General features: G+C 37.8%; 6 protein-coding genes, 1 long non-coding RNA gene, 1 other non-coding gene and 2 pseudogenes across 41 annotated transcripts in view; 2 read left to right on the plus strand and 8 right to left on the minus strand.

The window, feature by feature from the left end:
- Window positions 1–9,940: 9,940 nt before the first annotated feature.
- On the minus strand, window positions 9,941–82,823 carry SEC31A (SEC31 homolog A, COPII coat complex component). Of its 19 annotated transcripts, none has more exons than XM_027599968.2 (28): window positions 82,645–82,823; window positions 72,056–72,138; window positions 71,012–71,135; window positions 69,497–69,695; window positions 68,235–68,330; window positions 66,973–67,113; window positions 65,485–65,627; window positions 62,595–62,694; window positions 60,144–60,305; window positions 59,791–59,943; window positions 54,263–54,499; window positions 53,195–53,269; window positions 51,821–51,859; window positions 51,249–51,326; window positions 48,383–48,458; window positions 47,781–47,959; window positions 41,564–41,690; window positions 40,055–40,200; window positions 38,618–38,791; window positions 35,984–36,157; window positions 32,351–32,477; window positions 30,196–30,492; window positions 22,230–22,268; window positions 20,603–20,661; window positions 19,313–19,576; window positions 16,528–16,647; window positions 11,598–11,669; window positions 9,941–10,530 (listed from the first exon to the last, which is right to left on the minus strand). In XM_027599968.2, the coding sequence occupies exons 2-28, from the start codon at window positions 72,132–72,134 to the stop codon at window positions 10,351–10,353; spliced, it is 3,660 nt and encodes a 1,219-aa protein (XP_027455769.1). In that variant the 5' UTR covers window positions 72,135–72,138; window positions 82,645–82,823; the 3' UTR covers window positions 9,941–10,350. The 19 variants fall into 19 exon arrangements, with proteins under 19 accessions (XP_027455769.1, XP_027455762.1, XP_027455763.1 ...); XM_027599961.2 differs by having other exon boundaries at window positions 30,151–30,492; XM_027599962.2 differs by having other exon boundaries at window positions 30,151–30,492; window positions 72,056–72,135; window positions 82,645–82,795.
- Window positions 13,133–13,239, minus strand: LOC113926059. Its single transcript, XR_003521144.1, has one exon. It is a non-coding gene; the product is annotated as a U6 spliceosomal RNA (small nuclear RNA).
- Window positions 82,824–85,289: 2,466 nt separating the features above from the next.
- On the minus strand, window positions 85,290–94,685 carry LOC113925233. Of its 5 annotated transcripts, XR_003520955.1 has the most exons (6): window positions 93,811–93,952; window positions 93,365–93,449; window positions 90,990–91,064; window positions 89,477–89,729; window positions 87,771–87,848; window positions 85,377–86,753 (listed from the first exon to the last, which is right to left on the minus strand). It is a non-coding gene; the product is annotated as an uncharacterized LOC113925233 (long non-coding RNA). The 5 variants fall into 5 exon arrangements; XR_003520953.1 differs by having other exon boundaries at window positions 85,290–87,848; XR_003520954.1 differs by having other exon boundaries at window positions 85,291–87,848; window positions 89,477–89,619.
- Window positions 94,505–117,048, plus strand: THAP9 (THAP domain containing 9). 3 transcript variants are annotated; one of them, XR_003520952.2, is made up of 6 exons: window positions 94,505–94,640; window positions 100,107–100,302; window positions 101,683–101,986; window positions 103,229–103,379; window positions 109,943–112,928; window positions 113,702–113,722. XR_003520952.2 is itself a non-coding variant. In XM_027599833.2 (5 exons), the coding sequence occupies exons 1-5, from the start codon at window positions 94,561–94,563 to the stop codon at window positions 111,918–111,920; spliced, it is 2,709 nt and encodes a 902-aa protein (XP_027455634.1). In that variant the 5' UTR covers window positions 94,505–94,560; the 3' UTR covers window positions 111,921–117,048. The 3 variants fall into 3 exon arrangements, 2 of the variants coding, with proteins under 2 accessions (XP_027455634.1, XP_027455635.1); XM_027599833.2 differs by having other exon boundaries at window positions 109,943–117,048; XM_027599834.2 differs by lacking the exon at window positions 100,107–100,302 and having other exon boundaries at window positions 94,510–94,640; window positions 109,943–117,048.
- Window positions 117,049–117,244: 196 nt separating this feature from the next.
- On the minus strand, window positions 117,245–181,049 carry LIN54 (lin-54 DREAM MuvB core complex component). Of its 7 annotated transcripts, none has more exons than XM_027599836.2 (13): window positions 180,878–181,049; window positions 167,055–167,770; window positions 162,497–162,620; window positions 156,186–156,328; window positions 134,744–134,960; window positions 129,828–129,901; window positions 129,476–129,673; window positions 128,250–128,341; window positions 127,253–127,324; window positions 126,312–126,414; window positions 126,021–126,158; window positions 122,023–122,225; window positions 117,245–119,518 (listed from the first exon to the last, which is right to left on the minus strand). In XM_027599836.2, the coding sequence occupies exons 2-13, from the start codon at window positions 167,736–167,738 to the stop codon at window positions 119,317–119,319; spliced, it is 2,250 nt and encodes a 749-aa protein (XP_027455637.1). In that variant the 5' UTR covers window positions 167,739–167,770; window positions 180,878–181,049; the 3' UTR covers window positions 117,245–119,316. The 7 variants fall into 7 exon arrangements, with proteins under 7 accessions (XP_027455637.1, XP_027455636.1, XP_027455638.1 ...); XM_027599835.2 differs by lacking the exon at window positions 180,878–181,049 and adding an exon at window positions 180,109–180,282; XM_027599837.2 differs by lacking the exon at window positions 180,878–181,049 and adding an exon at window positions 178,540–178,790.
- A 14,739-nt stretch (window positions 181,050–195,788) lies between these two features.
- COPS4 (COP9 signalosome subunit 4) lies at window positions 195,789–236,271 on the plus strand. The gene is made up of 11 exons (XM_035726332.1): window positions 195,789–196,004; window positions 210,702–210,781; window positions 212,880–213,031; window positions 213,585–213,688; window positions 218,123–218,276; window positions 218,438–218,588; window positions 219,679–219,849; window positions 227,841–227,956; window positions 228,338–228,347; window positions 231,369–231,452; window positions 235,742–236,271. The coding sequence occupies exons 1-11, from the start codon at window positions 195,931–195,933 to the stop codon at window positions 235,873–235,875; spliced, it is 1,230 nt and encodes a 409-aa protein (XP_035582225.1). The 5' UTR covers window positions 195,789–195,930; the 3' UTR covers window positions 235,876–236,271.
- LOC113924948 lies at window positions 204,522–204,844 on the minus strand (annotated as a pseudogene).
- On the minus strand, window positions 230,037–230,736 carry LOC118356705 (annotated as a pseudogene).
- Window positions 236,272–240,878: 4,607 nt separating the features above from the next.
- On the minus strand, window positions 240,879–266,268 carry PLAC8 (placenta associated 8). 2 transcript variants are annotated; one of them, XM_027599546.2, is made up of 5 exons: window positions 266,143–266,268; window positions 252,817–252,958; window positions 250,615–250,739; window positions 244,743–244,858; window positions 240,879–241,158 (listed from the first exon to the last, which is right to left on the minus strand). In XM_027599546.2, exons 2-4 carry the CDS (start codon window positions 252,926–252,928, stop codon window positions 244,754–244,756), a joined length of 342 nt encoding a protein of 113 aa, XP_027455347.1. In that variant the 5' UTR covers window positions 252,929–252,958; window positions 266,143–266,268; the 3' UTR covers window positions 240,879–241,158; window positions 244,743–244,753. The 2 variants fall into 2 exon arrangements, with proteins under 2 accessions (XP_027455347.1, XP_027455348.1); XM_027599547.2 differs by lacking the exon at window positions 266,143–266,268 and adding an exon at window positions 264,097–264,694.
- Window positions 266,269–281,781: 15,513 nt separating this feature from the next.
- The window catches only part of LOC113925918 (placenta-specific gene 8 protein-like), a 24,473-nt gene continuing 17,896 nt past the window's right edge, over window positions 281,782–288,358 (minus strand). For all 3 annotated transcript variants that reach the window (XM_027600617.1, XM_027600615.1, XM_027600616.1), the window contains 3 exons: window positions 288,074–288,198; window positions 283,651–283,765; window positions 281,782–281,991 (listed from right to left, as the gene is read on the minus strand). In XM_027600617.1, coding sequence (XP_027456418.1) covers window positions 283,661–283,765; window positions 288,074–288,198 — 230 coding nt within the window. In that variant the 3' untranslated portion in view covers window positions 281,782–281,991; window positions 283,651–283,660. The remainder of the gene's footprint in view (window positions 281,992–283,650; window positions 283,766–288,073; window positions 288,199–288,358) is intronic.

Here is a 288,358-nt window from a genome sequence, read left to right on the forward strand (position 1 = left end):
AGGACATTCCAGGCAGAGACAGTAGTGCAAACAAAAGCAAAAGCTTCTGCATTTGGCATTTAGGGAGATGTCTGGAATATCTTTCATCTGAAGTTAAAGTAGGGAAACAGTGGGAGACGAAGCTGAAATGTCATGCAGTGGGCAGCACATGAAGGTAGGTGGGTCTCAGGAATGTCATGCAGAAAGAGCTACGTGATAGGTGAGCGGAGGCCTGGAAAGGTTTTATGCAACATAATAATCTGATCAAATTTGCATTACTGAAAGACCACTCTAGAGGAGGTGTGGAAAATGACTGGATTGGAGGTAGAGAGAGGAAAGACTGAAGGCAAGAGGACTAGTTGGGGCACTATTTTAACAGTCTGATCAAGTGATGATGAAGATCTGAAGTAAAGCAAAGGCACAGATTCTGGAGAAGAGGTAATGCAGGGGAAGACTAAATCCAAAGAAACTAAAATGGAAGAGCCAATAAGACTTCATGCTTAATTGAGCATGAAAGAGGAGGGGGAAAAATACAGGGTTCTTTTTGGCTCTCTGGATTTGGTATTCAAGTGAAAGACAGTGTCACTTACTGAGATACTAAATCTGTGCTTATTAGCATTTTTGTAAAATAGGCATAATAATACGTATTTTATAGCATTCTTGTGGCAACTAAGGGTTAGCACAGAGTCTGGCATGTAGTAAGGAGCCCATAAATATTAATCAGCATCATTGTCGCCATAATCATTCTAATCATTTTGGAGACTGAGCCTGAAGAAGCAAGAGCAAGTTAAAAAAAGAAAAAGTCCTGTTTCGTCAGACATCCAAGTAGATCTGTTCAGCAGGTTGTGGAATATATAGGCCTGGAGCCCAGCAAAGATCTGGGCTGGAACAGAACAATTTAGTCACAGTTCAGTATACTAACATCCATGGCAGTAGAAGCAGTTACCCTGGGAAGGTAGAAGAGGTTATGGGTAGAATTCTAGTGAACTACTGTTCATGGGAATGGCAAAGAAAGAGAAGTCCCTGGTATAGAATGAGAAGATGAAAGAGGTAGGAGAATCAGCAAAATGTGGGAGCGGATTCACAAAACCGAATGTTACAGAAAAGCTATGGAAGAGGGAGAATGAGGAGCCCAATACATACAAAGGTCATTGCTGACCCTTGCCAAGGCCTTTTCAGTGAGTTATGGGAACACACCTTACACAAAAATTTAAGAATAAGGAGGAGACAGGCATAGCACATGTATGTAAGTCAATTTTCCAAGAAGCTTGGCAGTGAAGAGAAGGATGGAGAAGCAAAACTGAGTGTGTGTCTGAGTGTTCAGATAAGAGGAATTTGAGCACATTTTTTGGCTAGTGGAAAGATAATGAAAGGTCAAAGGTCAAAAATATGAGGAAGGGGTTGCTTGATGGAGCTAGTTTCCTAGGGTTGGGGAGAAGGTTAGGCAGGATGAGATCAGGTAATCAGATGATGGTTGCACTTTGAGCAGAGGGACAGCTTGTTCTTGTAGACTGGAAGGAAATGAAGAGGAGGGCAGATAAAGCTTCTAGAGTCAGTAAAGTCAGGCAGGGTGCCATTGATAGACTATTTCCTCTGAAGGGAAGGTCAGATCATCTGCTGGGTAAGCAGAGTGGGAATTTGGTAGACCTGGAGAAAAGTGATGAAGGCTTCCAGAGCTGTTGAGCAGAATGAAAGAGGAAGCTGACCAAGGACCCTTAGAAGGTTGTTGAGCCAAATTAAGGGCCCAACTAAGAATGGATGCTTCAAGCTTATAATGGCTTCAGTCTGCACAGTTATGGTTGCACAGCCTCACTCAGCAGTCTGATGGAATATCCAAATTGAAGTAGGGATGGGGATTTGATGGGAGGACAGGAGAGCCAGTTAATTGAGGTGCTGGTGAGAGAGAAGTTTGTGCAGAGTCCAGGATGGGGAAAGGAGGTGATCAGAAGGGAGCTAAGAACTCATATACAGTAGAGGAATCAAAGGCACCAAGATTTTGAAAGAAGTTGGAGCAGATTTCTGTTTGTTCGGGAATGAGAATAAAGGAAGTAAAGGTCACTGTGCTGCAAGAGTGGGATTTAGGACTTAAGACCTATAGTGGTAGAAGTGTTTCCAATGAGCCATTCCAAGGTGAGGCCAAAGGGTTATAGAAGTGGCTGTTGTTGGAGATGAGGAGGTCAAAGGTACACTGGTGCTGAAGAGACTGAGGTCTAATGGACAGGACCTTCCCAGAAGTTTGAAATCACAGCACATGGTGTCCAGATTTAGCTGAAGAAGACTGTGAGCCAGGCGCCCAGTGGTTTGGGGGAGGCTTCCTATACAAGGGCAAGTAACCGCTCTCAATTGTCAATGAACACTTACAAAATCACGTGGATATTTCATTATTTTCTAATCACCCTAGAGAGGTGGACTCGATGCCGTCATGAAACCTGCCTGACCTGGAAGCCAGGTGTGGGACCTGGGATCCCAGACTGGGAAAAGCAGCATAATTAAGTGGGTAGGTTGGAGGGATTCAGACCTTCCAAGAACTAATTGTAGCTGCAGCAGGGAACTGTGAAATAAAACCAGCTGCTCTGCTTTATCAGGCAACTCTCCTGGTACCAGGAAGGGATGTACCCTGCAACTCTTGTGGAATTAAAGGGAGAGGGAGTGGGGATTGCCTTTTGGATGAGAGGCATGGACAACAATTTCAAATGTAAACAACCTTTGTGCACCTGGTCTGAGAAAACCACTCACAGGCTTTAGATTAATTTCAGGGGAGCATAAAGTTGGGAAGTTAGCCTTCAAGATTACTAGAAGATTGGTTTTGAGAGATACCAACACTATGGGCTTAATAGGAAATTAGTCTTCTCAGCTACCTCTAGTCACAGAAGGGTCGGCTCCCCTTTTTCTGTATTAAATGGATTAGAAAAATTTCTCATTGAGATTTTATAGCAGTGGATGAAGGGCGGGGGACCTGTTCCTATAAAATGAATTCTATTGCTCTGGATGTGAAGGGAGTGAGGGGGTTTAACAAAAACCCAGCCTTCTTACTTAAGACTTCCCACATTTCACATTTCCTGACCACCCTTAATAGAGTGCTAAATTCGGCAGCAGGAAACTAGGCATGGAAGATGGCCAGATTTGAAGGCCTTTACTTCCTAATTCCTAGATTAAGAGCACCTACTTAATGAAAAATGCACTGGAGTACTGAAACCAACCCAAACCTGTCTCTTCTGCTGCCCTTTGCAATTTTCCAAGTTACCTTCAGTTTGAATCACATAACATTCTTTTATTCAATACCTATTTATTGAGCCTCTTCTAGAAGCCAGGCATAAGCTCAGCTCCACGGACAGAGTATGTGGCTATGCTCATGGAGCTCAAGGTCCAGTAGGGAAGCCAGATAGTAATCAAATACTCACTTTAAATATACCACAAACTCGGGCGCCTGGGTGGCTCAGTTGGTTAAGCGACTGCCTTCGGCTCAGGTCATGATCCTGGAGTCCCGGGATCCGCATCGGGCTCCCTGCTCAGCAGGGAGTCTGCTTCTCCCTCTGACCCTCTTCCCTCTCGTGCTCTCTCTCTCTATCTCATTCTCTCTCTCAAATAAATAAATAAATCTTTAAATATACCACAAACTCTAGGAAATGCTATGGAGGGATCACTAATCATCTTTTAAGACCCAGTCATGGCAAGTTAACATTTGTGAATACCTACACCGCATCCCCCTTTGACCAAAACATCTGGCTAAAAACAGGGCGCCCAAACCGAAGCAAACTCCTCCCCACTCTCTCTCCCCGCTGCGAAATCCCCTCTGAAATAAATGAACAAACCCTATTATTGTGACAGAAGACAGTATTGATGTGGTTTTCACCCACATCTCTTTCAGCTCTCTAGTTCCCCTTCCCCCACAAACACCCGCCCATTTTCTTTTAAGATCCTTATTTTGGTTTCCAAGGGCAGATAAACCTAGAGAAGCTCTTATTTACCTCTCAGCATTTGCTGTGTGACTGTTTCTGTTTCAGTGATCTCTTTCTCTCCCTGCTGTGTCAATTACCACAGGCTGCTCTTAAAAGGCAAAGGCCCCTGTTGTTCTCAAGCAGGGAGGGGGCATTTGTAAATAGAGTTCAGGAATGTCAAACGGGTGACCCAGATTTGTAGCACCAGAGAAAAAACTAGTTCACTGTTGATTATCCTATGTAATCAAATGTGGCCTATTCTTGATGTGGGGAACAGGTGTGTAGAATGGTTAATTTCATGGAAATACAGATCATTACAGAGGGAAACTCACGACTTAAGGACCTCAAGGCTGAGCAAATGTGTTTATTCCAAGTCCTCAACCTAGAAAACTATTTTATTTTAATGCTTCCTTATTTCCAATCAAGGAAAATGCTGCATTGATCTTTCTCCAGATTAGCAGTGAAATTAATTCTACAAAAGGAAAAAAGATATCCAATTATAAATAGGCCTGAGTTGTTTCTGTCATCTTTCTTCAAAGCTTTGGTGCTCGTCCAAACATTTTCGATTCCTTTTTGAAGACTTGCAGTTAATGTACAAAGATGCTGTGGGAAAGGTAGATAGATAACAGACTTCCAGAGCTGGAAGTGAAATTAGAGATCTAATCCTACCCCCTCATTTTACAAATGGGGATTTGGAGGTAGAAAGCGGTGGCATTTGGCTGACAGTAAGTGGCAGGGAAGACATTGAAACTGTTTCTTGACTCTCAGACAGGTGCCATGAAACTTTTTACTGTGACCACCAAGGGCTTCCCTCTGGTAGGTAAGGGATTGTTTTGGTCTACTCTCTCCCCCCTCTTCTCTAAATCGCATCCTTTCCTTTGGGGGAACTGTTCCATGGGGCTTCAAATCACCGTGCTCATACTAGGGTGGGCACACTATATGGGCCAGCCAATTCTGGCATCCTATCTCTCTGGCCAGAGAACTCAGGTAGGTAGTGGGCATGAGACCCACACGGAAGCAACTGGAGTTGTCCTTGTGAGCAGTAACTGGGTATTGTGAGAGGTTTCCTCTCCCCTTGGTGTAACACAAGCAGTGGAGATGTAGGCTTTGGGCTGCCAGGGGCCATTTTCCCCAGCACGTAAAGACAACCTGCCTCAAAAGAAGCCAATACACAATGCTCAATAAGCTTATCCATTTATCATAACCACATTCCTCGTTTGTGGGAAATGCCAGATGTCTGCAGACTAATAGGAGGGAGAAGCACAAAATCAGAAAGCAGAATGCGTTTTTTGTTGTAGCAGCAGTTACTTTGGGAACAATGTGGTTTTGTGGAAGAAATGTGCTCACTAGGCTGAGATCTGGATTTGAATCCAGCTTCTACTGCTTACCAGATGCACCAGGCAACTGGAATGAATAGCTTAGCTCCCTGGGCTGATGTGATGACTTAGAAGAGGGAGCAAAGTACCCAGCTCAAGGAAAGGTGAGGTCTGTCCACTTAGGGTGTCCAAGCAGCACCTCTCAGGAGAGAACTCTTTGTGGACTTGGTTTCTGCCTGTTAAAACTGACTTGTTTTCTCCAGAAGACTCCTTCAGGCAAAAAAAAAAAAAAAAAGGGGGTCAGGAAAGTCATCTTACTTGGAGATATAACCAGAGGGAAAGGAAGTTATTTTAGGTCATGTTTAGGAGATGGTTTGCTTTCCTTCTTTACTACAGAAGTCTGTTTTGATATTCAATTCCACCACACACATTCTAGTCCTCCTAGAGTGGGGAGTTCCTTTACTGGACAAAGTGCAAGATGAAATGATTTCTCATCATTAACCAGATCATACTTATTGGCCAGCCTTAATGGTTCCCTTGAATTATATATTATACTCACAGCCCTTTTACTTATCAGAAAAAAAAAAAGGTCTGGAACTTTCCTCTTATCGAATTTGAATCCTTTCCGTTCCTACGATAGGCTCCCTACTGGTTCATTTTACATCGCCTATCTGGAAACACACATCTGTTTGGACATGAAGTCTTCCTACTGAACTTCATGAAGCCCTTTAACAAGTATCTACTGAAGTAAAGAAACCAAGTTAATAACAATGCTAAAATGCTACTCTCTAGAGCTGGGAAGTATAAATGCCTTTAAAGGTATACAAGAGATAATGGCAGATGTTTGAGACATAAATTTCATTAGGATTTACTTCACACAGACTAAAAATCCAAGAAACTCTTGTATTTTTTTGAAATAGAAACTAGTTTTCTCTATTTCACAAGGCTTCTGAAGCCATCCCCCCCCAACCCCATGCTTGCACAGCGTGAACCCACTGATACACAAGAGGTGGTTTTAGAAAGGTTATGGACTTAGAAATTTTAAGGCACAGCGATAAAAGCAGGAAGGCCTACCGGATTAACAATAGCCTTTTAGGTCTATGAAATGTCAGCCAAAAATTGAATTCAAATTCAACAGGGAGTACACCTCCATTAAAATAAAGACCTCAGACATTACTGAGAAATGATGTTTGTACAAAGTCATTGTAGGTGTTTTAGACTAACAACATTAACAGTTTGCTAAATAAATCAGCAGATCTCTAGAAACAGGAAACGGGAATCCAGAATGCGAAAAACATGTACCACAGTTATACCAAAGTCTATTTCTATGGCACCTGGGTGGCTCAGTTGGTTGGGCTCAGGTTATGATCTCAGGGTTGCAGGATCCGACTTAGGCTCCATGTGGGGCTCCCACTCAGCAGGGGAGTCTGCTGGAGATTCTTTTTCTCTCTCCCTCTGCCCCTCCCCCCATGCTCTCTCTCTCTCTCTCTAATAAATAAATAAATCTTTTTTAAAAAAGGTCTATTTTCTCTTGCTGGATCTTATTAGCTTTTTCAAGACCTACACCAACCACCTTAAAACCTACACATCATTCCTCCCCCGAGTGGGTAAAAAAGCAAACAGCTGGAAATGAAAGAATGGTACAATTTGACTCCCATGAGCTTCGAAGCATACTGCGCAGCCTGGGCCTCGGGGACTGGTACAGTGACAAAGCACGGATGCTACGGAAATGTAGGTGAAACAAGTAGTGTACCAGAAAGAGTGGAACTATAAAGCTAATGTGACTGCTTTTTCTTTGTAATCTAGTTTGACTGAAAGATTTGGCCTATTTATCCATTAAGGCCAAAAAGTTAAGATTTTCTGTGCATAAACAGTCCCTCTTATTGACTGTGCAATTTGAGATTCTGCTACCTGGGACGTCCTCAGCATTTGATGAACACCCATAGATCTGTCAGGGCTTCTATTTGGGAATAACACAATAAAGAGGGGCGCATGCATCCTGATGCATGTATGCATACACAAACGCGTGGACACTACTTGCTGAATCTTCACAACAGTTCCAAACGAAGTCTCCACCACAGTAGAAGGGTCAACAGTTGGCCTTGCAGTCACTCTTACGTGAACCCAAATCTGGCTCAGGAGACAAATGGTTATCAGAAAAGTGTTAACCAGTTACCATCCCTCCTTCTACTTTTTAGGCAGGAGTTAATCAGGGTACATCTGGTTGCCACGAACTCTACTGTCCTCCAGGATACATGGGAGTTTTCTGAATCCAAAAGAATATATAGGCTCATTGGGCTCTCAATAGTCAAGTATAGAGCAGTTGTTCCCAACTTTTTCCTGCTGCCACACTATCCAAATGCATGACTTTCATCAGCTATGTATCCCATTACATATAAAGATTTTCAAATGGGGCCTAAGAATACATCCATCCCACCCAGCACAAACGGTCATATGAAAAATGGAGAAGAGCAGGTGCAATATAAAAAAGCACCTCCCAGAGATCTGATACATCTCCTGGCTGACACCCAGCCCCACCTACCAGGTTCCCTCACAGCCCTTTCCTTGTTTTAAAATTAGGTAGGTTAAAGAAATAAAACACACCCAAAGTAAGGGCAAAACTGAACAAATTTGGGATGTAAAAGAATGACTCGTCACTATGCATGAAGTAATGGCAAGGATACAGCTGTGACTTTCCCAGACTAAACAGATCCACCGCATCTTTGTGTAAGAATAACTTTATACAGAGGTGCCTGAATTGTGCGGGCATACAATTCAATGTCTTTGGAGGTGAAAACGTTAAAAACAGGCTCATTTACAAAATTAAGTTGAATTTTTTTCTCTAATTTTATAACAAAAAACTTTTTTTTTTTTTACCATTTTTAAAAAATTTTTTAAGATTTTATTTATTTGCGAGAGAGAGAATGAGAGACAGAGAGCATGAGAGGGAGGAGGGTCAGAGGGAGAAGCAGACTCCTCGCTCAGCAGGGAGCCCGATGCGGGACTCAATCCCGGACTCCAGGATCATGACCTGAGCCGAAGGCAGTTGCCTAACCAACTGAGCCACCCAGGCGCCCAACAAAAAACTTTTTGAAAGTTGTTCTGTTTTTCTTCAAGAAAACAAACTATGCTCTTTCCATAATCTCTTTTTATCTTCATACTTCAGAGACAACACAGTATTTTGGGTTCAGCTCCTCTTACCACCATCCACTTATGTGGAACTTTTCCAAGGTTATAAGTCATGTGGAAAAATGTCTCCACAGTAGGGGAAAAAATACCACAATGCTGTACTGAAAAAGGAGGATAACGGCTGCTCAGATGTCAGTGACACATTTGTTTTTTTACTCATACTCGTAAAATCTCTGGGGTTGGCCAGGGCTCTACTGCCACCTACTCTTGTTTCTCATCTTTTGGGAATTTGTTTTTTCATAAAATGCTGCCAACTATGCCACTCTCATATCAGGGTAAACATAAAACAAACCCTAACTATAAGGACAAAGGATGAAAAAAGTTGCTAGAGGCCAGCCTGCTGTTCCGATGGGGTCTTGGGCTGACCCCACAGTTGAGAGGCAGGTCCTGAAGGTCAAGCACTCACTTGCCACTCACTTCAGTGAGTCACAGAACTGACTAAGGCGACTACACTCCCAGGAGACTGAAGGCAGGGTGCTGAGAGATCACCCCAGTCCTGCGGTTCCAATGTTCACACATGCTATCAAGGTCCTCCTTTTTTTAGTTATAAAACTATTCTGAGCTAAACACCAAGGGATTAATTTTTAAAAGAGGGGTTTTATTTGGCAGTAGGGAATCCCAGCAAAAGAAAACGAGAGGTTCTTGCAACTTACTTCACTCAGGATGTACAAAGCCTGACGAACTACTCTTACAGGAACTACTCTAACTCCTTGAAACAGCAACTCCACAGTAGTTACAATATTTATTTAGTTTTCCAACCTACTTACGTGAAATTACATAATGTAACAATGAAAAATTATTAGTATCTAATTCTCAAGATTCTATGGGGACCATTATCTTTTGTTTACCACAGTTTTTTTTTTTTTTTTTTTTTAAGATTTTACTTATTCGACAGAGAGAGACACAGCGAGAGAGGGAACACAAGCAGGGGGAGCGGGAGAGGGAGAAGCAGGCTTCCCGCTGAGCAGGGAGCCCAATGTGGGGCTCAATCCCAGGACCCTGGGACCATGACCTGAGTTGAAGGCAGACGCTTAACGACTGAGCCACCCAGGCGCCCCACCACTGTTTGTTCTTAAGACAAATTATAATAAAATCACTTAACAGAAAAACGGGCTGAAAAATGTCTGCCTTTGATTCAGGAGTTAGAAATTAAAGTTTTCCTTCTAAATTTAAACCTCAGAGCTCTCGGTGACTTTAAAAAGTGGATGAACAAATTTCTAAATATAAACTGGAGATAATTCAATCTGAAAACTGAAACAGAATATTGAAAACATTTATTAATACAAAAAAGTCCAATGCATTCCACAGAATGAAAACGCTCAGTCTTTTCCAACAGATATTTAAAGCTAGTGATCCCACTCTTCATTAATCTTTGCTATAATCTATGTAGCAACCTCTAGATTTAGTTATTTGTTCAGGACCTGAGTGAAGCCAAAGACACAAAAACAGGGATTAAACTAAACTCTGAGCAGCTGTTTTTTTTAAAAAAAAAAAAAAAAAGACTATATACACATAAAATAGGATTACACACTTTAATGTGATTGACATAGAGGAAGAAGGGAGGACATGAAAGAAACTTAGTTTTAGCTCTGCTTTATGCATAACCAGATGCTCCTTTTCCAGAAAGTATACTGAGGTTTTAAAAACCACATTTTATCAGAATACTTCAGGAAAACACACTATGTGTAATCCAGGAAATACACTACTTGCAGAATAGGAAAATCATCATGGGCAATAAAAGATTAAAACAAAAGAAAGCACCTGGGTTTTGAGCAGTTCTAAGGTGAGTATATCTGCAGAAATGGTGTAAATGCTCTTGACTGGCTGTTATGGAAACATGCTAATGAGGATTGGTCCATATCTTAACATTTTTTAAAGTATGTTTCTTTGGAAAAATGGCAATATGGGCTGGGAGTAAAGATGTCCTTTTAGACACCCAGCTTATTGGCCTGGGTGAGAACGACTTTGAGAACTGGCATGAAAGCGGAGGTCTCACTGAAGTTGCTGGTGCTAACTATGTGGGTGTGGATGGTCAATCCTTCTGAGTAGTTTCGCGATTCAATGCTCCTTGCAATGTTGTGTAAACCACTGATGATTGTGGGTGAAAGCTGAAATAAAGGTAGAATCAAGAGAAAAAAATTAAATTAAGGAAGAATTTCCCATAAACCCTGATATTTAAAAGGAGACTGAAACAAATATTATAAAAAAGCAAATAAACCATTTAGCTTTTCTAGAAACAGTTTTTTGGACCAAGCAACTCTTTAAGTTATAAAGGAGAACCATGGCAAGATGATTAATGTAAGGAGATTATTATGAATTATGAACATGTATGAGTCAGTTAATTTTTTTATAGAAGCCAGCTTTCCTCCCCCAAGCTGAAATGCTAATGTCTTTCTCCACTTAAAAGAGTGTTAATTCTTCAAATATTTTAGATATAGCCTCACACCTTTTAAAACTTTTCCCACGCATATGAAGGAATTTAAAGGTTCTTAATCATTTTATCTCAACGTAAGGACCCAATGTACTCTAAAACCACGTCTACAGTAGAGACCCTAAACTTGTGGTCCACCTCCGTTCATAGGGCAGCAGCTACCATGTACTCAACTTATCAATTCTTCACTGCTTTTTGTAATCTTACCATCTCTTAAAACCATAACATCTCGTTTTTATCCCATGTCATTACTTGGATCATATGCCTATACTTCTGAGGGAAGTATTTATTTTGGATCAGTCCATGGACCACACCACTTCCACTGTTACATCAACTTTCTTTGGTTTGGTTCTCATGACATGAGTGGTTATTTTTATCTGATGGGACTGATGTGAGGAATGGAGAAGAGGAATGTTGAAATGCAGAAAATATAGCTACATATAAAATGAACAGAAGGTCAGTTACCTTAGGGCCAATACAAGGCAGATTATATTTCTACTCTTTGTTATAAGAAAAGTTAAAATTGCACGCCTATCTCACACACACACATACACACACCCTCTCTCCTATTCCCTCATCCCCAAATTTAAATGACATATAAAATTCAGTTAGAGAAAGCCCATTCTATCACTGTCATCACAATTTTGCCCCCAAATATATTACATGCTAGCACTGATGAGATGCTTATTTACTAGAAACTAGGAATAAATGATTATCATGAATCCTTTTTCCCCACAAACTTACTGTCTGTTCCCTAAGTTTATCATACAGAAACTCCAAGCGTTTGCTGGCATCATCTAGCTTCCTCTTGGTTTGCTGTAGGAGAGGAAAAACAGATGTGTTACATTTGGATACTTAACTTTTATCCAAGACCTGACCATCTCATTTCACTAACCCTTACACTCCCGATGCTGAACAGCTTCATTTTATAAAGAAATGGAGGCAACTATGACTCAGAAACTTGAACAGACCATTAGGACAGAGTTCAGTAACCTATTAACGGGGAAGGGTAGGAGGATAAGGGGCTTCCTTCTGGAGTGCAAACTGGAGTAGTGGTTGGATTTCACATGGACTGTCAGCTCATTTGACAAGGTGTGTGCATGTATAATTGCACTATACACAAGCAACAGGAAGGGCCATCTGGAGGCAGCAGTGGGTCACTGTATTACAGAAAAGAGGATCTAAGGACAGCTATTTACAATGGCAGCAAACACAGAAGTGAACTGGAATCTTACTGTAACCTTTCAAAAATATTACTTATATACTCAGTCACATTAATATGTTTATTAATCCTGCTTCTGAGCTTTCTTTATTCTTTCTTTTTTTTTTTTTTTTAAGTAGGATCCATGCCCAGGTGGAGTCCAACGTGGGGCTTGAACTCATGACCCCCGAGATCAAGACCTGAGCTGAGATCAAGAGTTGGATGCTTAACTGATGGGGCAACCCAGGTGAGGAAGAAACCCTCTTTCTGAGCTTTTAAAACACCAAGAAGAAGAAGAAAAAAAAAGAAAATTACCTTCTGGTGGCTTAAGATTACTAAAAGGCAAGTAGTAAAATGAGTTCTTAAATCAAGGAGTCCTCCCACATCCCAATCCTTGTTCTAGAAATATAGTGAGAGAAAACTATTCTAAAACTAAAATTAAAAGTTTCAATTACAATGTGATTAACCTAATAATGTATATTATGCAACAGCTTTAGAAATGACACTGTTTTTCAGTATTTATTGAGTGCCTACTATGTGCCATGCTTATGTCTCAGGGACCTCAAATTCTATTGGGTGGGAAAAAGATACTAAATAAACAGTATGTTGTAGATGAGATGGTGATGAATGCCATGAGGAAAGACTTAACAGAGTGAGGGGCTAGAAGTATTAGGAGTATGAGGTAGTAAAGAAAGGCCACATAGCTACTGGGACATTTGAGAAACCTGGAACAAGGGTGGAGTGAGTAATGCAGTTATGTGGGGAAAGATTCCACGCAGAAGGAGCAGCAAGTACAAAGCTGTCGATGCTGACATGCTCTTGGTATGTTGGAGGAAGGAATGTCAATCCATCAAAAGAGAAAGGAAAAGCTCTGAATATTTCCCCATGGAGATGATGTTAGCTGTGAGTTTTTCATATACAGCTTTTATTATGTTGAAGTATGTTCCCTCTATACCTACTTTGTTGAGGGTTTTTATCAGGAATGGATTTTGTACTTTGTCAAATGCTTTTTCTGCATCTATTGAAATGACCATGTAGGTTTTTATCCTTTCTCTGCTGGATGTGATGCATCACTTTGATTGGTCTGTGAATATTCACAAATTTGTCTGTCATCCTTGTGCAGGGACCATGCTAATCTTCTCTATATTGGTCCAATTTTAGTATATGTGCTGCTGAAGTAAGCAATTAATTGATCTTTGAATACTGAACCAGCCTCGCATCCCAAGCATAAATCCCACTTGACTGTGGTGAATAATTTTTTGTTTGTTGGTGAATGATTTTCTTTTAAAGATTTATTTATTTATTTGAGAGAGAGCAAGCACGTGAGTGGGGGGAGGGGCAGAGAGAAAGGGAGAGAGAATCTCAAGCAGACTCTGCACTGAGCACAGAGCCTGATGTGGGGCTCGATCTCATGACCCCAATATCATGACCTGAGATGAAACCAAGAGTCAGAAGCTCAACCGATTGAGCTACCCAGGTGCTCCTGTGAATGACTTTTTTAACGTATCAATATACCAATAGCATTTTTCATAGAACTAGAACAAATAATCCTGTAATTTGTATGGAACCATAAAAGACCCCAAATAGCCAGAGCAATCTTGAAAAAGAACAGCAAAGATGAAGGTGTCACAATTCTGTACTTCAAATTATATTACAAAGCTGTAGTAATCAAGACAGTATGATACTGGCACAAAAATAGACACACAGATCAATGAAACAGAATAGAAAATCCAGAAATAAACTCACAATTATATGGTCAAATAATCTTCGACAAAGGAGGCAAGAATACCCAATGGGAAAAAGACAGTCTTTTTAACAAATGGTGTTAGGAAAACTGGACAGCTACATGCAAAAGAATGAAACTGGACCACTTTCTCACACTATACACAAAAATAAACTCAAAATGGATTAAAGACCTAAATATAAGACAGGAAACCATAAAAATCCTAGAAGAGAACACAGGCAGTAATTTCTCTGACATTAGCCATAGCAACATTTTTCTAGATATGTCTCCTCAAAGGAAATAAAAAGCAAAAATAAACTACTGGGACTACATCAGAATAAAAAGCTTCTGCACAGCAAAGGAAACAATAAACAAAACTGAAAGGCAATGTACTGAATGGGAGAAGATATTTGCAAATGACATATCCAGTAAAGGGTTAGTATCTAAAATATATAAAGAACTGCCAAAAAATAATCCAATTAAAAAATGGGCAGAAGACATGAATGACATTTCTCCAAAGAAGACATACAGGTGGTCAGTAGACAAATGAAAAGATGCTCAATATCACTCATCATCAGGGAAATACAAATCAAAACTACAATGAAGTATCACCTCACATCTGTCAGAATGGCTAAAATCAACAACACAAGAAACAACATAGTGTTGGTGAGGATATGCAGAAAGGGGAACCCTCTTGCACTATTAGTAGGAATGCAAACTGGTGTAGCCACTCTGGAAAACAGTATGGAGGTTCCTCAAAAAGTTAAAAATAGAACTACCCTATGATCCAGCAAGCGTACTACTGAGTACTTACCCCCAAAATACAAAAACACTAATTCAAAGAGATACATATACCCCTATGTTTATTGTAGCATTATTTACAATAGCCAAACTATGGAAGCAACCCAGTATCCATTGATAGATGAATGGATAAAGAAGATGTGGTATATATACACAACAGAGTATCATTCAGTCATAAAAAGAATGAAATTTTGCCATTTGCAACAACATGGATGGAGCTAGAGAGTATAATGCTAAATACATTAAGTCATTCAGAGAAAGACAAATATATGATTTCACTCACATTTGGAATTTAAGAAACAGAATAAACTACCAAAGGAAAAAAAAAGAGAGAGAGACAAACTAAGGAACAGACTCTAAACTACAGAGAAGAATATGATCGTTCCCAGAAGGCAGGTGGATGGAAGGATGGGTGAAATAGGTGATGGGGATTAATGAGTGCGCTTATCATGATGAGCACTCAGTACTGTACAAAATTGTTGAAGCACTGTATTATATACCTGGAATGAATTAAAAAAAAAAAAGAGAAGAAGAGAGAGAAAGAGATGAAGATATCAAGCATAACATCACAAACTAAGTCATGCTGCAAAATTACCTTGTGTTGTCTGGACATAACTTAAGTGAAAATACGTATTACAGCCATATTGTAAAAATGATTCCAGCTATTGATGAAACGGATTTGTGTGGAGGAGAACCCTGATAGTCCCTGCTCAAAGTTAATCTCATCTAGCTACCAGCAGGAGCGCTACCCCAGGGGCAGAGTCAGTTGGGCAGGATAGGATATTAGGACTTTCTCCCCTAACTGGTTACAGAAATTACAGGAACAGTTTGTCTTTTGTGGTTCTCTTCTGCCCAGGGCTCCTGTGGACCCAGAAGGAAGATGATATGTTGACCTAGAGGAGTTTAAACTCAACAAAAATTTATTGAGCTGGGCTGTGTACTACGTGTCTTCTCAACCTCTCTATACTGACTCATGCCTGAAGGAGGGCTGGAGTTTTCCTTCATTTTTATTAGGACTCTTCTATTTTTGAATGACTGTGTCCTATTTAGAGGTGTTCACAGGGGACAGTGTATGCCAGGCTATCTGCTTCATCTGCTCTCTGTTCCTCACTCAGTGTTTCCATCACTTCCAGAATGCTAGGCACGACGCTAACCTTTCCCTGCCTCTGCTTTCCTGACACATTTAGTACAGGGAATAGCCTTCTAAAGGACCAGCAGAAAGCTGCACATATTAATACTTAATGTTTGATGAAACAACAAATTCCAGAAGCTATTTTTCAAGCAGACAAGTGGCCAGTGGCTAAATAAACATATTCAATGTTTACTGGCAGAAATTGAGATTTCATCTAAAACAAGACCAGCTTTGTTGGATTTTTGTTGTTGCCAATATACACAGGCATCCTCTCAATAAACTAAGTAAAATCAGTTGCTTTAACTGTGAATATGACTCTAGACTCTAAAACAATTATTTTTAAGATCTTTGCAAAGTTACGTATGATTATCTACTTTTAAAAGCTTTGATCTAAGCTCAGAAAGAAAGCCCAAACCTCAATTTCTTACATACCACCATTCTGTTCTATTTATGTGCCAAACACGAGGTTTGCTACTGAGGCAGTGCAGCATAGTGAGTGAGAGCATAAATTCTGGACCTAAGCTGGGTTTGAATTCTGGCTCTGACCTTGGGTGTTACTTAACAGCTTTTTGCTTACTTTAGTTGTCTGTAAAATAAAGATAACAAATTTACCTACCATGGGGTTGTTGTGAGGATTAAATATTTACATATAAAAGAAATTAAATACATTTTTATATGTAAAGCAAACTATGTAAGTGCTAGTTTTATTACTATTGTACAAACTTCTAAAGTATATCTTGTAAGACTTCATGCAATTACACAAGAGCTCCATAAGTGATTATTTTAAATAAGCAAAATATGAGAAAAAAATACATACAGGATCTGTGGCTGAAGAGAGGCAGCGCTGAATAAGATCCTCAAATGTGGTCTTTAGAATGAGGTGCTCATCTGGAATAGGTTTCTTGGTAATTTTTTCTGTTGGCAAAGACTGCACATGCTGGAAGAAATAATACCATAAAATGACCAGAAATGACCAGAAACTATACACAAAGCCCTGAAACTCTGTGATAAAGAGAAACCAACTAACTACCTTGTAGATAGGCTGTTAAAATCAAATGACAAATTAACATGTGAAATCCCTTGGGGATAAGTAAAAATGAAAATCAGATATTCAGTAGAAGGTACAGGCTTCTACAGCTTTGATTTTCAAAAACAGAACTGGATATAAAGAATTTGGTCAATTATGGAACATATGTTGGTTACTACTGTATGTATCTGGTGGGAATAGACAGCAGACCTACGATGCCAGTAGGAAATAAAAAGAACAAGGCATTTACAAAGCTGGCTAGAGTGGCTACTTGCTCTGCTTGTTGGCTCATTTGTTTATCTTGGCATTCTTCTATTCTTTGGTTTACTCTTGAAGGTTGGTAACTGGTCTATCATCAAACTGCAAGATTTTTTTTTTTAAGATTTTATTTATTTATTTGAGAGAGAGCAAGCGTGAGAGAGAGCACAAGTAGGGGGAGGGGCAAAGGCAGAGGGAGAAGCAGGCTCTCCACTGAGCAGGGAGCCTGACGTGGGGCTCGATCCCAGGACCCTGAGAACATTACCTGAGCCAAAGGCAGCCGCTTAACTGAGCCACCCAGGTGCCCCCAAACTGCCACAATTAAGTCAAAAGCTGGGATATAAGAGACCATGATGTTACTGAATGTATAGATGGAAAGACAAAGAAGGAATGTTTGTTTTTAAAGTTCTGATTTATTAGTTCATTCATTCAAAAATATTAGGCAATTATGTGCTAGGCACTGACTGTGTATTTGTGAGCCAATTCAGAAATGATCTCAACTCTCTGGCAATTTACTAGGCTAAAAGAAGAAAAAGAAAGTTTTAAAGTGTCATAAAAAAAAGTACATTTACTATCTTAATGAAAGATGTTACTTGAAAAAAAAGTAAAAAAATAAAATGCCATCAATACATGTTAAGATAGCAACTGTATTGCTATTTAATTGCTAATAAGTTAACAGTAATGGAACCAACAGATAATATAACTAGAATTTAACTGAGGGGAAAGCTCTCTCCAGGAAATTATATCAGAAGGACAAGTAGGAGTTAATGAGTTAAATAAGAAAGGAAAAGCATTCCGGGTAGAGGAAGAACATGTACAAAGGAAGGATCATGATACGGGGGACGAAAAGGAGGCCAGTGTAGCTGGAACAGAGAGACAGCAAGGAGGAGTAAGAAGCTGAGGGCTTCCAGACAATGTTAAATACTTTGGTCTTTATCCTCAGAGCAATGCTTTAAACAGAGAGGAGACAAGACCACATAGATGGATCAAAGGCAGACTAATTAGAGGATCCTGCTCTGCTGAAAATTGGGGATGAAGGCAGCATAGATTAGACTGGAAGTGTAGACCAAGGATTTGAGAGAGATTTTAAAATAGTATCAACAAAATTTAGGGATAGATTTGAAAGTGGGATTAAAGGAAAAGAGTATAAAGATGATTCTCAGGTTTTCGGCTAGATTAAATAGGAAGGATTATGGTGCCATTCACTGAAACAGGAAACATCAAGTTTTTGAAGGCCAGGTTTGGGAGGGCTATAAGGGTTTAAGGGGTATAAGGCTTCAGAAATGTTGAGTGTGAGGTGCCTCGGAGACATCGAGGTAGGCAGGTAGCTGGATGTAATGGCCTGTCTGAACACATACATCTTGTGCAGCATTCCCTTCCGATGGTAACTGAGTTTCTGGTATAGATGAGTAAAGCATGAACACCCCAGGTCTAAACAAAAGTGAATGGCTGGGTAGCTTCCCAAACTAGCATAGACTTGTAATCATAAAAAAAAATTAACAATGCATCTTTATAATTTATAGTCCTGTGGAAAAAAAGTCAGTTCTCCCACTTCCATCAAAACACTGGTTTTTATAATTCAGAAGTTCCTTAGGCAGAACTATCTATTAATATGAAAGCATACCCTTGTGATAGAGATACATCTTTATAAATTTGACTTTAGTGAATCAAAGACAAAACCAGAACTAGTTTTATACTTTGGGCAGGGATTTGTTTCATCTTCTTATGTTAATTTTGACCCAAGCTCTTCACTTTTCATGAACAGATCAAAATGTTTATCTTTGTATGTCTAAGTCAATTACATGTGATATTTTTATCATCTAGAACCCTGCCAACTAGCTGTACGTGAAAAGCAAGTACAAATTTACATCTCCATCTGAAGGTATGCTGTATATTATTAGCTCTTACACATACACAAGAAAAGATATAACTCATTACATTTTTATTTTATATTTTAAAGGGAAAAACCTCTGGAAATAGCTTCTGCTTAGCAAGCCTGGCTGGAAATATGGATTCAACTGATCTAAAATTATGGCTACGGATTAGGTCAAATGAAATACTGCAATTGTCAAGTTAGTGTAAACATACACTAGCAAATATATGAGCCTCTTCTAGAAAGTTTACGGCCATGTAATTGAAAAATATCTATGCATGATCGATCTTAAAAAAAGGGTTACTATTTTTTATTTAGGTTGTCTTAATTGAAACCAAATTTAGATGTTCATTAGTAAAGGTGTAAACATCAAAGTTAACACATTAAAAAAATGAACTGAAATAGAGCCATCTCCCCATTCCACTTATGCAGATTTACTGTTACCTGGATTGTATTTCCAATAGGAGCCCCTGGGGCGCCTTCAATATTGGGCTTGGAGAAAGATGGTGGCATGCCTGGTTGACTGAGGGGTTGTTGTATGCCATGGAAGGTCTGGCCACCTGCAAGATGTGGCTGTGGAAATGAAGCTTGGCTTGACAGAGGTACGGGAGCTGAAGGCTGTTGCGGCAGCATCTGTGACTGGGGGTCACCCAAAGGGTTCATGATTGGTGATGTGATGGGAACAGGAGGCATAAAGTTTTCAGGCATCTTTTAAAAGACAGAAATAAGAGACACCAAGCATAAGAAAAAGAGTATCATTTACTCACCTTTAAATAAGGTTAACATTAAAAAAAAAAAATAGAATACTTTTTTCAAATGAAATCTTATGCAGAATTCTAGAGTAAAACATAAAAGTAGAGCTAATCTGGCTAAGAACGATAGAGAGCTCAAAACTGGACCTCTGTTTCCCCTTTGTCTTCCACACTTCCTCTCATATGGGGAGCCAAAACAGGCGTTTTGAAAGAGGATGTTAAAGTCTAGAGGATTATATCTAGCCATAGTGGAATCAGATACGCCAAATGTGTGTTTGTATTTAATGTGATCACGATGTAATACTCTTCCTAGATTACTAAGTGGATATTACCTGTCAATTCAATCATATTAAAAGTAGTAGATTAAATTTCTAATTATTACTAACCTAAATTTTGGGTTTTTTTGACCATTAAGTGCTCCCAATTTTATTGTTATGACCTCTCATTACTATATAAGGAAAAGAAATCACCAGAAGTTAAAAACAAAACGTAGAAATGTTTGGGAAGAAAGAAGGAGAGAAGAATCTTATCTTGTGCTCCAACAGCTCTCAACAGTTACTGACAGTTAAACAGTGCTCAACTATAAGGTTATTTCTTCATTCATACTATGTGATAGACAAAACAGTCCAAAATATAATTACCAAATTCATGACTACTGTTGGAAACAAAAGATCAAAGTAACCCCAAAAAGAAAAAAAATCATTGAAAAATTTTGTTTCCTACTCTTTGAAAGAGACCTGTTGGGAATTTACATCTTGTCTTCTAATGGGAATTAAATTCACACCACCATATTGTTGTGTTTTTTTTTTTTAACTTTCTTTCCTTCCCTTCATGGAATAGAAGATGCAAGCTGAAGTACACTTAAACCTATCAATCAGTAAGCTTTGCTTTTAAAAGGACCAGTGAAGGATAGTGTGTTCCAGGTGGCTTTGTGATTAGTAGAACATCTGCAGGCAACTGGATGGACAGCTTTTTCTAGTACCTTCTTCTTCTTAGGTACTCTGTTCAAAGCTGGAGGATCATTCCAACCATTCTGAGGACCTATAACAGATAATAAAGGGCATTTTCCTTTAGAATTCTGAAAAGAAGAAAACTCAATTGTATCCATCTTATAATACCTTCAAATTCTGCCTTAACCCCGAGGACAACTCACAAAAGTTTTACCAGCTGAGCTTTGGGGATCACTCTGAAGCCCTGGATCCTCAAACTCATTCCCTCAAATATTCACAAGGCCTTGGCTTACCAGGCAAGATAACTTGATATTATTTCCATTTAAAGTGAAAGAGCTGTACTAAATTTAGGGACAGTGAAGTCTTCATGTCTATATAGATGTATAATCTTCAAAGATCAGTTAGAAATTTTCTCTTAATAAAGAAAAAATAAATCACCTGAGTCTGCTAAAAAATAAAAAAAACCTACTTTTGCTATATTCAGCATACAGAAAAGAATAAAAGTGACAATCTCCTATTTCCCAAGAGAGCAATTCAATATAAGCAAAATCATCCATATGGCAGAAACACTGTTAAAAAAAAGGTCTCAACTACACAATACTGCAATTTCACCATCTTTGCCTTAGGAATTATTTATAAAGTAGAAAGCATTTAAGTATCTGTGATAAGATTTTTTTAATGCCACACACAAAAAATTTCAGGTTGGCAGCAAATAGAAAATTAAATTACTGTCAACTTTAGTAAATTTCCCCTAAAAATCCCCCAAAACCCTTCATCTCAAAGTGAAAAACAGACATCAGTAGCAGAATTCATTAAGTACTTTAATGCCAGTATCTTTAAAGAAAACATGCCAGAAATAAAGATAGGATAATTTTAAAATCAAAATGTAATCATTTTAAATTTCATTGATTTTTGTGTATGTTTATAGTTAAAGCAAAAATATTGCTCCTCTTTCAACAAATTAGACATTCTTTCAGAATTTTACCTTTTACTTGTTTTACTGATATCCATATTAAATCACACAAAATTGCTTAGCAGACCAAAGAACCTGTGATCCATACATAATGCCACAGAAATTTTTTAAAAAACTAGATCTTCCAACAGCATGTATTCATTTGCCTTTTTTAAAGTTTACTTATTTTTTTTAGTAAAGTGGCTCAAACTCATGACCCTGAAAGTAAGAGTCATGTGTCCTTCTGAGCCAGCCAGGTATCCTTCATTTGCCTTTTTAATTTTCTACAGGTTTGCTAAGAAACAGACTGCCAAATGAGCTTCAAAACACTCAAGAGCTAATCACAAAATATTAAGCTACATGCTGCTGTTTAACAAATTCTCAAAGTTCTGATCATAGGTAGAGAATCATTCAAATCTCTCATCATGTTCTAATCTTACTCCTATCTAAGACAATCTTGATATAGTCATTGTCTTTATGATTATGTAAAATAGACGACTTTAATGATTTAAAGCTACTGTGTCACCATGTTAATTCAATCAGTTCTAAGATTTGATTTGATTAAGAAGTCAAATTAAAAAAATGATACTGATCAGATTTAGAATATCATCAACTTTGAGGTTCACATGCATTATTGTGAATGGTCATTCATTAACTATATTCAATGACTGAAAAATTTCCAAAGATATATTTTATAACCAATTCACCTTCCAACATAGGTGCCTGGTCTTGCATAGATTGATTTTCTGTAGACAAAATGTAAAAGTCACTTAAACAGCATTAGCATCAAAAACATTCTAAACTCTATTTCTCATTTTGTAATTGCTTCTCCCTCCATCAACCCAAAAAGGAAAAAACTAATTTTATAAGGGGAAAAAAAACTTCTTTTTAATCAAGTCATGTGAAATGTCTTCTATCTAATTAAGAAAATCAGTTTTTGGGTAAATCAAATTCATTTAGGTTGTGTCAGATCCAATTAACTTTTTTTTTTTTTAAAGATTTTATTTATTTATTTGACAGACAGAGACACAGTGAGAGAGGGAATACAAGCAGGGGGAGTGGGAGAGGGAGAAGCAAGCTTCCCGCCGAGCAGGGAGCCCGATTACGGGGCTCGATTCCAGGACCTGGAATCATGACCTGAGCCGAAGGCAAATGCCTAACGACTGAGCCACCCAGGCACCCCTCCAATTAACTCTTAAACATCACTTTTTTCTCTTACTGTGCTGTTTAAGAAAAAAATTTTGTTCCTGCCTATTTAAAATAGTATTTCCCTGTTTGCATGGATTTTTTTTCCTACTATTTGATCAATAACATCACTGGTGGGGGGAGCATTTAGCACTAGTTAAAGCTGTCAATCAAAATCAGCTGAGGATTTTGTTAAAATGCAGATTCTAATTCACTGTGTATAGGGAAGGGCCTGAGATTCTATTGTTCCAGCTAGCTCCCAAGTAATGCCAATGCTGCTTGCTGGTCAAAGCCCTCTTTTAGTACGGATTTAAAGAAAAATGGGAGGCCTTCTACACTGTCCTGTAGACATCAGCGCTGTACTTGTTAAAGATAAGAATGTCAATCTTAGCAAGGTGGTGCCACTTTACTGCCAGATTTGGGAGGCTGCATCCTGATGAAACTGTAATTTCATGTAATTCATGTCACACCATGAATATAAGCATAAATGACAATAGGCCCAGTAAATATGTAACCATCTTATATGGTCTTTTCTGTAAAAATATATGGATTTGCAGACTGTTTAGCACAAGCTTTCCAGAAACCACTACTTAAGAGAATGGAAGTTTCTGGCAGTGGACAAGAGGAAAAAAGGCTGAAAACTAACACAGCAATGCCAAAAGGATCAGATATTCAGGGTCAGGCCAGGCCCAGCCTCAAATCAAAAGTATGCAGTGGAGGTACATTATATATTATATGCACATGTAACTTATAGAACAAGCCAACTTCTTCATCAAGGGCTTAACTAAAGAAAGAAGTGATCGAGGATTTCCTATTTTTTATAAGTGATTTCCTATTTTTGTCTTGCCTTGCACGACGACTTTACAACCTAATTCCCCATGCAAGATACAACCTCATAGCACTACTGTCAGTAAAGCCTTGGGAGTCACTGTGTGTGCGTTATTACAGAGGACTGACGTGATGCACAACTACTGATGTACTCTCTAGCATAAGACTTCCACTTCTGGGCGGAGGGAGCCCGTATATTACAAAACCTAAAGTACCAGAAATACCTTGACCTTGACCCTTTTCTTCTAGAACATAGTTTCAACAACATGCCTACTCTCCTGGCCCAGGAGAGGCAGGAGGAGGAGAGCAGTCTCCCCTCTAACTTCTCATGGCAGTGACTCAAGCCCTGGGAATTGAAGCCTGGGAGGGTATCCTGAGATTTCACAATCAGCACACTATTAGCACAAAAAAGTTTCTGGAGCAACTTCACAGGACCCTTTGGTAAAATGACTCTAAATTTGTAATGAAATCAAATCAAATTCAAAACTAGGAATGACACTTCATCAAAATCAGAAACAAAAAGACTCACAACAGGAATGGATAGCCAATGAGCTAGCTCACATAACTCGAGGGTACAGATGTCTTGTTGGGTAGAAAGTAACAGTTGTACAATAATCAAAGTTCTCCCTCAAAATATATGTCTGACTCCTCCCAACCTCAAACCATGTAATATATTTAGCCCAGATAATCCTTGTTCAAATCTCTTATCAATTTAGTGCAGTTTTGTCTCAGGTATAACTCTAACCCTTTTCAATCTTTTTGCTTTTATGTCTTTAAATTGACTGTTTAAATATGACTTTTTAAAAACACAATTAAATTGACCTCTGTAAATACACTTTAATAGCCACATTAGGTAAAGCAAGCTACATGAACAACAAGAATATCTCTAAGAAACAGTATTATAGATGTGCAAAATGATACTCTTGGTCAGCATTTTAAAATTTCAACACCGCATAGTCATTTAGAAAAATCAATACAGCATAGTCTAATCTTGGACATAATTCTCTCATAAAACTGTAAAGAAAGATAATTTTTTTTACTCTTTCCCAAAAAAACTATAAAATGATGATAAATCTTACTTTTTTTAGAACATGACATGGACTCTAAAGGGCATGAAAAAAATGGTTCATGGTGTAATGTTAGGAAAACCTGTAAGAGGAGTGCCTGGGTGACTCGGTTAAACGTGTGACTCTTGATTTTGGCTCAGGTCATGATCTCATGGTGGTGAGATCGAGCCCCATGATGAAACTCATGCTGGGCATGGAGTCTGCTTAAGATTCTCTCTCTCCCCCTCCCCACCCCGGCTTGTGCTCTCTTACACTCTCCCTCTCTCTCAAAAAAACCCCAACCAACTGTAAGATGTAAAATGGTATGTGTGTGTATTATGATCTCAATTCTTGAAAAATACAAGCACACAATGAGATACTAGTTCTTACCCATTAGAATGGCTAGAATCAAAAAAATAGAAAACAGTAAGGGTTGGTGTAGATGTGGAAAACAGTATGATTGTTCCTCAAAAAATTAAATACTGAATTAAATATTGAATTTGATCCAGTAATTCCATTTCTGGGTATATACCCAAAAGAACTGAAAGCAAAGACTTTAACAGATATTTGTATATCCATGTTCAAGTAGCATTATTTACAATAGCTAAAATGCCCATGTGCAGATGAATGGATAAACAAAATGTGGTATATATATATATATATACAGTGAAATATTATTCAGCTTTTTTAAAGAGGAAAGTTCTGATACATGCTACAACATGGATGAATCTTGGAGAGAGTGAAATAAGCCAGTCACAAAAGAACAAATATTGTGATTCTACTTATACGAGATACCTAGAGTGGTCAAATTCACAGAGACAGAGAGTAGAACAGTGGTTACCAGGGGATGGGGGAAATAGGGAGTTATTTAATGGTTACATCGTTTCAGTGTGGGATGACAAAAAAGTTCTGGAGACAGTGTGATGGTTTTCCAGCAATGTGAATGTACTTAATGTCACTGAACTATATATACTTAAAAATGGTTAAAATGGTAAATTTTATGTCAGTATATTTTACCACATTAAAAAATATATATATATTTTAAAGATTTTATTTATTTATTTGACAGAGAGAGACACAGCAAGAGAGGGAATGAAAGCAGGGGGAGTGGGAGAGGGAGAAGCAGGCCTCCCACTGGGCAGGGAGCCCGATGTGGGGCTTGATCCCAGGACCTTGGGATCATGACCTGGGCGGAAGGCAGATGCTTAATGACTAAGCCACCCAGGTGCCCCTAAAAATATTTTTAATATATGCATACACACATACATATAGGTAAGTATATATGTGTATGAAGGGAATAAATTAAGCCTGTATTAGTGCTTATATTTGAGTGGTAGAATTACAGAAAATTTAAATTTTATTCTTTATACTATTTGGAGTCTTTAAAAATCCTACAGTGAAAAATTAATAAAAATCAAGGAAAAAATAATTTAAAAACTGAATATGGCACGGAATTGGAGGCCCTTATCCACCTTAGTGTAGGGATCAGTTCTCCACAATGTCTTTGGGGAAGGAAGAGGGAACTACTTGGTCTCACATATAGGAGTTGCAAACGATCTTTACTTGAAACCCACTTCTCAATGAGAACCTTCATAGGTATTCTTTCAAAAGCATAATGTGGGATCTATACTTTGGCTAAGATACTTCTCAGTGGATTCATGGAAAAATATTAGTGGTATGGAGACTAGGCTAGAAGACAATCTGAGACAGCATCCTTCTCAACCACGTACCTCCCCTTTCCCCTATAAGCCTAGTATGTCACATTAAAAATAAAAGGGTTGGGGTGCCTGGGTGCACAGCCAGTGAGTTAAGTGTCAGACTCTTGGTTCTGGCTCAGGTCATGATCTCATGGTGGTCGTGGGATCGAGCCCCACAACAGGCTCCATGCTCAGTGTGGAGTCTGCTTCAGATTCTTTTTCCTTCCCCTTCTTCCCTTCCCTGCTCACATGCTCTCTCTCTCTAAGAAATAAAATCTTTAAAAAACAAAAGGGTCACGGAATTAAAAATTAAAGTTTAGAAAGACATGAATCCTTGAGGTCATTTTCCAATGACACAAGATAAAACAATTATCCAAAGAAAAGTAATAAGGGGGGTTATCTTGTTTTCTTTTATTTACTTAAAAGGTTAAACCAGATACTTATAATAAATTTGAGTAAGGAATATTTATGAAAATTTAAAAAAATCTTTTTCAGGACAGTTTTGTGAAAATACATAACATTATGCCGCTTCAAGACTATTTTATGTGACAAAGCACAAGACTATATACCTAAATTAAATCTTCCATTGTTTAACAAAATCAATAACGTTCACTCAAAGACAGTTTCATGACAGCTTGAAGGTCACTTTATCAGAAAACAATTTTTTGAGTAAAATTCTAAGGCCTTCATATTTGAAAGTGCCCTTCCTTAGTAATAACATACATTAAATCAGGAGGGAGAAAAGAGTGACAGGCAGTATCCTAATTATCCTAAAGAGTAAAACAGAGAAAACTTCCTGCTTTGTGTGTTGCCACCACTGAAAGGACACTGTCCTATCCTAACTCAGGCTGTTGTTACTTTATATCTAGAACTGAGAGAGGACTGTTTTCTGACTCTGCCATGCTGTCCACAGTCTGTTTTGTAGGACCACCACTTCCACATTAACCTCCCTCAAGTACCACTTTGACCACGCCTTTCAGCAGTTCAAACCCCTTCGTAAGCACCTTTCTTCTTACTGTATGAATTATAAACTTCTTGCCCTGGCATTTAAGGCTTTCCAAAACTTGGCTCAAATATAAATTTTATGTTCCAACTTACAACAAAGCTATGTGCTGTTCACTAGAAACGTACTGTCCTTTTCTGCCTCCCTACCTCTGCTGGGACTAATTCTGATGATAGACCAAACAAGTACTCATTAAGAATTTACTGAATGAATGTTCTGATGATTGCAACATTAGTTTCTCTGAGCCTCAGGCATATAATTTTGTGGTTCACTAATAATTAACAGGCCTTGCAAATCCTAATGTCTGTCAAGAATTATCCACTAGACAAATGCAATTTCCAAGTCCTATAGAGAACCATGATATGATCTAAGACACATAAGGAAAAAGATAAAATTTTCAGTCACAATTATTTGTATACCATAAATAAAATTTTTAGAAAATAAAAAAATAAAATATGGTAAAGCTAATACCATTAATTAAAATACAGGGGGCTATTAACATGCAAGAGGGTAACAAAGCAGCTGGCTCGGTAGGTGCTGAATACTGAAAAGTGTTTGCTTCTTCTTCCTATTAGTCACTGTTTCTCCAGCCAGGTTAGAACATTCTGTTACTTTGTATATAAGCAAAGACTATCTCAAGGCCAAATACACTTTTGCTTAAGGAGAAGAAAAATAACCATGCAAATATTTAACTTAGATGAAGTAACAAATGCCTAAAACAGTGTTGTTGTATGATTTTTGTAATTCCAACATTGATAACTAACTACTTCTATCACTTACATCAGGTGTAGACCATTTGGTAAAGAATGAACTCAGGCTCTGAAGACTGAGGGACCTGGGTTTGTATCTCAACTTACAAATTCTCACCATGCAACCATGAGTTTAATTCCTAGGAAACCAAGTTTCCTCATGCCAATTAAAAAAATATATATATTTCTGTTTCTTATGGCTCTGAGAATTAAATAAGAAAATATACAGCAAATGAGGGTATATGTCCAATGCATGTTCAATAAATGATAATTCACCTCCCTATTTCCCTGCACCACTTTTAAACAGGGATTTTCTGGAACCCTAATCTTTCGATCAAGAACTCTTGGACCAGAATGGACACTGTCTTCACTCACGGAGGTTTTAGAAGATAATTTTTTGAACTCTGTAACTGCATTTCAGCACTCCTCTCTAAAATATCAACCTATTTAACGGTTTATATTAAAAGTTACAGAAATTTTATTTGTGCAGTAAAGGGTGATACAGATATTGTGTGTGTGCGTGTGTGTGATTTCTGGTATTTTGGACTTTATTTTATGTATTAGAGAAGAGAGGAGATAGGTATGTAATTCTGGATCTATAAAACTTTGTTAGAAAAAAATACTTCCTCAATAGCTCCTATTTCTTTTTTTTTTTTTTTTAAAGATTTTATTTATTTATTCATGAGAGACAGAGAGAGAGAGAGGCAGAGGGAGAAGCAGGCTCCCAAGGAGCAGGGAGCCCGATGCGGGACTCGATCCCAGGACCCTGGGATCATGACCTGAGCCGAAGGCAGACGCTTAACCATCTGAGCCACCCAGGCGCCCAATAGCTCCTATTTCATGAAAAGTATTTTCAGTAATTACAGCTACTGGTTAAAAGAAAAAATATATATGCTGGACTCCGCAGGAACAACTTCAGTATGAGGAGCAAAGCAAGATTCATTCATCTCTTTGCCCCTCTAGCTCAAAAACCAGTTATAATCTAAAAGGGAAACTATTTTCAAATACCAACAGGCACAGAGCTCTAATTCTGAGTCAGCTTTTGTGTAACCAAAGCAAATTTTACAGTCACTATCCCCAAATGTTTTAATATATTAATGCATTCAATCTTCTTCATAAGCTTATAAGTAGGTACTATTATTATTCTGAGGAAATAGGCTTGAAGAAGTTTAAGTAACTTTTCCAAGTTACATAACTAGATAGTAGTGAAGCTGGGATACAAACCCAGGAAGTCAAATTTCAAAGCCTGCATTCTTAACCAATATGGCTAGTGGTTCTTAACCCTGATTCATCAGTCCCTTTTTATAACATGATTTTGAGCCTCTATTACTATCCCAAATAAAAATCAGATAATATAACCTACCCATAAAAAATTAATGTAATGTTCTAATTGTAATATGAGATAAACCAGAATTTACAAAACATGTATTTCACCATAAAAATAATTAAAATTACGATTTTAATTAGAAAATTTTAGGCACGACTACACTATTAGACTATCTACCTATCTATCTAATCCTTGAAATTCCCAAAATGTCCGAGGGTGGTATTGCCCTAATGAAGAATCACTACACTATTGTCCACTGACTTTCTACTGTCTTAGAGATCCACTCTGTCAGAGTTTGTGTTCTCCCACTTTTTTCCTTTAGATAAGCATATCGAGATCCCTCATTTTTATAAATAAACATAAAATTATGTAGAATCTCATTAAGACACTATACTGTTTAATCTCCACGAATGAGTCACAGGCACAAATAATTTTAAAAATTGCAAACTTCTCAGTAAGAACAGAACAAAGTTTTGCTCTAAAGAAACGTCAATTAAATCTAGTTTCATCCACCACTTATCTTGCCAATTAAGTTCTTAACACTTATTTTAAGTTCAGAGGCTGATGATACACTCAGCCTTTTGAAGTTCTGAAGCTCTCCTCATTTAGTGACTAAAGTTCATTATGGGACAATCACACTTTCAGAAATAGTTTTAGAATTTGTTATAAAAACTCCATCAACACCTCAGATTACTCTGTTTACCAAGAGTCAGACATGACTGCCCTCCACCCACCCAGGTGTTCATGAAACAATAAAGGAGGGAGCCAAACCAAACCCCTTTCAAGCGCAGACCTGTTCTTTGCGACGCAGGCAGCTCACTGGCAGCAGGCAGTGTACCTGTTGTTCCAGGAGGCAGCGCATAAGCTAAAGACGATGGTGGAGCTCCTGGTCCGCCGTGCTGGAAGGATGCTCCAGAGGAAGGGGGAGGAGGGAAAGAAGCAGCAGAGCTGGAGGTAGGTGGAGAGGCCTGGTGCTGTGTTGCATACAGCTGAGACTGCCCAGAATAGGAAGAAGCAGGAGATATGTAAGGGGTGTTAGGGTAAGCGTTTGAGGCAGAAGGAGCAACAGGCTGCTGAGGTCGATACATTGTTGACCCCCCTGTTCCGAAGGAATACTGCTGGGCTGGTTGATAAGCTACACCAAGGAGAAGAAACAGAAATTTTAATTAGTTATAAGTTTATTCAGACAGCAATAAAAAAACCCCAAAGTTATTTCATACTATGGAAATTATTTTCATCATTATTCTTATAACAATAAGCTACAACCAAATATTAACACTTCCATGTTATGCTTTTGATACCTTGGATACCCTTAAATAATACTAAGAGTCACTGGATCCAATATTTGAAATCTGCCATCTCCAGACTGCCGTTGGCTATGAAAATCTTTGAGGAACGCCTGGGTGGCTCAGTCGGTTGAGCATCTGCCTTTGGCTCAGGTCATGATCTCAGGGTCCTAGGATGGAGCTCTGTATCGGGCACCCTGCTCAGCGGGGAATCTGCTTCTCCCACTTACGCTGCCCCTCCCTCCCAACTTGTCCTCTCGCTCTCACTCTCAAATAAGTAAATAAAATCTTAAAAAAAATCTTTGAATCATCAGACCCAAGAACTACAAGACTGACCCTTTCCTGCCCCTGGGAAAAGACTGCAGCGACACCTACTAGCCCCCAGATGGAACCACGCAGGAATTACATGTTCAAAGCACTTCCCCTTACAGTAAATTATAGGGACTCTGGTGGTGGCTCAATATCTCTCCCACTGTAAGAATTGTAGGGTGAACACTATTGTTTTGAATCAAATACCTTCTCCAAATTCTGGTAATATCATCAGCTACTCAAACTGTGATTTTGAGCATAGTTCCAGATTAAAAGCCAACTCTCTATGGTCCCTGACAAAATAATTACTATACAATATTTTATATACTGTGCACAGTTGGTTAGTAAGCCTTCAGGCAGCCAACTAACATTCTGATGCAAAGATCTGAACCCAAATTAGAGAATGCTATCACATTCTTCATGACTAGGGGTAGGTATGGACTTCTATAGAATGAATCTAATAGAACTGTACTTATTTTGCTTGGAAGAGAGCACGAGTGAAAAATTGTGTCAAATCTGTATTTATGTTAAGTAAGAACATCCATTTTAGTACAGAACAGACTTATTAGGATTAGTTCTTACTAGGCAGTGGCCTCTTGCTTTTCTAATAGTTGTTTAGTCATATAATTTTCCCCTTGGAGAATTTTATTTTTGTGGTCAATTAAATTTTAAAATAGTGGTGATATTTTCTTTCTAATAAATGTTTTCTAAAAAACAAAAGCCAAAGGTGGGTACATGTCATTATTATATATCTGTCAAAATTCATAGAATGTTCAACACCAACAGTGTACCCTAAGTTAACTATGGACTTTGGGTGATAATGATGTGTCAGTGTAGGTTCATTAACCGTAACAAATGGACCACTGGGGTGCAAGTTGTTGATAGCAGAGGAGGTTGTGCATGGGGGCAGGGAGGATACTGGAACCTTCTATACTTTCACTCAAATGTGCTATCTAAAACTGCTCTAAAATAAAGTCTGTTTCTTAAAAAGATGATATAAATGGAAAACAACAAAAACAAATGTCCCTGGGAACCATTTTTCCAAAAATGGTTTGTGTCATTTTGCTTAAAGGAAAGAATATGCAACCAAATCCTTTCAAAAATTCTGTTTTTTGTTCCTACCCAAATCATCAGACAATTCACTGTCCTTAGTAATCATTCAGGAACAGGAGCCAACTGTTCTGAATGGACTGGCACAGGAGCTGTTTCCTCGTATGCTGATTCAGGATGCTTCCTAGGGAAACCATGTCTCTCTCTCTCTCCAGTCCTACACAGAATGGTTCTTTTTTTACTTGTTAAAACTGATTTGATCATGGGTTTGGAGCTCCAAAGCGAATGGTTTCACCATTAGAATAAGACATGGGGCTGCACTAAGGACTTCAGGGTTGCACTACTTACGCTGTGGCTGTGGATAAGGTGGTACCTGGGTGTGCGTATGACCCGGAGAGGTGGGAAGCTGAGCTGTGGCAGCATTTGGGTTAACATTTCCATGCATTATGAAACCTGGAGGTGGAGGATTTTCTCCCTAGGGAATGAGAATATGATAAAAAGGAGGATTACATTTGGAACCAAGAATCTTACCCAGATGGATTTATAATCTCTGAAATGGAACTGTGTTTATTTTTCTAAAAAAAAAGAAAAAAAATTTATTGTGTAAGAAACACTGCATTTTGCACATTGTATCTTCGTTAGAACACATTCTCTGAGCAACACATTCTAAGTGATTTAAAGATTAAACAGGTCCAAAGTAATAAATGCAATGAATTGCAACAGATGCTAATAACTTCATAAAATAGTGTCAGTGATATTCATACTAAGTCACCAGGATTTTCCATCTCTACTAAATTCCATCCACTACTCCACACTTTGGAAATATAAGCATAAATGCCACAAGGGAACTTTCGCTTCTCTTCAATTTCTGCAATGCTCAAAAAACAAAGAAAGAAAAAAGAAAATCTTCAGTGAAATCAGATTTAAACCACTAGAACTTTAGTTGATATTCTTCTAGCTGAGGTCAATTTAGAACTGCAAAAGAAGGAGAGGGATAAGAAAATAAACGAATTGTCCTAAAAACTGCTTCTTGCATCCTAAAGCATTAAAATGCAATAAGCAGGCAGACAGATGGGGGGAGGATAACTTAAGAAAAGCGGCGGGGGGGCCGGGTAGAGAATATTTAACTATATATATTTAGGTGAGCGGAATTCTGCTCAAAGATGAATAATGAAGGATATACCTGTGTGTCAGAGGGAGAGGCTGCAGGTGGATGGCTGGGAAGGGCGGTAGGAGTTTTGTTACTCCAGGTAGTGACAGTAGGGGCAATTCTAACCTGAATTGAACAAAGAAATACCAATCACAGAAAATAAAAAATAAAAATGTTAAAAGAAGAAAAAAAAAAACCCCAAAAGGCAGTAATAGCCGGATGCAAAGCAAAAAGTAAGAACAGCAAGATACTATATGTTAGTCAGGCAATTGCTTTCAAGGTAGCTGGGATTCCAAAGGAAAAGCACACATTCACAATGAAACGGGGGGGGGGGGAGGCAGGAGAAAAATCAATATGAAAACCTAAATCAAAGCATAAAAAACAATGCCATTCAAGTGTCAAGAATAAGGGGAAAAAGCTAGTTCCTGTAAGTAGGTAAAGAAAGAAGACGCTGGGGGGGCGGGTAATTGAGTAAAAAAGTGATTTTGAAGCATTAATAGTATTCATGCTACTATTAGATCTGTAAATGTATTGCTATAAGCTCCCTTTTCTGGATTTTATTAGAACCACAAAAATCTTATTAGTCCCATATGAGGCTTAGAAACATACAATCAGAGAATATTAGAGACCATCCAGTCTAATCCCCACCTTTTACCATTGAGAAAACCAATGCCCAGAGAAATGAAGGGGCTTGCTGAGGTCCATACAACTAGCTGGTGACATTACTTACTAGGACTGAATCAGGCCTCCTGATTCCCAGGCCAGTATTTGCTATATACTACACCACACTGCCTACCCTAGAGTCCTGATATTTTCAAAAAAAATTTTTAAGCCATCAAAATCTTTTTTGTCAAGTAAACCTTCATAGAAACCCTTCATTCAGCATGAGATAAGCTTTAATCAAGAAAATCACTACTTAATTTACTACTGAATTTGTTTTCCTTTTCTTAAAGGATGAGACTGCTAGGTCAAAGTATAACAAAAGTTTTCCAGTGTTTTTACATCTTCCCAGAAAGACAGATAAACCCAAGGACATAAAGAGTAAATATTTTCTTTTCCCAATATAGAGGGTGTCTCACTTCAGTACCGAGACAGTGTGATTGAACTAAAGGTGCTTGAAAGTTCTAACACCAAGTTGGCCATTAACTAGCCACACAATGCTAAGAAATTCAAGCTCTAAGTCTTAAAACTGGCTTGTCACTTGACCTCTCTGCCTCTCAGTTTTTCTAGCCATTGCCTGCTTTGCCCTATGTCATAGGCTTTCTAAAACTAGTGCAATCTCCACAAGAGTGGGAAACTTAGTCTGTTTTGTTTACCAATACACCAACAGGTAGAATAAAGATAGACACTCATAGTAAAGCTCTCAAAAAAATAATTGTCAAATAAAGGAAAAAACAAATGTTAAAATCAAATGTAATCTATTCTGATTAAGTATTAATCAAAAGTACAATAGACAAAAGCACACAAATTGATTTTTTTTTTTTAGTTTTCCATGACTTTATATTTACTTTTGCTGCAATGAAATATAAAAAAGGCCTTGTTGGGACGCCTGGGTGGCTCAGTTGGTTAAGCGTCTGCCTTCAGCTCAGGTCATGATCCCAGGGTCCTAGGATCGAGTCCCGCATCGGGCTCCCTGCTCAGCGGGAAGCCTGCTTCTCCCTCTGCCTCCCACTCCCCCTACTTGTATTCGCAAGCTCTCTTGCTCTCTCTCTCTCTCTGGCAAATAAATAAATAAAATCTTAAAAAAAAAAACTTATAAAAAAAAGGCCTTGTCAATTCTATCAGTAATCTGTTGTATTTAATTTAATTAACTCATTTTTAAAATAATCTGTTGTATTTTAAAAAGGGCAGAGTACCTGCTAACTTTGTTATCAGTGAAGACCATTTTTTACTTATGAAAATGTACTTTCCATTTAAGAACATGAAGGCTATCTGCGGGTCCAGAAATATAGTTTTTACATAAAATAGTAAAAGACAGTAAGATGCCACATTTTATGCCACTAACCGTTTGGTAATTTTAGTTAAATAAATTAATTAAAAAATATTTAATTATCTTCATAATCCCCATGACCTATAACTTCATACACCTTTGATCATTCTCTAATATCCAAGTTGTCCAAAAAAAAGTGCATTCTAGGAGCGCCTGGGTGGCTCAGTTGGTTAAGTGTCTGCCTTTGGCTCAGGTCATAATCCTGGGGTCCTGGGATCGAGCTCCGCATCGGGCTCCCTGCTTAGCGGGGAGTCTGCTTCTCCCTTTCCCTCCCCCTGCTGGTGCTCACTCCTTCTCTCTCTCTCCCTTTCTCCAATAAATAAATAAAATCTTTAGAAAAAAAAAGTTTATTCTGTATACTCTTTATTGTGCTGATACAGAAGACAGAGTAAACTTATAATAATGATTCAGATGAGAATACTCAAAAAAAAAAGAGTACTTTTTCTAAGAATATTTTATAATATTAACCAAATCACCCCAAAAATTGTTCCCACTACTTTACTTACAGTTTGTTGGATGAATCAAACTGTAGCAGTTTCAAGAACACATGTACGTGTGTAAGGGAAGTATGAGTGATGAGAAATAAGAAGAAATCTCCCCAGAGAGCTTAAATTAATTTACATTTAAAATATAATCTGTTTGCCTAGATTAAAGTGATCATTTAAAAAAAAAAACAACAGACCATAAATACCACTTCCAAGAATATAAAAAGAAAGACTACTAAAATAATATGTTGTCTAGTTTATCATAGCAGATTAAGGTTTCCTACCCAATAAACTAAAACCACCAATTTGAATAGAAATATATAAATGTTCTACTTAATCCAGACCGTATCACTCACATGCGGATAATATTGTTGAGCTGGAACTCTTGGCATCTGTGAGTGGCCAGCCAATGGTCCAGGCCTGCCCTTGGGAAGCTGCTGCCTCTCATAAGGAATTTTAGGTGATTCCTGTCCTGGTACAGGCTGTCCTTGTGCTCTACAAAGTCTGTCACGAAGCTGCACAATATTTGGCTAAAATAAGTAATGGAAGAAAACAAAGCAAACTGTTAGTGTTCACCCAACTATATGATAGCATGTAGCTTTTCTTCAAGTAAGCTTGATCGGTCACATGCTCCTTGTTTATATGCTGTTTTCTATATAATAGACCCTGGCACATGTGGGTTTCACATCATGGATTCTGATACTCAAGACTGATACCAAAGGTCCAAGATACATAGTGTGACTTGGAATTTAACTGAGACAGGGATTGAAATTACATCCACTATATAGTAATATGTAAGATGAGTGTCACTTATCATCTCTGCTCTTTTATATTTTCTTGTAGTCGAGTAATGCTCACAAATCATAAAAGTGTTAAAAAAAATACAACTTTTTCTTTATAGGGAAATAAGGCCCCCCAAAAGAATCAACTGCTAAAGATGGTGATGGAAGAAAATGGTGATCTGAGAAAGAGAGGAAAATTAATAAAAAAAAAAAAAGATGTTGGAAATAAGTTAAAAGAGTAAGATGTCACACTCACAGTAGCTTATGCAGATTTATAATTATACAGATCTACAATAAGTGTGAGTTGACCACATACACGTTCTAGGTATTAACAAACAACAACAAAAAATTAATGTTAAAATATTTCAGCAAGAACTGATTTTAATATCTTTAAAAATCATACATTTCTATAAATTCATTAAAGGTTTAAAGCTGTCATTTAAACTTTAAGGTATACTTTACTGCCTATTAGGGAGGAAAATTAGATACTATAATGATATCACAAAGTCTCAGAACATATTCCCCAGAAAATACTAAGGGTCTACTGAGATACATAGAAGACAGCAACTTCAAAATTGTTTATTATTACATAAAGAACGTTCTTTAAAAGTCCAAAGAAAACATGAAGAATGATGTATAGAGAATGTATGTTGTTATAAATGGTATTGAAAATAAAAAGTTTAATACTAAGGCTAGAAGATCTAAAGGTTTTAGATTAAGTTATTCTTAAAATAAAGGGTCTTATAACTTAATAATGGGATCTTATTAAGTAAAAAGGCATAAAGCTATTTTGCCAAAGTCATCATAAAGCCTATGTTTCTATTCTACCTAATATTCTCATAAAGATATAACATATAAGTATGTTCAAAACCAACTAGTCATACATCCATAATCCTGGAACACAGATATAAGTATTTTTACTCAATGAAATTACTCAAGGAAATTTATTGATAATTCCCTAGAACAGACAAAATACTGAAAACATTTAACTAAAAAAATCCATTAAAACAAAGTTAATAATAAAAAGTATAGAAATAAGAAAATATCTTCAAGGCTCAAAATTAAGCTCTGTCAGACACACAATATAGATATAAACATGGAAAACTGTCCTCAAATCCCACCCTAATTTCCACCCATGCTCTATTATTAAATTTAGGTTGCCCTCTTCTGTGCTTCCACAGCCCTACTACCTCTCTCACAGTATGTATCACTTTTGGAATTGTATGTTTACTTGTCTATATTCAGTTTGAGTTTGGAAACTCCCTCAGGAAAAGAATCCTGGCAATTGTGTCCATCACTATATAGTCAGTCACTTACTGAATTCCACTGCATTGAAAAAGCCCATTTTAATGGACACCAAATAAGGACACTAAATTAGAAATATAATTCTCTTTGCTTTCAGTACTTTAAAAATATACTTGCCCTGGCGCCTGGGTGGCTCAGGTGGTTAAGCGTTCGACTCTTGATTTCAGCTCAAGTCATTATCTCAGGGTTGTGGGTTGGAGCCTGGGCTCCACACTGGGCATGGAGCCTGCTTAGGATTCTCTACCTCTCTCTATGCCTCCCCACACCCCCACCCCAAACACACACACACACACACACACACACACACACACACACACACACACACACACGTCCCCAGAAAATATCAGACTGATCTATTCTCTACCTCTCTCTATGCCTCCCCACACCCCCACCCCAAACACACACACACACACACACACACACACACACACACACACACACACACACACACACACACACACACACACACGTCCCCAGAAAATATCAGACTGATCTATGTCTGGGGTGGCATTTTAAAACCACAACCCCATTTGTTTGGTTAAGTATTAAATATTTATAGCTTTTCAACACAGAAGATTCCTACAAAGAACCTTGTACGAAGAATCAGCATTTGGCTTAAGAAACAAAAAGTTGGTCCTTTCCCCATTTATTTTCCTCAAATACTATGCCCCTCAGTAGAAAGGGATCTATCACACAACCAGAGTATCCTATCTCTCTGATACAGTCTGGCTACACCTAAAATGATCCTTGAATAATTGTCAGTAATATTCACCTATACTCAGATGATAGAAATTCAACTGCTCTAAAACATTCTACCTACCAATATGTTTAATACTGATTGCTACCTACTGGACTCACCTTTATTCACATATTAAAAGAAGAAAAATGGTCAATTCTAATTACCTGGTTGGTGTTTTCAGGAAGAAAAGCCAAGGCTGCAGCAATACTGCCTTGGGCTGCCAACAAATTGGCATACTGACTCATCTTCTCAGCCAAAAGAACTCCTACAGTATTGGTGTCCATGGCTTGGGTGAGTTGTACAGCTTTTCGCAGGATGACAACTTTCTCAATAAGATCCTAAATAAGAAAAAGAAGGGAGAGAGAAGGAGAACCAAAGATACCAAGATGTATATGAAAGAAAGCAGGAAAAGATAAAGAGTTATGAAGGTTTCTAAAACCTACTAAAAGTACATCTTATTATTCTCTTTCTAAAAAACATTTGCAACAGCTGACCACAATTTAAGTAAACTGAAAAACAGTAAGGAGGAAGAAGGTCTCTTATTCATGGATAAGTCGTAGGTTACCACGTTCTAAATATCCTTAAACTGCCAGATACTTATCTTGTGAGTTAAAGTAGGCAAATATCCAAAGTGAAAGTGATAGACAGATAGCCAAAGGCAGAAGCTGGGTTCCAGCAGGTATAAAATGAACTATGACTAAAAATACCATACTAGCTACACTATAAAAACAGTACTACTATGAGGTGACCTCCAATGAGCTTACTATTTCAACCCAAAGTTTCTCATGTTGCTCTTTGATACCAATTATTTCAATAATGGGGAGCTTCAAGTATAAAGCACAAGAATATCCTACCTATCTGTCCTTCAAAGGTACATAGATCCAGAAGTATCAAGCAAGTGTGCTTTTTCTCAGAAGCACTTAGAAGGAAAGCCTTGATTTCCCACCAGATTTTTAGTTTCAATAGAGGGATCTTTAAAGTAACAACTCTATTGAGAAAATCTCTTTCCAGAGAGAAAAAAAAATATACTTGAATGAAATATTATGAGACTCTGCTGATTAAATGTTTGGAAAAAAAGATCTAAATATATAGTTGCTCAGTGACTGAGAAGAGTCCCCATATTTTTACCCCTCTTGCCCAGGTTGTAGTGCTATATGGGATTCCATTTACCTCTTACTTTCATTTTCTCTTAACCATGAATATCTTAATCTATTCTCTATTGGTACTGGGGATGCCTCCCATTCCTTGCCCACATTGCTTCTTTCCTTGCCCAAGACAGAGAGAGTCACCAGAGGCAGCGAGAGAGAAGCATGAGGAAAAAGAATTAACTCTAGGGCTGTTTTCATGCTACTGCCATCTGTTTCCCCCAATAAACTACCAAATTATAACCTTGATTTCATAAACAGTTGCGACCCCATTTTACCTATTCCATCATTTCATACTTTGTCCCTCCAAATATAGCTACAAAGACACATAAATTATCCAGCAAAAGAACTTCTAAAACACAGATAACGAAGGTGAAAGCAATGAATTTCTGGAACGAATCAATTTCTAGAATATAAGTAGGGTGAAAGACAACACAAAGTTTCAAAGATACTAACCTGAAGGGACAAAGGACTGCTTCCATCTTGAGCTTTAGTCCAACATGCAACTAGTTTCTCTACATTCCCTGCACAGATATAGCACAGACATGCTTGAGTCTGCAGGAGGCTATCACCTTCACTTTCAAGCCTGGTTCCCAAAAGATCTAAAGATCAAGAGGAAAACAAAGTAAGATTATACTCAAAGCAATCTATATATGAAATTGTAAGTAGGCCAATAATATTTTCAGAAGTATGAATTAAATTTCACAACCAATGAGCAGTAGATAAAAACAAAATCACTGTTATGTAAATGCTCAGTAAATATTTATTTGTTAAAAGAATGGAAGTGTGTAACTAACTGTATATAATAAACGGCTTGACAAGATTCTATATACCTAGCTATAGAATGACCTTCCATTAATCATATTAAAAAATAATGGGAACAATATTTGAACAGAAAAATCCTAATGAATATTTTTTTTTAAATGGTATCTTTGTTCTTTTTTTTTTTAAAGATTTTATTTATTTATTTAATTGACAGAGAGAGAGACAGCGAGAGAGGGAACACAAGCAGGGGGACTGGGAGAGGGAGAAGCAGGCTTCCTGCCAAGCAGGGAGCCCGATCCCACCACCCTGGGATCATGACCTGAGCCGAAGGCAGTCGCTTAACCAACTGAGCCACCCAGGCGCCCCCTAATGAACATTTAACTCCATTTCATCGTATCTGATGTTTGTGTAAGTAGTAGACTACAATATGGCACATTTGGAATGAACATCAATGGTAGGCAGGACTACTATAAATTACTTACAGTAATAAAGTTAATACCTTATAACTTTCATATTCTCATAATGCTTTCAAGGTAGCAAATGGTTGGTTGTTCTTGTACCAGCAGCCTAAAGCTTCTGTTCTTACAAATAAGGAGTATCATTCCTTAGCCACCAGTCTAGTCATGGCCTTTAATGGTAATTTTTAATTTCCATTCAAATGCTATAATTACTAATTTTATTAAGCTAATATTTTATTTATTTGACAGAGAGAGCGAGCACAAGCAGGGAGAGCAGCAGAGGTAAAGGGAGAAGCAGACTCCCCACTGAGCAGGGAGCCCAACATGGAGCTCGATCCCAGGACCCCAGGATCATGACCCAAGCAGAAGGCAAGCACTTAAATGACTGAGCCACCCAGGTGCCCCTATCAAGCTAATATTTATTAAGTGAAAGCTGCAATTTTACAAATAATAAACTAAGGCTTAGAAAGTAATCTTTCCTAGGTCAGACAGCTAGTAAGTGGCAGAGGCAAGATTCCAACTGTGATCTGCCTGAAACCAAAATCATTAAAAATAATGACTAGGTATGGAGAAATAATGTAGTTAATAATTCTGAGAAAAGCATTCAAATGAGAACTTCTTTTTCTTATGGAGTGATTAGTTGGTTTGCAAAAATTTCTAATAGTACCTCTCAGTAATTTTATTTAAAATATGCTATGCCATATACATAATATAAATATAACTATAAGGCTCATTTTCTTACCACAAAGGGCTGAAAATTCATCTGGTTTAGCATAAGTCAATACTGCAGCTAAAGCCTCTCTCCAATTTTTAAGGTCACAAGACTCAACAATTTCTTTCCAGTTCTTCATCACCACTGCAGTAATTAGCTTAAGAAAGGAAAATAAAGGGAGAATTAAAAGCCTTTGGTCTATTAGTAAAAATTAACTCTGGCTAATCAGTCATATCATTCAAAACTACTATTCAAAGTATTTCATGCAGAATAAAGCAGCAGCAAAGTGAAGTGTATCCTTGAACCAACTGACATAAAAGATGGTTATTATTTTTCCTCAAACAACATCAAAACAAACATATTTTATAAATAGGCTGGGAAGGAAAAGTATAGGGTGTTATCAAAACATTTAACAGGGAAACATGACCTGGTCTGATGGAGTACATGTGAGATAGGAAGTCAGAATTAACTTCCTCAAGAAAAAAACAGGTCAAGAAACAGGAAGATGGCAGAGGAGCAGGAGGACCCTAGGCTTACCTTGTCCTGTGAATACAACTAGGTAACTATCCAATTATCTTAAATACCCCAGAAGTCGAAAATGAGTCAAGGAACTCTCTCTCTCTCTCTCTCACACACACACACACACACACAGAGGATATAAAATATAATAACATATATAAACAATGGGGAGGAGAGGATAAAAGAATGAGTTCAAACAAACTAACATCAACTTCATACAGACTGCTATATGCAGAAGAGGCTAAACACAAACTTAATGGTAATGCTAGATCAAAAACTACTAAAAAACATGCAAGGAATAAAAAGAAAGAAATCCAAATGTATCACTAAAAAAAATTAGCAAAATGTGAAAAAAAGACAAGAAAGGATCAGAGAAAATCTCCAGGAACAACCACAAAACAAGTAATAAAATGGTAATAAATACATATCTATCAATAATTATTTTGAATGTAAATGGACTAAACACCTCAATTAAAAGACATGGGGTGTCAGAATGGATAAAAAAACAAGACCCATCTATATGCTGCTTATAAGAGACTCATTTTAGACCAAAAGACACCTGCAGATTGAAAGTGAGGGGGTGGAGAAACATTTGTCACACAAATGGACATCAAGAGGAAGTTGGAATAGCAGTATCAGACTAGACTTTAAAACAAAGATTGTAACAAGAGACAAAGGAGGACACTATATAATAATAAAGAGGACAATCCAACAAGAAGATAAAATAATTATAAATATTTATGCACCCAACATGGGAGTACCCAAATATATAAAACAATTAATAACAAACACAAAAGGAGTAATTGATAATAACACAAAAATAGTAGTTAACCCACTCACATCAACGGACAGATCTAAACAGAAAATCAACAGGGAAACAATAGCTTTGAATGACACACTGGATCAGATGGACTTAACAGATATATTCAGAACATTCCATCCTAAAACAGCAGAATACACATTCTTTTCAAGTGCACACAGAACATTCTCCAGAATTGGTCATATATTAGGTTACAAAACAGGCCTCAACAAATATAAAAAGAATGAAGTCATACTATGCACCTTTTCCGACCACAATGCTATTAAACTGGAAGTCAGCCACAAGAAAAAAATCTGGAAAGGTCACAAATACATGGGGGTTAAATAACATGCTACTGAACAATGAGTGGGTCAAATAGGAAATAAAAAAAAGAAATAAAAAAAAGTACAGGGAAACAAATGAAGATGAAAACACAATGGTCCAAAACCTCTGGGATGCAGCAAAGTGGTTCTAAGAGGGAAATAACGGGCCTACCTCAAGAAGCAAGAAAAATCTCAAATAAGCAACCTAAACTTACACTAAAAGAAGCTAGAAAAAGAACAACAAATGAAGCCTAAAGCCAGCAGAAGGAAGGAAACAATAAAGATTAGAGCAGAAATAAATGATATAGAAACTAAAAAAAGCAACAGAACAGATCAATGAAACCAGGAGTTGGTTCTTTTGAAAACATTAATAAAACTGATAAACTTTTTTTTTTTAAGATTTTATTTATTTATTTGACAGAGAGAGACACAGCGAGAGAGGGAACACAAGCAGGGGAGTGGGAGAGGGAGAAGCAGGCTTCCCGCTGAGCAGGGAGCCCGATGCGGGGCTTGATCCCAGGACCCTGGGATCATGACCTGAACTGAAGGCAGACACTTAACGATTGAGCCACCCACGCGCCCCAAAACTGATAAACTTCTAGCAAGACTTATCAAAAAGAAAAGAGAAAGGACCCAAATAAGTAAAATCACAAATGAGAGAGGAGAAGTAACAACCAACACCACAGAAATACAAGAAATTATAAGAGAATATTATGAGAAACTATATGCCAACAAATTGGACGACCTAGAAGGAACAGGTAAACTCCTAGAAACATAAATTACCAAAACTGAAAAAGGAAGAAATAGAAAATAGGAAATTTGAACAGACCAATAACCAGCAATGAAACTGATTCAGTAAGCAAAAAACTCCCAAAAAACAAAAGTCCAGGACCAGATGGCATAGGCAAATTCTACCAAACATTTAAAGAAGAGTTAATATCTATTCTTCTCAAACTTCCAAAAAATAGAAAAGAAAACTTCGAAATTCATTCCATGAGGACAGCATTACCCTGATACCAAAACCAGATGAAGATACCAGAAAAAAGAACTATAGGTGCGCCCGGGTGGCTCAGTTGCTTGAGCATCCAGCTCTTGGTTTCAGCTCAGGTCGTGATCTCAGGGTTGTGAGATCGGGCCCCATGTAGAGCTCTGTGCTCAGCGCAGAGTCTGATTGTCCCTCTCCTTCTGCTCCTCCTCCCACTCACACACTCTCTTTCTCAAAAAAATAATAAATAAAATCTTAAAAAAAAAAAAAAAAACCACAGGCAGATGCAAAAAAAATCTTCAACAGAATACTAGCAAACTGAATCCAACAATACATTAAAAAAAAAATCATTCATCATGATCAAATAGGATTTATTCCTGGTTGCAAGGGTGGCTCAATATTCGCAAATTAATCAATATGATACATGACATCAGTAAGACAAAGGATAAGAACCATATGATCCTTTCAGTAGATGCAGAAAAAAGCATTTGACAAGGTATATCCATTCATGATAAAAACCCTCAGTAAAGTAGGTTTAGAGGGAACACACATCAACATAATAAAGGCCGTATGTGAAAATTCACAGGTAATATCATCCTAAATGGGGAAAAACTGAGGGCATTTTCTCTATGGTCAGGAACAAGACAAGGATGTCCACTCCCACTACTTTTATTCATTATAGTACTGGATGTTCTAGCCTCAGCAATCAGACAACAAAAAGAAATAAAAGCCATCCAAATTGGCAAAGAAGTCAAACTTTCACTATTTGCAGATGACATGATCCTCTACGCAGAAAACCCAAAGATTCCACCAAAAAATTGCTAGAACTGATACAGGAATTTAGTAAAGCCACAGGATACAAAATCAAGGTACAGAAATCTGTTGCACTTCTATACATCAATAATGAGGGAGTAGAAAGAGAAATTAAGGAATCAATCCCATTCACAACTACACCAAAAATAGTAAGATACCCAGGAATAAACCTAACCAAAGAGGTAAAAGACCTGTACTCTGAAAACTATAAAACAGTGATGAAAGAAATTGAAGATGACACAAAGAAATGGAAAGATATTCCATGTTCATGGATTGGAAGAACAAATATTGTTAAAATGTCTGTGCTACCCAAAGCAATCTATACATTTAACATAATCCCTATCAAAATACCAACAGCATTTTCCACAGAGCTAGAACAATAATCCTAAAATTTGTATGGAACCACAAAAGACCCTGAATAGCCAAAGCAATCTTGAAAAAGAAAAGCAAAGCTGGAGGCATCACAATTCTGGACTTCAAGGTATATTACAAAGCTGTAGTCATCAAGACAGCATGGTACTGGCATAAAAACAGATATATAGATCAATAGAACAGAAAATCCAGAAATGAACCTACAACTATATGGTCAACTAATCTTCGACAAAGCAGGAAAGAATATCCAATGGCAAAAAAAAGTCTCTTCAACAAATGATGTTGGGAAAATTGGACAGCAACATGCAAAAGAATAAACTGGACCACTTTTTTATACCATACACAAAAATAAATTCAAAATGGATGAAAGACCTAAATATAAGACAAGAATTCATAAAAATCCAAGGGGAGAACACAGGCTGTAACCTTTTTGACATAGGCTGTAGCAACTTCTTTCTAGATACGTCTCCTGAGGCAAGGGAAATGAAAGCAAAAATAAACCATTAGGACTTCGTCAAAATAAAAACCTTCTGCACAGCAAAGGACAATCAACAAAACTAAAAGGCAACCATGGAATGGGAGAAGATACTTGCAAATGACATATCTGATAAAGGGTTAGTATCCAAAATATATAAAAAACTGATATAGCTCAACCTCCCACAAATAATCCAATTAAAAAATGGGCAGAAGACATGAATAGCCATTTTTCCAAAGAAGACAGATGGCTAACAGACACATGAAAAGATGCTCAACATCACTCATCATCAGGGAAATACAAATCAAAACTACAATGAGATATCACCTCACCCCTGTCAGAATGGCCAAAATTAACAACACAGGAAACAACAGATATTGGCAAGGATGTAGAAAAAGGGGAACCCTCATGCACTGTTGGTGGGAATGCAAGCTGGTGCAGCTACTGTGGAAAACAGAAGGGTGGTTCCTCAGAAAGTTAAAAATAGAACTAGCCTATGATCCAGCAATTGCACTACTAGGTATTTACCTAAAGGATACAAAAATACTGATTTGAAGGGATAAATGCACCCTGATGTTTTCAGCAGCATTATCAACAATCGCCAAATTATGGAAAAAGCCCAAATTGTCCACTGACTGATGAATGGATAAAGAAGAGGTGGTATATACAAACAATGGAATATTACTGAGCCATAAAAAAAGAATGAAATCTTGCCATGTGCAATGACGTGGATGGAGCTAAAGAGTATTATGTTATGCAAAATAAGTCAGTCAGAGAAAGACAAATACCATATGATTTCACTCATATGTGGAATTTAAGAAACAAAACAAATAAACAAAGGGGAAAAAGAGAGAGGGGCAAACCCAGGAAGAAAGTCTTAACTATAGAGAACAAACTGATGATTACCAGAAGGAAGGTGGATGAAATAGGTGATGGGGATTAAGGAGTACACCAGGTATTGTACGGAAGTGCTGAATCACTAAATTGTACACCTGAAACTACTATTATGCTGTATGTTAACTAACTTGAATTTAAATTAAAACAAAAAAAAGAAAAGAAAAAAAACCCACGACATTCCAGGTCAAGGGAACACGAGGTGCAAAGTCCCAAGGGAGAAAGGCACATAGAGTGTCTGAGGAACTGAAAGGCAGCCAGTGTGGCTGAAAGATAAAAGGGAGGGAGTGACATGAGATAAGGCAGGGGAGACTGACAGCAACCAATGCTGATAGGACTGAACACTGAGACAACTTTTATGGAAAGAAATTTAGTAACATTAAGCAGGGCCTTAAAAATATTCAGACTCTCTGCACCAAAAATTCCTTTCCTAGGACTTACAGCCTCATTAAATAATTAGAGATCACATAAAATCCTTGGGCACAACAAAGATGTTTATCACTATCTTATCTGTATTAGGAAAATATTAGAAACTGCCTAAACACCTCAATAGTAAGAGAAATAATATATCCTTACCATAAAACATTATAGAGCAATTAAAAATTTTTGTAAGACTCTAATGAAATGGTAAACCATTTACAATGTAAGTGGCAATATCTATAAGCAAAACTACACGCATATATACACATATATGGGCCTGATTCTGTTTTTAAAAATTCTACAAATACATAGAAAGAGGTACAAAGGGTATGTACTAATTTGATGGAAGAATCATAATTTTAAAATTAATTATTTTTATCTTTATATTTTTCTATATTCTAACTTTTCTACAATAAAAAAATGAAAGTACTTTTCATTAAAAAAGTTATATACACAAAGTACAAAAAATAAAAATAATAACAGTGCCAAACTATCGACAATAACTATTTCTGGTTCAAGGAATTATGACTGGGTTTTTTGTTCTTTACTGCTTTTTGCATTTCAGTTATCTTTAGTAAGACTGTATTGCTTTTATAAGTGTTATAACAGGTAAATGTTACAGTTTATCTATTTTTAAAATAACATACCCTGGTAATTTTGCTTTGGGATTTTGCAAAATATTTTTTCTGCGTTTGAGCCAAGAGTTCTTGTCCACCTGCTATGGCCAATATAATGGCATCAGCCATACGGTTATCATGTAAACAAAGGTCAACGGCACTCTCAAAGTTACCCGTCAGCAAAGCCTGAGTAATTAAACCATCAATATCTGCAATGAGGAATAATACATCCAAGTTAAATAAAGTTTTTGTTACAAGAAAAGAATCCTATACATATCAATTTTTACATGTACACACAAAGGAAAAAACAATGCTAACTTCTGAATATTACTAGTGGATTAATTTCTAACACAAGTTTTTGAGGTCTATGGAAATATACTGAGATGCATGTAAGTAAAATCAGGTAAAATAACACATCTTTCAGATTCTTTAAACTGGAGTAATAGAGATTGTCATACAGTTTTTTATCACAGAGATGTCAGAACATACCACTATCTCCAAGAGACCGATAACATATACTAAATAACTGAGTTCTTCTTTTCAACCCTCTACCACTTGCGACAAAACATTTGTAACCTAAACTTAGAGACTATTTGCTTTCAAATAGCTAAAAATCAAAATGAAAAAATTACCGCCACTGATGGAGATGTTAAACGTTCCTCTTGCTGATGGTAGAAATTCAGATTCTTGTTTTCCCTCTTTAATGCACTAAAGAGATGGAAAGGACAGCAATTTAGCCAGAATGAAACTGGAATAATTTACTGGCAAAACAAGATTTATATATGATTATTCACCTACTAACTAGATCACATGCCAAGTATTCCAGAAAAGTTCTCAGATCCAAGACTTTCCTAAGTATTAACTCCCATTATACAATCATAAATAAAATACAAGGTTATCAGGAATAATTTTTTTTTAAGATTTTATTTATTTATTTGACAGAGAGAGACATAGCGAGAGCAGGAACACAAGCAGGGGGAATGGGAGAGGGAGAAGCAGGCTTCCCGCAGAGCAGGGAGCCCAATGTGGGACTCAATCCCAGGATCCTGGGATCATGACCTGAGCCAAAGGCAGACGCTTAATGACTGAGCTACCCAGGCGCCCAATCAGGAATAATGTTAAAAAAAAACCTTAAGGGTACATAATCTATTACTGGTAGCTCAGAAATTACTGAAGAATCTTTGTTTTCTTAGATACTTCAAATAAAAATAGCCTGAAACATGCAAAGTACACGTTTTTAATTTTACTGTATTTAGATTTTAAAACAACCCTGCTGCTATACATCTAAAATTTTCTACATGTCTAGGGCGCCTGGGTGGCTCAGTTGGTTAAGCGACTGCCTTCGGCTCAGTCATGATCCTGGAGTCCCAGGATTGAGTCCCGCATCGGGCTCCCTGCTCAGCAGGGAGTCTGCTTCTCCCTCTGACCCTACCCCCCTCATGTGCTCTCTCTCTCTCACTCTCTCTCAAATAAATAAAATCTTAAAAAATATAAAATAAAATTTTCTACATGTCTAAAAATTTCTGTCCGATCATTAGGTTTAGTAATAAGGTCTTTTTATTTTAATTGAACCAGTCTTGAAAAAAAAATCACCTGGTGCCCTTGTACCAATGCTACATAAAAGACTATATGAACCTACTCAAATTCAATTGCAGATTTTGTATTCTCTTAAATTAGTCATACCTGCAATAGCAGGTTGGTCTGGTAAAAAGATACACAGTTCTGTTATAAACTCCCGAGACTACCTGTAAGACTGAGTAAACTCCTGAGACTACCTGTAAGACTGAGTAAAAAGAAACATAAGGAAGGCACATTGCTGGCAAATAGTTTAAATGCTTTCTATGTATAAAAATTCACAAGAAGACAAAAATAAATTGTATCAGAGATGACAGAGAAATTCTGAAAGAAAAACATAGTTGTCTTGCATGAGATAAAATACCTATCTTCTGTGATCGCATTACCTACACATCTGAATGTGAGTGCCTAGTGTTCAAAGTCAGGGGCATTTTTGGATTGGGGAATTTTAGTGCAGGGCACAACGTAGCATCATCTGTAAATAATGCTTAATTAGTTAATACTATTACAGGAGAATAACCATAACCTTAATTCTTTCCCTAACCAAAGAGAAGCATTTTAGAACTTTAAAAGCTCAAATTAAAAAATTTTAGAGCTTAAGTTATTCACATTAATAAATAAATCAAATAGATCTGATTATATTTACCTACTAAAAAACCTTTTCTTTTTTTTTAACTCACAATTTTTCAAATTTGTCTTCGAAGAAACAATTAATAAACCCTCATTCATGGACTTCTGAAATACCACGCTGAAAAAACAGCTTATTACACATTGAGTATTTTCAATATATAAACTATTATATCTGATAAATAGCATCATCAAGGTAAAGGGGAAGATTTTACCACCCTAAACAAAATTTTTTTAAATACTCTGAAAGTACACATTGGTGACTATCATTTTGTTAAATACATATTATTCTGATCTATTGATTCATAGGTGTATTTCCAAATGGTCCTCTATTTGATAATACATAGTTGATCTAGTTGTACATAGATGAAAGTACGTTCCTTCAATGTATCCTACAATTCTGAATAGGTATTACCAAAATCAGTTCAAATCTTTCCAAAGATTTTACTCATAGTCTTTATTCTCAGGTTAAATAAATGTTAGATCTACTTCTATGGGAAGTGTTTTTTAATAATTATCTTGTGAAAGTCTGAATTTACTGATGAATTATTCTTATAACTTAGCTAAGGATTGTAAGAAACATTCTATAGTTAGGGTATCTCATATCAGAAAGAACAATGAAAAGGCCAAAGATGAGATGAGAAATAAGAACTTGTTGATTAATTTTCCAAGATGAAATATAACTAGAAAGCAAGAAAAGTACAGAATTATTTAGTAATGGTTAAAAAAACCCCAGAAAAACAAAAGGAAAAAAATTAATGATACAACTCTGTGTTCAAGGACTCTTTTTAACGGGTTATAAAAATTGTCAACTACAACTCGTGACACATTTATCATGACAATCAATAAATCATGACAGTTTATTTAGTGAAAAATTCTAGACCTGGATTCAAAGTTCAAGACTAATCTAGAAGCCTCTGCCACTGATAGCAGGCCCTAAATATTAATGTGTCAAGAAAAAACATTAACTTTACATGCAATGTATTGTGGATTTCTGAGTAAGATCTCTTTTCATTTTGACATGCTGATATCCATCTGACCAAATTAAGTCAATCTCATGTCAACTGTTAATTTTAAAATATATAATCCTGAAGCTAGTTCAAAGAACTAAAGATTTCATAGATGATACTTCTGTCAAACAAGTAAACAGATTCCTACCCCAAAAATCTCTAAGAAAACAATATATTCCAACTTCATTTTGGAACAAGTAGTTACGCAAATTTTCCATATTTCAGTGTGAGATAAACAAATATCACATATTTTCCCAATGTAATTAAAAAGGAAAGAAATAAGTACCTCTCCCAAGAGCTGCTCTTCAGCAGCGGGGCTCTCCTCCCCATCACTCTGTGCTACTTGGTCAGAATCTTTAAGAGCCTTTGGTACACAAAACAATTACAAGGGAAGTTGAGAATGTAGCATTAAATGAGTATTAGTGACGTAGAAAGACAAAAGACCCAACCAACAACATTCAGAGCTAGTTTAACCCTAAGAAGCAACACTAAGTAAACTGATTTAAGAAACACTATCAGAGGAAAAGCAAAGAGCCATTATTACTAAGACCTTCCTTTTTTTCCTACCAAATGTCCCCCAGGAACAAAGATCTTAACCTCAAGTATCTGAGCAGTCACTGATACTGTTTTTCCTCTTTTGCAAAATTCAAGTATCATCAAGAGAAAGGAATGAATACTCTCTACCAGCTAAACTTATACTATTTTAAAATGAGAATTCACGTATTAAAATATCTACAATCAGCATTTATTTTTACACTGTAAAGCAATAAAACAGACACATTTCTTAAATTATATTTCCTTCTGTGTTATAACCTAGACCAAATTTTGGAAGGTAGCTATTTTTAAAGGCCTTCTTACCACATCGGGTCCATCCACCTTGTTCAAGGCCAAAGCAATCTGAAATAAAAACAACAACTCACCTACTACATGGAATTCTATTTCAACGCATATAGCAAATGCTCACCTCTTTCTCCATTTTCATTGGCAAAAATCCACCAAATTTCAGATTGGGGATGGGGTGTTTAAGGAGAGAATAAAATCTGCTATTCAATCACAAACCTAACCTCAAAACAAGCATGTTTTCTTCTACTTTCCTTTAAATAACAATAATTAATTAAAAAAAATTTCTTCAAGTACACACTACCAAAAAGAACTATTAGAAGTATTTTGACAATCAGATTCTTTTTCCTCATTTTTGCTATTAGGTATTTAGTAAAACTTTCATATTAACCTTTTACAAACCTGTAAAAGTTATAGCACCAAGAAGTTCAGACTAGTAATAAAATTAAATGTAAAAAAACTAAAGGAATGAGCAAAGACACACAGCCGGTAAGCGGTGGGCCTGTGATGTGACATCTTCAATGTGCCTGGCCCTGCTCAGAGTGTGCAGTATCTAAGCTGTACCTCGTATGTGGCAATCTTCAATGCTACAGAAAACTTCAGTCACTTTCAAAGAAAAAAGGGCTAATAATAATTACACAAAGAATCTAAAATACCTCCTTCAATGTTTCCAAAGTCAGAGAGGTTTTCGTGCTGTTCATGTCAATATTGTGGAATGATTAATAATGAAGCCCCTCTTTGAGAACAAAACTGTGTAACTGGAATATGACTTTCTCTTTTTAAAAGGGAATCTTTTTCTAAGTTAAAAAATTAAGTGACTCAGTGGGACTTTTGTTTATTCAGGTTCAGTACAATAAATTGCCCTTGTTCCAAAATATTTATTAGCTATTTGTCAGCTGGACAAACTCCATACAGAGTTTGGGAACGTGGGCTAAAGGCATGAACAGCAAGGGTAGAAAACTGTGGTAATCTGAACCAGTACTCTATTTTTCATCACTTAAGCTGTAGTGAACATGGGATGGTCTCTAACAGTTCTCTCGTTTTCTTTTCCCCCAGGGCCATTGGTTACGCACACTCTTAAAATCCAAGTGTTATTTCCAGTGTTTGAAGTTGATAGCCTCTTATCTTTCAAGACCCAATTCTACCTGATACGACACAGCTTTTAAATCAAGTTTGGAGTCAAGGTGGTTCTGGCAGTTTTTAAATCCAGGTACAAGGTGGAATTACACATTTAATAATATGTATTTGGAATTCTGGCAACCAAACACAAATTCTTATTAAATATTTATTGAATGATTTGAGATTATCTGTATAGAAGTTTATAAGAACACTTAGGCTACATAAATATTTTACTTGCATAAGCACAGCCTTTTAACTTTTGCAGAAATTTACCTTCTTTCCTAGGTCTTCTTTTCTGTATCCTAGAAGTTCAAGGTATTTTCCCCGAGAATCATCCTCAAAGTTCACCTTTAAAGAAGACATAATCTTGAAATACAGACCTGCCTTTAAATTTTTTTTCTGCCTTTAAATTTTTAATTACTTGATCAAATTCCTAGTAGAATTATTAAAAATTATCAAAAATAAAGTCTACTAAAGTCTACTGTTACCAACGAAAGCTTTCTATATCTATTACGTAGAAGGCTCAGTTTAAGAAAGCATCCCCAAAATAGTTTCCTTTAATAGGTTACTTCTTAAAATAGTAAGTATACTAGTAATTAATTAACCTTGTTGAATAAAGCTTACTTTTATTTTTTAAGTAAGCTCCATGCCTACTGTGGGGCTTGAACTTATGACCCCGAGATCAAGAGTCGAATGCTCTACTGACTGAGCCAGCCAGGCGCCCCAAAGCTTACTTTTAAACTATAATTTTTGTAAATACAAGCTAACTCATGTCCAGTGGTTATATGCATGCAAAACCTGACACTCTCTGGAACACGAAATGTCCTAAAACTCTTTCCCCAAATTAATAATTACAAAATATAAAATTCTATTAATTTTATAATTTAACCTTATTGTATTTAAGCTCTCTTTGGAAAATTCAGTATCAAGAAACAGACATCCCAGTGGAGGAAAAATGACCAACCAGAAAACTCTTATTTCCTACTGTCATAAATGCAACTCAGTAAAAGGAATGAGAAATGCCTCCAACCTCTCTCCCCTGTAACTCTTCCCTCTTTTCCCATTTTCCTTAATTGGATCTACTCAGAAATTAAATATTGTTACTATTATATCATTTTTCACTTATTAAAAAAAGTACTTCATATTAGGCTCTTCAAAGCAGAGAGGGAAGAACTCTTGTCATAAAACTATGGTCATGTGCTCTTCATAAGGTTTCTTTAATGTCATCAGGAAGCTCCTGAAATCACAATCTTGCAATAATTTTTTCATAAGAACAGACTGAGAATACAATGGGAATAGTTAAATTTGCAGATAACGAAATTGTTTTAATCTCAACTTTACCTTCAAAAAGGACCATACATTTTTCTCAAACTCAGTCTGAGAAGCATCAATCTTTTTCTGACAATAACTGACAAATCCTTGCGACTGCACGACTTGCTGAAGTTGGTCCGATCGGCTGAGGAATTCTTTTTCTGTTACCACCTGACTGATGAACACATGGTGTTGCTGTTGCTGCTGCTCAGCTCCCTGCTGGGCCTGTACTCTGACATTCTCAAAGGTAACCAGTTTGCCTCCAAACTATGAAAGAAAAAATGAACAAAGTCAGTTTGAACCATGAGGAGAAGGCCGAAAAACCTGCTAATGGAAAGAACTATGGTCTCACTTTGGATCAAATTAGCTGATATGGTCTCCCATACTCCACAATCTGACCCCAGCCTTCGATCACTACTCTTCTTCATACCACCTACCTTCTAGATAAAATGTACTATTTACTGTGCCCCAGTTTCTCACCTACTTGTTTTTACTAACTTTCACATACTCAACGTTACTTCTCTTTAAGTCCCGGGCAAATGCCACCTCTTCCACCTCGGGTGCCCTCCATATATTATAGATTTCTTTTGATTCAACTACTAGCTTCTGTGTATTTGCCTCACCTTCTGTTCTCGGCTCTAAGTTTTAAAGGGTGGCAGAATATGCCCCTCCAAGATGTGCCATTTGGCATAAGGACTATTTTGAGCTAAGGACTACTTGAAAAACAGCAGGAAATAAGGGCACCCTAACCTCCTCTTTTCTTTCTGAAAGCAGGAGATGCAACTCCCATGTGACAGCTGCCCTCTCTATACCAGGCGGAAAGAAACATTCTTATCACCAGAGAAGAGAGAAATCTGTACAAACAGACCTTGTTAAGTAACAATTACCTCCCTTTAGCCTCTCTAAATATTTTATTATTTAGATAATAAATAATACCACTACTTTTCCACAACTGCCGTTCTTTTTTCAACCTACTATATAAGCACTTAGATTTTGCCACTTGTTTGTGTTTTCATTTCCCAATGGGGGCCCAGGTATACATAAAAATCTGTATGCTTTTCTCCTGTTAATTTGTCTTATATCAATTTAATTCTCAGGTCCAGGTGAAAACCCCAGGAGGGCAGATGCAAAGTTCTGCCCCCCCTATACATAAGGATTGTGGTTCTGTATCTACTTTATTTTTTTATCTCCTACAGTACCCAATATCTTGTATATAGCAAGTAAACAGTTACTATCTGATTAATATATTTATACAAATAAATATAGGTAAAGAAGGAAACACAGGACCAAATCTGGTTCTTTATAATCAGTAATTTTTGTGTAAGGATTACTGTTTTTATGTAAACTGAAATACCAACAAAACATAAACCACTAACCTTAAGGAATTTATTTATTTATTAAAAAGATTTTATTTATTTATCTGACAGAGAAAGACACAGCGAGAGAGGGAACACAAGCAGGGGGAGTGGGAGAGGGAGAAGCAGGCCCCCCGCTGAGCAGGGAGCCCAATGTGGGACTCGATCCCAGGACTCTGGGATCATGACCTGAGCCGAAGGCAGACACTTAACGACTAAGCCACCCAGGCGCCCTATCCTTAAGGAATTTAACATGAGAATAAAACTGGACACAACAGGCACCTGTAAGTTCTAAATGAGATGCAGATAATACCACACATCATATGAACTTCACAGCTTAAGGGCAAGTGGGTTTCCCCACGTTTAGGGAAGCTGGTGAAAACTGCACCCCCCAGAAGCAAGACTGTGTTTCACAAGAGGATTATGCTTATTCATTTACCTGCTTCTGTGTAATAGTATTATAATATTATATAATTATAATGTACGTGCTTTGTTAATTAATTGAATTTAAATTTAATTATAAAAATTAAAAAAGCAGCGTAAAAAATTATGTAAGTGCTTCTTGTCAGCCATCATTTTTTCAAACCAACCAAAACAAATATGGAAAACTTAAATATCTTAACAATATAAAAATAATGTAATTTACAAAAATTGGCAGAAATAAAACATTTGGAAAGGAAAAAATTGGAAAAACTGGAAGGAAGTATATAATTGCACTAATTTAATATTGAATAGAAGAGTTTCAATTAGTACCATATGAAGCTGATATACTGAGACATGGATGTTTAGGTAAATTATTTACATTTATAAAGATAATCACAAAAGAACACGTAACCGAAAGATATTTGAGAAGGACACTGACATTCTACCCCCCCTCATGTTCACAGAGAGGGCATTTTCCTTATACTCCGTAAGAGGAACTAACAGGAGGAACACTTCCAGCCTTTCTCTGTCCTTCACACTGCCCTGGGAAAGGACTGACTGACGTTCCTCAGGAAAGAAATGAAGCATGCTTACATCAGCTCTTCAGGGCTTTTTACAGTTGTCTTCCCACCTAGAGCAATAGTCCATGTGGATAAGCTGCCTGCACCTTCAAGGAAAGCCCTACAGTACCTAGATTTGCCTGTAACTTGGTTAGTAAGGCAGCCTAATACAGACGCAAAGCTAAAAACATGTTTATTAAATCAGATCCTGGGGATATAGAGGCAAACAAAACAGCCCAGCTCTCACAGAGTCTTCTATGTTCTAGTTTGTTACAAGGCCCACTATGATTAGACATCTAAACTGTAGCCTCCAATCTAGCTTATGGCAGCACTAAAGTTGATACTTTGATTCTCCATCTCTCTTACTCCGTTCTAAACTCAGAAGAGTGTTATTGTCTTTATAATACTCCAATACTAGCGAGGGGAGGGGAAAGATGTTCACTTCTCATTTCTAAGATAAATACACAGTGAACACCTTCTATTTGTCAGGGACCATTCTAGGCACTGGAAACATACCTGTGAACTAGACAGTCTGTCCTCAAGAAGCTTATATTTGGGGGGATCTTTTCTGCACATTTTGGTTTTCTTTTAAACCTGTACATATACAATTTTATAATAATAATTGTTTTAGTTACTTAGGGAAGGAAGTAACTGGATGAATGGTTAGTATTCAGTAAAAAAAAGTGGGAAGTCATAAACAAAGGAAAAGATTCCAAGGCAAGAGTAGAGATAGTAGAGAAAACTAAACAGGAGGGATGAGAAGATTAATTAAATCCAAAAGATGGATTTATGAGTGACATAATCAAAAGTCTATCTTAGGAAGATTAATCTCGAGATGTAGTATAGATTGGCGGGGGAATAGACAAGCAATAGACAGGCAATAATATAACAGTTCAGTGTGAAAAGATGAAGAATTAGGCAGCGTAACAGCAAAAGTTAAAGGAAGAATTAAATCCAAGAGATTTATAAAGAGAGCAATATAAGAGATCGAAAAAAAATATGAGAGATTGAAAAAAAGTTCTGAGCTTGACTAATAGAAGAATGATAGTAAGAACTCAATAGTAACTCCAGAGGCGATCATTCACTCAGTTTTGATAAAGGTGAATATATATAATTTTATGATGCATATAAATTCTGTTATGATGATGGAGAAGCTGAATAATATAAGCTTTTTTTAAATTTTTATTTTTTAAGTAATCTCTCCCCCAATGTGGGGCTTGAACTCATGACCTCGAGATCAAGAGTCACACGCTCTACTGACTGAACCACCAGGTGCCCCAAATAATATAAGTTTAGTACCTTAGTTTTGGGCATTATTACCAAGAGACTCACTCTCATCATTATGCACAGTAGGCATCTGATTCGACTGGCAAGAGAATAGCTAAAATCTTTATAACTATAAGATTAGACAAGTTATTAATTTCTCTGCGCCTTTCTATCTACAAAATGGGGGTAATAGTGGTAGCTATTTTATAAGCAGTTGTGAGAATTTAATGAGTTACTATATGCAAAATGCTTAGAAAGTGGCTGGCACATAGTAAATAAATACACTTTAACTATTAATATTACTAATGAAGTTTTATTGTACCTGTAGGTTGTATGAAGAAAGTAACCCAACACTGGAGAGATGGATTCTTCTATGCAAGACTTAAAAACAGTAGTGAAATTAAAATATTTAGGAAAGGACTTTATTTCTTCTTTCTGGTCTATAGGAATAACCAGAGTTTTCTAAGCTGCAGTTTGAGGACATTAATATGGCAATGATAGAGATATAATACCAAAGTACAGGCAACAAAAGCAAAAATAGACAAATGAGTCTTCTACACAGCAAAGGAAACAATCAACAGAATAAAAAAGCTACAGAATAGGAGAAAAATATTTGCAAATCATTTATCTGGTAAAGAGTTAACATTCAGAATATATAAAGAATTCCTACACCTCAATAACAAAAAACCCCAAACAACCTGTTAAAAAAATGGGCAAAAGACTTGAACAGACATTTCTCCAAAGATGACATACAAAACAAATGGCCAAGATACATGAGAAGATGCTCCATGTCACTAATCATTAGGAAAATGCAAATCAAACCACAGTTAGATCATTTCATATCCATTAGGATGACTATTATCTAAAAAACCAGAAAATAACATGTGTTACTGAGGATGTAGAGAAATTAGAACCCGTGTGCACTGTTGATGGGAATGTAAAATGGTGCAGCCACTATGGGAAACAGTATGGAGGTTCCTCAAAAATTAAAAACGGAATTACCATATAAGATCCAGCAATCCCACTTCCGGGTATATACCCAAAAGAACTGAAAATAGTATCTCAAAGACATAACTGCACACAAATGTTCTTTGTAGCATTATTCACACTAGCAAGAGGTGGAAGCAACTTTAATGTCCACTGATAAATTAATGGATAAAGAAAATGTAGACTGTTATTCAGCCTTTTAAAAGTAGGAAATCTTGTCATACACAGCAACATGGATGAACCTTGAGGACATTACGTGATATGAAACAAAACAATCACAAAAAGACAGATATTGCATGATTCCATTTATATGAGGTATCTAAAGTTGTCCAACTCATAGAAACAGAAAGTAGAATGTGATTACCAGGGGCTAGGGAAGGGAAAAATGAGCAGGTGTTCAACTGGAAAAGAGTTTCAGTTTTGCAAGATAAAAAAGTTCTGAGGATCTGTTGCATAACAAGTATATACAGTTAACATACTGTACTGTACACTTAAAAAGGGTTAAAATGGTAAATTTATGCTACATGTTTTTTACCATAAAAAAGGAAATTGGCAATTAAAAAAAAAGCTAGAAGGAAAGAATAAAGAGAAGGAAGGAGGATACACAGATATACCTTCCTCCAAAGAAAAAAAGAAAAAAAAAGATCGAAGGAAGGAGAGATAGAGAAGGAAGATAAGTTTAATAATGGGATGGACAGTGAAGGTTGCACAATGTAAATGTACTTAATGCCACCGAACTGTATATTTCTAAATGGTTAAAATGGTAAATTTTATGTTATTTATATTTTACCACAATTTAAAATAAAAACGAAAACGAGAAGGTCCCATTTTTCCTGAGAAACCATTCTGCATGATGAAAAACCTACAGACACACCTCAATCTTCTTCCATCGGAGTGATCCTATAAGAACACTTTACTACGGGAAGTCCTTCATGCTTATGGACCATAAAAACACAAATCCACCTACTGAAAAGGAAGCACCAACAGGTCTTCGGATCCACTTGGGTGGCTTCTTCAGGGGCAACACTCTATTATGCTGAGCAGCCTGCTGAGGAATTTGTAATGGAGGAAGGGGCTGTCCTGTGCCAAAGGGATCAAGATTTCCAAAAGATGATGAAAGCTAAAAAACATAATAACATGAGAATTTGTAATTTATATGAGATTATGTTACATGTTTTCAAGTTATACCCATGAAATATTTTTATCACAATTATCCAATTAATCAGTAGCACTGATTACTGAAGTCATTTTCAAAATAATTAAACAATAAGATGGTATTTTTCAAATGTTATGATTGAAAATTTTAACACTTTCTATTACCTTGTCAACTTGTTTCTGCCTTAAGCCATCTGCGCTCCCACCCATGATAGAATAAACACTGATACGCCCATCAAAGGAAGCAGCTGATAAGACAGCAGGATTTCTGGGACACCACTGAATATCAAAGCACCACTGCGTGTTGGTAGGAAGTTCATATAACACCTAGGCAACAACAACAAAAGTCAGAAAATGGTATAGCCACTTTACAGCCAAAACACCCAAATATGATCAACATGTGCAGCTTAATTAAACAATTCCTTTCAGAAAGTATGTTGAGCCAGGAAAAACAACTGTAAAATTTTGTTTAAAGTATAAAAGGAGTCCACTATGGTGATCTATTATGATAAAAATGAATGCTTCTTCAAAATTTTGACCAGATTTAGAATAAGTACGTATTAAAAACTAAGGTTTTTCTGTTTTTATTGAAGTGGTAGTAGCGGGTGTATCTGAAAGACCAGAACAAATAAGAATCAGCTTGTTAAAACTCTAAAAGGTAATGGTCTTCTGCCCAACAATTTTTGCTTGCCAAGATCCAAACAACCATATTTAGGCTATCTGAAGACCACATTTAAAAAATAGCCTCAAGAAGGAAGAATTCACTGAGAAATCTGGTCTTTAGTCAAGCAAAAACATGTATACATCGTTTGTATTACTGCAGAATGGAAACAGATTCAGCATAAACAGTTTAGAAGGAAAATATGGAAAAACTGTAAAAAACGGTTAATATAAAATCTTTACAATGTAATAATTACTGCTAACTCAAAGTTAGTGTGATGATAACTGATGCACCTAAAGAGCATAGGTTTTATGTGTTTTTTTTTTTAAGATTTTATTTATTTGAGACAGAGAGAAAGGGCACAAGCATGAGCAGGGGGAGGGGCAAAAGGAGAGGGGGAAGCAGACTCTGCTGACCAAGGAGCCTGGCTGAGCAAGGAGCCTGATGGACAAAGAGCTAAATGCAAGGACCCTGGAAGCAAGACCTGAGCCGAAGGCAGATGTTTAACTGACTGAGCCACCCAGGCACCCTGGTTTTATGGCTTTAAGAAGTCAAATTATCTTAACGTGGACTTTGTGGGATGTTTTAAATGTTTTATTTTATAAGAAAACAGAATTAAGTGAAAAGGTACCTAGCCTACTCATCTTTAAGGCTTAAACTGGTTGATAAGACTCATTATTCATGTTATTTAAACCACTGTTCTATTCCTAATTTGCATTTGAATAAAAAATCTACTCAACTTTTTGGTTGCAGCATGTACTAAAAGTTTATTCCTTCAAAGTCCAAGCACACACAACTAATCATATGCAAAATTCATTTTATCAAATCATATAACTGAGAAAATTAGAACAGTAATTTCCATGATTTTGAGCTCCCTTGGGAAGGCACAGTATAAAATGCAAGATTTTATTATTTGGTCTACAAACATATGAGGCAAAACTTACTACTTTAATTTTTTTCTCCTACCTCCCCTAACTTTAATGTTTCTACATTCTTCTAGATATCACTGCATCCGAAAACTTTAAACCACAAATCAAATAACAAAAGTGCTTGTTTCTATTTTAATATTATACATTAAAACCAACTGAAGAGGGGTGCCTGGGTGGCTCAGATGGTTAAGCGTCTGCCTGGGTCCTGGGATTGAGCCCTTCATTGGGTTCCACACTCAGCGGGAGTCTGCTTCTCCCTCTCCTTCTGCCCCCTCCCCCCAACTGGTGCTCGAGCTCTCTTTCTATCTAATAAATATATAAAATCTTAAAAAAATAAAATAAAAACTTAAAAAACAAAAATCTATGGCCTCTTGCCCAATACTGAAAAAGAGGGAAATCATTCAACTAAGAAAAATAATTTTTAGAATAGAGATTTTTTTCAGCCCATTAATTTAATCCAAAGCAATTAAAAGTAATTAAGTTATATTTATATAACATTGATATTGAAGAAGAGGTAAAATTTCCCACATCTTAATTTCTATGGGTAGAACATACGACAAATATTGTAAAGTATATTCCTGCTGTATAGTTCAGAAGAGAAATTAAAAACATACATCTACTGATTTCCAAAATCAGAGAGGATATTCAGGAATGGTAAAGCAGGAAAAAGACCCAAATCTTGAACACTCCCGCTTTAAAAGCACTGATTTTCAGAGATCACATGTTAAATAAATCAAACCAAGTACTTCTGAGTGTAGGTAAACACCTTTTATTAGAAATGGGGGGTAGGGGATGATTACTAATTTCAAATAAGCTATTTCAATGGCTGATTTTCTTGGATAAAACAGGTGAGCTTAAATAATATTACTGATAAAATCTCTCCTAGATTAACATTTCACACATACCTCTATCTCCATGTCCTTAATTATATTAATGCACTAAAGAATCCATATAGAAAATTTCTTATTCAGCTAGAGAATAAATATTATAGTAGCTATAAGTCTGACAAATATTTCCCCCTTATACCTCTCCTGTGTTTGGGTTGGAGCAGAGAATCTTAGCATCTTTTCCGCAGCTCAGCAACAATTCAGGATCTGCCATGCTCCAAGCAATTGCCAAAATCCCCCTAGATAAAACACAAGATGAAGAAATTTTTAATCTTGAGAAAACCAAGCCTCCAAATGATTCCTGTCTAGGCTCTGGAGACACATGCTGCTAACAGAAGCATAATTTCATATAATCTTTACGGAAAGCAATTTAGGGATGTGTATGTTCTTTGATCACTGTAAAGATGTTCAATATCCTCTCAGAATCAGGAGAACACAGTATAGGAAAAGAACCCAAATTGTTTAAGATTGCCTTTTGTTTCCAATATTTTATTTTTAAAAAGTTAAAATCTTTGTGAAAATTATAAGGACAGTACGATGTACAGTCTTATACTCCTCACTTTGACTCATTGGTTTGGCTACATTTACTTTATGTGGTTTTCTCTCTCTCTCCATATACACAATGACCATTGACCAAAAAAACAATCACAGCATTCTTCTGCATAACATAATACAATTATATACTGAAAATATTTATTACTTATATACAATATTTAAAAATATATAGTCCATATTCAAATTTCCCCAATTGCATCAATAATATACTTTCTAACTGCTCCCCCTTTAGAATCGAATCATACATGTCAAGAAAATCAAGTATGTCAAGAATGCCTTTTATTTTTATTTTTTTTAATTTTCTTTATTTATTTGACAGAGAGAGACACAGCGAGAGAGGGAACACAAGCAGGGGTAGTAGGAGAGGGAAAAGCAGGCTTCCCGCTGAGCAGGGAGCCTGATGCAGGGCTCGGTATGACCTGAGCTGAAGGCAGACGCTTAACGACTGAGCCACCCAGGATCCCCAAGAATGCCTTTTAAAGAAATTCATACATATTTAATATCACATTTTAAAGAACATTTAGGTTCTTACTAAGTATTAAAGACCAAAAAAAAAAAAAATCACAGAATTACAGAGCAGGAAAGGATCTTAAATATCATCTAATCCACCTTCTTGCATATATTATTAAGAGAAAATTGAGAAATCAGAGAGTTGATTTGCTCCTGCAACTCAGTGTGGTCTTCTGTCTTGCTAAATTATGATCACACCTAAAATTGGCAGTAAAATATAGAGTTAGGAGCACAGATTCTGGGATCAGAATGTTTGGGTCAGAAGTCAGCACTTGACTAGTTATATGACCTAGGTGAAGTTTACATTGCTGAGCTTCAATTTCCAATTTGTAAAATGGGTTAATAGTATCTACACCATAGGCTTGTTATGAGGATTAATTGACTTAATATTTAAAGTTCTTGTACACTTTACATGTTATACAAATGTTAGTTGTCCTCCCACTATAATATAAACTCCCTGAAGGCAGGGATTTTTATGTTATACCACTGAATCTTAGTACAGAACACATGTTCAATAAGTATGTGCTGAATGAATGAACAAAACCTTATCTAACATAGAAAAAATATTAAAACTTATCAGAATCATCCCTTCTTCACTAAAAAGCTGATTGAAGCATAACATCTAAATAGGATTACATTTTTACTGGACTCTTTTCTCCTTTATAAGAAGCTAAAGGAGAGGTCACAAACTTTAAGACTTCTTAGTGTGCAAATCCACTACCCAGTGGGAAAATAGGATTTAAAGCTTTAGTCTATATATCCCTAAATAAGAAAGAAAGCCCAAAAGTACTCAGAAAATATTGTAACATTAAAAGGGATTTACTTCTTGTTTCAAACTATCGAACAAATACATATAAACTCCCTGGGTACCTGAAAATCAATGTTAGGAAACATGCCAAATTACAATTAAATTTAATGCTACCGAACCTAACATGAGAAAATTTGCATATCTTTTATTTTTTTTAATTTTTTAAAGATTTTTTTAAATTAATTTCTACACCCGAAGTGGGGCTCGAACTCACAACCCCTCACTCTATCGACTGAGCCAACTAGGCACCCCACTCATAACTTTTTAGAGAATCTGCACATTTATTACAATTAAAAGCAGGGGCACCTGCATGGCACAGCTGGTTAAGGGTCCAATTCTTGGTTTCAGCTCAGGTTGTGATCTCAGGATTGCAAGAACAAGCCCCAAGTTGGGCTGTGTGCTCTCTACTTGAGATTCTTTCTCCCTCTCCCTCTGCCCCTCTCGCTTGTGCTCTCACTCTCAAAAGTAAGTAAATCTTAAAAAAATAATAAAAAATTAAAAACCAAAATAAAAGCAGAATAATCTCAATTTCTATGCTTTTACATTAAAATAGGAACTTAGAAATAGGGGCACCTGGGTGGCTCAGTTGTTAAGTGTCTGCCTTCGGCTCAGGTCATGATCCCAAAGTCCTGGGATCGAGCCCCACATCAGGCTCCCTGCTCCACGGGAAGCCTGCTTCTCCCTCTCCCACTCCCCCTGCTTGTGTTCCCTCTCTGGCTGCGTCTCTCTGTCAAATAAATAAATAAAATCTTAAAAAAAAAAAAAAAGAAACTCAGAAATAAAACAAATTTTTTAACTGTTGCTTGTCACTGAATGTTATGGAGTATTCTGACCCTAATAAAGATCAAACTGGATAATGTCAAGAGTAAAGTGTGGTGATATACTGGAATTTTAATCTATTAATTATAATGTGAAAAAAGTAGTGGAATATCCTTTATCACATTTTTGTAGTTAGGATATGAATTGGCTACCATTTTTGGGAACAGAAAATCAGATGATTATTGCTTCAAATAAAAACCATTTATACTAACTTTTACAAGATAAGAGACAAAATAGATTCCTGAATTTAAAAATAATTATCTGATAATTCAAAATTATAAGTAAATGTGTTTTTAAAAATAAACAAATCAAGTTCCTTGGAAGAGCAGCATGATACCTGGCATGGTTTTCCAAGACACGGAGTGGAGAGGAAGCAAAGCGAAGATCCCACATCTGGATCACTGGTAATCTATCATCCTCAGAGGCAAGCACCATCTGAGTCGCAACATCAGGATGCCACGCCAACCCAGAGCAATGCATCTGCAGATAGTTAAGGCTCACAATGTATCAATCCTATTACTTTATGAAGAGCCAAAATGAGCTTGAGGAACATGCCTTTGTTGAAACAAATAGTAGAAAACATCGGTTCAGGCTTAGTTTATTAAAAAACAACAAAAAACAAAACCTAAAACTATTAAATTTTGAATCCTGACAGCTATCTCCAGAGCCTGCATTTGGAGCCTTCAAGATATGATGTCTCTTTAAAACTATTAAATTTTATTAAACAGCCTTAAACAGTACTCTTAAAAGTAAAAAGTTTAAATGTTTTCAGTTCATCTCAGGGTCTTGGGATTGCTCCCATGTCGGGCTCCACACTCAGTGGACAGTCTGCTTCTCTTGTCTCTCTCCCTCTGCCCCTCCCCCATGGAGCATGCTCTCTCTCTCTCTCTCTCTCTCTCTCTCTCACAAATAAATAAATAAATCTTTTTTAAAAAAAGATTATAACAAAAAAAAAATCCACACCTTTCCTCTATTTTGTCAAAAAAATCAAGACAAAATGTCTAAAGCAACAGCTACCATTTAAATTTTCACATGGAATAAATTAACAGTATTACTGAGAATTACCTGGACATTCATATCCTATTAAGTGTTCCAGAAGATAATGGAAATGCTTATTGTATGCTTTATTCAATTAAAACTTGTCTTAAAATTCCTATTTCACTGAAAAACAATATCCTGAAGAAATATTTTTTTAAATAGTTTTTTTGTGGTTATTGTTAAATTATATATGTATTCTCTGATTTAGGCAAACTTGTTTTTAAAAATGTCAAACTAAACAATGTAATTAAAAACTAACAAAATAAAGCCCTTAATTATGTCTAAAATATTTTATAGCACATTATGACACAGTATTAAGGAATTTGTAAGGTCAAAAATTTAATGTGTTATACAACTACATCTACTAGGCAAACAGAATATTAGCTCACTTTAGCAGTACCTAATCAGAAGAGATAAAGCCAGGAGTTTGGAAACTACGAGTTAACAGTCATAAAATTATCAGCTGGAAAAATGTGTACATTCTAGAGAAAGCTAAAAAGTTGCTATAATGCTTTGAAACAGCTAGTAAAAACAACCAGTACATCATGGAATAAGGTATTTAATTAACAATCTCTCTCTTCACCATTAACAATATCCAACATGGTTTATCAGAAATTTTTTTATCTTCCCCAAGGAAAAACCTCATTCCAACATGATTGGTCCATGAAAAGACAGGATTTGACTTTACAATAATTTGATTTGTTGTCAGCACTGACAAACAATATAGAAATACGTACAGCAGAAACATAGCATGTTTCTGTATATGACAAATCAATCATATACTTACCCTGTTACTATGGTCACTAACTTTGATGATAGGTTCATTTTTTCTAAGATCCCATACAGTGGCCCGGCCACTGGGACTGGCTGATGCCAAAATATGCTGAACTTGTCTGTTCCATGCAATGCAGCTGATATCTTCTGGGGGCTAAAAGGAAGAAACTGCTAAAAACCATTTCTCAGTTATGATCAAATTTAAGTACAAAATCTGATCCTTCTTTTTAAAAAATGAATTAATTAAAATCTGATCTATTCCACAAATTTTTTTATATTCATAAGTTCTCAATAAATATAATACAATTTAGAGCTCAGGTATGTGCCCAATTCAAGTATTTTATCTTGTTTAATATTGTCTCATTCACCAGCATTTATTAAGCTCTTGCTACAAATCAAGCACTTTTTCTTAATTTGCAACTGCCACAAGGTAGATAATGAACTACAAAGTAGACATTGATAAGTATGATGGACAACCAGGCAGAGCAAAACTTACAGCCTAGGGGCGCCTGGGTGGCTCAGTGGGTTAAGTGTCCAACTCTTGGATATCAGCTCAGGTCATGATTTCAGGGTTCTGAGATTGAGCCCCACGTCAGGCTCCACACTCAGCGGGGAGCCTGCTTGGGATGCTCTCTTTCCCTTGCCCTCTGCCCTTCACCCCCATGTGCTCTCTCTCTCTCTCTCAAATAAATAAAATCCTTAAAAAATAAATAAATAAAAATAAATGGTAGATCATATGCTATCATTTTACTACCTCTGAGATGGCCAGAATGTTGGGGCCCAGTATAATGGCTACTCAATTTGAGTAGTCTATATAACACGAACTTCAAAGAGGCAAGTAGAAGACTGTTCTTTCTTAACTTACAGAAATACATAGGAAAGGGGCTGAGTTGTTTTTTTAAAAAGTAAGTTTCCTTTCTAGTCTATGATTTTTATTCTAAGGTGCAATATCGTCAAAATACTATACAACACAAAATATTATACTATATAAAATACTGTATCTAAAAAATTATCAGACTTGTCTATTTTATTCATTACTATATGTCTAGTACACCAAACAGTATCTGGTGGTAGGCACTGAATAAATATTTGCTGTTGAAGGACTCATTGATACTTTGAAAAACACATTTACTAATACTTTGCTATACTGAAGGAAAATCAGTAACATCTGAACACTGATTTTAAACAAATATATTTTGTGTGAAAAAAATGAAATAAATAAGTGTTGAAGAACCAATTTTGGTTCTTCTGATTACATCAAAATCAATGCAATACCTGTGTTTTGGCTCCTGGTGTCATTGGAGTTGCAAAATTGTTGAGATCCCAAATGTAGATTTCAGATTCATTAGCACCAGAGGCTACCAGATTAGTCTGCAGTAAGAAATAATTAATAATGAAGTAGCATTTATGAATAATTCAGAGAACTCTAAGTAACTGTTCAGAGATAGCTCCATCAGTTTTAGGGTATACAACTTTTCTATTTAATTAAAAAAACAAAACTCATGAATTCCTAAAAGCTATGGATAATAATCTGAAATTGCAATAGTTTTTCAGAGAAGCATGTTATAAAATTCTATTTCACTAAAAAGACAGTAGGTCTACTGGCATTATAAGAGATTAAAAAATAATTATATGGATAAATTCTTAAACAATCATGCAACCATGTGGTGATTATCATTTGTACAGGAAGGGGATCTGATTGTGAGAGAGAGACAAAAATAGGCAAAACCAATTATTGCTTTCAGACAAATAACTGAATCTTAAAATAATGGCATCTATCTCTGGATACTTCAAAGTCAGCTTCTGGAAAATCTCTTGTCTTAAATCCTCATGTCTTTCTAGTTCATTTACACTCAATCTTGTTCTGGATGGCAGTATTTCTAGGTTCTCTCTGTTGCATACCTTTAGGGTCAAAAAGACCCTACAACTGTGATAGGAAGTACAGAAAAATAATGGGTTTCATATATTGGCTTTGATCCTTTATATAACTATGAAAACAGAGGAATTCTATGGTTGTAGTCACCTATAACACAAGACACTAACCAAGAAGCAGCTGCTGTTTAAACTAATTAACAAAGGAACTAACTATCTAATCTAAAGAGTAGGCACCATAAACTATGGAAAAGAAGTTCAGGTTGTATTTCTATACCCTAAGTATTTATTTATAATACAAGAAAAATAATTATTTTAAACTTTGAGATAATATTCATGTTTTGGTTGTTATGCTCTAATATCCTATTAACTCAAGATCTTTGCTAAACTATACATTTATATAATTAATATTCAATAATGTTTATGATGGCAAAAGTAGACTGCCTGACTCTTTGTTGCCTGATCCCCTCCATGGAGTTATTATCATTTACCTTGATCCCAACTCTGAACCCTCCATTCTTCAAAAAAATACACTCACTCATCAACCTGCACAGGCACACATTTTTAGCTTTTAATTCCAAGACTGAGGCATAGCAGATTCATATGCTTATTTCAAATAAGCAGTACATATCTCAAGAATTATGAATAAATGTCAAAAGTCTAACCTGGAAAATATTCACATCCAAGGCTCTTACTGGGCCGGTATGCTTGTCATTTTGGGCAATCACAACTTCCTTGTCTCCAGCTATAATTTTAGAAGGATCATAAAGAATAATATTTCCATTTTCACCACCTGCAATCAGAACTCCAGAGACATTCCCTTTGGAATCCATCTTATGAGGCCCCCAAATCAACTTGTGGTACCTTTAAGAGAAAATGAGTAAATAACTGATTTAAGTCAAATAGTTATAGAAAAGCATTTGAAATTATAAATTCAATTCCATATGTTTTCATAAATAAAAACATAGCTTCTCCTCTATTCTTGGTAACCGTGCATGACTTGGTGAAATGGCATTTTAGTGTTTATTTATATTCATATGTGCATATTTGATTTTATAATCCTGAAGAGTAAAAGCTTTCTGGTAGAGGTAATATGTCAAAAAGTATACTTGATTTGTGTGTCAAAAGATATGGACTTAAGAATGGTTTTACCATTTAGAAACTGTGAGACCCTGGACAAGTTACTGAATCTTCCTAAGCTGCTTTTGGTTCATCTGTAAAACAGCTCTAACCAACCACTTCCCTTGATATTATTTGACTATAGAAGTAGTCACTGACAAGAGGTTTGTTAAGCAATAGAGGCGTTAAAGGAGGTATATAACATTTTCTAAGAAAAGTAATGTATTCCAACAGTGGAAAAGTGACATCAAAATTATGTTTATTATGACAAGTACCCCCACTGGTGGAGAATAAAGGTTTGAAATATGAAGATGGCATGGAAGTATACAATGACACAAATGGTGGTGAGTAGGAAAACTGACAGACAAAAGGTATTTGAGGTTCCCACCACAATGGGAGAGCTCTGAAAACTGTGAGAGGTCCCATGAGACTCCATGATTTGAGCTATGTGCTGTTTGCTAGAGTACAATCTCTTCACCAAAATCTGCCAAGCTACTGAGACAATAAAGCATATTTTACTACTCAAATGAAAGTGTCTTTTTTCTGCATTATGATAGGATGTTAAGTACTTGGAAAGATGACCCAAATACCTACTGTATCAGAAATCATGTCAACAAAAATCTTTGTGAGATATATTTCTAAATATAGATAAGCACAATAAAAAAATAACCTACCATTCAGAGATAATCACTTCTAACACCTTAATATTCATCCAACTACTCCTTTTTTTAAGCCATACCTATCCTTTTTTTGTAAACAGTTGAGAAAACGGAGATAAAAGACAGTATGTCTACTATATCACGAGGAAAAAAACTACTAGAAAATTGAGCCTCTCCTTCCTATCCTACACGTCAGTTGGCAATAAAGAAGTCAATAGAACATACAGACCCTTCTTTTACTTCCATAGAAATTCACTCATATACTTTTTCACAAAATATTTCATGTCATTGATGGTATTCCTTGCAGTTTCTAATAATAACATATTTATAAGACAAACTAGGCATCAACCACAATAACCACAACCATAAATAATGTGAATTTAATATTCATCAATCTCATACCTATGAGAAGAAGAGAAGGTGGCACAAGATTTCATATCCAAGGATGGATCAGAAAGATCTAATTCAAATATCTCAAGGGAAGCACTGGTACTAAACGTTGCATCCAATTGTTGAGCAGATGTTCCTACGGAAAATACATTTATGGTAACTACAATGCAAAAATAAAAGACTCAGAGAAAACCATACAAAACAGAAATTAAATGCATGTTTTCCAATGATCTCACTCACGAATGCTCCATTAGTGACTAACATCTCAGGATGCATGCCATTGAACAGATGCTTAAATTACTATAGCAATGAGATTCTGATACAAGGCTCAGAGATGATGTTTGTAAGAGCAGATAGTGCAGGTAACTTTTTAAACCTGTAGATATTTTGAAAGCTCTCTGTAAAAACAGTCTCTTGATTTACTATACCTGCTTATAGTCATAAATGATGTAACTCTCTTTTTGTATAAAAATGCTAGCATCAAAATTGTTCAACTGATTAACTTTTTTTTACAAGTTATCTCTTGTGCTTAATACTGGAGGAATAAAGATGAAACATAATTCTTATGAAGTGAGGAAGACACTATAAATGTAATATGATTTTTTTTAAGGATTTTATTTATTTTATTTATTTGAGAGAGACAGTGTGTGTGTGTGCGTGTGTGTGCGTGTGTGTGCGCGCGCGTGTGCGCACATGAGTGAGGGAGGGGCAGAGAGAGAGTGAAAAGCAGACTCCCTGCTGAGCAGGGAACCCGATGTGGGGCTCAATCCCAGGACCCTGGGATCATGACCTGAGCCAAAGGCAGGTACTTGACTGACTGAGCTACCCAGGAGCCCCATCATGATTAATGCTATGATGAACAAGGTGCTAAAGGGAACAGAGAGGAAGGTCATTAAACTCAGCTGAAAGGGAGGATGTAGTTACCTTGTTAGAGAAGGAGAAGCTTTCTAGAAGAGATGAAGCTCGAAATGAGTTTTAAAGGACAGGTATGAATAAACCAAATGTGGAAAAGAAGAAATTAAGTGACTCATACTATCTTCTCTCTGTTGAACTTACCTGTAGCTAGGTAAATGGGATGATTCTGGGCAGGGCTCCAGGCCTGCATGGCCGTACGGTCTACTTCCTTTAACTTCATCCTGCTAAAGAGAATATTTTACATAGAAATATATTGAACATGTAACAGAGAACACAAACTTTTTTTTTTTTTAAGATTTTATTTACTTGAGAGAAAAAATGAGAGAGAGAGCACATGAGAGGGGGGAGGGTCAGAGGGAAAAACAGACTCCCCGCTGAGCAGGGAGCCCGACGCGGGACTCGATCCTGAGACTCCAGGATCATGACCTGAGCCGAAGGCAGTCGCTTAACCAACTGAGCCACCCAGGCACCCAGAACACAAACATTTTTTACATAGAAATATACTGAACCAACCACTACTTCATTAGTCCAAATGCCAATAAATCAAACTGGTTTAGGTATCATTTGGTGGGAACAGTCAATATTAGAAGAAAAACTTGTTAAATTATTTTGAGACAAATATAGGGCTTTTCTAATTGTTTACAAATTATAGTCCTTCAGCTGAAAAATCAGTCTGGAAAAAAACTTAAAAAAAACCCCACAATATAGGGTAGTACCTGAGGGATTAATTTTCCTACACAATATACTTCTCAGGTGAGGATGGGTGACAGTGCATCAGAGTAAGAGAAAGCACACAATAAACAAGGTACATCTTCCTGGATCAGGATTACTAAGTGACTAAGAGCAGTTTTAAAAATTAATTTTAAGGGCTAATTACAGAGAAGAATATAGTAAGCCTACAGATTTTAAAGATAAATTTAGTACAAACTTTAAGAAGCTGGTCACTCTAAACTACAGTTCCACACACCACTAGTTTATATATTCTCTGTTAAAGTTACTCCGGTATAAAAATTCAGCAAGTACTGTGTTGTACCTTTAAAAAAAAACTTTGTTATTGTACATAAATACATTCACATGGCACAGTATTCCACTGTAAGATATACCATAATTTACTTACTTAGTTCACTACTGGTGAACACGTGAGTTGTTTTTAATCTTTTGCTATTTTTACAAACAATGCTGAAATAAATAGCCATATCTACATGTTATTTCATTCGTGGGCCAGGATAGCTATAAATTTCCATAAGTAAAACTGCTGGGTTAAAGATAAATTCAATTTTAATTCGGACGGTTATTGTCAAGTTGCCCTCCAGGATATCTGTACCTTTTCACACTCCCCTACAGCCTTACTAGAGTAACACTTTCAGATTTTTACCAATGATAGGTGAAAAATGTTTACTCTGAGTAGTTACAATCCGCATTTCTCATGCCATAATGTTGAGCATCTTTTTTATATGGTTATGGGTCATCCCTATTTCCTTCTCTGTCACCTTTTCTGTCTATTCTTGTCTATGTTACTTGCCTATTTTGTTATTGGGTTGTCAGACTTTATTTATTTTGGTTACGGGTTTGTTTGTTTTTTACATTTCACAAGATTTTGATTTTTTAAAAGTAGATTTTATTTACCAGAGCAGTTTCAGGTTCACAGAAAAACTGAGTGAAAACTACAGAGTTCTCACATACCTCCCTACCTTGTCCCGGCCCCTCCTCCGCTCACCCCTACCCCAGCCTCTGCCACCATAAACTGTCCGGCACCACAGGGGTACATTTGTTGCAATCCAACCTATACTGACACGTCACTATCAAGCAAAGTGCATGATTTTCTTTAGAGTTCATTCTTTGGGTTTTCTATGGGTTTTGACAATCGAATAATGACACATTCACCCACCCAAATCCACCCATCCACAGAGTATCGTTCAGAAGTTTTCCTGCCCTAAAAATTCTGTGCTCCACCTCTTTATCCCTCTCCTCCATCCCTCCTCCTCCTTCCTGGCAACCACTGATCTCTTTATTCTCTCTATAGTTTTGCCTTTTCTGGAATGTTATTTAGTTACAATTATATAGTACATAGCCTTTTCAAATTGGCTTCTTTCACTTAGCAACAGGTATTTTAAATTCCTCCCTGTCTTTTTGTGATTTGGAGCTCGTTTCTTTTTAGCACTGAAAAATATTCCATTGTATGGATGTACCATGCTTTAATAGCCAAATTTATCATTTTAAAAAATGGTTCCTGAATTTTGATTAGGTAGAAAGACCTTCTGCATGCCAAGATTATGAAGAAATTCATTCATATTTTTCTTCTAAGCAAATTCACTTGTGACTTTTTCTTTTCATTTAAATTTTGACTCAGAACCTGGAATACATACTGGTATACAATGTATGTTCATAGTTTTTTTTTTTCTTATTACAATGAAACCATTATTGAAAAGTCAATTTTACGATATCACTTTTACCATGTACTAAGTTCCTATATTTAGGTTTATTTCTGGATTTACTATTTATGTTTATATATTTTTTTTAAGATTTTATTTATTCATTTGAGAGAGAATGAGAGAGAGAGAGCACGAGACGGGGAGGGTCAGAGGGAGAAGCAGACTCCCTGCTGAGCAGGGAGCCTGATGTGGGACTCGATCCCGGGACTCCAGGATCATGACCTGAGCCGAAGGCAGTCGCTTAACCAACTGAGCCACCCAGGTGCTCCTATGTTTATATTCCTGTAGGTATTAGGATGTAGGTTAGGATCTACATTCCTGTATAGATTTAGGTATGTTTCTGGATTTCCATTCCTTTTGTCCACTTATTTACATGCTAGACATTCCACTTTTTTAAAGTCTACTTATTTAAGCAATCTCTCTATACCAAATATGGGGCTTGAACTCACAACCCTGAGATCATTCCAATTTTAGTATATGTGCTGCTGAAGCGAGCACAACCTTGAGATCAGGAACCAGCCAGGAGCCCCAAGCACTCTATTGTTTTAAATACTTAGGCTTTTTAGGAGTATGATTCCCATAACCCTTATCCATTGCTTCTCTCCCATACTATTTTCCTTGCTATCACTGTTTATTTTATTACATAAACTTTGGAATAGTTTTTGTCTAATTCCAGAAAAAAGAGAATGTTAATATTTTTATTGAATCTGCATCAAATTACTGTATTAATTTATGTGGAGAAACTGACACAATGTTCAATCTTTCCAATGAGAACATGTTGTCTTTTAAGCCTTATCTTTCAGTATTATTTTAAATCTTTTGACATGTGGGTTTTGTTCATTCCTACGTTATTTTATCTTTGGTTTGTTTGTAAATGTGGCTCACCCCCACCCCACACCCATTACATAGACTGTATTCCTGGTACTGTTATACAAAGGCTAATAGTATTTGTACTACCATATTAAGCAGTAGTGATAACAGTGTGATTTCTTGTCTTGTTCGTTAGTGGGAAAGCCTATTATATCACCATGGGACATGACTTTAGGTTTTGAAATACACATACATATGCACATATATAAATGTATATAATGTAAGGAAATTAATCATCAATTACTGTTTTATTGAACGCTATTTATACTGGGTTTTGAATTTTGTCAAATGCTTTTCATGAGGTAATCAGAATGACCACAGATTCTTCTTCTTAGGTTTATCAATAAAATAGATTATACTAATAGATTTCCTATTATGGACCATCTTTTTCTACCCTGAATAAACTTCTCATGATGTATTATTCTACTAATGTGCTGCTAGATTCCATTTGTTTAACAGAGTTTTGCTTCTGGAGTTGTAAGACTGCATCTGTACTTTTCTTCTTTTATGCAATCTTCATCAGGTTTTGATATCAATATTATACTCGCTTCATAAAAAATGCAGAAGTTTTTTTTTTAGACTTTATTCATTTAAGAGAGAGCACGAGAGGAGGGGAGAGGCAGAGGGAGAAGAAGACTCCCCCACACTGAGCAGGGAGCCTGACACGGGGCTTGATCCCAGGACCCTGAGATCATGACCTGAGCCGAAGGCAGATGCTTAACCATCTGAGCCACCAAGGTGCCCCCCAAATGTAGAAGTTTTCCATCTTTTTCTATGCCCTGAAACAGTTTCAACAGAACTGAAATTATTGGTTCTTCAAAGATTTAGCAGAATTCTCTCATGAAACATCTGGGCCAGATGCTTTTTGGGGAGGAGGTGCTCCTCTGCTAATGTTCTCTATTTCTTCTATTGAAATTGATCTATTGAATTTTCTTTATTCAAGGTCATTTTTTGTAAATTATACTTTCCTATGATAATTCTTCAATTTTTTTTTTACAGATTTTCTCATTTTTTAAGACTTGAACAACCAACACTCAGGAATCTTTAAATTTTTGCTATTTATGATTATTAGTCTTTATTTATTACATATATTTTTGTTTCCCCTACCCTCCTCTTTAATAATTGATTAGCTTAACTAGCAATTTGTCTGTTTATTTTCAAACAGCCAATTAGTTCTGCTTTGTTTTCTAATTAATTTTTTATTTCTAATTCCCTCCTTCTACCTTCTTTTCATTTACTTAGATCTTTTTCTAACCTTTTGAGTTAACTGCTTAACCCACTCATTTTTATTACTTACTGGTATAAGCATTTAAAGCTTTGAATTTCCTCTGAGCACTGCTTTAGCTAGATTCCATATATTTCTAGTGTTCTCATCACCACAGTCATCTATATATTCTACAATTTTCATTTGTATTCTCCATTGATCCAAGAGTTGTTTGAACTTAATATGCAAGTGCATTGTGATTTTTCTATACTGTTTCTCCTTTCTAAAATGTATTGAAGTTCTCTTTGGGGGCTATAGAGAAGTCTTTGTAAATGAGATCTAAAAAGAAGGGGTACACTGTTTTCAGGGTCAAGTTCAATATATATTAATCAAATCTACCCTATTGACTAAATTGTTTGGTCATCTAGAGTCTTACTGCTTTTCCATTTAATCTTCCCTGGACCAAGGATACTGAATCAAAAGTCACTTACTACTAATGCATTTATGCCTATTTTTCCTGGTACCTCCTGAAAGTTGCTTTATGAAAGTTACTTTGTATTTAATATAGTTACTTGGTTGACAGATATTCATAATGTTAAATGTTTACTGTCAAATACACATTTTAACTTTGTATTCTTCTTCATCTTAAGTAAGCCTTTGGGCATGAATTTCATTTTGTCTCATATTAAGACCAATACCCTAGCTTACTTTTTATGTGCCTTCGTGTATATGTTTCTGCCCTTGTTTCAACTTCTGAACCACTTTGTTTTAATTGGCTGCCTTAAATACAGCAAAATAAATAAATAAATAAATAAAATCAGATTTTGCCTGGTGATCCAATTTGAAAATTTTTAAATAGATTAGCTAAGTCCATATAAAATTTACTGATATAGAATTTTCTCCTGATTTGACAGATATGGTTGCTCTTCCTTCTATATTACTTTGCTATTTAGTTTCGTTTTATAATTAAAGAAAAACTTTCCCTGTTGTACCTATTTGCGTATTTGTAACTTTTCTGATAATTAGGATGACTTGTATTTTTCTTCTAATATGTATTTCTGGTTCTATCTTTATAATTTAAAATAATTTTATTGAGTACTATTAGTCCTTTATTCTTTCACAGTAATTACTATAAGCACTAATGAAACTGGTTTACATAATCTTACTGCCTTTCTTGTACTACACAGTTATAGTCAATAGTGTTATCTTTCTCAGTGTTTACCTTTGTACTGTTGAATATGTTTATACTTCTACCAACTGATTTGTCAGCTTTAGAGTATGTCCTTTGACTCCCAGCCATTACAGATGAAGCGATCCATAAGCTTAATTTACCTCCAATTTTTTCCTACTTCCTACTTCTCTTAATTTTTTAAAGTTTTATAACCAATTCCTACATTATCAGATATTTAACATACACATTTTCTTTCTTCCTTATTCCCACTTTCATTTTAGTCTCCGGTCTATAGTTAAATATATTTAATGCTCTCCAAAAGTACTTTTTACCAGCTTTCTTACTCATCTCTAGAGATGAAGTTCATGCTCCAATAGCTTCCTTAAGAGGGCTTAGACTAACAATATACCCTATGCCTTACATGTTCAAATTGTTTATACTTGAAGAGCATTTTACAGATAATAAAAATGAAGGCACAGAAAGATTAAATAATTTGTACGTGCTAGCAAGGGGTAGAGCCAAGACTTGAACTCTGAAGTTTACTTCCAGAGTCCACACTCTTACTTGTTACCCCAACAAATTCAGGTATTCAATTTTAATCATAGAAGACATACCACCATTTAGAAGAAATAATGACAAAGCAACTAGGATGCATGAGAACATTGGCGCCTGGGTGGTTGAGTTGGTTAACAGTCTGCCTTCAGCTCAGGTCGTGATCCCAGGGCCCTGGGATGGAGCCTTGCCCACAGAGAGTCTGCTTCTCCCTCTCCCTCTGCCCCTCCTCCTGCTCTAACTCTCAAATAAATAGAATCTTTTAAAAAAAGAGAGAGAGAAAAAGAAACATATTTTAGAAACTATGCTAGGCTAGGCAAAAGTGGATTAAGGAGGTTGAATCATGTGGTTAAAAGCAGTAGGGCCTCTGGAGTCAATGCTCGATCTGAATATTGGCTCTGCTACTTATGATACCTTGAACACACTGTTTAACCTCCATGAGCCCCATCTGTAAAATGAGGATAAGACTGACTACCTCATGGGATGTTGTGAAGTTTTAATGAGATAACGTATTTTATATAGGGCCAAACACAATGCCTAGCACATAGGTAAGTACAGGTTTTAATAAGCTAACTACTTTTTAAAATTATTACAATCATGAGATTAATCAAGGAAACTACACATCTAGTTTCCTAAGACTATTCTGAAAAAAGGAAAAATCTCAATTCTCTAAGAAGTGAAAAAGAAGCCTATTTTCTATAAATGAAATGCCGTCTTACTCTCAGCCAATTGTTTTTAATAGTAAGTTCAAGTCCCAGCTCCTTCGTGCGAAGTACCCTAATGATCCAATCCACAATGATATAATCTCTTAACCTCTCTTAACGTACCACTTTAAGCATTTTATAATAAAGTGTCTTATTCTATGTTAACAAAATTTCGTAATATTCTATTAGTACATACTGTTACATATTTTTCCATTGCCTTTTTAACTAAATGTTTTGTATGTCATCTTGTCTCATTAACTAGACAATGTCTTTTTTCAATCAAATATTACAACTTTTACCCTTTTGTAATCAAAATTGCTTAATACAGGGTGAGTACATAAAACGTTTTGCTTTGTTTGATTTTGAATGTTTATATTTAGGGAAATACAAAAAGATTGATAAGCTAGAAAGATTACTTTCGGGTAAAACATTTAATTTTTAAATTTTTAAGTGTTTAAAGGAAAAAATAACTTTAATAACTTTAACTTTTCTTACTTAAAAAATAGGGAAAGGTATCATTAGAGGAAAAAGAGGTTTTAGAAGATGCTTTAGAATAAGAAAACAGCTATATATATTTAAAAAACCCAACTGAATAAAACTACAGTATGTCTAACAGCAAAGGTACAACAAGGGTTACCTAATTCATGAACACTTAGTTAATGTGTAACATTTACTGAAAGAGAAAGGAATTCACAAGTACATAAAAGGGTTAAGTGAGAATTCAAACATTTATAAAAGTCTTGTCCGTAGGTAGCACTCAATGTTCCACGAGATGCAGTTGCACTTACTAACTTGTACTGAACACAAGGTTTCAAAACTAACTGTTTTTTTTGTTTTGTTTTGTTTTGTTTTAAATCACTACAACAATGGCCTGGAACTACCTTATGTGGTCTGAATCTAATTAAAGAAGAGTACCATAATCTTATCCGTTGCAATCATTCTCAAAACACTAAGAATACTATGGAAATAACTGCCTGCATTATTTCCTTCTCTTAGAAATGATCACTTAGTTGTAACTAATTTTCTTGAAAATCTGAAGAATGCTTAGATTAAACCATGTGTACTTCCCAAGTGAGACATGCTTTAAAAGCTTTGTGCAATTTTTTTTCAATATCATATGTGATTAGAATTCACACTATGTGGACTTATTTCATTCAAGACTATTTTACACAGAACAAAATCATTCTGATAATACAAAAAGAAAATTGTGAGGACAGTGGCTTATTCACATATGTCATCTACAAGACAATATTGATGGCACAGCAATTTAGGATATGGTATCTGGAGCCATACCCTCAGTTTAAATTCCAGCCCCACCTTGTCCTAGCTCTCACGTGCTCTATGTGTGTCTTGGCTACCCACTTGGTAAAATAAGTATAATGAAAGTATGTATAAGAAGGACTGCTGTGAGGAGCGCCTGGGTGGCTTGGTCGGTTGAGTGTCCACTTTTGGCTCAGGTCATGATCCCAGGGTCCTGGGATCAAGTCACGAGTTGGGCTCCACGCTCAGCAGCGAGCCTACTTCTTCCTCCCCCTGTGTGTGCTCATGCTCTATCACTCTCTCTCCAGCTCTCATTCTCTCTCAAATAAATAAATAAAATCTTAAAAAAAAAAAGAAGGGTTGTAAGAATTAAATGAGGCATTACACAGAGAGCTTAGAACAGTGCCTGGCACACAGTAAATACATGCTTGTAAATGTCAGCTATTGCAAAAGTCACAATTTAAAATGTTTATCCCAATGAATCTTCAAGAATACATCTACTGAAGGGGCACCTGGGTGGCTCAGTCAGTTGAGCGTCTGACTCTTGGTTTTGGCTCAGGTCTTAATCTCTTGAGATGAGGCCCCGAATCAGGCTCCATGCTGAGTGGGGAGTCTCCTTGGGATTCTCTCTCTCTCTGCCCCTCTCCCACTGCGCACGTGCACTTGCTCTCTCTCTCTAATAAATAAATAAATCTTTTTTAAAAAAAGAATACATCTATTGAATAAAATTTATGTTCCAGACTAGAACTCATTTTTTCATCCAAGTTTCTCCCCACAACATGCATGTAGTTAAATGCATGCATTTAAATGGAAGCTTGTCTTTCTGCTCATTTTCTAATTGCTAATTCTGTAAAGCAGTACTAAAACCCAACAGTACTACTGTCTAAAAAATACCAAACTTACACTGCTACATACAGAGATGACTCATACCTCAGAAAGTAAAAAGTGGAAGCGTTAACAGGATTGGAAACTCTTACTCTCAAACAATCTCTAGCTGGCACTGTGGTAAAAATCTATCTTGTGTGGGCAAATATCTTATTATGGATGGGCACATTTGTTCTAGAGGATTTATTTAGTGTTATCAATGTTCTAGGCTCATTAAACCAAAACCAAATCAAAGAACTAATTGTGTGCTGAACTAAATGCTATCTAGAACCTAATAAATAAAACTTTTTGAGCTGAAATTAACCTATCTAAGAATGACAACATTTCCTAAAACACTGTAAAAATCAATTTAATAATATCACCTGACAAGAATTTTTAACCTGGGATCTGTAAACCTCATGAAATGATACAGAAAATTCTGTGTGTGTGTGTGTGTGTGTGCATTTTTCTAGGAAGGTGATCCAATGCTTTCATCAGATCCTAAAAAGGGAGTGGAATTCCAAAAAGTTAAGAATCACTGCTTTTTACAGTTATAAATTTCTTTTTGTCCTTATGTTATTAGTTTCAAAAAGAACCTGCTTACATAAAATTAAGCAGTATAATTCTAAATCCATTCCAATCTCACATTTCCCAAATAACTTTGAATATGTATAACAAATTCACAACTACAAAAACACTTCAAGTTATTCAAAAGTTCTTAGAGCCTACAAGCCTTTCCCAGAGCTGTTTAAGAGACAGTAAGAAACAAAGAGCACAGAACCACTAAAAAACGGTTGAGTGAACTTTAGTCAACCCCGGTACAGTCCGTATGTACAGAAAACATGGGCCGGTATGATAGAAGAGACAGGCTCTAATTATCGACTGAATACAGTTACAAGTGGCTACAAAGACAGTCAAATTTCAGTATTCTATAGTTAGAAAAGACAGTTTTGGAGATAAATCCAGACCATCACTGCAACTTCAGAAAGACCTACATAAAATTAGTTGCTTGAGCTCACAGAAAAGTTCAAAATGCCCACAAGCCCATGCAATAGTTTGATTCGTTTTACAACTACCCTGTAATTTAATCTCATTAGAATAACTTATTAGCAAAAACATACAACTTAATGAGATTTCCTTCGAGGTACAGGCTGAGATTGGCGACTACCCTTGAAATAATCCAATCCCGTTTCAATGACAGTAACCTTCAGTTAAAAACCTATGAACCTTTAAACCTGGCAACAGTTCAAAATCAAACAAAAAAATCATCACCAAACTAAAGTTAACCAAAGTGATCCTGAGGTCTGCTTCCTTCCCTCGCCCTTCGGGCCCGCACCTCTTTGTGCCCAAGGGTGTGAGGGTCTTCTAACCTCAGACCCTAGTTACCGGCCCTGGAACGACACCCTGTCGCAAGCCTCAGGGGAGGTCCTGCTCAGCAGTGGAAACGTTGGCGGATGTGGATCAGCGCGATCCCCGAAGCAGCCGTGACGCCAGGCGTTGTCCCGACGGGCCCGAAACGAAGACCGGGGCGCGCCGCCACCACAGACCGGGCCGCAGGCTGACGGGAACCAGCGGAGACAGATGCCGCGGTCCCAGCTTTCGCCTGTGCTCTACCTCAACGCCCGAAGGCCGGCGAAGAGGACGGGGGGTGGGGGAGGGAGAGACGGACACACCTGGAGGGGACCCTCAGCGACCGGTTCCTGTGTTAGCGCGACGCCCGTCGGACGCTCCCAGCATTCGTCGCCGCCCCTCCTCCAGCCCCAGGGCCACCTCCACGTTCCGTTCCAACGTGGCAGCCGCAGCCCCTCCCAGCCGGCTGGCCGACGCTTCCGGAAGCGACGCCTCGCCCGGCCCACTCCGGAGCACTGCCCGCCACGGCACTTCCGGGAGTGGTGGCAGGCGGAGTCCCCGGCCTTGGGCCCGCGGTGAGGCCGGCGGCGACCTGCGCGCCTGCGCGCCTGGCGACCCGTTCTGAAGGGCGGCGTGCAGGGCGAGGGTGCGATGACCCGGGCACTCGAAAAAGAAAAGTCCTGCTGGGTGTAGCTGTCTGCTCGAGGAACTGCCGAGGCCCGCAGGAACGCCACGTAGCGTTAATCCTATGAGACGTGGGCAGCCCCGGCAACACCGCCAACACCGGACAAATCACGTGAAAAGGGGCTGTAGGGCCCTAATTGAACTAATTTGTGATTGGGTTTTTTTTTTTAAGATTTTTTAATATTTTATTTATTTATTTGAGAGAGAGAATGAGATAGAGCATGAGAGGGGGGAGGGTCAGAAGGAGAGATGCGGCACTCGATCTTGGGACTCCAGGGTCATGACCTGAGCTGAAGGCAGTCGCCCAACCAACTGGGCCACCCAGGCGCCCTTTTTAAATTTTATTTATTTATTTTAGAGGAAAGAGAGAGCACACAAGCAGAGGGAGAGGGAGAAGCAGACTCCCCACCGAGCAGGGAACCCAATGCGGGACTCGATCTTAGGACCCTGGGATCATGACCTGAGCCGAAGGCAGACGCTCAACGAGTGAGCCACCCAGGCCCCGTGATTGGGTTTTTTTTTTTTTTTTTTTAATTGCACAGTTGGTTCTAGGGTATTGCGTTTTGAGAACTTCTTTAAAAACCAAATGGTCTGGTCGGAGTCTGTTGTGGGCACGCCTGGGTGACTCAGTGGGGTTAAGCCCGTCTGCCTTTGGTTCAGGTCATGATCCCTGGGATCCAGCCCTATATTGGGCTCCTGCTCAGCGGGGAGTCTGCTTCTTCCTCTGCCTGTGCTCTCTTAAATAAAACATTAAAAAAAATGAAGTCTGTTATGGACATTCTTACTTTGTTACTCCAAAGGGGCATAGTGGAGTCAAGTAGTCCAGTTACCATGGTATGGTACTGCTTGAGATCTACTAAGATTTGCCCTTTGTCACTGGAACATTACTAGCTCCGCCAAACCCTGGCATCTAATTAATGTATTGCCTGGATGTCGTTTTTAGTTTAGGAGTTGTTTTGCAGCATAGAAAGTAAAACCAGAGGAAAAGCACTTGGTATTACTAACGATCAGAACCTCGACCGAACCCAGGTCTACTATAGCAGTTCTCTTTCCATTACACTGATCAACATTATCTCCTCAGGCCTTCTCTAAAGCACCTTTACTTCTAAGTACAAGAGAGTAGGATTTTTGCACTCTTTCGAACACCCTTTTAATTTGAAAAGCCGAGTTTGTTTTTCCTAGGACAGAAAGAGATTAAACGGATTACTTAGGTTACAGTAGCTAATTTCTAGTGTTCTACAAAGCCATTTCTACCTACAGCTTTTACCTAGAGGTGCCAATAAAAAATCCGACTTAAAAGTGGGTCTGTTGGGCGCCTGGGTGGCTCAGTTGGTTAAGCGACTGCCTTTGGCTCAGGTCATGATCTTGGAGTCCCAGGATTGAGTTCCGTATTGGGCTCCCTGCTCTGCAGGGAGTCTGCTTCTCCCTCTGACCGTCTTCCCTCTCATTCTCTCAAATAAATAAAATCTTAAAAAAAAAAAAAGTGGGCCTATCATTTGAGTCAAGAAAAAACACCCAGTCCTTACTACCCCAGACCTCCTACTACCTGGAATTGTACAGTATGGAGAAAGTGTTCATTCGAACTTCACCAAAACTCAATGATTCAAGCAGTGGTTACATTCTTTGTTATCATTTAATGTACATGTTCCTATCGCATTAAGTCAAACTACAAAGCTCCCTGCTCCCCACCCGCTTTTGTAGGCTGTGAGGTAAAAAAGGTATTTCATGAAACAAGTCTCATGATTGGAACATAGCCACTTTCAGTGGTTTATGTATTGTCAATGGCGGTTTTCGTGCTACATGGGCAAACTTGAGTAGTTGCTACAGAGACCATAATTGTCTGCAAAGCCTCAAGTATTTACCGTATGGCCCTTTACAAGTTTGCCAATCCCTACTCTTTTAGAGAGGATTTTACCTACAAATGGATTAATACTCAAAGTATGAGACATACAGTATTGCAAATTTATTTAAAAGCCTTGACATAGTAGCATACAAAGGCAGTATGCAAAATGTCAATTACAGGGACACCTGGGTGGCTCAGTTGGTTAAACGTCTGCCTTCTGCTCAGGTCATGATCCCAGGATCCTGGGATCGAGTCCCATATTTGGCTCCTTGCTCAGCAGAGAGCCTGCTTCTCCCTCTGCCTGCAGCTCCCCCTGCTTGTGTACACACTCCTGCTCTAATAAATATATTAAAAAAAAGTCAATTGTAACTGGTGATCATAAAGGTAAAGCGTATTTGTTTCTAGACTTAATCTATTTATCTGGTTAAATATAAAGACTTCCTAGCTTGTTTTAAATGCAGGGAGTTCTCACGTGGACTATGCAAGCTAAAACTGCAATCTTAACCTACGGGATTAACAATCTTGTTCTGTAACCTTAAAATCTGTCAAACTCTCTTGATGTTGGTTATAAATACAAAAAAATATTTAAAACAGAAACATTGAAAATTATAGTGTTTTATTTACAGAAAAGTCTCAACAGTAGTTTGAATAGTGCTTGCTTTCTCATGTAATTTACAATATGGAGCAAGAATCTTTTCTTCACCTTGGCAAACTGTCATACTCCTGAGTTTGGATCTGCTTCTAAAATTTTATTCTTTACGCATTCAATGTCATGAAATATCTGAGAGTTCCTTTAATGTGGTTTGTCACCTGCATCACTTCCTCTGAAACGTATTCATCCTTTACAACACACAACGGCTTTCCTCCTCTATAACTATGTTCACCTTCACTAAATTCTTCTGGCTGTATATCTAGACTACTTGAAGTAGCAGCAGTGTTAACATTCCCAGTCATCTGTATCTTCGAGAACTCCATTTACATTACAGCCAAACCCTGTGATGTTTTTACACAGTAGTCTTCTAATGTACAAAGCAAGGACTGCCTATGATTCTTGGAATAATGTGCAAATTTCACAGTAGCATCCTTATCTGAGCTTGCAGCTTCACCAGATAGCAGAAAATTAATCAATTCATGCCGACTTTACAAACGACGAAACCAGCCTTTATTAGCAGTAAAATGTTCTTTTTCAGTCTCCTTGTAGTTAACCATTTTCCTTCAGTGCAGCAACTAACCTCAACACTTTGGCTTGAATGCTAGCCAAACTGATTGGGATTTGTTTTTTATTAGAGTCCTCAGTGCCAAGTAGAAGTAAACATTCCATTTCAACCATACATGGCTTTCTGTTCCTAGTACAATTTAAACTAAAAAATGTTGAAGCAACTTTACCTAAAAGTTTCACTGAACTTTTAAAAGATGGTTCGTACTATAGGTTCATGTCAGCCTAGGTCTCATCTTGTCTTCACTATGCTGTCACCATTTTCAAATCTTCTAATGACGTCCAATTTCACTTCCAGTGTTACCACTTTTTGTTTCTTTGCTGCCCTGTCATCTTTGTTGACCAATTCCCTCTTGATTATCCATTTTTGTAAAATGTCGGGGGGTTTATCACTGGAAAACTAGGCAACACAACTACATGCTTTACTCTCTGTGTGAACTAACAGATGTTCAGTGATCAATCACCAACAGACTTTTGAAAGAAGTGATATAAGTGGTTACTGACAATCTTTTATATGCATAATCATTTGTGGAACAAAGAGCTACCAGCAAAGCTTATGCAACAATTTGGTTACTATTGTGGTAACTGAAATTTCAACCATGTTGTAGGGGAATTGATGTTATTTAACTAAACTGTGAAAACTGATCTTCACGTATATTGGAATGATGCAAAGTAAGGACTACCTGTATCTAAAAAGAAAAACTTGTATTAGTTCACAAAATAGTCAACTTTTAACCCAATTTAACTACTGGTCAAACATAACTGTAGATCAAAATAAAAACCAAAGGTTTTCTCAAAGGAATGTTAGTTCCAGACTGAATTACTCATTGGAGCTGGAAAAATGTTTGGAGACAAATACATAATTCTTCATATTAGGATTTGCAGACAGTCCAAAGACATCCTTTTGAGAATTTAGGCCCCCTCCCCTCATTTCAGTAATATTGAGGTCTGCAAAAAAGTAAAGTTCTGGCCAAATCTACTGTCGTCCAGGCTGTAAAGCTTTACAGTCATCACAAGGCACAAGACTCTATGTGTTTACAACTTATTCCATACCAGCCAGCAAGCACTATGTTTACTTCTGTAACAGTAGCATCCATCTCATTAATGTTTTAGTTTTGTTTTTGAATGCACTTATTTTGTACATCTTTTCATTAAGGCATATAAGCAAAGTTTACATCAACTTTTATGTTTGTAGAAATTTATGAAATGAAAATATGTGTGAATCAATTTTGAGTATTTGCAAAAATTTTTCTCCTTTATATTCCTCAGATTTGAAACACTCCAAGACTACATGCATACTGACAGACTAATCTGGTATTAGATTTGAGATTTCCAGCTTTTGACTACCTACGTATCTACTGTTCTTGAATAAAGCTTAAGTTACAGGATGGTCATTCAGTGGCATATCAAAGAGTCATTTATAGATGATCCAAAAGTTCAGCAAATTTAAACCCTGGAATATATGATCTCTAAGAATTTCAGGGCCTGAATTACATTATTGTTTCTGAGAAAAGATGATCATCAAGGTTAAAAGTCCTGACCCCAGCCACCCAATTGCCAATCCTGAATCAAATCTATTGATTTAGAAAATTATCTTTCAAAGGTGAAAGGGAAAAAAATTTGAGTATGATATCCACATTATGCTCACATATCGTTTGCTGATATCTGATTTTCTGTTCGCCAAAATTAACAAATAAACCTCTTACCTTACTATATAAACGTTCACATTTATCAGATAAATCTGACAAAATGATGTTCTTTATGAAAAACCCTCAATTTCATTCCTAAAAGGGAAAACATTAATAAGTAAATCAACAGACAGAAACTATAGTCTATCTATACTTCTTTTCTCTATGATTTTCTTTTTCCATTATGTCCTCATCCACATACATTAATCACAACAAATCATGATGTGAACAGCAGTGGAAAAGTTTAATCATTGGACATTTATATTTTTTTCCTATTTTCAACTTAAGCTATAATCATAAGTTTTCCATGGATTAGCCCTTTTTATTTTATTTTTATTTTTTTTAAAGATTTTATTTATTTATTTGAGAGAGAGAGAATGAGAGATAGAGAGCGCGAGAGGGAAGAGGGTCAGAGGGAGAAGCAGACTCCCCGCCGAGCAGGGAGCCTGATGTGGGACTCGATCCCGGGACTCCAGGATCATGACCTGGGCCGAAAGCAGTTGCTTAACCAACTGAGCCACCCAGGCTCCCTGGATTAGCCCTTTTTAAACACATAATACACATTTCTATAAATTTTAATTCTCATAAACAGATTAAGACCTCCAATTTTACTATGATTGGAAAAAAAACTCATACCAAAGATTAATTTCAAGTATTTATTTATCTACTTTGCATAGATTACCTTATGCTAATTTAGAAATGTATTCTCAACATTAAGCTTGACATGGAAAGGATAACTATAGCTTAATACAAATACATTCCAAAACTGGTTATATCTTGTTTTATAGTAATGCTTTTTGTTATTTGACAAAGTAAGGACTGCCTTTCCAAGCATCAGAAGCACGTAAGTTTTAAAGGAAAAGGGGGAGAGTTGTCACTCCTAACAAAGAACTTTTAAGCAGTGATAAAAGGAAAAGACGACTCCAAGGATTACAAATCCTTGGCACTAATTAGAATTCTGCCAATTATTGGCATTCTGATTGCTTTGCCAAGTCTATATTTTGCTCATTAAGAGGGACAGACGACCATGGGGGGAGGGGAGCAACAGAAAGAAAGGAAGTATGGGGTGCCCGGGTGGCTCAGTTGGTTAAGTGTCTGACTCTTATTAATCTCAGGGTTGTGAGTTCAAGCCCTGTGTTGGGCTCCATGCTGGGTGTGGAGCCTACTTAAAAAAAGAAAGAAAAGTATATGCACCATATTGGATAAATATCAAGCTTTTGAGGAAAAGGACACAAAGTGCCTAAAGCTGCTGCTGCATATTTATACCTTTATTCCATCCTATGTCAAATATTTGCATAAGTGCCTTTAAATAATTGGACTATGTTCCTTCAAAAACTGGAAACACAAATTTCAACCTAAGTCAGTCTGCATCCCAAGCAAAATACCAGGAGTACTTATATCTATAGTCTTCTCTAGCCACCTCCACCTAGGAAGAATTGGGAAAAGGGAAATGGGTCCAAGAAAAATATATATGACCAACGTAGAGTATCTAGGTATAAAATACTTTCTTATACAGTCCTTAGCAAATTTCCAAAAGGAAAGTAGCATCACTTATGGAATTTATATATTCATGGGCAAGAAACTGTGCACCTTAGAAAAGAGAGCACTTATTGGATACAGAGGCTCTCATACTTCTAATTATCTGACCAGAAGATCAAATATCAAACTCTTGATTCAATAAATTGAATTAAAAAAAAAAAAAAAAGGCAAGCGTGGTAGCTGACCTCCAAGAGGATCCCCAACAATCCTCCACCCTTGGTATTCACACCCTTGTACGTGTCCACCTCCATGTCATCTTGGCATTTCTCTCTTGGATCATTCCCTCTGGTGGAAGCCAGTTGTCATGTTGTGCGGATACTCAGGCAGCCTATGTTCACATGGTGAAGAACTGAAGTCTTTAGCCAAAAGCCATCAAGGAACTGAGGCTTACCAAGTCAGAGTCTGGAAAACTGATGTCTCTGCTTCACCCTCCTCCCACTGTAAGGTAAGTGTTTATTGTTGTAACCTACTAAGTTTTGGGGGATTTTTACATAACATTAATACAGAGGGCCACAATCCATATTCAAAAAGTAAAATGTAGGGGTGCCTGGGTGGCTCAGTTGGTTGGGTGGCCAATTCTTGATTTTGGCTTGGGTCATGATCTTGGGGTCCCAGAACAGAGCCCTGTGTTGTACTCTCCACTCAGCTCTTCCTCTCCCTCCCCTGCCCCCCTGCCGCTTGCAGTTGTGCTCTCTCTTGAAAATAAATAAAAAGAATCTTTTTTTAAAAGAAGAGAGAGTATGCACATGAGAGAGTATGTGAGAGAGAACAGGAGCAGGGGAAGGGGGAGAGGGAGAAGCAGACTTCCCACTGAGCAGGGAGCCCAATGCGGGGCTCAATCCCAGAACCCTGGGATCATGACCTGAGCTGAAGGCAGACGCTTAACTGACTGAGCCACCCAGGTGCCCCTAAATAAATATACCTTTTAAAAAAAGGTAAAATGTACAATTTATGAACTAACTGAAAAGATCCGAAATTTTGGAGAAAGGATCAGATTCAGAACAGTTTTTTACAGTTGGTCACCAATAATTTCCAAACCCCAAGGCTTTCTGAACTGAAAGGATGAAAAATTCAGCAAGAATATTACTAGAAATACATTTTAATATATGAGGGCAATAAGGGTTCTAGTAGAACTAGCTAAGGAATCCAACAAAAGGGTAGGTGTTCAACAAGGAAGATACTAGTCTTAGAAAGCAAAAAGTCTATTTGCTTTTGAGGTACCTAGGTGGTTCAGTTTGTTAAGCCTTTGCCTTCGGCTCGCTCCGGTCCTGATCTCGGTCCTGGGATCTAGCTCTGCCTCTGGGCTCCCTGCTCAGCAGGGAGTCTGCTTCTCCCTCTGGGGGGGGGGGGGCTCGATTTCTCCTATACTCTAGGAGCATCCTCTAACAGCCCCCACCCCCTCCCCGTCTCTTAAATTAAAATAGCCTATTTGCTTTCATATGCTTGTTGTGAGAGTTTATAAAAACAAAACTGTGTGTATAAAATGCTAGCACAATGCCTGACATATAATGGTTCAATAACCATTAGCTGTTATTTTCTCCCCCAAGCTACCGAATTAATGAGATTCTATAACAGGAAATTATATTTCACCAAAGCCTTCACAAATCTTTACTTGGACAATCCTCTATTTCCAACTCAGTACTATCATTCCAGGAACCCTTAGTACATTTAAAAGAGAAAGATACACTGATACACTACCTCCCCTGTATATTTGGAGTAATTATCTTCCAAGGCCCAGGAATCTTTTTCCAACATCTCCAAGAATGTTAATTCCTGAAAAAAGATATTTTAAAAATTACATTGCACAATGGTCAATGCCTTTTGCGATAATAACCTTTAATACAGCTTACATATCCTCATTTATATATTCAATAATCACAACAGTTCATTATGTGAACAGCAGTGAAAAGGTTTAATCACTGGATATGAAGTTATTGGAGGAAGCAAAGATAAATGATCAAATTGAGAACCTCAGTGTCACCAGTAAAATAGCAACAAAAATGTAAAAGTTATAACCAAATATAAAGATACATAAATACAACTCAAAAAAAATTACGCATTTATGAAGGATTGCATATTTCCCTATCCAGAAGTATGCCCTAAAAATACCTAGGGCAGTGACTCCTCGTGGCTCCCATAAAGTGAGTTTTTCATTTAATCAGTCTACACCATTAAAGTAAATCTGTTTTGGGATGCCTGGGTGCCTCAGTCGTTAAGCGTCTGCCTTTGGCTCAAGTCATCATCACAGGGTCCTGGGATGGAGCCCCACATCGGGCTTCCTACTCAGCGGGAAGCCTGTTTCTCCCTCTCCCACTCCCCCTGCTTGTGTTCCCTCTCTCGCTGTGTCTATCAAATAAATAAATAAAAATCTTAAAAAAAAAAAGTAAATCTGTTTTGCAGCATAGCAGTTTTCAGTAACTCGTTTGTACAAGAATGCCTTGAGAATAATGTTGAGAGCCACAGTATCTGGAATCCAATTAAGCAGAAAGAAAAGCCCCCTTTTCCTCTGAACCCATGATGCCTAACTGGCTGCAGGGGTACTTTCAACTCTAACTTAAGAAAATGAAAAACGAGAGCCTCCACCTGGGGCTACCTCCCCAGCTCCACCCACATGCCCTCAGGTGCTCAACAGGTTATACCATTTAGCAGCCCATTATCATACTCAGAGCTCCACTTCTATCTGTAATGTCTAGCATCCACCAGCCTCATTCTTCTAATATACCCTACGGCAGTCTCCACTGAAGTTACCTTGCAGGGGATGGGAGGGCTTAGGAGTACTTCCCCAGGTACTGATCACTATTTTAGAGATGATCAAATTGCATAGATTTCGAGTAATCATTGCTAATTTTCTTTTTTCCCTATAAGCCCTGCTTCTTTCAGATGCACAATTTTCTGAACAGAGGTATTTTTCAGAAACACGTATGTTATAGAACATACTTTATCTATTTGTGTGCTGGAGGCCGTAAAGACAAATTCACCTTAGACATTGTCTACACTCAAGGAGCATCCTCTAGCAGGTTCCCTACAAACCCCAAGTCCTTAAAAATTGGGCAACCACCACAATGAAGTACCACTTCACACTCACAAGAACGTGGAGAAAATGGAATCCTCATCTACTGCTAGTGGGAATGAAAAACGGTCCAGCCACTTTGGAAAAAGTTTGACATATCCTCAAGAGTTTAATTAAATGTAAGTTAGCATATGACCCAGCAATTCCACCCTGAGGTATATACTCAAAAGAAATGAAAACGTGTCCACAAACTTGTACACTAACTTCACAGAATTACCCATAATTGCCCCCCACAATGGAAACAACCCAAATGTTTAAGTGATGAATGGATAAATAAAATCATGGCAGTATATCCATACTTTTGGCAATTAAAAAAAAAAAGTACTGATACCTGCTAAAATATGGATGCACCTTAAAAACATTCTAAGTGAAAGAAACCACTCACAAAAGACCATGTATTATTTCTGATTCCATTTATAAGAAATCTCCAGGATAGGCAAATCTACACCAAAAAAATTAGTGGTTTCCAAGAACTGAGGGTAGGGAAGATAGAGGGAGTGAATGTTAATGAGAATCGGTTTTCTTTTTGCGGGGGTGGGATGGGGTAAGGGTGGTTATAAAAATGTTCTAAAACTGATTGTGGTGATGGTTGCCCAACTCACAAATATACTAAACCCCACTGATTTGTACACTTTACGTAGGTTAGTTGTATGGTATGTAACAGTCAGTAAAACTGTTACCCAAAAAACCGAAGCAACAATTTTTTCCTTAAAGATAATAAAATATTTTTATCTCTACTTAGCCTTATTTGGGTCTTAATTGGTTGAGTACTAGAAAAGTTTCTAATAGTCTAACAAATTGAAGGTGAATCAAATCCAGGTCCTACCCTTTGCACATATAACAGCCAAGCAAGCACATGCCCATGGATCAATTTCCCCCAAAATCAGGACTATCCTTAGGCCATGTGACTTTAAGAAAGCTACATCTACAAAAGCTCTGTTAACTTCGTTCAAGCAAGATATAAGCATATTATAATGCAAAAGTAGATGTGAATAAGTAATACCTTTTTGGCAGGAATCTGGACTAAGTAAACAAAAAGGGGAAAAAGAAGCAATCTGGCTTGGAAATGCTGCAATCACTCTTGCCTGCTGGAGAAGGAAATGAAAAAATTGAATAGGAAGTACAAACATTTCTGTTTCCTTAATGGTCCTCCAATGTTTAGCAGGAGAGAAAGAAGCCATTTAATATGCTAAACATCTCCAAAGGTACAAAATAAACTACACCCCATTTTGGTCCCAATTTATTTCTTCTATGAAAACTTAAATCTCACGCCGTAAACTTACACAAGACATCATTCTAAGGTCTTCTCACCCCTTGAAAGTTATCCATGATGTCCCACATCCCAACCAAAATCATTCCATTGTCCCTTTCTTCCCGTCCTTCCTCGTACTACTGCTGACGAGTCCCCAACTATACAAGTGCTGCCGCCAAGAGCCTCAAGGATCTTACCTTATTTCCTTCTTAATTCCCCCACAGACAATGGGTCTTGTAGAAAAGGGTTCGTTGAATTAAATGTCGACGTATCCTCATATTCACTCTCATTCAAGCCCCTCCGGGGTCACTTATCTCAGGCCAACCATACCAACAGCTCCTATATTATTATCTCCACATCAAGGAACTACCAAATAAAACGCAAGGAAATGATACGCTTCTCAGTAAATAATTTATTTTGGGCCCAATTTTGTCTTCAATATTTCCAGGGCACCGCGTTTATTCCTCGCCCATCTCTTCCTCCAGCCATATCCTCCAGTCACTTTCTGAGTTCGTACCGGAGACCTATCCCCATGCCCCTGGATTCGCCTCAATTTTGGCCTTGCCTCTTCACTTCGCATTCTCAAGTTCGGTCTCACAAGAACCCCGATGGTATCGGATGTCACCAGATGGGGTTGAAACAGGAGGAAAACAAGGCCGTCAACAACTAAACCCACTAACCACCCTCGAACAAAGAGGGAGGAGCCGCCAAGTGCTCGTCTTAATGCCTCCGGTTTTTCCGATTGGCTGCAGCGGCGCGACGTGGCCTGTGATTGGTCACGACGTCAAGCGCAAGGCCCACGAAGAGGAAGGGTAGGAGTCTTGCGCCTTAAGAGCCCGCCTTTTCCGACAAATAAAGGTCGTAGCCGCCGAGCCCACGGGCGGAGCTAAATCTGTCGCGATTAATGCTGTCACGGGAACACCCAAAGTGGAGCCCCACGTAGCAAGATGACCCGAAGTTGCTCGGCAGTGGGCTGCAGCACCCGGGACACCGTGTTGAGCCGGGAGCGCGGCCTCTCCTTTCACCAGTGCGTGAGAGCAGCCTTCGGCTGTCTAACTCCCAGCACGGCCTGGCGGGCAGTAGGCCAGGGTGGGGCGGGGCCGGGCGTGCGTCGCGCCGTTGACGTGACGTGGCGTGACGTGCGTAGCGTGGAGGAAAGGAACGGGGGAAGTTTGAGAGTTACGGTTATTCCTGCTGTTCCGGCACATTGTTTACCTCTAAGTTGCCGATTCTTTTTCGTTGCCTACCGCTTACCTAATGGCTTTTAGCGGGGGTTATTCGAAAGGAGTCGTGCTTCCTTTCGGTCGTCTTATTTAATGTGAGACGGGACGGGAGGGCAGTTTGGGAGAACTGTCGAAGGTGTTCGATTCCATTAGAGTGTGTGGCTTGCTCATGAGCATGAGCGTAGATGAGTTTTCACCAGTACTGCCTGTCATTGCAAGTTATTCAGTAGAATTGACTGAGCTCTACAAGGCCGGCCAGAATGGCTGCATCTGGTCATGGCAAGAAGTTTCATTTGGCTCCAGAGTGGGGCAGATTTTCAGAGCAGTGTAATTTAAACCCACATCTGTAGTCCATCTGTAATAGATATATATATATATATATATATTTATATATATTTATATATATTTATATATATATACTTATATATATGTGTCATTCAAATCAAAGTTCAAGGCACAATCGGAAGTAGAAAAGTGAGTAAAACATTCTCACAGACAAAAAAAAATATACTTCAAAAAGAGGTAGTCTACTAAGGTAACAGGAGATGTAGAGTTAAACCATTGACAGAGGACTTTTATGAGAAGATCAAAAAGAGCTTTATGGGACAGGTGGTATTTGAATTGGACCTTGAACTTAATCGAGGGTGGGAGTTAGCACTTAAATAGGAATAGCATGGAAAAACGTAAAGGGATGGAAAGTGCAGATAACCAGAGGAGTGGGAAAAGTAGCTTGAAGACATTTAAAAAGAAAAGGTTAAGGAGTTTCAACTATGTGTGGTTGGCCTTTTGTAGTCATTGTTTTGTTTTGGTTTTTTGAATAGGGTTGATTCCTCCAACTTAAGCTGTTGTAATTGTATTTTTTTTTTCCTTCGGGATTTTTCCCCCATCAATTTGTTCCTTTTCTCCTTTTATTTTAAACTGCTCTCTCTACTGATCACTTGTCTAAGTCAATGAGCATGCTCACATTGCTTCCATTTTTAAACAGACTCACAAACTCTTGAGCCTATGTGCACAACTGCACGACCCTACCACTCCTTCCCTCCATAACCAGGCTCCTCAGAACAGGAGCATACACCTATTTCCCCAAGTCCTATTGACTTTTCAACCTATTGTAGCCAGATACCTGTCACTACTGCTCTAATGCACTGACAAAGGGTCACCAGTAATTTTCCCAAATCTAAGTGAGCACTTCTAAATCCTTCTCTTGACCTTTTTAACTTTTAATCATATCAACTACTCCATGAAACTCTCACCTCCATTGATTTTATTGACACTGTCCCTACTTATCTCCTTTTTCTCTAATTTTTCAATTTTTTGCTGCCATGCTTTTCTTATGACTTCTTAGGTTCTTTAAATGAGGAGGAGTTCATTTATTGCTTTTGTTTATTTTATATATTGAGGACCAAAGTAAGACCTGCTTAATTTTAAGAAAAGAGATATAATTATTACAGTACTCTGCTATGATTCTTCCAGGCTGATTTCTTCTCCATTCATTCCATTTTCCTGATTCCCAGAAATGATTTTTCTAAAAATGCAAATTTTATGCTAGTTTCCTGAAGAAAGGATTTTAATCTGAACTTTTCAGTGCCTAAAAGACATAGTCGAAGCTCCTCTGTGGAGCCTTTCCTTCTATACCTCTCTTCCAAATGTGAATTACATTCCCTCTGTTTTCTGTTATTGTATATATGTGCTGAATGAAACACATGTCCTTATATATGAATGGGAAGGAATCATCTGTCTTCCTATACCTAGGAAGTTGTAAGGAAGGCAGGAGAAAGGAGAGACAGGGAGAAGAGTTAGAATACTATGATGTTAGTCGTAGCAACAAGGTAGTATTGATCAGAAGGGTTCAGAGGAAAGAATTTAAATTGTCAACTTGCCATTGCCCAGAGGCATCATCTTCAAACTTTTTGATCATGGAGCCCTCTCCGTAAGGAAATTTGAGTACAGGCCCCTGATATATGCATGGTGATTTATAAATTACATAACATGAAGTGATGTACTAATATGTATTATGAAACACAAAAATCAAAGGATGGGGCAAAAAATTATAAAAATGTATTCTAATATGTTCTTCAAATCTCAGTAGATGAGTCCATTCTCCTCTGGAGGCCACTGATCTGAAGGATAGATCCCAAACTTACTAGAGCATAAAAGATCTTTTATGATCTGACCTCTAGCCATCCTTCCAGCCCATCTGTAACCAGTACCAGCTACCTCCGTACTCTCCTTTAACCCTCTTCAGCTTCCAAATTAACTTATTTTTCAATGCTTTATGAAGTAAGATCCAGTAGTTATTTTATATCTCTGTGTTTTTGCATCTGCTTGGTGTGGCCACTGTCTGCATGGCAAGCTCCTATCGACACTTCAGTTCTTGCTCCAATATTATCTCTTCTGAAGCCTTCCCCAACATCCCAAGCACCATTACCAGAGTTGTGAAAGATGTTGCAGGGACACAGGCAAGGGGCTGTGGCTGAAAACCATGAATCAAAATGACTAAAGGTGTGGAAATTGTTGTTATGAGAATACTGGAACTTAGACACATAAATGGTTAAGTATGAGGTGGGACTGGCAAGTTTAAAAAGAAGTGACACTGTGATTCATTCTGTTTTTGTTGGTGTAAAGCAATTAATTTATTTCATAACCAAAGTAATATATGATAATGTGGAAGAGTTTTTACCTGAATTATATAATTAATTCTATTTTTAAACTTTTAATTATGAAACATTTCAAAAAGACTAGCATGCAAAAAATAATACATAACAAACATCTATGTACCCACCACTAGAATTAAGTAGATATTAACATTTTGCCTTGTTTCAGGTTGTTTTTTTTTTCCCCGTTGAAAGAGAATTAAGTTACAGTTATAGTTAAAACTTTACCCCCTCAATCCTTTCTCTCTCTCCTCAGAGGCAACCACTGTAGAAAGGATTTTGTTAGCCACTTTTTCTGGAAAATATACGCAGGGAGCCAAAGGTAAATTTCTGCCAGTGGTCTAAAAAAGGCATAATCAGCAGGAGAGAGAAAATGGATTCTGTATTAGTGTAAACCAATTCATTAATGTATATATGAGATGATGATTGGTTTGGGATTTTTCTTTTGCCGGAGGAGGCTTTAGAATAGGGAGACATGAATTCCAATTTCAACTACTATTTACTGGTAGCTGTACTTAGGTCTGGTCTTGGTTTCATCTCCTGTGAAAGGATAAAAACGCGTGTCGTGCATAATTTTTGTAAGACTAAAACTAAGTTTTCAAAACACACGCACACCTGGGTGCCTGGCTCAGTTGGAAGAGTGGGCAGCTCTTGATCTTGGGTCATGAACTTGAGCCCCACGGTTGGATGTAGAGATTACTTAAACTTTAAACACACACACACACACACACACACATTTGTGGCACAAGGTAAATGCTTTAAATGTAGTATCAATTATGATTACCAATTTAATTCAGAATTCAAACTGGTCATGCTGGTTAGACTACAGTATTTTCCCAACCCTTTCATTTTGTTTAGTACTTTGGGGCAAACCAACAGTTTTTTGGGACTGGCTTGTTATACCTACTTCAAGGGCTCCAGATGGCCCAGGCCACTCCACGAGTTAAGGGGATTGATGGGTGTGGTCAGCAGGCATGCCAGTCAGGAAACTGCATCAGAGGATCAGGCTAGTAATAGAGCTTGGTGGACTAGCTCCCTTTTTACTGTCCTTTGTGTGGTTAGAGACTACACCCAATCTGTGGAAAAGCTGCCTCACAAGCATGTGCCATTAGTGAAGAAAGGAGCTCAGTGAAAAGAGATTTGCCTCGCCTTTATTAGAAAAAGACCTTCCTTTTGATCAAGTAGCATTATCTTCCTGGAACAATATAATGAAAGTCCTGAAAGTGGAATTGTTGTTCCTAGGAAAGAAATTCTGGGTAGTACTTTACCATTTACAAAGGTTTTTGAGTGCATTTGTCGCATTGTACACCTTTACAACAACCCTGTGAGGGGGCTCAAAGATTGAGAGATGTATCTAATACCACATGGCTGATGAAAGGTCATTGAAGCTTAAATACAGGTTTTCCAATTCAGTGTTTTTTCTCCAATTCAGTGTTCTTTCCAATTCTTTCAGAATTCAGTATCTCAGAATTCTGTTTTACTATACTGCTGTATTATTTCCCTAACCATGAGCTGAGGAACTTAAAATTTTCACTCGTTTCAGTTCATAACAACTACATGCTTTAAAACCTAAGTTAAAATATACAAAAATCACACAGCTACCTGTAGATCTGTCCCCAGGACAAGTCAAGGAAGAAGGTGCAGAAAGAGTAGTTTTGTGATTTTCATTATATCAGTTTCATAATTTTTTTTCCTCATAATTTCTAAACATAGTAATTTGGGCTTAAAAATAGAGACCTACAAGGTAATTTTTATATTCAAGGCTGGGAAAAAGTGGTGCCTTTCAAAAAAGAGGAAAACTGAGTATGGGAAGTGTACTTGATATCTACTGCTCAGTAACAATTTTTTTTTTAAATGCAGTGTGGAAACATTATCTCACATAAATTCTGAGGGCAGGAATTCAGGAGTAGATTAACTGGGTGTTACAGGGTGTCTCATAAGGTTGTAGTAAGATGTTAGCCAATACTAGAATCTTCTGAACACTTGATGAGGCTGAAGGGTGTACTTTCAGAAAGGCTCACTCAACGTGGCCTTTGGCTGGAAGCCTTTTTCTTGCTCAGTAGACCTGTATCTCTATAGGACTGCTCATTACATGGCAGAGAAGTTACCCCCAGAGAAAAAAATCATTCAGTAGAGGGATCAAGTGCCTTTTATTATCTAGTCTTATTTAGCCCATTGTCACTCCTGCTTTTTTTTTTTTTTATTTCTTAGAAGCAAATCACTAACTCTAACCCACACTCAAGGGGAGGGGAATTAGGCTCCATCCCTTGATAGGAGGAGAAGCACAGAATTTGTGGACATGTTTAAAGATGCACATACTAAATTTGAGCAAATTCTGTTAAGTGTAGGCAGTGAAGACAAAATGTGGTAGGGTATTTAATATGAGAATTGCCCTTGTACAAATTGAAGCAAATGAGATCACTTAGATATTGAAGTCTTGGTTTCAAAAAAATCAAAGAACTTTGAAAAATGAAATCAGATTGAGTAAGTTAAATTTTAACTGGACTTGATGTTTATATAAAGCAGTTAAATAATAAATGGGTTTATGTAATAAATACTACTGTAGTATTACTATAATATTTTCACGTTAATGGAACTTTAATATGATTGCTGTAGATTTCCAACTGATACCATACAGCGCTCAAAATGGATCAGGGCTGTTAATCGTGTGGACCCCAGAAGCAAAAAGATTTGGATCCCAGGACCAGGTGCTATACTATGTTCCAAACATTTTCAAGAAAGTGACTTTGAGTCATATGGCATAAGAAGAAAGCTGAAAAAAGGAGCTGTGCCTTCTGTTTCTCTATACAAGGTACTTAAATCTAGGTGGAAAAAAAACAATTCTACAGAGCCTTTAAAAACCAAGATACCTCACATGAGATTTAAAAAATCCTAAGTCTTAAAATAAGTCCAGTAATAGATTTTAAATGCTTAGAAAACTTGTTTTGGGTTTTTTTTTTAATCTATATGTAATGTTGGAATTCTTTTTTTAATTAGGTATATAAATGCAAATCGTTGTCAAGATACTAAACGGATCACAAGATTACTAAACTGATCACAAGAATCAACTAGTAGATGCCTTAGAATTCAGGCTTTTGTTTAAGTGTGAGACAGTTTCCAGTATACTTAGAAATGACACCTTTTTAGGACTCCTCCAATAATGTTATTAATCTCGACCAAAAATGTACCTAATTATTAGCATTGATATAGAGAGTTATATACAGAAAAGAGAGGGCTTTCCATGAGTCAGTTACCAGTATTCGTGTTACATTCTTTTGTTTCTTGGCCACCTCTTGGCCACCCTTTTATACATGGCTCGTCACTGTCTGCACAGCCTGCAGTAGTCATTTATCTGTTCTATCCTGGTGCTACCCTTCCCTCCTCTTATCCATTGGAATCTCCTTTCGGTATTGTTTTGTCTCATTCCTCTATTCAGAAGAATGTAGTTGGTGTCAAATCCAAACTCAGAGCTCCAAGAGCTTCCTTTTAATTGTGCATTTCTACATTTGATCTAACTGCTCTGAATTCTCTTTTCAAACTATTATATTCTTTTTTCAAATTCTCTTTTCAAACTACTGCATCGTGAGAAATTGACTTGCTTTCATGCTTTTGTGTAAAATCAACAGTAGTTATTATTTACTGAGACCTACAGTAGTCCAGGCCATTGTGCCAGAAGATTTACATAAATTATCCTTAAAACAACTCTGTATTATTAACCACATTTTACAGATGAGGAGATGAGGGATTGTAGAAGTTTAGTGACAGCTAATAAATGAGGGATCCAGGATTCAAACCCAGATCAGTCTTAATTCCAAAGCCTGTGCTCTGTCCACTATGCCTTCCTTTTTGCACAAATAACTTTCCTGTCCCCTCTGTTAAGTCACGTTATTGCTTCTTTAAAAAACTACTCAAAACTCATTTCCACGAAGCCTTCCAAATTACCACCTTTCTGTTGTTACCTTAACCATTTCAGACACTTTCAGCATCAGGTTACTATTTCTGTAGAGATGAAAAAAACCAAAAAACCCTTTTCACATTTTCCTATAAATACATTTGAAAAAATCATAGATTCTGACCTTTTTCTTTCATAATTAACACTCCACAGCAACCAGGTGAGTGCTTTGCATTTAGTGGTATTTTTATAGACCGTCTTCTGTGTAATCTCAAAAATAACCTGAATTTGATATTGCAGGTTCTGCAGGGTGTACACCTTAAAGGTAAAGCAAGGCAGAAAATCCTCAAACAGCCGCTTCCTGATAATTCGCAAGAGGTTGCTACCGAGGACCATAACTACAGTTTAAAGAGACCTCTGACAATAGGTGCAGAGAAACTGGCTGAGGTGCAACAGATGCTCCAGGTGTCCAAAAAAAGACTGGTCTCTGTAAAAAACTACAGGATGATCAAGAAGAGAAAGGGCTTACGATTAATTGATGCACTAGTAGAAGAGAAACTCCTTTCTGAAGAGACAGAATGTTTGCTACGAGCACAGTTTTCAGGTATGTTCCCCTTTTCCGAATGACCATTATTTACTTTGTTCCTGCCTATGAAAATGTGCTTTTCGCTGAAACATGAAGTCTCGGGGTAAACAAAAAGAAGGAAAAGTAGTTGCCAAAATCCTTTTAGGTATTTCTAGCTTTCAAAGTAATGTGTTTATTAAAGGAAAAGCAAAGAAATATATAAATGATAAAAATTACACGTAATCCTGCTACCCAGAGATGAGATCATACGGTTGATACCATATACTGTACTTTTCATTTTTTATAAAGCACTCATTTTACTGCAAATTCTTTATAAGCAATTTTAACTGCTACATAATTTATCACTAAAGTGTTTTTGTGGTGGAGTTGAACCAGATAATTTGCCAGTTCCCTTTGAGCTTGAAAATTCTATGAGTGTCCATATTATTTTCTCAAATATAGAGGATATATATGTCCATTGGAAAGACTACCTACTCTTCTTCGTGAACCAGATATTTGAAGAGGGACAAAATAAGTATTGCCGACTTACTCTTTGATGAAAGCAGCAGAGATTTTGGATTTACATTATGGTAAAAAATAAGTATGTCTTGTTTCTAGAAAAGAGTAGGTATCTTCAAAGGAGGAGAATATTTTGTGTTCTTCCAGTAGGGGAACAGAGGTAATAAATAGAAATCCCCACCAGGAAAGAGGATTTTTTTTTTCCTCAAGGTAGGCAAGATTGTCTATTCAATCTGAATAGCATCCTATCCTCAGAAATGTTTCTTGTGTCTCATTTTCACCCTCCGATAAATGGTAACCAGGGAACAAAATAAAACAAATATACTTATAACCCAGAGACTTCGGTTTATCCAGTTATTTCATTCTCTTTCCTATTCCTCTAAAATTCTCCACTTAGGCTGCCAATGAATAGTAAAACATAGTGATTCAAATGGAAACTTTTTTCTTCTCTCTTTTGAATGAAGTGATCCAAGATGAACAGGAGGAATTAATTGGTCAGGAGGCCCTAAGATTGGATATTAACCTTTGAACAAACTCAGTTAAACTGTGATTGGATTTGGATTTGGATTTGGATGCCCACCTCAGTTAAACTGTGATTGGATTTGGATTTGGATTTGGATGCCCACCTCAGTTAAACTGTGATTGGATTTGGATTTGGATTTGGATGCCCACTGCATTTACATCCAAATGCTATGATCTGTACCTGAAAATGTCACGGTATACACTCTTCATCACAAAGAATAAATAAATTTATTTTAACAGATTTTAAGTGGGAGTTGTATAACTGGAGAGAAACAGCTGAGTACTCTACAGAAATGAAACAGTTTGCATGTACCCTCTACTTGTGCAGTAGCAAAGTCTATGATTATGTAAGAAAGATTCTCAAGCTGCCTCATTCTTCCATCCTCAGGACGTAAGTGAATTACTCTTTAGATGTTAACGAGTATTTTATTATTTTGTTGCATTTTATGTGTAAGGCTATTCATACTCATACTCTCATTTATTAATCCATTTTCTCTTTTTAGAAACTTTTAGGTGGTATTTGCATATTATCACAGCAGCAAGATTTTCACCAACAAAATGAAGGCATATAGTCTGACAATTTTTTTTGCATCCTCCAGATGGCAGAGACACTCTCAGTGATAAAAAAAAAAAAATCTGGATTCTAAAATACTTTAGTAGTTTGGGGACTTCTAAAACCTTTCAGGGGCGCCTGGGTGGCTCAGTCGGTTAAGCGACTGCCTTCAGCTCAGGTCATGATCCCGGAGTCCCGGGATCGAGTCCTGCGTCGGGCTCCCTGCTCAGCGAGGAGCCTGCTTCTCCCTCTGACCCTCCCCCCTCATGTACTCTCTCTCTCTCATTCTCACTCTCTCAAATAAATAAATAAATCTTTAAAAAAAAAAAAAACTTTCAGTAGTTTTAATATCAGACTATCCTAGAAAATCTAGAACAGTTCTAGATTGTCACGATTGGTTTGAGGCTAAGCACAAAAATCTGCATTTTTGTAAGCACTGTAGTTGATGCCCGGGGCAGGTTGTTCAGGGAGGAGATTTTGGTAAACAATTTTGTAGGATTTGTGGTCAAAATACATAGATGTATTTATAACTCTTAGTGTTATAACCCTGTGTTATAAGCAAATAACACAGAGGCTTTACAGTAATGTCTTATAAAAGTAATACTTAACTTTTACTATTTTTTTTATTACTGGTTTTACAGATGCCTATGTATGTATGTATGTATGTATGTATTTGGCTTAAAAGTGACAGAAATTTATTGTCTCACAGTTCTGGAGGCTGGAAGTCCAAAATCAAGGTGTCATCAGGGTTACTTCCTTCTGAGGGCTGTGAGGGAGGAGGGTCTGTTCCGTGTCTCTCTTGACTTGTAGGTGGTGGTCTTTTTCCCTGTGTCTCCTTAGATCATCTTCCATTATATATGTGTGTTTTGTGCCCAGACTTCCTCTTTTTTATGAGCCAGTCATGTAGAATTAGGATTCACTTTAATGACCTCATTTTAACTTGATTACCTCTGTAAAGACCGTATCTCCGAATAAGGTCACATTCTGAGGTACTGGGGATTAGGACTCCAATGTATCTTTTTTGAGGGACACAATTCAAACAGATAATAGTCACTTTCCTGATGCATAATATAAGCCTCCCCATTACCCACAACCTGTAGGCCAACTCCTTCCTGTGGTTTACTGAACCTCACTGATGTCTGGCCTTAATGAGGAGCAGGGACAATTCACTCATTTAATTATTATTAACATTTAGGGAATTTTCTTCCCGTCTTTTTCCTGTGCTTAGATTTATTAGTTTTTTACATAGTTACAATCTTTAACAACTGCATAGTATCAGGAAGTTGTGCCCTACTTAACCAGTGCATTCTCCAGCTATTGGACATTTATTTATATTGATCAAGCCTAAGAAAGAGAGACCATGATTATGAATTCTCAAGGAGTTTTGCTATGTAAGGAGCAGAGATATGGATCTGTGGGGCAAAGGGAACATAGGTGGAGGGGAGGGCGTCTGTTGCGAGCACAGTTGTTCTGTGTTTGCGCGCTCAAGGGAATGATCTAGTAGGGGAGAAAATTGGTGATGCACGGGAGAAAGGGTCATTGCGGGGGATAACATCTGACACCATTGTGGAGAGACATCTGGCCTTAATGAGGAGCAGGGACAATTCACTCATTTAAACAGGAAGAAAGGCAGAGATACAGATTCAGTAGGTTAACAGATTGATGGTCGGAAAATGAGTTTTTATTGAATTGCTTCTGTTTTCTCAGTGACATAAATATAATAGCTGAGGAGTGCCTAGGTGGCTCAATCCATCAAGCAACCTGCTCTTGATCTCAGCTCACATCTTGGTCTCAGGGTTGTGAGTTCAAGCCCCACATTGGGCTCTGCACTGGGCATTGGGGAAGGAGATAAAAGAAGTTTGGGGAGAAAGGAGAAAATGTGAATAGTTGTTTTTTCCCCTCTGTGATGATGGAGAAACAGTTATATGGTAAACAATTAGATGATGACAGACCAAGCCAGATTTACATTTTTTTTTAAAAACCCTTGGTTCAGACAGGTGCCTCCCTCACTAATTTCTACTTGTATCTTTCTCTAATTCTTAGCCACTATCAGTCCCTTCTCTAATTTTCTGTGCACTGATGTTGGATCTTTTTCAGTTCTCTCTTGAGTTCTTTATGTCCAGAACCTTTCCAGAGCTCTGCTTCTTCTAATTCCAGTTCTTTGGGTCTTGAAGGTTTGTTTTCACATATCTTTTGTAAGAATGTCATAACATCCTTAGCCTTCCTTATTTTAACAGTGATAAATATGGAATGATCTTATAGATTTTTTTCTAATTTTCTATTTAGATATTCATTGCAATTTAGTAAATTAGCTCCCTCTAATAGGGAAGGTGGAATGAGAGATTGAAAGGTAAACAAGACCATGGGAGGATCTAATAGTCTTGAAAAACACTCAGCTCAACATTATGGCTCTTCAGCGCTCTAATTTTTCCAGGCAGAGTTTTAAGCCACGCAATGGACTCCCTATGATCACTCCATAAATAAGCTAGTGTTTAATTTAAAATATCATGTTGATGAGAATGTAAATCATTGGTAAAAACTCTGTGAAAGAAAATTTGGGAATGTGAATTAATTTTAAATTGATTCACCCAATTATCTGCACTGGAGGTCCAAAATTTGTTTTTAATTTCTTTTTTTTTTTTAAAGATTTTATTTATTTATTTGAAAGAGAGAGAATGAGAGAGAGAGCACATGAGGGGGGGGAGGGTCAGAGGGCGAAGCAGACTCCCTGCTGAGCAGGGAGCCCGATGCGGGACTCGATCCAGGGACTCCGGGATCATGACCTGAGCCGAAGGCAGTTGCCCAACCAACTGAGCCACCCAGGTGCCCTGTTTTTAATGTCTTATAAAAGTTGAATCCAGGGGCACCTGGTGGCTTAGTTGATTAAGCGACTGCCTTCAGCTCAGGTCATGATCCCAGGGTCCTGGGATCGAGCCCCATGTCGAGCTCCCTGCTCAGCAGAGAGACTGCTTCTCCTTCTCCCTCTGCAGCTCCCTCTGCTATTTCCCTGCTTGTGCTCTCTCACTCTCTCTCTCTCTCTGTCAAATAAATAAAATCTTAGAAAAAAAAGTTGAATCCATGCATTTCAATGCTAGTGTAAGTAAATTTACCTTTCTATCCTACTACTAGGAATTGCATAAGTGACATGAATACGTACATGTATATATGTGCACCCAAGTACACAGTACAGTACTGTTTGTATTATCTAAAAAATGGAAACAACCTGAACATCTTTGGTTATAGGTTAAATTATTTATGGCTTACCTATACTGTGGTATACCATGTACACATTTAAATTGCGGTAGGTCAGTAATTAAGGACACAGAAAAATATTTCTGTAACATTACTATTAAGTAAAAAAAATAGATTTCAGTATAAATTTTGAAAATTGTATCTAGGTGTATATACATAAAGAAATCTGGAAGAACGTCCCTGAAATATTAAAGTGACTATTATTTTTTGTACCTTTTGGTATTGTTTTACTTTGTAAAAAAAAATGACACATTTTTTTAATCAAAAAATTTTTTCATTTTGAGGGGGAAGAAAAGTTTGAGTCACTTCTCTACAGTTCTAAGTCACAAACGGTTTGGATATTTCCACTCTCAGTTACAAAAACTTTTAGAAACAAGGCCACATATCTTTCTGCCTGATATTCAAGACCTCATTCTCGTAGCTATGAACATTAAGATACCATTTAGAATTCCATTTAAAAATCAAACTCAAAGAACGTAAGCTTTCTTAGCCTATTTATTAATTTTTTTTAAAGATTTTTATTTGTCAGAGAGAGAGGACACAAGCAGGGGGAGTGGCAGGCAGAGGGAGAAGCAGACTTCCTGCTGAGCAAGGAGCCCAATGCAGGACTCAATCCCAGGACCCTGGGATTATGACCTGAGCCAAAGGCAGTCGCTTAACCGACTGAGCCACCCAGGCATCCCTTCTTAGCCTATTTAAAATAAAAACTTTTACGTAGAGGCATGAAGTAGTTTCATTACATACTGATTCCATATGCAGCACGGTTAGCATCTTTGGTGTTCACTTGAGGAATCTTAATGCAAGAAACAAAAATTTTAACAATTAAAATTTGGAGACACATTTGCAAAGGGCATCCAACATACTAGTGGGCTATAGCATTGCCTGTTTTGTCATTATCTTACTATTTTAAAGTATCAACAGCTGATTAATACTTAAAATTTTTTTGATTAATACTTTTGTCTCTTAAATAGGTTAAAAGCAACTTAAAATATGTCTTTTGGCATCCTATAAATGTGTTTTTCAAATCCATTAGTGCATCTGGAAATTTAGTGGGTCATAATTGGCATTATATACACACATGTTATATATGTGTGCATGGCATGTAGTGAGGGTAAATTTCATTTATGGAACTTTTAGGTTGCAGCAAAATATTTGGAAAGCCCTGTCCTGAAATACTTAGGTACGTTAGAGTCTCAGTTAGAGGTCGGCTGTCCAAGAAGAAACCTTGGCAGCTTAGAATATAGCCCCCAAATCAGAAATATAACCTCCCCTGGGGCACCTGGGTGACTCAGTCAGTTAAGCATCTGCCTTTGGCTCAGGTCATGATTACAGGGTCCTGGGATCAAGCCCCACATCGGGCTCCCTGTTCAGTGGGGAGTCTGCTGCTCCCTCTCCCTGTCCCCCTGCTCATGCTGGCACACCTGCGCTCTCTCTCTCTCTCTCTCTCTCTCTCTCTCTCTCTCTCAAATAAAAAAATCTTAAAAAAAGAGGGCCCGTGGGTGACTCAGTTAAGCTTCTGCCTTCAGCTTAGGTTATGATCATGGGGTCCTGGGATCAAGCCCCACATTGGGCTCCCTGCTCAGCAGGGAGTCTGCTCCTCCCTCTCCCTCTGCTCCTCCCTCTGCTTGTGCTCTGTCTGTGTCTCTCTCAAATAAATAAAATCTTTTAAAGAATGGGAAGAAATATACCCCCCCCAAAAGTCATTTGAGTTACAGAAGTAAACTTCAGGGGCACCTGATGGCTCAGTCTGTTAAGCGGCTGCCTTCGGCTTGGGTCATGATCTCAGAGTGCTGAGATCTAGCCCCACAGTGGGCTCTGCTCAGCGGGGAGCCTGCTTCTCCCTCTCCCTCTGCCTGCCGCTCTTGCCTGCTTGTGCTGTCTCTCTGTCTCTCTCAAATAAAATCTTTTTTTTTTTTTTTAAGTAAACTTCGGTTAAGATGAACACTCCATCTCTACTTCAGAATCCATTTAGTCTTATTTTAGATAGTGATTAACTTGGCTGTTGCCTTTCCTGACCCTACAACAAATTAGAAAGAGTAAATTAGAACTAAGTGAAAAGGATTCTGAAGACAGAGGCTAACATTAATAGGAAAGCATAATCAGGAGTCTGGGAAGGTCAGGGACGCTACAAAAGAACTGCTAAGGTAGTAATGTAGGTACTTTGTGTAGGGCAGACGGATGCAGACTCCTTAATTGTCCCTGAGGGCATAATTTTGAGACTGCAGGGAGCAGAGGGAAAAGCTTGAGCAGGACCTTGGGAAAGCTGGGTTTCCTGTTTGTGCAGAGCCAGCAGCACAGTAAGGGCCATGTGGTTCAAGCTCTCCCTCTGTCCCAGTTTCCTAATCTGTAAAATGAGGTAGATGTGCTAGATACTCTCAAACTTCCTTCCCCTTCAGCAGTTTTCTCATTTCATTGAATTTACAGTTAAGACCAGTTTATGATCTAAATTATAAATACATCAATGAGAACAAACTAGGTAATTGATTTGTATACTTTTTAAAAAAAGTAAATGAGCAAGAAAATTGCTTCGTGGTATGTTTGCATCTTGAAATACTACTCTGTTTCTGAGTTTCTCTGTTACCTTCTTATTTTAGAGTAATTATATGAATACATGCTTGAAAATAACTGTAGAATGTGGCTACTTATACTTGGCATTGTTTCTATAGGGATTTGAGGCTACTTTGGGACCATTTTTTTTTTTTAAGATTTTATTTAGGGGCGCCTGGGTGGCTTAGTCGATTAAGCATCTGCCTGCCACTCAGGTCGTGATCCCGGGGTCCTGGGATCGAGCCCCACATCGGGCCCCCTGCTTACTGGGGAGCCTGCTTCTCCCTCTCCCCACCCCCTCTCATGCTTGTGCTCTCTGTCTCTAATATAAATAAAGAAATAAAATCTTTTTTAAAAAAATAAAGATTTTATTTACTCATTGGAGAGGGAGAGAGCATCTGAAGCAGACTCCACACTGAGTGCAGAGCCTGATGTGGGGTCCGATCCAGGACTGCGAAGTCATGACCTGAACCAAAACCAAGAGCTGACGCTCAACCAACTGAGCCAGCCAGACGCCCCTACTTTTGTACCGTTTAAGTCATTTTTCCTTCTTTTATTTTTTCATTTGAATTTTATCATTTTCATTTTTTCCCATTTTCCAGATGGTTATCCAAATGCAAACCCAGCCCAGGTTTCAACAGCAACATTTTTTCTTTTCTTCAGCGAAGAGTGGAGAAGGGAGAGCAGCTCTATCAGTATTGTTCACTGACCATAAAAGGCCTCTCTCTCAAGCAGCAGCTCCAGTGGGACCCTAACAGTCACCGTCTGCAAGGGTTTATGGACTTTGGCCTCGGTGCACTGGATGCTGATGAAACGCCCCTCGCCTCCGAAACGATTTTGTTAATGGCAGTGGGTATTTCTGGTCACTGGCGAGCACCTCTTGGTTATTTTTTCGTAAACAGGGCATCTGGGTATTTGCAAGCTCAGCTGCTGCGTCTTACCATCGGCAAACTGAGTGACATAGGGATCACAGTTCTGGCTGTTACGTCTGATGCTACAGCTCACAGTGTTCAGATGGCAAAAGCCTTGGGGATACATATCGACGGAGACAACATGAAGTGTACGTTTCAGCATCCTTCATCTTCCAGCCAACAGATTGCATACTTTTTTGATTCTTGCCACTTGCTCAGATTAATAAGAAACGCGTTTCAGAATTTGCAAAGCATTCATTTCATTAATGGCACAGCACATTGGCAGCACCTCGTGGAGTTAGGAGCACTAGGGGAACAGGAGTTAGCAAATATGGAAAGACTCCCAAGAAAACTTACAAATCTGAAAAACCATGTACTGAAGATGAACTGCGCTGCCCAAGTGTTCAGTGAGAGCGTGGCCAGTGCGTTGGAGTGCCTGCTGTCGTTAGGCCTGCCTCCGTTTCAAAACTGTATTGGTACCGTCCACTTTTTACGCTTAATTAACAACCTGTTTGACATCTTTAATAGTAGGAACTGTTATGGAAAGGGACTTAAAGGCCCTCTACTGCCTGAAACTTACAGTAAAATTAATCGTGTGCTAATTGAAGCCAAGACTATCTTTGTGACATTATCTGACGCTAGCAACAATCAAATAATTAAAGGTAAGCGAAAACTAGGATTCCTGGGATTTTTACTTAACGCTGAGAGCTTAAAATGGCTCTACCAGAATTATGTTTTCCCTAAGGTCATGCCTTTTCCGTATCTTCTGACTTATAAATTCAGTCAAGACCATCTGGAATTATTTCTGAAGATGCTTAGACAGGTATTAGTAACCAGTTCTAACCCTACCTGTATGGCATTCCAGAGAGCTTACCATAATTTGGAGACTAGATACAGATTACAAGACGAAGTTTTTCTAAGTGAAGTAAGCATCCTTGACATTTCAATTGCTCGAAGGACAGACTTGGCCCTTTGGACAGTTCAGCGTCAGTATGGTGTCAGTGTTATAAAGACTCTTTTTCACAAAGAGGATATTTGCCAAGACTGGTCTTATTGTTCTCTAAGTGAGGCATTACTCGATCTGTCAGATCACAGGCGAAAACTCACCTGTTGTGCCAGTTATATTGCAAATAAATTATCAGCTCTTTTAACTTGTGAGGACTGCATCAGTGCACTGTATGCTTCGGATCTCAAAGTTGCTAAAATTGGGTCACTGTTATGTGTTAAAAAGAAGAATGGTTTGTATTTCCCTTCGGAAAGTCTATGTCAAGTCATAAATATTTGTGAGCGAATTGTAAGAACCCATTCAAGAATGGCAGTCTATGAACTACTTCCTAAACAGAGAGAATTGTATCTCCAGCAGAAAATATTATGTGAGCTTTCTGGGCATATTTATCTTTTTGTAGACTTAGATGAGCATCTCTTTGATGGAGAAGTGTGTGCCATCAATCACTTCGTAAAGTTACTAAAGGATATAATAATTTGTTTCTTAAAGATCAGAGCTAAAGATGTAGCGCAGTACCCTTTAAAACACCATTCAGAAAGACTTGAAATGAAAACTTTGTCAAGGAAATACTGGTCACCTTTACAGGATTACAGATGTTCAGGTTTTGCTAATACCAATAAATTCAGGCATTTGTTAAGTAATGATGGATATCCATTCAAATGAGGGACCTAAAATATGTCAGTTTTTATGAAGAATAGTTGGTCAACATTTTTTAAAGTTCAACTTTATTTTATAAATTGACCATTTTGCACAGTTGACAAGTTTGTAATTCTGACTTATTAGAATTTCTAATTATGCATATTATAAAATCTCATACTTTGGTTTGCAGCATTGCAGTTACTTGGATCATAGAAAGCTGTAAGTCAGTAGGAGCAGACTAGCCAACAGATGCTGCTTTTGAATATACTACTCTAAGACTGAGTAATGGGACTGGACATACTTTTAACTTGTTCAGTCTATTTTAAAATGAGAGAATAACAACTAAGAGTGATTAAAACATTGACTCTGACAGATAGACTACCTTCCCTAAAAGTGCTTTGGTTTACAGCTCTTAAGAATGTTGACAGGAAAAAAAAAAAGTAAAAGGAATGTTGACAAAATACCTATAAAACCTTGGATATAATTTTTACTTACATAAGAAAATTAAGATGTGGTTTGAAGATTAGGCTAACTTAAAATACCAAATACCACAAAATCCCTTTGCCAGGGTACCCTAAAACAAGTGTGCTGCAACGAAGCTGGGGAATGTAGTCCGGGAAGTACATAGGTGATGTCATTTTCACAATCCATTGTCCTTGGACTTCGAAACACTATTTTTGAGTAATAGCGTGGGTACTTACTTGACCACCGGAAGAGCCTGATGCCCATCAGAGAATGAGGAGAAGCCTTATTCCAGCTTCTCCTTCTGAAGTCTCCTTGTGTTTGCAGGGAGGCTGAAATAAATGTATTTTCAGTGTTGAGTGAATAATGGGATTCACACCATGCAATTAATAAATGAGAAAAATATGGTCAATTGAGACAATGGTTATGAAAATATTTGTCTTAATTATATAATGAGTTTTTTCAGAAATTTAGAGGCGCTTAAATAATCTGAAGATGGAAACATACAAAGAACAATTTTCTCCATTCTCTCACACCCAGAATTGAAAAGATGAATAGAAAAACATACAGGTATATGTACTTTCACATATGGGGAGTGTTTTAAATGGATAAAAGAAACAAACACATGATGATTCATCTCTGTGTGTAAAACATTTACTCTTCTTGTCATTGAGTGAATATTCACAAAGTACAGTTAATATGAAAACTTAAAATTGCAGAAGATTAACGACCAGGTAAAAGTTGAGTTTTATTAATTAAAATTCTCCTTAAATTGTATATTTTTATATGTTTGTTTGTTCTACCTCAAACAAAGGCTTAAGTTTTGAGATGTAACCAGAGTTGTACTACATTTTATGCAAGAGCTATTGCTGAGAAGTCTAGAGATTGTGGTTTTTGTTTGTAATAGAATGAGTTTAGATGCACCGGATAAATCTTATTTAAAGGAAGCCTATTTGTAAATCACCACCTTTTTAACTTATTGTTTATATAAATCCAAGTTTTGGCCTGAACTTTACTTAAAACTAGGTTCATATCTGTAGGTGTCTGTTCTTTGCTGTTGCATTTTACTACTGTACTAATATATACTGTAGTTTAAGAAATTATTGTTTTGCATTATTTCTTCAAATGCTGGATAAACTGGACAAACATGGAAGACACAAATATTTCCTTCACTGCCTTTAATGGTTACTTGCTCTTGCCCTAGTGAAAGTGTTTCAAGTCTGATATCAGGTTTGCTTCACATGATATGCTTTACAGTGAATTTTTAAAATAAATTATTCATATTTGACTAGGGTAATTTAGTTTATATTTTTTACTTAGCACCTTTGTCCTTTTTTCTTCAGAGAAAACAAACATTCTCTTCAGAAACTTATCTTGCCTGCTTTTCAACAAATAGTGCTGAAACAACTGGATGTCCACATGCAAAAGTATTAACTCTAAGTGGGTCAAAGACCTAAATGTAAAAGGTAAGACTAAAAACTCTTAGAAGAAAATAGAGTAAATCCTTAGTACTTGGATTAGGCAATAGTTTCTTAAATATGACCTGCAAAACATAACAGAAAGTAAATTGGACTTCACCAAAATTAAAAACTTGTGCTTCAAAGGATACCGTCAAGAAAGAGACAACACACAGAATGGGAGAAAATTTTTACTAATATATCCGATAAAGGACTTGTATCCAGAATATACAAAGAACTCCTGTAACTCAATAATGAAGGACAAATAACCCAGTTTGAAAAATGGGTAAAGAACATGAATAGACATTCCTCAAAGGAGATCTGCAGATGGCCTGTAATACATGAATATATACCGAACATCCTAAACCATCTGGGAAATGTAAATCAAAACCACAATGAGGTATCCCTTTACACCCACTGGGATGGCGATAAGACAGATAATAACAAGTGTTGACAACAATGTGGAGAAATTGAAACCCTCATACACTGTTGGTGGGAATGCAGATGCTTTGGAAAACAGCTTGGCAGTTCTTCAAAGGGTTAGTTAAACATAGAGTTACCATATCTCCCGGCAGTTCTACTGACAGGCATATACCCAAGAGAAATGAAAACATGTCCATTTAAAAACTTGTACACAAATTTCATAGCATTATTATGGCTAAAAAAGTGAAAATGCCTAAATGTCCAACTGATGAATGGATAAATAAAAATGTGCTGTATCCATTACCAATGGGTAATATGGTAGATATGTGTTGTACTGCCAGAACTCTTTTTGTGAAATGACTGTACCACTCTGCATTCCAATGAGGAGTGTATGAAAGTTCAGTAGCTCTCCTTTCTTCCCAGTATTTGGTAGTGCCAGGGTTTTGTTTTGAATTAGCCATCTTAATAGGTGTGCAGTGATATTTCATTGTGGCTTTCATTTCCATTTTCCTAATGGCTAAAGATGCTGAGCATCTTTTGATAGGATTATTTGCCATCCACATATTCTTAGGTGAAAGGTCTGTTCAAGTCTTTTGCCCATATTTTGGAAAGTTGGTTTTTTTTATTGTTACATATTTTGGATATAAGTGCCCTGATGTATTTTGCAAATATTTTCTGCCTATCTGTGGCTTTTCTTACTTTCTTAGTGTGTTTTGAAGAGCAGACATTAATTTTGCTGAGTTCAATTTATCAATTTTTTTCTTTTAGGGATCATACCTAGTTTCATACTTTGCCTAACTCAAGGCCACAGAGATTTTTCTTGTTTTCTTCTAGGTATTTTGTAGCTTTAGGTTTTGCATTTAGGTTATGATCCGTTTTCAGTTAATTTTGGTCTGTGGTGTAAGTTGAGTTTCATATATTTTTACATATGGATATCCCAGCACTGTTTGTTAAAAAGATTCTTCTTTCTTCCCTGAATGACCTTTGAACGCTTGTCAAAAATCGACCACTTTATATGGGTCTACTTCTGGGTTCTCTGTTCTGCTCCATTGATCCATAGGTTTAACACTTCACCAGTACCACAGTGACCTGATTAGCCTTATATGACTCTTGAAGCTAGGTGGGAGTCTGTCAACTCTGCTCTTTATTCAGAAATATTTGAATTGTACCTTTCTGTATAAATTTTATAATCAACTTGAGTTTTACAAAAATTCCTGCTGGGATTTTGACTGGAGTTTTGTGGAATCTAAAGATCAATTTGGAGAGAAATGAGATCTTAATAATATTGAATGTTCCAATCCATGAACATGGTATATCTTTTTTTAAGGTCTTAACTTTATCAATGTTTTCTACATTTCACCTACAGATCTTGTATATATTTGTTACATTTCATATTTTGTGGTGCTACTATAATGGTAATTGTAAAAATTTGTTTCTAAATGTTCATTGCTACTATGTAAAAATACAGTTTTGTATATTGACTTTGCTTAAACTCACTCTAGTAGCTTTTTTTTAAAGATTGCTATGACTTTCCTATGTAGGCAGTCATATCATCCACCAGCAGATACTGTCTTATTCATTTCCAATCTGTGTCTTCTTCCCCTTCCCCCCACCTTATTGTATGGTGACGTGCAACACAATGTTGACCAAGAGTGCCTTGTTCCCAGTCCTTGAGGGGGAAACATTCAGTCTTCATCACTCATGATGTTAGCTGTAGACTTTTTGGTAGATGGTCTTTTTAGGTTGATAATCCCTTTCTTGCTCATTTGCCAAAGAGAGTGTGTGTGTGTTTAAATCATAAATGGGTCTTGAATTTTGTCAGATAATTTTTCCGCACCTTTTTTTTTGAAAAACATTTGAGATATAATCTACATACTGTAATATTTACCTTTTTAAAGCATGTAATTCAGTTTTTAGTATATTCAAAAGGTTTCCTGCAACTTCTGACATGATCATATAGTTTTACTTTTTGATGTTGATAGTGAATTACATTGGTTATTTTTAATGTTGAGCCAACCTTTTATTCCTGAGATAAAACCCAACCTGCTCATGATGCATTCTTTTTATCCATTGCCAGATTTCACTTGATAATAGAATCAATTACAGAGTTGAAGTCTGTGGCCTTACAGTAAATATTACCCTGAATATATTTATTTTCTTACTGCTTTTGAGTAAAAACTAAACATGCCTTAAATGCTTTCATAAAACTATTTAGAGTTTTTAAAGAGACCTTTATACATTTCATTTTATAAAATCACTTGGATCATAAAAAGCTCACACGTGGTCTATAGATAATGCCAAAATCTGCATTAAAGAAACCCTCACACACACACACAAAGTCCTACGTAATTAACATAATAGAAAATAATTCCAATAGTAAAGGCTTTCTAGCTTCCCTCTCTGAGTCGCTGCTGTGGAATTTCTACATAAAATGCTGAAAAAGGATGCAACATGATGCTGGAGGTCCTGCTTTGGAAGCTGCATTTACATAAGTACTTATTTTCTTAACTACTTGTGTTACAGAACAATAAAAGTGGAAAACTTTTCTAAAGGTATTTTTATTCACATATTACATAAGACTGAGAAAATGTCAGTTGTCCCTATGAAAGAATAGGGACGCTAAAGCAGTAGTCTCTCATGGTTGCTGCTCTGGTTGTTTTATTGCAGGCAACATTAAGGTTCTGTTTCCTACATAATCCAGAGATAAGACCTACAGATTGCTTTTAGTTCTTGAGAGAAAAGGAAACTAAGAAAGGTGCTCACCATAAAAACATCAAACATTAAAGGAAAAAGTAGACCAAGTTTCTGCCCTTACGCAGTGGGAAAAAAGACATACTCTTCATTTCAAAGCAATTTAGCTTAATCATAATTGGGCAAAATGAGAGACTTATTTTTTAGTTGTGTGCTTTCAGAAGTAATGTTAAATTTACTTAAAATCAGATTTTAAAAGTTTCTTGTAACCTGTTTAAAAGTGTTTTTAAAGAAAACAAAACCCTTTTTTTACAGAATAGTATAAATGTTTATTTTCTGTATGATTTACTTTGCTGTCCTGTTTTTACAATATAGAAAAGTGTATTCTTTGAATAGCTCTAGTAAATATAAATTTAATCTTTCTACTTTGGGATGTAAATAGAGCTAAAAAAATTATATACCCAACCCGCCCCAAATAGTCTTTTAAAATTGTTGAATTAATGTGGATATTAATCTTGTTCAGCAATTTGATGCAAATGCCTAAATACAAAAAGTTGCTTAGTAAGTACTACACAGGAAGGAAAAGTCTTAATACTTTAGATAGCTTCTTGAAAATCAGAAAAACTAGTAGCATTTGATTGCACCTTCAAGTTTTTACAAGCAAAACATTCTCAAGCAATGCCGTCATACATAATCTACAATTGTAATCCAAATTTCACAAACATTTTCTGCACACTGTATATAAATACACATCACAAAGGTGCAATTAGAATTAAACACAGAATATGTACAAAATGAACAAAGTTTAGGTTTAGACCAAAAAGGTATTGTAATCTTTTGAAAAATAACTTGATTAGATAATTTTTATCCTCTTACACTAATTTACATTTATACAAATTTTAATTATACTAGACTGAGGTGCTAAGAATGTTTGCACTATCTACATTTAAAGTTACTGCACTATAATTTTATAAATCCAAATTTCAAAAGGAAGATACTTCAATGAATAACGGAATCTTCTTTTGGATTACTTAATTTCTATTGCCTATATGTTGCGTGTTCATATGAACATATATACACACTTAATACATACAACTATAGATTCCTTGTAGGAAATGTAATAATCATACACTAATCATTACTGAGGATTAAGGTACCTAACAAAATGCCTGAATTCCAACACGTTTTTTTCTTGTCATAAAATCCGGAGTCCTATTACTGGCTCTTAAATTCATAAAGCTTTCGAATTCTGAATTAGTGAAAATGATTTAGGTTATTTTAGTAGTAATAAAACACTCATACTTTCAGCTTACCAAATCACTAAAAAAAATGCCATATTAAGCTTCCCTTACAAAAAGAAATCCCACTATAATTTTGAAAGTTTTGTTAGGAGGCCCTTTCAGTAAATCAAGTAAGACTCAATACATTGGATTGAGATCTCTTAGTTCAAAAGTCTATAAAGAGAACTGTATAGATGAAAAATCCTTCCCTAAATTCATCTATTAGAGCTTCAATGTTCTTTATTTCTCCATCCAAGCCAAATTTTATACCTGATAATTATGTAAGGTTTTATATCATCACTACATAATAACATTAAGTTCTATTCATATGCACCTCTCACTTTTAATAGTACCCGGTAATCACTTTGACAATTTATTATCATTTCAAATGCACACCACCTCCTTCAAAGAAAACGGAAACACCCTAGAGCATTTCTTAGTCACTCCTTAGAGAAACACATTGCCTATTAAGAACTATTTACTGTCCCTTAACACTTTATTTTTTTAAAAATCTTTTTATTTTAAAAGTGTGCCTATGGATTACTTCCCCTTCTGACATTTCCAAAGTGACAACAGGGTGTTATTCCAGAATCTGTGCTAAATAGCTGTTTTTTCTTAAAAAGACAGTGCTTTTCTAAACACAAAATGTCATCTGAGTATGTTTCATAAGAATTTGTTTATGTAGATATTCTATCTGCTTAGGTCTAGTGCCAAAGAATGGGCAATACCAATGGTTCTTTGGCTTTTTCTACTGGAACAAAGTCATACAACACCATATGTTATAAATTATAGTCATTTATAAATGTCCTTTGTCAATAGAATTAGAAGGATAGAACATCTAATTCTTAAGAAACCCATGCAAATTAAAAATCCATATAATACAATAAAGAAAAACTCAGTTTAGAAGGGGCATAAACAGATTTAACTGAGATTTAAAATGTACTAATTTCCTCATTTAAAATTTCTCCTCTTTCAATATTATAATTTCAGGTCTCACAAGGACTGAATTAACAATACAATAATTGTTAAACTATCTTCCAGAAAATCAAGTGTCCCTGCACCTTCAATTTTCTGTAGAGTTCCATTTATCAGTCTTTTGTGCAAGAGTTAGCAATTCATGGCACAAGGGTCACTTTTTGCTTTTCCTGCAGAGTTGATGACGCTCATCAAACATCGTCCGAATTCCTCAAGTATCATCCGTTCGGCGGCTGCCTTTGATTTTCCCTTCTTGTCTGCCTGCTCTGCCTGGGCAAGAAGGCAATTACACGTGGCTTCGGCTACTTCCTTAGTTACAAATGTAAATGGCAATCTGAAACGATTTTTGAGAGAGAAAGAGAGATGATGATGGCGTTGAGTCACAACAAAAATGAATGATACTATTTCAAGTGAGAATCTGTTGACATTTTCATGATTCACCAGCACGCTGAGCACTACAATTTGTGCAGGGAGCACAGGCACATCCTGGAGAGCTTTAAAAAGTTAGACCTGGTTTTATTATTGAGCATATTTTTTAAACACTGTTCAGAAAATATAATTTTAATAAAATACATGTCTTATTACCTAGACAAGGTTATCTGGTTAACTAAAAGATGTTAATTCTACATGTTGACCAGATAATTCTATAACAAAGTACTCCTAATTCATGAATGGTAGTTTCCAGAGTGCAATCTTTGTTTTATTGAGTGCTATTTTTTCGTGGCCTAGAACACTGCCTGACACATAGAAACACTCCCATGGATATTTGCTGAATGAATAAAATTGGGAATTGAAAGCATTATCTCCTGGACAACATTAAAAATAAAGCACTTTCCCATAGTCCCATATATATTGTTCATAAGAAACAAAAAAGCACATAAAAATTTTGCATTGTTCCGTCACAACAAACAAAACAATGGGGAAACCAAATGCTGTTCTATACATGGAGTTTCATTCATAAAGACCTAAACTATTAGGTATTAAATAAGAGCAATCCATCTTGAGACTTGCTATATGTAACCAATTCTTAAAGCCTTCAGAGACAAAATCAGGCAACCTAATATAACCACTAACTCGACAACATTGACAGAGGGAAACTGCAGAACAAACAAAGTCTGAAATTTGGGTCTGCTAGGACGAGAGAAAGTGAGGATTTGGGCTGCTGTACAGTTGTACAGAGAACTTCAAAATACAAAACACTTTCAATTAGAGAATATGATGTTAATATTGTATAATTAGTAACACTGTGTAATAGTGCTCATTATATAACATTTGGAAACGACAGAAAAGCAAAAGGAAAAAATTCAAATTTTTGCCACTCAGCAGTGTATAAACATGACAGTATAAATTGTTAATAATTTTTTAGTTTTGATTATAGTGTATAATTTTGTGCTTTTTCACTTTATATTTTTCCCAGGTATTAACTGTAAATATTTTAGTGTAGCAATATCTTTTATTTCCACATGGAGATTTAGATTTAATAATCTAAAGGATTACTGAAAGCAGATGACCAGAAAGGATCCCTTGTTGTAACCCTTATTGAAGTGTCTACCCATTTCTACTTTATCCAGTCAATAACCATTTGTTGATTATATTCCAGTTACAAGAATTCTTCAGAATTACTATCTGAAATATTCTGCACAAAAAGAAGCATTTTCTAGGGGTGCCTGGGTGGCTCAGTCGGTTAAGCATCTGACTCTTGGTTTCAGCTCAGGTGATCTCATGGTCGTGAGATTGAGCCCCCTGTCGGGCTCTGCGCTCAGCACAGAGTCTGCTTGGAATTCTCTTTCCCTCTCCCTCTGCCCTTCCTGTTCATGCCCTCTCCCTCTCTCTCTCTCTCAAACAAATAATTTTTTTTAAAAGAAGCATTTCTTTCTTTTTTTTAAAAAAAGATTTTATTTATTCATTTGAGAGAGAGAGAGAGAGAGCCAAGTCGGGGGAGAGGCAGAGGGAGAAGCAGACTCCCTGCTGAGTTGGGAGCCTGATGTAGGGCTCAATCCCAGGACTCCGAGATCATGACCTGAGCCGAAGGCAGATGCTCAACCATCTGAGCCACCCAGGCGCCCCTAAAGAAGCATTTCTATAAGCATTAGAGTCTACTTCAACTCAGGTATTTGAAATAATATATCCCATTTGCAAGGTTCATTGCATTTAATAATTCCTCAAATTAACCTCTACCAAACTCTACTACAGATCCACATCAGCAAGTTCTGCTGCATGAGGCCCTGCCAAAGGCTGGGCTAGACATGCTTTATTCTTCATAGCCACTTCGTAAGGCTGATGGGAAGGATTAAGGAAACCAGGACTGAGAGAGGGAGTGCTTGTCGAATTCACAAACTACCACAGAGCACAGATGGTATTTAAACTCAGCTCAGCCAGGCTTTATGGCTGGAGCTTTCCTACTCCAGAGTTCAGCAGTCTAGTGAAATAAGGGGCTACAATAATAAGGTATGTGAAAGGTGTGCCGGAAAGACAGGGAAAGGGCTACAAGGGCCTGGAAAAAGAAGAGATTAAGTAAAAATGTGCAAAATTATGAATGATGATACTACCTGGAAGAGTTATAAAAATTTGGTTTTCTTAAGGGTTTGTCACATTACAAATAATGACCTCATCTTAGTGGGGAGAAATTCAATTAAATTAAGCACAGTGAATTTTAGAAGTGTGTACTATATCTGACAGTGGTTTTCCTGTTACCTCCAAATTCCTTTACACGTAACTAAAGATAGAAAATGCAAAAAGAGGTCTGCAACAATCAAAAGTATGAACTTAATTTTGTCCAAAGAGAAGAAACTTTACCAAAAATAATCATACTACAAAGAGATTAAAATACCGACTTACTTTCCTCCTCCACTATTCAAGGCTGGTGTTGGCCTAGTAAGCAAGTCTGAAATTTGGGAAGATAACTTCGTTTTCGCTGCTGTTTGTTGCTGTACCCTTACTTCAGCTGCATCTGCCAAGTGCATCAGTGTCTTTCTTTCTGGGCTTTCTTCGAAATTCTTACAGCCGACACATTTGCATATTGAGGAACACATTATTTTTGCCTAAAAGATTTACAAAAGAAAAGCTTCCAAATCAAATCCAAAAAAACATTAAGTAGACTCTGTGATCAAATCAGTAGAGAACAGAATTAACTGGCCAATTGACAATAGACACAATGGACATGTCTTTTCCTGACAAATACTAAATGGGCTAATAACTACATATGTGGATAGGTCAGCTGTTCTTAAATATCTGAGAGTGACTACACAGTGTATGTCTCTGAGCCCTTCCATGTCAGTTTTTCCCCCGTCTAAAAGTTTTCCCCGATATGAATAACGTCTGTTCTGTATAAAGAATATGAATGATGTAATATTTAAAAATAACGGTTATCCAGAATTCAACCACCTCAATCAAATCACCATTAACATGTTGGTGACTTCCCACTTAGGCAAAAACACAATTATCACATTAAAGGAATTTCATAGATGTTATTTTCATTATGGATAATCTCCATAATCTCCCTCCCTGAATCCCCTTCTCCAGATTCCCCAAACCCTTCAATAGTTCATATTAAACTAGTGTGTCCTTGTATGTAAAAATATGTAAAACATATATTTTTAGGAAAAACACAGCCCTCATGTACAAATAGCTATCTTAGCTAACAAATACATCAGTCTTTGTTTTTTTAGGTTGTTTTACAAAATCATATGCTCACTTTCTGCATCTTCCTTTACTCACGCTACGCCTCATGGAATCGCCCCCAGTCCCAAGCTGGCCCCGCCCAGTCATCTAGCATAAACTGAATCCATTATATTTAATGGCTGGGCAGTAATCCCTGGTATGGATGTGCCACAAGTGATTCAGGCATTCACTTGCCTGTTGCTTGGCCTTTATTTTGTTTCTAGTTCTTGAGTACCACAAATAATGTATAAAAAGTTTTTTTAAATATATTATGCTTTTATTTCTATGAGCCAGATTTCTAGAATTGGGCTCACTGGTACATGTATTTTAATAGATGTGGCCAGACTTTTTTCAATTCTACCGCCTCACATCTCATGAGCAATGTATAAAAGCCTTTCCCATATTCCCTCCAACAGTGTATACTAGAGCTCTTTTTAACATTTACCAATCTGATTGGGGGAAAGAGGTATAAAGTGAGATCTCATTGTTCTTTCATTTACATTTCCCAGACCTAGTAAATCTGAGTATCTTTTGTTGGCTTCATTTTCTTCAGCGAACCCATGTCGATTTAAAGAAACATACCTAGCGCCCTTTCTACAGCACCTGGCAAGATAAACAAATCATATTATGATGAACACATTTACCCTGCTCCTTTCTTACACAAATAAATTCTCTTTCCCAAGGGAAAAAAATGCATATACATTTTGAGTTCATGGTTTACTATGAGCCAGTCTGAGAATCTAACTAAAGCAATACTTAATAAATATCTAACGATGAAGAGATAAAATCTCTGACATCAAGGGGGAAAAAGACATGCCACTAATGGTAATTTAGATTAAGTATGAAGAACCCTAAGAAAGGTACTAATAATCTAACAGGAACTTGGGAAGGAGAAATTAAAATGATAGGGTATTCATTTAGCTTTGCTAATTTAACTTCCCTTGTGGTCAAAAAAAGGGGAGGAAACAAGGTTACAAGGCACAGCCATTTAAATAATGTGGATAGTCACTCATCTACTCAACAAGCCCTGAGAAGTGTGTGAAAGGAACATGAATGTGTTATCCAGATGTAGACCAACTGGACCAAAAAAGCCAATTCAATTCAAAAGACCAACAACTGCACACAAACTCTCAAATAACATCACAGCCAATTCACAGTGAGCCAATCAGCTACCGCTAGTCATAGTTTAGTGTATTCCAAGTTTTTCCATTTCTTGGTCTTTTAGAATGACAAATGAGTTATTAGACACTGTGTGTCCTAAATGTCAAGGATTTTATTATAACAGGGCAGCTTTTTCTCTTCTAATGTATCTCAACCAGCACTGCCTTTTCTACTTCTATTAATTCTCAGATTCAATTAAATTATTGGTTCTTTTACGTTTGCATTTCCTATGCCCTGCATGTACTGACTGTTCAATGCCATACGCATGGAAGGGCTGCCTTGCCCTTCTGACCCAGCTTTACATCAATTTCCATTTTCTCTCTTTTTGTGGATTTGGTTTTATAACTTACATTTTTTACATATTCAGGACAAATTTTGTATGATATGGTTTATGAAGAAAAGCCACCTATTTCATCAGGTGTTTAAACAAAAGAGTCCATCTTTTCCAACACAGAATAAAAAGCTGATTAATGGATTATAAGACATTATTTAAGAGACTTTCAAAATATTCTTGATTATATGCAATTTTCATTCATATTGACTTTAGGACTGACAAGAGGTTGTTAGCTTACTACACTTCTTGAGAGGAGTATTTGACTTCTAAAATACGTGAATTAAGAATTCATTACACAGAGAATACATGGGGCGCCTGGGTGGCTCAGTCATTAAGCATCTGCCTTCGGCTCGGGTCATGATCCCAGGGTCCTGGGATCGAGCCCCGCATCGGGCTCCCTGCTCCGCGGGAAGCCTGCTCCTCCCTCTGACCCTCCCCCTGCTTGTGTCCCTTTCTCGCTGTGTCTCTGTCAAATAAATAAATAAAATCTTTAAAAAAATTTTTTTAAATAAAAATAAATTAAAAAAAAGAATTCATTACACAGAGAATACAGTATACAAAATCTTTACTGTGACACATTTTGTATGGCAAGGGGCACCGAATGGCAGGAACAGATTCCCGAAGCACAGCAAACCCTACGAGGGGAGAATGCCAGCCTTGGTATTACTTTACCAAGTGCAAGGCTATGGCTTCTGCCAAAACTAAAAATAAGGTATCCCTCTCAACAGGAAGTCTGAAAGACTGAAAATATAATAGAAGAGAAGAGCCAATTAACTGTAGGAATGACTCAACTCAAAAGGCTGTCACGAGAGTTTCAGGTACACCAAGAAAGCAATACAGAAGCATAGAGTAATCTTGGGCATGAATAGATTATTACATTTAAGCTTCGAAAATAAAAATAATAAACTTATAGTACTTTGTCTATAGCAAGAAGGGGATGATTTAAATAGCATCTAAAAATAAACAGTATCTGTCATAGCAGAGCTTCAACCACTTTCTCCTGGAAAGATGCCTGACCAATAAATAAAAACAGCCAGTTGAGTGGGATGGTGGAATGGCAAAAATGGATGCAGTCACTTCATGATGACCAATAACCTCAGCCAGCAATATTCCATATGTCTCCTTGCCTATTCTTGGACTCAGAAAGCAAACTTCTGAACATAATTCAGTTTTTCATAGAGCAGTGCTCTTCAAGAGGACAACAGGCATTTTGGGCAAGATAAATCTTTACTTTCAGGACCGCCCCCTGGAATGCAGGCTATTTTGTATCCATATATATTTTCAAAAAGCCCATGGAGTGCGGTGGGTAGGACTGCCCCTCAGTTGAGGACCATTGCTAGAGTTTCCAATCCACTCTGATGTTATTTTTACTAAAAATGAATAAACTGGTGCCCTGATTTGCGTACTTCCAGGCATAATGATTAAGAAGTATGAACTGATAAATCAGACGATGAGACCCAAAGCATTATGTAATGACAAAACCAAGCTATCATTCCTCTGAAGGCCTGCTTGGGAGGCCAGAAGGTCTTCCTCAAACTAGGGTCCGTGCACCAGCTGTGCACATTTTCAAACTGTAAGAGCAGAGTACTTTCCCGATTTGCAGGTAAATTTTTACAATATACCCTTTCCCAAAGTTATTTGCAAAAACCAGTTCGATTATGTTCCCCAACCAGCATCTCACCTCATAGCATTCACAGTAGTTTTTAAGACATCCTGATCGTTTGCAATTACATCCTTTGCTGTGACGTCGATCTGATTCTCCCTCCTTTCCTTTCCCTATCTTAGGCTTAAAAGCTTCTGGATTTCTGTCAAGGCATGCCTATCAAAACAGATCAAATATCAACTGAAGTTCACAGTACACTAAACACTGCAAAAGGAATTAATTTTCATTGTAAAACAACTGAGTTCTACAAAAATCAGGTGAAACGGGAAGTTTTTGTCAGTTAAATAAAATAAAATAAAAAATAATCACCTTTATTGCTTTTTGCCTTTCATTTTCATGTTCCAAATTATTATAACAATTAGTACAATTGCAGTTGTTGCAAAATTCACCATTTGCAAAGCAATCACAATATCTGGAATATAAAAATCAGTGCAAGTCACATAAAAAAGTCATTGTTAAAATAAATAGAACTAGAAATTACCTGCTTAAGAGCATTATACACTCAGGAAAGCATTTTAGAATGTACTTGGAGACACCCAGTTATGGAATTAATATATACTGACAGTCAACCACATGATCAGGCTCAAATGTCAAGTCACTGCTCCCAGAATTTTGGTTTAGAAACTTAGTTCCAGGATTAACTGTTGTCAACACAAAAGCTATGTGATTTTATATGCTCCCAAAGTACGTTATTTCAAATCATAAAAAAGGAAAAACATGGGCTATCTTCCAGTAGTGGAATCGGCTCCCTTGAACTACAGTCGTGCTTCTTGGGATTCTAAAGCCCTTGTATGACCAATGCTTTTCACTTAACTGTTTCAGGCCAAACCTCTTGGTTCAGAGCTAATAAGCAAATTAATCATCCAACAATTTTAAAAGCTACTCAGAGTATCACCTCATTTAGGAGGCCAAATATAAAGGTCATAAGTAAGGTCAAATTTATGATTATTGAAGATAGAGACTATGTCTGTCTCATACTGCTGTGTCCCTAAACCCCTACACCAGTGCCTCATCTATGCAGTGGGTAAGACCGCCCACTTTATCTATGGTAAAGACTATAAAATTACTTCTTTCCGAATGAATGAGAGAGTATTTTTACACCGTCATACATGCTCAGACATTCATGTGCATGTTTACTTAAATTACTTAGACTTATGAAATTGGTCTGTTAAGACTTCTTTGTTAACTCCATTTGCTTTTAAAAGCATTTTCAGCTATAGCAAATAAGAAACAGTAGCAAAAAGACTTACAATTTCAAACACAGCGATTTTGTACAATTACAGGGTTTTCTGGGCCGACTGGCAGACTCTGATGGGATTATGCTATACAGATACAAAAAAAAAAAGATATACATTTTAATCAGTTAAAGATAACTATTAAAAATGAGAAAAGTCTCTGTAAATTCCTCCTAAAATAAACTTCCACAAATGTATCCATCTCTAATAAAAGTTTGCTATGTTGTTCCCTTCACATCAAGTTCAAAAGCAAGCTGTAACATGAAAAGAGAGGTAGAGAGCCAAGATAGGGATTTTTAAAAAAGGAAGTTGTCAATAGCCCTAAAGAACACTCCACAAAAAATACTCTTCCTTCTGAGAGAACTAAAGCTGAAATCTGCTCAAAACTTTTGGGATGCAATTACAAAAGGGAGTGAGGAGAAAGGAGTGTATGGGGCTGGAATTGGAGAGAGGTAGACTGGTTTCATGCAATTAAGCACTGCTTCTCTCTCTCTCTTTTTAAAGATTTTATTTATTTGACAGAGAGAGACACAGCGAGAGAGGGAACGCAAGCAGGGCGAGTGGGAGAGGGAGAAGCAGGCTTCCCGCCGAGCAGGGGGCCCAATGCGGGGCTCGATCCCAGGACCCTGGGACCATGACCTGAGCTGAAAGCGGACACTTAATGACTGAGCCACCCAGGTGCCCCTAAGCAGACTAACAACAACAAAAAAAGGCAAAGACCTAATGTAACAACTTAAAAACTAGTTAATATCATTTTTAAAAACATTCAGGATGAGAAAGAGAGAGAAGAAAGAGGCAGAATATGTGGCAAAATTGAGGAATCTAAGTAAAAGATATTTGGGGGTTCTCTGACTGTTCCTATAACTTTTCCTCAAAATAAAAAGTTCTACAGAGGCATGCTCATATGGCTTTGAGGAAAAAATAGCATATAAATGTATTCTGAAATATATATATTTAATGCTGCATTGAATCTGATCCAACAACTTAACTTACATGTTTTCAGAACACTCACCCATTGAATGGAAGCCTTGCCTGGGTCTGGATACCAGCTGTCCCAGTTAAGTTAGAGTTGCTTGCTATAGACACATATGAAGATTGCTGTAGCTACACATAAAGAAAGGTAATTTTAGACCACATTTACAAAAACGCACAATACGCTCAGATGTTATGATCGGTAAGAAACAAATTCATCTACTAAAATAGGAAAAATAGTATGGAGAATTTCATACAGACACAGTACTTCATGGAGCTCTTCTAAAGACCCAAACTATTACTAGAGGTGAAAACAATGTGAACATTTTAAAGTACTACATGGTACAAATACAAGAAATTTTTCACAGAGGAATAAGCCTATGAGGATTAGGAAATTCTAGATGCATGCTCCAAAAGTACAAGTATTAACTTGTATTGGCTAGAACAATGCAATGTGTCTAGTTGTAAATAAAATAGGTACTATGCTGATCATTTATCACAAGTTATAGAGAATGACAATTACATGGGCAATCATTTTCTATTTTACATTGATTTCTACACACAAAAAGAGACGCTGATGATAAAAATACTGAACACTCATTTTCTAATCAGTAGCCACATTAAACATACTCCACAGTCCATTTCATTTAGAGTACCCAGGTTTCTGTTTCTCTCTCTCAGAATCTGAGGAGATCAATTCAACAGTTTAGAACACGGTGCTAATCTGCTGGATTCTTACATGAAAAAGAAAACTTCTATCTGTTTCCTAGAAGCAGCACTCCTAACCCTCGCCAGCCAGTTGGATGATAGGCAGCTTTGACCCTATCATCATCAGAGATGGGTCACTAAAGATGCATCACCTAGACATGCATCTCACAGTCTCCTTTCCAGGAGCAAGTCCGTGGCATCCTCCTCATATGTGAGGAAGAGCCGGATCGTAGTCACAGCACTCTCTACATGCACTTGACTCTGCTGACTTTAGCTTCAACTTCTCCCCTCTTCTATTTACATAGTCTTGTCCTCTCACCAAACTGCTCTCAGTTCCCAAGTGTCTGACTTGTATACGTGACTTGTGCTGGTATTTCAAAATGCTAGAGATATATAAAAATAAATTCAGAAGTTTTCGTTAGCATCTTAAGATTTTTGGAAACAGCCATTTTAATACTGAGTAAGATGTTTTCCAGTAGTTTCAGAATGTGACAGGGCTGTACATCTCTGACCAAACTATCCTTTTTGCAGTGCAAGGACTCAGGCTCGTCCTCCTACCTGGGTAACATACTGCGCGGGAAGCACCGCATAGCCCACATTCCCTGCCCCTGGAGCCGGGGCCAGCACCGTGCCTGGCGGCAGGTTCGTGAGGTTGGGCTGGATCTGCGGCAGTGGGGTGGCAGGCATGATGAGCCGCTGCTGTGGCTGGCTGGTGGTAACTATCTGTGAAGTGGGATTGATGGGTTTGGGAACAACCTTAAAAAAAAAAAGAACGCATATCCATGGTTACAGAAATACATTTTACAGCTTCTCCATTCAGGATGAATCTCTTGGATGTGAATCTTAACTTTCAATTTGAAAAGTGAACTGTCTGTCTGGGAGAGACTGAAGAAAGTTCTGTGCCACTCACCTGTTTGACAGTCTGCGCTGAGACGAGTGGAACTGACATCCGCACGGGAGTGGTATTAACCACCACTGGCTTTGCTTTTTAGAAAAGGGGAGGAAAGGACAATTTATTTACAGGAAATGGTGCTTGAAACATTGAAGATACTTAGTTCTCTCAAGATATCCTCATAAAAGAGCTTAAAGAATCCCACTGGTTTCCTATTTGGGGCAATCTTTAATCAGGAGAGTTCCCTTTTAAAATTCCTTACCCCATCTGCCAGGGAACTCAGAGCTAAGGTAGCAGCTATAGTCTGTCCGCTTGACAAGGGGACGTTTGTCATTTAAGGCAGTCTACTGAAAATACTTCAATCTGTATTCAGATAATTTAAACATTCCCTACTAAATCTAGTCAGTTGAAATGTTCTTTAAATAAAAAAACTGCCATTCAGGAGCTTGAGTAACAATGCTGTTCTAGACTCTTTCCAATTGCCATGTCTGTATCGAAACCAGAGAAAATGTCATTCCTGTATAATTCATTATTTACAGAGTACCTACCAAAAGGCAGCGCAGCACAAAGGTTAAGAACACGGTCTCTTACGTCATAACGCCCTGGAGGCTCAAACTCTAATTCTGCTGCCTTCTGACTCTCTTTGCCTATATCCCCATCTATAACTTGGGAATAGTACCTCCCTCACAGGGTATAAGGATTAAATATGTTAATCCATGAAAATTTATTAGAACAGTGTCCAACAAATAGTAAGTGCTCAATAAATGTTAGTTGCCATTAATGTCATTGTTGTTATTACAATCATTATTACTATATAAATGGCACTGTGGACTGTGTTCCAGGGAAACTAAACTATAAGACACTTGCTCATAGAGCTTACACTCAAGTAGAGCAGATTAGACATGTACCAAATAAAATAAACACGGTTAAAAAAGAGGAAGTGCCGTGGAGTCCAAGGGAGACAGAACGTTACGTCTGCTGGCAGAGGATGGGAATATGGAAGAATGCATGGAGGGCATAGTGTCTGAGATGGGTCCTGATCAATGGTCAGGTTGTGGAGAGGGCACACAGACCGGAAGCAGGACATTCCATGCAGAGGCAGGAGCATGAGAAGTGGAGGCTTGATGCTGGAAAGCAGCAAAGCATTTCACAAAATGTTGGTGAACAGACCAGTCTGGTTGGAACCTAGGGTTAAAGTAGGCAAGCCCAAGTCTTGAATGTCAGGGTTGAAATCTATATATTTAATCTTTATTTTTTAATTCAGTAGGCAATGAGAAGTTTCTGAGGATTTCGAAGTACAGAAATATGACTGGAATTGCACAAGAAAAACCCAATTTGGTAGCAGTGTGCAAACCAGAATGGAGTTGCATGAAACAAAGCAAGTTGGAAGAGTGTACACACTGAGGGTCTACCTGGGGTGACAGAGCTGGGGACGGACAGGAGAGAGCAGTTGCAAGAGATACAGTGGAGGTGAAAGGAACATGAACTATCACCCAAGTAGATGGCAGAAACCGCACGTATGAGGGAAGAAAACATAAGCCATCATGAAGCTTTCAAGTGACCGGGAAAATGACAGCTACCAGAACTAACACCTCCAGGATGAGCTGATTTGAAGGGAAGATGAACCCCAACATAGAGAAAAGCTATGAAGAAATTCAGGAGAGGCTGGCACCAGACCTGCATGTTTGGACCAAAAGAAGTAAAGTGTTTAATGCTGCCTACTGCTATTTCCACAGTCCAAAAAAGGGACTTAAAAAGACAGGAAGGATGGCCCTTCCGGTTCTATTTATGCAAAAAGAACTAGAGCCAGGTCTGAAAGAGAGGGGCTGAGATAATGGGATCTAAACTGCTCTGAACAATAAAAAGAACAGACTTCCTTAGATAAAAAAGCTTGGGAGGGTTGATGGCTAAAGACAGAAAGCTGAGAGTCCTGGAAGAACACCAGACAGTACTCTGACCTAAAAGGGAGTGAGCCCCTGCAGCAAGGGGACAGGGGGAAAAGGGAGAGGGGGAGCCCTCCAGAAAGTATTTTAGTGGTGATGACTGCATCTCTCTCGATACAATAAAAACCACTCAACTGTATGCTTAAGGGTAAATTTTATAGTAGACACGAATTATAGCTCAATAAAGTTGTTACACAAAAAGCACAGGACCAGAATTATAGGAGTGGTGACATCTGATACTGGATTTAAAATTATTTCCTGCTCTGATTCTCTTCGGCTGCTTTCGTTAAGTTATAATAACCACCGAACACTGGTCTCAGTGATACTAAAAAGAATTAAAAGGTGAATGAAAAGGCATTAAAAGCCTGAATTCCTGCTCAGAACTTGGAGAACAGACCCCCTACACCACCTGCTGCTTGGAGAGGGGATGCTGGTCATCTTTCCGTGAGCACACTGAGCAGCCACAATGAAGTGGCTCCAACAACCAGAGAAGGTAAGAACTTCCTGGTGGTCTCTGCAACAACGGGAAGGAGTGTGTGGCCTGCCCTTAGTCACATCAAATGACAAATGCAGATGATTTTTATTTGGATAATAAAGAAAGGGTAACTGTCTCCATGCATGTGGGCATATGTAGGCACGCGCACTCACACACAGGCACACAGCTAGAAAATTTGGGGGAATTCTAGGTTTACATTACCTTGGCATCTGCAGGCTGAGTTTTCACTAAAACCCAGTTAATAAAGAAAATATAAAATGAAGCGGTCCAAAAAGAGAACGCTACAAGTTACCTATGGAAAGGGGGACATATTGGTGTTACATAACTACATCAACGGTCTGTATTTCTCTCCCTCTTCAACTTTTGAGCACAGTCCCTCATTACTATTACTGCCATTTTCACAGAAGCTGGAATAATCTTTTCTTTAGTCTTGAACAGAAATTCTGAACAATCCTCTTAGAACAAACTCCTTCCAAATTTTAGAAACCATACACCCAAGTGTTTAAGGCTTTTTAATTTCTTAAATTGACTTCCTTACCAAGATGGTAGGAGATTACATTCTAAAGAGATTAATCATGAACTCTTCTGGATCTTTCTACTGTGCTGCCTGCTATCCAGCCAGCAGCGACCATGGTGGAGCCTTTGAATACTGGTTTTGTATGGCTTTGGTGGGAAATGTATAACATGAGCCCAACTCCCTTTGGCATAAGGAAATCCCTTATTGGAAAGTAAGCCCTTAGAAGGACATATTAATACATTCGATGAACTAGAGCAACTATTTTTGTGTATCGCTAATAAAAATTATAAATTCATTATTCCTGTGATATAATATATATTATGTATACCTAGGTCTCTTATGGGATAGGAGAGCAACCAGAGAAAACCACGGGTGGGCATAAGGGCCATCACACAGGTGGTTTTGTATATGCGTGGGTGGGAAGAGGGTAGATACAGGGAGAACTGAAGGAGCTGGAGACATCGAGGTGAGGACAGAAAGGGAAAACGGGAGGTGGAAAGCAAAGAAGAAAGAAGCGGGGAAAAAGCAGGTGTGTGTGTGTGAGGGATTTCCAGGAAGCAACAGGCGTACAGCGGTAGAGAGAGGCAGAAAGATATAAACTTGGAAAAGAAGGTACCAATAAATGCACTAGAATTACGCACTGTCCCACCTATTCCTCCACTCTTCCTGGGTCTTCAGCGTCTTTTCTACTTATTCCAAAGGCTTATCATTGACAAGGAAATTAGTATTAACATTACACTGGAAGTGGATCTCAGCATATGGTACACACACACACACACACACACACACACATAAAATACAGCCCACTGTACTTAATGGGTGCTTTACACCATTATGGCCGTCTGAGTAAACCGCACTTGCAGCACCTCTTTTAGTGGCCTGCTAAGTTTAAGTACTGAGAGAATATAAAACTTGGCTCCCTTAGCACTACACAAGTTTCCTTTTCCTTTTATTAAGAACACCGTAATAAAAGATTTTCCTCTAACATCAGTTTAAAGAGGGATTAGAAAATATAATTACCTGACAGGTCTAATTTTAATAAACTACATACTAAAGTACTGTTTCCCTCACGTACCCCCTAGTTTCTCCCACCAGTGATTTAAAAAATAAATAGGTAGGTTTTCTTTTCCCCAGTTTCCCTCAGGTGAACTAGCTATCAGCAATAGATAGCTCCAACCCACTGATCCCTTAATAAAAATGAAAGCGCAAACAAGCGGTCTTTAATTCTTCTATTTACATCCAGTAAATAATAAATCATTTACTTGCCATCAATTGCTTTTTGACATCGATGGGACATGCAGCAGTCTTCTAAGACAAAAAAATTTGGCCCTAAACTGTAAACTGTCCTGATCCTTTCACATCATTCAATTTCTAACAAGTGGACAAACATGGAGAGTGGTTGTTGTGTGTCTGTGTACATGTATCAGGTGACAGGAAGGGTTAAACACAAACAGAAAATGGAAGGATTACAAACAAGAATACCCTCCAGGAAAAGTACAACTAAGGAAAATAACAGAATATTTTAATTGCTTTTTATTAGCAATTACAGATTCAAAATAAGTAAAGGATGAAAGTAGTATCAAGTTCTTATACCTTGCCTACTAGTCATTTCAACTGATCCAAACCCTATCAAGCAGCTTCACAGTTTAGAAAATAAGATAAATAATTTGGTTTCATCTAAATTTGTCCCACTAGCATAAATGACAGGCTTATAAACCAGCAATACAATGGCTAACCCCAAACTGATGAATGATTCTGACGGTCTGGTAGTATAGTACACTGTGCACCAACTTCTAGCAGAGTGAGAGACTGTATTTACATACAACTATGATTCTATTTTGCGGTCTTCTGCAACAGTTGCTGATTCATACTCTCAGCTGAAATGCCACACTTAATCAGGATTTCAGCAAGAAAAGGACCAGTGTTCTTTAATAATGTTCAAAGAATTCATTACTGTTTTTAAAAAATGGTTACTAACCTTGCTGGAGAGGTTGAGTGTTTGTACTGGGATTCTGACTAACTGGCTGGCTTGAGCTACTGGCTGTTGTGGCAGTAACAAGTCGGACATAATGAAACTTGCTTCCAGGCACTTGAATCTGCTGGACATTGGGAGCAGTTGCCAGAGGAATAATTGTCTTAAACTGTGATGTGCTCACGCCTCCAACAGTGATGGTCTGCACAGCTGATTTCACTGCCTAGTAAACAATACAACATGGCTATCGTTAATCTGGGATTTAACTTTCCTACCCTTTTAACTTATGACAATTGCTCAAATAAAAAGTATGTTCCTGTATTTCATCAAAAGCTGTTGCAAGGAACAACCTGTTCAAAGAGAAATGAAAAGAATAGTAATGAATATAGGAGTGAAACCAAAATTAATGAGTTCTACCTTCCATCTCTAGTAGTTACTTCCTTGAGAATCCAGGTCAGATGACTTGCTATGAAGAAATTATTACTTAAGTTACAAGAACTTATTCAGTTTTGTTAATATTTATGAAAAAAAGAATTATTTTAAAACTCCCAGAATTAAGCCTCATATTCAACACAGAGAAGAGGATGCAGATACTTGGCTTTATTGCTACCCACCAAATTAACTAGGACAAATTTCATTTTTACATGTTCTAAAAAAGAAAGAAACCCAAAAGAAAAGCCCATCTCATACCCTCATTAAGTCTAGTTGATTCAGTTGTATCCGCAGACAAAAATGTACCCATTAACATACAGGTTTAATTAAGGGGCCAAATTCGGTCCAAAATTACCCCAATTTTGGCTGTCTAGGGAAACTAATTTTGGGAGATTCAAACTTGAGTCAATATAATCATTTTAATAATTTTTAATACTCTCCTTTATTCTGATAAACAGCAATGTGACTTCCCAAAAAGCTAAATGAAACATCAGAGGCAGAACTGAAGTCTTTCAAGATGTTTTCAGTTGATGTTTAACCAATACACAACAGATTCTTCTCCAAAGCAAAGGTCCAGACCAGATTCTCAACCGGTTCTACAGTATTATTTTATAAAAGAATTACATCCCCACCTATTCTTCAAAGAGCCCTCATGCTAAAAGACAACTGACATGATGGAAGAAATCTATATTATGTGCATAATTATTTATGAAAGAATAATTCTTAAGAATTTGAACATTGTCATAAAAGCTCAGAAAAAAAGAGAGAGAAAAGAATGTCATTTAGTGTGGAAACGCTACAGGCAATAGTCAAAGGAGATTACTTCAGCATAAAATGATTCACATACTGTCACCGGGGAGAGGCACCACAAAGCAGATTTAAAACAAAGAGAAAACAGCCACAACAGTCATGGGTTAAATGACAATATAAAGCTTAAGGGATAAAATGTTTACATATGGAAGCTATTGAAAAATCAAGCAAGCCTGAGACAAATATATACAGTGATGCAAGAGACACAGCCCTTTTTATCTCAGCTCAAAATGGAAAAAAATACTATCCTAAACAAGGTGCCTCAAGCACAGTAAATTTATCAGGTATTTAAAATGTATGAGGGACAGTGCTTTTAAAACTCTAAATAAGATGATCTGATTTAAATCTAGCAGCCACATTATGAGCTAGGTATAGCATGGGACGAGTACAGGGGCTGGCTTAGTTAAGTTTGCAGAGCATACTTAACTTTTTTTCCATCTCTTTACTTTCAAATTTCTGCATCCTAAGCTTCAAGCTATAACTCTTACGAGATGTATATAATTGGGTCTTTAAAACAAAAATAAGATCTCACTGTATTTTTAAATCAGTATGTGTCTGTTTACAACTAACACAGTTATCTAAAGATCTGGATTTAAACCCACCGTTGTACTGTTTCCTATTTGAACCCCCTGTCCTCTATTCCTTTTTTCTCTCCTTTCTTACCTTGCTTTGGGTTAAATATTTTATTATTTCATTCCCCTTTCCGGTATTAGCTTTTTATTTATACATTATGTTACTAATCTTTTACTGGTCACCCTAGAGATGACGATGTACAATGTAAAAATTACATTAGTACTTTACGTATCACCCAGGAAATGAAAGAACCCTAGAACACTCACACCATTTACTCTTGCCCCAACTTTATGCTATTGTTAAGTATTCTAATTCTACATATAATTTTACCTCCACAAAACATTCATTTACATACATTCACAAATTTACCCTTTCTGTCCTTCCTGTATCTTCCTGCTTCAAAGCACTGATGATTTAGGATCATTTTCCTTCTGCCTAAAGAACTCACTTGAGGATTTCCTTAAGTGTGGGTCTGCTGATGAGGAATTCTCTCCATTTTGTGTCTCAAAAAATGTCCAGTCCTTTAACTGTATCTACTTTGTTGAAAAACTCATCTATTAAATTCTTAATCTCCGTTTTAAGTTTCCAGTTTGAAAATATTCATCTGATTTTTTTTTCAATTGAAGCATACCTGATACACAATGTTACACTAGTTTCCAGTTCATTGAATTCCTTCTTATAAGTTTCTAATTCTCTGCTGAAATTCTTCATCTTGTTAAATAAATTTCTGAATATATTAATCTTAGTTATTTTAGAAGTCTGATAACTCCATTACCTATATTTCTTGGTTTTGAATAATTTGGTCTGGTTGCCTCATGTGCCTGATGATTTCTGACTAAATGCCAGACACTGTTTATGAAAAATTAAGCATAATTTGAGGCTCTGAATGATGTTATATTCCTCCAGAGAAAATTCACTTCGGCTTATGGTAGGCAGTTAAAAGTAGGGGCAGATTATCCTAAACCAATCACAAACTGAGCTGATTTGAAGGGGAGCTTCAATCTTCCAGAGGCCTTATCTATTTCTGGTTCACTCTTCTCCTGTATAGTGGCCCCAACTAGGAATTGGGTGTTTATAGGTTTCCTTTGACCCTGAATCCAAATTTTTGTTCATGAGATTTATAAGACTGACAGATCCAGTCAGCTCCTTAACTTTTCTGTAGCCACTTTCTGCTCATCATCTCAGTCTTTCAGCTACAACTTACAAATCAGCAAATGCCCTAAAAAGAAGTGTCACAATGAACATGAGGATGACTTCTCTAGGCTTCCCTTTACTTCATGAATGTGGCCTCTGGTGTCCTAGCTCCCTTAGTAAGTCTCCAATGACTTCAAACAGATAGATTTTTAAAATATATTTTTTTCTGTTTGTTAGTTGTTTTTGGTAAGACAGTTGGTCTGCAACAAGCTAGTTCTGCACAGTCAAAAACAGGAAATACCAACTGCCAGGGTTTTAATCTAGGCTACAACATTCCTCATTGTGTGACCTTGTGCAAGTGACTAAACTTCTCTGTGCCTAAGTTTTCTCAACTGAAAATGTGAAAATAATACCTTTCTTAAAAGGATTGTTATTAAGGATTAAATGAGTTAAATTATATGAAGTACAAATAATAACTTATCACATATTATAATGCTCAATAAATGTGAGCTGCTGTTTGTATCATCATTATGCCCATTATAGATGATGGGAGAAACTGAAGCTCAGAGAGATTAAGAAATTTGCCCAAGGTCACAAAGCTAAAAAGTAGCAGAGCCAGGATTTGAACCAGACCCAACTCCAAATCCCATCCTTTTAAGTAGGACATCATAATGCCTCCAGCTGTAGATGCTTAATGAATAGTTATTAAATGACTAAATAAAAGTAAATAGTATCCAGTCCTCAAGAACTCCAGTAAGAACTAAAGTTGCACATTTGCCTCTAAGAAACATTGAAAGTACTTTTTTAAATCACAAGGAGTTACAAAACTAAGAGTTCCCATGTACACTTTCCCCAATAGAATAACATCTTACATAACCATAGAATATTATTAAAACCAGGAAATTGATACAATACTATTAACTCAACTACAAAACAGAACTTATTCAGATTTCCCCAGTTTTTATATGCACTTATGGGGGATGTATACTAAAGACTGTATAGATTCATGTAATCAAATTACCATCAAGATACAAAATTGTTCCATCACCACGAAGAAACTCTCTTGCACTGCCCTTTATATGCATACCCTCCCCCAACACCAACTCTTGACAACCACTTACTAAACTGCATTTTCCAAACACCTGAAATACTAGGTAACATATAACAGTTACTATTTTTGCAAAAGACAGAGGCATTAGAATACACTTAATTTCCTTGAGAATTTACAAGTTGGTCCCTTCCTAGAAGTACAACAGTCTGAGGAACTCCCTATGAATGCCTCTCTGAATATACCACATTACCAGAAAAACAGTTAATATGAATTCAATAAAAAACTTCAGGTATCTCTTGGGGCACCTGAGTGGCTCAGTCAGTTAAGCATACGACTCTTGATTTTGGCTCAGGTCATGATCTCAGGGTTGGATGATCATGTGGGGCTCCATGTTGGGCGTGGAGCCTGCTTAGGATTCTCTCTCTCCCTCTCCCTCTGCCCCGCCCCCCAAACCTCCCCCCACTGCACGTGCTCTCTCTCAAAAAAAAAATTTTTTTTAATTAAAAAAAAAAATCTTCAGGTATCTCTATTTCCTGATTAACATCCTTGACAGCTGGTTTAAAAAGCAACTATATTAATTTAAACTCAAAATAGCAACATTTAACATGCATTAAGGGCTTCCCTCAAATACCTGGACTTGAAAGATTCTATTTATACTATTTCCTAAGCTATTTTTTCTTTCTTTCTTTCTTTTTTTTTTTGGTAAAGATTTTATTTACTTATTTGAGAGAGAGAGAGAGAGAGAGAGAAAGAACACGAGAGAGGGGAGGGTCAGTGGAAGAAGCAGACTCCCCACTGGGTGGGGAGCCTGATGTGTGGCATGTCCTGGGACTTCAGGATCATGACCTGAGCTGAAGGCAGACACTTACAACTGACTTGAGTCACCCAGGCACCCCTTTCTAAGCTATTTCTATTTACAGATTAATATCATAATTATGTGTTTAAAATAAATTTCTTTGAACATTATTTTCCAATTAGCAAATGGCAAAAGTTCTTGCTTAACTGAAGTTTACCTAAAAGGAAAGAAATGAAACACTCTTCTAGTTCTGCAAATGAGGATTCTTATTCTATTTGGTGAAGTTGGAGGGAGGGAGGGAGGGACAGAGGGGGAGAGAGAGGGACAGAAAGAGAGAGAAAAGGCTCAACCAATATCCAAAAACAGTAAGTTTGTAGGGTTCCATATTTGGTTCTTTGTAAATACTGCTTAGAAATCATTGTTTGGATAATACGGGATTTGGTTCCAGTTAAGTCTCAATCATGTGTGTATTCTGGCAAGCAACCTAATGCTTCTTTATATCTTTGTTTGTCTATTGTACAAGGGAGAACATTACCACTACATGAAATCTCACTTTGAGACACCTTCATAAATTGTGCTGTTTCAAACAGATATTAAGATGGCCTTTGTTTAATCTCCTGCAAAATCAGAACAATATTTTCCTTAATGCTAACTGGGCAGTGTTTACGAAAGTGTGTTACTAAAGTGTGTTTGTTTCATTAAACATTAACTCTTCAGGATTAGATATTACATGAAACAGCCTACTCTGTCAAATTGATTTATGAAACCCTAAGGTAAACAAAGTTAAACAAAAGCCTTCTCAGAGCCCTTACTATATGCTAATGACCACTACACATTTCCTAGATGGATATGGTATATGGTGTTTCTCAAACTTATTTAGCAGTAGCATTTGCGGGGGGTGGGGTGGGGAATTTTTCTTTTTTAAAAAAAATATATTGGTGCCAAGAGAAAGGCAAATGGTACCATGTAAAGACACCCCATAGGAAATAGCTTTTCACAAGAAGTTGTAATAAAGAATGGCAGAGCAGACATAATGAATCCTAACCAACCTGCACCATAAATATTTGTGAAATCTCTTAAAATAGCAATTCATATGTATTTCTACATAGAACATGACTTAAGACTCATTTTGAATCTAGGTAAATGGCAACTAATTTGGGCATAATTTTAAAAGAGAAAAGAGCTTATGTTTTTCTTTTTTATTGAAATATAATTGACATATAACATTATATTAGTTTTTGAGTCTACAGAATGATTTCATATATATATGAAAAAAATATTTATCTTATATGTATATTTTAAAGATTTTATTTATTTATTTGACAGAGAGACAGCATAAGCAGGGAGAGCAGCAGGCTGAGGGAGAGGGAGAAGCAGGCTCCCCTCTGAGCAGGGAGCCTGACACAGGGCTCAATCCCACGACCATGGGATTATGACCTGAGCCGAAGACAGACGTTTAACCGACTGAGCCACCCAGGTGCCCCCATATATGTATTTATGGCAAACTGATTACCACAATAAGTTAGCATCCATCACTGGACATAATGAAGTATTTCTTGTGAAGAGAACTTTTGAGATCTATTCTCTTAGCAACTTTCAAATATACACTATGTTAACTAAAGTCATCATGCGGTACATTACATTCCCAGAACTTATTTACCTTATAACTAACCGGAACTTTGTACATTTTGATCACCTTCACCCATTTCACCCACAACCAACCCCACCCCACAGCAAACACCAATCTGTTCTCTGTATCTATAAGTTCATTTTTCTTTTTCTTTCTTAAGATTCCACATATAAGTGAGATCACACAGTATTTGTCTTTCTGTGTCTGACTTACTTCATTTAGCATAATGCTCTCAAGGTTCTTCCATGTTGTGGCAAATGGCAGGATTTTTTTTTAATGGCTGAATACTATTCCATTATACATATATGACATATATATACGTGTGTGTGTGTGTGTGTGTGTGTGTGTGTGTGTATTTCACACCTTCTTTATGCATTCATCTGTCAATGGACACTTGGGTGGTTTTCATGTCTTGGCTATTGTAAATAATGCTGCAAAAAACATTAGAATGCAGACATATTTTCAAGATGGTGATCTCATTTCCTTCAGATAAATACGCAGATATGGAATTGCTATATTATATGGTAGAGTTCTATTTTTAATTTTGGGGGGAACCTCCAAAACCTCACCACGTGTGAGGTGACATCTCATTGTGGTTTTAATTTGCATTTCCCAGGTGATTATTCATGCTGAGCACCTTTTCATGTGCCTGTTGGCCATTTGTTATGTCTTCTTTGGAAAAATGTCTATTCAGTTCCTCTGCCCATTTATTTTTTAATTGGATTGTTTGGTTTCTCTCAATTGAGTTGTATGAGTTCTTTATATGTTTTCCATATTACCCTTTATCAGATATATGATTTGCAAATATTTTCTCCCATTCCATAGGTCACTTTTCCATTTTGTTGATGGTTTTCTTTATTGTGCTTTTTAGTTTGATGTAGTCCCACTTATTTGTTTTTGTTGCCTTTGCTTTTGCTGTCAAATCCAAAAAATCACTGCCAAGACTGATGTCAAAGACCCCTTTCATTTTCTTCTAGAAGTTATATGGTTTCAGGTCTTATAGTCAAGGCTTTAATCTATTTTGAGTTTATTCTTGTGTATGATATAAGATAATAGTACAGTTTCATTCTTTTGTATGTGGCTATCCAGTTTTCCTAACACCATTTGCTAAAGAAAGTATCCTTCCCCCATTCTATATTTTTGGCTCCTTTGTCATAAATGAATTGACTATACTATATTAATTGGGTTTATTTCTAAGCTCTCTATTCTGTGCTACTGTGTATCTGTGTTGATGCCAATACCATACTGTTTTGGTTACTATGGGTTTGTAATATAGTTTGAAATCAGGAATTTGTAGGGTTTCATATTAATATGGTTTTTAAAAAAGATTTATTTATTTTAGAAAGAGAGAGAGAAAGAGCTCACACACATGTGAGTTGGGGGAGGGCAGGAGGAGAGAATTTTCAAGCAAACTCCCTGCTGAGCACGGAGCCCAATGTGGGGCTCAATCCCATGACCCATAAGATGGTGACCTGAGATGAAACCAAGAGTCAGACATTCAGTGATTGAGCCACCCAGGCACCCCCATATTAATATGGTCTTTAAAAATCTGTGAATGTTTATAGAGCTTATCATCATGGAAAAACTATGTTTATATTATCCTAATTACCAAACTTCAGGTTATTACTTATTAAAATAAATAAACCTAACAAGAAGCAAATTGGCAACCTTTAAAATGCTTCCAGACTAAGAGACAAATGAGAAACTAGGAAGAGATAAATATTATATATATTATATGACTAATGACAAAGTCAAACCTTGAGATGAATACCAGAACTTTCAGCACTGTTTTATTAACTGATGGAATATTATGAAATAGCTGTAAGGCATTCTTCTGTTATTTTTTCAGGGATATTAACCCAACTTATGTTTTCTTTATAGTTATGAAGTACAGTGACAAGGATGAGTAATTGAAATATATTAGTATCCATGGGAGCATTCAAAGAAAGAGTCAAATGACTATTAACAGGCAAAATTAGACAACCCGCTTTATAAGCATCAGCCTTATACAAATCAGGAACCAGCCCTACTAAAGATTAAAACATTATCAAGATAGGATAAAGAAAATAGTATGGGACTGGCCTAGGAGTAGAGTACTAAAGATCAAAAGAATAGATAAAAGAACCTATATAACAAACAAATGAACAAAGAAAAAAGAGACAAAAACCACTCTTAAATAGAGAACAAATTGGTGGTTGCCAGAGGGAAGTGGCTGGGAGGATGGGTGAAATAAAAAGGATTAAGAGCACACTTAACCGTGATGAGCACTGAATAACGTACAGAATTGTTGTATCATTATGTTGTACACCTAAACTAATATCACACTGTGTGTTAATTATACTTCAATAACAAAAAGGGGGGAAGAAAGGAAAAAAAATTACAGAACAATGAAAATTAACTATAGCTATAGATTATGACATAGGTGAATCTTAGACATTATACTGTAAAGCAAATTTCAAATTATTAAATTTGTTATTATAACAAAAATAATTTTGAAATAAACTATTTGGAGAATTAAAGAAAAAGAACCTATATATAGAATAGTTCATGATGAAAGCTGGCATCTCAAATCAACAGAGAATGGTGAGCTATTCAATAAACAAATTAGCTATTTGGTCTGAAGAAAAAAAGCTGGATCCCTATAACTCATTCTGTGTAATAAATTTCAAATAGATCAAAGATTTAATCTAAAAAAAACCCCAAAACCAATACTGAACACACAGACCAATGAAACAGAATAGAGTCTATAAAGAAACCTGCACATATATGGTCAAATGATTTTTAATTAGGGTGCCAAGACCATTCAATGTAGAAAAGACAAATGTTGCCAGGAAAACTGGATATCCACATACAAAAGAATGAAGTTGAATGACTCCTCTCCCAACATCATATATAAAAACTAACTCAAAAGGGATCCATGATCTAAATGTAAGATCTAATACTAAAAAACTCTTACAAGAAAACATAGGGCATCAGAGTTCACAGAAAAGGAGTGCAGAAGACACAAAGACATGAATAATTTTTTAAAATATAAATCTATGTGAGACCTTTTAATCAATTAGATTGGCAAAGACTAAAAATGACTGATTAAACAGGAGAGCACAGAAATAGACTCACAAAAATGATCAACTGATCAATCTCTGACAAAGGAGCAAAAATAATTCAACAGAGATAGTTTTTTCAACAAATGGTGCTAGAACAATAGGTCACCCACATACAAAAAAGTATATCTCAACACAGACACCTTTCATATGGACTCAGACCTAAAACTATAAAACTATGAAACAATACAACTCCTGGAAGATAACACAGGAGAAAATATAGTTTACCTTGGGTTTGGTGATGACTGTTTAGATACAAAACCCAAAACACAATCCCCGAAAGGAAAAATTGGTATGTCAAACTTCATTAATATTACAAATTTCTGCTCTGCAAAAGATACTGCTAAGGGTATAAAAGATAAGCCACACAATAGGAAAAAGTATCTGTAAAACACATGTAAAGTCGAAAGATACAGGAGCCATCTGGGTTCCATTCCAGAAATTACTGAAACTAAACAGGACCCCGCAGGAATGCAACCAGCTGGGCGCCTGGGTGGCTCAGTAGGTTAAGCAGCTGCCTTCGGCTCAGGTCATGATCCCAGGGTCCTGGGATCGAGCCCCGCGTTGGGCACCCTGCTCCGTGGGAAGCCTGCTTCTCCCTCTCCCACTCCCCCTGCTTGTGTTCCCTCTCTCACTGTCTCTCTCTCTGTCAAATAAATCAATAAAAAATCTTAAAAAAAAAAGGAACACAACCAGCCTATGAAACACTATAGGATATAAACAACCCAATTTTGTGTTGTTTTTTTTTTAAAGGTCAAGAAAAAAAAGGAAGATGAAAAAAACTAAGAGAAATAGCGATCATTCACAATCTTATCTGATCCCAAATTCAAACATACTGTAAAAATAAATATGATGGTTAGGGAAATGCAAATTAACAAGGTATTTAATGACATTAAAGGAATATGGGTAAGTTAAAAAAAAGTGTCCCTATCTTTTATATACATAAAGACATATCTCCAGATGAAATGACATGATTTACTTTAAAAAAAAAAAAGTGGTAGGAGGTTATAGATGAAAACAAGGTAAAGCTGATAATTCTAAAGTTGGATAAAGGGTACATGTACATGGGGGTTAATTATACTATCCTAACTTTTTAATATTTTTAGGCTTTTAATATTTAATTTTAGGGGCGCCTGGGTGGCACAGTCAGGTAAGCATCTGACTCTTGGTTTTAGCTCAGGTTGTGATCTCAGAGTCCTGAGATCAAGACCTGTGTTGGGCTCCACGCTCAGCATGGAGTCTGCTAAAGATTCTCTCTCCCTCTCCCTCTGCCCCTCCCCCTCCAGCTCACTCATACTCTCTCTCTCTAAAGTCAATAAATAAATCTTAAAAAAAATTTAAGTTTCTATAGTAAAAGGTGTTAATAATATGGCCACAGGACCCCACAGGTATTCAATCAACATAATTATAAAAGCATAAAACAAAGCCAATATAACAGAAAAAAGAATAAATTCTCATTTATTCCTTCTGCTCCTATAACCTGACTATTGGGTACTGGTATGAGGAGCTAGAAACAAAATAAAGCTTTAGGCAACAGAATCCCAATGGAACCTATAATTTATCTCAACTCCAACTCTTATTACAACAATCTACGTCAAAGTTTATCAGGAAAACAGACACCCTTCACTTCAAATTGTACTCATTACCACCACAATCACTTCCAACTCAAATATGTGAGAGCTTCACCGCCAAAGCAAAAGCTATCAACTTCTGAAATCTCTGTCCCCAAACAGTTCTAACTTAACTTTTTGATATTGTCATTGCTCATATCACTTCCTGCCTGGATATTTGCAAAACAAATTCAATCATCTTTATGACTAGCCTCTACCTGCCACCAGAGACATTGCTATTTTTTTGCAAACTTCACTTTAATTCTTTAGCTCTTGTTGCCTCAGAAACATTCCATGAATCTCCATTAAATGACAAAATTAAGCCTAAATTTGCTTTGTTTTGAAAATTATCCATAATCTAACCTTATCTATATATGTTCTCCATTCCCTCCAAAGCATTACTAATTTTAAGCCTAAATTTGCTTTGTTTTGAAAATTATCCAAAATCTAACCTTATCTATATATGCTCTCCATTCCCTCCAAAGCATTACTAATTCTGATCAGAATAGTTGTTTTAGTGCCGCACACGTACACTCCAATTCTTCACTCTTGTGGCTGACATCCACTCTAATTCAGAGCCATACAAAACCTTAGCTCAGGGATACCCTCTCTAATCATCCTAACTGTTGTTCAACCTCCTTACATAGGATCTCATGCCATCTGTTCTGTTCATGGTTTTGCAATTTTATATGTTTGTATAATTATTTGATTCATTTCCATCACACTCCCTCCCGCAACTGCCATAGACTTTAGGTTCCACGCTTCTAATTTTGTTCTCTCCTATTTCCTAGCACAGCCCCTAACACATAGTAGGCATTGGTTAAGTATCTGAGTAAATGGTGAATGAAGGAAGAGGACCTACCTCTTTTTAGTTTTGAACTATCTTGTCTATATCACACAACTAAGCACTATTTCATTATTCATTATTGTTTTATGCGCATTCAATTTTGTCTGCCCAACCACCACTGTAAGCTCTTCTATAGTTCCCACAGTCTCAGCACAGGGGACACAATGACCTCAAAAAATACTGATAGCCACTGATAGAGAATAGAAGAGTATCTCTCTATAATAGAAAACTTCATTATTGCTCAGGTTCCCAGTTTCCTGACTAATGTCAATTACCCATGTTAATGTAGCACTCTTATGCTATATATAGATGATTATGCTACAGACTGCTTTCTGCTACTAAAATCCACAGTCTCTTCTGCTTCCTAAGCATATAGCCAATTATATTTCCTAGCCTCCCTTGTTAAGGTGAGGCCATGCAACTCAGTTTTATTTTAGCTAGTGAAGTGAATGGAAGCATATTTCCAGGTCTGGCCCATAAAAGCCTCCCACGTGTGCTTTTCCATGTCTTTTCTCTTCCAGCTGGCTAGAATGGAGACAATCTTCAGAGAGACTAAGAACATCATTCAGTTTGTTGTAATTTCAAGCCTATTATAAGTATTAGTAAGATTAACATAAACCTGTCACATCACTTTTTATAATGTATTTCAGGGAATCAAATCCACACGGTGATTTGATACTCACCAGTATCTATTACATTTTTTTAATACAAATAAACCATTCTTTAGCAGTCAGAAATTTACATTATTCCCTTTACTCTGTGAACTTGTATTTAATTCCATAAACTCTAAAAATTTTATTCCCATGTAACATTTTTATGTATGAAATTCTTTTATAATCCTCTGAAACAAAAAGATGTATATAAATTGAAAATTTAAAAACATTATTTCCCATTAATGTAAAGCTCTAAGTATTATATAATTTTGTCTGGATTGAGTTAATTACTGTATAGACTTAATCAAAGCAAAATAAATATATTACAAATTGTGATTATTACAAATAAAAAGGATTTTATTAGAATGCATCTTTTTTTTTTAAAAGATTTTATTTATTTATTTGAGAGAAAGAATGAGAGAGAGAGAGCACATGAGAGAGGGGAGGGTCGGAGGGAGAAGCAGACTCCCTGCTGAGCAGGGAGCCTGATGCGGGACTCGATCCCGGGACTCCAGGATCATGACCTGAGCCGAAGGCAGTCGCTTAACCAACTGAGCCACCCAGGCGCCCCTAGAATGCATCTCTTAATCAGATGGATGATGGTACTCTTTTTTTAAGATTATTTCCCATACTCACAGCTGAACATTACATATTGCAAGAGTGAGAGTTCAGTACCAATTCTATTCCTATTTTTCTTATAAATACTAAAAACATTATTTGCACAAATAAGTATACATGAACAGATGAATATTTATTGTAATATACATTAAGATTCTGAACAACTCCTGAGTTTTATACCCAAACTTAAATTTATTCTACCATCAAAAATTATTTTTAATGATCTGAAAACTCACTTAGGTCCTCCTCTAATTTAGTGGAGAGAAAAAAACCTGGAACCTATCTGAACTACAAGCAAAAAGTTTTAATAATCTGCAGTCATTTGTTTCTCAATTTCTAGGACATACGTCAAAAATGTTTTTTTACCAAACCTGTCAATGACAGGTGCCCTGTTTATCTAGATACATTAAAAAATAATTAGGAAAAACTTTTCTTAACTTCCTACAATGATAACAATGTTTTTATCCTAACAGATTTGGGTTACATAGATACATGCATTTTTTATCTAAACTCATCTAATGGTACCTTTTAAGAGCTGCATATTTCAGTATACATAAAGTTCACCTAAATGAAAAACCTCTAAACAAATAGTGAATTCTAGTCAGTGGTATGCTTAATGGAATATTTGGGGAGAAGTATACTGGACATGTACAACTTACTCTGAAATAAATTTTAAAAATAAGGTGATTAATGGATACAGGGACAGATAGATAAATGACAAAGCAACTACAGTAAACTGTTGAATCTAGAATTTAATTATAAAAGCTTCACAGAATTCTTCCAACCTAGAAGAGCCAGAAGTAGGAAGAATTCAAGAAGTTATACTGGTCATAGGAATCAGAGAAGAAACTTTACCTTTTTTTTTTAAGCTTTTCTTAAACCATCCATACATAGCTTATGCTCTGAAATTCCTCACATGGCAGCCTGCATTCTAAATGGCTAGGTGATGGTTCAAGTACTTACCACAGGCAGGGCAAAGAGGACAATTTGTTTACCAAATAAAAGTCAAAAAGGAAAAGCACTCCTCTGGGTTGGGGAGCAAAACTGACAAGAAGTTTATGTAAAGTATATTCAAAGATATCAAAGATAATTTACATAAACTCTCAAAAGTAGAGAGTAAGATATTTTGAAGATGGATTCACATTCATCATAAAGACACTAAGGGAAAAAAGGGTAACCATTAACATTACATAAAGTATGATGAGGCCTTACCTTTTAGGAATATTTATTTACTCTAAGACCAAACTAGTGGGAAAGAAAGGGTTTCGAAGTTTCTAACCTCTCTTTTCTTTGATCCAATTTCTTTTTTTTAAGATTTTATTTATTATTTGACAGGGAGATAATAAGACAGCACAAGTAGGGGGAGCAGCAGAGGGTGAGGAAGTAGCAGGCTCCCCTGAGGAGCAGGGGGCCCGATGTGGGACTCCATCCCAGGACCCTGGGATCATGACCTGAGCCAAAGGCAGACGCTTGATGACTGAGCCATCCAGGGGCCCCTCTTTGATCCAATTTTCTAGAACACAAGGTCTGGAAACCTTTACCTTTCTTGAGCTTCATTTATCCAAAAGTTCACTATCCTGAAATCTTTCTGATCAGATTTGAAATGAATCAACAGTTCAGCTTCACTCTGTATTCTAAGTCACCTACTTTTAATAGAATATGGTTTCCCCACCCTAGATGTATAAGTTTAAAAATCCAAAAAAATTTTTAAATGGTCCAGCCAGCCATTCCAGCAATAAAATGAGAGGAAGACTAAGAGATGACCTAGATGTTGCAACCATCAGATAACTATTTAAAATAACTATGATTAATATATCAGCCGACTCAGTAGGAAAGTAAGACAACATGCAATGAACCATGGGGGAAATGCAGCAGAGAGATGGAAACTGGAAGAAAGAGTCAATGGAAATGCTAGAAATTTAAAAAATACAACTATCAGTGATGAAGAAGTCCTTCAATGGGCCTAGTCAGTAAACTCCACACAAAATGAGGAAGGAATCAATGCATTTGAAGACATGTCAATAGAAATTACCCAAACCCAAACCCAAACAAAACAAAGTGGGAGAGGAAAAATAGAAGAGAGTATCTACAGCTATGGATCTGTATCAGTCTAACGTTTTTAAAAACAGAGCTCTAGAATGAGAAGAGAGAACGTAAGGCAGAAATATTTGAAGAGATAATAGTCAAAAGTTAAAAAAAAAAATAAAAGACAATAAATTATTATATCCAAGATAGTTTAAAATCAAGATAAATATATATTTAAAAAAGAAAACAATAATAACACAGCACACAGCTGGATACATTAACAGTCAAACCATAGAAATCCAAATATAAAGAGGAAATCTTGAAAGCAGGCAGGGGCAGAAAAGACACATTACATATACAAAGGAAAAAAAGACAAAAATTACAGCATTACTTCTTGCCAAAACTATGCAATCTAGAAGTCAATGGGGTGACTTTTTTAAAGCACTGGGGGGAAAACTGTCAACCTAGAATTTTTTACCCAGTGAAAATATCTTTCAAAAGTTAACAGCAAAATAAGACTTTTTCACGCAATACAAAAGCTGAGAGAATCTCATCAGCAGAATTTTCCTTAAAAAAATTTCTAATTTTCCTAGAAAATTAAATTTTCCTAAAGAAAGTTTTTTTTTTTTTTAAGATTTTTACTTATTTATTTGAGAGGGAGAGAGAATACAAGTGGGGGAAGAGCAGAGGGAGAGGGACAAGCAGACTCCCACTGAGTGCGGAGCCTGATGTGGGGTCTGATGTCAAGACCCAAGTTGAAACCAAGAGTTGGATGCTCAACCGACTGAGCCACCCAGGCACCCCTCCTAAAGAAAGTTCTTTAGGGAGGAGTTTTATACCAAACTAAGATTGGGGCCTACAGAAAGAAAGCAAGCGTGTAAGATGTAGTTAAAATGAAAATAAATAAAGGACTTACTTTTCTTATTTTTAGTTATTTTAAAAGGTAATTTTGTGTAAAGCAAGAACAAAAAATATATTATGGAGTTCATAACATGTAAAAGTAAAATGTTTAACAGTGACAGCATAAAGGATAGGAGAAAAGAACTGGAAGTACTCAACTATAAGGTTCTTACCCTACATGAAGTGACATAAATATAAAGGTAGACTACAATAAGTCAAAAATGTATTATTTGACTCTAAAGCAACCAATAAATTTTTTAAAAGTTTAAACTACAATAAGCCAATAGTGGAGAAAAAATAGAATCACAAAAACAATTCTATTCACCCAAAAGAAGGCATAAGAAGAGTTATATAAAAAAAAGAGATGAGACAAAGAGAAAATAACTAGTAAGATGCAAGATTTAAATCCAAACATATGAACAATTACATTAAACATAAATGGTCTAGAAATATTGATTTTTATATTGACTATGTATCTATCATCTTGCTAAATTTATATATTAATTCTAATAGTTCAATAGCAGATTCTTACATTTTACATGTATGTAATAACATAATATGTAATTTGTGACTTTTTTTACTTTCTTTTGAAACCCTATGCCATCTGTTTCTTTTTCTTGCAATACCACATTAATGCAGGCCTGCAGTAGAACTGAACAAGTGTGGGAAGTGGATATGCTTGTTCAACACTGCAAGATAACATGAAGTTTGATGCATTTTCTGCCTTTTCAAATTATTAAAATATCTTTCTATTTTTATTGTTTGAAGTATTTTTAACCAAAATGGAGGCTGGCTACCATCAGGATTTTTCTGCATGTATTGAGATGTACTGTATATATTTGTAAAATTATTTGTTTTCCTATTAATGTTGTGAATTCGACAGATAGATTTCTGAATTTTAAATCACACTGCATTTCTGAAATAAATCCAAATATGCCATGAAAAAAAAAAACAGTACTTAAAGGTAAGAATAAGATTACAGGACAAAAGACATTAAGTGTCAGAAAGTAGAGAAAAGCATTGCTAAAATCTAAAGCAAGAAGAAAGTAAACCATGTAGAACATTTTCATTGGTTTAGCGCTTATTTACATATCTAATAAATACTTTAGAGAACTGAGGATTACTTTAGAAAATAAATATAATGGAAGAAATATGTCCTATAATAACAGACAACTATAGTATCAAGTAAATGGAGAAAATATGCCTGACTTCCAAAACAAACCTGAACACATTAGTTTCAAAGATGAAGAAAGTGAGAAGGGTCTGAAGAATGTAATGAGAAGAAGCAAGGAAGACTCAGTCCCATCCCCTCCACTGCAGGCTCAGTGGCCTAAAGGACTAAAGGAGAAAAAAATGGCCATCATTTAAGAGGTCTGCTGGGGCAGTATCCTAGGGGAGAGTTGGGTATCTGTTAGAACAAGAAAATAAAAGGAACACTCAGTAAAGAGACTGAGGAATTAGGGTATTATTTTGATTATGAACTCCAGGGAGGGAGTTCAAGAGTAGGGGTTAGGTGAGAACAGGGATAGAACATGCTGACAGCCTTAAGGAGATGAGATGTGAGAGAGAAAAGGTGTGACAGCAATCCGGGCCTTTGGATGTTACCCAATATAAACAGGGATAAATAATGAGAGAATTCCTGGTTATTCAAGGCAGATGGTGGTCAGATTGTGAGCGCTGGCAGGTAGGAAAAGGTGGGTATTTGGAGTTCCTTTTGACCACTTTTGATCAATGGGGCAAATCCTTATTTTTCAGTCTTTTTCTTAACTGACTTTCCTAACATTTGAGATTATAGCCCAATATCATTCTTGAAGTCATCTCCCCTTCCAGTTTTTTTTAGTTTCTCCTACTACCTCTCTTACCATTCCTTCTTTCCACTGACTCCTTCTCTTCTACTAACTTAATATTTCTGTGGTTCGGTCCTGCTTTCTTCTCTCTACAGACAACCTCACGCTCCCTTGATTTCATCCACACGCGTAGTTTTAGTCACTGCCTATATTCAGCTTCCTAATGGACATCTTCCTTTAGCTATTCAGCGGGTACTTCAATGACCAACATCTCCAAGAATTAAACAGCATCTTTTTGCCCAAATCAGCTATTCTCCCTATATCCCCTCTCTAGTATAAAACAATAATGTGATTTTTTTCTATCTCAAATTTGGTTGAAGTGAGAACTACAAATAATAAGCCCCCACACTCTAAAAAGTAAGACAAGACATCCATGGCAGACTACCGTCATCTACCTCCTGCCTATTGAAAATAAAACAAAACAGATTAGAAATAGAAGTGAATTCATAAAGACAGAATGCTAAGGCTTTATACCTCAGTAAGAACAAAGGCAGGGGCTCTCCAAGAAAATCTCTGGGATAGACTGGGTGACAACTCTAAGAAGGGAAAACAGACATCTTAATTTTTGGTTGGCAACATACTGTGATAAAGAAACTGTGTGTGTGTGTGTGTGTGTGTGTGTGTGTGTGTGTGTGTGTGTGTGAGAGAGATAAACTCTCAAGTCTATCTTGGTCTAGCCACACCAGAAATGAATGCAATGAGAGAGTTCCTGGGAGAACCTGACACATACCTCCAGGAGTTTAGGACATACGTGAACACAGAAACTGGTCCCAGCCTGCAGAAGGGCTACAGCATCTTGATGGGCCAAAGACACGTACCTCTGCTGTAAGGGTGCTCTGCAGTAAAAGGCTGTAGACTACAGGAGTCAAGCGACAGCCAGGAGAAAACTGCCAAAGATAGCCTGAGTGTGTATCACACTCTTGACAGAGAACTGGGCAATGGGGACATATCCACAGGGGTCTCCAAAAACTTTCCTAAACGCACATCTGTGAAAGTCCACACTTGAACACCTGCCACACTGGCCACTAGATTACAACAGTCTCAGTCATATAAAACTTTGTCCGTTCTCTTCTAATCTTCCTTCCAGTCAGCAGCCAAAAGCAGAAGTGGGGGAGGTAGAAGAGGGGAAGAAACACTCCTCTTCTCCACTACATGGTCCCTGAGCCATGATTAGGTCTGAGTTGAAGAGAGAAGCTTTCAACTAGATTCAAAGTTTTGACTAGATTTTTCATACCTGTGAATTTAATCACCAAAGTAAGGCTTGTTCTTACAGTTAAAAATAACCTCTTGTCAAGAGGTAGGGGAGGAAGATCCAAGATCTCATGGCTAAAGTCAAGGATGAGAGAAAAACAAGCTAGTTCCTCTTTGTACGCCATCAGGTATCGCCCATATACCAGTCATACTAGTCCATAGTGCCACCACCTACTCTGTTATTCAAGTCAGGAATCTAGGAGTCATCCTAGAGCCTTCTCCTCCCTAGGACCCTGACATCCAATCTTATGTCTTAAAGTTTTTTTAACACATCTCTTCTTCCCAAGCCTCTTAGCTACTAGTCTAGCTCAAACATAAAGTACTATAATAATCTAACTTAGTGATTGCCCACCCTGGCCCACACTTAAGAATTTTAAAATATTAAAATGCCTAGGTTCCAGTCTTAGAGACCTTCATTTAAACAGTCAGGGTAGGACCCAGCCATTAGTGTTTTCAGGGGGTCCCAGGGTGCTTCAAAAGTTCAGCCAAGGTTGAGAATCACTAACCTAACTGGTCTCTCTCAAAATTCAGACTTACTTTCTTCCAAACTATCTTTCATAATGCCACAAGAATCATCTTTTTAAAAATGCATATCTGATATTTTCCTAGAGTAGTAGTTTTCAATCTAGGGTACCCATTAAAATCACTTAGAGAGCTTTTAAAAATCCTGACACCAGGCCAAACTCCAGATCAATTAAAACAGTCTCTGGGGATAGGAACCAGGCACTCCCCAGGTGATCCCAATGTGCAGACAAGGACACCATTCCCCTAGAAGCAATGGAAAGCCACAGAAAGTCTTCAAGAACAATACAGGGCAAACTTCCCTGAAGATAATAAAACCTTCCATCTAACCACAGCACCCTCAGCTCTACACTACCAAAGCAATGTAGTTCCCTCAAAGGGCCACACACTTTTCCACTTTTGTGTAAAGTATTACTTCAATCCAGAAAGCCTCCTCTGCTCACCCACAGCTAAGACCCAAAATACCTTTAAAGTTAAGACCTTTCAAGAATAGCCTTTGTATAAAATTTCCCTGACACACAGCAGAGCTCATCAACCCACTTGTGACCATCATGATTCTGTAGGGCAATTTTTAATGTTTAAGTCTAACATCCCTGTTGAAATGAAAAACTTGTCTTATTCATGCTTTTATCCCCAATGCCTATCACTATGCATAGCACATAGTTAGCACTCAAATATCTACTGAATTCATTTCATTTAATAATTAATTTCTATTATTATGCAGTAGAATCCCATTTTAATGAACTATAAGAGACATTATATTTATACATTATATTCAAGTCTCACTAAGACATAAACCACCAGCTATACTTTTTTAAAAATGTAAAACAAATGTTTAATGTTTGTTCTATTTATGAATAATAATAGTAAGTTAAGGGAGAAGGCAGTACAAAGGGTAGTAAGTTTCCAGAATCACAAAGGCAGTATCTTACAGAATAATGATGCTTAGCTTTCCACCTGAATATGTCCTTTAAAACATACCTTTTCAAAATGTTATGCTGGTATAATGACTCGGTATGTTTTAGGAAAGTGAGCGAAGACTACTTACTTGACCTAAGAGTAAAACTATAGCTACCTTAAAATGAAAACAAATTATGAAAAGCTTTTGAATGCTCTGAATGAACTGTACTTAAGTCTAAAAACTGAGAATCTGATTACCAGCATTTGATGGCAATTTCTAGTACCCTGGGTACTCTGTTTCCCAGCAAAAGCTCAGATCTCCATGAAACCCAGGACAGTTTAAGCAGAAAACAGAGTATTTTATCAAAATAACAATAATAAAGTTACATTTAACATTTTATATTCATATAGTCACTACATATGTGACTTCCCAAAGACAGTAATTTTGCACAAATATTAACTGAAGATCTAAACACATCATGTACCTCATTCAAAAGATTTTTGTTGTACCCATCTTCATATGGGCCATGGAAATTATCTTAGCATGCAAAATGATTACTAGGTTACTATGTGTTTAGAGTAAGGCTTTTTTTCTGCCATATATCCTTGATTACTAAATTAATCTAGTATTCGATGAATGCCTACTTGCTTGGGAATATATTAAAACTGAAGTATCTAAAGTGACTAGTAAGAACATAAAGGCATTAACCACAACACTTGGCATTTGTGGCTAATTTTTTTTTTTTACCTTATTTGGCGATTTCAAAGGTGAGATGGCTATTTTATTTGGTGTCTGTGTTGTAGAATTTAAAGTTGATCCAATAACACCACTTTCAGATATTGTTATGGTCTTTGATGGAGTCCCAGGAGTAGACTGTGAAAGAACCCTACCTGCAAATGAGAGGCAGCACATCAGTTTGACTTTTTTCAATAATAATATAAAAATGTATGTGTTGATGATCTACACCCACAAGGACTGTAGTATATATGTTCACTACTTCATATGTATCTACATATGAATTCAAACACTCAAGTGAGTCCCTAATGAACTAAGTTGAAACTAGTCAGAAGGAAACAAAACAATGCTTCTTAGTAATACTTTGTATCTTAATACCGCTTTATGTAAAGTCCATGAAAACACATCTGCTCACATTCTCATCAATCCTGTTAGGCTCTATCTATCATAATCAGAAAATAGGCTCAGGACAACTATGCAACATGCCCTGCATAACGCAGCTCCTGAAAGTCAGGCCTTGAATCCAAGTCTCAAAACTTTTCTCTGTACTATACTACAGCTGTCTTACTCTGAACTTAACCCATTCAGGACACAATTTAAAGCCACGTCTATAAAAGTTATCAGACTAACCTGAACACTGGTTTAATACTACCTGATTTTAGACTGCCAAAAGAAAAGAAAAAAATTCCAACAGGAATGCAGGAATACTGTGTTCCCTTCTGGACAATACCCATCAGGAAAAACACAGAAAAACTGCACGGTGTCTGGATGGCTTAGGAAATTGGGAATCATATCACAATGAGCTGAAATATTAGGAATTTTTATCCTATGCAAGAGAGGCGTACAAAGACATGACAACACATCTCCGAATTCTTGAACGACTGTATGACAGTCGTTCACCAAGTATTCTGGTTCTCTGCCATTCTGGGCACGTGGTAGAACTGCACTTCTGACCGCTCCCCACGCCCTGTGATTTGGTTAGGGCCACCTGACAAGTTCTAGCTGACAAATTCTGAGTAGAGGTGATGTGTGTCGTTCTGGGCCAGAACACTTACTGCCTGTGCAAGACCTCCCCAAGCTCTCTCTCCCTCTGCCACATCTGAGAGGACCGATGATCCCTCTCTCAACCCAGGTCCTTGAGAAACCAGGATCACAGCCCTCTTTCTAATCCACAGTGGACATGCAGATAATCTCATCAAGTGTGAACTAAGAGTACAATCTGTTAAACTTCTGTGACTTAGAGATTGTTTGTTACGGCAGGAAAGCCAAGATTACCCTGACTGATCCAGGCTGTCAAGTGGAAGGATTAGAGCCACTCTCAGCACATCAGATGCACAGCACTAACACACAGAAACACAAGTTTCAGCTCAGCACTAGGAAAGAACTTCTAACAAAAATTTCCAACTGAAATGACCGTTTCCCACAAGTGAGTTTTCAGTCACTGAAGGTGTTCCAAGCAGATGCTGTATAATCAAATGCACTGGCTAAAAAGGGACTTCAAGCACCCAAGAAAGAGAAAAGGTGGATAACTAAATTATCTCTAAAAATCCCCTCTTCAATGCTGTGATTTAATTCATAGATCTATCTAGAGATGAAAGAGAGAGGGAGAGGGGGGAAAGCAAGAGAAAAAGAGAAAAAAGAAAGGACTTTCTCTTTAGACGAAAATAGAGAACTAGCACTAAAGAGCTCCTGGATTGTTTTTTCTGATAACAGTGCCACAGCATACACAGTTTCTTTTTAAAATCAGGTTTATCTCACATTTATGAATTTTAAAAATATTTTAAATACAATTTTTTCAATTTCTTTGTAGTACATGGTTACATTTAATTTCATTGATAACAGTCATTAATGAATTTCAGTTGAGAGCTGTCTTCTTTAACCTGAATTACATCATAACTAAGTAAGTCAATTCTACATAAACTAAATGAATCTACATCAGATATTTTTAGGCCACCCTGAAGTGTTGAACCTGCCTGAAGTAAAATGTTTGCCTGTTCTAGTTTCTAAAACTAATACCTGTGGGATAAACCTGAAACCCCAACAACCATTATGTTAAGAAAATAACCAATAAAGACACAGTTCCGTAAAATGCTCATCATTTATGGTTATTACTATAATTTCTTATTTGTTTGGCATTACACAGATTCAGAAAAAAGTTTCTGAACAAGTTAATACAGAAAATCCTCAATTCCTGAAAATAATTGATCCAGAAAAAGGCCACGTAAAAATGAATTCGTTTAAAACAGGGACAAAAATTTTATTTCAAATAACAAAGAAAACTAAGAGTAAAATTTTCACTTTTGGGGGGCTTCTAAGACAAAATATATATATTTTGGGGGGCTTATATAACAAATTTCCAATTTATAATTAAAACTACACTAACTCTTAGGATGAATTGTTAAGTCTGGGGGAAAGAGGATTCTTCTGAAAATTGTATGTCAGCACAATGACATTCTGTTTGATGGGCATAACATGATCACATTGAAGGTCATCTCTGCCAAAATATTTCAGGATTTCATCAATTTTCCCAAGAATCCTCTATACCTCTTTAAAATTCAAGTTATTCTTTTTTAGGGGCTTGCTTATTTCTCATCCAGATAGCATCTCTCCAGATTATCTAATCTCCAAACCCCTCTTTATCCTTAGCTGTGCAGACAGATTCAAGCAAGTATGCAAGTTATACAATTTCCCCTTGAAGTCAATTTGCAAGGTATTTACACTCTATCATTGGTTGTTCTCCAAGAATCAAGAAACGTACTCCAAAAGATGGGGGCTGGGGGGCAGGCAGGGAGCTCGCCTATCTAAGGGAGGACTAATTCTGTAAGAGATTAATTTATCAGTGAATATTTTCACACTGACGAAGCTTGCTCCACTGTAGCAACCTTGTACTTCAGGAGCTCTGAGAACGAGGACCTCTGTATCTCATTTAACCATCTCCAAAGCCCTCTGAAGTGTCAGCTATCAACATTTTATAGAAATAAGATGAACTGATAATTATTTACCCAAGATCACAGACAAAATCAATAGAAGAGCCATGACTAAAACCCAAGCTTCCCAATAGCTCCACACACCACACCGCTTCCATGACATACACATTCATCCAAAAATACACATTCACTGAGCCACATCTATGTGCCAGAAACTGTGCCAAGTCCGGAAAGATAAACAAGATAAAAGAGCTACATACATACATACACACAATGGAGTATTATTCAGCCTAAAAAAGGAATTCTTACATGCTACCACATAGATGAACTATGAGGACATTATGCTGAATGAAATAAGCCAATTACAAAAGAACATATACTGTACGATTCCACTTATTTGAGATATGCAATCAAACTGACAGAGACAAAAAGTCTCTGTTAGGAGTTTGCGGGGAGGGAGGAATGAGGAGTTATTATTTAATAAGTATAGAGATTCTCTTTTGCAAGATGAGAAAAGTTCTGGAGATAGATGGTGGTGATGGTGGTACAAAAGCGTGAATATACTTAATGCCACCGAACAGTCCACTTGAAAATGATTAAAACGTTATACCACAATTTATGCATGTATATCTTATCACAATTTTTAAAATATAAATTTTTAAAAATTAGAACAAAGCAAAAAAATTACCACTAAGAAAAATTACAAATATAGTAGGGGAGACAGACAAGAAAACCAAGTATTATAATACAGTGTGACTAATGGAAATAGTAAAAACCAGTATGAAATTTAAAGAAGTCTAGTTAAAGTTAGAATTTAGTACATGTAATTAAGTTTTATGGGAGTACATAAGAGACGATCAGGGGAAGAGTATAGCAAAGAAAGGCATTTTAAGTAAAAGGAACAATGCCAAGATCCTAAGTCCTAAGAGAACGTAGTTCATTTGGTAATCTCTTAAAATAAGTTAAATCAGTAAATATGGAACTGATAAGAGGTGAAAATGAAAAAAGGATGTATTCAATCAGAAATGCCTTTAATGTTAAGAAAGCACTTGCATTTGAATTCAAATCTGACAGACTGAAGCGAAGAAATAGATAAATGGATACAGCCAAGAAAATCTTAAGCAAGGGTGTGTCAAGATCAGATTTGCATTTTAGAAAAATCACTTATATATAAACATAAATTTATCTTGACTGTAAGACAGAAAAAGATATCCATCTTCAATGAGAAGACCAAAAGTCATTTAAAAACAATCTAAATGTACTTTGAGAAATCAATAGCTGCAATATAAAGATGATAGAACCTCCCTGTGATAAAGAGAATTCAAGAGGAAAGCTACCTCAGTGTTTTAAAATTTGGCTCATATGAATTTAAAAGGCTATGTAATGAACCAGTTGACAGTAGAAATTCTCTCTCCAACTGAACTTATGCCAACAACTCTAATAAAATTTAACAGGAGTCTATCTATGCCTTTTGGTAGAACCAATAAGTCTGCCTATAATTAAAAGGTGAAGCTATGATTAGTGTGCACACACATTATATAAATGACCCAAACACCCAGCAATGACATCATTACAGTCAAATATAAAAAAGGTGAAATCTTGGCAATGACCAAATATTCATTCAGAGACTTCTGCAGACACCACAATTGTTTAGCATATACTTTTCCCACATAATTAAACAATTTAAGGAACTCTCTCAAACTCAAAACTAGTAAACAAAACAAAACAAAACACTGCACTGGGTCATTCCTCTTGGTTAATCCTCTCCACCAAAACCTCCCGGAGGACTGGTGGGGGTCCCTTTTTCATCAATATATCCAAAACCTTCCTTACTTTCAGCCAACTGAAGCCCACTTCCTGAACCAGCTCCAAATTCAAACCTGTTCCAGTCTTTCTTCTGGGGCCATACCTGCCTCCCATAAGAGCCCTCAAGACAGCCTCCTATAACATCACAAATCTCTGCTGAGGGCCAAAAGAGAAAATTCATTCACCCAACACTACCCTCAAATTACAATCTTTCCATGCCTCCTCTCACTTGCTAAAATGAGAAGCCTCCCTATATACAATTCAAAGCCTCAGGAAAATGACAGATCATTGCCATTGACTTCAGAGTTGTCTATTGTTACACTCTCTGTAAACTGATCAAAAACAGTAGTAGGTGGTTTTAGTATATATCCCCACCTACCCCACCCTCCCCCACGGTTAATGTTTGAAGTACCCTCATCAAAAGAATACACTTTCTAGCAATGGGTAATTAGCATTTGAAAGTCTCTAGTCAAGTCTGCCATCCAGAGGTACCTCCATAAGCCTTGAACACAATGGAAATTAGAAATGAGCCCCTAACTGGTGAAAAGAGTCATGTTAGTATAGCTCTGAATTAAAGACCAGTTACCATGGCTGTGTGTCTCTCTAGAAGTACTGACTGAGCAGCCTGCCAGGCAAAAAGTAAGAAGAGAGCTGGATGTAAGCCATTATAGAAGGAGAAAGGGAAAAGAATAGTATCACTGGTGTTTGCTCAGAAATCATAATTATGGGTCATGGACTCCATGTTGACTAAGGAAGAATCTGAGGACAGGAAGTGGGTGATTATTAATGAGAAAACAGAAGGGTTAATGGACTAGAGATCTCAAAGTCAAAGAACTGCTAGATTGAGAATACAATGCAGATAAACTATGAAGAAAATAAAATACTTGAAGTCAAGATCTGAGGTGTTACAGTTACTGGTGATGACAAATTTTAAAGTATATAATGAAAGAGAATTGGGCCACACTGAGGAACTTGCTGGTAAATATAGCTAAAATTCTGTTGTCACTTAAGTAATTACTATCACTGGACAATTTTCTGTCCATAGAAAACTGTATATAAAGCATATTAACACACTGAAACCAAAAATTCAAACAGAAACCATGAAATACTACACTCTCATGGGTATTAATTTAAACCTATTAAACTTAACTACATGTGCTCTAGAGACAAACTGCCTGGGTTCAAATCCCAGTTCGACCACTTATGAGCTGAGAGCCTCCATTTCCACACTGGCAAAATGGGGCTGTTATTAATACCTACCTCACAGGACTGCCCAAGGACTATTTAAGTCACTATGTAAAGAGCTAAGAATAGTGCGAGGCACATGTTAGCTAGTATTATTGGTGCTTAAGACTTCGCTACCTTCATGGTAAAAAAAAGCTACGAAGACTAAAATAATGGACTAATTTTGAGATAAGATATTTTGCTCAAAGCACACATTTAATAAGTGTCACATTTCTTATTAACTAGTTTGGTTTGTGATAATAACCCTACTTGTTGCACTAAAACATTTCAAGATGGCAGAAAAGCCCTTTTTAAATCTATAAGGAAGGTAAATATAGAGCTTAATAAACTATAAAGAAATATAACCTGCAATGACTGGTGGTGATACTTGAGTTGTCTGTCCTGTAACTGCTTTACTATTAATTGGTTTTGCAAAGATCAGCTTCGTGATTACTGGACCAGAGGTTGGTGTTCGAGGCTTCTTAGCAATCTGAAATATATAAATAACTATGAAGATGATCTGTTTCTGTAAAACACCTTCAAAATTAAACAGAAGATTGATATACAGAAGTACATGTGAAACCAGCTCATTTAACAGAATATATCTAAGTATTCATGTTAAAAACACCTAAAATTCAGCCGTTCAACAAAATACTAATATGATCCCATCCTTAAGCCAATATATAGCAATACCTTTGCATTTTTATTGTAAATCCTTATTTTAGTCTGTAGGATAATATGCATATGATGAAAACCAAATGAGTATTTAGAAATGTTTAATAATAATGCTTATTTAATAATAAACAATACTAAAACACTATGACACAGCAATATTTCCTCAAAATAATAAATGATTCAATAACAGAAGAGTAGAGTCAGTTAAGAAAGCATAATGCAAATGATGAAGCCACCTGTAAATGCAGTTACATTGGCCCCTGGAAGCAAAACATAAATACACAATAAAGACAGGCTTATGATTAGATCTTCAGCTTTAGATACATATATCTAAAAATATATCTATATCTATACATATAGAGCAGGGGGTAGGTATACAAAGAACCCAACAAGTTAATGCCCTAGGATACAAAGAAATAAGTTTGGCAAAACAAAGACTATTCTAAAGGCAAAGGTGCTAGAAATGTTATTTGCTAAAATACTGTTTACTAGGCTATCAATTCTTTGAAGGTAGGGTCTATATTCATCCCTGATCTTAAATTATATCTGTTGACCTGAACTAAAATTCTCCACAAGTCAAGGAGGGTACAGTTATCAATGTTCTAATATGGAAATTATCAAGGTATGCAAAGATTGAGCTTCTTCTAATAGTTAAAAGCAGAAATTTAGCTATGATAGGGAAAACATTAAATATTAATTTTATTTTTTGTCAGATATGAAAATTGAGGTCCTAAAAGTGCTAATATTGGAAATAATGACTTAAAATGAATAAACATGACCAATTTGAATGACAGAAATATACCAGAAGCTGCAATGGATCACAGAACTACATAAATATCAGCTTTGTGCTCAAATTATAAATTAAACTAAATAACACATTACAACCTTACACTTAGAATACATTACTTTCTTACACTCAGAACATGTGACTGACAAAATATAAATGAAATACAAATCGCTTTAAAAAAAAAAAAGGAGATCCATTACTATACTAAAAAAAATACCCAGCTTGCAAAACTGATATACCCAAATAAATGTATGACTATACTTCAAAAAATTGATGCAATTTGGGAGACATAAAGGGAATGAATATATTTCCCAACTGTGTTTACAGGTCTAAAATTCCAAAATGTCAAAATGTATCATCTATTGACTTACTACTAATAATCACAAAAGGAAAAAGTATTGATGTTCTTAGAAACCCATGTCTTGTAATAAATATTCTTTTTTTTTAATATTCTTAACTCTAAAGTAAAGATTAGGAGCTTAGAGTATTTCCCTATTTTTAATTGATTTTCATGATCATATGACTATATGAATACTTACCAATCAGGAAAAAAAATGTAAACAATACAATCAAAAGCATTGATTTTGATCAATTGATTGATTTGATAAATAATACATTAATTATTTAAATGAACAATTTCAATTTGCCCTTGTGGTTATGTTTCTTTAGTGGCACATTGCTAAAAATAATGATTTATAGTTCCTTCAAAGAACCATACTTTTTGCATTATTAAATTCTAAACTACTCTAGAACAAAATCACTTTATCAAGTAAAACAAAGCATAAAGTATTACTTTTAACAAATTTATGTAATCAGCAGATAAAGACAAAAATGAATCAAAAAAGGAATTTTACAAATAAGATAGCCAAATATATGCTCAAATAATACATGCAGGTAATTACTGGCACTGTATTGTATTGGTTCAGGAACTAATAAGGAGTTATGTTGTTCCAGACTGTTAGTTATTAATTACTCTTATATACTATACACAAGAAATATGGGAAAGTGTTTATATATCTGTAATTAAGTGTAACTATACATCTTTGTTACTGCCTCTGGCCTCAACTGTCACCTCTTTCCTTCATTTTTCAAGATGGGTCTCCTTCTTCCACCCTTACCTGCTGTCCATACCCTAACAGTTTCAATACTCTGATTAAACGTAAGACAACGCTGAGGATTGTCTAGGAAAAAAACCAGAGAATCATATACACTGTGTAATACTAAACCAAATACTCTGTTGCCTAAAGAGGAAACATAAATGTGTGGCTTATTTGTTTTTTTCTGTGCTTTAGAGCTTTGTAGGTTACTTTGGAGTTTGAAAGATTTAAGGTGCCTAAAAACTGGACAAGTGGAATGATATTCTAAATGGGGTTTCTTTTATTTTTGTTAGTTTTTTTTTTAAATAAAAGTTCTTTTGGGGGTGGTGCCTGGGTAGCTCAGTCGGTTAAGTGTCTGCCTTCAGCTCAGGTCATAATCCCAGGGTCCTGGGATAGAGCCCCGTGTCAGGCTCTCTGCTCAGCAGGGAGTCTGCTTCTCCCTCTCCCCACTTGTGCTTTTTCTCTCTCTCTCTCAAATAAATAAATGATAGTCCTTTTTTCATAAATAGTCAGGTTTTATAAAAGTAACAATAATAAAAGAAGTTCTAAGAATTAGATCCCAGTCTTCGCTTTCATTGTCAGTAGTTAGGGGATTATAGTAGAAAACTTGTGGATACAAGTAAACTAGTCATTAAATAGCATGTATACATTGCTCTAGTAAATGAAAAAAAATGACATTCTGGTTTTCATTATTAATTTATTGTGAACGTGGTTATGATTCCCAAAGCCAGATAAACTATGGTAAACTAATAAAAACAAGTTTCAAAACTGATTTAAAAAACAAGCTGAGGACAAGATGCTTGATGGGGACAGTTTATCTCATTCAAGAGATTCTCACCAAAAGTAGTAAAAGGAAGTCAGAGATAAGTGAGAGATGATAATAAACAAGAAAGAGGGGCGCCTGGGTGGCTCCACTGGTTAAGCATCTGCCTTTGGCTCAGGTCATGATCCCAGGGTCCTGGGATGGAGCCCCATGTTGGGCTCCCTGCTCAGTGGGGAGTTTGCTTCTCCCTCTCCCCCTCCCCTTGCTCGTGCCCTCTCTCTCTCAAATAAATAACGTCTTTAAAAAAAATCAAGAAAGGAAAGAGCGCTGAATATTTAATAGTGGCAGGAGGGATATGGGCAAATTATAAGGTTTGAGAAATCAAACAAAGTGCTTAAATAAAAAGCCCATGAGGGACACCTGGTTGGGCCCAGTTGGAAAAGTGTGCAACTCTTGAGCTCGAGGTTGTGAGTTCAAGCCCCACGTTGGGTGTAGAGATCACTTAAAAACAAAAGCTTAAAAAAAAAAAAAGCCCATGAAAAATAAATTTCTAATTATTCTGCCAACATAATAACCAAAACATCATTATTTCTAACATCAGCTAAGCACAGGTAGTTCCCCACATCTTCCTATTTCCTTATGTACCTGCACCAGTTCTCTAAGTCATGCCTGCTCCTTTTTTTCTGAGAGGTGAAACTTTCAAGCAGGGAATGTATTTGTGTTTCCTGATCTTAAGAGGATCATTTTATTTTAAGAGCAGTGATGACCTAAAAAGGCCTATGTGAACATGAAAAACTGGGAACCATTTAATATATGTTCTATTAACCTTCTATCTTAGGATCCTATTCATACTAATAGGCACCATTCTGAAGGATCCTCAAAGTTTTGAGAACTACATTAAGTACTATCTTTTACTATGTATTTCATCATGATCAAATAGCCATCTTCCAGCTAAAGTCAAAAACTCAGAGAAGTAACCAATCCAAAGTTCCACAGGTGGTAGGGTATCATAGAAGTGACTCAAATCCAGTTGGTCCAATTCTAAAGCCAATATGTTACCTTCCATCACGTGACACTGCCTTTTCCACACTGCAAACATGAGTGATCGCAGTGGACAGGAAACTGCAAAGAGGTGGCACACGCGGGCTAGTATGTACTATTGCTGGCTCCAAGGATTTCTCAGAGCAGCAAGTTTTCCTAGACTTTGGCCATCTGTTAACTGAAAAAAATTATGTCTGAATGATTTTTTGACAGCCCAGCAGCAAGTCTGGTATCTTTATACCAGCAGAGCATACTTGCAATCAAACTACTACTAAGAATAAAGCATTTAAAAATGAGTAAAGAGCTATAAATACACTAAGTTGAAATTTAACAAAAATTAAGTTTGCTCTAAGTTCTCTAGCAAACATTTTCAAAGCATTAGACATATCAAATTTTACGAAAAAGAAACCACAAATTTAGTAATTTAGTAATTACTAAAAGCAACATTCAAAAGAATTCAGTAACAACTATGCATTTAATCACCCTACAAACACAACTATGAATCAATTTAATTTTTAACATGCATTTCAATTAATAAGCCCCCTTTTTTTTTTTTTTTACCTGTACTGTTTTTAACTGTTGGGTCTGTAACACAGAGGGCTGAGTTGTAGTATTAATCAGTTGACTTCCTGGGGTCAATGCTGAGACACCAATGACAGGTTTCACCTCTGGCCTCCCTCCAATGGTAACTACTTTAATTTGCTGCGGTGGCAATTTAGCATCTCCTGACTGGGCCTGAGTTGTAACTTTCTGAGCCTGGGGTAGTTGGCTATGGGGTAGTGCTAAAACAATTGGTGAACCAGACTTGCCCAAAGTTGTTAAAATTAACTTCTGTCCATCTGGTTTAAGGGTCTGATTGCCAAGTTTAAGATCTGATGTCTGTGATACTTTGTTTAAAATAATCTGATTGGCTGATATAGTCACAGGAGTCTGAGCACCAAGTTTTTGAAGGCCACTTGGAAAAGCTGGTTTCACTGTGGTATTAGAATCTGCTTTAGTAATTGTGGTATTCACTGCAACTTGGTTAGTGTGGTTACTGTACACTGTGATTGGTTCCGTGGAAATGGGCGTGGCTGTAGAGTCACCAGTAGAATTTATGTTGACAATTTCTTCCAGTTCTGTCTCCATAGGAATTGGGGATGAAACAATAACAGCCTCAATACTATCATCATCCACTAAAGTTATACCAGTGTCCATTATCTCCTCTGGAAGCAAACTATTCACCTCAGCTGGCACCACCTCCATGATCGTTCTCCTGCTAGAAAGTTGATCAGGCACTGCAATAAAAGTTGAAAATGAATAAATTACTAGTTTTCAAAACAGATTTAAGAATAAAATTATTCAAAAAAGTGCAAGTGACAAAATAATCATGTTGCTGATGTATAACTGAATGAAGGATATTCCTGATATCTATTTGGCCTAAACCACTTCAACATACTCTCAACCTTCAAGAATCTGAAATATAAGTCATTTGGGACACAAAACTAGAAGCAAATATTCTCATTCGCCATGTCTCAATCCAAAAGTATACTGCATTCAAGCAACAATAAGTCACATAATTACATGAAACTCCTTTCCAATGCCCACTCATAAAACTCTTCAGTCTTTGACATGTCTGATCATCTTATTTCTTGCCAGTTATTTTTTTTTCCTATTGTAGACTTGAAAACTGCCGATTCATATAAAGAAAGATTTAAATGTAAACAAATATTGGAAAATATCTTCAAATCTCCAGGGAGCTAGGTCCTAAGATGAGGGTAGTTTGCCATCTATAAAAATCCATTAAATATTCAAATTAATGTTAAAGGAGTTCTAGAGTAATCCACCTCAACAAGTACAGATTAAATGACTTATTTGGCTCAAGTTTGATCAATTAGCTTCAGACCAAAAAAAACCCTTTATTTGGAAAGAAGATTCTCAAATCCTCCATAGCCACTTAAAATGTCAAAAAGGGAACCAGTCCCATTACAAAAAAAGTGGTGATAATAATAATAAAGCAGATTATGAACAAGTGAGAACTGTGATGATTTTAGTCAAAGGTTATGCAGAACTTCTAATGAAGGAGTCAGTACCATTATCTTCACATATTAAAGAGAGTGCATCATGTTCATGACTGACTAAATAATAATGTTATTTGCCCATACAACATTAAAGATCCATAGAAACTTAATCAGCAATTCCTTTTCTTCCCTTTTTTTAAAATACAAAACAAAAATACCCATTCTGAGATTAAGAATAACAGACATGAGCACCAAATTACTATTATCACTGACAAATACTAATAGTGCCAAAATTAATCATTATTGAATGCTTGCTATATACCAATGATGGCATAATTAATCCTCACAATTCTGAGATAGTATCATTACCACTCCCACATTACAGATGAAGAAACTTAGCTTAAAAAAACCTGCCAAGGTCACATAACTAGTAAATGATAGAGCCCAGACTCAAAATCAGGGTATGTTTTATAATACCAAAGTTCACAATTTTAATCACAAAATTACACTGCCTTAAATTTTTACCACTGGTATTTTTAAATGAAGAAAAAACAAGTCTACTCCTTTACAGTCAATCCCCTACCCTAAAAATCCCACCCCACACAACCACTGAGCTGCTCTATCACTATAGTTTTGACTTTTTGCCCATTCTACAACTTCACATAAATGGAATCATATATTATGTACTCAGGACATAAAGGAATCATATAAATGAGCTTTTTCACTGAGCATGTTGAGATTTATCTTTATTCCTTCACTTACTAGGAGTTCTGTTCCTTTTTATTGCTGAGTAATATTCCATCATACAAATCTACCATGATTTGTTTATCCATTCACCTGTGAGTGGATATTTGGAAATTGTTTCCAGTTTGGGACTCTCATAAACTGCTATGAACATTCAAGTTTCAAGCTTGTTATGGATACATATTTTCATATTTTTTGAATAAATACCAAGAAGTGGACTTGCTGGGTCATAAGGTAAATTTATTTTTAACTTTCCATGAAATTGCTGAACTATTTCCCAACATTGTATACACCCACAAGCAATGTGCAAGAGTTCCACCCACACCACATCCTCGATAACAATTGGTACTGTCAGCCATTCTAATGGGTGTGAAGTGGTATCTCATTGTGGTTTTCACTTGCAATGCCCAAATGACTAACAATGCTGAGCATTTTTTCATATATGCAGTGTATTTGTGTATCTTCTTTTGAAAAGTGTCTGTTAAAATCTTTTCCCTTTTTAAAAAAATACTGGCTTTTTTGTCTTCTTACTGAGTTGGATAAGTTCTTTTTATACACTATAAAATCACCAGTCACAATAACTTGAAGCTCAAAGGAATTACTAGCGTTTTAAGACCCCAAAGTACTAGCACTTCTCTACATACAGGTCTTTCTGATCAGGAGAATCCCCTCTGACATTTATGGGAATTTAAAGTAGGCATGTAAAAACAACACCAATTATACCTTCAGCAATGGAAACAGTACACAACAACAAAGGGCCCAACCCACAATTGTCACATTAGCTTCCTTTCCCTACTGCAAACCTTGTCCAAGCCCCATCAGTCGCATCTAGCACACTCCATCCCCCACAGAACTGGCAGGGTGCCAGTGTCCAACACAACCACAGAAGTCTGACTCCTTGCTCTCCCTGAAGTTCCCCCAGCATATTTGGACATGTGGCTATGGCCTTTGGTTCCCCCTTAAGGAAAAGGAGATCTTTGCCCAATCTGTATTCATCTTTCTCCTTAAAGCACCTGAAGTCAAGGTGTAGGAGGAGGGAGAAGTCAGGTCCCAGAAGGAGATTAATGGTCTGGCAGTGCATTTACTTTCAGTTTCAAGTACTCACAGTTACAACTCAACTAAACTAACTTCTAATACATCCAAATTCTATATCCTCTGACGCCATTTCTGGTGTCCTATTTCTGACACCATTATCATTATCTCAGCTTTGGGGACTCCTTAACTCAGCAGCTACAGCCACAGTGCCTTTCAGATGGGGCTATGAAGTTGAATGTACAACAACCAAAGCACCATTTGGGCTCTCAGTTCAGCCCCTAAATATCCATTAAGAGGTAGAACACTGGAAGACTTATTCCCCCTGCCACCCTTGCCCACCACTTGAGTGACAGCATTCACTACCAGATGCCAGAGTCTTTTCATATCCCCTAACCTAACCCACACGGCTGTCATCTTCCTTTTTCAGAAAGTTATGTCTCTGTCAGGACTCCATTTCCATGGCCCAAACTGCCAAGAACTGTGAGGGATCTGAGATTTTAGACCCTCTTTGTAAGCTAACAAAGTATCCTGTTACCATTTCACAGATACTGGCAGACCACACTGGAGTCCTAGGTAGAAACGCAGATGACTTCTTACAGCACAGCAAGGAACATGACCATCATGTGTCTATGAGTTCTTCCCGCTGCCTGCAAGTCCCACAGGGTAGACATGGAGAGGCCCAGGTAGATGCTGTGTAGGCAGGGGATTTGTATCACAACTCATAACCCTGAGCTCAGAGAACCTGGTTCATTTATAATGGGCTGAAGCACACCTGCCCTTTTGTCCACAGGAAGATATTATCTTTATTATACTGCACAACAAGCAAATCTGCCCTTGGCTGCAGCAGGAATCACCATATCTATCATTCAAGGCTGTATGCTATACAAACATCCTAGAAATGATTATTTAAAAAGACAGTCACTGCCTCTCTTGCAAAGACCAATGGAAAACTTATCTCCCAACCTGTGTCTCTCTACTTATCTCAGCAATGTTTTATAATTCAAGTATACAGGTCTTGCACATAAATTTATCCCTAAGAGTTTCATGCTTTTTGATTCATTGCAAATGGTCTTTTTTTTCTATTGTCCAATTGTTTGCTGCTAGTATATACAAATACCACTGGGTTTTTTTCATATTGTCTGTGTAGCCTACAACGTAGGTAAATTCACTTATTAATTTTAGTAGCTTTTTGATGTAAGTTCCTTAGGATTTTCTACAAACACAATCCACGTTGTCTGAATATAACATCTATGTTTCTTCTTTTCCAATCAGCGTGTCTTTTATTTCTTTTCCTTGCCTTACTACACTGTCTGGGACCTCCAGCAAAATGTTGAATAAAAGTGGTAAGAGCAGACATCTTTGCCTTGGTCCCAATCTTACTTGTTAGCTGTGGGTTTTTCATAAATTCCCTTTACCAGGTTGAGGAAGCTTACTTATATTCTAGTTTGCAAAGTTGGGTGGGATTTTTTCCCCCCAATCATAAATGGGTATTTCTAGCATATGCTTTTTCTGTAGCTATTGAGATAATCACACGGCTTTTCTCTTTTAGCCTTTGAATTATATTGATTTTTTATTATTAAGCCAATTTTGCATTCCTGAAATAAGCCCTACTCAGTCATGATGTATTATACTTCGTATAAATTCCTGAATTATATTTCCTAATATTTTGTTAAGCATTTTTGTCTATACTCATGAAAGATACTGGTGTATAGTGGCTGTCTGGGGATAATGTTAGCCTAATAAAATGTGTTGGGGCATGTTGCCTCCTCTTCAGGAAAAGTCAGCATAGAATTGTTACTCTTTCTTCCTGAAATGTTTGTCAGAACTCACCAATGAAGCCATCTAGACATAAAGATTTCTTGTTTTTAACTATAAATTCAATTTCCTTAACAGATGTAGAGTTGTTCCAGTTATTCAGCAACCTTTGATATTTGACAGTTTGTGTCCTCCACGGACTATGTCTATTTCCTCTAAGTTGCCAAATTTATTAGCATTAAATTATACATAATATTATTTTATATTAATGTCTGTAGAAATGTCAACTCTTCATTCCTCATTTTGGTAATTTGTTTTCTCCTTTTTTTCATCAGTCTGCCTGGAGATTTATCAATTTTATTGATCTTTTCAAAGAACCACTATGGCGTCACTGATTTTCTCAATTCTTTCTCCATTTTTTGTTTAATTGACTCTTATCTTTATCTCCTTCCTTCTGCTTGCTTTAGGTTTAATTTGTTCTTCCAGAAGCTTAAGATGGAAGCACAGATCAGGGTTCAGTAAACTATAGTCCACAGACCGTATCAGGCCTATAGTCTGTTTATTGCTCTCCAGCTAAGAATGGTTTTTACATTTTAAATAGCTGAGGGGGAAAAAAAGTATATACATAAACATATACCAGATTTACATGGCCTCCAAAGCCAAAAGTATGTCTAAAACCCTCAGTTTAGATCATTGATTTTAAACCTTTCTTCTTTCCTAAAATAAATATTTAACATTAAAAATTTGCCCCAAACCTCTAGCTGCATTCTACTAATGTCATTTTATTTTCAATTTATTACCATTCATTGCAAATGTTTTCTAATATTCCTTGTGATTTTGTCTTTGACACACAGAAAAATAAAGAAGTGTGCTATCTGGGCATTTTCTACCTTATTATCGATTTCTTTTTTTTTTTTTTTTTTATTTGACAGAGAGACAGCGAGAGAAGGAACACAAGGAGAGGGAGAGGGAGAAGCAGGCCTCCCGTGGAGCAGGGAGCCTGATGCGGGGATCGACCCCAGGACGCCAGGATCATGACTTGAGCCGAAGGCAGACACCCAACAACTGAGCCACCCAGGCGCCCCTTATTATCGATTTCTAATTTACTCCTATTATTGCCAAAGAATGTAATATTCTACAACATTTCTATCATTTGAAATTTGAGACTTGTTTCATGGCTTAGTATATGGTCTATCTCAGTGAACACTGCATGTGCACCTGGAAAGAACGTGTATTCTACAGTTGCTGAGGGAGTATTCTACAAATGTCAATTACATCAAGTTGGTTGATAGTGTAGTTCATATGTTCTATATTGTTACCTTTTCTTCTATCAATTACTGAGAAAGGCTGTTAAAAATCCCTAAGTATGATTGTGGATTTGTCTATCTCTCTCCGTCTGTGCATTTTTTTGCTTCATATATTTTGAACCTTGCTATTCAGAATAACATGTCTTTTTATTTGTCCTGTTAAAAAAGACTAGGAATTACATGACTAGAGTCTCCCTTGAATTAGGAGTAAAGTTCAAACTTCTAAGAAGAAAAGATCTGATCGGTTTGGCCAGTCTCTATGTAGTGTCAGATTGTGCAGAATTCTGGAGCCAGCACACCTCAAAGCCACCGAGCAGACTATGATAACTGCTTTACGATTAGACATCTGTATCTGTTTCAATCAGGGTCACATGCAAGGCATGGTGGCCTGTGCTAAAAGAAACTTTCAAAAGGAGCTGTGGGGATGGCAGGAAAGGGTTTGGCCATGCAGCTACATGAATCATCACTCTAATTTTATCCCTTAGGAATGGAAGATATGTACTAGCACATGCAACCTCATCATCACTGTGTTGAGGACCACTCTAAGAAAAGAGAGGATTTTCACAAGCCACTAGGGACTGAGGAGCTTTACTTCACCTCATCTTTACAGGGGTTACCTGGCAAGGTATGGTAGGAAAGAAGACAGAACATACAATGTATTCTGCCTGCCTCCAATATTTTTTGCTCATAAAACAAAGTTCTAAAGGCAAAGTATGATTCTGGAAATAAATACACTGAGTTTTTCCTCCTCACATTTGAACATGGTGGAATGGTTTAAATCTACTGAGTGTTAAAGATTCACTGATTTCAGAAAATCTAATGATTTCTATATTTGTCTCAACTGTATTACATTTTAAGATCTACCTAAAATACCACCCCCACACTCATCTCCACTGCCCTAAGCATTCTATCACATTACCCTGGTATTTCCATCATAGCATCTATCACAATCAGAAAGTCTGATTCTTCCTGCCCTACCCCTACTTCTTTAGAATACAAACTCCACAGGGACTGGGACTTGTCTGTCTTCATCACTAGATCCCCTATCTCCAGTGCCTAGAACTGAGCTGCCAAATAATAACCTTTCAACACAAACTTGAAGAAGGAATAATTAATCATGGGGAAGGGGATATCATCTAAAATTCTAGCATTATTTACCAATCCAAGCATTATTTACCAAGATAACTTTGGTTTGTCTATTGGAGTAAGACAGGTTTATATAATGCTGAGACTTCACAACACTTCAAATAAAATAAACTCACAAGGCACAAACTGAGAAACTCCTTTTCAAATAAGTTTTTAAATACTCAAAATTAGCTTTTAACCAATACTCTCTGCAATTACATTCCATCTTAAATTGAAACAGTTCTCTTAATTTTTAACTAGTTTATAATTTTTAGCAGTCATTTAATTAACAAATATTTATTACTTCCCAACTTTGTGAAGGGCATTATGGGTAATTAACCGAAGACCTTGCCCTAACAAAGCTTAGAAATCAATAGAAGAATGGCGTGATCACAGTTATACTTTGGGAGGATTAACTTCATCTCAGTGTTTTTTTGGACTGGAGGCAGAGAGACAAGTTAGAAGGCTATTAGAGTAATTAGTTCAAGACAGAGATAAATGGAGGGTCTGACTTAGGACAGTGATTAAAATAAATAAATACAAAATAAAAAATAATGTAAGATAGAAATGGCAAATGCTCTATGCTTTTAAATCTCTTAAGAGTTCCACATGGAATATTATCAGTGCTAAAACACTGTTACTTTCTTAATTACAGGTGAAGGACAACCAGGATGAACAACTGTTCAAGTGTTTCATTCTTGCATATGACATTATGAAGTGGTGACCTATCACCATATTACAGATGAGTAATTTGTTAGATTAGACAAAAATATCTGAGTGTTTAAGAACTATACTTTTGTACCTAGAGCTTACCACCAGACTAACTGGTTAACTACACCATTTGGATTTTAGCTCTGATTTCTAAAATCAAAGGTTGACAACTCAAAAACTTAGTATATAACTACATTTCTCAAACTAAACTGGGAGCAGTGGACTATAAGCCATGAGTCCTGAGGAAGATTCGAAAAATTTGTATTTTCATTTTGATAATATGTTTTAAACAGTGTATTCTGGATCATCTGAATAACTACCTCATATCCATAATCAATGGTACTAGAACTAGGGTGGGCTAAAAAAAAAAAAAAAAAAGGCACAGAAGGGTCTTATAAGGTAAATGATATATTTGTGCCAAGTGAAAGCCAAAGCATCTGTGATTTAAGGAGGAAAGCTTTGCAGCATTCAAATGCACAAAAGTGGTGTAGGAAATGGATTATCACAGGATGTATAGTATATAGAAAACTGCACACCTTGCCAAGGCAGGCAATAGTATATTTACTATGCAAAGAATTTATTTCAGCAAAACAACATCATCCATTACCCTAAATTTAATTTGTTTTACTGGCTTTATAGTTTTGTTTATATTTAATTTATAAATCTACTTGTGTTTTATCCTTACATAAAAGCAATAAACATAAGGAATTTATATTTATATACACCTAAAAATTAAATATTTTAATAAAACTATTTAGGCCAATATAAGGACCCACAATATTTTTTTTTCTGTTTAAAGGGGGGACTATATATATTATTCATGCTTAAGACTAACATGGTGGACAAAACACAGGGATTCAAATCAAAAAGATCCATTTCCAAATCTTGGCTCTTCTAGTTGTTTAACACATAACCCTAAACAGTAATCTCACTAAGCCTCCGTTTACTTGCAGGGTTACTATGAAAATAGTTTTATGTGGTATACTCGAACTCAAATGAAAATTCTTTTCCTCTTTCTCCAACTAAATTAGCTTTTTATGGCCTTCGATATTCTGTCAAATGACAGGGCTTAAGATCTCATCATCTTTGATGTCTCTCCATAGAACTACTGATCTGGCATACACCAGGCAGATTACACCTGCACAATGTCTCCTTCCCACTGCAACCAAGAATTTCCAAATCTTCAGAGTTTGAAACCTGGTATGGTACTTTTACCTCTGTTTCCTCCAACCTACAACACAGTCTCTGTAAAAACCACAGAATTTAACTCCCTTGAGTGCATCTCTGAGGCTGTCACTCTCCTGTTTTAAATAATCTTCTATAACTCTCAGGGCCTTCTGCATTAAAGCTCTACCCAATCCATCCTTCCAATTTTACCTCCCAACAATTCCTAAACTGAAAATTTCCTGAGGCAATGATACTGAGATATGCCCTATCCCTAGCACAGTATGTGACACATAAGAAATACCCAATAGCAACACTTGTTATAAATACTGAAAATCCATAATGCTCCTCTTCCCCAAAAAAGACACTAGATTTTCTCTGGTGGCATAAGTCCTCCTTCATTTCTTTCTAATACGCTTCTAATTATTAATAGACAATTGTGTTTTTTTTTAAGGTTTTATTTATTTATTCATGAGAGACAGAGAGGCAGAGGCAGATGCAAGACCCAATCCCAGGACCGTCAGATCATGACCCGAGCCGAAGGCAGACGCCCAACCAACTGAGCCACTCAGGTGCCCTAATAGACAATTGTTTTAACCATAACAATCTGAAAACTGGCCTTTAAAGACAATCACAAAGAATCACAAAAAAAGACAATAGTCCTCTGTGGTTAAAAGAAAAAGCCAATGGAAAAAGCATTTTACTCTCCCTCTTTATTTTAATTACTTTTTAAATTCTGAGTTTTACTACTAACTTAGAAGCTAGTTAACATGTACCAAATAATGGCAACAGAAAAGCTGTAAGAAAAAACAAAACCAAATCCCTACTGGATAATACAAGAACATCAGACACATATTTAACAAAATACTCATTAACTAAAGTTTCTGAATACCTCTGCAGTTACTTCCCCTAAAATTTTTTTGGTCCCTTATTCTTCTAATGAGTGAAAGCCAAATGCCTAAGTTATTTATATACACACATATACCAAAAATATTTCTCCTCTGAATAAAATACATAATGTACGATATTGTATGTCATTCTATGACATCATCTCTTTGTAGGAAACATGGGTAAAGGAAATGACTGCTAATCATAAACATTACCAGTGGGCATTTCTTAAATATTCACCTCTCTGTTCAGGCTAATATACTCACTGTCACTGACCCAACCTTCCACTACAAAAGCTGGAAAAAACCAGAGGGCCCCAAATTAATGTATAAAAATTTGACTCACATGTAACTTTTCAGTAACACTACTGGAGTGTGCAAGCAGACAGACCTCCTGAGGGATCTGTAGCACAATCTAAAACATACATGGATCTTTAGGTAACCAAACAAAATTAAACTATGGCCATAAACTATGGTCATAAAGTCAATCAATCCAATGCGCCAGCTCTTTAAACAAAGAGCTAACAAGTCCAGCATTCAGAACAAAACAGAGGTCTCAATTCACCTCTATCAACTTAGTGTCCTCACATCAAGTGGGAGCATCAGGCCATCACAACTTCCTTAACAATGAACGTAAAACTTGTGAGCCAAAAGAGAGCTCCCACAGCTGTATTTCACTTGGATTATAAAGCTTACATACTGCAAAATATTCTGTAACTTTAGTCTCCAAATGCATGAAATGGATTGGGGAGGGGGGGGAATAACATGGATATAAAATATGACTGACAGTATCTCAACTGTTATTTGCCAAATGGCAGGGGCAAACGGGTCACTCTATAGATGACAGAGCCATAAAAGAAAAAGAAAATATTTTTAATTGTTACAAAACTGGTCCATATGCTCAAAAAATGTGAGCATCCATACCCTAACAAGTTATAGACTATGATCTAAGACATAGAGCTTAAATGCAGAAAAAAATGCCTATGCTCTGCCTCTCTAAAGAAACATACAACCCTATAAACTGAACATCATCAAACCAACACCCACTACAGTGGATGTTTTTAAATATTAAGTCAGGAAATCATGATAAGTGCTAGCGGTTCCTCTAGGCCTCAGCAGCAGCCTTAGGTATAAGAGCAAACTCGAGCCCTCTTAACACTCATAGAATAATGTTGATGTCATTACAAGGCTACTGATTCTTTGCACTCTGGACTAGTCATTCCTTGATCCACAACGCAATTCCTCCCATCCCCATCACCCCCCTAAATAAAAGAGATCTCAGTGCAGAGAAGCCCTCGGATACCCCCTTCTCCTCTACCTCCAGCGGCTGCCGCTTTCTCCTCCCTCCGGCTCCGAGGTGGGGGCTCCAGAAGGTCCCGGGCAATTCCGAGCCCGGGCGGTGCTTGTTTTGCCTGTGCACGGTAGCTCCGGCCAGCCGCTTCCTTTCCCAGTTTGCCCGCACTGGAGCGCTACAGGGAACCGGGGGGCCGGGGAGGGAGTCCGGGTGGAGACGCCGCCGCTGCCGCCGCCTCTGGTATGTCAGGGGCCGGGATTGTATTTCGAAAGATCCGCCATTTTCACCTCGTCATCACCATCACAGCTCAGCAGCTTCCCCGACAGCCCGAGCCCGGGCCGCCGCCGCCGCCGCCGCCGCCAGTAACCTCCCCCTTCCTCCTCCTCCCCTCCTCGGCCCTCCCCTCCGGAGAGGCGCACACCCACATATCCGGGGAAACCTCCCGCCCGCCCCGCCAACCTTCAAATGCACAGGGAGATACAAACGCACACACAGCCCACGCCGAGACCTTTCACCCCACAGCGAAAAATGGTGCTTCTGCGGGCCCGGCAGCTACGTGAAAGGAAGTCCCTCTACCTGCCGAGTCCCAAGTCCGGCATATTTTTATTTTGAAGAGCAAAAAAATATTTTGAAGAGCAAAAGCCACACGGAAAGCGGCATAAGGACAAAGAACCCAAACTCTTTCATTTTCAGAAAAGCAACTTGAGACGGATGATGGAATGCGTTTTATTTACTCTGCTCATTTCAGATACTAAAAACATGATAAAGACCTTTAATGTCATTCACCAACTCTGACGTTTTCCTCTACTGTCGGCACTACTTTGACAGAACGGCCCATTTCCATATGCATGTCTGATCTCTGACACATTTGTAAATTACAGGCACTGATCCTCATGCTGATGATGTGGTCAAAACTAGATGTGGTATAGTTTTAAAAATAAAGTTCTGAACTATTTTCCCTCTCCACTTGATTTCATCTGATCATTTCTGTCCGTGAACACTGTGACTTCCAATTTGTCATTGGTTTAACATGTCAAAGCCCAACAAGGTTTAAAATGTATTGATCCTACTCATGAACAATTTCTAAAGTACAGAAAATATACCTCTAAACTAAAATTATTTGCCAAATGTTTTTAAGATCTGTCACCAAATGAAAAAAAAATCTACCACAGATATATTTAATACAGACAAAATAAATAGCTTGCTTTAGAACAAGACCTGTTACCCATCTTTCCCACCAGCTACTCTCATTATGCGGTTTAATAACTAAAAAAGAACATAAGCATTTCTTTAATCATCTAAGAAATAACACAAAACCACAAGCTGCAAGGCTTGCGACAAGACCAGAATTAAAAAACAAAAACAAAAAATCAAATTGGTTATCTTTGTTAATTTCAGAAAGCTTTGGTAGTCGCGCATTCAAAAAGCTGAATTCTAAACCCACCACTGAACTACAATATAAACTCTTAAAGACCTACCTGCAATGATCAAATTGAATTTCAAGGTTGAGAACAGGGCCACTCTACTGTCTGTTTTAAAAGTTAGTCTAAGAAGAGTGAGGTGGAAGTTGAAAAGGCCATTTCATTTCCTTACCTTTCTTGAATGACAACTCCATATAAAAGCCAGTAGATTCAGGCTTTAAACAAGTGCTATCTACCACCCAGCCCAATCGCTCTTTATCTATGTAGCCTGCTCGAGCCTGAGAGTCTCAAGTCTTCCCAGTTTCTTCATGTTTAAACTTTATTTTTCCTCCGCCAGCCCCATCCATCCGCACTCTGCTTGGTGTTTACCGTTGCTTGGCCAAGCTAAGTCCCGGCCCGCTCCCTTTCCCCGTGCACCTCGGGGACATTATGACATTTAGATGGTGGGCTTCGCGAGGAAAACGGACATACACGAAGAGATCATACAAAGGGGCATAGGAAGAACGGGGCGGCGGGCAGCAAGGAAAGGAGGGGCTGGTACAAAATGACACAGCAGCAAAACCGGTTCCCAGAAACCCAGGGCGGGCACAGTCGGCTTCTCCGGCCACGCAAGGTGCGTGTCAACAGCCGCCGGAACCCTTCCTCCCGACTGCCGGGAAGGGCGGGCGGCCGGCCCAGCGCCGGCCCTACCGGGTGACAGCCGCCCTCCCGGGTGCCGGCTGGAAGAGGCCAAGCGGGGAGGATCCTCCCGCCCCTTGCGGCCGAGGAGGGCGCGGCGGCCCCCAGCCCGCAGGTTCCCGCTCTCCGCCACGATCCACCAGCCCGGGCTCTCAGAGGGGGCGGTCCGGCGCCCTCCGCCCGCTCCACCACCCGCAGCGGGGGCCGGTGTCCCCTTCCCGCCCTCCCGCCCAGATGTCCCCACCCCCGGGGCTGACACTCACCAAAGCCGGCGGCGCCGCCGCCTGCTCCTCGCGCCGCGCTCCCTAGGCTCCCAGCAGCAGCGGCGGCGGCGGCGCCTCCGAGACACAGACCCGGGTTTGTTCAAAATCACGCGCCCAGCGCCATTCCACCGCCGCATCCCATAATACGCTGGGCCCTCCCCGCCAGCGCGCCCCTGTCCGCCCGCCCCTCTCCTCCACCGGCCCCGCCTTCCCGGCTGGCTTCCTTCGCCCCGCCCCTTCCGCGGCGCCTTGCCCCTCCCCTTGGCAACCCGAGCCTCGCGTCATTCCGCAGGGCGCGGGAGTACGCTCCAGCCCCACGTGACTCTTAGGGAGCGCTCCGTCAAAGCTTTCACAGGGAAAGTTCCATACGGCCGAAGGTGGGAGGGGGTAAGCCGGGTTGCGCCTGCTGTTGAGAGTGCCTCCTATTCTAGCTTTCCTTGTTAGGAAGTTAGTGCTGAAGGTGCGACTTCCAGCAAACTGCCATTGTTTGATGTGCTTGGGTAAATCAATATTCACAAACGCCCTCTCTCTTTGTTTTTAGGCATTGATTTTGCAGGGATCGCTAAAAAGTCCTTGGGAGACCACGCAGAGTTAAACTTACTTTGAAAGGGACTTTTTGCAATGTGTAGCTAAGACTAACACAATCAAAATTATTTGCATTTAGTCACCTTTTCCTTTTGTTTTCGTCGATGCCCTTTATTATAAAATAAGAAAAGATAGCTAAATGTGGAGTCAGATCAACAGGCATTCAGTTAATAACTGCAGTATGAGACAAGAACTACACAGACGAAACAAAAAATACGAAAGAGGGCAATGTCAAATGGTGTAGTACAGTCTATAATTGCCAACGGAGCACGGAGGACATACAAGTCAACGTCAGAGACTATGGCCAGCGACCATAATGGACCAGGTGAGACTTACGTTGTAGTGGAAGCAGTTGCTTTGGAATCAAGCAGTCCTTGTTTTAAATTCTGGCACCTCACACATTAGTGTATAGCAATTTATCAGGTTCCTTTTCCCATCTACAAAGTAAAAATCCCAGGATTTTGAGGGTTAAGTGAAGTGAGAGGTGTCAAGCAGCTACACAGTTCCCACCTCAAATGTTAATTCTGTCCTGCAAAAATCAACACCACCCATATCTCCCAATGACAAGGCAAGTGGCATGAAATTAGAAAAGGCTCAGAAGCCAGAGGGTCTGTGGCCTGTGCAAGGAAAGGGAGAAAATTGAAAGATACACAGACTTGGTTGGGGATCAGTAGATTAGTCCAGTTTATGAGGAGCCTTGAGAGCTAGTGGACACCTCTAGTACTGTGGACACCTCTAGAAGAAGAAGGGAGTTGAGATGGGGTATCAAACCCTGGCTGGATTCTAGGGAAACTATCCCAAAAAGGGAGAAAATTCCTCAGTTTATTCCACAAGGCTAGCATAACGCTAATATGAAAACCCAAGACAAACAATACCCAAAGAGAGGAATTCTTCTGTTCTCACTATGACTTTGTTGCAAAGAAAAATGAGTATTAAAATATCAAAAACAGTGGTGTGGTAATAAAAAGAATTCATACCATGACAAAGTATGGTTTATTCCAAGAATGGTGGTTTAACACTAAGAAATCTCAGGTAATTTATTAAAGGAGAAAAGCCAAATGATATTCTTTAGGGATGCATTGTATAACATTCAACAGCCATTTCAAATTTAAAAATTTATAGTAAACCAGAAATAAAAGACCATTCTTTAAATGTATCAAGATAATCATCAGAAAACAACAGTAACTTCATACCTTAGAGTGAAATGAGGGAAGCATTCACATTAAAGTCAGGGAGGGACCCGACAAGGATGGAGGGCTATAGCAGCTATTATTTAACGTTTTCTAGGGTGTCCTAGCTAAGTGTAATTAAATAAGGAAAAAGAAAATAGAGGTTTGAATACTGGAAAGAAGAGACTAAATGGTTCTTATTAAAAATAATCATAAAGGGACCCCTGGGTGGCTCCATCAGTTAAGCGTCTGCCTTCAGCTCATGATCCCAGGGTCCTTGGATGGAGACCCTGTTGGGTTCCCTCTCCCTGCTCAGCAGGGAGTCTGCTTCTCCCTCTCCCTCTGCCCCTCTCCCCTGCTCCTGCTCTCTCTCAAATAAATAAAATCTTTTTAAAAAAATAATCATAAAGTGGGGCACCTGGGTGGCTCAGTTGGTTAAGCATCTGACTCTCAATTTTGGCTCAGGTCATGATCTCAGGGTTGTGAGACTGAGCCCCGCCTCAGGCTCCCTGCTGGGCATGGAGCCTGCTTAAGATTCTCTCCTTCTCCCTCTCCTCCTACCTCCCCACCCACCTCTCCCTCTCTAAAAATAAATAAATAAATCACAAAGAGCTCAGTGTTGGGGTTAATTGCTTAGCCTCTGGAGCCAGACTACCTGGGTCCAAATTCTGGCCCTGCCACTTAGTAACTGCATGATCTTGGGCAAGTTACTTTCCACCTCTATCTCAATTTCTTTATCTGTAAATTGGGAATAGTGTAGACATCATAAGGTTGCTGTGACGATTACTGAGAAAATACACATAAAACAATTTAAACAGTGCTGGTAAATGCTCAGTGACCAAAACCCATTAATAATCAAAGCTATAATACAGAGTAAAATATAACCTAATTTTTACCTTTTCAAAGAAAACATTTTGGCTCCTAAGAGTCACTGTTACTCAAACATTTCTATTTCAAAAAAGAATCTTTGCTTTATATTTGCCTGAATGCTTTTACAGATAAACTAAAAACATTTATTCAGCAAGTATTTGTTGATCCTCTACTGGATCCCAAGCACTGTGAAAGGCACTGGGAATAACATAGCAAACAAGATGAAGCAGCTCTATCCAGTGGAACTTTCCCCAATGGTGGAACGGTTCTATATTCACACTATCTGATACAGTAAACATAGCCCACATGTGGCTATCAAACCACTGAAATGTGTCTACTGCAGCAAAGAAACTGATTTTTTCATTTTATTTAATTAGCCTTAATTTAAATTTAAATAGCTGTGTGTGGCTGATGACTATATACTGGACAGCACAGTTCCACAGGAAATGACAGACAATAAACAGGTAGAAAAATTAGAGCTTTCTAAATAAATAAAGGAGGTTTCTGAGGAAAATATCAGTACAGAAAATGAAAAAATAATGGTATAGGGGCACCTGGCTGGCTCAGTTGATAGAGCACATGACTCTTAATCTCAGGGCCGTGAGGTCAAGCCCCATGTTGGGCATGGATCCTACTCAAGATTAAAAAAAAAAAATGTTTTTTTTTTTAAGATTTCATTTATTTATTTGACAGAGAGACACAGCAAAAGAGGGAACACAAGCAGGGGGAGAGGGAGAGGGAGAAGCAGGCTCCCCGCCATGCAGGGAGCCCGATGCGGGGCTCGATCCCAGGAGTGGGATCATGACCTGAGCCGAAGGCAGACGCTTAACGACTGAGCCACCCAGGCGCCCCGCAAAAAATGTTTTTAATTAACAAAAAAGATAGCGGTATAGAAGTATGAGTTGGGTAGAATTATCAATAGACAAAAATGAAATGTATTATGGGGTACTTATTATGTTCCAGGTATACTGTTAGGTACAAACTATACAGTAGTTAATAAAATTTTCTTAAAATAGCTTAGTATCCAAAAGATTACCCAGAGGTTCATGAGTCCATTTGTCATTAAGTCCAGATGTCGCTATACAAGCAATTTATACATCTATATAAGTGTAATTATCACTGTATTCTTTTCCATTATCACATAACTCTTTTATAACAGATTTATAATCCCTTATCAACAGTTTCAAAATCCAAAATTTTTGAAAACTAAAGGATTTCATGAAGTTTATGACAAACTCAGCAGACAAACCTGGCCTGCCTAAACTCACTGGGTATTCTTAAAGTGGATGCATTTTATTATATGTCAATTATACTCCATTAAAGTTGGTTGTGTTTTTTTTGAAGATTTTTTATTTATTTGTGGAGGGAAGAGCATAAGCATGGGGAGCAGCAGAGGCAGAGGGAGAAGCAGGCTTCCCACTGAGCAGGGAGCCTGATGGGGGGCTCGGTCCCAAGACCCTGGGATCATGACCTGAGCCAAAGGCAGACACTTAACCGACTGAGCCACCCAGGTGCCCCAAAGATGGTTTTAAAAGAAAAAAGTTTTTAAAATTATTTATCCTCAATTCCAAACTACACTGATACTTAGTGGTTTCTTTCTTTTTTTTTTTTTTTTTAAAGATTTTATTTATTTACCTGAGAGAGAGAGCATGAGAGGGGGGAGGGTCAAAGGGAGAAACAGACTCCCTCAGCAGGGAGCCTGATGCGGGACTCGATCCTGGGACTCCAGGATCATGACCTGAGCTGAAGACAGTCGCTTAACCAACTGAGCCACCCAGGCACCCAATACTCAGTGGTTTCTAATAAGGGAATGTAGATCAGTATCATTCTGAACATACCCTAAATTTTTTCACATATGGTACATGATGTAATTAATAATGTCAAACCACCTGAAAATTAAAATCAACCACTAAAGTCATCTGCTGATGGTAGACAGAGTTCATTATTTTTCCTCTTGGCAACAAGATTTATTTGCCTCTATAATAGTTATTTTTGTTTTTGTAATTAAAAGGATAGAAGTAGGGGTGCCTGGGTGGCTCAATCGGGTTAAGCATCCCACTCTTGATTTAGGCTCAGGTCATGGTCTCAGGGTGGTAGGATCGAGCCCCTTGGGCGCTGTGCTCTACAGGGAGTCTGCTTGAGATTATCTCCTTCTCCCTCTGCCCCTCCCCCCACTCACACAAGCTGACATGCTCTCAAGCTCGCTCTCTGAAATAAATAAATCTTTACCCCCCCCAAAAAAGGATATAAGTAGAGGATTCTCTGTAATGCTCTGATCTAGTGTCCTGCCTCCCCCTGCCCGTCTGTGGTTTCACTTTCCGAGGTTTCAGTTACCTGCAGTCAACTCTGGTCCAGAAGCAGATCCTCCTTGACATGTCATCAGAAGGTCAGTAGTAGATTAACCCTAACACTAAATCACAATGCCTACGTCACTCACCTCATTTTATCTCATCACGTAGGCATTTTATCATCTCACATCATCACAAGAAGGTGAGTACAGTACAGTATTTTGAGAGAGACCACATTCATATAACTTCATATATATTATAGTACATTGCTATAATTGTTCTATCTTATTAGTTGTTGTTAATCTCTTACTGTGACTAATTTATAAATTAAACTTTATCATAGGTATGTATGTACAGGAAAAAGCATAGAATGTAGAGGGTTCGGTACTATCGGTAGTTTCAGGCATCCACTAGAGGGATTAAACATATTCCCTGTGGATAAGCAAGGACTTGTCTTGCTAGGGTGTAACCATCCCTATAGTTAGGAGTGGGCTTTACACTTGACGGAAGTATTTGCAATGTCAGTCATCCTGAAAAAAGGCACATCTTGAGACAGGGTATGGGAACTTGAAAGAAGGGCTCACACAGAGAGGGAAGTGCTTCCCCTCTCTTGGCCTTGCTCATTTGGACCTGGACCCAGAGTTTAATGTGTTTGAAGGAATGTGCTCATTTGGGATGCCTGGGTGGCTCAGTCCGTCAAGCGTCTGCCTCCGGCTCAGGTCATGATCCCAGGGTCCTGGGATCAAGTACCACATCAGGCTCCTTGCTCAGCGGGGAGCCTGCTTCTCCCTCTGCCTGCATCTCCCCCTGCTGGTGCTGTCTCTCTCTCTGACAAATTAAAAAAGAAAAAAAAAAAAAAAAAAGGAATACGCTCATCTTCCACCTAACAGGAGACTTCTGCCTCTAGAGAGACTAGAAACGAGGTAAAGCTTTTTTTCTTTTCCTTTTAATTACAAAACACCTTCCCTAGAGAAGAGCCGGTGATGTGAATTCCCCTTATCTTTGTGGTTTCCATGGGATTCCACAAACATGCAAGCCCATACTCAATCTTTAACAATTTATTTAAACATTTAGCAGAATTCTTTGCTGTTTGAATGGCTGCTTTATTTTCCTTCATATGCTATGCCACAGATGACCCAGGGCTTGCCTCTCACCTGTTTACAAGCAGCTTGTCTTTCCTTGGATTCAGGCTAGTCAGCTGTCCTGTGACCTCAGCTCTCTGATTGGCTCAATAAAAGTTATGATTTTGTAACTTGCCTAGCTTGTTGTTGTGACGGTGGGAATGCTTTTTTCAGCCTTCTGTGGTAGGCAGAAGCTGTAAGTCCTCCAGGTATTGTTTTGTTAAGAGGGTCTGGGGTTTCTATTGTTGGACCATAATGCTCATCACAGTTTTTACCCAAGATAGCCCTTCTTTTTTTTTTTTTTTTTTTTTAAGATTTTGTTTGTCAGAGAGAGCACAAGCAGGGGGAGCAGCAGGAGAGGGAGAAGCAGAGTCCCTGCTGAGCAAGGAGCCCTACCCGGGACTTGATCCCAGGACCCTGGGATCATGACCTAAGTTGAAGGCAGACGCTTAACTGACTAAGCCACCCAGGTGTCCCTCTACTTACTCTCTTAACCCATCCCTTCCTACTTGTCTTTCTACGTCTCAGAGCTCTTGCTTTACAACCCAGATTTCACTATTCGCTTCTGGTTGTTCCCATAGTTGGTGGCAGATTTGGACCATCTTCTCTACCTCACTAACATTAGTTCCTACTCAACCTTTGGATTTGTATGTTCCTTGATTTTAATGCCAACTCCAGAGAAGGGAAATTTAGATGGAAACAACATTCAATGATGCTGGGATTTTCTAGGTCTATTTATTTACTCAACTATGTTTTTTAGTCAGTGTAACAAATATTTTTGATTCCTTACTAAATACAAGGCACAAAGTTTTGGGTACCAGCTAGTTTATAAAAATGAATCAGACTATCACGTATCTTTCACCCTTCTCTCCCACTTCCAATTCAACTACATGACCCAAATTGAAACATGAATACTTGGGAATGAGCAGACACACAGTGGGCACTAGATGACATGAATGAAGCCTCAAGTTATAGTGAGTCTAGAGAGAGAGAGAAAGGGAAAAGCATCAGAACATACTGGATAATGGAGAGAGTGTAGTCTGAGAAGACCCATAGTCCTTCAAGTGGGAGTATAGTACCTGCCCTGGCACTGTTTTTTTTTTTTTTTTAAAGATTTTATTTATTTGACAGAGAGACACAGCGAGAGACGGAACACAAGCAGGGGGGAATGGGAGAGGGAGAAGCAGGCTTCCCGCTGAGCAGGGAGCCCAATGCTGGGCTCGACCCCAGGACCCTGGGATCATGACCTGAGCTGAAGGCAGATGCTTAACGACTGAGCCACCCAGGCGTCCTGCTGGCACTGTTCTTAAGAGGACCTTCTGAGACACACAAATGCCAACAGACACATGAAAAGATTCTCAACATCACTAATAACCGAGGAAATGCAAATCAAAAGCACAGTGAGATACCACCTTATACCTGTCAAGATGGCTAAAATAAAAAAGACAAGAAATACCAAGTGTTGGTGAGGATGTGGAGAAAAAGGAACCTTCATGCATTGTTGATGGGAATGCAAACTGGTGCAGCCACTGTGGAAAATAATACAGATGTTCCTCAAAAAATTAAAAATATAATTACCATATGATCTAGTAATTCCACTACTGGGTATTTACCCAAAGAAAACAAAAATGTTAATTCAAAAAGATAAATGGACCTCTATGTTTATTGCAGCATTACTTAAAAGAGACAACATATGGAAGTAGCCCAAGTGTTCATTGATAGATGAATGGATAAAAATGTAGAATATATATATATATATATATATATATATATATATATATATATGCAATGGAATCTTAGCCATAAAAAAGAATGAGATCTTGCCATTTGCAACAACATGGATGGACCTAGAGGGTATAATGCTAAGTGAAAGAAGTCAGACAGAGAAAGACAAACAGCATATGACTTCACTCATATATGGAATTTAAAAAACAAAACAAATAAAGAAAAAAGAGACAAACAAAACAGACTTAAATACAGAGAACCACCGGGTGGTTGCTAGAGGGGAGGTGGGTGGCGGGACGGGTGAAATAGGTGATGGGGTTTAAGAGTACACTTACCATGATGAGCACCGAGTAATGTGTAGAATTGTCGAATCACTGTATTGTATACCTGAACCTAATATAATGCCATATGTTAATTATACTTCAATTAAAAATATAACAATGAGATAAATTGTCAAAAAAAAAAAAAAGAAAGAAAAAGGACTTGGTCATCCTGACAAAGAGGAGCTTTAAGGAAACAAAAAAGTTGCACTGAAACTTCTCTTCCTTTGAAACTGACAGACCACCAGCTTTTGAAAGTGCTAAAGAAGACAGAAGACTTCTTAAACCATAAATATATAAATACATAAATAAAAGCCCTTAAGAAGACTAAATTCAATACACACACAAGACAATTGCACAAAAAGCATTTTATTCTGTTTTTAAATTGAGATTTTACATTCAATAAAATGCACAGATCTTAAGTATACAGTATGATGAATTTTTTTTTTGATACATCTATACCATACCACCCATGTAACCCACACCTCTGTAAACATATAGAATATTTTCATCACCTCCTGCTACTTCCCAGTAAATTACCATTCTTCCCCATTTCCCCCCTCCCTAAGTAATTTCTGATTTTCTGTCACCATAGATTAGTTTTGTTTGACTTAGAATTAGAATCTTAGATTCATGTAGATAGACTCTTATTATATGTACTTTTTAATGTCTGATTTCTTTCGGTATAATGTTTGGAGATTCATTCATATTCCTGCATATATCTATAGTTTTTTTTTTTCCTTTTTAATGCTGAGTAGTATTCTATTGAATACATATGCCACAGTTTCTCTATTCACTTTCCTTATGATGGACATTTGGGTTGTTTTCATTTGAGGCTATTATAAATAAAGCAGCTATAAGATTTTTACACAAGTAAATAAATGGAAATCATGATTTTTAAAAATACAACACTGATGATACATTGAAGAAGAAGGATTGAATCCTGCTAAGTGGCCTGAAAAGTGGAAAAGATAGCTCAAAACACAGAGCAAAAATATATAAAGAGAGAAATTATGATGAAAAGGCACATCACTTTGAAGATACATCCAAAAGACCTGATATGTGACGTTTGGAGTTTTAGAAGGAAAGAAAGGAACAGAAAAAAGAGAGGTAATAATTAAATAATAACAGAAGATTTCCCTGACCTAAAGATAGACATGCATCTGCAAGCGAAAGGGGTCACTGAGTTCCAGGTAATATCAATGAGAAAAGACACACCTAGACGTATGTGAGGGAAATTCCTATAAAGAGAAGATCTTCAAAAACTTTCAGGTGGAAAGAACAAGTTACTTACAAGAAGATGAAAAACAAAAAGAACAAAGGGGACTGTGGGGGTGGGAAAGGAGGGGTGAGGAGAAAGAGAAGGGGGAGGAAGAGGAAGAAGAAAAAGTACAAGAGAGGGAGAAGAAAGGTGCAAAAATAAACGAAGCCAAATAAGGACAAGCAAAGGCTATTTACTTGGAGCTTCTATAGCAAGGGATTTGGGACACCATCATTTCTGTTTAACAGACACTCAAAGACAAGCAGAGGAATGGAAAGCTTTATAGTGGAAAAGGGAATTCAGGTATGCCCTGATTGGAGGTTGTTGGCATGGAGGAGCTGTCAGCAGCAGCCCGGAAGTGGGGTATCCTATGTAATTGGTTGTAGGGGGCGGGTGTATTTGGCTTTCCCTGGTTGGGGCAAAAATTAGGGAAGCTGTCAGTGATCAATCAAGTGCTGGCCATTTTGGGCTGATAACTACAGGAATTGTTAGGCTGTCTGGGATGGCTGCTGCAGACGGTGAGTTGAGGTGGAGTAACATTTTACAGGTCACTGAGGGAAAAGGACAGCAGCTCAGCCCAAATCTCATTCAACCATCAAGAGGATGGAAAGATATTTGTCAATATGCACAGAATCACAAATAATGTTACCCATGCACAGCCTCTGAGGGATCACTTAAGAGTGAGCACTACCAAACAACAAAACAATCAGATCAAGACAGGGAAGATGAAGAGAAGGGGAATTTGTGATGAATAATTTATATAGTAATGTAAGTGAATAATGACAATGAAACTGGGAATTACAGCCCAAGTGTTAACTTAAGGATTCCTAAAATAGAAGAGCCATACTGCAAAGGAAAAGCAAGTATTTATTGAAATGGAACAAAGTACCAACCTATCTCAGTGAAACCGAGGAACTAGGTAAGGGTGGAGGGGGCAGACATCAATATATTTTCAAGGTCTCAACTAGAAGTGAAGGATGTGGAAGTAAAAATATTCTATGAGTCTCATTTATTGAGGTATGATACAGAGGCAATGGGGGACTAGAGAGTCCAGAAGCGAGTAAAGGGCTGAAACTTGTCCTCACATATTGCTAAAGAAAAAGTGATAGTGAATGTCAGAAAAGGGAAGGTAATCATCAGTTAAACTGAAAAGAAGGTAAGCCTTAATACACTTTTCACATTAGTTAAATTGAAAAGAAAATGGTACAGGACATGACAGAAAAACATAATGGCAGAACTCAGTAGGAATTAGCAATAAAAACATTATTTGGGAATGAAAACTCAACTAGAAGGAAACCAGGAGCAAATATAAGTGTCAGATAATGCCTTAAGAGAAACAGGGTGAAAAGAAAATTAAAAATGTGAAAAAAGAAAAAGATTTTGAGGGAAGGTGACTAATATTAAGATAAAGAAGATCTAACATAAAGACAATAGTAGTTTCTGAGGAAAGAAACCAAAGGAATAGAGCAAAAAGAAAAATTGTAATTAAAGATATTATTGAAAAAATTGAAACGATCTATTGAAAGAGCACGCTCTATACCTAAGAATTTTGACCCAGAATGACCAACACCAGCACATAGTCTAGTAAAATTACTTGATGTTAAAGGGAAAAAAACTGGGGGGCATCTAGGCAAAAAGATGAGGTGACCTATAAGGAAAAGAAAATTAGACTCTCATGAGCTATTTTTCAGCAATGCTTTAGGTCATAAGAAAATGGAGCATCACACTTCAGATTCTCAAGAAAAGTGAGTCAAGATTATCTAACAAAACTGATTTTCAAAAATAAAAGGCACAAGATGTTTCCAACATTCAAGAACATTCAAAATTATGTTTTCCAGGAGCCCCTTCCTGAGAAACCTATTAAAGAACTAGCTTTAGCCAACTAAAATGACTAAGAGGTCTCAATATAAGAGCTGATGGTGAGCATTAAATGTGTACTACTTACAGAACAAGACCAAAGGAGGATTAGGAGGAAGAAAGTATAGTTTGTCACAGCTGTATGTGCTCACAATAGAACAGAGGAAATGGAAGAAAAGTAGTAGGAAAATGTTGAATTCCTTCAGCAATCACATCGGGGATAGTAGTATTAGTATTGCTATTCTGAAGTTGTTGTGTGTACAATGTAGGATGAATGAATATGCTGCTTCTATAATCTCCTATGTACTTGTGAACCAGGATTCTGGATGTGGAGGAAAGGAGATACAGATGTAATACAAAAGAGGTTAAGTAAAATCACCTATACTGGAATTTGAAGTATCAGAATGAACTCATGACTTATTTTATCCTCTCTCTCTCTCTATATATATATATTTCCTAGTTCTGTCCTATGAAAAGTTCCCAAAATGACCAAGACAGTAGCAACGAACATCCCTGGCACTCAGATTGTTATCTGTAAATGAACTAAAGGAACAAGGGCTTCTTGGAGAAACAGCTGATTCTGGGTCTAGGCTAGGAAACACACAAGATGACTCTAGAATAATTTTGTCACACAGCACTAGCAACATGTGGAACAAATGTAGAGTAAGGACTGATGCTCAGAAAACAGCAGAATATATGCAATCACCTATGCTCTTTTTTTATTTCTATAGCAAGGCATATTTGAGCTGGGCACATGGGACACAGAGTGGAAAATGCACCAGGAAAAGGACCCCAGGATGACTCTCTCTGCATATTTGTAGGGAAATTGTGAGAGGTTAGAAAACAGCTTTTATATCTGATTATATAAAAGTGGGAGTTTCCTAGCCAGGGAAATGGCTTTAATAGGCAAGAGTTTAGTGAGAGAACTCATCTATCTAGTGGTGTGGACATCTAAGCTAGAGCAGTGCTACCCAAACTTTAATGTGCAAAAATTACTAGATGGATTTTGATAATATGACAGTTTTGACTCAGTAAGTAGGGGCTGGGACCTAAGGTTTTGCATAGTAAAACAGAATTAGAATTTCTTAATTCAAACAAGCCTAGCTAACTTCTTGCTGCTAAGCAACTGAAAAGAGAATGTTTCCAGTACCATGCTTGTTTGTTTTTCCACCGTGCTGTAAGTAAAACCTAAAAATACAGATTCTTTTATTTTTTTTAAAGATTTTATTTATTTATTTGAGAGACAGTGAGAGAGAGAGAGCGAACACATGAGAGGGGGGAGGGTCAGAGGGAGAAGCAGACTCCCTGCTGAGCAGGGAGCCTGATGCGGGACTCGATCCTGGGACTCCAGGATCATGACCTGAGCCGAAGGCAGTCGATTAACCAACTGAGCCACCCAGGCGCCCACACAGATTCTTTTAGAGGTTGAGCAGGATTACCCCTGAGCAGTCTGGAAAAGGGAGGCCTTGTCATGTCAAAAAGTTTAGTCAAATTGCTGATTACAAGAACCAGGAAGGCAGACAACTTCTCTACCTAGCTTGTAGCTCTAGTGGAGGTATATGGGAAGAGACAGTTTGTATGTTTGGTTGCTTCTTTCTGCTTTCAGCAAGGTATTACAAATAAACCTCAAAGTCAGAGTAAAAAGCAAATAGAACAGCTGGTAATTCTTGGGCTTCACTAAGTTGAAAAAGCCAACTGCTTATGTACCCCTATATAGCAGAAGAGATTTTGGGTTTTCTCATAGCCCATTAAGATTTTTTGGCAAACACAAATGGGCAAAAAAACAACAGAAAACAAAGATAAACTGAAGCAAAAATCAAATTAATAGAGTTCCCTTCTCACTTAAGCCTATTGTTTCAGATAACCTCAAGACTGTCATTAAAAAGAAAGATGTTAAGAAAGGTTTGAGTGTGGAATCCAGGAAATAGGCCACATTTAACAACTATTTCTAGAAACAACTGTGGGCGTGGTTACTGGCACCTGAAACTGTCTGGAAGTAGAGTTTACTGAATATTCAATGAAATTACATTTAAATAAAACAACAAAAACAAAACACTGAAAAACCTGGCCTACAAGAGCTCTCAATCCAGATCCAAAGGCATTCCTCCAAAGAGGGAATACTCTCCAAAATCCAGTTAACTTACATTCCTAGGGCAAAACTGGGGCCCAGAGTACAATGGACAATGGAGATCCTCTCAAAGAGCAGAATGAGGGTCTAACCAAGGAACTTACTCCCTACAAGGTATTGAGTATTTCTAATTCCTGCCCAGGGTTCCATCATTGCTATGGAGAAGTAACGGCTATGTGTTTCACATTCTAATTTTTTTGAGTTTTAACTGTGGTTATCCTGTTCCTGTTCCACTGTTGTTTTGTATTACATGTACAGGCATGAGCAGATAATTTGTTTTACAGTGTATATAACTCTGGGCCATGAAAAGACATATCCCAATCAGATGGAGAGGGTTGTGCATCATCAAACATCCTGCTTTTTGAGCTGGTATAGAAACGAACAGGGAATTGATCTCTCTTCTTTAGGGGTAAAAGTATTCTACTGTAAGAAGGATACACGCAGGTATCTAGGTGATCAGTGGGACAGATTATAGTAGAGACTACTGACTGTCCCTTTAAACCCATCCTTTTCTTTTTCTTAGGCAAAGGGCTGCTGGACTGGAAACCAAATTTCCAGCCTCACTGTTGCTAGGCCTGGTCATGTGACTAAGTTCTTGCCAACGGATTGGTATCAGAATTGATGTAAGCAATCTCCACATTACTTTCTTAAAGAATTTCCTTGTTCTAGTCTTCTCTCCTTTCCCCTTTCCAATAGAGGGAACATTCTATTTATGACACACCATGAGGACAAAATTCAAGTTTGATATCCTTTGTAGGCAAGGCTGTAGAAAATGGCACTTCTACATATTGTTGGTAGGAACTTCTTTACTGCAGCACTGGTTGATTGATTAAAAACAATTTAAGTGTCGGGTTATAAAGATTAAATAAACTATGACCATCCCCTCATTATATGCAATACTCTCCAGTTTAAAAAAAAAATGATGAGGAAGCTCTCTGGATATACATGGTAAGAGCTACCAAAAAAAAGTGAAGAAAATCAAGGGGAATAATGATATGGTGTGTTATCTTCTATAAATAAAGGATAATAATTTAATTTATGTGCAGAAAGTCCATAAGGATACATGAGTAATGTATACAATTACATAAAAAGATAGGTGACCATATAATTTATCATCCAGGTGAAACAGTTTCTAGAGTGAAAGGGGGTGTTGTTAATAATCACTCCAGGACAACAGACGGAAAATGGCATCATCCTGGACAAACTGGGATGCATGATCACCCTATATAAAGGGTACAAAGTCAGAGGAGAAATATGTACATTTTTTACTGTATTTTACAACAGTACCAGTCTGTGGTGAATTGGACATAAAAGCAATTCGTTTTTAACACACGAATTTTAAGGACTGTCTTAAAGAACTAGGAACAACAGTAAATCACGTAAGTGAGACACGGAACCTCATTAATGACGACTTGGCAATTTCGGGTGCCCGGCACTTACTGGAGTTGCACAAGCAACACACGCCTTCGACTTCATCCGCCAATCCTAAGTGGGAGCGCGCGAGCCTGAGCCTGTGGGAGAATCCTGGGCGGGCCTCGGACGTGAGTGGAGCTTCGCGTCACTCAACTCTGGGGACGGACTTTGCGCAGGCTCTCGCACCCGGCGCTCTGGCCCACACAGTCGGTACTCTATGGCATCTCGGGTTCCCTCTAGCTGCGGTCTGGAGGCCTACACTCGTTTTCTTTTCGGCTGTGCGAGGCCCGGCAGCCTCTGCTGAGCTGGAAGAAAGATGGCGGCAGCCGTGCGGCAGGATTTGGCCCAGCTCATGAATTCGAGCGGCTCTCATAAAGATCTTGCGGGCAAGTGAGTATTTCTCAGGGGCCTGGGAGGTCGGGAGGGAAGCCATAGACCTGTTCTTGTGTTGACGGCGGCTTTGGGATGTGATACAGCCTGACGACCAAGGGGGCGGGCCTGAGGTCGTTTGTAGACGCAAAAATTGGGAGCAGCGGAAAGCCGGTGCAGGGAACCCTGGGGGGGGGTGTCAGACTTGGGGTGACTGTCAACTTGTTCTGTCTTTGATAGCATCTTTACCTGTTAAGATTCTGGAAGCATGGTCTGAGGGACGACTGCTCCCACGGCCTTCTTTTTTTTCCCTGGTGTCTCTTTCCATCCCTGGCTGGCCTCTCACACCGAATTCTGGTCTCTCTTTGGGCCTTTTTTTTTTTTTTTTTTTTTGATTGAGGGAAATGTATATTCTGGGACCTCGATGCAGGGTTTTCTGGGAGATGGCTTCTAGAGGCTGAAAGGGGTGAGGAGGTATGGCCGCTATCATGTGTTCAGAACCACCTGGACCATCTTCTGTGAGACCTTGTGTTTTGGGTTCTCTCTCCGCCACCAACTCTGAAGAGGGGCACATAAGCGGAACGCCCTCACAACGTGAGTCAGGATGTCTAGATTAGTGATATTTGCAGGGATCTGAATTGTTTAGGAATTTTGCGGAATTTATGTTGAAGGGTTAGATCCACTCCACGTTAAAATTTGTGACATATGCCTGTCATGCAAGCAGTTACAATCGTAGGTGGGTAGGTAGGTAGGTAGATAATTGTCCGTTTTCTTTTTGTAGATTATACAGAACATTATACAGTTCTTTTGTAATGAACTTGTATTCTGTTTAAAGTATGCGTCTTAAGTTGATGGTAATATTTACATCCTGACAGCTGAGATCATGTTCATCTACATAAATGGGATACACCTGCTCTAACCTGGCCATTGAAACCTTGGCTGTGTTTTATGAAAACTCTGCTATCTTTTCTCTGGTGGCACATGTAATCTAGTTTTATCAGTGGGAAATCTAGCTGTGTATCTTGGATTTAGCTACTATGTACTGCAGTTTCCTTCTCATGAAAATGGGGATAATAGGACTTATTCTTGTCTAAGGACAAAATGAGTATGTGTGTGTATATACATTTACATCACACATGTTACTAGAACGGTACTTGACATTTAGTGCCACAAAATTGTCTTTGTTACTATTATTATTATAAAGCAGTTAGTAAGTACATATAATGACTTATTCCCTGGTTTGTAAATAAGGTGAATGTGTCTTCTACTCCGTAGTGTACCGACTGTCTTCATTCATGGTTTAATCCTTTCTGCATGTAATTTTTAGATTTGGATGAAAGTAAAATGATCATATATTTTCCCCCATGCTCAGCTTATATTTCCCCCCACGCTTTTCTTTCTTTTTTGTTTTGTTGAAGAAAATGAAGTACATTCTTTATCAGAAGAGATATAGTTTTTCAAATGTTCGCAGAATTCTGAAACTTAAGCTAAGAATTTACTTCCTCAGCTGTGAATTGCAGGTAAACAATAGTACCTATCTTACAGGGTCCTTTAGTTATGTATTACTATGTTACAAACCAAAAACTTAGTAGTGTAAAACAACTATTATTTTTCAGGATTCTTTGGGTTGACTGGACTGTTCTGCTGGTCTAAGCCGGGCTTACTCATGCAGGTGCAGAGTCAGCTGGCAGCTCATTTGGGGCTGGTGGAGCTAAAATGGGCTCACATATACATCAGGCTGCTGGCTGATTCTGTCTCTCCACATGGTCTCTCATTCAGTAGTTCCTTATAGGGCCATAGAAGTGTTCCAAAAGGCTGAGTGGAAGCTGCCACGCTTAAGGCTAGCCGTGGAAATCTCATAATGTCAGTTCTTTAAAACAAGTCAAAGTAAATCACAAGACCAGCCCAGATTCAAGGGGAGGAAAAATGGAGTGTACCTCTTTCTGGGAGGAGTGGCCAAGTTACATTAGAAAGGGGCATGGACAGATGGGGCATGATTCATTCGAGGCCATTATTGTAATAGTCTATCACCTGAGATTGTTGTGCTTGATAACTGATAGCCAGGGCTTTCTGAGGAAAGTCTTGGCCTTGCCTACAGGTACATATCTGGTCCTATCTCTACAGGAATGTGTTGGGATATTTATTTTCATAACAAAACAGTTCTGCCAGCTACATGTCTATGAGGAAAGCACTCTTGAAATATATCAGTAGTTTTAGGATTTATGTTAGGAGTTGAGTGACAAAGCAGTACATATAAAGGGATGGCAGAGTAAATTCATTTCTAAAATATTGATACTGTGTGTTTCCAGCAATTAAGAATATTTATAACAGAGCAGTCATTTAATAAGTGTTAGTTGAATTAATGAATAGCTAGAAAGGTGCAGAGCTTATATTTGAACCCAGGTTTTTCTACTCTATAAAGCTTATTTTTAACCTATCAGCCTGCTTTTCTTGCCCAAACTTCAATTAGAAATGCTTTCTCATAACTGTGAATTAACACAATAATCTAAAGTTGACATAAGAAATTGACCGTATGAGGTGCATTTTTCAAATTTTATAAACTACTTTTGTATATATTATGCATTATGATCATTATCTCATACAAAACTTTAGAAGGGAGGAGAGCCTTGAAGAGGGACCATTTGAATAGGTAGCTGTTACGATAGCCTGTCTTAATTTCTTGGCTAAAACGTACTCAGTTCTTTGAAACTCAGTTGAGATATTATTTCTTCCAAAAAGCCTTTTCTGAACAGCCACCAACACACACTCATAACTACCCACACACACAGGACCTGGTTTGTTGCTCTTATGCCCAGTGGCAGATTATATTTACCTCTACCATAGCACTTAATTGTTTTAATTGTCTGTTTACTTGTCTACTTTTCCAATTAGAATGTGATCTCTTTGAGGGCAGGTATGATGTTATGGATTATAGGTCTTTGTTGAGTTATTTCTATAGAAATAAGACCTTTTTTTTTTTTTTTTTTTGTCTTCCCACTTCTCAATATAGAAGGTACCCAGAAGAGGATAGCAGGGTTTGGAGTCTAAACATTTCATTTTACAAGAAGCTGTTAGCGTGGAGAAAGGAGAGTAATGGGAGACCTTTTAGCTCTCTTTGACTATTAGAAAGGCTGTTTTGCAGGGGCACATGGGTGGCTCAGACCTCAGCCTTAAGCTCAGGTCATAATCTCAGGATCCTTCCTTCTCAGTGGGGAGCCAGCTTCTCCCTCTCCTGCTCCCCCTGCTTGTGCTCTCTCTCTTTCTGTGTCAAATAAATAAATAAAATCTTAAAAAAGAAAGGCCATTTTGCAGAAAAGAAAATAGACTGCTCTGCCTTACAGAGATGGACTTTGGATTAGAACTTTCTAGTAATAGAATGGAATAGAACTGTCAAAAAATGGAGGACACATACACACCAGAGGATAAGACTATATAATCTCAAGGGCCCCTTATAACTCAGGTTCTCTGGTTCTCTATTATTCCCACACACAACAGTTTTAGTGGTTCCCATCTCAAGAGAGAAGTTCCCTAACATCTGATGTTTATCATGTGCCAAGCACATCTTTATTTACATTTTTTAATCCTTAATGAGCAAAATTTACATTACATATGAGAAAACTGAAGTACAGAGGTGAAATACTTTGCTTGAGGTTACATATCTTGTGGCAAGGCCATAATACAACCTATCTGCTTGGCTCATAGCCCTTAATTCTAAACACATCTACCTTTTGGCCTTATATTATCTTCCCCCAACTAGATTGCATTTCAGATAGTGATTTCTTTTTTTTTTTTTTTTGGCCTAGAATACCTGTCTTCCTCCACTCTTTCCCACTTAACACTACATTGAAATATTTAAAATACTTAAAGATCGAGCTCATTTAGGAAATTATTTCCTTTTTTAACATTTTAAATTTTAATTAAAATTAAAATTTGCTGAGAAATCAGTTGTTAATCTTACCGAGATTCTCTTACATATTATCAGTCATTTTCTTTAAAAAATTTTTTTTATTTAAATTCAATTTAGTTAACATATGGTATATTATTAGTTTCAGGGGTAGAATTCAGTCATTCATCAGTTGCATATAACACCCCGTGCTCATGCCATCAAGTACCCTTTTTACTACCCATCATCCAATTACCCCATCCTCCCCACCCACCTCCCCTCCAGCAACCCTCAGTTTGTTTCTTATAGTTAGGAGTCTCATGGTTTTCCTCCTTCTCTATTTTTATCTTATTTTTCCTTCCCTTCCCCTATGTTCATCTGTTTTGTTTCTTAAATTCCACATATTAGTGAAATCATATATTTGTCTTTCTCTGACCAACTTAACTTCGCTTAACAAAGTACACTCTAGTTCCATCCATGTAGTCGCAAATGGCAAGATTTCATTCTTTTTGACGACTGAGTAATATTCCGTTTGTGTGTGTGTGTGTGTGTGTGTGTGTGTGTGTGTGTGTGTGTGTGTGTGTATGTGTGTATGTATGTATGTATACCACATCTTCTTTATCCATTCATCTGCTGATGGACATCTGGGTTCTTTCCATAGTTTGGCTATTGTGGACATTGCTGTTATAAACATTGGCGTGCGTGTGCTCTTTCGAGTCACTATTTTTGTATCCTTTGGGTAAATAAATAGTGCAATTGTTGAGTCCTGGAGTAGTTCTATTTTTGACTTTTTGAGGAAATGCCATACTGTTTTCCAGATTGGCTGCACTAGTTTGCATTCCCACCAACAGTCATTCTGAGTGCTGTGAAGTGGTATCTCATTGTGGTTTTGATTTGTAAGAAAATTACAAATGGTTTAATTTTCTGAAACTTCTTTGTGACATGTCTGTGTGGATTTGTTTATTTCTCTGTCAGTTGGCTTTTGCTATGAAATAAACCACTCTAAAACTTAGTGGATTAAAACAACAATCATTTACTTATAATTCTGTTGGTTGGCTGGGCCCAGCTGGATGGTTCTCTGTTCTGCATGATCTGGGTTCCACACGTGTCTCCTACATGTGTCTGTAGTCAGCTGCAGGTTAGGTAGGCACTGCTACTTTGCTGTGTTGGTGGGGGCAGTGGAGGTGACTGGGCTACATATTTCATTATCCAGTAGGTTACCCTGATCTTGTTCATGTGGCCACAGCAAGGTTACAAGAGAAAAAGACACATATAAGACCTCTTGAGGTCTGTCTAGGTTCAGAACAGGCACTTCACTTCTATCAAATTCTATTAATCAAAACAAGCTCAGATCAAAGGGTGGGAAAAGAAACTCTACCTTTTGATGTGAAGAGCTACAGAGTCACATTGCAAGGGGCATATATGCAGAAGGTGAAAGAATTATGGTATTTTATTTTAGTTTAGTTTAGTTTGTAAATACTGCATTATCCTGGTTGTGCTTCACTGTATTTATTGAATCAGATAGATTCTTTCATGGTCCTGGGTTGTTTCAGCCATATATTTTCAAATGTAGCCTGTGTCCCATTCTGTTTTCTTCTCTAGGACTCCAGTGAAACACCTGTTAGGCCCTCTTACTGTGACCTCTATGTCTCTTACCCTGTCTTCTGTACTTACTTTGCAATGCTTTATTCTGGATAGGTTTTTCTGTCCTGCCTCCTAGTTTATCAGTTTTTCAAATGTGTTTAATCTACTGTTAAGAACTTCATTGAGTAAGCTTGGATATAGTATTTTTTAGTTGTAGTTTTTGGTGGTTCTTTTTTCTTTTCTTTCTTTTTTTAATATATTTTAAAAGTTTTTTATTTTTATTTATTATTATTATTTTTTTTAAGATTTTATTTATTTACTTGACTGAGAGAGACACACAGCGAGAGAGGGAACACAAGCAGATTTCCCGCGGAGCAGGGAGCCCGATGCGGGGCTCAATCCCAGGACCCTGGGGTCATGACCTGAGCTGAAGGCAGTTGCTTAACGACTGAGCCACCCAGGCACCCCTAAAATTTTTTATTTTAAGTAGGCTACACGCCTGACGTGGGGCTTGAACCCATGACCTTGAGATGGAGCTTCACATGCTCTACCGACTGAGCCAGCCAGGTGCCTCGGTGGTTCTTTCTTCAAATGACACTTTTTATGGTTCTCAGTTTCTTGCTGAAATTTTGAAGCCTGAGTTTATCTCTGTAAACATGATAAATGTAATTGTACTACAGTCTTTCTGATAGTCTCCAGTATCTGGAGTCCCTGCTTGTTGCTATTGTTGTCTGTTGCTTTTGTTGATTCTCATATTGTCATGTGCCTTGTGATCTTTGTTGGGCAAGTTATTTAAAAATATACTTTTCGAAACATTTGGAGGCTTAGGATGTAACCTTTCATGGAGGATTTTCATTTCCTTCTGCCAGTCACCTGAGGGTGATAGCTGTCTAGGATCAAGCCTTCAGAATTTTCTGGTTTACCTTGATGATCCTTAGAATAGAAATTGTAATCTTATTTCCAAAGTGGTAGTATTTCCTCCTTTGGCAAGCATGGATCTCAGATTCCTTTTCTTTTAGCTCTGTAGTTGGCCAAAAATTACAACTTGCCTCTCAATGTTTCTAGGAGATTGGCAGAATGCCCCAAGGCAGAGCCCACCAGAAGTGCCACTCTGCCTCTCACCTGGCTTTTCACAGGCAGAAGCTCTTTGTACTCATCCTCCCCTGTTTCTTCTTTCTTGTTAGGATTTTATGCTATTATTATTATTATTATTTTGCATTTCTTTCAGCTTTTTATGTTTTTGTTTTTGTTTTGAGGTAGGGTTGGTCTAGTCATCTAATTCATCATTACCATAGGTGAAAGATCTACTAATACATACCTATTCTACTCATTTTGATTCTAAATAGTGACTGTGATACATTTTCATGTGGGTATGTTTTATTTACCTTCAGATTTAGGTGCCAAGAAATCAGGAATCCACATAGTGAACTTTAGTTCATGGACATAAATGGGTGCTCAGTAAACATTTGTTGATGATGATAAATGGATAGGGCAGATGCAAGCACCTTAGTTAAATTTATTTTCCTCCATAATTTTTTTTTTTTTTAAGTAGGCTCCATGTCCAGCGTGGAGCCCAACGTAGGGCTTGAACTCACGACCATGAGATCAAGACAACTGAAACCAAGAGTTGGATGCTTAACCAACTGAGCTACCCAGGCACCCACCTCCATAATATTTTTTAAGGAAAATATATTTGGTATTTTTCATGTTCTCCATATCAATCATTTTTCCATTTTTTCTATTGAGTGCTCAGTAAAAAGGTGTTTTATTCGTGGAGCCTTCTCTAGCTAATCTAACCCCTTTTGGTTTTACTCTTTTCTGAATTAAAATATTACCTCTTCATTTTTCATCTCTCTTTTTTAATTTTGTTTTTACTTTCTATTAAAATATAAGATATGTGTGGGTTTATATATACCTGTATATTTTAAAGTACACTGCATTGAGTACATTACTCTTTTTTTTTTGTAAGATTTTATTTATTTGACAGAGAGAGACACAGCGAGAGAGGGAACACAAGCAGGGGAGTGGGAGAAGGAGAAGCAGGCTTCCCACTGAGCAGGGAGCCCAGTTTGGGGCTCGATCCCAGGACCCTGGGATTATGACCTGAGCCGAAGGCAGCCACTTAACGATTGAGCCACCCAGGGGCCCCTGAGTACATTGCTCTTAAAAGTAGAGCCCAATACGTTTTCTCACATACATAGATATGTAACAACTATCCATATCAAGCTGGGAATATTTCCAGCATGCCCAGAGGTTCCCTCATACCCCTTCACAGTCACTACCCCCGAATATAACCACTGTTCTCCTTCCATCACTGTGATTTGGGTTTTCCTGTTCTTAAAATGCACGTAAATGGAACCATTCAGTGGACCCTTTTGTGTCTGTCCTATTTCACTCGACATAATATCTGTGAGATACATTCATGCATGAAGCATTCATTATTGATTTGTAGAATTCCATTTTATTAGTGGGCCTTTCTTTTGATGAGATTTAAAATTTTTTCTAGTTTAGAGCTATTATGAATAAAGCTACTATGAAAATTTTTGTATTTATCTTTTTATAGACATAGACATTCATTTCTCTTGGATATATACCCAAGAATGGAATATTTGGGTTATAGAGGACATGTTTAGTTTTAGTAGATAACTGCCAGTGGTTTTCCAGAGTGTAGATCACTTTATACTCTCATCAGGGATAGATGAGATTGGTTCCCCTACATTCTCACCAACACTCAAATTTGTTAATGTTTTTAGTATTACTCATTTTAGTGGAAGTATAATGGTATCTACTTGTGCCTATCATTTGCATTAACCTAATGAATATTGAGGTTATTTGGTACCTTTTAATATGCTTGTTGGGCATTTGGATCTTATCTCTAAGTGCTTATTTAAGCATTTTATCTGTTCTTTAATTGGGTTGTTCATCTTTTATTGATTTACAGGAATTTTAAGTGTATTCTGGATGGGAGGTTTTTTTGCCAAATACATGGATCGCAGGTATCTTTTCTATCTGTGGCTTGCATGTTTCACCTTTTTTTTTAAGCTTTTTATTGAACAGGTTACAGAAGAGGCTTAATCCAAAAGACCAAAGTCCATGTCATCATCAGACTCCTCTGATTCTTCTTTGTTTGCTTCCACTTTCCCCTCAGCTGGAGCAGCAGTGGTGGAAGGAGCAGGACAGCGCCAGCTGCTGGGGCAGCTCTCACAGCCCCTATGTTGCAGATGAGGCTCCCGATGTTGACATTGGCCAGGGCCTTTGCAAATAAGCCTGGCCAGAGAGGTTCAGCATCCATACGTGCTACTTTAATGAAGGCATTGATCTTAGCTTCTGTGACCTCATCGTCTTGCAGGATGAGGGCCAAGCAGGTACAGGCGAGCTCCAAGGTGGAGGCCATGGTGTGAGTGAGTGCTGAGCGGGCGCTGCCTGGTGTGGTGCTAGTCACCAGATGGTGAGGCCCTCACCCCATCACGGCCTTAGCTTCCTTGGAAGGCCCGAGCACCTTAGAGGCAGCTGAGGAAAGCATCTCTCACTTTTTAAATGGTGACTTTGATAGATATTCTTAACTTCAAAGAAACATATCCATTTTTTATTCTTACAAAATTTTTTTTCTTGTGACAAGAACTTTTAAGAACTACTTTTTTTTAGCAGCGTTCAGGTATGCAATACACAGTATTATTAACTACAGTCACCATGCTGTACATTCCATCCCCTTGACTTATTTATTTTATAAGTGGAAGTTTGTATCTTTTGACCACTTTCACCCATTTTCCTATACCCCACTTTGTGCCTTTGGCAGTCACCAATTTGATCTGCATCTTTGTGTTTGGGTTGGTTTTATTTTAGATTCCACTATAAGAGAGAGCATGTGGTATTTATCTTTCTCTGTCAGACTTATTTCACTTAGCATAATGCCCTCAAGATCTATCTGTCTTGTTGCAAAAGGCAAGATTTTCTTCCTTTATTATGGCTGAATTAATATCCCATTGTATTTACATACATTTTCTTTATCCATTCATTCATGGATGAACACAAGTTGTTTCTATATCTTGGTTATTGTAAATAATGCTGCAATGAACATAGGAGTTTATATGTCTTTTCAAACTAACGTTTTCATTTTCTTTGGATAAATACCCAGTAGAATTGTTGGATCACAATACGGATTTTTTTTTTGAGACATATTTATACCATTTTCCATAGTGGCTACACTAATTTACATTCCCACCAACAGTACATGAAGGTTTCCTTTTTTGTGTATCCTCGCCAACACTTGTTATTTCTTGTCTTTTTAATAATAGCCATTCTAACAGGTGTGAGGTGATATCTTATTGTGGATTTGACTTGTATTTCTCAGATTATTAGTGATGTTGAACCTGTTTTCATGTGCCTTTTGGCCATCTGTTTATCGTTGGGAAAATGTCTATTCAGTTCCTCTGGCCCCCCCCCACTTTTTTTTTTTTTTTTTGAGAGAGGGAGAGAGAGAGTGAACAGGGGGTTGGGGAGAGAGAGGAAGAGGAGAGAGAGAATCTTAAGAAGGCTTCATGCCTAGGGCGGAGCCTGATGTGGGGTTCCATCTCCCAACCCTGAGATCATGATCTGAGCCAAAATTGGGAGTCAGATGCTTAACCAACTGAGCCATTCAGGTGTCCCCCTCTGCCATTTTTTAATCACTCTTTTATTTATTTATTTTTTGCTATTGAGTTGTATGAGTTTCTTAAATATATTTTAGATGTTAACCCTTATCAGATAACCTCCCATTCTGTGGGTTGCCTTTTTATTTTGTTGATGTTTTTCTTCACTTGAAGCTTTTTAGTTTTGTATAATCCCCTTTATTTATTTTTGCTTTTGTCATCACCGCTTCTTGAGTCGTATCTAAAAAGATATTGCTAAGACCAATGTTGAGAAGCTTGCCATCTATGTTTTATTCTAGGAGTTTTATGGTTTCAGGTCTTACATTCAAGTCTTTAATTCATTTTGAGTTTACTTTTAGTATGGGGTAAGATAGTGGTCCAGGTTCATTATTTTTCATGTGGCTGTCCATTTTTCTCAGCACCATTTATTGAAGACACCGTCCTTTCCCCATTGTATATTGCCTCCTTTGTTATAAATTAATGGACCATATATGTGCAGGTTTATCTCTGGGCTCTCTGTTCTGTTCCCTTGATCTATGTGTGTTCATACTGATACCATACCATTTTGATTACTATAGCTTTGTAATAATTTGAAATCAGGGAGTGTGATGCCTCCAACTTTCTTGTTTTTTCTCAAGATTGGTTATTCAAGGTCTTTTATGGTTTCATACAAATTTTAGTTGTTTGTTCTATTTCTGTGAAAAATGCCATTGGAATTTTGATAGGGATTTCATTGAATCTGTAGATTGCTTTGAGTAGTATGGGCATTTTAACGATATTAATACTTTCAATCCATGACTCTGGAATATCTTTCCTTTTATTTATGTCTTCAATTTTTTTCATCAATGTCTTATAGTTTTCAGTGTACAGATCTTTCACCTGGGTTAAATTTATTCCTCGTTATTTTTTTCTTTTTGATGTAATTGTAAATAGGATGTTTTCTCTTCCTGATAATTTGTTATTAGTGTTTAGAAACACAACGGATTTTTTAAAATTTAAATTCAATTTAATTAACATACAGTATATTAATAGTTTCAGAGGTAGAAGTTAGAGATTCATCAGTTGCGTATAATACCCAGTGCTCATTACATAATGTGCCCTCCTTAATGCCTGTCACCCAGATGCCCCATCTTTCCCCCCACCTTCCCTCCAGCAACGCTTAGTTTGTTTCCTACAGTTAAGAGTCTCTTATGGTTTGTCTCCCTCTCTGTTTCCATCTTATTTTATTTTTCCTTCCCTTCCCTTATGTTCATCAGTTTTGTTTCTTAAATTCTACATGTGAGTGAAATCATATATTTGTCTTTCTCTGACTGACTTACTTCTTTTAGCATAATACCCTCTAGTTCATCCACTTCGGTGCAAATGGCAAGATTTCATTCTTTTTGACGGCTGAGTAGTATTCCTGTGTGTGTGTGTGTGTGTGTGTGTGTGTGTGTGTGTGTGTGTGTGTGTACTGCATCTTCTTTATCCATGCATCTGTTGATGGACATCTGGGCTCTTTGCATAGCTTGGCTATTGGAAACACAACAAATATTCAAGCATTGATTCTGTACCCCACAACTTTACCAAATTCATTTCTTAGTTCTTACAGTCATATTTCTTATATTGTTCGGTTTGTTTTACTCATTTCAGTAACTTTTGTTTTATTGTAATTTAATATGTGATAATATTTGATTTTTAAATTTTTATTTGCCTGACTATATTATATCTTCAAAGACTAAGGTTATTTAAAATCTCTTTAGTATCATACACAGAATCTTATATTAGCATTTTAAAAAGCTTAGGTGCTCAATTAGCATTTTTGGATGATTTAATATGGCAATATTAAATGATTATTTTTTTAAGATTTTATTTATTAGAGAGTGAGCGGGAGAGAGAGAGAGCACAAGAGGGAGGAGAAGCAGAGGGAGAGGGAGAAGCAGACTCCCCACTGAGCAGGAAGCCTGACTCGGGGCTCAATCCTGCGACCCTGGGATTATGACCTGAGCCGAAGGCAGACGCTTAACTGACTGAGCCATCCAGGTGCCCGATTGATTATTTAAATCCCAGATTTAAATTAGGTTTATTAGTCATTCCTTATTATTATTGTAAAAAAGTAATATCTTATTTTTCGATACTAGAATTTACATATTAGAGAATGAGTAAGATAGCATCTAGCCCAAACTCTGCATCTCACTTTCTTAATCAATAAAAGTTGAGAGTTTGGATAGGCAGTTTGTAATGCAAGTTGTATGATGTAGTTAATATAAAAGTTTTATCCTTTTTAGAGGTTCTTTTGGTGTGTTTTTAATACAGATTAGTTGATAAGTTATAAAACAATGACTTAAAACAGGTTAATCAGAAAATTTCTGTGGGACATTGTCATATTTGAGTATAATATTGTTAGTATAAAATAATCTATAGGGATATAAGATTAAGGGGGCTCAGCCATGAATATGAAGAATATGAATAATAAGCCAATCAAAAATGAATAAAACATTGAATGTATTAACTTAAATGCCCAGAGCAATAAAGTAGATGTACAAATATAGATATGGGAAATAGTATATGTGCATGTGTGTGTATGTGTATGTATAGAAAGAATGAGATATTCCATGTTAATGAATTTTCAGATAACTGAATACTGCCCCTCAAATTTTAAAAATAATTTTAAAAGTATCAATTTTTATTTTAAAGCTTAATAATATTTCCTTGCTTTATTAGAGTAGTTTCTCTGTTCTTTTGGAGTTTGCTGCCTTTTCTGTCAGTTTATCTTTCTTACAAGTCAATTTGATTCATTCGTTGTGTTTTTGAGAAATCATATAACCAAGGTTCAGAGAATACTGTATGGCTTGAGAATCCGTAAGTGTTGAATGGTAGCTTGAGGGTGTGCCCTACAAAATTACAAATCATAAATTTGAATGAGTTTGGGCCCTATTTGTATATATATATTTGCCTACCCTATTTGTATATATATATTTTCCTATTTGTATATTTTTATTTCTTAACTATATTCTGGATGACGTTCTGAATAATTGATACTGTTAGGTTTGTAAAACGCATTAACTAATGCTTCTAATAAATATTACTATTAAGACAAAAGGGATAAAAAATAGTATAATACTTGTGTACCTACCACTCAGTTTAAGAAATAAAATACTGTATTATTATTTACCAATACTGTTAAATATTTGAATGCTTGTGATATGCTGCTTTAGGCATTGTGTGTATAGCAGTCAACAAAACAAACAAAAATCCTTGACCTCCTAGAGTTTGTATTTTAGGAATGAATTTGCCATTGCCTAATAATTGTCATTGTTCCTGTTTTTAGCATTTCCCCCATCCTTTTTTTTTTTAAGATTTTTATTTATTTGAGAGAGAGAGAGCGTGAGCAAGTGCATGAGTGGGGGGAGGGGCAGAAGGAGAGGGAGAAGCAGACTCCCTGCTGAGCAGGGATTCCCAAATTGGGGGCTCCATCCCAGGATCCTGAGATCATGACCTGAGCCTAAGGCAGACAGTTAACCAACAGAGCCACCCAGACGCCTCTCCCCCATCCTTTTTAGAGTGCTGATTTGAATCTTATGTGGTCATGAATATTAGGGAGAATAGTTATTAGAAGTGATTGCAAATAAAGAATATACAGGCACTGTCTGATAGCATAAGATGTGTTCTATCAGTGTATTTGGTTTGGAGTTTGTTTTGTACACACTAAGACATTCAGTCCCTAATACTTGGTTTCATTTCCTCATCAACACTATCCTAGTGTTGGTGACCCTGGTTTCATTAGGCCCACAAGAGGAAAAGGTTCTGGGTCACCTCAAATAACATTCTTGTGTGTCTGTGTAATACACAATTGAAGGAAATAAAACTTATTTTTTAAGGCATTTGAAAGAAAGTTGACTTATTTGTTTTTAAAGAGAGAAAGGCAAAGCATAAGAGACTTTTTTTTTTAAGATTCATTTATTTATTAAGAGAGAGCATGTGCACATGCCTGCACCCAAGTGTGGGGAGGGGCAGAGGGAGAGAGAGAATTCCAAGCGGACTTCGTGCTGAGCATGGAGCCGTGGGGGGAGGGGGGGCGCTTCATCCCACAACCCCAAGATCACAACCTGAGCTGAAATCAAGTCATATGCCCAGTGGACTGAGCCACCCAGGCACCCCAAAAGTTGACTTAGTTTAAATTTAAAGCTAAAACTTTTTCAAGAAAAAGTGGCACTTTAGATCCAGTAACTTGAAGTTACAGATTTGTTTTCTTCTGATGGGCTTGAGAACTTTTTTTTCCTTTTCTAAGTAAGCTCTATGCTCACTGTGGGGCTTGAGCTCACCATCCCTTAGATCAAGAGTCTCATACTCTATCGACTAAGCCAGCCAGGTGCTCCCGGGCTTGAAAACATTAAAAAAAAAAAAAAATTGTGGTATAATGTAAAGAAAACTGGAAGTGACATCTAAGAATTACAGATTTAGTGTTTCTTATGATGGACTAGGAACTTAAAACAACAACAGAAAAATCTGTGGTGTACTATAAAGAAACTACAAACTAGAGCACTATGAAAGAAACCAGGATAAATAGAAATGAATAAACATCAAAGTTAGCATTAGAGTATGGTGTTCTCTGAACATTATTTTTATTTGGTGTTGTTTTAGGTATCGTCAGATCCTGGAAAAAGCCATTCAGTTATCTGGGGCAGAACAACTAGAAGCTTTGAAAGCTTTTGTGGAAGCAAGTAAGTGGAATGAAAATTCCATGTTTGCCTTGTATTATCGAGTTAGGACTTCAAAGCTTGCTCAAGCTTGTTTTATATCAAGTTATCAATATAATTTTCATTGAGATTAAATATACATTGAAATTCATTTTAGAATTTAAGCTTTACTAGGTAATTTTTCAATAAGTTGTCTTCAGAGTTACATTACCAATTAAGGTTTTGTACAGTAATTGATACAGTAACTGATGAAAGACAGTGTAGCATAATGATAAGGAAAATAGTCTAGATTCAGTCTGGTCTGTTGTTTTATTAGTTGTGTGTTCTTGGATAAGTTAATTCCTTTGTGCCTCCATTTCCTTGTCTATACAATGGGGATGTGATAGCTACCCTATAGAAATGTTGAGGTTAAATGAGTTAATATACCAAGTAAAGTGCTTTGAATAGTACCCGGCATATAATAAGCGCTATATAGGTGTTGACCGTTATTAACGTTAAGAACATTCCATTTGAATGGGAACTAGACATTTCCATTCTTCAAGACATTCTCACCTGTTCCCTGACTTCAAACATATCCAGTTATTTTGAAAATTACTCAAAATCCAGGCTGGAATTGATACTGAGTTAACAATATTAATGACACTTGAGAGTGCTTTACAGTGTAGGGCATGCTTTCACATACATTCTCATGAGAAGTGCTAGTTTATGTAGGAATTTCTTTCTAACAGTCGTTAAGTGCCTAATGACACTTGTAATGAAAGTGTTTTCTCATCTGTATCCGGTTTTATCCAAGAATGAATTATGATTAATATATCATGAACTGATTACAAGCTTGTTACAGGTTACCGTAAGTTACTGCTTCAAAAAATTGGGGCCTGCAGTGTGTGTTGAGCTGGCCGTTGCCTACAAAAAAATGTTAGGAATGGTTTTATTGAGAACATTGCATTGTAGTAGCAAAAGAATAGTGATTTTTATTATAAACTTTAATCTTTATATAAACTTTGAATCCAGTGCACCAATGAAAAGCAGTCTACGGAAAATCATTTACATCACTTGAACAGTTTTTTTTTTTTTAAAGATTTTATTTATTTATTCATGAGAGACAGAGAGAGAGAGAGAGGCAGAGGGAGAAGCAGGCTACCAAGGAGCAGGGAGCGCGATGTGGGACTCGATCCCAGGACTCTGGGATCGTGACCTGAGCCGAAGGCAGACACTTAACCATCTGAGCCACCCAGGCGCCCTCAGCTGAACAGTTTTTGAATGATCATTTATTTTCCCAGTAACTGCTGATTTCAGACTTAATTTATCTGAGCAGTGGTCACAAGCACGATGCATCTTTTAAAATATAATAATAGTGATAATAATAATGAACATTTGTTCAGTGCTTTGTTCCCCATGTTGTTTAAAGTGCTCTATGTATAATGCATTTAAGCTTCTCAGCGGCCTTAGCCACATTGTACAGAGGAGGAAACAGAAATACAGACAAGCTAAGTTTCTTGTTGGAGGGCATCTGATCGGGAGTGGTGGAAGCAGCAAGGCTTCAGAGCTTTCATCCTTTATCACATACAGTAATAAAAACTCATACATGTTTATGAATTATGTCATTAAATATGTCTGTACATCTAGTGCTGACTTCAGTTCTTATTTGTTGTTTTTATTGGGAAAATACAAGTGGCAGTAACTGTCACTACTTGCTTTATTTAAATTTCGTGAAATTATCTGTTTCTTCTTTAACTCCTTTTTGTCACCAGGTGGTATATTAGTACATACATAAAAAATATAGGTGTTTCTGTGCCTTCCCTTTGTAGAACAATAAGGAAGAGAAGGAATAATGTAAAATTCTCAAATGTAAAACAAAACTTTTCCCCAGCCATTTCTGTTTCTTAGGAAAATTATGGGATTTTTACTGTTTTAGTGTAGTCATTATGTAATCAAATAATTCAGCATAAGGAAAACTGATTCTGTAATATAAGATGATATGGGTATGGAAGTCCCTGAATAATGCAGTGAAGGTTGTACTAATCTATATTGTTCTTAATGTTAATTTTAGGTAAAAATTGATTGCTTAATGAAAATTGATAAATTATTCATGTTTTCTTATCTCTTATTTTTTTTTGACAAGTGGTGAATGAGAATGTCAGTCTCGTGATCTCTCGACAGTTGCTGACTGATTTCTGTACCCATCTCCCTAACCTGCCTGATAGCACAGCCAAAGAAATCTATCATTTCACCTTGGAAAAGATCCAACCTAGAGTCATTTCATTTGAGGAGCAGGTAAAAATCTAGACCAGTGATTTTTGAACATGAGATAGCAGCAGTTATTTTGAGAGATACTATGACATTTTTAAAGATGATCATCCAGTTTTATTTTTGACAAAACAGTGCGCCAAACAGCATGTTACAGTATAAAACTAAATATTAGGATGTTGTAACTCCAGCTGACATTTGCTTGGATATTACAGTTTGATTTACAAACCAAATATTACTCTTTAGACAATTTTTAAGAATCAGAAAAATTGTTAATAAGGCTAAAATCATAGGAAAACGCTAGCATTATATATACAGTTAACATAAAAGTAAAATTTAATATTTAAACTAAATTATTGCCATAATCCACATTGCAGAAGTGTGTTAGTTCAGTATTTTGATATTCTGTGAATGCAAAATTCATAAAAAAAATTGGGATGGTCTAGTTAAACTAGTACTATTTACTTGTCAGCTTAATATGTTGAATGACAGCATTATCACAGTAGATTAACTTAGCCTCCATTTATTTTAGTCACTAATGTCAGCTGATATAATTTAACATGTCTACCTACTATTCCAGGTTGCTTCAATAAGACAGCATCTTGCGTCCATATATGAGAAAGAAGAAGATTGGAGAAATGCAGCCCAAGTGTTGGTGGGAATTCCTTTGGAAACAGGACAAAAGTATAGTAAATAGTGGATATTGGATGGAGATGTATATAGGATATTTATCATAGTTCACTTATGTTTTTTCTCACATTCTAATGAAAGAAACATCATAAACAATTTAATAAGTACAAAAATTTTGCAGTATGTTAGAAGGGGATAAGTGCTATAGAGAAAAGTAAAGGGAAAGTGGAGAACAGGTTGTATCATTAGAAAGGGTGATTGGAGTGGTAGGGTGGTCCACATACAACTTCTCAGACCCTTGAAGGAAGTAAGGGAATGGCTATGAGCTGAGGGAAGACTCTTAGGAGATCCTCTTAGAGAGGATGGCTAATGTAAAGGTGCTAAGACAGGAGCATGCCTGGAGTGTTTTCAGAAGATCGAGATACCAGTGTGGTTGAAGTGGAGTGAGCCAAGGAAAGGTGGGGGGCTGAGATCAGAGAGTACTGAGGACCAGATTATGTAGGTTCTTGTAAGTCATTGTAAGGCCTTTGGCTTTTCTCTAAGTGAAATGAAGGGGAGCCATTGGAGGATTTTGTATGGAAGAATGACATGATCTGACTTATATTTTAGAAAATCATTCTGCCTACTGGGTTGAGAATAATTATAGGCAAGTAATGATAGAAGTAATGACATGAGTTAAGAGGCTTATGTACTACTGCAGAGAAGATGGAGATTGTGAGAAATGTTGGATTCTGGATATGTTTTTAAGGTAGAGCTAAGGATTTTCTGGTAGCTTAGATATGTAGTATGAGAAGAAGAGCCAAGATAAATCCTGGATTTGGTCTGAACAACTGGAAAGATGGAGTTGCCATCTACTGAGTAGTAAAGAATAGGTTTTGAGGGAAAATCAAGAGTTCCATTTTGGACATGTCATAACCAAGTGAAAGTATCTAGTAGGGAGTTGAATATATTAGTCTGTAGTTTAGGAGAGAGATCTGAGCTACATTTGGGAATCATTGATATATAGATGGAATTTTTTTTAGGTTTTTTTTTCTTTTTAAGATTTTATTAATTTATTTGTGAGAGAGAGCACCCACAAGCAGGGGGAGCGGCAGGCAGAGGGAGAAGCAGGAGAAGCAGACTCCCTGCGGAGCAGGGAGCCCTATGCGGTGCTCAATCCCAGGACCCTGGGATCATGACCTGAGCCGAAGGCAGACGCTTAACCAACTGAGCTACTCAGGTGTCTCTATGTAGATGGAATTTAAAGCCATTATATCAGTGAGATCCCCAAGGGAGGAAATACAGAGAAGAGGACTAAGTACTGATTCCTATAGCACTCGGCATTAAGAGGTCAGGGGCAGGAGGAAGTAAAAAGTATTTAGGTAAGAAGACAACCAGAAGAATGTGGAGTGTGGTCGCCTAAAAGCCAAATGAGGAAAACGTATCGAGGAGCAAGTGATCAGCTCTGGTGTTGCTAGGTCAAGTAAGATGAGGAATGACGGTTAGCCATTGGAGTTAGTAATGTGGAGGTCATTGAGACACTTGGCAAAAGCTGTTTTGGTGAAATGGTAAGCATGAAAAAGCGTGATTGGAATGGGAAGAGAAGAGAGAATGGGAAGAAAAGAATTGGAGATGGTATGTATGGGCAACTCTTTGCAGAAGTTTTCACAAAAGGGAGCAGAGAAATAGGGTAGAAGCAGCAGAGATTATTTTTTCTTTTATGATTTTTTGGAAAGCAAAAATTTGATACGGGGGAGTAAGAGAGGATTCTGGCAGGAGTAGACAGAGGGGAAGGAAACTAGCGGAGGGATAGGCTTTAGATAGAAGCATAGATAGCTCACCGGTGACTGAGTTTCTCAACCCCAGCACTGTTTGCATTTTAGATGCACTAATTCTTTTTTGTTGGGGTTGTCTTGTGTATTGCAAGATGCTTAGCAGCATCTCAGACCTTTGTCATTAGATGCCAGTAGCATCATTGCCCCTATTTGTGACAATCAGAATGTCTGTAGACATTGCCGCATGTTCCCCGATGGGCAGAATAGCCCCCCGTGATCTACAGTAACAGCCAGCAATACAGAGTATGCGGGTGCTGTATTAGCCATGTGCTGGGGGAGTTTGTGCAAGTACTCGTTGATGGCTTCAGTATTCTTAGTGAAGTCAGAATCGGTCATCAGCTGGAGATGTGGATGGGGGTGGGAGTGTTGAAGTTGAGGGAAGACAAAAATAGGAGAAAAAATTCTCTAGGAGAGTGAGTAGACTAGGAATATAGTTGGCAGCAAAAAGGGCTCATCTGAAGATTGTAGTGATTGAAATGAGATCATTCAGATTGGTTAGGTGTTTTTCTCCATCAGAGTTCAGCTACAAGGGTGCAGGAAAGGAGTAGGCAAACGTAGGTTTAATCACAGTTACGATGTTGCCCAACAAGTGTGACAGCAAGAGATGGACAAGGGAGATGAGTGCATATTCAATAATTAACAGTGATTGACCATAGGGGTTAAATGAGGTGAGGGGTGAAGTGAGGCCTTTCAGGGGAAAAAGACAGTAGCAATATAATGAGTTCAGTGGTTTAGAGGTCACAGTGGGTTCAATGGGTTGTTGGGTTTGGGATGCTAGACTAAGTGAGAGGGAGAAACAATTAGAAAGAATTAAGATGATAATTTATAACTTTTATTCAATTAATCTTACCTTTAGTATTTTTAGAAATATCTCTAGTTCTTTATGAAGCACTCCTCCCAAGTACATTATACAAGAAGGAGGGCAGATGTGAGATTATTGGTTATGTTTTTTAAATATGTTCCCCTTTCAATTGACAAGTATAAAAATACCACCTGTGAATGATTTAAAAATATTTCAGCTGCTTCTCTACTCTTTTACCAGGTAAATGAGGAATTCTTTTTTTGTCTTCATTAATATTTGTGATGAATGATAAGGCAGACAGTAGTTCAGGCATCTTGCTTTTTGTGCATTGCTTATTATGAAATTATTAGACAGTGCTGCTCCTTGAAAAAGCAGCCAGTTTGAGAAAGGCTTCATTATGTGGATGTTGAATTTTGCTTTCCAAGCCTTCGTGTTCATTTGTTTGTTTGTTTTTCTTTGATAGTTTGAAAAGGCTGGGCTTTCTTCTTTGCTTTGGTCTTATTCTGTGCGGAGTATTTTCTTCGTAGTACAGGGCAATTGATGTACTTTCACTGGCAGTTGAAATAAATATAAAATTAGATATTGTTCTTTGTAGTGACAGTAATTACCATTTTGAACGTCCTGTAGCATTATCTTTATCTGTGAGGATATCAGAGAACTGAAAATTTAGCAGTTTTCTAAACAAGTTAACCTAAAAGTGATTAAAAGTAGAATCTGGATAAACGATTGAGAATTTGTTTCTTTAAACAATGATTCATTCTGATAATTACAGGAATTTTAAATTTAGTAGATGGCATAAAATTGGAAAATTCAAAAAAGTATAGTGCTATTTATAGCAGTTAATGTAAATTTGAGTTGTGAATGGAAATAGTATAGTACAAAATGCTAGTAATATATGACTTGTGGAAAAAATTCAAATTAGTATAAAAAAATTTAAAAAGTAAAGAATTTCAGAGCTTGGGCCATGTAAACTGTAAACTGTTCTTGCCACATGGTGGCTCACTTTTGCTGGTAATAAAAAAGATTAATTTTTCTGTAAGGATTAATCTTGATTTTTGTGAGTTTTGGATTATGTGAGGTGTTCAGTTGTGCATTTCTTGCATAAAATGTGGTCACTGAGATAAAGAAGAAAATGAAAACTGTCTGTAATCTCAACACCTAGAGATAATTGCTATTACTATCTTCATATGTATGTATAGAAATACATCTTAATAGTGCCTTACATGTTGTTTTATCCTGTTTTTTTACTTAGCAAAAATACATGACTATTATATAGTAATGGTTATAATAACTGTATATTATTCTACCATCTTTTATGTACCACAATTTAGTTGATTATTATAAATATCATAATAGGTGATTCCCAGTGTTTTCCTGTTAAGATATTTATAACTTTACAAATGAATATTCCTTCTGTGTATGTGTGCACATCCCTAATTATTTTCTTGGGATTTATTTTCTAGAAGTAAAATGTAGTAGTTAAGGAATATATATGTATTTTAAAGGATTCAAAGGGTCGTTGGAAAATATATTGCCAAATTGTTTTCCATGATGGTTTACTCATTTATAGCCCCAACAGCAGTATATGATACACCCCTCAACTGGGCATTTTTTTCTTTTAAGTTCTATGACTTGTGAGATTATCTGAGGATTGAAAGAAGCTAAAATACAATGGAACAATCATGATAAAAATAATAAAAATTCAATAAAATTTATTTTGGAAATATTTTTTAGATTTTCTCCAATGCAGTAAAAATTTGATTCTCTTATATTAACAGAATATATATAATGAAAAAAATTTATTTTCTCCAACTCCTAAAAATTTTCTTGATAATATACTCAGTCATTCTGTGTTTTTCTGTTACATCCTAGGCAGTACAATGTAGATTATAAGCTGGAAACTTACCTGAAGATTGCTAGGCTATATCTGGAAGATGATGACCCAGTCCAGGCAGAGGCTTACATAAATCGAGCATCATTGCTTCAGAATGAATCCACCAATGAACAGTTACAGATACATTATAAGGTAACAGATGAGTTGATTTGAGATTAATTTTGTATTGAAGAATCCTACTATACTAAGATTCTCCAGAACATCTGATAAATGGTGTTATATATTAGAAATTATCTTTTATTTTTTGCTTTGATTTTTAATTTTTTCCCCAATTGAAAAATTTCCCTCTATAGGTATGCTATGCACGTGTTCTTGATTATAGAAGAAAATTCATTGAAGCTGCACAAAGGTACAATGAGCTCTCTTACAAGACAATAGTGCACGAAAGTGAAAGACTAGAGGCCTTAAAACATGCTTTGCACTGTACCATCTTGGCATCAGCAGGTAAACATGTAATTTGTGCTTTCATGAACAGTTACGTTTGCTTAATAATTTCAGGCTCATTACTGAATTAATAATTTCAGGCTCATTACCTACTAGAGGATTTAGCAAGGAACTATTTTTATTTTTATTTATGTATTTTTTATTTTTAAGATTTATTTATTTGACAGAGAGATAGAGAGCACAAGTAGGCAGAGTGGCAGGCAGAGAGAGGGAGAAGCAGGCTCTCCACTGAGCAGGGAGCCTGATGGGGGGCTCGATCCCAGGACCCTGAGATATGTCCTGGGCGGAAGGCAGATGCTTATCCGACTGAGCCACGCAGGCGCCCCGCAAGGAAATATTTTTAAATATGCATGTATCAGTCTGTTACCCACATGTGTTAGGAGTTATTAAGAGAGATAATATGAAGTTTAGTTTGTCTAATATCTCTCTTAAAAATGAATAATGAAATTAAGTGAGAATTATATATAAATTATATATAAGAGGTTTTTTATTTATTTATTTGACAGAGAGACACAGCGAGAGACACAGCAAGAGAGGGAACACAGCAGGGAGAGTGGGGGAGGGAGAAACAAGCTCTCTGCGGAGCAGGAAGCCCGATGCGGGGCTCGATCCCAGGACCCTGGGATCATGACCTGAGCCTAAGGCAGACGCCCAATGATTGAGCCACCCAGGCGCCCCTGAAGCAGTGATCTTACTTATTGTATTTTTGTTACTAAAAAGGCAGTATATAAAATGGTACTGCTTCCAGTTCTAAAGAACTTTTCCTGGTTACTTGGATTTCCTTCAGTGTAAAAGTTCTGTGTGTGTCCTCTTTTTTTATAAACAGTATCATGATACACATGCTTTTGTAACCTGCTTTTTTCCTACCTGTATATTGGCAATCTTTATATGTCAGTACATACCACTCATTCTTTTTGGATGAGCAATTGAGTATTCACTAATTCAGTGTGGGCAGCAACTTTGTAGAACATAACTGCTACAAATCAGGACAATTGACTATATTCTTAGTAGGCAAAAATTGAGTCATAACATAGTTTCTTATTGGAGAAATAGATTGTGAGAATATTTGATGCTCATTTGTTTCCCTTAGGACAGCAGCGTTCTCGGATGCTAGCTACTCTTTTTAAGGATGAAAGGTGCCAGCAACTTGCTGCTTATGGGATCCTAGAGAAAATGTACCTAGACAGGATCATCAGAGGAAATCAACTTCAAGAATTTGCTGCCATGTTGATGCCTCACCAAAAAGCAACTACAGCTGATGGTAATGATCATGTCTTAAAAATTTGTGGGAGTGAATATTTAGGTACACACTAGTGGAACGTGTGTTAAATTTGAAGCATCTTGTTATATTTCTATAATATTTTTATATAACACTTTGATGACCAAAAAGGAATATTATATTGACTGAAAACGAGTATTATATACAGATAGGATTTGAATTATAAAAATAGCCCTATTGGAAAGCATATTGTAGAATAATGCATTTTTGGAAATTGTAAGGGCAGAATTACAGCCTATGTTAATAGTGCCTGGTTTTTATTTTTTAATTTTTATTATTTATTTATTTTTAAGGTTTTATTTATTTATTTGACAGAGAGAGACACAGCAAGAGAGGAAACACAAGCAGGGGGAGTGGGAGAGAGAGAAGTCGGCTTCCTGCTGAGCAGGGAGCCCAATGCAGGGCTCGATCCCAGGACCCTGGGATCATGACCTGAGCCGAAGGCAGACGCTTAACGACTGAACCACCCTGGTGCCCCTAGCGCCTGGTTTTTAAAAAACTCAAACCCTTTGATAAGTACCTTAATTAATTTTAAGCATCAGTTTTTAACAGTATAATTATCCAGTCCTATTTTAGATGAGTAAAATTTGGCACAGTAGCTTGCTTAAGGTTATTCAGGGTGAAAGTATTGCCAGTAAGAATAGAACTTGGTGTCATATTTCCTAGTTAAGGGATGTATTTGTTTTATCAGGCTACCTTTTCCAGAAAAGTTTTTAATAGTTGCTTGTTTATAGCATCAGTCACTTTATATATGTTTGTCTACAGAGGTTTTAAAGTAACTTAAAACAATAACATGTAATAATAAAAATAGAGCATCAGAAACATGAAAAAAGTCAAGATAAACACAGATTTGTTGGACTCGCTTCCTTGGATTCAATGAGAATATATCAAAGAGAATTTAGCTATAAAGAGTCATTTATGAGGAGTTTGCTGAAAGGTATACACTTCACCCAGTCCTACTGCCCTGTTTTAAACCGGATCACTGAAGGGATTATAGTGATCTCCTATTGAATTTTTCATTTAATTTGTATTTTAAGAAGCAAACTAGTTGATTCTCACCTTTCTGTCCAAAGGAGGTATTTTTTTTCTATAGGATATTCGTTACGCAATCCTCAGGAAAAATTCCTTCACAGTCTTGCAGTTGTGATTCTCCTGAACAGTTGTTTTTTTATCTTATTAAACACACTTTGAGTTAATGAGCTGATTGGCTTTTCTTATCTTGACTGCTAGAAAGCTTATTAAATTTGTAGCCCACCTATAAATAGTGTGTATGTATGTGTTTTGATTGTTGCTACTTTTAAATTCTTTTCCGTGTATTCTGAGCAGCTTTAACCATTTTTTTTTAAAGATTTTATTTATTTATTCATGAGAGAGAGAGAGAGAGAGGCAGAGGGAGAAGCAGCCTCCCAAGGAGCAGGGAGCCCGATGCGGGACTTGATCCCAGGACCCTGGGATCATGACCTGAGCCGAACGCAGACGCTTAGCCATCTGAGCCACCCAGGCGCCCCTGAGCAGCTTTAAATTCTTTTTGCAAGGAGATACCTGACAAACAAGTTAAAAGATAGTTAAAAAGAGAAAGTTACCAGGATTGATATAGTCAAGCTTCAGATTTGACTTTGAGCTTTCTGGCTATGAAAAGAAATGTGAAAAGATTCTTTTCTAAAAAGGATACTTTCTAGGACCTTTGAGGATGCAGATGATTCTCAAATTTCTCACATGGGACTATATAGAGAGGACAGATGTTTTGTTCTTCTTCCATTTTAGGCCTTCCTGTTTTTCCTCATTTATCTCTTTTGGACATTTTTGTTTATTGGCATTAAACCCTACATTAGCAATCATGAGACGTAATTTTTTTTTAATTACAATTCATTGTTTTTTAGTATATTCCCAAAGGTGTATAATATTACTACTAATCTGCTTTCTGCTTAGTAGATTTGTCTGTGGTGGGCACTTCATATAAGTGGAATCACACAATATATAGCCTTTTCACTTGGCAAAGTGTTTATCCATGCTGTAGCATTTATCAGTACTTTATTCCTTTTTATTGCAAAGTAATATTCTATATATGAATGTACCACATTTTATTTCCTCATCAGTTGATGGACATTTAGGTTATTTTCACTTCTGGGCTATTAATGCTTCTATGAATATTTATGTAAATTTTTTAAAATTTTAATTCAGTTAATTAATGTATAATGTATTTTTGGTTTCAGAAGTACAGGTCTGTGATTCATCAGTTTTTACCCCATGCTCATTAAATCACAGGCCCTCCTTAATATCCATCACCTAGTTACCCCATCCCCCACCCCCCTCCCCTCCAGCAACCCTCAGTTTGTTTCCTATGATTAAGAGTCTCTTATGGTTTGTCTCCCTCTCTGGTTTCATCTTGTTTTATTTTTTCCTCTCTTCCCCTGTGATCCTCTGCCTTGTTTCTTAAATTTCACATATCAGTGAGATCACGTGATAATTGTCTTTCTCTGATTGACTTGTTTCACTTAGCATAATACCCGCTAGTTTCATCCACATTGTTGCAAATGGCAAGATTTCAGGGTTTTTTTTTTTTGATGACTATGTAATATTCCATTGTATATATATGCCACATCTTTTTTTTTTTAATTAAAAGACTTATTTGACAGAGAGAGACAGCGAGAGAGGGAACACAAGTAGGGGGAGTGGGAGAGGGAGAAGCAGGCTTCCCGCTGAGCAGGGAGCCCGATGCGGGGCTTGATCCCAGGACCCTGAGATCATGACCTGAGCCGAAGGCAGACGCTTAACAACTGAGCCACCCAGGCGCCCCTATGCCACATCTTTTTTATGCATTCATCTGTCAGTGGACATCTGGGCTCTTTCCATAAATTTCGCTGTTGTGGACATTGCTGCTATAAACATTGGGGTGCAGATGCCCCTTTGGATCACTACATTTATATCTTTGGGGTAAAAGTGCAATTGCTGGGTCGTGGGGTAGCTCTATTTTCAACTTTCTGAGGAACCTCCATACTGTGGAGAGTGGCTGCACCAGCTTGCATTTCCATCAGCAGTGTAGGAGGGTTCCCCTTTCTCCTTATCCTCGCCAACATCTGTCATTTAATTTTAGCCATTCTGACCAGTGTGAGGTGATACTTCATTGTGGTTTTGATTTGTATTTCCCTGATGCAGAGTGATGTGGAGCATTTTTTCATGTGTCTGTTGGCCGTTTGGATGTCTTCTTTGGAAAAATGTCTGTTCATGTCTTCTGCCCATTTCTTGACTAGATCATTTGGTCTTTGGGTGTTGAGTTTGATAAGTTCTCTGTAGATTTTGGATACTAGCCCTTTATCTGATATGTCATTTGCAAATATCTTCTCCCATTCTGTTGGTTGTCTTTTGCTTTTGTTGACTGTTTCTTTCTTTTTATCTTGATGAAGTCCCAATAGTTCATTTTTGTCCTTGCTTCCCTTGCCTTTGGCGATGTTCCTAGGAAGAAGTTTCTGTGGCTGAGGTCAAAGAGGTCGCTGCCTGTGTTCTCCTCAAGGATTGTGATGGACTCCTGTCTCACATTTAGGTCTTTCATCCACTTTGAGTCTATTTTTATGTGTGGTATAAGGAAATGGTCCAATTTCAGTCTTCTGCATGTGGCTCTCCAATTTTCCCAATACCGTTTGTTGAAGAAGAGACTGTCTTTTTTTCCACTGGACATTCTTTCCTGCTTTGTCGAAGATTAGTTGACCATAGAGTTGAGGGTCCTTTTCTGGGTTCTCTGTTCTGTTCTATTGATCTGTGTGTCTGTTTTTATGCCAATACCATACTGTCTTGATGATTACAGCTTTGTAATACAGCTTGAAGTCCAGAATTGTGATGCCACCTGTTTTGGCTTTCTTTTTCAATGTTTCTTTGGCTTTGGAGCAGACTTCTAATAGTTCTGATTTTGTGCTCCGCGGCTCTATCACTTGCTGGTGGCGGCTGACGGAGGCACCCTCCCCCCACGATCTATCTTCCCGAATATCACCTCGGATTCACTTCTCCGCACGTCCTGCCTTGCAGAAAGTGTTCGCTTTTCTATTCGTAGAGTTGCAGCTAGTCTTTTCTTAGACCTCTGGTTGAGTTCACAGTTGGTCAGAATGATTTGATAGCTATGTAGCTGAATTCCTGGGACCAGACGAAATTACGGTCTCCTATTCCTCTGCCACCTTCCATGTAAAAATTTTTGTATGAACACAGGTTTTTAATTCTTCTGGGTATTTACCTAGGAGTGGAATGACTGGTACATATGATAATTCTGTTTAGTCTTTTGGAAAGTTGCCAGACTGTTTTCAAAAGCAGCTGCTCCTTTTTACACTCCTGCCAGCTGTGTGTGCAGGTTCTAATTTCTCCATATTTGCTGTCACGTTTATGATCTTTCTGATTTAGACATCTTAGCATGTGTGAAGAGGTATCTCATCATTTTGATTTGCATTTCCCTGAACAGCTTTTCATGTACTTACTGGCTATCTGTATATCTTTAAAGAGAAGTCTGTTCAGATCCTTTTCGGTTTTTAAATTGGGTTATTTGTCTTTTTATTACTGAATTGCAGGAATTCTTATATTCTAGACCTGATCATTATCAGATGATTTGCAAATATTTTCTCCCATTTTGTGTGTTGTTTCTTCACTTTTTTGATGGTATCCTTTGAAACATTTAAGTTTTTAATTTTGATTAAGTCCAGTGTTTCTCCTTTTTGTTGCCTCTACTTTCAGTGTCATATCTAAGAAACCATTGCCTAATCCAAGATCATGAAGATTTGCTCTGTTTTCTTCTGTAAGTTTTATAATTGTAGCTCTTACATGTAGACATTTGATTCATTTTGAGTTCATTTTTTTGTATATGGTGTAAGATAAAGGTCCACTTCTATTCTTTGCATGCGGATATCCAATTGTCCTATCACCATTTGTTGAAGAGACTGTAAGTTCCCCATTGAATTATCTTGGTACCCTTGTTGATAATCAGTTGACCATAAATGTGAGAGTTTATTTCTGGAGTCTCAGTTCTATTCCATTATTTTATATTCCTGTTCTTATGCCAGTTACCACACTGTCTTGGTTGCTCTATCTTTATAGCAAGTTTTGAAATTGGGATGTGTGAGTCCTCCAACTTTTTTTTCCCCCTCAAGATTGTTTTGGCTCCTCAGAGTCCCAGTAGAATGAATTTTAAAATCAGTTTGTCAGTTTCTGCCAAGAATCCAGCTGGAGTGGCACCTGGGTGGCTCAGTTGGTTGGGCATTTGCCTTTGGCTCGTATCATGGTCCCAGGGTCCTGGGATTGAGCCCTGTGTCAGGCTCCCTGCTCAGCCAGGAGTCTCCTTCTCACTCGGCCTCTCCCCCTGGCTTGTGCTCTCTCTCTCTCTCAAATAAATAAAATCTTTAAAAAAAAAAAAAAAAGCTGGAATTTTGATAGGGATTACCCTTAGTCCATAGATCAACTTGGAGACTATTGCCATCTTAGCAATATTAAGTCTTCCTATTTTCCCATTGATTTAGGTTTTTATATTTGAAAGTTGCTAAGAGAGTAGATCTTAAAGTTCTCACCACAAGAAAAAAAAACTTTTAACTATGTGAGGTGATGGATATTAGACTTATTGTGGTAATCATTTTACAATGTATACGTATATCAAATCATTATGTTGTAGATCTTAAACTAATACAATATATATGTGATGTCTGATAAAGTGTTAATCAAATATATAAAGAACTTCTAAAATTCAGCACCCAAAAAACAACAGTTCAGTTAAAAAATGGGCAGAAGACATGAATAGACATTTTTCCAAAGAAGACGTACAGATGGCTGACAGACACATGAAAAGATGCTCAACATCACTCATCATCAGGGCAATACAGATCAAAACTACAAGGAGATATCACCTCACACCTGTCAGAATGGCTAAAATTAACAACACAGGGAACAGTAGGTGTTGGTGAGGATGCAGAGAAAGGGGAACCCTCTTACACTGTTGGTGGGAATGCAAGCTAGTGCAGCCACTCTAGAAAACAGTATGGAGGTTCCTCAAAAAGTTAAAAATAGAATTAACCTACGATATAGCATTTGCCCTTCTAGGTATTTACCAAAGGATACAAAAATACTGATTCAAAGAGATAATGTGTACCTTGATAGTTGTAGCAGCATTGTCAACAATAGCCAAATCATGGAAAGAGCCCCAGTGTCCATCGACTGATGAATGGATAAAGAAAAGGTATGTGTGTGTGTACACACACACACACACACACACACACACACACACACACACACCGGAATATTATTCAGCCATAAAAAAGAATGAAATCTTGCATGTGCAACGACATGGATGGAGCTAGAATGTATAATGCTAAGTGAAATAAGTCAGAGAAAGAAAAATACTATATGATTTCACTCATATGTGAAATTTAAGAAACAAAACAGATGAAAATAAGCAGAAAAGGAGGCGAACCAGAAAACAGACTGTTAACTATAGAGAACAAACAAAGTTACTAGAGGGGAGGGTCAGGGGGATTGGTTAAATGGGTGATGGGTATTAAGGAAGGCACTTGTGATGAGCACTGGGTGTTGGATATAAGTGGATATAAGTGATGAATCACTAGATTCTATACCTAAATTAAAAATGTAACACTGTATGTTAAGTAACTGGAATTTCAGTGAAAACTTGAAAAAATCATGGAGGGGCGCCTGGGTGGCTCAGTTGGGTTAAGCGACTGCCTTCGGCTCAGGTCATGATCCTGGAGGCCTGGGATCGAGTCCTGCATCGGGCTCCCTGCTCAGCAGGGAGTCTGCTTCTCCCTCTGACCCTCTTCCCTCTCGTGCTCTCTATCTCTCATTCTCTCTCTCTCAATAAATACAAATAAAATCTAAAAAAAAAAGAAAGAAAAAATCATTGAAATTAAAAACAACAACAATACTCTGTCTATTATATCTCCATGAAACTGGAAATTAAAAAAAAGAAAGAATTGGGTGAGCCCCTAGCAGTCAGACTACCTCAAATGGGGCCTTATGTCCAGCACTTCGTCAGGCCTTAATGTCACCTCACTTAAGGGAGGATGCTATACTGATCTCCCGTGGTTAGCTGGCCCTACCCTTCTAGACATTTCTCATCTTTGCCTCACAGTAAGGTGCTTATGGAATGCCCAAAAGGAGAGAGGTATTTCTACTGAGCTGTATATGTATTGACTTTGTCAAGTTTGCAGAACAGGTTGCATGGTAGTTTTGCTGCTTCTTGCTAATAAAAGTTTGGGCTAATAGCACAAGAAGAGTAAAGTTAATGAATCTGATAGCTACCCTAAGGAACAGAACCCCAAAACCTAACAGGTTAAATCCATTCAGCCTGTTAGTAGCTACTTGCCAATCACTTACTTTCTAAATATGTTATTTGTATTTAGTTGTATATTATTCAAACTCTACCAAATAAGGCATTTTCCTTACTTTTTTTTTTTTAAGATTTTATTTGTTTATTTGAGAGAGAGAGAATGAGAGAGAGAGAGCACGAGAGGGAAGAGGGTCAGAGGGAGAAGCAGACCTCCCTGCTGAGCAGGGAGCCCGATGCGGGGACTCGATCCCAGGACTCCCAGGATCATGACCTGAGCGAAGGCAGTCGCTTAACCAACTGAGCCACCCAGGCGCCCGCATTTTCCTTACTTTTACAATTTGGTAAAAGGAATAAAGAAAATGATTATGGGGTTGTTACATGTGTAGAAATTTTTAGAAAAAACAAGGAGTCTTTTAAAAGTGGGCGCCTCGGTGGCGCAGTCGGTTGAGCGTCTGACTCTTGGTTTTGGATCATTCGTGATCGATCAGGGTTATGAGATTGAGCCCCATGTGAGGCTCCGCTCAGCATGGAGTCGGCTGAGATTCTCTCTCATTCTTCCTCTGCCCCTCCCTCCCACTCACTCACTCTCTCAAATAATAAATCTTTTTTAGAAAAACGTGTAAAACAAGTTTCAAGCTTATAACTGTCTTATTTATATTTATTTAAGGTTCTAGCATCTTGGACAGAGCTGTTATTGAACACAATTTGTTGTCTGCAAGCAAATTATATAATAATATTACCTTTGAAGAACTTGGAGCTCTTTTAGAGATCCCTGCAGCTAAGGTATTTTCTTGTTCCAATATATAAAAAAGAAGTTAAGAGACTATTGATGTAGTGAGAAAATATGTAATTGATAAATATTGGCAACTGCAATAAAATACACAAAAGCCTCAGGAAAATGGAAATAAATTATTTTAATGTTAACAGTAGTACAGTGATGGAATTGTCTTAGATCTTTGCTTTTTAAGTCTTAAACTATATTTTATGATAAAGTGAGGTGTTCCAGGTTATGATACCTGTTTTGTGAGAATCTTTGCTTAGTGTCTGTTTAAATCCACTTCATAGTGTTTTCTGACTTCTGATGAATTTGAGATTTTGATACATGCCTTACTTCTTTTTCTGTTCTCGTTGACTCAAAGGTTAAATATTTCATCTGTTTGAAAGAATAACTGTGGTAATTCTCTAGGCTATTCTGTGGTAATTTTTATGCTTGATTTATCTTAACTTGACTGAGTTAGTATGAAATTAATTTCATTTTTAGTCATGATAAGGGTTTGGTTGGCTCTGTACAAATACCAACAAAGTACCAGTAGTCTTTAGGGGGTATTTCAGCTGTCATTTAAAAAACATTCTCTTAATTTTAGATAAGAGTAAAAATAAGCAATCAACTTACTTTTTACCTAACTTGCATACCTTAAAGTCATGTAGTAATGGGTCACATCCCCTTTTATCTGTTGGTGAAATTTAATTTAGAATTTCCTAACATAGTTCCTTACTTGTACACATTCAATACACAGTACAGGAATGGAACAATTTGGGAACCAAAGCTTAAGTTCCCATCAAAAGATACTTTCTTTTTAGACTGAGACTAGGGAAATGAATATATATTTAACAATATAATACAGTCTGCTTAGGATTTATTGTGAAGATGGTCAGAATTACTAAAACGACCAAGTCAAAAGCCAGTTTGCTTACACATAGTAAACATGAAACATGTCTTTAGGAGCTAGGTAGAGGATCTTTTGGTTCCCTTTAATGTCTTTATTTTTTTTGAAGATTTTATTTATTTATCTGAGAGAGAGAGAAATAGAGGGAGAGCACTGAGGGAGAGTGAGCGGAGAAGCAGGCTCACTCGATCCCAGGACCCCAAGATCATGACCTGAGCCAAAGGTAGATGCTTAACCGACTGAGACACCCAGGCGCCCCTCTCTTTAATTGTCTTTAGAATCCTTTTAATTTTTTTTTTAAGATTTTATTTATTTATTTGAGAGAGAGAATGAGAGAGAGAGAGTACAGGAGAGGGGGGAAGGTCAGAGGGAGAAGCAGACTCCCCTACGAGCAGGGAGCCTGATGGCGGACTCGATCCTGGACTCCAGGATCATGACCTGAGCCGAAGGCAGTCGCTTAACCAAACTGAGCACCCAGGCGCCCCTAGAATCCTTTTAATTTTTTTTTTAAAGATTTTATTTATTTATTTGACAGAGAGACACAGCGAGAGAGGGAACACAAGCAGTGGGAGAGGGAGAAGCAGGCTTCCCGCCGAGCAGGGAGCCGATGCAGGGCTCGATCCCAGGACCCTGGATCATGACCTGAGCTGAAGGCAGGCACTTAATGACTGAGCCACCCAGGCGCCCCTAGAATTCTTTTAATTTTCACTTATCTATTTATTTAAATTTTTAAAAAAGATTTTTTTTTTTAGAATAACAAAAAATATTTTACTAAAACATAAGATTTACAGAAGTTTCCAGACAAGCCATACAAAATGGTCACAAGCTTTTTCTTGAAGGAAGGATTCTACACTTGACAGCAAGTCACAATGGTATTAGTGAGGGCTGTGATGTTTGTTTAATGTTCCCATTTTGGTTCAGACAATCAAGCTTGTCCATCTACAGCGTCTAAATAAAGTTAGACTTGGCTAGAGAGCATATTCTAAAGAACTGGTTAGCTGCCTTTTAACCAATGCATTAGATCACCATAAAAGGGGGGAAAGGAGCCCAAAAAATTAAAATAAAACTACCTCTCCCCTCAAAAAAAGTATAAAGAAAAACACCCACACCCCTGAAGCTAACCCTGACAACTACCTTCATTCACAGTGCTTTATACTCAAACCATGATGGGGAAATGAATAAAAGCAGAGAAGGGCCACTGCTTTTAAACGTTTCACAACAATCCAGATGGTACTTCTAGCCTCTGCTCATGCTTTACAACAGTGAATCAGGACAAGACATAGGTTTGCTAATGTGCATTTAATCACCAAAGGACTGAAGATGTCTGGGCTTTTATTCTGTAATGTTTCTAAGACTGTGTCCATTAAATGCAAACAAAAAAGGAAGAAGTCTTGGCAGAACAGGAGAACAGGAGAACTTGATGATCAGATCGATTTTAAATATTATTCATGGCATATAGCCTAGTCCATGCTCTAGCTGTTTCTATGGCTTGGGCTTCGTTGGTCTTCCACTGCTCCGCTACATCATTTGCTAATGGATCATCTGGATTGGGAGCACTTAACAAAGCCTGGATCGATAGCAGAACTGTGCGGATCTGCAGTGCTGGGGACCACTTATCTTTCAAAATATCTAAACATATTCTTCCCAACTTGTCTACATTAGGATGATAAATTTTGGTCATGAAACGTACTTTAGGGCTGCCATTGGGTATTCTTCTGGTAGGAATAGTTCAAGCTTAAAAGTCCCTCCCTCAATGGGGGAATCCTGGGGGCCAGCAATGACCACATGAAAATAACGGGCGTTGCCTGCTTTAATGCCAGGAACTGGTTCTGCCAGCAAACGCTGGGTTTCCTTGATAATCCTGCGGGGGCAGCCGGCCATCTTGTCAGATCCCGAGTTCGGCCTCTGGTCTCGACTCGGCTGTGCTCGCCTCACGCACGAGTGCTTAAAAAGATTTTATTTTTTTAAGTAATCTCTACACCAGCGTGGGGCTCGAACTCACAACACCAAAATCAAGAGTCCCAGGCTCTACCAGCTGAGGCAGCCAAGCCACCCCTTTTTAATGCCCTTTTAAATTTGAACATCATTCCTCCTTCAAAATACTACTTTCTTCAAAAATATTATTTTCTTAAAGAATTTTTTAGGTGATAAACACTGTAAATTTAAATGAAATAAAAAGAAAAACCAGTTTGTTTAGGTTTTTTTGAGGTGTGGATCTCAGAAGAAAAATTGTTAGTTTGATTTTAAGCAGAGGAAGAAATTGGTAAGAGTGCTAGGTTCTTGTCCAAAATCTCACAAGTAAAACAGATCCCACGATATATTAAAATAATCAATTATACCCAGAAAGAACTGGGGGATAAAATAGGCAGATTTACAAGAATAATCTTGTGGTGAATGGGGATGAACAATACAGAAAGTGTGTGGGTAGCTAAACCAAGAGATTTCAGTTCTCTTATATGTGAGTAACTGTTAGGTATGATTAAAGTTTGTGAGAGTTTATTGTTTCTTTGGATTTTTTTTTTTCACAGGCAGAAAAATAGCATCACAAATGATAACAGAAGGACGTATGAATGGATTTATTGATCAGATTGATGGAATAGTTCATTTTGAAAGTAAGAGGTTTGGCTTATTTCTATCATAATGAGATGGCAGGAAACTCTTGTATATTTATGATTAGGACATGTTGAACAATTTCCTTTGACCCAGTATATTACTACTGGAATGAACTTATTTCCCAAAGAAATAATTTAAAATAATTTTTATGAACTTACATTCATGGATCTACTTAATGAAGCATTTTTTATGCTGTGGAAAAATTAGAAACTGGAATCGTTATGCCAGTCATTCACTTACTCATCAGACACCACATACAATGTATCAGGCATGTAGAGATGCCAGTGGATTTCTTCTTCAGCAGCGCGTTAAACTCATGGAGGCAGACAGATAAAGTCTATCTCTTGACTCTCGTCAAGCCTATCCTCCTCAGCCCCTATTCATACCTCATTTCCACCCTGGACCTTGCTGTACCTGGAACCATGCTACTTGTAAGATTTGAATTTGAAATACTCTCACCATAACCTTTGGCCTTTTAGCTGTCTGTGTCAGTTAAGTTCCACTCAGCTCCTCCCCTGACTACTTTCGAGCCTCCGGTCCATTAATGTTAACCTTTTTTCCAGGCAGCCCAGCCCTTTTTTGTCTTCACTCTTCTATCCAGGTTGGCATCCATGATTCATTGTATCTTTATTTTTTTTGTAAGATTTTATTAATTTTATTTTAGAGAGAGAGAGAGTGTGTGAGCCGGAAGGAGCAAAGGGAGAGAGGAGGAGAGTCTCCAGCAGACTCCACACTGAGTGCAGAGCCCAACGCAGGGCTCAGTCCCAGGACCCTTAGATCATGACCTGACCTGAAACCAAGAGTTGTTCACTCAACTGACTGAGCCACCCAGGCACCCTGATCATTATTTTCATTACTGTTTCCAGGTGCCCTAGATGCCTTGCTTGTTAACTTTTTGTTCCGGCTGTCCAGGAAAGCTTCACCTGTAATGAACACCATTCTCCATCTTTTCATTCCTGTACTTGGGTAGCTAACTAATGTTGGAGGAGAGTCAGAACACCAGACAGATTGATAACCACTGCAAATTCAAGGTCATGGGCTCTCAACAGTACCTGGGATTCTTTTTTTTGTAAGATTTTTATTTATTTATTTGACAGAGAGAGGGACAGCAATAGAGGGAACACAAGCAGGGGGAGTGGAGAGGGAGAAGCAGGCTTCCTGTGGAACAGGGAGCCCGATGTGGGGCTCGATCCCAGGACCCTGGGATCATGACCTGAGCCGAAGGCAGATGCTTAATGGCGAGCCACCCAGGCGCCCCAGTACCTGGGATTATTGACACATTTCTCTAATCCACCCTTTTTTCCTACTCTGCAGTGGGTATTTCAGATTTCATTTTTCTTAAATCTCAGATTTTTCTCCTCCTTCACTCAGCAGCAAACCTTGTTTCCTGTTTCACAGAAAAAAATATCAGTTTGAAATTAAATTAACTTCTTGATCAGATTTATAAAACGTCTGAATTTTAAATATCATGTGATTATCTTTTTCTTCCTTTGTGTTATACTGGAGGTGGTTTCTGTCTCCCTTTCCAGGTCTCCTTGTGCTTTGGATTCCTTCTCTGACTGGTGTCCCTCCCTCTTAACAATTTTTTAGGAACTTGAAATTAGCAGTTATTTTGTCTGTTTTCATTCTTTCTTGCTCTGTTGGCTTCTTTCCATCAATATTTAAACATACTTGGGTCTCTCCCATTTTAACAAAGATCTTTTTATCTTTCAGGCCTCATTTTGACTTTTCAGCATATTGAGTAGCATTGATCCTTTACGACTTTTTGAACTATCCCCACCATCCACACCGTCTTGATTCCTTCATCTCTTTCACCCCATTCTCCTGCTTTCCCTCCTCCTTTTCCAGCGATTTTTCCAGTCATCTTTGTAGATTCTGTGGTGCCTTTTAATACCAATATTGCTTAGGGCTAACTCCAGGCCTTTTCCTCCTCACTCTACTGTTCCCCTTGGTAATCCCATCTGTTCCCATTGATTGCCGTTGCCATCTCTGTGTGGACAATGCTTATATTTGCCTTTCTAGGGTATAATTCTCTTCTGAGAATTAGACCCAGTGGTGTTAAGTGACTACAGTTTTCCACCTGTTTGTTTGTTGAGCATCTCAGAATGAACATATCCCAAACTGAATTCATTATCTTCCCTCCTTGTCTCCCTTCCACAACCTGCTAGCCAGCCAGCCAGCCAAAAGCTGCATTGTTCACTTTCTCCAGAATTCCTTATCCTTGGCCCCTCTTCTTTGCTGCCCAGAATCCTTTCAGTTTTATCTCCTAGGTGCATCTGGAACCCGTATACTTGTCTTCATTTCTTACTGTCACCAGCCTATTCTGAAACCTCCCCCACCTTCTGGGCTTTTCCCCCCTCACGTCCGCAGTTGCTCCTTTCTGGTCCAGTTGCCATAGTACAGCCAGAATGATTGTGATCTTTTCATAAGGCAAGCAAACAAAACAAATAAAAACCAAATTATTAAATCATGTCAGTTGTGTCTCTGAAGTAAGGCAATGCATACCATAAACACATTTTAAAATTCTTACGCAGCCAAATATGTCAGTTTTTAATTTTATGGCTTTTTAGTTTCCTGTATTGATTTAAAAGGTCTCATTCAGGGCGCCTGGGTGGCTCAGGTGTTAAGCGTCTGCCTTTGGCTCAGGTCATGATCCCAGGGTCCTGGGATCGAGCCCCGCATCGGGCTCCCTGCTCCACGGGAAGCCTGCTTTTCACTCTCCTGCTCCCCCTGCTTGTGTTCCCTCTCTTTGCTGTGTCTCTCTCTGTCAAATAAATAAATAAATCTGTAAAAAAAAAAAAAAAGTCTCATTCACTTTGTGGTAAAACTAATATTTTTCTAAAATTTCTTCTAATATTTTTATTTATGTTTAGAAATATAATCTGTCTACAGTTCATTTTTGTGTATAATTTTAAGGTATGGTCTAGTTTATCTTTTTTTTAAGAATGGATCGCTAATTTGCAAGTACTATTTATTAAGTAAAACATACTTTCTGATCTTTGACAAATATTAGGTTCCACATACATGTTTGGATCTCTTTCTGTAATCTGTTTAGTTCCACTGATCTGCAACAATATGATAATAAACAAATTTATAGTAAATTTTGCTGTTGGAAAAGCATCTCCTACCCCTCCACTGCTATGTTTTTATTGAGTTGAAATTCACATAACATGAACCACTTTAAAGTGAGCAATTCAGTGGCCTTTAGTAGGTTCACAGTGTTGTGCAACCACTAACTCTACCTAGTTGCAAAACATTTTCAGCTTCCCAAAAGGAAATCTTCTGCCTATTAAGCAATTGCTCCTCATCCCTCCTTCTCCCAGCCCCTGGCAGCCACTGTCTGAATTTTTTTAGGACTTACCTATTCTGGATACTTCATGGAAATGCAGTCATGCACTATGTGACCTTTGACCTCTCTCACTTAACGTAGTGCTTTCTGGTTCCATTCATGTCATGGTATGGAAGCGGTACTTTATCCTGCGGTAGAGATATACTACAGTGTTGCCACTGTTCTTAATTTTCAAAATCATCTTGCCTATTCTCAAACATCAATTCTTCCATATTAACTTTAATAATTTCGTCCTGTTTAGAAAGCAAAACAGAGGAAGGGGGGATTATCTTTGTAATTTTGTAAAAATTTATATATTAACAGGGAAGGACTTTTTTTTATGATATTGCATCTTTCCATCTGGGACTCATTTGTGTCTACTCAGATTATTTTATGTCCTTTCTTAAAATTGTTTTATTTTAGTTTTTCTTTTCTATGCCCATTTTTGTAAATTTGGGTGCTGTTTCGAATGGGATATTCCCTCAGGTTTATCATTTCTAATTGCATAGTGCTGGTGCAGAGCAAATCCTGGTGTTTTCATGTTGAGTTTTTTTTGTTTTTTTGTTTAAACATTAAAATACTTACTCCTGAGAGTCCAGTAGAGACAGCCTTGCCTATATAAAGAGATTTGCTTTCTCCAGTAGGTGGCAGTGTCTTATGAATCAAGAAACTGGTGATGAGATCGGTTCAGTGAGGCTTTTATTGTGGTGGTTTTTGTGATTGAGGTACTTTGGTTGGTTTTATTTTCATGAATAATAACATGGATCTGTGTGGATATGGTTTTTGGTTTTGTGCTTTGTGCCAGTAATTTGGGTACTTTCCTGAATTAGCTTAATTTTATTAGCCAAGATTTTTGGAATAGATTTTTGAAAATTAATACTACTGTGTTTATCTTTTAACTCACACTTGCTGTGAATATATGGAGTAATGTTCAACTGTGTACCTTGTTCTTTTGTGTAGCACGGGAAGCCCTGCCGACGTGGGACAAACAGATCCAGTCCCTTTGTTTCCAAGTGAATAACCTGTTGGAGAAGATTAGTCAGACAGCGCCAGAATGGACAGCACAAGCCATGGAAGCGCAGATGGCTCAGTGAATGCTTGCAGGGCTCTGTGCACACAACAGCTTTTACGATGTTGTACAGATTAATTTCATGGTCTCTCCAAAGCATTTGCATCTGACCTTATGTATTTCAATCCCTTTTATGCTGGATTCCATTTAAAGAAGACATTGTTAGAACAGGAAGCGCAAGCATTTAAAAATATGTAGTTCCCATATATTCAGGGTCTCTGTGTCTCAAGCTAACTCAAATGTTCTGAAAGCTTTTTCTTTAAACGGAGTAAGGGAAGTATCCGTGGCTAAAAGGTTTGGGATTTGTGATAACTTTGTAGTCGTGTAAAACGTTAAAAGTGCTTCGTGCCTCTCCAAACGTGGTAATTCTAATAAATGGAGAAGTGAGCCAAATAAAAGTAGTACTTTGTTTTTAATTAGCGAACAGTGTTTTGTTCATTTTTCCTTTCATTTCACTGGACATTGATTTATACCATGTGCTAGAACTGCAAAGCTGTGCCATGTTGCCTGTTCTCTAGCCATTCGGTCACAGAGCCAGTAGCCAGCATGGGGGATACTTGCAGTTGCGCCAAGCACTGGAGCGCACAGGAAGGAGCTTTTCATTTCTTAGAGACAGGTCTGGGAAGGTTCCTCAGAGAGGGTTATTTCAGGCCAGCTTGATAGAGAAAATCGGGAAAGAACTAAAAACAAGTTTGCAGGAAACTTCCAGTTTCCGCTCCGATGTGTGAAGGGCCTGGAAGTCATTACTCCATCCTCACGATAAGAAAAACGCTGAATAGGCCGGAAATCGATGGCTTTTCTTATTTCTACCAGAGAATTGAGGTCACAGGGCAAACTACTGCAAAAACTGGAAAGACAGACTCATAGTTGAGCGAGCTTACTGGGAGCAGAAGCTACTGGAGCAGTAACTGATAGGAACAGTGAAATGGTAACTTTGACAAGTTACTGGAGGCTGAGTGTAAACTAGCTTGACAGTTAAAACCCCCTGAGGGCCCACTCTTAGGGGAGGCTCTGTACTCCCTAGGATTTATCCCCAGGAACCCCATCAAGTTCTCAGGATTGAGATCAGGATCCTCTGTGTTTCAGGCAGGACAGGGGAAGGGAAAGTAACTATTTTGAAATACACCTGGGTCATCTTCCATGACAAAGGCCTGCCCTCTAAGGAAAACCAACCACATTACCAGAGCCTCATCCAGCCTGGGGCAAGAGCAGTTAGACCATTCTAGCCCCCTGTAGCCTTCTTGTGTCACGTAAGAGGAGGGAAAAAAAACTCTAAGAAACACTTCTGAAGGTCACAGCCCAGGGACTCAGGGTAAGTATGAACAGATTTAGAATCATAAGATTATACAATACTTCCCAAATCCTTTACATCAAATGGGGCTCCAGTGTCATAATAGTGGAATTTGAGAGTGATAGGATACACTCTTAAAGTATTCTCAGGAGACAGTACAACAGGGAAGAATAAAAACAAGGAAAAGAGGAAACTGAAGTCTACACAACTATAGCAAACCTACCTGGATTAGCATAAAACCTTACACTAAAAGCCTAATTTCCTCATTTCCTGTTTACCTGATACATCATGTCTGGCTTTCAACCAAAAAAAAACCTACAAAGCATAATGAAAAAGCAAACAAACTAAAAACAAAAACAATTTGTTTTCTTGTTGTTACTGTTTTAGAGGGTATGGTGAGGGTCAGAGGAAAGAGAGAATCTTAAGTAGGCTTCATTCCCTGGGGCAGACGGAGCCCAATGCAGGGCTCAATCTCACACACCTGAGATCATGACCTGAGCGGAAATCAAGAGTCGGAGGCTTAACTGACTGAGCCACCCAGATGTCCCCAAAAATACCATTTGAAGAGACAAATCCAGCATCAGAATCAGATGGGTATGGCAGGGATGTTTGAACTAATCAGACCAAGAATTTAAAACAGCTGTGCTTAATTTGCTAAGGGTTTTTAGTGGAAAAAGTAGGCAACATCCAAAAACAGATGGGTAATGTAAGTAGAGAGATGAAAACTCTAAGAATTAAAAAATGCTAGAAATAAAACACCCTAACAGAAATGGAGATGCCTTTGATGGACTAATCATCAGACTGAACACACCTGAAGAAAGATCAGTGCGCTTGAAAATATGTCGGTAAAAACTTCCCAAACTGAAATGCAAATAGAAAAAAATAAACAAACTATCCAACAACTGTGGGCCAATTATATAAGCTATAAATAGGTATAATGGAAATACCAGGAGAAGAAAGGAACAGAAGAGAGATTTGCAATAATAATGGCTATTTTCCAAAATTAATGATGGACTCCAAACCACAGGTCCAGGAAGCATAGAAAAGAGCAAGTATGATAAATATGAAAAACATCTACACCTGAGCATATCATATTTAAACTGTAGAAAGCAAGGACAAAAAGTCTTAAAAAAAAGCTAGGGGAAAAAAAATACCTTTTTTGGTTTTGTTCTGTTTTTAGAGAGAGAGCACAAGTGAGAGGGGCAGAGGGAGAGGGAGAGAGAATCCCAAGCAGACTCTGTGCCGAGCACGGAGCCTGATGCAGGGCTTTATCTCACAACTCTGAGATCAGGACTTGAGCCAAAATCAAAAGTTGGTCACTCAACTGTGCCACCCAAGCGCCCCCAAAACACCTTTTCTATAAAGAAGCATGAGTAAGAATGATATTGGGCTTCTCATCAGAAACCATGCAAGCAAGAACAGAGTGTAGATATTTAAGATGTTGAAAGAAAAAACGCCAACAGAGGATATTATCCAGCAAAATTACCTTTAAAAGTGAAAGCCGAAGAGTCAGCAAAAACTGAAGAAATTTGCCAGAGACCTGCCTTACAAGAAGTGCTAAAAGTTCTTCAGAGTGAAGGAAATGGCATGGGTTAGAAACTCAGATAAAGTACATGCGTTGGAAAACAAATAGATGAAGGTAAAATAAAATCTTTTTAAAAAATTTTAATTGGTCTAATAGATGACTTTGTTCAAAATAATAGCAACAATTTTTTAATGTTTATAGCGTATGGATAAATACAATGAATGACAGCAATGATGGGAGGCAGAAATTGGAAATATTCTTTTATAAGATTGCTTACTACCCATGAAAACAGTATAGTGTTTAAACATGGACTTAGATTAGTTGTAAACGTACATTGCAAACTGGAAGGTAACTTACAAAAATTTAAAATATATATACAGTTGATATGCTAACAGAGAAGGGAGAAAATGGAATCATGAAATGCTCAAAACCAGAGCATCAATAACAGAGCATTAAAATACATGAGGCAAAAACTGATAGGACAGCAAGGACAAAGAGATGAATCCACTGTTAGATTTAGAGACTTCAGCACCCCCTTATTAGCAATTGACAGATCCAACAGGCAGAAAATCGGTAAGGACATAGTTGAACTCATCAGCGCCATCAGTCAATGGGATCTAATCGACATCTATAGACTACTTCATCCGACAACCGCAGAGTATTTATTTTTCCTAATCTCACATGGAACATTCACGAAGATAGACCACATCCTGAGTCATAAAACACATCTTTTTTTCCCCCTGTTTTGCTTTATTACCTCAATGAACAGTTGGAATTTGAAATTTTAAAAAATGTATGTGTGTGGAAGGTCGTGAAAGTAGGGAACTTTTAGAGTGAGGAAGTGACAGGAGAATAGGCTAAAGAGGTAAACTGAGGCTATATTATGAGGGGCGAGGGAAAATTTGGGGTCTTTTTTTTAGAATCTTCACCATTTAACTTGTGGCAGGCAGTCTATAAGATGGATTGGAAAGAAGGTAACAGGAGCTGGAGTTACTAGAGGCAGGCAGACTAGTTCAGGAGCTATGTACCTTGACTTTCCAAAGATCATAGCAGTGAAGACAAAGAGCACAGATTGATTCATTCAATAAATGATTTGAGTAGGTATCTAGTAGATATCGGGCATTGTTCCAGGCACTGGGGAAACAGCAACAAGCAAAATAGATCATCCATTGAGGGTACCAAGTGGAGTTTAAGTGACAGAAGCCAGTGTCTGATTAGATGTGAGGAGAAGGGAGAAGGGTGTGATTAGTCAAGTCAGGACTCATTGATACTCATTGATACTTAGATTTCTCATCTTGAACAACGGAGTAAGTGGTGATATTGTTTGACATGTGCGGTAGAGAAGGCCTAGGGGACATCCAGGTGGACTTGGTTAGCAGGCAGCTGAAGAGTCATTCAGAACATCAGTAGTAAGGGGGAGACTGGAAATACAGTCCTCCCTGACATCTAGGAGGCAGTTGAAGCCATACGAGTAGATGACACTAAGAAGAACAGGAGGTATGAAAAGAGCAGATCCCAGACAGAACCTTGCAAAGCATCTAAATCCACGAGGCAAGGAAAAGAAGGAGTAGAGCACTCAAGTCTGCTGAGTGCCTAGTAAGGTCCAGGGGCCTTTATATTTGCTTTCTCTGAAACTTCCCAATAAACCTATCCAGTGGTTTTGCCTCCCCTTTACCCCATCCCAACAAATGAAATGGATTCAAGGGTAGGAAGAGAACCAAAGGAAACTGGGGAGTGAGATTTTCATCAGGGCAAAATGATGCATGTGGAACACATAGAATAATAAATGTGGAAAAAATGTTGCTTCATGCATTTATCACCAATATTTCATCACAACTGGGTCATACTGAATTTTAGCACTGTATTTTTATTACCTGTCCTGATACTTCGTATTGAGAAGAGAAAGAGTATCAACACAACAAACCTGTCAGGTATGCAGCTAGGAAGTAGGGCATATTGTGCTGTTGTTTTGTCAGCATTAATAATCCTTATAGATAATAAGGAGCAAAAGCATTGGCTAAATTAGTATTATAAGTGTCTTATAATAGTTATCTGTAGTCTTTTTTTCTGTCTCCAAGGTCTTAGAGAAAGAGAACTGAGTTGCCATGGGCCAAAATTTCCTGTGAAGAAACCAAATTATCAGAACAAAAGTATGAGACTGACCCTTAAAATTAATGACATAAAGACATTGAGAACAAAAAAGCACGAAAAATCTTGTTAGTAAAATCTTTTATTTTGTTCACATGCCAAGTGTAACACAAAATTCATAAGCCAGAAAATTTAATAATATGAAAGCAAGGAGAAACTAAGCTGGACCATTTAGCAAAACTAAGGGAAAACATTCATTTAAAATACATCAAAATTCCATTTTTTTTTTTTACCCCATCGATTGTACTTAAACAGATCTATCATATTTCAGTTGCAAAACGCAGAGGAAGACTCAAGCTGAAGGGTGTCTGCTAACTTCAGTTGCTTCAATAAGAGCTTTTCACCTATGAGGGACACACAAAGAATAGGTTTGAATTTTCTTAATCTATGTTTTTATTTTGAATAAACTTTAAATTTTAGAATCATTGTAGGTTTACAGAAAAATTGCAAAGAGAGTACAGAGAGTTCCCATATACCCTGCACCAATTTCCCTCAGTTAACATCTTACCAAGGTAGGTTTGTTACAACCAATGAACCAACGTTGATACATCATATTATTAATCAAAGCATACACTTGAGTTCGACTTCTCAGTTTTTACCTAATGTCTTTTTTCTGTTCCGGGATCCCATCCAGGATAGCACATTAGTCATCATGTTTCCATAGGTTCCTCTACACTGTAATTGTTTCTCAAACTTTCCCTGTTTGTGATGACCTTGACAGTTTTGAGACGACTACTGGTCAGGTTTTGCAGAATACCTATCACTGATGAGGTTCCCTTTGGTCACCTGGCTGAAATTGTCTTGTCAGGTTTCTCTACTATAAAGATTTACTCTTTTTTTCCCTTTTTCATACTATACTCTTGGAAAGGACGTCACTGTACAAACCTACTCTTAAGGGGTGGGCAGTTATGCTCCATCTCCTTGAGGGAGGAATACACACATACATTTTTTGGAATTCTTCTGTACTTCTGGAAAATTTGTCTCTTCTCCCCCGTGTGTTTATTTATTTGTTTGTTTGTTTAATCATGTATTTATATAAGTATGGACTCACAGATATTTTATTTTGGTTATAATCTTTTCTAAAAATTTCATTTATAATCTAAAATTACTTTGTTGCTCCAAGTGTTCCAGTGTTCACAATTTGGAGCTTTTTCTGCTGGTTCCTATGTCCCTTTCTTTCAACCTATTTATTTTTTAAAATTTATTTATTTGAGAGAGAGACAGAGAGAGCACCATCGGGGCGGGGGGGTGGGCGGGGAGGGCCCAAGAGAAAGACACAAGCAGACTCCCCACTGAGGGAGGAGAAGTCCGACACCAGGCTGGATCCCAGGACCCTGAGATCATGGCCTGAGCTGAAGTCAGATGCTTAACTGACTGACCCACCCAGGTGCCCCTCAACCTATTTTTAACATAAATCATGTTATTCTTTGATCTTTGCCTCTTGATTCTCGCACTTCAGGTATTTGTATATCTAAAGTTTCACTGTTGATCAATATTGGGTTCAAGGTGATGCACCAGAGTCAGGATCACCAAGGTATTTTACTTCAAACCAATTCAAAGATTCAGTAAGATAATTTCTCTGAGGTTAAAAAAAAATAAGTTCAGATGTCAGGATTCATTATTTATATGTGGATATATATTTTATCCAACTTGTCTCATGTATTTATTTAAATAAACAGGGCTGAACTTGTTCAACTCTTCATCTTTGCTTCTGACTTCATCCTGTCCTGTCTGGCTATATACCACTCTCAGATTTAATTCTTCTAAAGTAATAGCTCTCTTTATGTTACTCCCTTACATAAAGCCTACACTAACTCCCCACTGCTTGCCAAATAAAAGGCCAAATCATTAGCCTAATTTCATTGTATTGCATGCCATGGCCCCAACTCACCTTTAAAGTCTTTCTTTTCTCATTATTTTCCTACTTATATGTTCCTGCCAAGTTGGATGGACCTAAGCTCGTAAAGATGTTTTTCCTTTTTTCTGTCTCTATAGTTTCACTAATGTTGTTGCTGATTAGAAGCAGTATCCATTTCTATTAATTAAAGTCACATCTCGTGTCTGAGATTTTATGTTCGCCCCATCTGATCCATTTCCATCCTTGTTTGCCCTGCTGGGTGTCCTGGAAGTCTGACCTATGGACTACAGCAACACTTTCCTGCCCGCTGCCAACCAGTGGGTTCAAACAGTAGGAAGCCTAGAAGGACGCGGGAAAGTGAGATCAGGGTACCTTTCCTCTTGCCTACTTCCTGTGAGGTTGCCCCAGGCTGCTCCTGTCTTTCTAGTGAGAAGTTACTGGTTTCAGGGCAGCCTTCTCCTTCTCAGAGCTCACTCTTTTGGGATGCTGGTAACTGCTCCCTGAGGCCCAGGGGTGGTTAACAGTTCAACTGTTGCTAGTCTAGGTTGCTCTGAGACCCTCCCTGTCATTTCCCTAGACCTCCCACCCACGCCTGTTTTGTGGGTGGTTTTCATTAAATCTTTGTATTATTACAATTTGAGTGCCATCCATTTCCTGTTGTGACGTTGATAGTCACTTCCTCTTTAGAGTAAAAAACCACTTCCTTCAAGAAACTTTCATTTACACATCTCACAGAATATGATCTGTTCTTCCTCTGAACATAAAATAGCACTTGGTCTAAAGGCATTAGTCAGACCCAACGTTTTATTTAAAGGCTGCCTAATCTTCTCTTTTAGAGTATAAAGTCTCTAACAACAAGAGGGCCAGCTTATTTATTTTTGCTCCCCACAGCACCTAGCATTGTCCTGCATAGGACTGGGTACTTGATACATTATTTGCTAAATAAATGACATTTTAAAATATATCCTCCACAAGTTATATTTGTTAACCTATGCAGGGTTCTCATTCACTTGAAAAAGGAAGTGGCATATTACAAAGAATGGAAAAATTAATGCTTCCTTCCCATACTCAGGATAAATTCTATAGGAGACTGACAAAATCATGTTTATTTCTGCTTAATAGCTAATTCTGAGAATACTGGAAAAATTAGTTGGAAATGATTTGATTGATTTTCAGAAGTTCAGATTCTATATAACATTTCCAAATATTCTATATCTACCACTTTCAGAGTTCATTTTTTTCAATAGGATCTTCCTGTATAATCTTCCCTCATTCTTGATAGATGCTTTATGCTGCAATCAATTCAAATGTTACATAACATATAATTTTCATTTGCTCTACTATTTATAGTTATTTGCCAATTTCTTTTGTCGATTTGATTGTCTTAGTAGGGGGCATGTTTTCTACTTCTTTTGTATCTCACCACACTCTGCATTTTACAAGTGGTAAGTGCCTTATTAATGGATAAAGAGAATTCTGGAAGTCTAGAAAAATCACCATCCCTTTATTTACTAAAATATGGTTTCAAATTATAAAGCTAATTGTTGTAGACTGAATGTCTGTGCCCCCTGCAAAACTCGTATGTTGAAACCCTAACCCCCACTGTGAGGGTATAAGGAGGTAGAGCCTTTGGGATATAATTAGGTTTGAAATAAGGTCATGAAGATGAGCCCCCCACCATGGGATTGCTGTTTTCATAAGAGAGACCTGAGTTTACTCTCTCTCCACCATTTGAAGACACAGTGAAATGGTAGCCATCTGTAATCTAGGAAGGAGAGCCCTCACAGGAACTGAATTGGCCCACACCTTGATCTTGACCTTCCCAGTCTTCATAACTGTGAGAAACAAATTCTTACTGTGTAAGCCACCCAGGCTATGGTAAATTGTTACGGCGGCCCAAGTAACGTAATGCAGCTATCTTCTTCATAAGAAGAAACCAAAATCAATCTTTACATTAAGACAACATTTGAGAGACTTAAGGAGTTGTTATTTTAAATTATTACTCAAAATAATGCATAATTTACAAAGCCCTTATTATGTTTCAAACAAAACCCAGATTCTGGGACCTACCGTTAGTTTTTTTAGAAAGTACGCATGGCTCTCCTTCTGTTGATGTCTCTCTTGATTTGGCAAAGAGAACAGTGAGGACAGCAAAGCGTCACCATATAGTCATCACAAATGGATCCCTGTTTGAAAGTATAAAAGAAATAGAAATTTAAAATCCACCTGTTTGGAAAGTAAGACTTATGGATTTTTAAGACACGTGGAAGAGAAGCAGAAGGAACTGATCCGTTGAATTCAGAGTTTGGATGGATACATTTAGGAAAATGTTAACTGATTTTTCCATATAACTCCTCTTTTTATGACATTAAATGTTTTCCTGTACTTTGTAATATTGAATATGGAAGATACCAATCAACCAAGCTGTCAGTATGAGGGAAAAACAAAGAGTTTCAGAAAGTAAAACCTCAAAATTCTTTTCTTCTGCACCACTTCCCTGTCTCAGGAAGCTATTAGAGGATATCTCCACCCGCAATGAGGGAGGAAACCAAGAAGGAGGAAGATGTGGAATATAAGAAACAGGAACCTAACACAGGAGAGACGCTAATGGAATCTCCAGGGTGATGGTGAAGGAGATCCCAGGGTAAGAGAGTTAGGCACCGCAAATGAAGAGCAGTTAGTTCCAAGGGTAGTTGTAGGTCAGGGAGTGATTTCTTTGACAAGATAAAAATGGTAGAATGTCTGATATGTTGAATATGTTGGAAAGAGACTTAGAAAACTGGGAGAGTTTGGGGGTTAAAGTAAGTGGAAAATGACTCGTCAGAGAGTGGAAAATTACTAATTAAAACGCCAAGAATTATTAAGACCAGGAAAAACAAAGTCTGGTGGAAAAAGCAATCATAGTTCACTACATGACTCAACTCGGAAGAGCAAACATAGGTCTCATAACGTAAGTAGCAAATATGGATTTAACCCAAATTACATATACTTATTTTGGAAGAAGTGGGGTGGGGAGAGGGTGCATGTTTGTGGCAGGGAAGGAGAACAAAACAGAACTAAATTCTCATCGTTTATAGTGGGAGGTCTATAGACAATGCCCCAAATGGAAAACTCAAAAAGTAGCCATACAAGTCTATGATTTGGAGATAGGGAGGAAAATACCTACAGAGCTCTGGGGGGAGATGGTAGGAGAGAGAAGTTTGTGGACTACTACTTTTCTTAACAATAATTAGATAATCTAAAATTAAGCTATGTGCTTGCAGAGCTTTGGTAAATAAATCAAAGCTATACTAGAAAACAGGAATGGGGTCATTTAGTGGGCCAGGAATTTTGAACAGTTTTTTGGAAATCGGGAGCAAATGGGATTACACTGATGGAGAAAGTAGAACAGAGCTAGGGATGCAGAAACCTCTAACAGGGTCATGGGCAGGGCATTTGATAAATCCCGAACTTAAAAACCTGAAACTCAGAAAGGACGAACAGGCTGGGAAATGGAAGGCAGGAGGTTCACTGAAGACTGCCTGAGCAGCTGGGCCAGCCCCACATTGCCAAGCTGTGGCTTTGCCCCAGGATACAGCAGGCAGGTGAATTTAACAGAGGACCCTGGGGTGGGCTTTGGGGTCCTAGGAGAGGACGGGGCTAGGTGGGGGCAGTTCTTCACCTATCTTCTAAGAGATGAGACTCCCTAAGACTTAACACAGACATACTGGAAGAAAGAATAAAGGGTAAAGACATTTTGGCCCAGCAGAGAAATCTAAATTGCTCTCACTCATGAGATAGCCAAATTGTTTTATGTTTGGTGTTCACTGATTATTTTATTTTATTTATTTGAGAGAGAGAGAGCTCAAGCAGGGGGAGTGGCAGGCAGAGGGAGAGAAGAAGCAGGCTTCCCACTGAGCTGGGAGCCTGATGTGGGGCTCGATCCCAGGACCCTGAGATCATGACCTGAGCCGAAGGCAGCCGCTTAACCAACTGAGCCACCCAGGCATCCCCATACACCCCCCTGCTTTTTTTTTTTTTTTAACTTCTTTTCTTCTTGTTGTTGCATAGGTCTTGCCTGATTGCTTTTATTCCCTAGAGATGTCCCACAACAAATTTTTTTTAAAGATTTTACTTATTTATTCATGAGAGACAGAGGAGGAGAGAGAGAGAGAGGGAGGGAGAGAGAGAGAGAAGCAGAGGGAGAAGCAGGCTCCCAAGGAGCAGGGAGCCCAATGCGGGACTCGATCCCAGGACCCTGGGATCACGACCTGAGCCGAAGGCAGACGCTTAACCATCTGAGCCACCCAGGCGCCCCCACAACAAATTTTTATCCAATTAGTGAGGACCCTCCATTTTTACCCACAATTTAAAATCCTATTCATCTTGAGATTCATTCAGGTTTTTGTGTGTATCAGTAATTCATTCCTTTTTATTACTGAGTAGTATTCCATTTTATGGATATATCACACTTCGTTTATCCATTCACCTGCTGGCAGACATCTGGATTGTTTTTAGTTTGGGGCTGTTACAAGCAAAACCGCTCTGAACATTTGAAACAAGTCTTGGTATGGATATATTTCTTTGGGCAAATATCTAGGAGTAGAATGGCTGGGTCAAATGGTAGATGCATTTAACTTTTTAAGAAACTGCATTTTACATTCCCACCAGCATTGCATGAGAGTTTCGGTTCCTCCATATCTGGCAACACTTGGTGTGGTTTAGTCTGATTAATTTTAGCCATTCCAATAGTTGAATAGTGGTATCTTATTGCGGTTTTCATTTGCATTTCTCTAATAATGACTAATGATGTTGAACATCTTTTTATGTGCTTATTTGCCATCTAATTATTTTCCTTTCCCCCTAATTTATTGTGTTAAGAACACTTAACAATTTGGATGGATCTCAAAATAATTATACTGATTAAAAGAAGCTAGATAAAGGAATACAGACTGGACAGTTCTGTTATATAAAACTGCAGAAAATGCAAACTATAGTGACAGAAAACATTAGTTGGGGAAGTAAGGAGGGGAAAGAGGGAAGAATTACAAATGGGCGTGAGTAACTTTTGGAGGTGATGAATATGTTCACTATCTTGACTGTGAGGTTAGTTTCATGGGTATATATCCCGGGTATATAGCTTATCAAATTATACACTAAATATATACCGCTTATTGTAAGTCAATTATATATCAATAAAGTTTTTTTAAAAAGTGGAAAAAATTGTATTTGTCAATCTCATACAAAATAAGGTCTTTAGAATGCCTTATTTCTTCCTCTGCCCTCCAACCTTTTAAATTTTGTTAAAACCAAGTGAAGTTTTACTTTCAGACTGTTATTCATTTTTCAAATACCTGAAAAGCATTTAGAAAAACTGATTATGGACTAGATCTTTAAAAAACTTGATAACTTTCATGTTAAACAATATAGCCACATTTTTTTTTATTTTTTAAAAGATTTTATTTATTTATTTGTCAGAGAAAGAGAGAGAGCAAGAACACAAGCAAGGGGAGCCACAGGCAGAGGGAGAAGCAGGCTTCCCACTGAGCAGGGAGCCCAATGCGGGACTCAATCCCAGGACCCTGGGATCATGACCTGAGCCGAAGGCAGACGCTTAACCAACTGAGCCACCCAGGTGTTCCAATATAGCACAATTAAATAAAGAGCTCCCACAAATCAATAAGAAAAGGCAAACAACCCAGTAAAACAATGAACAAAGTATATGTATGGATAATTTATAGAAGCCATGCAAAGGGACGAAATAGTTTTTCTATTTTAATTTTAATTTTTAACTTTTTAATTTTTATTTTTTTTAAAGATTTTATTTTATTTATTTGACCGAGAGAGACACAGCGAGAGAGGGAACGCAAGCAGGAGGGAGTGAGAGAGGGAGAAGCAGGCTTCCCGTGGAGCAGGGAGCCCGACGCCGGGCTCGATCCCAGGACCCCGGGACCATGACCCGAGCCGAAGGCAGACGCTTAACAACTGAGCCAGCCAGGAGCCCCTAGTTTTTTTTTTTTTTTTTTTTAAGATTTTATTTCTTTGCCAGAGAGAGAGAGCACAAGCAGAGGGAGTGGCAGGCAGAGGGAGAGGGAGAAGCAGGCTTCCCGCTGAGCAGGGAGCCCAATGCAGGATTTGATCCCAGGACCCCGGGACCATGACCTGAGCCGAAGGCAGCCACTTAACTGACTGAGCCACTTAGGCGCCCCAGGGACAAAATAGTTTTAAAAAGTTGTTTGATCTTAACTAATAAAACTTAAACTAAAGCAACAATCAAATATCATTTTGCCTCTCCGGCAACATAAAAAATTACCCAATATGGGACACACATATAATGTTAATGGATTATAAATTGATATAATCCTTTTGGAGGGGTATTTAATGGTATCTTTCAAATTTTGAATGTGCATACGTTGCGATCTATCACTCAATCTCGGACACTATTGTACAAAATTACCAGTGCATATACAGAATTATATGTCCTAACAACTACTTAATCTACAATACTATTTAACCTTTCATCAGTAAGGAAGTGGTTAAGTAAATTATCTGTATGGTGGACTACTACGAACACATTAAAAAAGATCTGTATTGCAGACACAAAAGGGGTCTACCAAATGTCACGTGGGAAAAAAAGTTGTAGTATAGTATGATCCCATTTTAAAAGATAAACACAAATCAAAAGAGCCCTGCAAACCTCCAGCCCCATATGTCTATATCCATAGCTCTAGCTCCATCTAATCTATATCTGTATACCTTATAAGCATAGAAAAAACCTGAAAGAGTGCATACCAAATTATTAATAGAGTTTGTAGCTGAGTAGTGGAACTGTGTGTAAAGGGGTGAGATTTTCACTTTTTACTTTCCATAATTCTGTGTTTGAATTTGTCATAAAATTAGGTATATAGCATGTATTATTTTTGTCATTAAAGAACTAAGAAATATCTTTAAATGAAAAAAATAATTTCAGTGGAATAAAATAAGTTCCTAATATATTCTGCCTATTTATTTGTTCCCTGTGGTGCTTGATTTTATGTGCCAACTTAGCTAGGCCACGGTACCCATATATTCTAGATGTTTCTTTGAAGACTCTTTAGATGAGAGTAACATTTAAATCAGTGGATGATGAGCGATTTACCCTGTAGTGTGGGTAAGCTTCATCCAATCCATTGAAGGTCTTAATAGGAAAAGATGGACTTCCCCAGAGCAAGAAGAAATTCTGCTGGCAGGCTGCCTTCAGACCCGAGCGGCAACTCTTCCTAGCCTGCCAGCCTACTCTGCATTTTTGGACTTGCCAACGCTCACAATCACATGAACCTATTCCCTAAAGTCTCTCTTTAGATGGGTCTATATTTATCTCTGTCTGTGTCATCTATATCTCTTTTTGGTTGTGTTTCCCTGGCAAGTCCTACACTTGATCTTAGCCAAAAGGCCGAGAAGTGATTTTCCCTGGCAAGTCCTGACGGACACAAGCTCCTGTCACATGAGGTGCAGCTTGTGACGTATCGGAATGTGCGTTCATGGAAAGACAGGGTTGAATATTGACAACTTCTACTTCTAGTGCATGTTTTTGGGTGAGTCACTCCACCCCTTAAAACTTTAAAGTCCTCATCTGTACAATGTGGACCTACTCACTTTACAGGGAGGGTGTGAGGATTCAGTGAGGTGTCCTCTGTCATGTACTTGGGGCATGCTAGATTCTGAATAATCTCCGCCCATTGTATGATACACAGTGCAAATATGAGAGCTGCCTATGTTCTAAGGTCTTTAACAGAAACCTAGAAGGAGGTCACACAACCAAGGGGACCTATTGCTACAGCAACTGAATACAAAGTTGCACATGCTAGGAAAGACCTATCAATCAAATTCAGGTGATGGACACCATCAAATGGTTTGCAGGTTTATAATGATGATTTTGAAAGTGGGGGCATGTCTGAATGATACAGTGTTGTAAGAGACTCACAGGGATGCCATATCGGGTCCGGTAGAGGGTCCTCATTGCGACGGATGTCCCACACAGACAGCATTCATTCATGTCAGCTGCAACTTGACATGCAAGGCACATGAAACAAAATGTGCCACAGAGACCTGGACACATGAAGCCAGAGGCACGAGTTACTCTACTCTGTTCCTGTCACCTTTGGAAGCTAGTTTGCTTTCACAAACAGCAGTCCCAATCATTGGGGCTTTTGCCACACATCTTGCTGCCAAGGCCGTCTGCGATGCTTTTGCTTGGCGTTACATCGGCTTCTCCCTTCTCCCCACCCATCATTTCAGGAATCACCACACCTTGGCAAGTGTGCATCCTTTTGGTAGTCCTGCCTTCCTTCGTCTATTGAATGCCTCACTGAGACCCAGCCATGTCCCAGAGATTGTCCCCAGACCTGATTGCCTCTGTCTAGGAGGGCAGTCAGATAATAAAATGAAAAATTCTGCAACGGAAATCCACTCAAGATGTCAAGAGGTCACCCACAGAAATGAGGCCTCAAAAGGCTCTGGGAAGGATATGCTGCTTGAGTGGAATATTGACAGATGAGTAGAATTTGGCAGGTAGACAAAAGGGAGCCGAGTGTCTCTGAGGTCACTTGGCATGTCTTGGCAATGGCTGGTGTTCATTCAGTGTGGCTAGACTGGACGGGGGTAAAGCTGGAGGGTGAGGCATGTTGGGGACTGGATGACAAAGTGTGAGTGCGTGGAGTTGGTCATGAAAGTTATGAGGAACCATTGAAATATTTTAAGAAGGGAGAATGATTTGGTCAGGGCTGCAATTAAGGAGTCCTGCCATGAAGCAATTAAACTTATATTAAAACTTGTAATTCACTTATTTGAGTGACAATGCAAAGGGCTGGAGGATTAAACTATTCATCTTTAGAGGGTTTTAGTAATGTAGTCAGTCTTAGTATTACCAAGATTTGCAGCTGTTGAACTAATATCTTGAGATGTGTAAGTCATCACCCCAGGTCATCCAGTAAGACAATGAGAGCCAATGAACAAACCCATCGTTCCATTTTCTAGGTAATCTTTTCTCTGTGCTTTTTAATGTACAGTTGACCTTTGGACAATGTGGGGGTTTGGGAGCACCGACCACCTGCGCAGTCAAAAAAATCTGTGTGTAACTCTTGATTCCCCCCCAACGTAAGTACTAATAGCTTACCCTTGACCGGAAGCCTTATTGATAACATAAACAGTTTACTAATCCATGTTTTGTTGTTATATGTATCATATACTGTATTCTCACAATAAAGTAAGCTAGAGAAAAGAAAATGTTAAGAAATGCATAAGGAAGAGAAAATTCTTTTATAGTGCTGGACTGTTAAAAAAAATCTGCATATAAGTGGACCAGTACAGTTCAAACCTATGTTGCTCAGGGGTCAACTTGATTCCAAATTTCAATTTCACTGGTAAGGTTAATTTATTTTCTTTCCTTGTCTCAGAACACTCTGCGGACTTGAGGCAGGCAAATAAACCTCAAAGCAAATTTTTTGTAAGCAGGTTTGTTTGTTTCTTCTTTGGTGTTGAGCACTAAGCTCTTTGGTCCTCTCTGACACCACCATCCCATCCCTGAACTTACTTTCCCCAACTTTATTTGGAGAGATCTCACAAAAAGGAAACAAAGTAGAGTTAGAGATTCTTTTCCTGATGAGAAGCTGACTGCCTTTAGAATTCTTTATTCTCAGCTATATAAAAACCTAAATGTATAAATTTAAATAGCTCTTTGCTGAGTTCATGTTGAAACCATGGATGAATACCATGTCTTGTGTGCCGGGCACAATGTAACTCTAAAGTAATGAGTTTACATATGTAAGAAGAGTCTTTTTTCTTTTTCTTTTTTTAAATCAATGGAAATGTCTCTTTTATTTTAATGTATGGTCTATTTATAATCATTAGGTCAGATCCATTGGTTTTGAGAATCATCAGCTTCGTTAATATCATCTTAATTCCAGGACGTATCTTAGAAGTAAGACTATTGATTGATGTGCTGGAGAAAAATTAGCTATAATCAGCACAAGCCTTTTTTCTTCACTTACTATTCATTGCCTGACATGCCAGGTGCCCTGTAATAGGCAGGGAACCTTTACTACACCATAAGGGAGGAATGAGGGAAAGCTTTGGCCTTTGGTCCTTCACCTCCACGGCAATTATGGGGGCATTTCCCAGCACTTACAGACTCCACAGTCGCTGAAGCAATCACACATGCCTGTCTGCCAGTTGGAGGTTTGGGCCATGGGAACACATCCAGGCTGAGTCACGATGACCACTGGTGACTGAGCTTGCATTTTCGATGCAGGGTCTTCAATGGCCGTGGTCTGAAAAGGAAAAAGTTGGTGTAAGTACACTCCCAGGTTGCTCATGGAAACCTGTTTTGAGGCATTTTGCTTCACAGGCAAGTGGGACAATTTAGATTAAGTTGCTTGCTGATCTTTTTTGTTTTTTTTTTTTTTAGATTTTATTTTTTCATTTGAGAGACAGAGAGAGCACGAGTGGAGGAGAGAGGAAGAGGGAGAGGGAGAAGCAGACTCCCCATTGAGCAGAGCCTGATGCGGGGCTCGATCCCAGGACCCTGAGGTCATGACCTGAGCCGAAGGCAGCCGCCCAACCATCTGAGCCACCCAGGTGCCCCTGTTTGCTGATCTTTGAAGAACATAATTTCTGTCTCTACTTCTCCCAAGACAGAGGTTCCTGGGGAGGGAATTCACTGAACTGGTCAAAGGAACAATGGCTTCTCTTGAAGTAAGGGAGCAAAACCGGGTTATTGATACTGTTTTTAGACAGGTACCTAGTATCCACACAAGACGGGGGAACGAATGACCAACTTGTTATAGTTGTCAGTGGTAGTGAATTGCAGAAAACAGGCTTCTTTAAAATTGCACCATCCTGAGCTTGTGACCACACACACACATTTCCCCTCTTGCTCCTTTTATAAGTTCCCTTTTGTTTTGGATTTATTTCTGATTAGCAGTTGTAAAACAAAAACAAAAACAAAAAATCTCCCCTGTTTTCTGTTTACCCACAAAATAGTCTACTTCACTTCTGCTCACCAAATAGGTGGTAGTTTTTCCCACCCCAAGCAATTCTGCAATACCAGCTGGAGTGTCCTACAATCCAACTCAATTCTGACCCTTGTCTACAGGAGATAACTTCAGATCCCACAGGTTAAGGGCTCAGTCCCGTGAGATTGCTCCTACTTCTCCACTGTGGATGGCAATTACAAGCCCAGGTTGTCACCTGTGCTTCTGACTTACCAGCTATAGACTGAAGGTTCCCATGATCCCTCCTTGGGTTCGATTAATTAGAGTGACTCACAGAACTCCAGAAAACAGTTTAACAGTTTACTTACTAGGTTATTGCTATTTTACAAAGGAAATTAAAGGATTCAAATGAACAGATGATGAGATACATAAGTTCAGAACATGTGGAATTTGGGGTTGCCACCCTGCTGGCTCCCTAACATAAAAGCGCCCTGAACCCCATCCTTTTGGGGCTTTATTGCATTAGGCATCATTGATTAAACCATTGGCCACTGGTAACTGAATTCAATCTTCAGCCCTCCTCTGGCCTTCCTGGAAGTCTGGGAGGTGGGGTTGAAAGTTCCAACCCTCTAATCACAAGGTTGGTTCCCCTGGCAACCAGCCCCATCCTCAAGGGCTTTCCAAAAATCACTTCTTTAGGTTAAACTCCTCGGTAGTTGAGAGGGGCTTGGTATAAATAAAAAGAACACCTTTATCGCTCTTATCAGTTAAGAGATTCCAAAGATTTTAGAAGTTCTGTGCCATGAACAGGGATGAAAACCATACATATATTTCTTATTATAAACCACAATATCACAGCAGTCCTCTCCAATCTTTTTGTATCCAAGTTCTTCACTTCAAATTTACCTGGGGCCCATGTCCCCCTCTCAGTGCTGGCTTGGAGGCCCTTTGGCATATTTTGGGGCAAGTCCTGCTAGTATGTCTCAGCAAAGTGTATTATGAAATCCGTTTTGTGAGGTTAACCCTAATTTCTATCAGGAGAGGCAAGATGGGGTCGTAGAATGTGGATGAGATTTGGAGTGAGAGTTATCTTTGCTCAAATCCTGGTTTCTTAAACTCTGTGATCTTGGACTAGTCACTTACCAGTCCAGTCATTTTAAGTTTCTGATTATTAGTCTGTAACATGAAAGTGGTTTCTGACCTAACCATCTCACATGTTTTTTGAGAGTGTTTTTTTTTTTAAGATTTTATTTATTTGACAAAGAGAGAGAACACAAGCAGGCAGAGTGGCAGACAGAGGGAGAGGGAGAAGCAGACTCTCCGCTGAGCAGGAAGTCCGCCTCGGGGCTTGATCCCAGGACCCTGGGATCACGACCTGAGCCGAAGGCAGACGCTTAACCGACTGAGCCACCCAGATGCCCTATTGAGAGTATTAAATGAGATATAGTCTGGGGATGAGTTTAATGAGCAATAAGGAATCAGATAAATATAAGGGAGAGTGGCTATCATGTACAAAAGTGTAGCAAGGAAATCTGATGAATTCCATATACGTTTGTTGGCAATAATATCAGCTAATAGTCGCTGAGATTCTACTCTATGTCAGACATTGTGCTAGACCCACATTGTCCACTTAATCTTACAATAGCCCAGCCAGGTAGAAACTATTATCTTTATTGAGTTGATAAAGAAATGGACACTCAGAGTTTAAGCAAATTGTGGAATTCAAATCCTCTTCAGGCTCATTCCACAGCCATTTCTTCCCTTTGCCTCTTAGCTTTGGACTCCCACTCCATCACAGCACTTAGTACCATGTGGCATTGCCACTAGTTTGTTGTGATCTCCTTAAGACCTGGAACCCTCTTTTCATATTTATTCTTTTAGCAACAAGCTCAATGTTACGCTCATAAAGGTATTGCCTCATTGAGTTAAGTCCGTAAAATACGCTTGATTTCCTTACAGTGTGCTGGGCTCTGGGATGTAATACATTTCCACTTCAGAATTCAGGACATGTTTTGAAAAGTGCGCGCGCACACACACACACACGCACACACACACACACGCTAAAGTTGAAAATACAGTGCCTTGAGATCCTCAGGCATTGTCATACTATTTGCCTTTTTTATATGATTTTCTGCATAGAGAGAGCAGGTCCAAAAACAGGCAAAGTGCCTCAGTTGTTCCATATCATTTTACACTTTTCTATTTCTCGAATAAGCTGGTTTCTTTACAGATCTCATGGTTTAGTTAACACTTAGCTAGTTTGCTAGGTCCCTTGAACAAGAAGAGAGCACAGTATAGGAGACCAGGAATAATTTTAAAAGCAGGGTAATGTCTTTGATATTTCTCTGCACAACTGAAAGTGTATCATGCAGGAATGGTTCAAACATGTCTAAATCTGCCCAGGCTTCACCATAGCTAATTATAAATCATCCAGGTCCACACTCCCAGACGGTCCCCTGAATCTTGGCAAAGAGTCTCATGAAATAAATGCCCAGTTATTTTGGATGAGGACAAACTAGTTTAAATTTTTTTTTTTTTTAGAAAGCAGGAAAAGCTTAAAAATGTTCCCTTAACTATTTGTTTCTGTTGAACATCCTCACTATCAGAAAGTAGCTCTAGGAGGCACTTGGGTGGCTCAGTTGGTTAAGCGTCTGCCTTCGGCTCAGGTCATGATCCCAGGGTCCTGGAATCAAGCCCCCCGTCAGGCTCCCTGCTCAGTGGGGAGTCTGCTTCTTCCTTGCCCTCTGCTTGCCGCTCTGCCTACTTGTGCTCTCTATCTCTGTCAAATAAATAAACAAAATCTTAAAAAAAAAAAAAAAAGAAAGTAGCTCTAGGTATTTCCCTTCCCATTAGTGGGTATAGTATGCAAACACCGCACATTTTTAAAGTTTTAACAAAATGATTATAAGTATCTCAGAGTACAAAATTTGCAATTATTTATTTATTTTATTTTTTTAAAGCTTATTTATTTATTTTATATATAGAGAGAAAGAGTACATGAGCAGTGGGAGGGGCAAAGGGAGAGAAAAAGAATCCTCAAGCCGACTCCCAGCTGAGCAAGGAGCCCGGTGTGGGGCTTGAACAGAGGACCCCAGGATCATGACCTGAGTGGAAATCAAGAGTTGGCTGCCCAACCGACTGAGCTACCCAGGTGCCCCTACATTGAGTATTTAAAGAAGACTCTAAAATGAGAGACAGTTAAAAGCCCCAAGGTTGAGAAAATAGTAAAAAGGCAGGAACAGATAGATAATTCACTAAAAAAAGATACAAAAATGACCCTTAAAAGATATATATCAGAAAGATGGTCAAATTCACTCAAAGTTAAAGAAATGCAAGTTAAATACCTGTCAGATTGGCAAAAATTAAAAAGCATGCAATGCATTCTTTGGGCGAGGCTTTGAAGAAACAGGCACTCAAGTTTTGCTGGTGACAATACACCATTTTGGAAGGAACTTTGACAATAGCTAACATAATTACATATGCACTTACCATTTGATCCAGTAATCTCACTTCTAGAAATTATCCTGAAGATATATCTCTAACAATGTAAAAATATATATGCCTGAGGTTATTCATATATATGGGAGAGTGGTTGAATGAACTATGGTACTGTTAGAAACAAGACAGCAGGCCTGAAATGGAGCCACTTATGCTAAACCCCATGTCACCACACCAAGACTTAGTTTCAGCCCTCCCAGAAATGGAATCTTAAACCAGTCAGTCAGGAATTGCCTAATCTGCACTTGTTAGGTAATCTGCCAAATAGACCCCACTAACCCCTAAAGAAAAGTGACCTTGCCATAACAATTTATTTGCTTTTTTGTATAGTATAAGTGCCTTGTTCCTGCTCCCTTCTGTCTATAAAAGTCTTTCACTTTGTACAGCTCCTCAGAGCTCCTTTCTATCTGTTAGAAAATTGGGTGCTGCCTGATTCATAATCATTGAATAAAGCCAATAAGATCTTTAAATTTTACTCAGTTGAATTTTGTTTTTTAACAGTACATCCATACAACAGAGCATTATGCAGCTATCAAAAGAAAAGAATGAGGAAAATCTCTATAAACTGATATAGAATGATTTCCAGGGTATACTAAGTGAAAAAAGCCATGGACAAAAGAGTATGTGTGTCTGATATCCTTCATGTGAGAAATAAAGGGATATAAGAAAACATACATATACAATAAGAATTACGGAAAGAATAAACCAGAGATGAATAAATGTGTTATGTTCAGAGTAAGTGGGGTGAAAAGAATGGGACAATGGAAATGGAATGGTAGGGATGGGCTGACAGCTCAAGTGTGCCTTTTTGTATGGCTCTTCCTCTAAATCATGCTAATACGTCACACGGTAAGTCAACACGCAAATGGACAATGAAAGTCAACCAGAATGTGGAAGGAACCCCATAGGCAATATAAACAGTGACACATTAACCTAACTGTCTTACAATTAGTATTAGGAACACGCTGAAGTGAGGAAGAGAAAGGTCACCATAATAACTTCAGAAAGCAGTGTTTTGACGATGTAATGTAAGGTCAAAGACAAAAAGAACAAATATTATACCTTAGTTAGTAAACTTGTTTTTCACAAGAGTATGGGTTAGCAATTCTGAAACTTCTTTATATATATACACGTGCTAGGCTTGAACAAATAAATATATTGTGGATAATGAGACTGAGGTTTTTTTTACTGTCGGAGAAGGAAATTACAAATGAGGAAAGGAGGAAGGCTGGCGTGAACCCTGTGCTGTTGGACTGGAATCAGAGGTACAGACTCATGATTATTTATGCACACACACACACACACACAGTTATGTGTGATACATAAAATATTTCCTAGCTCTGCCCATTCAGAGGACCTAGAAGCAACAAAAGCCCAGTATCACTGTATACACCTTGTGCGCAAATCTTGGTTTTGAAATGCCATTTTCCAATAAAAGGGAGCCAGAGTTCATTGGAGAAATGGCTGATTCCAGGGCTGGGGCAGGGAAAGTACAAGAGAGGCCTGGAACCTCTTGTTTCAGGACCAAAAGGTCAAAAAGGGCTCAAGAATGGATTAGAGACATGACCTCAGAGCCCATCTGACGGCTCTTGCAGTGGCCAAACCAGGACAATTTGAGCAACAAAATACTGTTAATAATGGGTTATAACTCATAACCCAATGTAACTATCCATAATTCCATACTGATGTAAATAAAATAACAAATTTTAAAATGAGGGGAAAGGTATAATGCTTTTTTATGATAGAATTCCCATTAATGAATGTACAAGGAATGATGGAGATAAAAGATCACCATTTGGCAAACACCACAGTGATAATTTTTTTTAAAAAGATTTTATTGATATATTTTGAGGGGGGAGGGGCAGAGGCAGAGAGAATCACAAGCAGACTCCACGCCAAGCATGGAGCCCGACGAAGGGCTTGATCTCATGACCCTGAGATCATGACCCGAGCAGAAATCAAGAATAGGACGCTCAACTGACTGAGCCACCCAGGCACCACCACAGTGATATTTGTTGAAGGCAAGGCTTATACACGGATGCTCATGTGCTTGTTTATTGTCATGCACTGAAGGACACGACATCACTTCTGTGTTATTTTACCAAAAATACGTACTCAGAATCCACTCATAAGAAAGTATCAGACAAACACAAAGGGAGGAAGATTCTACAATATATCTGGCTGGTAGAAAGTGTCAGGATCATGAAAGATGAATGAAAACAGAGGAAATATTCAAGATGGAAGGAGACGAAGGAGACGTGGTGACCAAATTCAGTATGGGATCCTGAGTTGAATCCTGGAACAGAAAAGGAGCTATCAATGCTCTCCAACCAGAGACCATGAAGAACACAACTACAGTTGAGCAAGTCAGGTGTATTATGTATTATAGCAGGGAAGAAGGCACACCATGGGGACTGTGGGGAATTTCAGTGACAGTATTAGAAAACACTTTTCGGTTGGGTAGATTTGGAGGAGGATCAAGGAAATGGAGGTGGCCCAGAAAGTGGAATACAATTCTATGATTGGGTCTATTAATAGACCCTCTCTACAGGGAGCACTGAGGAGAGCAAGGTTAATCCTGCGAGAGGTGCTGCAGCAATAATCACTCATATTAGCCAGGAAAGGACACTGTTTGGTATGTTGTGGCTTGGATAATGTTTAAAGTTCAAATATATGTCCAAATATGATTATGGAGTGTGAATGTTTTTATCTTGATCCATCATGGTCACAGACTAGCTTTATCTGATGTTGATGCTCTATGAAATTCTTTATGTGTAAGAGAAGAACATCAGGACCTAGTGTGAGCGACAGCATGGATGGACCTTGAGGGCACTGTGCTCGGTGAAATAAGTCAGACAGAGGAAGACAAATGCTGTATGATCTCCCTTGGATGTGGGGTCTAAAACCAACCAACCAACCAACCAACCGAGCAAACCAACCTCACAGATATGGAGAACAGATTGGCGGTTGCAGAGATGAGGGGTGGGGCGCGGGAGAAATGGGTGAAGGTGATCAAAAGGTACAAACTTCCATCTACAAAATAAGTGCTGGGGATGTATTGTACTGCATGGTGATTATAGTCAATACTATTGTATATTTGAAAGTTGTTAAGAGATAAATCTTAGAAGTTCTCATCAAAAAAACTTTGAAACGTGTGGTGATATGTTCATTAGGCTTATTGTGAACATTTCATAATATATACAAATTTCAAATCATTACGTTGTACACCTGAAACTAATATAATGTTAGATGTCAATTATATGTCCAAAAAGACAAAAAAAAAAAAAAAAAAACCCAGTGTGAGAGCCAGGCCAGCAGGTAGCCATACCAATGCTGTGCTAGCAAGACCAGTCCAACTCCCCAGTGCCAAGGACTGCTCTTCTCTTCCCTGAGACATTAGTGGGACAACTAGTAAAATCTGAATAAGATCTGTCAGTTAATTAGTTAATAGTTTATCAACATTAATTTCCTGGTTTCAATATTTACACTATGGTCATGTAATTTACATTAAGAATCAGGAAAGCTGGGTGAAAGGTACACAGGGACACTGTACTTTAAAAAAGTAGCTTTATTGAGATATATTTTACAGGCTGTAAAATTCAGTCATTTAAAATATATACTTGAGCAATTTTAGTATATCCATAGTTGCACAGCCATCACCATAATCTAATTTTAGAAGATTTTTATCACACACTCCTTAAAAAATACCCATAACCATTAGCAGTAACTCCCCACATCCCCTCACCTCCCCAGCTCCAAACAGTCTCTAATCTGTCTCTATTGGTTTGCTTATTCTAGACATTTCACATAAATGGAAACATACAATACAGTAGTCCTCCTCATCTGTGGCTTCAGCTACCCATGGTCAACCGAGCTCTGGAAGCAGAGCATCTTCCTTCTGACATATGGTCAAGTTGCCTAGAGCTGTCACAATGCCTATGTCATTCACCTCACTTTATCATCTCAGGAAGGGTGAGTAGATATAATGACATTTTGAGAGACCATGTTCACATAACTTTTATTACAGTATATTGTCATAATTGTTCTATTTTATTATTGTTGTTGTTAATCTCTTACTATGCCTAATTTGTAAATCTGACAATACAGGAGAGGCTAACCATCGTGGATGTCAAAGAAAACAATGTGAAGGAGTGCTGTAGTAAGTGAACGCAAAATCAGTGGGGGCTGCCTTGTTTGTGGGTATCTACGTGGGGAGGGGGTGTCTATCTTGAGGTGATGGAATTCAGTGAACTTGCAGCTGGCTGTGCTCGGGCTCCCTTCCAGGGAGGAGGTCAAGCTGCCAAACCCTCCCTGCCCAGCCTCTGCCCTACCAGGAAAAGCAGAGGCTGGGCAAGGGAGGGTTTGGCAGCTTGGTTCCTCCTGACACCGACCCCCTCCCTTCTCGGCCGCCTTGACCTGCCCGGAAGGGAGCCCGAGCACAGCCAGCTGCAAGTTCACTGAATTCCATCACCTCAAGATAGACACCCCCCAGTTGCGGCCCACGGCGGAAGCGGCCTTCCCGGATGCGAGGGCAGGCGGGCTTCAGCACCGCCGCCTGGAGGGTGGGGTGGGTTTCTCACGCGGTCTCACCCCTCGCCACCAAGGATGGTGATTGCCAGCCGCAGCTGGGCGCTGAAGGTGTTTTCCACCGGGTACCCACGTTCTCCCTCCCGCTACCGTTGGTTATGTTCCCGGCTGTGTCCCCTTGCCGGGACCAGACCCGGGTGCCTCCGAATTGTCCAGGGTGACCCGCACACAGCCCAGGGGTAGGGTCGACCGCAGTCCGGGGTCGGCCGCTCTAAGCGTCTGCCCACGGGGCCGCGAGGCTGGGACCCGCCGCTCCCTCCGGCTGGACTCGGCAGGACGCACTGGCCGAAGCGCGCGCGGCGGGGTGGACGCGCCAGGACTAGATAGCGGCTGGGCACTCGCTGAGCGGCAGGACCCAGCGTCAGGAGCAGGGAGCCGGGGTTTGGGACAGGTCCGCCAGCGGTGTCCCGCGCTGGCAGCCGGCCGCTCCCCTCCTCCGCCGCAGCCACCCAGTCTCACCAGGCATTTACATAAACTTAGCAAAGTTTTCATCAGCTGCCCTGGGCTGACCAGCTTACTTCTGATCAGGAAGTAAGACAGAGAAACTAACACATCTCACTGATTCTTAACACCTGTTAGGTGCGGCCCTAGATTCTACTTTTGGTGCACATGCCCGGTTTTTATCTTAATAGGCAGCAACCACAGCTCTCCGAACAAATTCGTTCTGTCAATCCCATGAAAAAGGAAGTAAAGAAATTTCAATTATTTCTTTTCTCGTGCTCACCCCTTTCACAATAATTAGCTTCACTTTGGGAAAAGTAAGCCTCCAGTCTGGAATAGAAGCTCCGCAAGGGCAGGGAATTCTGTGGTCTATGTTCGCTGATGTATCTCGAAAGTTTAGTACAGGGCCTGGCACACAGTCGGTGCCTACTGACGTTCCCTTATGCCCGCGTTCTCTTATTCCCGTCTTGCGGAGGCAATGCATGACGCCAGTCAGGGTGCTGTACACCCGACGCCCGTTAGTGTCCACTGAAGCAATGGCCTTCTTCACAGGACCCTTTCAGACTAGCAGAGTACTAGGACCCAGTTTTTCCCTGTATCCCAATGATAGAAGCCGTATTTTTGGGTGATAGCTTCCTACATTTAGGGCCTGGGAAGAAGAGGCCATTTTGCAGGAAATACTAAAAAAAATTCCACGTTTTCTTTTGCATTTCCTTTTAACGATCAGATATTAGGAAAAGAATTTGAAAGGCTATTTGTATATTGTCTAAACAATTACAATTAACACATTTCTTTTTATCAACACAGGAAACATCCATTTTGGAAACAATAAATCCACAGTGATTAAAAAAAATTGTAAAGGGTTACGCTGATTATCCTATAGCTGCTTATATTTTTTTCCAGGCTAGCCGATGCCAGGCACACAACTGGCCTTCAATAAATACCATCTGAATGAATAGATTATTTCCACAATATCTCTCAGAGGAAAAACATGTTCATGTAATTAGCTTATCTTTCTTCATTTTTTAAAAAGAAATTTATATTTTTAAAGACTTTATTTATTTAGAGAGAGAGTGAGCGCGAGTGCGGGGAGGGGCAGAGAGAGAGGGAGAGAGAGAATCTTAAGCAGCCTCCATGCCCAGCGCAGAGCCGGATCCATCTCAAGACCCTGAGATCGTGACCTAAGCCGAAATCAAGAGTTGGCGGTTTAACTCACAGAGCCACCCAGGCGCCTGTTTTGCTTATCTTTCAAGAAGTCTGCGCTATGATTTTAAATATAAGAACAATTTGAAGATTTTCAGAATAAAAACTTGTCTGCAATTATAGAACTGCCCTTTCCTTCCCCTGACTGTGTTCACTCAGTATATGCTGTGTACTTGTGAATTCAAACTGGTTGCTGTTAGCCCTGAGAGCAGCGGGAGACCCAAACATTCTTGGAGGGCCTTTGGAGTCCAGTCTGAATATTCATTTTGTAGCAAGCAGCTTCATCCAAAATATTCCTACGCTGACGGCCGCTTCGTTTGTACAGAAATTTACTCTCTCAGTTTTAGTGACTTAAACAGTCTTCAGCCCAACAGTCAGTTTTAGGTTTCTGTTTCTTTCACTACTTTTAATTTCCCTCTTTTGAAGATGGAAATTGTGGGAACCCAGGTGCTTCCGTGGACCTTTTAGTACGCGTAACTGAGCAGAGAGGGTGCGCCTCAAGAGATTTCTCTTGTTATTGGAAGGAAGTCATCTCTAATGAAGGTTGCCTGCAAGAGCCGGGAAGGCTGCTCTGTCCAGCCCAGCCCAGAAGAGCAGCGCTGGAGGGAACCAGGGTCCCACACTTTCATCTGAACAATTTAGCTTATTTGGAAAGGGTTTTTGTAAACTCCCACATGAGATTTCTTACTCCAGGAAATACCTCCTTGATAGTCATAAAACCGAGAGGAGAAAGCAAATACACTCACCGGCAGCTCAACTGTCCTGAAATCAAAGTCCAGTAGAGACGCTGAGGATTTCGGAGACCTGATCTACAAGCCTGTCTCCCAACCTCAGTGGTCCTCAAGGCTTACTTAGCGTAAAAAACACGTGGAGAGCTTGTTTACGACGTAGATTCCTGGGGCACTATGCTCCAAAATGGTTAATTAGGTGGGCTGGGCTGCAGGATTCTGTCCAGAGCATCCTCAAGGGGATGCTCTGAAGCCAGAAGTGCTGTTGTCCCAAGTAGAGAAAGGTCGCGCTTCCGTGTAGACACAGCTTGGTGAGAATTAGAACAATCGTACCCTTTCTCCAGGGAGATCCAGCCCATGCTGGTGCCTCCAGCTTGCCTGAGGAGCACAGGCTGAACCAGCCCTGCTCCTACCTTTGCTGGCTGCCAGTGCAGAACCCTGCATCCCAGGAGAGCCCAGTGCCAATGGCTTTGCAGAGCACACTTTGTCACCCACGCCCTGGCTTTGTCATTTCTCTTCTGTTACAAACAACTACAGATCTGGTCTAATTCAGCAAACATTTGTTGGGCAGCCAATGTATGTAAAAGCATTGTGTTACATTTGGTAGGGACGAAGCGGATATTCGTAGTTCCCTCTTGAGGCCAGCGGCTCTACCCATCACTAAGTGACAACCTAGCTGTTTTGTTTGCTGCCGTCCTTGTTCCCACAGGAACCGAGAGTGATGGAAAATTCCACTCAGGAAAAAGAAAAAAAAAATGGAGACAGGAGGAACTGAAATGGGAATCTTGGTGCACCAGTTTCAAAGAGAGACTACAACTCCTTCTCCAGAAGGTTCCTTTCACGGAATGGCCTCAATGCTAGGAAACCTTGCAGAATTCTGCTCACATTTTAAACATCCTAATTGCACCAATTAGTGTTAGTTACAATTAACCTTACACCTGTCTCTCCTGCCTTGGAACACCTCACTCTTGAGAACAGCCTGACATCTTATTAATATTAACCGATAGTATTAATGTATTACATTAATGTATTACTATATTACATTATTATTAATCAATCCAGGTACTAAATATATTACTTAGATTTTCCTCTTCTTTCTAGTGTTTACTAATGCTAAATTTTGATTTTTTTTCCCTTTTTCTTTTAAAGATTTATTTATTTATTTGAGAGAGAGAGCATATGAGAGGGGGGAGGGTCTGAGGGAGAAGCAGACTCCCCGCTGAGCAGGGAACCCAATGTGGGCCTCGATCCTGGGACTCCAGGATCATGACCTGAGCTGAAGGCAGTCGCCCAACCAACTGAGTGGCCCAACCAACTGAGCCACCCAGGTGCCCTTTTTTCACTTTTTTAAAAAGATTTTTATTTTTAGGTAATCTCTACACCCAGCATGAGGTTGGAACTTAAAACCCTGAGATCAAGAGTCACACGCTCCACCGACTGAGCCAGCCAGGCACCCCGATTATTTTCACTTTATTTGAAACATTTTCATTTTATGATCTCTCATCTCCTAAGCTATCAAAAGTAAAAATATAATGATAGGTGAGAAGGGTACACCTCTATGCATATAAATGAAGCACCAGAATTTATTTTGTAGCATTCCAGTCTGTTTTCTTACTTTCATACTGAAAATTCAAAGATTCTCATGATTCATTAGCTAAATCCAAAAAATCCCATTTCCTATTTCTAATATTTTACATGGATAGATCAAGTAAAATATTTTCAAAGCACAAAGAAATTAGACCAGCACAAGTAAACATGCGTATGTATTAATATAAGGAATGAAATTAATGATCCAGTTAGTAAACATAATACCTGATGTGTGTTTTCTGCTGGAAACAGTAGTTTATAAAGATTCAAGGCTACACTACTCTGAAAAGCATGGCATCTAACTCATGCTTGGCACATACTTGTTGAATTTGACTGAATTTAAAGCAATTAGGTAAGAAAAGATTGGTCTTTCAGCTGGAAATAAATCAAATACTTAAAAAAAACACAAACCTTTTCTTCCCCCCACTCAGTGCCAAGATAAGCTTTTAAACAATCACTTAATTTCAAAGTACTTACGGTTAAGAAATAGGTTCCAAGGAGGAAGTGTTTAGTGGCTTGGGAAAGTATCTCACTAAAAGAGAAAGATATGTGAAAACAGAGAAGTGAACGTGTTTCTTTTGCAGACGTAGTACAAAGAACAGATTCAGAGGTTTTTATTGGCCAGTATAATTCAGGCAAGAAGGTGTATTGCTGTTATCTTGAACGTCGTAGACAGAACTAGAGGCTATTATGCTAAGCGAAATAAGCCAGTCAGAGAAAGACAAATACCATACAATTTCACTCATATGTGGAATTGAAGAAACAAAACAGATGAACGTAGGGGAAGGGAAGGAAAAAGAAAATAAAGTAGGATGAAAATAGAGAGGGAGGCAAACCATAAGAGAAGCTTAACTCTCGGAAACAGAGGGCTGCTGGAGGGGAGGTGGGTAGAGAAAAGGGGTAACTGGGTGATGGGCAGTAAGGAGGGCAGGTGATGAAATGAGCATTGGGTGTTGTATGCAACTGATAAATCACTGAATCCTACCCCTGAAACTAGTAATACACTGTATGCTAACTAGATTGAATTTAAATAAAGAATTAAAAAAAAAGAAAATGAAAGTATTTCTTGCTAAAAAAAGGTGTGTTCCCTTCTCCTATGTTAAGTACAATCATATATCTTTTTTGGGGGGGAAAGGATTTGATTCATTATATAATTTGGTTTTACGTGCCTGGCAGAGCTTACCAATTTTCAAAACTTACTTTCTCCCTTTAACACAGTAAATAACCTTGATTTAGTGCATATTTATTGCCATCTTTATATTGGGGAGTTTGTAGGTAGTATTTGGGAGAAAACAGGCTATCTGGCATTCCATATGTAATCAGACACTTCTCTGTTCCTCTCTCTTTTTGTCTGCTTCTTTGGATGTCTTTCTTTGTTTTCTCTAACATTGATTAAATGTTATGTGTTAGGCACTGTTTTCATTGCTTTGAACTTACTGAATCCTCCCCACAGCTCTGCGCAGCAGGAACGACTATTACCTCCATTGGACTGATAAGGAAACGGAGTCACAGCTGTTAAGTGGCTAGCAGGCGGCAGCTGGAATTGGTAGAAATGGACTCTGATCTGTGTACTTGGGTATCGGCACCACATACTCTCTCACCTTCTCACAGTACGATCAAACATTATTAGCCTTGCTCTTGTGGGAAATACTTGCCATTTCAAAAACCTCAGAGTGGGTGAGAAGTTCTTAAAGGCTTAAATTATGAATCAGAAATCAAGACTATGAACAAGTATTTCCAAAGAAAACATACAAATGTAGAAAAATGTCATAAATAACTTGGACTTGATGTAGTAAAAAAAAGTCATAATTTATAGCTGAGCTGACATGAGATCAAATCCTAGTCGTGCAATTTATTAGCTATGTGGCCTCTGAAAGTCAGTTCGGAAACATGAGCTTTGGTTTCCTTACCTCTAAAATTAAAGAAATAAAGCTCACCCTACTAGTCATTAGTGAGTCATTGACGGTGTGTGGCCCATTTTAATGTTCCATATATGTAAGCCGATACCACTGAAAGATGCTTGAGATACCAACTATAGTCTGATCCAGTGATTTTTTTTTTTTTTTTTTTTGCCACAGAGATGACATGAAGTCTTGACAAAGTTTTGCAAAATGGATAGACTTGTTGATTTTGGTGGCATTAGAAATTGGTACTCTCTTTTTTGGAAAGCAGTATTGGCTATACAGTACATAGCAGAATAAAAAAAAAAATCCTTTGTCCCTACAATTTCGCTAGGAGTGAGTGTCTTCTTAAATTTTGCACCCAGAGGCACTTTGTTTGCCTCAGCCTGGTCCCAGCCCTGAATGAATACATTGAAGGAAATGGTCAAATCATGTCCACGTCTGTGCTGGGGAAAAAGAGTGGGGAATAAGAGCTTAACCACCCAGCCCATCTCTTTGAGGTATGCTGGAGGCAACTGGGGAAGGTAAGATGACATATTGCAGACAGAAAATGTGGGCAGAACACAATGTAATAGGAATTGACTACGAGTGAGGTTCACTGTGGGCTGGGAAAGTAAATTAATTCTGTGGGAAGTAAATCTTGAAGGATAGGATTTGAATTGGTGCCGATGCAGAGGTAGAATAGAATGAGCCAAGATAAAGACATAGGAACCATCAGGAAAGTCAAGTGATTACTTTTCTGACCCAATGCCTTGACTTCATGGGGATAAAGGGATGCATCGAAATATGCAGAAAAACTGTTAACTTTACATATCCCTCGAATGTCTGTCTAATAGGCATCTCAAGCTTAACATGTCTTCATTGAAATTTTGGATTCCCATCCTTAAAAGATGCTTCTATCACCCCACCACTCATGGAATTACCAGGGTTTTAGAGGCTCTGAACCAGGAACTGGGGACAAAGAACAATTATATATTTTTTATTATGTCACAGTGCTCCAGCCTGGGAAGAACATGGACATGGGATAGCCACCTGCCTAACTCTATCTGTGGTTCATAGACCGTGAAGGAGGGAAGGTTTCATATGGCTCTGCTTGGCTTTCACAAATTGTTAAAATCATTGTATCATTGTATTAAAGCCTACAATTAAGTTGAGAGAATCATATGGACCCATTGCCCAGCTTCAATAATAATCAACTCATTCCCAACATTGTTCTATTTATATCCACATCCAAATACAACTTCTTTCTCCTCTAGATAATTTTGAAGCAAATTCCAGACATCATATCATTTCATCAGTAAGTATTTTAGTATGTATCTCGAAAAGATAAAGATCAGTGACTATTTTAGTATTATCTCTAAAAGAAACTTAAAAAATCATAAACCAAAATGCTATAGCTAGCCCCCTGATTTCTTAATATCATCAAATATTCAATCAGTGTTCAAGTTTTTCTGATTATCTCATAAATTTGCTTTTTTAAAGTTAGTTTGTATCAAGATCCAGATAAGGTGTATACATTGGCACTAGTTGATACATCTCTTCAGTCATTTTAAATCTGTGGGTATTCTCTTCCTCTCTCTGTTCCCTACTCCCCTTACCCTCCTCCCCACATATGTTTTTGTGGGAAATAAACCTAGTTGTTTGTCTGGAGTGTGTCCTACGGTCTAGATTTGGTAGATTACATCCCCATGATGCCATTTAACATATTCCTCTGTCCCCAGTATTTCCTGTAAAGTGGTTGTAGATCTAGAAGCTTGAGCAGATTCAGGTAAAAATTTTTTGGCTAGAGCAATTCATAGTATTGCGGTATACTTCCATAACAAGGCACCTAAAGTTTAGTTGTTTTTCTTTCTCTGATGTTGGTTGATGATCATTGCCTAGGTCCATTCTTTCATTAGAGGGTGCAAAGCAATTGTATTCTAATTTTACCATTCTCTGGCAGTCTTGAGAATGTGCCTTGGAGACTTACTACTACCCAGAGCATAATTAACTAGGGTCCAGCTGCTGGGCTTTGAAATCCAATGCTGCCTTGCTCGGTACTGAGGCCACAACTCCCACCAGCAACTCCTCCAGTGACTGAGCACAGTGGGGGTATTAAGGCAGACATAGACTTCTTTGTAAGTTGACTTTGGCCAACCTTCCTTAGACTGCATGGCCCCTTAGAATGCTTTCAATCAGCTTTCTTTCCCGCTCCTTCACTCCCAGTGGGATTTGCATCACAGTCCAACAGATATCCTGGCCTTTTCTTGCTCCCTCTCCACTTCCTTTCACATAATAATTTTCCCCAGGAAAACCCCTTGCACTTCTCATCCAGTTTTGGCATCTGCTTCTCAGGGGACAAGGACGGACACACATTCCTTCTTCATTTATTAGCTGGAACGTTCTAAAAAGAGAAAATCCTCTTCATCAACTATTTGCTTACCTTAAGGTGTAATTTCTATAAAAGGGCAAATAAATTACTTGTTCCCTTTATTTACTAGTTTGCAAAATGATGAGCTACTCCCTAGAATTTTCACAAGTATCCAATGGGTTAAAATGTGTATCATTACGAACGAATAAACATATGTTTCAATCCATTGTAGATATTATTATTTTTTTTAAGATTTTATTTTTAAGTCATCTCTACACCCAACATGGGGCTCGAACTTACAACCCCAAGATCAAGAGTCACATGCTCCACCGACTGAGCCGGACAGGTTTCCCTATTGCAGATGTTCTTCTTATTGATGCTAAAATTGGTTTTTGATAGATTCCTTGCTGTTTTCATGACACCATGTTCCCCGATTATTTTATATATTTTCTGATATATATTTAAACTTATTAGAACATCCTGTTCTGTACCCATAATTAAGTAATTTGTACTTGACTTGATAGTTGAACCTCAATACTTGAAAAGGCAATATTAACATTATCATGGCTATGTGAATATCATTATGGACACAGCCAAGCTTCAATTTTCTTTATCCATTTATGGAGGCCTTTCTAATTGCTCTATAATTGTTAACTAACTTAGTCCTGTAATAGCCTTATGAGGAAGTACTATTTTTAACCTTATTAGTGATGAAACTGCCAGGCAGAGAGGTTAAGCAAATTGCCAAAGGTCACAGAATTAGCTGGTGAGTCAGGAATTTTTTTTCTTTGAAGCTTCTATTCATTTTTCTTCACAACAGTTTCTCCCCCTGTGATGAGAACTTTTAAGATTTACCTTCTATTCAACATCCAAATCTGTGATACAATATTAAAGATTATTGATGCTATATATTATATCACCATGGCTTATTTATTTTATAACTGGAATCTTGTACCTCTTAACCCCCTTCATATATTTCATTCACGCCCTAAATTCCTCACCCCGTTGGCAACCACCTATCTATCTAGGAATTTTGTTTTGTTTTTTAATTCCAGATCTAAGTGAACTCATATTTGTCTTTCTCTGTCTGATTTGTTGCACTTAGCATAAAGTCTTCAAGGACCATCCATGTTGCAAATGGTAAGATTTCATTCTTTTTTATAGCAGAATAGTATTCCATTGTACATCTATATCACATCTTTTTTTTTTTAAGATTTTTGTTTTTAAGTAATCTCTACACCCAATGTGGGGCTTGAACTTGAACAACCCCAAGATCACGAGTTACCCACTCCACCAGCTGAGCCAGCCAGGCATCCCTATACCACATCTTCTTTATCCATTCATTCACAGATGGAAACTTAGATTGTTTTCGTGACCTGGCTATTGTAAATAATGCTGCAATAAACATAGAGGCACATATGTACTTCCAAACTAATGTTTTTATTTTCTTTGGAAAAATACCCAGAAGTGGAATTGCTGAATCATATGGTGGATTTTTTTTTTTTTTTTATAAACCTCCATACTGTTTTTTTGAAGGGAAAACTTCATACTGCAATTTCCATTCCCACCAAGAGTGTACAGAGTTCCTTTTTCTCCACGCCCTCACCAAAAATTTTTTCTTTCTTTCTTCCAGGTCTGAGGTAGTATCTCACTGTGGTTTTGATTTGCACTTCCCTGAGATTAGTGATGTTAAGCATCTTTGCATGCACCTGTTGGCCATCTGTATATCTTCTTTGGAAAAACGTCTATTCAGTTCCTCTGCCCAGCTTTTAATTGGATTTTTTTGAGTTGTATGAGTTGTTTATATATTTTGGATATTAACCCCTTATTGGATATACGATTTTCAGATATCTACTCCCATTCCAGTAAATTGCCTTTTAATTTTGTAGATGGTTCACTTCACTGTGGAGAAGCTTTCTAGTTTGATGTAGTCCCATTTGTTTATTTTTGCTTTTGTTGCCATTGCTTCTGGAGTCAGATCCAAAAAGATATTACTAAGGCCAATATGAAGGAATTTACCACCTATATTTTCTTCTAGGAAGTTTATGGTTTCTGGTCTTACATTCAAGTCTTTAATCCATTTTGAGTAATTTTTGTGTATGATGTAAGACAGTGGTCCAGGTTCATTCTTTTGCACGTGGCTTTCCAGTTTTCCCAGCACCATTTATTGAAGAGCTTGTCTTTTGCCCATTGTATATTCTTGTTTCCTTTTTTGTAAATTAATTGACCATATATGCATGGGCTTATTTCTGGGCTCTCTATTTTGTTCCATTCATCTATGTGTCTGTTTTTATGCTGATACCATATTATTTTGATAGTTTTGTAGTAGTTTGAAATCAGAGAGTGCACTGCCTTCAGCTCTGTACTTTCTCAGGATTGCTTTGGCTTTTCAGGATCTTTTGTAGCTCCATACAAATATTAGAATTATTTCTTCTATTTCTGTGAAAAGTGCCATTAGAATTTTGACAGGGATTGCATTGAATCCATAGATTGCTTTAAGTAATATGGACATTTTAACAATATTAATTCTTCCAATCCATGAGGACAGAATATTTTCCCATTTATTTGTGTCTTCCTCAGTGTCTTTCATTAATGTCTCATAGTTTTTAGTGTATAGGTCTTTCACCCTCTTGGTTAAATTTATTCGTGGATATTTTATTATTTTTTTAGTGCAATATAAAGAGGATAACTTTTGCAATTTCTCTTTCTGATAGTTCATCATTAGTGCATAAAAACACAATAGACTTTTTTTTAAAGATTTTATATATTTATTTGAGAGAGAGAGAGCATAAGCAGGGGGAGTGGCAGGCAGAGGTAGAAGCAGGCTCCCCACTGAGCAAGGAGTCCAATGTGGGACTTGATCCCAGGAACCTGGGATTGCAACCTGAGCTGAAGGCAAACGCTTAACCAACTGAGTCACCCAGGCGTTCCAAAACACAATAGATTTTTGTATATTGATTTTATATTCTGCAACTTTACTGAATTTGTTTATTAGTTTAACAGTTTTCTGGTGGTGTCTTTAGGGTTTTCTCTATATAAAATCATGTCATTCTCAATAAATGACAGTTCTACTTCTTCCTTTCCATTTTGGATGCCTTTTATTACTTTTTTCTGCCTAATTGCTTTGGTTAAGACTTCCAATACTCTGTTGAATAAAAGTGGTGAGAGTGGGCATACTTGTCTTGTACCTGATTTTTTTTTTGAAAGAGTGGGGAGAGGGGAAAGGGAGAGAATTTCAAGCAGACTCCACACTGAGCACAGAGCCTATAGCAGGGCTCAATCCCATAACTCCAAGATCATGACTTAAGCCGAAACCAAGAGTCCAATGCTTAACCGACTGAGCCACCCATGCATCCTGGGTCTTGGACCTGATCTTAAGGAAAAAGCTTTCAGCTTTTCACCATTGAGTATGATATTTGTTGTGAACATGTCATAAATGGTCTTTATTATGTTGAGATATGTTCCATCTATAGCCACTTTGTTGAGAGTTTTTGTCATAAATGGATATTGAAAGATTTTTCTGCTTCTATTGAGATGATCAGATGATTTTTAGCTTTCATTTTGCTAAGGTGGTATATCATATTGTTTGATTTGTAGATGTTGAACCATTTTTGCATCCCTGGAATAAATTCTACTTGATCATGGTGTATGATCCTTTTAATGGATTGTTGAATCCATTAATATTTTGTTGAGGACTTTTGCATCTATGTTCATCAGGAATATTGGCTTATAATTTTCTTTTTTGTGGTGTCCTTGTTTGGTTTTGGTGTCAGGGTAGTGCTGGTCTCATAAAATACGTTTTGAAGCAGGCTTTCCCCTTTAATTTTTTGGAATAATTTGAGAAGGATAGGTATTAAATCTTCTTTGAATGTTTGGTGGAATTCATTGGTGAAGCTGCTTGGTCCTGAACTTTGGTTCGTTGGGAGGTTTTTGATTACTGATTCAATCTCCTTACTAGTAATTGGTCTATAAATTTTTCTATTTTTTCATGAGTCAATCTTGGAGGATCATATATTTCTAGGAATTTATCCATTTCTTCTAGGTTGTCCAATTTGTTGGCAAATAATTGTTCATACTAGTCTCATAAGGTTTTGCATTTTTTTCTGTTGTAATTTCTCTTTCTTGTCTGTTTTTTATATTTGAACACTCTCTTTTTTTCTTAGTAAGTCTAGCTAAAATTTGTCAATTTTGTTAATCTTTTCAAAGAACCAGCTGTTAGTTTCATTGATCTTTTCTACTTTTTGTTTCTATTTCAATTATTTCTGCTCTGATATTTATTATTCCCTCGATGATACTAATTTTGGGCTTTGTTTGTTCTTCCTTTTCTACTTTCTTTGGGTGTAAAGTTAGATTGTGATTTTTTTTTTTTCCTTGAGGGAGGCTGTATTGCTTTGTACTTGCCTCTTAGAACTGCTTTTGCTGCATCCCATACATTTTGATATATTTTATTTCCATTTTCATTTGTCTCAAAGTATTTTTTTATTTTTTTCTTTATTTCTTCATTAACCCAGTGACTGCTCAGTAGCATGTTGCTTAATCTCTACATAATTGTGACTTTTTCACTTTTCTTCTTATAACTGATTTCTAGTTTCATACCATTGTGGTTGGAAAAGATGTTTGATACGACTTTTTTTTTTAAAGATTTTATTCATTTATTCGTGAGAGACAGAGAGAGAGGCAGAGGGGGAAGCAGGCTTCCTGTGGAGCAGGGAGCTTGATGCAGGACTCGATCCCAGGACCCTGGGATCATGACCTGAGTCCAACGCAGACGCTTAACCGACTGAGCCACCCAGGTGTCCCAATATTTGATATGATTTCAATCTTCTTAAATTTATCAAGACTTGTTTTGTGGTCTAACATGTAATCTATCCTGAGAACGTTCCATGTGCACTTGGGGAGAATGTGTATCCTTCTGCTTTTGAATGGAATGCTCTGTATACATCTATTCAGTCCCTCTGCTCTAATGTGCTATTTAAGATCAAGGTTTCCTTATTAATTTCCTGTCTGGATGACCTATCTATTGATGTAACTGGGATATTAAAGTCCCATACTATTATTGTAATGCTGTCAACTTCTCCCTTTGGGTCTGTTAGTATTTGCTTTATGTATTTAGGTGCTTCTATTTTGGGTGCGTAAATATTTACAAATGTTCTATCTTCTTGCTGGATTGATCCCCTTATCATTATGTAATGCCAATCTTTATCTTTTACTAAAGTCTTTGTTTTAAAGTCTATTTTGTCTGATATCAGGGTAGCTACCCCAAGCTTTCTTTTGATTTCTATTTGTATGAGAAATCTTTTTCTATCCCTTCACTTTCAGTCTGTGTGCACCCTTACAGCTGAAATGAGTCTCTTGTAGGCAGCATATAAATGAGTCTTTTTTTTTTAATCCATTCAGTCATTTTATGTCTTGATTAGAGAGCTTAGTCCACTTGCATTTAATTTTTTTTTACATTTAATTATTGATAGGTATGTACTTATCATTTTGTTAATTGTATTTTCTCTGTTTTGTAGTTCCTCTCTCTTCCTTTTTTCTTTTTTTTCTTCCTTTGTGGTTTGATGACTTTCTATAATGTTTTGCTTAAATTTCTTTCTCTTTATCTTTTGTGTACCTACTATGAGTTTTTGCTTTGTGGTTACCATGAGGCTCATATATAACAGTCTATTTTTAAAAAATATTTTATTTATTTATTTGTCTGAGAGAGAGAGAAGAGAGAGCACACAAGCAGGGAGAAGCAGCAGGCAGAGGGAGAAGCAGGCTCCCACTGAGCAAGACATCTGATTCGGGACTTGATCCCAGGACCCTGGGATCATGACCGGAGCTGAAGGCAGACACTTAACCGACTGAGCCACCCAGGTGTCCCTATAACATTCTATTTTAAATTGATAGCAAATTAAGTTTAAACACATTCTAAAATTCTACATTTTTATTTATCCCTTATATTTTATGTTTTTGATGCCATATTTTACATCTTTTTATTATGTGTATCTCTTTTTTTTTGAGAGAGAGAGAGGGAGAGCTCGTGTGTTTGAGGGGGGCAAGGGGCAGAGGGAGAGAGAGAGAATCTTAAGCAGGCTCCATGTTCAGCATGGAGCCCAACATGGGTCTCAATCTCATGACCCTGAGATCATGACCTGAGCCAAAATCAAAAATCAGATGCTTAACTAACTGAGCCACCCAGGTGCCCCTATTTGGTGTATCTATTAATTAACTATTATAGTTATAGTTATTTTTACTACTTTTTTCTTTTAACCTTTATAAAGTGATTAATCTGTTTCTTTTACTATATATTTACCTCTACTAGTAAGATTTTTACTTTCATATTTTTTTCTGGTTACCAATCACTACCCTTTCTTTTCAGGTTGAAGAAGTCCCTTTAATATTTCTTGTAAGACTAGTTTAGTGTTGGGGAACTCCTTTATTTTTATTTTTTTAAAGGTTTAATTAATTTATTTATTTGTCAGAGAGAGAGAGACCGTGCACAAGTAGGGGGGAGCAGCAGGCAGAGGGAGAAGCAGGCTCCCTGTTGAGCAAGGAGCCTGATGTGGGACTCGATCCCAGGACCTTGGGATCATGACCTGAGCTGAAAGCAGACACTTAACTGACTGAGCCACCCAGGCATCCCTGGGGGAACTCTTTAGCTTTCATTTGTCTTGAAAGCTCTTTATCTCTCCTTCAATTCTGAACGATAACCTTGCTGGGTAGAATATTCTTGACTGGAAATTTTTCACTTCAGCACTTTGAATGTATCATCTATTTTCTTCTGGCCTGCAAAGTTTCTGTTGAGAAATTTGCTGATAACATTATGGGGCCTCCCTTGTATGTAACAAGGTTTTTTTTTCCCCTTGCGGCTTTTAAAATTCTCTCTTTATCCTTAACTTTCAACATTTTAACTATAATGTGTCTTGGTGTGGGTCTCTTTGGGTTCACCTTGTTTGAATTTTGTGGGTTGCCTGGATCTGGATGTCTGTTTCCTTTCTTAGGCTGGGCAAGTTTTCAGCCATTATTTCTTCAAATACATTTCATGCCTCTTCTTTTCTCTCTTCTCCTTCTGAAACCTCTATAATGAAAATGTGATTCTGCTTGATGTTGTCCTATAGGTCCCTTAAACTATCTTCACTTTTAAAAATTCCTTGTTGTTGTTGCTCTAATGGGTGAGTTCCATTACCCTGTCTTCTAGCTTACTGATTCTATCTTCTGCTTCATTTAGTCTGCTGTTGAACCTCCCCTGCACTGTATTTTTCAGTTTGGCTATGGTATTCTTCAGTTCTGTGACTTCTACTTGGTATTTTATTATATTTTCAATCTCTTTGTTCAAGTTCTTGCTGTGTTCATCCATTCTTCTCCTGTGTTTGGTGAGCTTGGTTATGACCATGACTTTGAATGCTTTATCAGGTAAATTACTTATTTCTCTTTCATTAAGTTTTTTTTCTGGGATTTTATTTTATTTGGAACATATTTCTCTGCTTCTTCATTTTGCTTGACTCTCATGTTACTTCTGTGTATTAGGCAAAAGAACTCTCTCTTCTAGTCTTGCAGGAGTGGCCTTATGTAGGAGATAAAGCAGTTTAACCTTGCCCTAGCTCTTTGATGTCTCTTAATCTTTTGTGATTGCCTAAGCAGTCTGATTTATTATTGGTAAATTCCAGTTGTTGAGAATGTGCTGAGACCTGTGAGTGTTTCAGAGGAAGGGATCTCAGTCAGCACCTAGTTTCAGGCTAGTTGGAAGCTAGACCCTTAAGGTTTGCAAATATACATAGCTGTGAGACTATAATTGTAGACCATGCTAGTCTCCAGTCCAAATGATCTAGAAGTGTCCCCTTAGTGACAACTGCAAAATTTGGGGCTCTAGACAAGTAAGCTCCTTTCTGGGAGAAGCTATAGTAAAGCCAAATGAGAGCTCAAAAATGGCATTCTCCCAGCCTGCATTCCCTGAGAGCACTTCTGTAGCCTCTCAACGTGTGGTAAACCTGAAGCCTGCCCCTCTGCCAAGGCTCCAGCTCAAGTAGATAGGCTTTTTTCATAGGAAGGCTAGGGGTGTAAATCAGTCTTATTGATTCTTCACAAATGTATTATTATTATTATTTTGTCTAAAAAGTATAAAGTCTGTCTGTTTTTGGTCACTTCTTTGAGTCTCACATTTTCAAGAACTCCTGTATATATAAAATTAAATTTGTTTTTCTTCTGTTAATCTATGTCAATTTAATTATTAGGCCAACCAAGAAGGGAAAACTCCCCCCACCCCCAAACTAATTCGTTACTGTATAGTTTTCTTGATTGTGTCTCTCAGAGTTTTGACCTACGTACTCTTGAAGGCTAGAAGCATTTAAAGAATAGCTATCCTTTAACTGCTAGAAATTTGTATTTTTGCAGTCAGTGAAAATTGCAAATTTGTAGGGAGGATTCTTCTTTTGTTCTGGGAGAAACAATTTTGTTTTCAGTTTTAGAAAGAAAAGGTAGTTCCTTGATTTGAACTAATCATCAGGTGTTTCAAAAGCATATCTAACATGCAGGGCTAGAGTGCTCAGAAGCACCTGAGTTTTTTTTTTTTAATTCAATTAGCCAAGGTATAGTAAATCATTAATTTTTGATATAATGTTCAATGATTCATTAGTTTAGTTTATCACCCAGTGCTCATCATATTATGTGCTCTCTTTAATGCTCACCATCCAGTTACCCCATCCCCCACCGACCTCCCTTTCCGCAACCCTCAGTTTGTTTCCTGGAGTCAAGATAATCAGAGAAACACAATTATCATAGGGTTTCAACCATATGTGGAATATAAGAAATAGTGCAGAGGGCAACAGGGGTAGGGGGGAAACTGAATGGGAGGAAATCAGAGAAGACAAACCATATGAAACTCTTGACTCTGGGAAACCAGTTTGGTTTTAAATGTAAATAATAGTCATATCTGAACCTGAACACACAAAACAGGAAGTATTTCCCTTCACCAGCCTTTCCTGGGTTGGTGTAGGCCAGACTGAAGAGACTTGGTATGCACTGTGTCCTGAGAGTGGGACTGGGACAGTGCTGAGGTAGCGACTAAGGGAGCATCAGGGGACACTCATTTAGGGGAAATCACGCTGGCTTCTGTTCTCAAATTTAAAACTAGAGATTCATCAGCTTCAGGGACTCAGGTAAATAATCTTTATATTTTATTTTAATCAATAAAACAAAAAGTTGAACAACGAGGTGAACATTTTTGGGTATACTAATATAAGACCGGTCTTCCTGCCAGGGTCCCCCTTTGCTATCCACCCCCCGCCACCACTATCTTTGGGAACATCTGGACTTTGATGAAGTTGTCCAAAGGCAAATAGATCAGATTAGGACGTTAAATATACTGGTTAATAATCTAGAAGTTGGTTCCTTGTTGGTGGTTTGGGAGACATGGTGGGCAGGGGAAGGAGTACAGCGGGGAGGTATTTTTCATAAGATGGCATGAGGCAAAGGGAGAGAGAAAGCCATATTTTGGAGGTCTCTGAGTTGGAGGAGAAGAGCAGATGGGAAAAAAATCTCTGAGAGAGGGTAGGATTGCTGGGGGACTGCTTTTATTTTTCTCCATTAAACAGTTCTGTGTTGAGGTTATTTCTGAAGACAAGAGGTAGCATTGAATCAACTACTCTTAAGTGTCCTTGCTTATCCTTAAGCTTATACTCTGTGTTGTGTGGCTTTCAGAGCAGGTGCCCCACCACTTGCTGTTTCTGCTGAAATCACATGGTCACCCACCTGCCCATGTCCCCCGCTCATGGGTGTGTGATTCTTCTGCCAGGCCCTCTCTAAGGATTGTGGCTTTGTGACAAAAGGAGAAGTCTGGATTCACCCCAGATGCAAATATTCAGCCCTCACTCTGAAATCTTGTGCAATTTAATTTTCATCTCTATCACCAGCCAAAAATTCTTGAAACCAACAAACAACCCAAGGGATTACTTTGCAGGCAAAGTCCACCATGCCACCAGGCTTCATTGCTCCTGAAGATATCCCTTGTTACTCGTTTTTATTCCAGATAAACAGATCTCTGGCTACATACGTGGCTGTGTTATTATTGTCTTCTCTCCCCTCTTGGCAAATGATTAAGGCCAATGCTCAGTGGTGTTTTTGTGGTGTTGTGTTATAAGGACTGAATTAGGGACCATAGTACCTTTCCCTATTCACAGTGTTTGTGACTAAACTCAGGTGAGCCCTTGGAGCCCAGAGTAGGAAACACTGGAATCTGTCTTCCCACCCAGACAAAGATTACACTGGCAGAAAAAGGCAGCCTACAGAATAGGAGGACATATTTGCAAATCAGATCTGATAAGAGATTAATATCCAGAATATACAGAGAACAATTCAAACTCAACATTAAAAGAATAAACAACACGATTCAAAAATGGGCAAAGAACTTGAAGAATTTCTCCAAAGAAGATATATAAAAGGCCAATAAGCCCAGGAAAAGATGCTCAACATCACTGATCATTAGGGAAAGGCACATCAAAACTACAATGAGATAGTGCTTCACACTATGGAAACAATCTAAGAGTCCATCGAAGGATGAATGGGTAAGGAAGATGTGAGTGTATATATATATATATATATATATATATATATATATATATATACACATATATACATACAATGGAATATTTCCCAGCCATTAAAAAAGAAGGCAATTCTGTTATTTGGGACAGCAATGGATAGAACTTGAAGGCATTAAGCTAAGTGAAGTAAGTCAGACAGTGAAAGACAAACACCACATGGTGTTGCTTATATGTGAAATCTAAGATAAATAAACTACCTGAATTCATAGACAGATTGGTGGCTGCCAGATGGGCATGGTGGAAGGTGAAATGGGTAAAGGGAGTCAAAGGTACAAACTTCCAGTTATAAAATAAATATGTCATGGGGATGTAATGTAGAGCATGGTATTATATATTGTAAAGTATTGCATATTGGAAAGTTGTGAAGAGAGTAATCTTAAAAGTTCTCAACACAAGAAAAAATTGTAACTATGTTCAGGGATAGATGTTAGTTAAACTTATTGTGGTGATCATTTTGCAATATGTACATGTATCACATACCATAATATTGTACACCTATGTCCCAATTATACCTCAATTTTTAAAAATGCCACATTAACCTTGGGGGGAAATAAAAAAGAAAGAAAGGTATGTGGAGTTCCTGTGGCTGGCTTGCTGCAGATGACTTTACAGAGGATAGAAATGACTAATGGCAATTTCAGTTAGAAATTGTGTGGCTTATGACAGAAATACTATCTTTGGTCCATATAATCTATGGCAAACTCTGCATTGCTCAGCAAATACTACTGGAGTGGATTTACTTTATGGGGTTGTAAGAAGTGCCAAATGCCATCCTGACTCCCAAAGGGAGGCCCAAGGTGGATCAAAATATCACCCTTTCTTTTTCCTTTTTTCTTTTTTTTTTTATTATGTTATGCTAGTCACTGTATAAAGTATCACCCTCTCTTGGGGTGAGGGATTACACAGGGTGATACCTTGCCTACCAGTGGTGGGAAAGTCTAAAATTAGAAAAGGCTTGACAACATTTAAAACACTTTTTATTCTGGACATTTCCAAACATATATAAAGATAGAAAAGTGGAATAAGGAATCTTTATGTGCCAACTATACTTCCAAAAAAAAAAAAAACTTTCAAAATTAAAAAAAAAAAGACTCTCCATGTACCCCATCATTCAGCTTTAACATTTTGACAAATTTGGGTTCATTTTTTAAAAAAATTATATTGTAACTTTTCATAAAGCTGTATTTAAAGACACTGATGAATCACTGAACACTACCTCTGAAACTAATGATGTACTATATGTTGGCTAATTGAATTTAAATAAAAAAATAAAGACACAAGAAATGTTGAGGACATTAATTTTTTAATAGCAGTCATGTTAGAGAACAGCACTGGAAATGTATTTCTTTTGAAATAAACTAGAAACTTAAAATGTCTTGAAGCCACTGGAAACCATATGATTAGTTGAATTAGTTTCTAAGATTTGGGGTGAGATAGTACTCAACAGATGCAGTATGTGATTCTAGGATTTCTTTCACCACATTGTGAATGTGACCTGTAGAAATCAGAAAAAAAAAAAAAGGAGAGAATAAATGAATGAACAAATTAGGATTTATCAGTTTCATCTTTTACATTATCTTGTCCCAAATATCAAAACTTCCATTCCACCCATCTCTTACTGCCAAATTGCTACATATTTAAGATCTACATCAAATCATGGCCCCTGATTCAGTACAATATATTAGAAAGAGTCACAATCAATAGTTAAGATTCAGATGAGTCTCCTAGGTTAGGGTCTCATTATGCTTCCTTGCTTGAAAATTGCATTGATTTATTCTTCCACAATATTTATTAAGTGACTACTAGGTGTCAAGCATTGTTGTTAGGTGATTGAGGGAACCAGTAGAATGCTCTGTAGACTGCCAGAGTTAACTTCTGTTATCAAATGTCAATGGGTCATCAACCATGCAAGGTAGGAGTCTCCAAAAGGCAGAGAACACCAAACAATCATTTTCATTAACTGTACCAGTAAACTGTCACATCCTCCTTGCCTTAGGGCTACTTTGGCATCAAATTCTGAGTCAAGTTGTTAATATAGGACTTTTAACAAATGTCACCGCTTGCAAAGAGAGACAACAGCCAATTCTCAGGAGGTAGAATATAAGGAGGAAAAAGAATGATAAGAAAACTCCCCATCTTGACTCTGCCTGAAACTGAGTAAAGCACTTTAGTCATTCCAGGAAGCCATTGAAACAATCAGAAGACAAATGTTAGGATACAAAAATGCAACATGAAATGAACTAAAATGTTCGTGAAGAAGACACCATTTTGTGGGGCATGTGGCAAAATAACTAAGAAAAAGATCGCACCAGTGACAACTTATTCTACACAGGAATGTGCCATCCTGATCAAACACTCCCAGAGACCTCTTGGGAGAAAGGATTTTATAGATAATTATCATTTCCAGGTGAAAACTAAACTTTGATTGCAAATTCCACGGGGACTAGAAATAAGAGATGGAAAGACAGGACAAGTAAACAGACTGCATGTCTGAGAGAAACAGATACTCAGATTAAAAATGTGACTAGGGGAACTAGGAAATAGGTAAATGAGAGACTACCCAACTTCGACAACACAGCCACCAAAAAGTCAGTAACTCCTCTTCATAGTAAGGGCTTTAGGAATTTTGGATAACTGGGTGAAATGTCCACACTGAATTTATGGAGACTAAAATAGCTTCCCATCACTTTGGAGGAAGGATTATTATACTAATATTCTGGTGTTGTCAAGAACACGGACTAGGCACATTATACAGTCACACTTAGTATCTAACACCTCAACTGATTAGTGTTGGTAGCAGCATACCTAGGAACTAGACTTAGGGAAATGAATGTCTGGTCACACACCTATCTTGACTACTTCCAATCATGATCTAGTTAAGATACACATGGTTGGTATGGGGCATGCTCATTGGTACATCACATGGCAGACAGCCTAACAAACCTCAGAATTCTTTCCTATCCTTCCAGGTTTAGCCCTCTCAACCCATGGAAGCTGACTACCAACTGTTGGTGTAGGCTGGCAATTAAAAATCATTTATCCTCCATTTTGTAAGGGATGTTTCATGTATTTGTGAGAGAGGACCAAGGAAATAAAGGATGTTATTGAGCATTTGTTTTGATACTCTTAAATCAAAGAATTCCCACCAACTTACCAAGCACCTTTTAGAAAGCATTCATTGCTTTTCTTTTTTCAATATCTCGCTTGAGTTGACAAAGGCTGCATAGAGGGAAACAACTCAGCCATAGGAAATCACTGCAAATAGATCCCTGTTAAAAAACAAACAGTGGATCCACATGGAGCCCATAAATATAGTCACACAAGTCCTTGCATTTACATAGCTTTTCAAAACTCTTTAAAAGGTATATTTTATGTCCCTGGTTATCGTGAGAATTCTCATTATCCCCATTTTTCTGATGACCCAAATGAAGGTAAATGATTTGTTCAGAACACATAACAAATTGGTAGTGGCACTTGGTCTTTCTTTTCTCAAGCCAGTGCCCTTAACCATATATGACATGATTTTAACTGATCCTCAGGTTATGACTAAAGGCCTCATCCTCTAACATCTCTTCTGAGATGCTTCCCTTTAAAGCCTGTTGTGAAATGCACGAATTTTTCTGTAGTTTGTGAGCAGAGCCAGATGAGGCCCCACACTGTATCCCTCTATAGCCATTTTCATTGACATCTTTCAAGTTCTGCAATGGAAGAAGTTTGGAGCAAAGGGGAGATACATAAATTATGGTGGAAAGAAGAAAGAAAAAAATGACTATTGTTTGGAAAGCCATGGAATAGGGTACTTTGCAAGGATTTGAGGGCCCTCTCAATGGAAGGTCCAATTGGGTCCTCAATGACCTTCTGGAAGACATGCCCTTGAAGGGATTCCTATTCTGCTGCATGAGTCACTGAGGGAACCAGGGAGTTATAGTCTGATAACCTGGTTTTATTACTGCATGTCTTGACAGATTGAAATAATTTTGAGCTCCGTTATTTGACAGCATTTATGTTTTTAAATGTTGAGTTTAATATAATTCCCAATTTACACTGTGAGCTCGTGGGGTGGGGTGGGGCGGGGGTGTGGTGTATAGTTAGGAGCTTCTAAATGGTGAGATTATGAGTGATTTATTTTTAATGAAAAAAAATTTTTCCCATTGCTATAGTGATTTTGATCGTCATGTAACAGAGTAAGCATTTGGGGCAAAGAGCCAATCCATACTTATAAAGGGCGGTAACAATTTCCACACCATAAGAGTTTGCGAGTAGTAAATGAGCAAATATATGTCAGAATAATATCCCAGCTCATGGTAGTACAATCAGTGGTTGTCTCTTTTCTTCCTCCTTCTCTCCTGCACAGGTTGTGCCCTGGCCAAAGAGATGCTCTCTTGGCTGTATTCATGAAGGGAGGGGCAGATCAGAGAGGCTGCATTGTAGCAGTCTCATAAAAATTTGCACAGATATGAAAGGGAAAGAAAACAGAGAGCCTGAGTGATACAAATCAGTCGTGGGAATTAGTTTTAGGTCTGTTCTAAGGAGGAAATAGAGATACACTGTCTATAAATATACTGCTGCATTGTATGTTGAGGAAACCTACTATATCTAGAATCCTAGACCTAGAAATCATCTTGCATAACTTCCTCATGACAGATGAGAAAACTGATGCCACCACATGATTTATCAGAGAACATGCTGAGCTATTCCCAAAGTCTTATCTCCAGGATCCAGTTAAGTGCCCCTTCCTATACACCATGTTGGGGTCTTGGGCTGCTTTGAGAACCTTACCATCACACCATACACATAAGTACCCATGCATGACACTCTGCATACAATTCAGGAAGTTCAAGGTCAAGGCACAAAGTTAAGAACCCCTGTGTGTTATGCTGCCTTAGGAGTAGCATGAATGAGAGCAGCCTTGAGTGCTGAGCAAGTCAGGTAGCTGAGCAAGCACACAGGAGAAATGAGGCCAGGGCCCTGAACACACCTCTGCCCTGAGGAAATGGCTGAGTAATTCTCTGAGAAAAGAATAAAAATAAAAGTGATTGTTTACTGAGCACTTATTACTTGCCAGGTCCTGTGCTAAGCCCTTTCCACACATTACCTCACATGATTCTTGCTACCCCATTAAAGGGGAGGTATTGTTGTGATCATTTAGCTGTGAGGGGGTCGAGGCTTAGGGAGATTAATAACGTGCTCCTGTTGCAATGGGAGCAGTGAGTGGGGCAGAGGCTATGTTTCCAGGAAAAGAATCCATCATATCACTTCTTTGTTTAAAACATTTTCAGTGGCTTCCCTGCTCACTCAGAGTAACAGCGGAAGTCCTTATAATGGTTTCTTGAGGCCCTAGAATTTCTAAATCTTGCTCTAATGTCATCTTTTTCTATGACATCCTACCCCCACCCTCTCACTCATTCTATTCCTGCCTCTCTGGCCCCTTGCAGTTTCTGGAACATTCCAGATAAACTCTACTTTAAAGCCTTCGGTGACACTCTTTCTTCTGCCTGGCGCTTCCCCAGAGGGGTCATCTTCTCATCCTTTCACTTTTGTACCAAGCCTTTCCTGATAACCCTATTTAAAAGTAGAATTCCCTTTCTAAAAATGTGGATGGGCATTGAATTTTGTTGAACTTTTTTTCTGCATCAACTGAGATGATCATATGGTTTTTCTTTTTGAATCTGTAAGTAGAATATTCTGATATTGAGCCATCTTTGCATTCCTGGGATAAACCTTGCTCAGATAAAAATATATTTTATGATGCTGAAAAAAAATAAAATAAAATTAGAACCCTTCAACATTCTTTATCCCTCTTCTTTGCTTTGTTTTTTTTTTCTGTACCACTTATTAGCATCCTATAAGGTTTTTACTTAGTTACAGTGTAGCGATCTTCTCCTATTAGAGTGTAAGCTCTACCGTTGACAACCATCATAGTAGTAACTAGTTCAGGTGAGAAGCTTTAATGGATGTTAATCCCAATGGGTGAAGGTTTGATGAGCAATAGGATATTTACATCTCTCTACATGGTCCTTACTCATTATAAAGGGGAAAATGGCAAACTTACAGTGGAGAATCCTGGTGGACTCTACCCTAACTAAGTAATCAAAGTAAACAACAACCATAATGGGATACACTGATGTTATGTGCCTCTTGATAGGAAGCACAGCAAATATTGCATCAGTTCTATGGAGGTTCTGCCAAAGTGTAAAACCTAAGTCCAACTGTGAGGACACATTTGACACAACAAATTGAAAGGATAGTCTACAAAATAACTGATCTGTATTTGGGGGGAAAAGAAAGACAAGGAAAGACTGAGAAACTATTCCTTATTGTAGGAAACTAAAGAGGAAGGACAATTGAATACAATGTGTGATCCCAGATTGATTTTCTTCTCATCCACAGAATGTTATTGGTAGTTTAAAAAAGATCCACAAATTAGCTAATAGTACTGTATCAGTGTTAAATTCCTGATTTTGATCATTGTATTATGGTTATATAAATGAATGTCCTTGTTATTAAGAAATACATGATGTGGGCGCCTGGGTGGCTCAGTTGGTTAAGCGCCTGCCTTCGGCTCAGGTCATGATCCTGGAGTCCCGGGATCGAGTCCCGCGTCGGGCTCCCTGCTCGGCAGGGAATCTGCTTCTCCCTCTGACCCTCTTCCCTCTCCTGCTCTCTATCTCTCATTCTCTCTCTCTCAAATAAATAAATAAAATCTTTAAAAAAAAATACATGATGTAATAGAGGTAATAGGACATCATGTTTGTAATTTCCTATCAATGTTTCAGAAAAAAAAGAATAGACAAATAGGTGGAGGAAAAAGAGTAAATAAAACAAAGGTGGCAAGATTTTAGTATTTGGGGAATGTGGGTGCAGTATATTCAGGAATTCCTTGCATCGTTTCTCTTCCCCCCACCCCATTTATTATTTCTGCAACTTTTCCTTAAGTTTGAAACTATGTTAAAATAAAGGTCTTAAAAAAATAAGAAGAAAAAGGATGTAAGTCTACATGTAGACAGGGATTTTGATTTGCTCTGTTCACTGAGGTGCCTAGATCTAGCATCTGGAATAGTACTGGGCATGTCCGATGTTCAGGACAAATCTCTTTTGAATGAATGAATACCAATTTATGACTTAGCCAGAGCCCAGATGCTCAATAACCCCTTTTGAATGAATGAACACTGGCTTATGAGGCAGATGTACCAGCTCGGAAGGGATCTACCACACACCCATTTTCTCCCCAAGGCTTTCTAACAAACTATCGTCCAGCCTGCAGATTTGCAGGGTCCTGGGTCCGGCTGAGCAAAGCGGGGAGAGGCTAAAGGCTCTCCATTCCTCACCTACTCACTTCCAGCAACTGTTTCAGAGACCCCTCTACAGGAACAACATAAGATATTATTACTAATACGTTCCCCGGTATGGGCAGCAGCGCGGCTCCTGTCAATCACTTCAAAAATTTAGGATGGGAGTAGAGAAAAGATTAGGGTGAAGCCGTGAAGGTGAGGGGGGCAATCGCGCAGATGTGGTCAGCCCGAAGGGAGCCCTCAGGTGTCCCGGCTTGTGTGTCCCGGTGCGCGCGGGGGACTCACCGGGAGGCCGTATCGCGTCCGATACAAGGTCCTCATAGCGACACTCGCTCCGCACAGACAGCATTCGTTCATGTCAGAGGCGATCTGACACGAAAGGCACAAGGGAAAGAAAGTCCCACAGAGGCCTGAGTGCAGGGGGAAGGCACACAGAAGAGTTAGTGAAAGGCATCATGCTTTCAAAGAAATCACACCTCTTTCAAAAAGATGCTGGCTCAGGAAATGGCTTTCACGGGCCCTCAGAGAAAACAATGTTGTCATCTGGCTCCTTATGTCTTGCTGCTAGAG

Source organism: Zalophus californianus, chromosome 2 (genome assembly GCF_009762305.2).
Source record: "Zalophus californianus isolate mZalCal1 chromosome 2, mZalCal1.pri.v2, whole genome shotgun sequence".
Taxonomy (NCBI): Eukaryota; Metazoa; Chordata; class Mammalia; order Carnivora; family Otariidae; genus Zalophus; species Zalophus californianus.

Excerpts from the sequence above, each read along its gene's own strand:
- THAP9 (XM_027599833.2), top strand. The coding sequence starts at position 94,561 with ATGACCCGAAGTTGCTCGGCAGTGGGCTGCAGCACCCGGGACACCGTG. Across the intron at positions 100,303-101,682 it reads CTTCTGTTTCTCTATACAAG|GTTCTGCAGGGTGTACACCT; the intron begins GTACTTAAATCT and ends TTGATATTGCAG. Across the intron at positions 101,987-103,228 it reads GCTACGAGCACAGTTTTCAG|ATTTTAAGTGGGAGTTGTAT; the intron begins GTATGTTCCCCT and ends TTATTTTAACAG.
- LIN54 (XM_027599835.2), bottom strand. The coding sequence starts at position 180,130 with ATGGAGTTGTCATTCAAGAAAG. Across the intron at positions 126,415-127,252 it reads AAATCGCTGTGTTTGAAATT|ATATTGTGATTGCTTTGCAA; the intron begins GTAAGTCTTTTT and ends TTTATATTCCAG. Across the intron at positions 119,519-122,022 it reads TTGAATAGTGGAGGAGGAAA|ATTGCCATTTACATTTGTAA; the intron begins GTAAGTCGGTAT and ends AAATCGTTTCAG.
- PLAC8 (XM_027599546.2), bottom strand. The coding sequence starts at position 252,928 with ATGCAAGCTCAGTCACCAGTGGTCATCGTGACTCAGCCTGGATGTGTT. Across the intron at positions 250,740-252,816 it reads CTTCAGCGACTGTGGAGTCT|GTCTCTGTGGCACATTTTGT; the intron begins GTAAGTGCTGGG and ends TCATGTGTCCAG. Across the intron at positions 244,859-250,614 it reads GGACCCGATATGGCATCCCT|GGATCCATTTGTGATGACTA; the intron begins GTGAGTCTCTTA and ends ACTTTCAAACAG.
- COPS4 (XM_035726332.1), top strand. The coding sequence starts at position 195,931 with ATGGCGGCAGCCGTGCGGCAGGATTTGGCCCAGCTCATGAATTCGAGC. Across the intron at positions 213,032-213,584 it reads TCATTTCATTTGAGGAGCAG|GTTGCTTCAATAAGACAGCA; the intron begins GTAAAAATCTAG and ends CTACTATTCCAG. Across the intron at positions 231,453-235,741 it reads TGGAATAGTTCATTTTGAAA|CACGGGAAGCCCTGCCGACG; the intron begins GTAAGAGGTTTG and ends TCTTTTGTGTAG.
- SEC31A (XM_027599961.2), bottom strand. The coding sequence starts at position 72,134 with ATGAAGTTAAAGGAAGTAGACCGTACGGCCATGCAGGCCTGGAGCCCT. Across the intron at positions 69,696-71,011 it reads ACCTTCTCTTCTTCTCATAG|GTACCACAAGTTGATTTGGG; the intron begins GTATGAGATTGA and ends TTTCTCTTAAAG. Across the intron at positions 62,695-65,484 it reads GTCTTGGAAAACCATGCCAG|GGGGATTTTGGCAATTGCTT; the intron begins GTATCATGCTGC and ends TGTTTTATCTAG.